Below are 242,151 nucleotides of genomic sequence, written 5' to 3'. Positions count from 1 at the left end.
GCGGGCTACTGGGGAAGTACTAGTAGTGCTGCACTGCTCAGCTTGTCTCTCTCTCCCCATTACCACTGCACAGATGTGTGCCCTGCCATGCGTGGCAGTGAATTATCTGATTAATTAATTACATCTTTTTTGATTAGGGTGAAATCTAGAATTAGATCCGTGCTCGCTAAATTGGCCAGATATCTCTGGGTTGGTTTGTATTTGTGTGGATTCATTAGCTCACACTATGAATTTTTATGCTACATTATATGTTGTGTTTTTCATTAGAGCTCAACAGTTGTTGTTCCCTTGCTGGAATAAATGAAAGTTAAATATTTATGCAGGAAAAAAAAAATTATCTGGTGGTAGCTTCTAAAGGCAACAAGTTTTCCAGTGAAACAGAAATGATGCACCTGTTTGATTCATGATCAACTGGAAACTGTTGTGTCGCGTAACTTGCTTGATTAATTAATGTATTACAGCCTTAAAGGAACAAAATGAACAACTACTGCTTCTGTTTCTGCTGGATCACACATAAAATAAGTGGAGCAAATGTAGACATCAGAAAATAGTACAGATCTATGTGTCTGTTTTTTTCTGCTCCATTTAGTGACTGTTCTATCTTGCAGGAGGAAAATGAAATAACTGAGATCTATCCTTTTCTGATGATTTTCCTCAAATAATCCTCTTTATAATCTATGTGGTGATGCTTACTGTTAGTGTGTCAATTATTATTTTATTTCTGTCTATAAAATGTTAGTAGATAGTGAAGAATGGCCATTACAAATTTTCTGTCAAATAAAACCAACAAAAATGTAAAATCCTCACATTTTAGAGGCCGGACCCAAAAAGAATATTTGATAATTTGATAATTATTTGATAGTTTGATAATTGTCTGAAACAGGTGGTTGATTATCAAATTTCTAGGATATTTATTTTCTGTATCAGTTTTATATTATTGTTTGCTCATTTTAACACTCATATCTTTCTGTTCTATAAAATGTGGTACATACAAGAAGCAGTTCTGTCAGATATTTGAATTAAATACATCTTGGATAATTACAATTACATTTTTTAGTGAGTTACATTATGAAAAGACATTTCCAACATTAAAACAACATGTTTACAATGAGAAATATTGAAAATTTGTAAGAACACTTGTAGAATCCCCTGGAAAACTGAAAACGATCCTTTGGTCTTGAGATGAAAGGCACAGTGTTTGACTGATTTCATATATTTTGCACTTTCCATGTTGATCAGGCTCCTAAAATTGCTCTTGAATGTGGTTAAAGGTGCTATAGATTTATCCAGACATTTAGGGGTGCCCCCCTCACCGGGGTCACTCTAAATCATCCCTGCCAACAGTGGCCCTGCAGCTCGGACGCGACAGGTTTCATGAGGGGACGGTGTTAAATCAGTGCGGTCAGGATTTATCTCACGTATGTGATTGTACATTACAGGACAAGTTCACGTTGCTGTCACCAAGCCAAGCTTATGGTGTAGAGGCAAGGACGAGAGAGGTCGGGAAGAATCACTGTCTAAAATAATGAGCTGTAGTGAAGGTTTTTGTTCTTGTTTTTTTGGTGCAATATCTCTTTTAACAAGCATTTTTTTAATGTATGAATCATCTTGTTAAGCAAGATTTCACAGAGAATCATAAATTCAATTTCTTTAATTATCTAATTGCACCTGTTTTCAACAAGATACAATCAGCTGCAGCTTCTCGTGTTGATATGTTTGGGTTTTTGCAAAGATTATGATTTGTTCATGAGAGGAAAAAAACCCTCTGTAAATTATTCTGCAGATATTTATTCCATGGAACAGGGAGGTTAAATGAACAATGAACCTTCCTTGACTGATATTGAACTCTTTCAGAATCTTTTCCAACCTGCAGTCTGTATCTTCCTGGACGACAGTTCACCTTTGACAGAAGCTCTCATTATTCTGCTCTTTGTACTGTGCAGTGGAGCTCAGCCAGTTTACTTTTTTACTCTGACTTGCTCAGCAAGTCAGAGTAGATATTCAGGTGGAGATTGTGGGTCAATTAGGGTTGCAGCTAGCACTTATTTTTATTATCAATTATCTTCTAATTATTTTATCAATCAATTGTTTATTCTGAAAAAAAAGTAAAAATCACATCACAACTTCCCAGAGCTCAAGATGATGTCTTCAAATGTCTTGTTTTATTCAACCACACGTCCAAAACCCAAAGATGTTCATCTTTAAATAATATATGACACAAAAAAGCAGCAAGTCCTCTCAAATATTCTGCAACGATAAATGAATTATCAGACCGGTTGCTGATTATTTTTCTGTTGGTCAGTTAACTGATTGATGACAACTGCTTCATTTCTAAATCATCATAAATTATTAATCATCTTTCAAGTAAATCATATTGTGACGATACGATCATGTTGCGTTATTGTTTTTGTTCCCCAAAACTTCTTCTGTCCAACCAAATTGTACTAACAAAACAAGACATTAAGGATTGAGTTTTTCTGAATCACAGTGAGTTTATATTAGTTCCTCATATATCTGTCATGTCGTCATATACGTTGATATAATAAAAACACTGTCATATTGATGTCAGCTCCACCAGCTGTTCCTTAGCTGATAGAAGCTTGGCATAATGGAGGAAGCCACCTGTAACTGGAGGGGACATTAACAAGCGTGTTTACAGTAACTTCACACAAAATATTCTGTGCTCAGGCTAAATATTCTGCTTCGTGTTAACATCATTTACAGATTAACTATCGCACCAGTCCATCACCTATGAGCTTTGACAAAAAACTTAAAGAGCGAGTGCAACAAGTTAGCTACAGGTTAGAGGTGAATTGTGACAAACTAAAGGAAACGGGCTGTGATTAAAACATGTTTCAGGTTACCAGTATCCAGCAGCAGGAAACTCATCGCCAATTGTTTCCACCTCCTCCTCCTCCTCCTCCTCCTCATGCCGGAGCTCCGGTCCACTTATGGCCCCCAGACTCCCTCTGACATGTGGTCACTGCCTCAGGACGTTACCATAGCGACTGGCCCCCCCTCAGGCTGGAGGAATGGGTTTTTTTTTTTTTTTTTTACTCTTGCTTTGCTGGAGCGGGGGCTTCGCTCTGGTCAGATGGGAGGGGGGTGAGGCTGTGATACAATCAGCCTCATTAACATCCTGTATGGCCCTCCAGGGCTATGGAGACGACCTGGCCGGCCGAATGAATGAAGTCAATCTAGCTGATTTGTTCCTTCGGCAGTGTTCCTCAAGAGACTCCACCGACAGTTACACCGTCTACAGAAGTTTATTATCTCTATTTACAGACATATGAAGTCTGTTTAATCACGAAGCCTCCAGACAATTCAGACACCTGACAAATTCTGACCAAAAAAAAAAAAAAAGATTTACTAAACATGATTTAACATCTCATAATAGGCACTGCTTATATAAAGACACTCTGAGCTTGTTGGGTTAGGTGAAGAGAAGCTAAGAGTCCATTAGGCATAGCCATCTATAATTCACCTCACTCTTGCTTACTGGGTCACTTCAGTGAGGCTTTTTTGAGCTGCTACAGTAGAAGAGTGTTGTGCTCTTTAGAAAGAGAGCTGATGATGATTGAAAAGCTTAAAATCAATATGAATCCGTTTAAGGTGCAACAAGTATTTATTTCACTACAAATGTCTTATTTATTTGGTCATTTTTTGAGACGCTTTCTGGCAGCCTTCATGCATGAACTTGGCACAAAATCCATTTTTAAATATCTTTTTACACAGACACTGATCAGACATGGCTCAGTGAATAAGGTCATCAAGGCAATATTTAACATTTTACTGTGGATTCCCAGTCCAACATGAAGTCTGAATGGACCTTAACAGCCTCCCCAGACGTACTGTATCTAATGCTGTTTGGCAGATAGTTCAGTGTATCACTCATGCCCTATTTGGCTTGTGTCTGCCTGTTGTCCTGTATGCATCTCGGAGCGTGTGTGCATTTGTTGTCCATGGGCAACTGTTCAGTAAATAGGGCAATTAAGTGTGAAAAGCAGAAAGGAGCTAGCATGTTCCTATCTCTTTGGTGGGGGAGATAATTTATGCTAATAACATCTCTACCGCTCAAGCTGCCCAAAAATGATAGCAGACCCTTTTGGCTTCAGAAGAATCTTTTCATCCTCTTGGAGGAAAAAAAAAAAAAAACTGGTTCCTCAACACCTTGCAAATAAGACAGCTGTGTGGCAGAGAATGAATCTCTCTCCCTCTCTCTCTGCCTTTCATCTCCAGATGATAATCTTTTCTCCTTCACTATCTTGTATGGTGCGTGTTTGTTCTTCATTTAGCCTGTGGAATACTTGAAACCTAGTTTCCCCTCCGCCTCCCCCCCTGCTCTCTCTTACAGCCTCACACCCTGCACACAATCTATCATCATTCTTCCTTCAAGAGCCGTCATAGGAAGTCGCAGCATGTGTGAATGCATTACAGTAAATAGTATCCTATGCATGAATGATGCTTCTTAATAATACTTAAACTCGAGCTCAGTATGCTGTTCATGTGGCATAAATTCCTCCATCGTACCGAGGGGCACGGAGGCATTGGGTGGCTGTACAGAGCAGGGGCCATGATGGCAGTTCAATAAATAACCTCAGTGAAAGTGGGAGCAATAAACCATATGAAATCTCTACCAGCTACCCACTATCATGCTCAGTGAGGAGCTCTCATGTCAGCCACTAAGAACAAATGTGTCAGGTTCCAAGGCTAAGATAATTTCTTTTGTGCACCGGTAACAAGAAAGCCTGATCCGTATGTGGGTTTTTGAACATTTGGTCTTAAAGGACCAGTGTCCAGTGGGGTATTTCTTGGCAGAAATCTTCATAATTATGTTTTCATTAGTGTATAATCACCTGAAACCAAGAATTGTTGTGTTTTTGTTAGCTTAGAATGAGCCCTTAACGTGTTGTATGTTTTTTTCTTCCCTGTTTTACGGTATGTTAAGTGCCAAACTATTTCTTGGCCAGAACCAGTTGGAAACTCCAGGAAGTTACTGCCAAGAAATACATGGTAGATAACCCTTTCTAAGCCTCCTGGTAAGTGGAGTTTGTTACCTTTGGACAGGCTAGCTGTTTCCCTGTTTCCAGGGTTCATGCTAAGCTAATTTCGCCAGCTGCTGGCGGTAGATTCGTAACTCTCAGCAAGAAAGCATACAAGCGTATTTCCCAAAATGTCAAATTTTTTCTTCAACTCAGAATGACTTTCCCATAAAAGAGCATTTCTTCTTCATGGTTTTCTTGTCTCCCAAATATTATTTTCTGTTTCAAACCAAAGCTATAATAATTTCATTCACAGCCAGAGACATTCTGCCTCTACATTCCAGAGTGTGCCTAGCAAAGTACTTTCATTTTCTAATGCTGTAATTAAACCTTAACTGTAATAGTCATCATCACACCTTGCTCTGATTTATCGAGAAATAATTGTTCAGATAATCTTAGTCTAAATTAATTGGATTAATTAATCACCACTGTGTCCTCGCCCTCCCTCCCTCAGATGAAGCCATTGTAGGTCTTTTCACATTATGTTCCATCACGAAGGTCAGAGCAGTGGGTAATAGACTGTCGTTTCCAATTTGTACTTCCACGCAAAGGAAGAGCAAATGCATTAGTGAGATGGTATCAGCCTGTTTAAAATTAGACAACAAATGGACAGATCTGCATGTATGTGGCATGAACGGAGTGGCCCAGCAGAGAGATTACTAAGTGTTGTGTGCAGCAACAGCAACAGCAGCAGCAGCAGCAGCAGCAGCAGCAAGTCTCAAAAACAATTACACACCAGTTACTAATTTTGTTTTTGAGGATTCACTACACCTGTTTGCAGCCAAGGGGAAAAACAAAGAGACAAGTTCCTGACAACACGGGACGCCGTGTGGTTTTGTCAGAAAAATAAAAGAAATCTACGACCAAACAAATTTTCCACCAGGTAACACTGAGACAGGCATTTTCCTCTTATGTGTTTTTCCTGCCCGTGCATGTCAGGGAGAGAGGTGAGATCAATTTCCACAGGATTAGGCTGCCTGGGGAAAATGATTGCTTTTTCTAATACTTAGTAACAATTTTTCAATTTCCTGTGGTCTTTGTTACTCTCAACATTTTTGCAAATGAGCAAAACAGAGGCAAGCGGCGTTGCTGCTCTGCGAACTTCACCTTGGGACCAAGCATCATTTGCATATATATTGAGAGCATACGTTTTTGGTTTATAATAGTCACCATTCTGGGGTGGGGGCGGGGAACTGGGGGCGGCTGGCAGGCATTCTGTCACCTGTTATGAGGCCCTTGTCCATGAACATCCCTGGGAGACGAAAGCAGGCGATAATTACGGTGCTGGAACTAAACTGGTGTTGTTCTCTCCCTTCACACATTGTTTTAAAATCTGCAGAGAAAAAGTAAAACAAAGGCGGCTGCAGGGCACGTCTTTGTTTCCAAGCTCCCAGAGATTTTCAGGAGGCTACGAAATTCACAGAAAATGAAATTAATCTATCGGCACAGCACTGATCCTGTGGTGATTACAGTTGTAGCCTGGCACTAATAAATCCACATGTTCCACTCTTTGCACTTTCACAGTGTGCAGGGACTAACCACATTCAGGCAGAATCAGAGGAGATGCACTGCAGATGGTCACATGACAAATGGCTTTATTGCCCCGTTATGGAGATTTGAATCATAATTGAGTGTCTCTACAGTGATGTGTGCACTTGGTATGACTCATAGTGAGTCTTTTGCTAGAGGACAGATGAGCTCTGTTGCTTCTACTTCAATCTGCCACCGCATATTTAGATTTCACCTCAAATCTTTTTAAACCAGCCTCGGTATTTTTCTCCTTTTTGAATATCTGTGCAAGATTTATGTACAAATAAAAAGAAGATTTACCAGGAAAAAAAAAAAATTAAACACAGAGTAGCAAATCCCTATCCCTAATTTAATTTCCGAATTGTGAACTTGATCCATTTCATCATTGCAACAGTCAGTTTTACTGGGTATCAAAAGTTGAATAAAGAGTAATGTGAGCATGCACGTTTGCACACTGATGCATGTGCACCACGCATCACTGCTTTTGTGTGTGCTGAGCGCTTTTCAAAGGGCATGCTTTTGTGCAGGCACAGATGATGCAGCTGGCAGAAGCATGGCTATTGCTGGAAGCACGTCCATGTTGGCACACTTACAGAAAGCCCTGGCTCCTGGGTCACACTTTATATAGGCTACATAAAGGCTGCCTGCCCGTCTGCTGTCTGGCCCATCGATAACGGCCATGATGCGCAGACTCAAGAGTGCAAAGACAATTTGAATCAGTCAGGTTTCTTAGGTTTAGAGCTGAAATGATTAGTTAGTTAGTTAATTAAGTGATCAACAGTAGTCAGTCAACTGAATATTAATCTGCAATTCCCCTGTTCCAGCACCTTATTTGCAGATTAATCAATAATGAAAATAATCACCAGTTGCAGCCCTACTTAAGTCATTATCAATTCTTTCTCATATACTGTAGTATCATTTCCTCTGTGCTGCTAATCTCCTGTGTGAAAGTGTTTTCTTTTTTTATCTCCAGTTCACACTTAATGTTACAAGGTGTATTTAAGCCAAGAAGAAATGAACAAAACATATTCCTCAAGATAAAATTACCAGGCACTTATTGTTTACATACTAAAAAACTACAGTTTGGTTGCCTTTTTTGTCAGACTGAGCTTCATTTTAATACTTAAAGTCAAACACTAAGGGGAAATTGTGTGGTTGTGTAATTTTTAACAGGATCAATCATGTTTCCCATGTAAAGATAGCTCAATTTATTCTGTAATTGCCTGATAAATTAACCAGCACAGACACCTGTCAAAACAGCAGACAATCTCTGTGAATCCACCTCCCAACAGGCTCATCTTGATGGGCTAAGTTGGTAATGACAACTCCCCAAGTCTGTCCCCTCAGGCTGAAGGATGAGAGCACCATAGAGTTCTCTTTTCCTATCCGTCCCTATTAGGATAATGCATCAAATAGACATTTTAATTTGAAGTTCATTCTCTCCTTAAGGCTCTGTAAATGTCTGCACGCACGCATGCTGGACGAGATAACCTTTCATGGCAGTATGTGATCTTTTTATTTTTGTGTCCTAATGAAATGTTCACTTCTCATTTCCTGTATTTTGGCTTTGTGAAAGACTGTAAATTCAGGATACTCCTGTGGCTCTTTTGAAATTGAGAGGCTTCAAAAAACAAAAAATAAATCCTGATGTTTCATAATAGAGCTCCTCCTCCAGCTTGACTAAAAACAAAACAGCAGATGACTCATTGATTTCCACAAACAAACCAGATTGCCAGGAGTGGTACGCACCAGTGTGACTCTGAGGAAACCTCATCACTCAGCAGTTATATTGTTGTGCACCCAGCGACCTCCTTTTTCAACCTAGCTAGTGTGACGATAACGTGCGTGAAATGAGCGCCGAGGCCTGCCAGCGGTGCCTGAGCCCTCGCAGGGCCCGACACCTGCCTGCGCTCAGCTGTTCCTGCCACGCTTGACCGCATGTGGCTAATAAACAGACCTGTCCTTATCACTGGAACTCCATTAACGGGGGTCGCAGTCACCTGAATCCCTCGCTGGGGCGACAGCAAATTACAAGGCAAATGTAATGGGTTTTGCTATATTGCCACACACTGAGATAGTGAATTACACCAAAGGCCTGATGTTATTACATGTCCCCAGGACGCTGGCTCTGTGTTTTATGATGACTACAGTGAAAACCAGGTCAGTGCTCAAATTGTCATGGTCTTCGCCTCCATTGCTCCAGTTCTATCTATCATGTCCATTCAAAGAGGGGACAAAGGCATGCAGCAGGTCGTGCACTTCGCATGTCGACTAGTGTTGAGCACTTCAGACAAGTGTCTCAGTCTGCAGCCTTGCACAGACATGAAACTGTTCTCTTCATTCTTATCTGTATAAGCTGACGACAATTTCTTGAAAGAGACACACAAAAGCAAAGTGATTAATCGGGTCACCATGCAGTTTAGATCCAGGGGACCTTAAAACGGCTATAACCGATATTTACACAAACAATATATCAAATGACAATGTGAAAACAACGTGACAGTGTGAAAGAGACCACTCGCAGTGATGAAACTAAAGAGAATTATCAGCTGAATCTGCAGCTCTGCTCGGCTTTATGGGGCTTTATAGCGAGTTTCAGCTCATTAGTTTAACTGTCCGGTCTGTAAATTTACCGTTTTGTTTCACTCTTGCTGCTCTCATAGCACCATGGCTGCAGCAGGCAGCTGTTTTCATTTTAAAAAAAAATCTAAAAACCTACTATACACAATCTTTCCAAGCACCAAACAGCACACAAGCACTTAGCATTTAGCAAACTAAAGAACAAGATTGGTTGGTAGAGACCAAAAACAGTGAATACTGGACTTACATTCATCAGGTGGCCAGAAACTTGACTCAGAATGAAAGATAATGTGGCTCTGTCACTACTGAGTGTATAAATATATAAATACATACATACATACCCCACAAGAGGTTAAATACCTGATTCTCACCACCGGTCAGTTACACCTGGAGAGACCTTACAGAAAATTGTTCTACAAATTTGTTCTACAAATTTGTTTGAAGAAATATTGGGCACTACATAGTAAACAGAGAATGATTTTGGAGTTTATTGTTCTGTTGGCGATAAAATACAGATATCAGAAAAAAATCTCTCCGAGCTAACGAACTTGCTAACAGTTAGCAAGCTGGCTCAGAGAGCTTTTTCCCCTTCTATAATAAAAGTCTTTATTAAAAATTAATTAGTGTACAATCCTGTGAACAAAATGCCAGGGAGGATTAAATGGCACAGTACAGAGAGAAAAGAAAGGCACTCTCAGATGCACTCTGACTGACTAGCATTAATAATGTGTCTGTCTGTGTCTTTAGATCAATAAAATTCTTCTTTTGAATTACATGAGGACAGAATTTGTATGTTTAATGTGCCTATTTCTACGCGTATGGTTTTTAACAATTCGTTTTCCCTTTACAGTGGAAATATCTGTGGGCTCTGAAATACTTCTGAGGATATTTATTGGGGTTTTTGTAAAGTTTTGGGTTATTTTCTGCGTTTCATGAAGGAGCTGCCTGCCCTTGGTGGCCTGAGCTGTTATAAATCTCATTCCTTGTCTTTGTTATAAATCTCATTCCTCCCTAATTCCTTGTTTGCAGGATATCTAAACACTAGGTTACGAATATATTTCATCTGTCTATCAAAATCATTTTCCAATCACAAATAAAGTAGACCTGGCCATATGGTACATTGAAATATTATTTGAAGTAAAATATTTTTTTTAAAACAGAAACTGAGTGAAACTTCTATATTTGATGCATTATTATTTTCCTCCAGCCAGTAGTTATTAAATGCAGCCTCTCTGTGGTCTACAGGAGAAAATGGGGCCATGTAACCGAAACAGTCAAAGACAAGGGGTTTGTTTTTGATTATTGAACCCTGTATCTTTTCTCTGGCCATACATCTTCCTCTGCCAGGCCTCCCAGGGGCTTCAGGCCATCCAACACCACAGGCCAGCTCTTAAGAAGGAGGCAGGGACAATGATACCTGCAGGTCCCTATCCAGGCTCAGGAGATACCACTGGGGCCTCGTTGACAAATTGTCCTTGTCTGGCCGCATGAGAGAGTGGGGATTGCAGTAATTGCATATTTCCCTCTAATTGCATTTGTCACATGTGGGGTCTGCTGCTGTGGAGCCAGGTCTGAAGCCCTTCTCAGTGATGTGTTAAACCAAACAGCTGAACTCTCACCTGCACCACGAGAAGGGGATGTGCAAGGAGAGGCCTGCAAAGAGGGCAATAAATTATGCAGTGGCACAAAACATCAGCAGAGCAGCAGTGGAGCCGGGCACAGAGGCTACTGGCAGACAGAGACATGCTGCAGGTCCATTAAAGCCTTGGACGTGGTCATGAAGGACTCAATGATGCTGTTTAAGGACAATCAAGGGCTTCTATCTGCATGATCACATGAAGAAGAAAAGTCAGAGAATTTTGCATGATAGCATTTTCTTACTTTTATTGTAATACAACCACAACTATTGTTAGCTTCTACTTAGGGTGATGTCTACCATTGTCACAATGACAAGGATTTTATAATGTGAGGTGTCAAAATCTAAAAGAATGTGACTGAGGGTCTTAGATTTTTCCAAATTTTGGAAAGGAAATGGTTTTCTCATCAGAAAATAATTACCTGGATCTGTTCGATATATTCTTATGAAGAGCGGCAACAAACAGTTATTGTTGTCATCAGTTAATCTGATGATTCTTTTTCTCAATTGATTATTTAATTGTTTTGTTTTTTTTGTCAGATAAAAGTGAATGTGCCCATAAAGGGAAATATAATCTCTCAGAATTCAAAGCAACATCTTCAGATGTCCTGTTCTGTCTCCCTCAACAGTCTGAAATATAACTATATACTGTTTATTTAATGTATATATATTTTTAAAAAAGAGTCTGGAACCTGTGAATGTTTGGACGTTTGGCATGAAAAATGACCAAAACAATTTACTGATTGTTGGAATACTTTCAGGTTAATAATAATCTACTTATCAGCACTTTCTTCAGCCCTGTTTCACATGATTCAGCCCTGTTGTCACGTGTTTCAGCCCTGTTTTCCTGCTTCAGCAAAGTTTCATGTGGTGGGTTAGGGTGGGGGCAATAATAACAAGCAGCTCTCATCTTGGCTTCTGCTGCCTCGTGATATGCGGCCAGACTGCTGCATTATACAGAGGGGTTGTACAACTACATTTTAATCCACTCGTGTTTCTGGCCTGATAAAAGGATTCTCTCCATCTCTTTCTGTTTAATTCACACCATCATCAATCAAATGTGTCCCTGTTTTCCCCCCCTCCCCTCCTCCAGGGTTTTGGGGGTCTGCAGCAGATAGGTTGGGGGTCCCCCGAGGGGGTTAGGGACATGACGGACTGGTCACAGATGCCACAGAAATTAAAATGCAAGAGTCTGTGCAAGGTGTTACATTTCTCAGACATGCTCATTTGCAGTAATATCTGAGCAACATAAGGAGGCTTATCTATGATTCCACATACGACTCTCACAAGATTATGTGAATATGATTAAAAAAAAAAAACCACACGCTATTTGGGAGTGCTATCTCCATAGTGTGACTACAAGTGTGGAAGATTCCCTGTGTGGTAGATACACTGTTTTTGTCTTCCACCATTGTCTGCAAATGACAGTCGCCACAGGCTACTTAGTAATGAATATGTGCCTGTAGCATGTGTGCTGTGTGGAGCCTATGAATAGAGTAAATATGCACATCTCTGCACAACAGGTCAGCCTCTGAACACAGATAGAAGAGAATATGATCAACCACGGAATGAGCTCCTGAAACTACAAAGGAATTATGTATAAACAACTGCTCAGCCTGTGACTAAAGTGTCACGCGATGACGTCTGATATCCCAGCAAACCCTTTTTGTCTAAATAAGGCTACACTTCTGTGTTCTTCATAGCCTTTCATAGATATCCATAAGCCTCTGATGGTAGTTCTCTTTCTGTGACACATGAATATAGACTCGCCTGACAGGTAATACTGCCTGTAACAAAAATAGCACATTTGTAAAAAGCCTATGTCGAACTATTTCACGACATGTTTATAAAAGAAAAGCAGATTAGTTGATGTAGCATTGTTACCACTTGGGTGTAGTATTATCTTGTCTCACATTTATCAGAATCAGAGGTTAGAAAGTGCTTTACATGAAAAAAAGATTTACATGCAAAATGTATACATAAAAAAAATCATAAAAATTTTGATCAATTCACACCTACATATTACATAAGATACATTAGGTGAGCTTATTTTAATTAACTTTAATCTTACACCTTGATGTGAAAACAGCCAATGATTTCAGGCTGTCGGCAGGTTGAAAAGGACACAAAGATATATTCAGAGATATAGTCTGGGCCCATGAAGTGCTTTAAAGATAATGAGTAAAATCTGAAAACTGACTGTGTGATAAACTGGTAACCAGTGTAAAGAGACTGGAGAGGAAGTAAGATGATCTGCTTTCATGGTTTAGTAATCTGCACAGTTTGGAGTCCATAAATTGTTGCCTGTTAGCAGACTGATCAGTAATCTAAATGTGAGGAAATGAGAGGATGCACGATGAATTGTGTCTCAGATTTTGGCACTACTGCTTAGATGACAAAAACAAGATTGGACGACCTTGCTAATATGCAATTCAAAATTAAGGTTGGAACTGAAACAAACAAAAATCACACCTTTATTTACGCCTAGTGAAAAAATAGCAAGTGTTTACACAGATTGTCAGGGCCAATTACAAGGATTTCAGTTTTATCAGAAATGCAGCTGAGGAGCAAACAAACAGTTTGCTAGTTTTCAGGCTTTGCTGGCACAAACAGATGTGTATCATCAACATAAAGGTGGAAATGCCATGTCTGTGAATGATGTGACCAAGCAGATTAATATATAATGGAAACAAAAGGGGGACTCAAGGACTCAACTTGAACATAACCCTATAACGGAGAGAAAACACCAGCAGCACATGAGCAAGAGAGCACCAATATAATAATATTATCCAACAAACAACTGTAAAGTTACAGAAACCAATTCCAAAAATTACTTATTTAAGTGTTTCAAAGACTTTTTGAAGTCATCTTTTCACCTAATGCACCAAAACACTCTGTAGACAGCCGGGCAATAAACGGAGGAGAGTAATTGTATGACCATTTTAACATTTGTGAATCAAATTCCAAAAAAATATTGTCCTTTAAGATCATAAACATTTTATTTTATCTTTCCACTTGGGTCTCACACAGGCCTGAGACCTGTGGCAGTTAAACAAGACCCTCTCCAACCTGCTTAGACTGAACGTAATTTGATTCAGGCCCATGGTCAGGTTTTGTTTCCTCAGAATCAGGTGGACCCTTGAAGACGCCCAGAATTTGAATTGACACACTTTCTTGTTCCATCCACACATTTCCTGACAATCGATCTTGTTTCTTGTCTTCTTATGTAGCACTGAGGGCTGTGCACAGAGGCAACAGGAGCTTACTTTCCCTCTCATATCACGTAAAGGTCCCTGACAGATTTGTATGCTGTCAACATTTTATCTGTATGAAAACGATACACCCGTGCTATGTTTGCCGTTTTTTGAAAGGACAAAGGAAACAAACATGCATGATGTGGTTGTTTAGTTTAACAGGCTGTTTTTCAGAGCAGCATCCCTGTGATACGACAGCAGGTGGCAGGTGTTGGAAGAGGAGAAAGTAAATGTCTTGTTGTCCCCGCTACAATCTTTCTTGAATGGTTCAATTTGAACAAAGGATTAAGTGTCCATCATTAATCATAGGCTAATCTTGTAGATTTAGGCAAGTGCTTCCCAAAAGTCAATACAGCTATAATTTAATCAGGGAATGTCATCATATTTTGTGGGGTAAAATGGAGAGCTTACAGACAAGGTTGTTGTACAATTCACTCTTAGCTGATCACCTCTGTGCTTAATAGGCTGAGTGTGAAGACGCACTGTGGGTTCACGAGTTTTATGCTTTATGTTTAGAGTGAAATAAATGAGTTTTGTATAAAAGAGAAGATGGAAATGTTACAGTCTAAGTGCTGAGGCTCAAACACAGACTTCAGACAGTAACAGGACATTAAAGTAAGAAACTGCCTGAGCTCTGTAGTGCACTATAAACAGAATAAAGACAATGGGTTTAGAATAACAAGTAGCAGCACGTTATTTCTGATTCTTTTACATTTGGCTGAGATGGGACCAGGAGACATTTATTATAAAATCTCAATTGAAGTCACGTTACATAAATGTTGTATTATTAATAAATGCCTGTGAAGCATACAGTCAACGAAACACAAATTAAAGACATGTGCCATTTGCATTATAAGCTTTGGAAAATCCAGGTTTGATGTTCTCAAGCAGTGACTTCATCTTGTGATAGGAAAACACGTATAACATAGTTTGTATGATTCACTAACGTGGCTTCTGCTCTCAGTATAACTGCAGCCCTACTTCATAGTTGTAGTTAGTAGTTTGTGGGACAAAAGTATAAATATTTTATGGAGAGTAAATAATTCAACACCTGTGTATTCCTCTGTGGTTCACTACCAGCTCTGATCCAGTCACTTCAAGACATCTTTTGTGGATGGAGAGCCCTTCAGCCTAAATGACACTTGGCCAAATAGCACTTAAGTACTTGCTCAATATTTTAACAGGGCCATGCAAGGAAGCTGTGGAGTGGTTGAGCTGTTCCTGCAAAGTAGAACAGGTGGATTGTTTTTGGTGTAGAGCCACAGGCATAAAGCTCTTATTAATGTCTGCAGAGCTTCTCTGTTCAGGTCTAATAATTGACTCAGAAATTCTCCACTTCAAGTGCTATGATTTAGCAACACAAGGGGGCTGATTATTATTATTACAGAATGAGAATCTGTGAGTCTTAATTCTGCAAGCCATGGCATTTTAAGGAATCAGGCTGTCAGTGTTTTACATTTTTCTTGTTGCCTGAAAACAACTGTAAACTATCATTAGTTTTCTTCTGTGTATTTGTGTAATTATTTATCTAGTTAATATATTTTGTTGGTTTTGCTTATCTTTAATGCAATTTATTGTAATTTTACTTATGTGTACACACCCAGCTGCCAGTTTATTTGGTACACCTAATGCAGTCTAACACACCAGTCCTGCAATAAATCCCATCCTCATGATGGTTCTATTGCTCAGTTTTTGTTTTAGAGAGGTGTTGATTCAACTTTATAGTCACATTGGAGGATGTGCAATAGCTCATGGCATATACAGAGAGGTGATTCTGTTATTTAGCCGACCTTCATTGATATAAACTGGGCGGACAAAATAATAGTATCATTTGTCAGTGTAAAACAAAAGCACCACGAACTGCAGCCTCCGCAGTGATCATGAAGTTCAATCAACAGATCTGAAACACAAATCAGACTTTGGCCACACAGACACTTGTTTGTTGATTAATTCATTGTTGGTTTTGTTTTCTAAGAAAAAAACTGGTAAATAAGTTAAAAGATGTTTATTAGAGGCACAGTTTACGTCAGCAGATCTTTTTCTGCTTCATTAGCAAGTTCTGGTAATCAAATTTACCGGACAGTTTTCTGAAGTATCCCGGCACAAGTGTTGAAATGGCCATTGAAGAAGCTCTGATTAACGCTCTGTTGATGAGAAAATTAACTTATATACACTTCATTATAAACCCAGCAGACCTCAAGGACCCAGACTTTTATGAGGCTAGGACCAGATGTCATCCAGCCACAGCCCCAATTAATCTCCGGGCCTTGTAACACGCCCCTAGAAACAAAAAAAAAACCTGATTGGGTGTGGAGGGCAGAGACAGTGAGTAGAAAGCGAGGGTGAGAGATGCTATCCGGGGAGCAGCCGGCCCTGGCGAGTCTGCAGAGGGTGAGATAAGAGGGGGGTGGCTGCGACGGAGCCTGGGTCTCAGAGAGAAGGCTGAGGTTATTCATTGCTCTGTCGTGAAAGCTTGAGAAGATTACCCAGAGCCTGGTTGGCAGTGATACAAGGGGGACAGGCAGAGGGGGCCCCCCTCTCACCCCTTTGTTCCCCATCCATCTGCTTGAATCTCACAATGGCTCATCGGGACCAAGTAGGGTGGAGGGGTGGAGCAGCGGAGGCTTGCAGAATGGGAGGAAGTGAGCGGGTGGGGCTGAAGGGGGGGAGGGCAACCTGCAAGACACTGGGAGGTAATGCGAGGGAGAGCGAAGCTAAAAGGAGGGAGAGATAGCGCAGGACGAGGGATGAATCCTGGAGCACGGTGCTTGTTGAGATTGAATGAATGGTGCTGCAGCTGACAAGCTCTGACAGACTACATTGGGAAAGGCCAGGGAGGCGGGTGTTCACATTGTTATTTTCTGGGAGGTAATGGGCTGGCAGCTCTTCTTCAGTCTGAATAATCAGTACTTTGGTTAGACTCAGACACCACTTCAAACCATGATAAATACACCACTCCAAACCCTCGCCACCAAGAGGATAGCATTTGTCTCTAAATGCCTTGACCACCATATTTATCTTGTTGAGGAATGATCAGATGATGAAGGGTGCTCTCTTCCATTACGCAGGTAATTATAGGTGTTTTTACACAGGAAAAACATCAGCGACAGCTTACCTTTACAGCAAGGGGCATTACAGTGGTCCCATTGCACTGATGGTGGTGAGGAATGACATTAAAGGTGAAATAGATCCACTCTATTGTTGTGTTGTGGTCTGTAGCCACCAAGGAAATGTTTATGCACAAATGCGATGTTATTGTCCACGTTATTGTCACTGCACTCACAAAGGTTTGGTACTTTAACATGATTATTTATTCAACATGATAATAATTCACCATATTGTGCCACTGTAATTGATGATTCACCGCATACATTTCAGCGTGCAGGACTGCTGTAGGCCTTTCTCAAGGAAAGGAGGGCAGTTTTTTTTTTTTTTTTTTTGAAGTGCAGCAGGTTCTATTAATGGCAGTTCATCATAATGCAAGATTCACTGACTTGCTGAGATTCACTGCTCTGCTTCACCTTCACACTCTAGCTAGACTAAACTAGCATAATCTAACTGTGGTTCTGAGTCTCCTGCTAAATGCTGCAGAATGCAAGCCTGTGGATAATGTTTGACAGATTCAATCAGGAAAGGATTTATTTTCTTATAAACCAGGTTAGATTTTCTCACCATGTTGTCTCAGTAACCCCTCCTGAAAAACCGACACTTGGGTCAACCCATCTTTTGATTGTTCTCAGTGTAACTAGTTCATGTGTGACTGTATGAATAGCTGGAAGCCATTACATTGCTGAATATGAATAGCAGACCAATTACTTTGGCCCAGATGGAGCTGTGTGCTCCTCGGAGGACGCTCTATCCTTGCCTAACACCCATACGCTCACACACACATACACACAGGAGTCTCTAGACCCTGTGCTCTCTTGGTAGTGAACATGGAAAGTACATGAAGAGGTTTAATGAGGTTCACAAATGTGAATTTCAAAATTACATCATGCTTTAGCAACATCTTAGATCAGTCCATGCTTTCTCACTGCATGTGACACTTGTGTCCCAGCATCCAAACCTCAGAGAAGATAAATGCACTGTCAAAGCATCTCAGCTGATCAGGACTGAGAGAATGGATGTCGCTGAATCCCACTCCATCCCAGAGGAGCTTTTACTGGGACATTCCCAAAAGAATCCAGTCTCAAACCAAGCCAGTGTTGCTGGCGCTCGCACACACAGTGGACATATGGCCAATCTCCCATCGTCTGCTGTGCTATTTACGGCTCAGTAGCCTGTCATTTGTTTTGCCTCTCAGAAACCAGTATGACACCTGTTTGAATTCTCAATAAAAGGCTGTTTTTATGTCTGGGGGAAAGCTGTTGTCACTTAATCTTTCTCTCCACATCACTAATGACCGCTACTGTGCTTTTTTCATGAGATTGATAGAAACGTTTCTGTTTTTATCGATGGGCTCACAGTGATTGTCAAGTCAGCTATCAAAAGTAAAAGGCTCCATTTCCCCTTTATACACTGACACCACAGCTAAAATCTTTGTGGAACTATAGAGATCAATTGACTAGGTATGTGTGGTCCATTATTTCATCTTCTTGATACACTACCCTCTTAATGCTTGAAACCTGTCCCAGCATACACTGGGCAAAAGGCAGGGGAACAGGTCAAAAAGCTGTGGTAGGTAATGTTTTTCCTTCTGCTGAAATTTGATATACACAGTATGTAATTATTAAAATTTACACTCTTTTAATCACAGCACTTATCATCACATTATAACCACTGTTCGTTTACTGTGTCATAATAATCCTGGCTGTGATAGACTGGGCTTTGTGCAGGGTGAACTCCGCCTCTCGCCCAGTGTGAGCTGGGATACGCTCCAGCCCCCTGCGATTCTGCATATGATAAGCTGGTATACATAATGGATGGAGGGATGGATAGATGGAAATTTATCGTCGCCTGATTAACATGGGCTACGGTGGTTTTCTCATGGAATATGATTATAATTCTATAAATTCTGTGGAATCACATTTGAGTTTATTTATGCACCCTCAAGTGCAGGATGAGTCATTTTAATGTATAAATACTTTTTTTTCTTTTAAACACATATAAAGAGTTACCACAACAGTTGACACGGGGACAGTGGATTAGAATTTGTTTTATTTATAGGGATGTCCCAATCACGTTTTTTTTTTTGGTCCCAATCCAAGTTCTCAGTTTTGGATATCTGCCAATACAGAGACCAAACCGATATTTATATTTACCTAAACATTATTTACTTTTTCATATGAGACACTGAAATAACAGCTGTAGTTACACACATTATTTTTCACAACTTACTTGAGCCATATATTGAAGGACCTGTTTAAAGTTTATGAATTTCATTTAACAAGATACATTTAATTTGAAAAATCTAAATATTAAAAAAATAAAATAAATAGAGGCTTTCTCTTTGATGTCGTGACCTCAGTTAAACACTACAATCCTGCAGTCTGTATACATGTGAACAGGTCCTCACTGTTACACTATGCACAGGTTTAATGGACTCAGGGTGGGTCGTACTATGTAATATTTTCTCCATGACACTCGCTGAGTGTGGGTCTCCACCAGCCTGAAATGCATCGATCCAGCCTGATAAGCTCATAGGCAGAGGTTGAAGAAATGAATCATCCTTAAGCTCACGCATGCATGCCTGATCAATAACAGGAAAACAGACCTCACACTTTCACTTTCTGTGTTTGTAATGATCCCTTTCTTCATTAATATGACAGCAAGTCTTCGCTCTGAGATCAAAGGTTGTTTCCAGAGCAAAACAGATGTTTGCTCAGAGCTCTGTGGACCATAGGAGGCAAATGCACAGGGCCCAGGGGGCTTGTGTGCCCTGGAATTGGAATCATCTTTTGTAACTGTGCTGAAATGCCTTCCTCCTCCACTGGCTATGAATGCAGGAGGCAGCCACAGGCATGATTCACCCAACAGCGAGAAAGAAAGGACGAAATATACTCAGGAATAAAGACTGGTGTTAGAATTGAGGGTAAATAGATAGAAGGAAAGCTCAGTTTGACTTGCACACACAGAGGTGAACATAAAACAGTATATCTCAACCAATATTTACTATTTCCCGTGTGGATCATTGACATTAGAAGACAAAACTTGAGGTGTGTTCAGACACTAAATGAGATATATTTTAGCGGTGGTGCAATTACAACTAACACCAACACCAACACCAACACCAGCATATTAGCATGCACACATGTTAATATGTGTGCAGGATACGCCCTCTGGGGACCACGAATGTCTTTCCAAAATTTCTTAATAATTCATTCATTCATTGATATTTCTGTCTGAAGCAAAGTCGTGGACTGACACACCGACATCACCATCTCTAGAGCCACACACTTCTAACGTGACTTCAACAACCAACAAACTATCTTGATCTGCAACGTTTATGGGAGCGTGACGATCAGTAGATCCATACCGAGCAAAGCCTCCTTTCCTTCCTCCCTACTTCCTCTGCACATGGACGATCATATGGCCACCAACACAGGAGACATGCTGTAGCACCAGAACCTGTTATGGAGGGAACAGGATGCAATGCTCAGGTTTTGAGTGTCACCCTCAGGCCACAGAGTGCTGAGTCAGTCGCCAGTGACAAGGTCTCCTCGCCCTGCTTTCACCCTGACAGCTGAATTATTCATTAAAGGAGAGGAAAGCACAGGGGACCCTGCTAATTTCTCAATGGGATTGTTGGCTGTCCTCGCAGTGGGCCGTCCAATGAAAAGACGAGCTCAACGTGTTGGTTTGAAATGATCTGTGAGTATTGTACTCAATATATTTATGAAATGGACATCACCCGCTATCCACACAATTAAAAGTGCTCTCAGTGACTCATTGACTTGTGGCAGAGCGGAGAGATCTTGTGTTTCCTGAACTGATATGGCATTAGCTGCTTTCAAGGACACTGGATGGCGATGTGTGGGAGTCTGAATCAGACCCTCGCAGATTTATTGAGAGCACTCACACCATCGGACACATCCAGCCGAGGATCGAGTTGTTTTAAAGGTTGGGGACTTTGCCAGTTGTCGTCATCAAAGAGAGTGCGTCCATGTTCATGTCCTTTCATAACTGGCACCAAGCCAGTGAGGCGTGCAGAGGTTAACTTAGCATATGACATTCTCTCCAGCACCAAATCCCCATAATGAACTAAATCATGTTAAAGTGAGAGCGTACAGGGAGAGAGGGCGCTGGTATGAACATTGCACGTTTCTGTTTCTCATCACTAACTGTTCTACTTACAGAGCCGTTAAGCAGACATGAGAGAGATCAATAATCTGTGTGAGATAATGAAATAAATCATTGAAGCTGAAAAAACCCACACTGCTTACTGCCAAAAAAAAACAAGTCCTTTGATGCCAATTAAAAGGAATTACAAAAACCAAATGTCACGCTGATTTAATAAAAGTACACCACAAATTAAATATTATTTTGATCATGGAGGAGAGAATACGGGAAACAATACAGAACAAGGCAACAAAACAACAGTGCAACACATGCTTCTTTTCAATTGTCCATTAATTATTTATCAGTTTCTTATATATTATGTACATCAGATATGACCAGACTCAACTCAGAACAAACCTGAATAAGGTTACGTATCACACATCTATCAGATAGGTTCAATATTCACAAGGTCAGTGGTTTCCCAGAAATCTTTGGGTGCAGATATTCTTCACTGTAATGCAAAGCCCAGGCTTTAGGCTTGCCTTGATGCCTTTGGTTTGTTTGTTATTTTTAAATTTATTTTATGTCTGTGAAGGACCCTCTTTATCATTATTGATATTCTTCATCATTATCGATATTTTCTTTGGACCCTGCCTGTGACTTTGAACTCCAACACCCTCCCCCAAATATTTCAAGATAATATAACAGTACCAGTATTGGTGCAATTTGTTATGACACTAATACAGCCCCTGGTTTACCCTGTGAGTCAGGCACCAATAAAAGAGAGCCTACTGGTAATGTACTTACATTGGAAGAAAACAAAATACTGGATAACAATGGAATAAAATACTAGGAAACAAAATTGAAGTGTGGGGAAAATGATGGTTAGAATCAGACTCTGTTACGCAATAAAGTACTTCAGAGTTAGGATTTTACCAGAATTTTTAGTAAAAATATATATGTGATGATGAACTATCCTGACTAGACTGTGTGCCTTCATCTCCGCTAAAATTTTAGAGGATTTGCCAAACGTAACTTGCCATAGTGATATAGGGATAGGCTAAATGGGAAAAAAGGGACATAGTGAGAGAGTCTCCATGCTATCTATACATCCCCAGGTGTATGATGAACGACCATCCAACAAGTAGCTCTGAGGAAACATATCGGTGCCCTCGGCCTAACTATGTTTGTTGCAACCAGATTCAAAATAATGAAAATAAACGTTTTCCTTTTCTTTTTTTTTTAACTTTTCATCATCCTAGACTTATGTTTTATTTCAATCATTCATCTTTCATTCTTCCCCCTTCTGTAACCCACCTCCCTCTGTAATCATTTTCATAAAATCCCTTCTTACACGGTACACGTCTGGTATTTTAATAACTGCTGCAAAACAAGTTTCCCCTGCAGAGACATTAAAGTAAAGCAAAGTGACAGTGAAACAGTAGCATCAGTGTCCGGTGAGGTGTGTAAATTATAGGCTTTTTCACCTTTCTCGCCTCCTCTCATTGTAACCACGTTTCATGCTGAGCGACTGACAGGCAAAGTGTTGTGGACGAGACAGAATACCATTTAAAATCCTGTGTATTCAAGGACATTACATCTTTCAGTCATAATCATTTATCCGTTGTTCCTCTGAACTGTTTTTCTCTTTGAATTTCACTGAAATAAGCCACTACGGGTAAAATGTCTAGGCATTTTCACTCAGAATTACACACACACAGGAGTATTTAATGCTGAAGGCATTCAACACCACCATCAAAAGGCTCGTCTAATGTTCTCAGAGAAGATAAGGTGCTCATGAAACAGCGGTATAATGCTGTCTCAGCAGGAAATAAAAATCTGTTGTTACAGTTTGTTAGAAAGAATTCATCTTTTTGTCCTTTTTACCTCACATTTCTTCACTTTGCGTATACCTTTACATCTGGTTACAGGATAAGATAAAGGGCGTAATATGCTTGTTTCATCAGAATGTATAGATCCAAGCGTTTCCTCCCAGCTCTCTAATGCTGCCTTTGTTTGTACTAATTACACACCAAGCATCTTGCCACATTTGTTTGTCACCTCTTTCCGCTTTAAATATCAGTTTCATGACTACAGAGAGTGAGAGAGAAACACCTCTGGGAGCGGGGATGTCAACAGGCACAAAACCACAAATCACATATTTTCTGCAACCTCCCACTCCCAACATACACAGATAGATGCCGACCTGTACAGTGGCCACACATCCTCGCAGCAACAGATGGATGGCCTTGAGGCAGAGCCTGAGAGACTTGTGTGAGGGTAGAGCTGCCAATTGATTGCTAAGATCAGGTGTGTGTCCACACAAAGGCACCTCCTGCTCTTTTCAAGTATCAGGGTTATACTAGCCCCGGGATAAATGGAGACACAAAACAACAGTGGCATCTGTGGCAGGTAATGATCCCTTCACCAAAAATCTGGATAATGACATACCTCGACCATTTGTTGCAGTTAAAATCACTGTTGCTCATTCGGAGCTCCACGTGTGTCCTCCAGCAACATGTGCCGGAGCTGGGAGAGCGGCTTGGTCGAGTTACAGCCATAGATCAGCACTCAGCCAGTGTTGGAGTCTTGCCAGAGAGAGCAGGGCCGGATGAAACGAACGGTTTCAGCTTTTTATCTGCTGCTGGTTCATCCTGCATCCATAAACTGGCTGCACACACTGCAAAAGGGCAAAGGTGGATTAGGGCACATTGCATCAGCTAATGAGCATGTTACTGTTTTTCTCAACTGCTTAGGAACACTTTCTAAATAACTGTTGCTGTTTTTAAAATACTAACAACACAATCACCACATCGTTTTAGAGCACTCTTCAGTTGTTCTGCAAAAGGCTGTCACTCATGTCCTTTTATCACTACTTCTTCTACTTTATCACTAAAGTGGTAATCACCAATACATACTAACAATCTGTGTAATGTAAAAAACAATGTGAAAGTGTGAAAAGGGGTCCATCATAGTGATGAACCTAGAGAGAATGAATCTGCGGCTCCCCTTAGCTTTAGAGAACTTTATAACAAGTTTTTTTTTTTTCATTGTTTAGCTGTTCGGCTAACAGCTAACAGCTGTTCGGCTGTTTTTTTTTTTTAAAAAAAAAAAAAAAAAAAAAAAAAACAACACCCTCACTGGCTATCCAGTATCCAAACACTCCTGTCTATCTGGTCACACCATCTTACCAGATATTCACTTTTACAATATACACAACAAATGTTTAGCATCAAAAAGCCTTTTGGCTCATTGGAGGACGTGACTGCTGTAACAAGAAATGCATAAATGGTTGTAAGAGAAAGAATCTTGTGGTATTTTGAGTATCGTGGTTTTCAAAGCAGCTGAGGAAAAACTGTAAGAGCAGATTTATTTTAGCTGCAATATCTGACCGACACAGGCGAATGTTTGCATAGCAATCGCACTGTGGCCAGATAAGAGAGCGTGAGCCAAACAACAAAACATCACCACACCGCACGCTGAATGACTCGTTCACTGAAAGCTCGACTGACGTGTTGAAATACAATCTCCACCTGCCTGTGAGTGATCCCATGTCATGTTTCCCCACAGTGCCACTGTGGCGTGGCACAGGCGAGCACCCTGCCACCCCTGGATTCAAACATCAACCAACAGGGTCTCCCCTTGATCCCCTCTCCTCTCCTCTTGCTTTAGTAAACACGATAATAACAGTGATGTGTACGTGTGGGCTCCATGTTAACACTGTGGCTGTCAAAGGCCATCATGCCCCTTCAAAGGATGATGGCTCTCTAAAGTGGGCTCTCTCAGTAGCAGCCATTTTCCACTTGACTGGCCCCACACACGAGGGGGACTGGTAGCCCCTAGCAGCTGGGCTGGTCACTGGGGGTGGGGAGAAGGAGATGAATGGGCTGGATGTAAGAGAAGGGGGCTAACAGCAAGAAGGCATGGGCGTCTACATGCATCAAGAGGTGTGTTTGGTATTTTGTCCTAAAATACACCCTTTACTTTACCCACCAAACACATAATGCAGTTACTGCTCAGGCGTGTTGGCCCATGTACGCTGACTTGCTCAGAGAAGATAAGGTTACTTTTCATCGAACGCTGGACTTAAATCTCCGCTCACTGGCACTGACATAAAGCATGCTTTTGCATGTCAGCTGAAACATTTAGTTGCTCGGCAAAAACCTGGCAAATCCCTTGCACTCCTTGATGAGAAACAGACTGCCAATATCTCATCAGGAACTGGAAACAAAAGCCCATTGAGATATGATAGGACTGATAATTCAGCGAGTGTCTATTTGCTCAGCCATATGGGCTTTGTGTCAACACTCCGGGTCCAGCCAGGTCTCACTCGGGACAGGGAGAGCAGGATGCATTTTCATAAATCATTTCTTGACACCACATCAAGGTTATGTGGTTGGCAGTCTGTAGCCTGTAAATTGCCTTTGCATTGACAATGCAAAGGAGCTCTGCTGGGATTTAAGTAGTTCACTTCTTATTTATGGCTGGAAAATTAGGATGACCTTTTCCTAAACCATGATAATGCTACCTTCAATATAAACTAATTCACACAAGAGGAATCTCTTATCTTATATACTAGAAATGTAAAGCATTCATTTGGAAGCGATAAGCATCTAGGCAAGCTAGCTTTTGTTACCCATCCATGATGCACTGGCTCAATACAGCCCACAGTGTGGAGGTAATAATTAGCTCACTACAGCAGGGTAACAAGTTTGCACCCCCGTCCTGCTGTGCAGCTCTGTAATTGGTCCCCTCATGTGGCACAGTCGGGCCCCAGAACAAAGGGTTCCCAGAGGGGGAATCTATGCTGACCCATGCTGAACCCTCCACAACAATGACAGGCAGGAAGCATTTACATATGCTGACAGACTTGTCTCTTCCTAGGGTGGAGTGCTAGGCACTTCATTAAAGCAACATCAATACCTGCTGATAGAAAACGAGGAGTGGGCCCGTGTGCATCACTGTCTGCTCCAAGACACTATAGCGAAATGACATAGGGCTGTCACATTCAATTTCAAATAAATAGACAGCATTTATTAAATGAGGTGTGTGTGGAAATTGATGGGAGAGAGGCTGTGAGATGCTGTCTGAGCTGTGAATTGTCTGCATGCATCAGCAATTGGTTTACCCACAAGCTGTTCACCTGAACATCAGCTGCCAAAATCTGTCGGCCTGCTGGTTCACCCAAGCGAATTTCCACACTTTCCGAGTTTTGTTTTGTTATTTCTGACCTAAAAAAAAAAAAAAATAAAAATAAAAAATGAACACACTTTTACTGTGTTCTGTCAAATGTTAACATGCTACTCAGTGAACCCTGCATTCGTGCCTCAGAACGGGAAGATCGTGCAAAGTCAGACACAGGTGACATATCTGTCGATTCAGCAGCCGAGCTGCAGGAGTGCAGGTGGGTTCATTCATTGCATCATGGTGCTGTGAATTCATTCTCTTATCCAGTTAAAGGAAGGGTAAATCCTCCTTCCATTTGACACGCTGCTCATTTAGCTGAGAGCCATGGTGAATGACTAGAGGGAGGGGAGCTGAGGTGGTGTGGGGTGGGTGGATGTTGGGGGGGGGGGGCTCTTAGGGTGGTGTCGTCCTGAGCAGATGGACCTCGCAGTGGCGTAGTAAGTGGAGTCTTCACATGGCAGAGGAGACTGCAGGATCTCACAGGACCGGGACGCAGCATCCAGGTGGCCACAGCCCCTCCTGTCCAGCTGGAGCAGCGATGGGACCATCTGACACTCGCAGGAAAATGATACACTTTTCTTCGCTGCTTTGTTTTGTCTCGACACAAAAGCCCCAAGCCAATCAAGGAATTCAGCTAATGAAGCTTAGAGAAAATCCTTTTGATTACATATAAATGCTCAAGGTCATGCTAACAACAGGAGAAAGGCATTTACATGCGATCTTCAGGTGGAGACGCTCATGCTCAGATTTTTGATTTCGAGACAGAAATAGTAGAAGCGACACACTGTTTGAGGTGATTAAGATTTCATACAAACCCATCTTTCAAATCTGCATCAGCAACCGACCACACTGATTTCTGTGCAGCTTACACACACTGCAATGTAGATTCAACAAATCCAAGTGAGAAAGTCCCATCTGTGCTTCTCCTCCACTGATCCCGGGCCCTGGAGGCTACATAGGGCTAATTGTGGCCCCATTTTTCCTTCCTTATCTTTTTGTTTTTACTCAGTGTCGGGGTCAGGGAAGCTCCCAAGTGACCAGCGGCAGGAGCAACAGCCATCGGCCCCCGCTGAGCATCAGTAATTAGAGCCCTCCTCCACCACCTCCTCCTCCTCCCTGTGCTTCCCTACAGACCCCGGCCAGGGAACCTCTCATTCTCCTTCTGAAGGGCACGGGGGCAGAGAGGAGTAACAGCTGCTGATAGGAAACCACTCTCCAGTTCCCATGGATGACCAGCGTCCCTCCGTCCTCCTAAGAGGATGTGCAGCAGCATTTTTGATAGCGAAGATGGACACCTGGACCAGACATACTATAGCGTCATTGTCTGGTTTCTCCTGGCTCTTCCCTTTCTCTTTGTTTGTTATCACGATTCCATGACCAGTTGGTGATTCATTAATCTGTTGGTGGTTTATTACTACAAACATTTCAGCCTGTGTTTAAAAGGTGCTGGATGACGACGCACACACATGCATCCCTCGAACAATAAATCACAATGTGTGGACAATGACATTAGTGTGACCTGTAATAAATACCACCTTTGTGAAGATTATAATAGCCACTTTAATTAAAAGACTTAGTACTCAGAAGTACTCAGATCTTCTGCTTGCATAGAAGCAGAAATACGCTTTAAGTTAAAGTCCTGCATTAAAAACTTTACTTAGGTAGAAGTACAAGAGTATTAGCATCAAAATGTATTTAAAGTACCAACATTAAACTCATTATGCAGAATGGCCCATTTCAGAAATGATACGCATTATATTATTGGATTTTAATTATTGATGCATTAATGTGTAAGCATCACTATGGTCGCAGCTGGTAAAGGTGGGGGTTAATTTTAACTACTTTATGTACTTCTGGGTAGCTTAACCTATAATAATACATTCTTATTTATTAATTGATAATATTGTGAATCTGTAAAATTACTATTAACTAATAAATGTCAAATAAATGTGGAGTAAAAACCAGTATAATGTACTGAAGCGTAAAGTAACATGACATTAAAATACTCCGGTGCGGGTTTCTCAAACGTACTGCATCATATTTTGTTATTTTCCACCACATTGTATAAATAACATGAGCTAAACTACGTAAGCTTAACAAAGTTCATATTTACTACAGGACACATGAACACGGGACACATTGTGTATATCAAATGCAACAGTATTTTACAAGCACTAGACATCTTCACTACATCCCACTGATGTCTCCAGAGCTGGAGTTGGTAGTGTACTACCATATGCAGCTGTCCATATCCTGTCTCTCTGTTACTTTCACAGTGATAAAATGCATCAACAACCTCTTTTTATAACCATTTTTCATTTTCTACTTGCATGAATTTGATTTGATTTTAAGGTAAATACGCCGTGTAATAGGTGTATAAAAGTCAGTGATAAATTCTTCATTTTATTTTCTCATGTACACAGAATGCATGCATTTCTTATGCAGGGATCTGTGGTCACTTGGTGCCAGAACGCGGAGTAACAGATGGCGTGCTTGCGCCATCTAGTGGGCAAACACACTAACAGTTTCATGACTGGTGAAATGCACTTTATAGCAAGAGAATAAATAAAAGATTTCATTTCAGTGTCAAACCTCTTATATTTAATTTTTTTTTTTACAAGTTTATAGCTTTTTTCCACCAAAGGGCATTAATGACTTTGACACAAACATTGATAAAGTGCAAACATTAAAATCACAAAGAAAAAAATAATGTAAAAACATAACTTTTTAAACAGCTAAAGGATGCAGAAGAAAGTCAAAATAATAGATCCACATTTTGGAAAAAAAAAAAGAAAGAAAAACACTCAGGCGCTTTCCTGAGGACAGATACATAAAAAGATTAATACAACTCTTATGCCTGTACCTCATGAAGCTACAGCCAACTGTGGGTTAGCTTAGCTTAGCTTAGCTTAACACACGGACTGGAAACGGGGAACCTGGCTCTGTCCAAATAAAATGTGCTTACCAGCACCTCTATAGGTCCTAGCAGGTGGGTTTTGGTACTGTGGGGAGAGACAGCTAAGCAGCTACTTCCATTTTTGATGCTATACTACGCAAATTCAGTCCCACATCTCGAACCATACTTAACCCACAGATTTAAGAGTTGCACCGATCTTTTCCTCCAGCTCTCGGGTAGAAATTGAGTAAGTATATTTCCCAATATGTCAAACTATAGCCGTATTTCCATATAATTGTAATCTGAATTTGAACTTTTTTGAAATGTCGGAAAACAGTTTTTGTTTAATGACGGTTGTGAACTGCCAATAAAACATTGAAGAAGGTTGTTTTGTTTTTTCATGGTTGAGACCGAGCAATAATTCGGTCTGCTCATCAGCTCACATACCTGTTGCTTCCGTCCGCCATGCTTTCGCGCTTTACGGGCATGTCAGGAAAAGACGCCGGAAGCTTCTTCTTCTTTCTTCTTCTTCTTCTTCAGAAGCTAAAACAGCTGAGCGGTCACGTGAGTTAAACGCTGGCTACGCCAGAACTTATTTGGGAGTGTTTCTATCGCCCATTCAGCGCATTAACTGCTTTTCGAGAAAAAGACAAAAAAAAAAAAAAAAATCAAGTGTAATTTTGCCATTTCCATCAAACTTTTTTAATGCGATACTTAAAAACACGCTGACGGACACACGGCCTATGTGGCTTGTATGTGTCTACAGCGTCCTTTGTGCTGTGGTTCTGAGATTAACTATGATAAAGGACATTCGGTGTTGCAGAAGTCTCCAGATTTAAACAGCCGGTAGACGTTCACCAGCGGGAACATGGTGACCGAGCCGACCAGAGAGCCCGCCTGTGCCGCAGCTCCACACCACACCAGGGCGCTGTGGCTCCGGTCTCTCAGGATGACGCCCACCATTACTTTGACGTAAGACAGAGTTCCGGTGAAGAAGAGCCATGAGAGCACCTGGTCACAAGAAAAAAGGGTGGACTCAGCAGTTCATGGGAATGTTCATCAGGGGAATGTTTAACATCATTTGTGTCTGAAAATCAAATCAGGTTTTCATGTGTCATCATTTTCAAATGCTGATTCCTCAGCTACACACTAATACCCCAAACAGGTTACCTCATTATGAGTTATGAGAGTGAGCAGAGTTGCTCAATACTCAGGTCATTCCTCAAGGAGGAGTTGAACTTTGTATTTCAAAGTTTTTTTTTTCCTGATAGAGCTACTGAGAAATGTTTTCTGTGTCTGTTTTTTTCTGCACCATATGTCTCTTACACAACTTGTGTTTCACTTACAATGATCATCTCTCCCACCACAGACCCTTGAAGCAAAGGACACGGACTCATAGCTGCCATAGCCATGTTGTAGCTGCCAAATCCTGTCCCCAACGCCGTCAGCACACCGAGAAACACCAGTGACCTGAAAACAAAAAGAGGTTTGTTATCAGCAACAGTTTCCTTCTTTTCAAGGAATACAGATAGAGATAAAAGAAAACTTTTCAAAAGGTTTGTTTGATTAATCTCTATTATCCCACATAAAATATGTGCCCAGGTCACTTTTTCCCCTGTAAAAATAAGCAAGCAGGTCAACAATCAGGCGCCCATGCAAACACTGAAACAGGTTGTGTTGGCTGTAATCATTCCTCCTGCTCATACTGTCCATTAAATAATTGCCTTTCTATGTACAGTAAGTGACGGGGGAACAAAATCCACAATCTATGTTCTGCGCAAAAATATAATCTAAAGTTTATCTGAAGTTAATATGAGGCTGCTGCTTCTGCTGCGTAGAGGTGCAATGAGGAATGATTACAGCAAATAAACCCTGTTTCATTGTGCATCTGGATAGAAAGAAAACTCTAAATCATAAATGAAAACATTCATTTCTACCTGTTTTGGAAGAACATTGCGATGGTGCAGGCCACTGGGTTGGCCACTGACGCCAGAGCAGCAGAGAGGTGATAGGCCAGGTTCCCGTAAGGCATACAGGAGTATGTCTGCACAGAGGGCAGCAGGCCGTTGGTGGCAGCATTAACCCACACCACCAGAAAGTAGATGAAGGTCAGCTGGTACACAGAGTGTTTTGGACCAGCCAGCAGAGGCCTGCTCTGGGCTGCACCCTCAGCCTGGCACTTCACGCCCTCTCCATTAGTCTCTGCTCCGGAGTTGTCCAGGCCGGAGCTGACAGATGCCACAGTGTCTGGCACGAGGTTTTCGGTGGACAGCTCGAATATCCGCGGAAGCCTGTTCAGTGCAACAAAAGCAGCCAGGCTTATGCACATCATGGCTGCTAGGAAGAAGAAAAACACCTCGGTGGAGAAGTTTGGAGGAAGATACTCTGTATGTAAGGACCACACATTCCCGCCTGTGTGGTTTCCTACAGTCTGAGAGGAGTTGACGCATTTGGCAATGCCCACACCTTGTGCCAGAGCAACTACACCAGGGATGAAACCACTCAGACCTTCTCCAATAAAATATGTGGTGATGTATTTTGCTGGAAGCTGCATCATGAAAGGCAGGAAGGTAACTGAGGAGGTGCAGTCCACCAGAGAGAGGAAGAAGGTGATGATGAAGAAGGCGGTGCTACGAGACGCCCCTGCCACAATCGTGGTCTCGTCCCAGAAGAAGGCGAGCAGGATGCAGGACAGGACACCGATGGAGAGGATGCAGTAAATGACAACATGCTCTTTGAGACGACCCGGGCACAGTTTGTGCATGAGGGTAACCAGCAGAGGTCCCAGGTTGGCCAGCTGGATGATGACGGTGAGGTATGAGGGGAGCTCCCAGCCCTCAGGGAGAGTGTTGACGATGAGCGGCAGTTCCACCCACAGGCCGTTCACTGCCACCCAGGAGCCCAGGCCAAAGGCACAGGCCAGCATGTGGACGAGCAGAGTCATACTGCAGCTGGATCAGTCTGATGAAGCGCTGAAGAAGAAGAAGGAACAGTCTGCCCGAATGGTTCCACCTCTGCTGAGTGTCATACCTGCAGGAACACAAAGCATTAAATTGTAAGCTGGGTGATTTTAATGTCATTAATATATCATTAATCTTATAATGATGAGATGATCACCCCACAGGTTTCACCCACAAGCACTAAAAGTTGCCATTTAACACTCAAAGTGAAAATTACATGAGAAGCATTTTCAACAGCTAATCGCCTGCACAATGTAATCAGTGCCTGTCTAATGGTTTTGCAATACACCTGAGCAGCACTGCAAGATGCTGTGGATACGACTGCCTGAATTGTGGTCTGTTGACTCGGTAATGCCTCTATCTTAGATCACATGAATCAGATACTGTGACTTATTAAAACTTGTGCTCAGAAGTGTGAAGTCATGAAGTGTGAATGAAGTACTTACTAAAATTAGCAAGAGTAAAAATAAAGTAAAAGTATAGAAGTGTTATCAGCAAAGTAAACTTAAAGTATCAAAATGAAATGCAGTTATTATGTATATCTGCTGTGGATGTTATATTATTAACATTCATATTATTAAATTACCAGTACGGTCATTTTAGTGCTGTAGGTGATAGGAGTGAAGCTAATTTTAATGACTTTATAGTAATTTAATCTGTAGAACTGCATCATATTTTTTAGGAGCATAAAGCAGCATTAACTATAAAGTGGCTCAAGACTGCACTTAAAACAGCTTTAGAGTGAATGTACTTTCAACCACTGATCCCTAATAATAATTCATGATCTCTGTTTTCAAAGTCTTACTTTTAGTAGAGCAAATGTCAGTTGAGTTAGTTTTATCAGTTACAGCTTCATGTGCATTAATGTAACCAAGCAAGTCAGATAACAGATAAAGCCCCGGTGGGAAATCACGTCTCTCCTAGACAGAAACTCACACCAACCAAAACCAGCCTCGTTTTTGTTCACACCACTCGTGTTTCAAGCAGCTGATACAATTTTCACATCCCTTTCACACGTTGATGAGGAATCCAACAAACCATGTGGGCCTTCATGCTCTGTCTCTTGGCACGCCTGTGGCTTCCGCACAGATCTCATGATGGATGCACAAAACATGTCAGCAAACGTCTTGTGTAAATGATCACTATTTACCCATGACAACTGTCACAGAGGCTGCTGAGAAAAACAGTATAGTGCCTTTTTAAAGGAAGTGATCACTTGAGCTAATGGAAAGAAAACGTGGTCCACACGCAGATTCTCATGTTTACAGAGTTCACTGTACACTTACTCACTGCTGATCTCACAAGCCAATAAGCTGTATTTTATTCATGTAAATGTACTCACAAGTCTCTTCAGTCCCTGGAGGTGTTGTATACGACTTGCTGTCATCTTACATAGTGGTCAGTGACAGATCTCCTTTGTCTTTTCTTACATTCATACACTGATGGAAATCACATGGCTTCTGGGTAGGTCAGAGTCCATTGCAGCCACTGATCAACTCCACTGGATAACAGAGGGCAGTGAGCTTTCTTTGCTGCACACACCTCTTAATTAGGCCAAGTCGCTGAGGCACCTCCAGGAGCCCTTTACATTCTGTCTCGCACAGCAAAAAAATACAGATGTGCTGCAGTATTTATTTATTTATTTATTTTTGTTGTTTGTTTTTCTTTTTGGGGGGGGTGGGGTTGGGGGTGTTTGTTTTGACTGTCTACACCCAACTAGACAAACCGGGGGATGCGGAGAATGAAGTAGTCAGCCTTATGGAACTTAGCGGCATTTACCTTGGGAATACTACAATATATGACTTTTAACAGGCATGGACAATGTGCGGGACAAAGCTAAACGCCTCCCCAGGGAAGCGCGGAGGGAGTGTCAAAAATCGTACCCCTCCTCCTCGGCGTTCAAACTCAGTAAAATCTGCACATACATACAGGAAACACATTTTTTTAGATACAGCGTGACTTACACTTCCCAGGGAGACCATTACCTCCGATGCCTATTGCGAAAAAACGTCTATAAATCCGCTTAGAAATCATGGAAAAAAGACGTTTCAGAACTTGCTTGAGAATTATAAAAATTTTAGATTTTCTTTACCATTAAAGTAATCCAGAGACGGTTGTCTGCATATCCATGGGTGCATTGCAAACAAGAATTGCTAATAGCTAATTCGGCATACTTTTAATGGTGCCAATCTGCCAATACGTAAACAAACAGGCTAGAACTCGTTGCTGACACCGCAACAGCAAATTTGCTGAGCTTATCACGGAGTCTTCCTCTCCAGGTGGCGTCGTGTTGGTTCCCAAACAGGCCTGTATGTGGGTGTCAGTATGTTTCCAGATTAAGAGAAGCATTTTTTGACTTCCTCCATTTTCACACAAAAGTCAACTTCCACGTATCAAGAAGACGGAGAAGCAGCTGTTCACGAACAGTCCGAATTGAATCTTAAGCCTGCACCGCCCACTACTGGCCTCAGGTGCAAGATACAGTCTCCGTGTGTGTGTGTGCGTGCGTGCGTGCGTGCGTGTGTGTGTGTGCGTGCGTGCGTGCGTGCGTGCGTGCGTGTGTGTGTGTGTGTGCGTGTCACTGCGGTACAGACCTAAAGACGTTCACTTGAACACACTGGACAGTGAGTGGGAAGGCTGGAGGTGGAGTCTTGTGCAACAGACTATTGCAAAATGATTTCAGAGAAGTAGACACTTATTCATTTCTCTTCAGTAATAAGACTCTGCTGTCGTCATGCAAAGCGACAACACAACACCTGCATCTTGTTAAGTACTAAAAACTATTTTTCACGTGTGTTTTTAATAAGCACTTTTCCACTGAAAACAATAAAATCCATGATGCTGAATTCCATCAAACTGCTTCGCTTTCAGGGTCCCGGTATTTGTGCGTATGCTGGCTCACTGTCACATGAATCACAGATCCATAATGCATACCAAACCTGAGCAGGCTTTGAGTGTTGTGTCCACACTGGAAAAGTGACTGTGTGACAGAGTCCACATGCTCCAGCTATTTATGACACAACGTAGGAGCGGCTGTGCTTTAAACTAAATGTCAGCGTGCCCACAAGTGACAGTGCTAACATGTTGTATTGCAGGTAATGTTTTACCATTTGATAATTAGCACTGAACAAAAAGCACAGCTGAGTCTGATGATAATGCCATAAGCTTTGCAGATGTTTGGTCATAGACCAAAGTGCTGGACGAATAAACAGTTTGGCCTGATGATGGTGCTAAATGAGGGATCACCAAAGGTCTAACAGTTCAACTTGAGAGTAACGTAAATGTCTGAACCAAATTTCATGGCAATACATTCAAAAGTTGTCAAGACGTCACACTCAAAACCTCAAATGTCAGCCTCATGGTGGCGTCAGAGGATAAATCAGAAATCAGGGAATTATCAAAGTATCGTTGAGATATTTGTTCTCCCACAGTGCAGTGCACAAAGGAAACTGCACACACTGCACATAGTTTACTGGGACACTCAAACAGAATGGAGTCAGGTAATGTTACTGGTGACACCTGTGCTTTTCCTGCATTGACAAGTCAAAATGTCTGCTGTGACAAAGGCATATTTAGGCCTAGTCCACACATACACATACAAGTCATAGCTTTTTCTATGCATGGCCTCTTGTGCACACAAATTGAGCTATAAGTCACTGAAAACTGACCTTTTGCAAAACTCCTTTGTGTGAAGATGTTCAGAAACTCACCTGAGCGCTGAGAGTTTTCAGCATTTTCAGCAGAACTAGATACCTGTGAGCATGGTCCATGGTCTGTGGAGACATTTTTACCACATAACAGCAGGAGCACAGCTGTAATTGATAACACCGGCTCTGCTTCCCAGCATGAACAGGGGCTCATCTAAATCGAACGCAGTGGTTACTGATGTTATCGGTTGCTCCTGCGATGTGTGAAAATGGCATGAAATCAAACATGATTTCACTCTCTCAGTGTGCATGATGAGAGCAGGTGTTCATGTAGCCATGCTCTTACTTTTTGTCTCAGAGCTAATACATGTTCTCAGTTCTGTTTTTTACTTTTGCTTGAGCTGTTTTAGATAAACATTTGCTATTTTTACCCTGTCTGTATTTTCCCGTACGCCGCCCAACTAGTTTTATTTCCTGTGGACTTTAGGTAAACCAAAAAATAAGACCATAGTTAGGCTTATCTACAGCAAAGTGCTCACACATCACTGACATTCGCCACTGCAATGATACAATAAAGCTTACTTACAGTATATAGCACTAAATCAGTGATTATAAAGTGCTTTACAAATGGCAGGCACAAAAATGACAAAAAAGGACAAATAAAATACAGAATAAGCATGCAAGTGTCAGTTAATGTTATGACAGTAAGCAGAAGTAAACAATGGAAACGAACACAAGTTCAGCTTCCTTTTCAGTGACATTTTGCAAGCAAACCACACCTCAGTGGAGCTGCTGCTTATTCTATTTGTTGAGGTTAACAAGTCTTAATCCTCTCTTGACCTTCTTGTCACAACAGATTCACCCTGACATCCTGTTTACCAATATCATAGAAAGAGTGTAAGACAGCTTATAAAAAATGTTATCAGAAACATTACATTTTCTTAATGCACATTCTGTAAACTATAACCACATCGCTTTATTTATTTTGATGCAGGTCTAAAGTGTGCACTGTTGTGTAATGAATGGGAAAACCAAAACACTCCTGTACAGATGATGACTAACCTGATAATCTTAGAATCGGAAATAATAAAACAATGTAATGTTCTTATCTGAATTAATATTCTGAAAGTAACTAAAACCAGGATAAGACATAACAGGGACTAGAGTGCATGAAAAGGTGCTTATTGACACATGATCACGGAAAATGACGTAACAATGTGTGCTATTTTGTGCAGTGGTGGAGGAAGTATTCAGACCCTTTAGTAAAAGAAGCAACACCACGATGCAAAAATATTTCATTACAAGTCAAAGTCCTGCACTGAAAAAGTAAAAGAATTAACAGCAAAATATACTTTAAGTTTCACAATTAAAAGTACTAAATGCAGAAAAGTGCACTATTTGTGAGTTGCACAATTACATGACACTTTTGTTACTGATGCATTAATGTGTGAGCAGCATTTTACTGTGTTAGTTGGTCAAGGTGGAGTTAGTTCGAACTATTTTACATACGTTTGAGTCAGTTAAATTATGACACTGAATCATTAGTAAGTGTTTTGGAAGAATCCCTTCCCATCCCATCCTTGCTTTACTTTAAAGACTCTTTATAGCAAACCAGCTCACCTGGATGGCCTCATGTGGATGCCTCAACGTTCCATAGTTAGGTCTGACTAAATGATGTGTAAGTTTGCTTTGTTTGGTAGTTTCAGGATGCACCCTGCCCTTAACATTTATAAATAACTTTTCAGTGGTGGTTAAGAGACGGTTTCATTAGTAGGTTTGGACAATGCTGTGTGGTAAAAGCTATCTTTGTTGAATTATTAATTTACTGGACTCATTATCCGTATTTCCACACTGTGGCACTGCTACTTCTTCTGCAGTAAATGATCTGAGTACTTCTTCCACCACTGCTTATAAGTTGTCTCCACACAAACTTTCCCACTAAAATAAAAACAGGAAGCAGAAACCGTGCTGTTGAACCAGTAGGAAGTAAAATCCTTAAGGAATAGTTCGACATTTTAGGAAATGCACTTATTTGCTTCCTTGCTCAGACTTGCATGAGAAACTGACTCCAAGAACTACTACAGCTGCGTCTTGGCCAGATCAGTGACTGTCTACAGATTAAACTAGATTAAATGGGCTAATTATTGAGCTCTAGAGGAGCTGTTAGGTGGACTTTTTCAGACAGGCTTTATGTTAAGCTAAGCACATGATCTAGCTTCATATTCTGTTTGTAGACATGAGAGTGATATCAATCTTCTCAACTAATTCTCAGCAAGAGTGGGAAAACAAAAAAAAAACGTATTCCCCAAAATGTTGGACTGTGCCTTTAAGTGGTCTGTGCTTGCATCACACTTCCGCCAGATCTCTCAGGGTCATTCAAGCGCAGAGGTTATGGAAATAAGCACTGTACATACCAGCCACTATTTAGAAATGCTCCATACAAACCTCCACGCAACCCAAAAGCACTAAACACACGTAGTGATCTACAACGACACAAATGCATGAAAAGCATGAAGTAAGATTTATGAAAGAAGTGGAGAGAGTAAAACAAATTGTCACATGAAGTAGCAAAGACAGTTTCACAAGTCAGAAAACTCCTCTGACGTTACACAGGACCAAAAGAGGTAGCTGATTTCACTTCTATTTTCAAGCATGGTTTAACTGGGACTTCTGCAGACCTACAGCAGATGTGCATACTACGCTAATATGCATATTAAGATCAGATATAGTGGTATAGATACAACGTTCACTTTGGACAGCTCTTACATAGAACAAAATAAAAAGCCATGTGTAATTAGGGTGGCCACTTCCAGGCACCTTGCTGGGCTGCAGTCATGCATTTACTAAGGAACTTCTTGTGGGGAAAAAAAAAAAAAAAGAAAATGTGCAAGCCCATGTGAACACATACTGAAGAAAATATTTCATCAGATATCTGGCCACGACAAGACATTCTTAACATTATTTACCAAGATATATGCGTTTTGGGTTTGGGATTTTATATGTAAACCTTGAGAGAAGATTATCTCACAACTAACAGCAACCAACCGTCTAGTGAACTATGTGCAACTACGTTAAGTGGCCGTTCTCAATGTTACAAAAAGGCAACAGACAAAGAGATACACTCAATAAGATTATTTATGTTATTGTACAATCTGCATTTTTTAACAAATAATAATAAAAAAAGATTAGTAAGATGTACAGTATTCGAATGATCATATCTGGTGTGGACTGAGGACTCCGCCTGCCTCGTCACATCGAGTCCACCCAGAGCTCCAGTGATGGGAGAGGGAGGGGGCGGGGGCCTGGAATGACTGTCATGAATGCTCAATAAGAGTGTAATAAGTGTGTATACAGATATGTGTATGTGTGTGTGTATGTATGTGTGTGTTTATGTCTGCATGTACCTATTATTGTATACCTGTTACTGTATATTTGAGTGAGTGAGTGTATGTGTGCGTGTGCTCAGCCAAGGTGTTGGCAGGAGGTGGAATGTCACATGGCGGATGATGGGGGATAAAGGGATGAAAGCAAAACAGAGGGGTTGGAGTGGGGAAAGGAGAAAAAGATGGAGGCAAAAGAAGCAGGGGCTCAGTTGGTGTAGATCTGGCCCTCAGGTGGTTGAGGAAGCTTCATGTTCTCCTTGCACGTCATGAGCCGCCGCAGCTCCAGCAGCACCATCCGGATGCTGTAGGAGTTCTGCCACTTGGCCAGTGCAGTCACCGCATGCATGTCAACCTGGTGGACAGAGAACAAGAGTAAGGATGCATATGATGCTACTCTGTAAAAACCCTCCCATAAAGTTTTTTTTTAAAAAATAATTCTATGTTGAACATCACCGACACAACAGAAATCGTCTGTCTTAGCTTTTACCTTTTGAAGTGACCAAAATGTCAGAAATTGGAGTTTAAGATATTCTGTGATGCAGATTTTGTAATTTCAGTTTTTACATTACTTTTTGTTTGTTTGAATACAAACCTGAGTTTGTGCTCAGCCGCCACGGACTGATTAACTGCTTTTAAATGTATTTATTATGGAAGTAAAACTTTCCTGATTCAATTTCAGGTGTTTTCCACAGTTGTCAGGACATGATTTTGGTGCCTATTTTAATATCCACTAAGAAAATTGCAAAACATGAATATGTGGGCATTGCTATATTTGAAGAAATGAAAGGAGAACAACCACTCAACCACAAGTATATGTTCTCCACTGCCCTACCACAGAAAACTGTGTGTCATGTTGACCTTAGCCATCATATTTTCTGTGCTCCTAAATCAAGAATAATAAACATTGAACAGTTTGAGTGGAACCAATCTAAGACCACTTCCTTCTGGTGGATCCAGTACGGTTTCTTGGTCTGCATTCAAGTAAGGAAAAAATGGTAATTTTACCACATTATTATGTAAACAACAATACGACTGAGACTAAACTGTCAGTGTGAATGTGCCTTGAAATATCAAAGTAAAAATGAAGATGTACATGTCTTACACCACATACTGTACGTTGTTCTACATCTTGTGCCAGAATTAAAGAAGAATTAACGGTCAGAGGATTCAGGCATACACTCAGAACAGGAACTTTCTAATCTGGAATGACCAGTCCACAGAGTCCATGACTAAGGAATGCAAAGAAATCTTCCTTTAACTATGTGCACCTTTAATTTTTTTTTAAATAAATCCCTCTGGGATGTGTAAACATTCCAACAAATGTTATTCTTCAAATGTATTTATCAGTGTAGCAAGAGCAGGATTAAGAACACATTAGCATCTGTTTCAAAGAGATGGCTGAATGCTGAGGCATGAAAATTTAGTTAATCAAGACAGAAAATCAACTGGTTCAAAAGATTTACATACCACACCGTTGGAGGTGTGCACACCATTCAAGTTTATCTTTGTCACAAATCTGACAAACGGTGGTGACTCTGGGTATCCTGGCCCACATTCAACCTTCAGATTGTACATCCTGTTTTCATAGCTTGTCTGTGGACAGAGACAAGCGGGGACAGATGAGAGGACAGCACACTAAACAACCAAAAAACAGCACACAATGTTCAATGACTTTAACAATATCATCCATGTGAAATCCATCAAAGAAAACGCTCCAAAACCAGGTTAGGACCATTAAAAATTTAACTATATTTTTACCCAGTTCCTTTAGTGTAGCATCATAACTTAGCTGATGTACTCCTTCACAGCAAAGTGTGCAGAAAGCTTACTACTACAACTTGGTACACTGAGAGGATGCTGCACATATCAAAGCTGAGACCTTCTGGTCACATGACAGTCTGTTACCCTCTCAGCCACTGTAATGAGGACTGTGCAGTAAGCATTTAAAGGAAAATGGCACCACTCACCCTCGGAGGGCCGAGGATCACCCCTCTCCATCGTGTTAAGGTCATGTCCTCGTCATCCTCCAGACCCCAGCTCACTGTCCCATCTCCTACACCTTTCTGGCCTTCCTCCAGCTCTTCCAGGAGCCGGAAATTGCGAGGAACTTTAACGCCTGTTTGTGGACAAACACACCAAAGCAAGACTGTTACGCTCACGCATGCAAGTTTCCAGGAGGGCAGGTGGATTTAGGTGCTACCAAGCTTGCCATAGAAATGACTTGCAGTTAATAAAATACGAGCTGGTCGTGGCATGACTCATTCAGATAGAACAATGAGGAACGCCTCAGTTGACGAGCTTTCAGCGGTCTTTTGATGGTGATAGATGATTTTCATTTCTTCTATTTAGCATCTGGCTTCGACGGTGCTGCATCATTTGGCCTCTGCAGTGAGATATGAGGGTGCTGCACTGTTAACTGAGGCATGCAAACACACAATCACTCTGCCAGCTGGTGCGGCAATCAAGCTCAGACTTCCCTCACTGAAACTCAGAACAACGTTGGATCATGTTTTCTTGATTAGCTGGAAGTCGGTATCTCGGAAAACGTGCCGTCATTGTTGACATTAAACAGCCTAAGGTTAAACACGCACAAAAGGCTGAATGTCGATTCGCCGACACTGATTGATGATATTTGACGCTAATGACCCGGTTTGTGACACAGCAGTTGTCGGAGTCGGTAAACAAATTTATGCCGCACATGAGCTAACATCACCCGGACGTTAGGGTGGCGGTGCTGAGGCGTCAGCGCTGGACACTGTAATCACTGTAATCATGCTAAATCACGTCATGCAAGGTTATATATGCAGATGACTGGTGTTAAATGATCACACGGCTATTACACTATATGAAATTCCTCTATCGGCAGTCATAATGCATCTCCCTTTATCCAACTTAACTTGCGGTGGCTTAGCTAATAGCATCGCTTCCTATTCATTCTCTTCGGCAGCTCCGGCTTTGTGCTAGCATGTACATTTCCACGGAGCACGTGCGTCAATAGATAACTAACCTTGTTGTGAAACCTGATAGCTACATCGTGAAAATTAATTGTGCCGACTATTCAACGCCCGCTTCTCGAGATGATTTATTTCTATCGAACATTTACCTGATCCGGCGGCGACCGCCATCTTGTCGCTACACAGCGGGAACGCGCACGTAACTTTGCCATTGTGGCCAACGGTGCGTGCGCGTGGAAGAAACGCAAAGCACCGCTTCCTTTGTTGCTCTGTGGTGTTATAGTCTGTGAAACAGAGAATGGCCAGTTAAAGGATAACTTTGCTGATCTTGTGTATTTTTCCTCATTGTAAACAAATTCAATATCCAAATAATGAACTTATGCTATCAACAAGTATTGTCTGTGTGGCTGAACTCCTGAAACCTGACATGTTGGTTTCCTCTGAGCTTTAGAGCTACATTAAACTATTAAAAACACCTCGCTGATGCATTAGGTGGCATGTTCCTTCATTATTGTAAACATGGACACTGTGGTTTATTTTGACTCTGTTTCACATACAACCATCCTGCTGCTGAAAATACTCACTGCAACAACAAATGTGAGTTAATCTGTGGCTGAAAATAGTTCCCAGTATTACAGTATTTACTCCTGTTTGAGTGAAGTTGAGAAACAATGACAGAGCCTGGCTGTTTTAAGGAATTACTGAGCCATTTAAAAAACAATGAAACTACTTGAAATGAATGAAACCGGCTTCATAACAGGTCCCATCACATTTACTTTTTACTAATAGGCCTTTTTTACAGAAGACATTTTGACTTGTCATTGTAGAGCAAGAGTTGCTAATGAGATTAACAATGGTTCTGTTATTCAGTTTTGTAATTTACATCTGTGCTTCTCTTACTTTGACATGTCAAAATATCTTCTTGCAAAACATCTCTGTTTGCTCTGTCTGTAGACTCCAAACATAGTGAGATTATGCAGGTAGAGAAAGGGGAAAGATTGTGAATTATATAGCTACAACATCTTTAAACTGAAGCCAAGAAAGAAAAAATGTATCAGAGAAGACAAGTAGCAGTAATTAACAACTGTTTATTTAGTTTATTTATAAATACAGTTTAATATATACATTTTAAGTCTCCCACATGGAAGACAACAAAAAGGCATCAAGGCATTATTCTGATATCTAAAACTCCATCACCATCAGCATATATAACCAATTACAACATCCATATGGGTCTTGTCTCAGAAAAAGTGAGAGGCAAGTGAAGGACAATTTAAAGTCAATGAATCGTTTTCCCATATCGCTGGCAAGATTTACAGTAAATCAATCAGGGAGAGGATAAGGCAATTCAATAAAAAAATCCAAGGATCATTACAAAAGCGATTTCAACACAGCATGTCAAACATACCAACAACAACTGCCCACCCCACTTACTAACAAGCTAATTTGCTTCCACAAAATTGTTTCCAGTGGGAAAATATTTAGTTAACCACACGTTGTCACAAAATACCCTTCAAATCCACTAATGAAAGCCCATTGTCTCTAAGCAGAAAAACCAAACACAGCTTAATCACAAATTCTACCTCAATAACGGAGGTCAAGTTAACTGCACTGCTATATGGCTACAACAGAACCTATATTGCATTTCAAATCATTCGGCTACTTTGGCCAACAAAACCGGATAGAAATAAGTGATTTAAATATCTTTTACCTATTAAATAATGGTCTTAACTTCACTAACGGAGTGTTTTGGTTTGTGTTTTTTACAACGTCATATTACACTACTTTAATCACCTTAAGCACAATCCTGAGATCATCTGGAGAATAAGAATGAAGAATTAGTCAATGCATGTTAGATCGATACTCACAACCAGACTTCCAACTATAAGAGCCATAAATAGCAATTATAGCTGTCTCCAAGCAAAGATTATTATGGTATGTTACTTCTCAGTTCACCATATACTTTTTATGTAAGGTGGTCAGTTTTGTCAATCTCCAAACAAACTAATTATGGCATGTCATGTCTGACATTTCTAACCATCATCCTTAGCTTGTCCTATGTTGCAGTACTACAAAAACACAAAACATCCTTAAAAATCATCATTACCTTTATATTACCACAAAAAGCAATTTACTGAAGCGCCGTAGCAGGGCCAGTGCCAAAATTCCTATCTAGAAAATAAGTTGTGTGTCAAAGTTCAAATGTGTCTACTAACTGCAGCTGGCCGTATCCCAACAACATTTTGCCTAATACTGATCAAAAAGAACTACAGGAGTAGAAGGCCCTAAACTTTGATGCAGTGACACAAAACGCCATCAATTTACCAGCATACATGACACTATCTAGCGCACATAGAACTGCTTCTCACAATACTCTATAAGCACTATGCAATCTGTAGTGTAAATCTGCAGTTGACCTAAGGTGAATAATTGTATATAGTCAAGTATGAAGGATTCAAAAACTGGAATATTACATAATATAAAACATAATTTTGGTTTCAAAGTGTATTATAGCTATGATTAAATTATCTACTTGGAGTATAACACCAGAGGCTTAATCGTAAAGCCTTTAACCTGGTCTACTCAACGGAACAACAAGGTCAGCTTCTCCCATTTAAAACTGAAAACCTTTGCCAGGATTTCAATCAATTTCCTTGGAATGAAGATAACATTTTGGTAGTTCAAACCTGGGACCATTTGGTCAAAGTCTGGGGTCATCTTTTGAAAGAGGTACAATTAATTTCATCTGGAGCGAGCACAATCCTCCCCGGTCAGTGTCTGCTTCACACAAACTCAAAGGAAAGCTGGTGACCCAGTATATTGCTTGCGCAAGACCTCATGCTGTATGCATGCACGCATTCTTACGTCTGTGTAAGTGACATCTTAATTAGTAAAAGTAATTTTGTCATGCAGTTCATTAAGTAGCTAAATTTTAGAGCTCCAGTTTTCCATCTAAGCAAAATATATGTAAACTATTAAAAAAAGAAAGGCATTTTAACCTAATCATATGAGTTAAGACGTATAGTTAAGGGCCTCTTATTACACTGCATAGTTAGTCGCTGTACAAGACATTTACAAATTACTCACTAAAGCATTAAAAAAAAACTTTCAACCAGTGAATTCATTACATAATCTCATCTATAGAAGTGAAGAAATTCCTGAATCATCAGCTTTCACTGAAGCCCTTGTAACATCACCAAGTCAACATGTCACAGTTACCAAGACGGTACGCTGTGGCAACATTACTCACGGGGAATGTTACGCTCTGAAACCGACAGTTCCTTCCCATATTACAAAGAGGATAGCGAGATGTGAGGAGTGAAAAAGATGTTACATACATTTGGCACATAACTTTGAGAGTGTCGGAGTAACGGTGACACAAATCCCAGCAAGAATTTCCACTGGAACAACGCAAAGAAGTGCTGCAAAAAAAAAAAAAAACAGAGCAACAAAAGCAAGACACAAGAACTGCATTTACGGTGTGTAAGGCAGCTTGACAAAACAGCATGTGCCTCTGCAGGACTGTCTGTTTACCAGGAGTCAAACCCTAAAACTGCCTTTCACAGTGGCACACTGTTCTTCTGTAAAGACCACTTAATCGGCCCAGAATGACTCAGCAGAACAACAGCAGGATACATGTATTTTTGCTCAGATTTTCCAATGGTCTAGCATCAACACTGACTACAGTTACACCTGTTTCCATGTGACTTTTTTCAAATGGCTTTAAATTCTCATCTTCAGTGTCAGTTTCAGTGGCCAAATAACATCCAGAACATGACAAATTCGAATAAAAATGCCAGTTTAAGGTCTGACAGCAATATGAGCAATTCGTTTTTTTTTATTCTTTTTGGTTTGTGTGTTTTAAAACGTGACTTTTGAGATGCCATTTACCGTCCTGGTTTGGATGAGTTTGGCTGTAAAGTAGCACTGGCTCTTCCACTGTAACTGTAGTCACTGTCTCAGATTTACAAATCCATGACTAAACTATTAAATATAGCTGCAAGTGCATTTGTAGTAAGTTACTAGAATCAACAATGAGGACTAGTTGGTACTGAAAAAAATCTATATATTTTCATGACTTCTCTTAAAAAAAACAGTCAACAAAGGTAACAGCAATTAACCAATTTGTTCTTTAGCTATCAACATTGGTAAACCATCCTAACATCCTACCACCTGCTACTTACCATGGCCCAAATCCTATTTTATCACTTTCACATCAAATAAACCCTTGATAAGGAGGAGATGCAAAGACTGATCCAGAAAAAATAAGTGCCAAATATAATGTGATTTATCGACTCTCCAAATGATCAGTTGTTGCTCTGGAGGAGAAATTGGAGTGTTCACGCTTTCAAGTATTCTCTCTTGGGACTGTTTGAATTTTCAGACGTGAGGGAAATCTTTTAATCTCCTTGGACAGCGAATTCAAATTATGCATCTGACCAAACCTTCTTAGCAACAGTCACCTCAAAAAAAGTGATGAGCTGTGTTAGATGTATGGAGAGTTAAGGATATATTGCAATTTGAAATTATGATCTCCATGTGTAAGTAATGAAAAATTCCATCAACAAAGCCCTCCTCTTGAAAAACAGACAAAATGTGCAAGACTTAAAGCTATGGCATCAGAAACTGTTAGTTTTCCTTCCTATGAATTACAGTTTAAGTGAGGCAAAAAAGGGGATGAGAAGCCTGGACGGAGCCAGTGTCTTCTGAGGTAGGGTGCAGTTAGCCTGCAGCGTTACTTGACTTTCTGAGCCCATTTCAGGTCGTCCGCCCTGGGCTTCTCTCCTGTCACGCCCTGGATAAGATCCTCCAGGTACCTCCAGAAACCGAGCTTCTCCAGTGGGTAGTTCAGCCAACCTGCAGAGACAAAGCTCAGTGACAAATCTGCCAGACTCTCATCCCCTTTCATCTTCTAAACAACTAGGCTGACTCTTTATTTCTGCCATAAGGAAGTAAAAAGACAAACCTGTAGTGATGCAGAAGTACGTCTCATGGGGGGAGACGTGATGGATGCGGTGGTGCTTGCGGGGAAGGATGATGTGGCAGTCCTGTAGGAGCACGACCCAACGAGGTAGGCCGAAATACGTGTGCGACCATTTGTGAATCTGGTTGGTAAGGGTCACAAAGATGGCTAGTGCATACAAGTAGCAGTACCAGGGGTAGATGTGGTAAATCTCCGCTGCAATTACAAGAAGACAGAAACAAGGTGAGACGGAAATTCATTTGCCCTCTGCCGTTTTTTTTTTTTTAAGTAACAGTTTGGGTTAGATTATAGCATTTTCACATACAAGAACATGTCAGACTTGGTTTGTCGATATAAAACTCACCAGGGGAGAGGGTGAGGAAGTTGAAGGCCATGTTTGCTAAAGGGACTATGGTCAGCATGCAGTTGTCACCATTGGTCTCAATGAAGTCGTGACGGGTGATGGCTGTGGGGTCGATGTGGTGTTCTCTAAATGGTCGTATAAAGGCCTATAAAGGCAGGACAGATCAGAATCAGAATCAGACAGTACAAAAAAAAATAAATACATACTGTGAATGCAGGGAAAAGCACATTCCTTTCAAAAACAGATTGTTTGGAGTACAAACAATGGATTCTATTTCTAGAGACCGGTTTGTGGATACCCTTACCTTTCCAAAAATGGGTAGATCCACTGATCCCCACGTATCAGCCCCCCAGTGAACAAGTCCTGACGCAAAGTCTGCGGTGAGTATTCCTGCCACTGAAAATGAGTTTGAGAATGAGAGCAGAACAGCAAAGTGGATGAGAAAATTGTTTTTAAAAAAGGAGAACAGCCAACACTTCTTTGGACTGTAGCTCTGAAAAAAACAACAGATCTAATCAACTACTGACAATACAAGATCTGGATGTTATATAATTTTTCAGTCAGCACTTACCAATGCCCAACAGAATGTACCACAAATGCCCCAGATGGAAATTGGCAAGGAGGTGAATGAAATTGAAGGCCATGAGAGAGAAGCAGAAGACAACACTTATCCATTCTTGACATCTTTTGCCTTAAAGAGAAACAGGAGCATATATGTTAGTACAACCAGAGCACACGAGCCCACTGCTCTGTTAGGGCTGGATTTAGAAACACGATCCTGATTATCAGTTCGGTCTCCAGTCCACAGCACCTGAACTTCATGTGACATCATCTAATTCAAACTGATCTGTCCAAAGGTTAGTAAACTAGTCAGCACGATTAACTGACTAATGCTTCTCTACAGCAGTGACTCTGGGTGAGGAGACATTCCTCTGCACTTTGCTAGTTACATGACACTGTGGAGCAGCTGGGCCTGAAATACCTGTCCACATCTTATAGCTCAAAGATGGCTACAATCTTTAAAAGACCCCCTCTAGCAGGCAAAAGTCTGATCACCACACTGACAACACTGTCATATTCAAATCCTTGTAAGCAGAGGTGGATTACTGAATGGGCATGCCGGACCCCCTGACCTCTCGGGCCCCTGTGGCTGTGCCTCTGCATGAAGTGACTGTTAACTTGTCTGAAAGTCACAGAACTCTGTTACAAGACACAAAACGACCACAGTGACAAACGACAACCACGAAGAGATAAAACGACAGCAGACTAAACACGACCATACAGAGACCAAAAAAAAAAAGCGAGCACAAAGACACATAAAAAGAGACACAAAAAGGAGACACAGAGCAACTACAAAAGGACATAAAATAACTACAAGGAGACACAGAGCAACTACAAGGAGATGCAAAACGGCCACACACACACATAAAACAATCACAAGTAAGGGAGTCCTGTGGGGGAGTGGTGAAGGATGTCATTCACCTGTCTGTACCTAAACAGCTATTTTCTCATAATCCGTCCATGCTAGTAAGGTCCTCAACTGAATATGAGCAGCTCAGAAATATACAAGTATTTGTGCAATGGGTGGGAAGGCCGTGCACTTTTTGTGAGGTCAAGTGGCTGGCGTGAAGGTGGGAGGACTGGCTCAGTGGCACGGCCGAGATCCCAAAACTATTTGGACCCTTAGTTTTCGCTCATGCACGGCTCTCCGACTCACAGTCTACGGGCTGACTTAGCAACAGCGCCGTTATGAAAGGTCACAGCGGCTCCACGGACGAATGAAGCTCCTGAGCCTAAAGCAGCAGCAGCAGCAGCAGCAGCAGTGGATTCTTCTACAACCTCTGCCTGATGCTGGAAATGTCAAAGGACAACTGCGACTCAAACCCAGTTCAGCCAATTTCACATGATTCCTATTGTGTAACAACAACAACAACACTGTGGCTGTAACAAGCACATAACTGCCGCTGATTGCTCGGTGTCATTTAACTGTAGCGGTTAAAGATCAACCTTTGTTTTTGTTTTCTTGTTTGTGATATTAGTTTTTTTTCCCCCGTTTCATACTTGGTAACTATATAAAGCCCGTCGTTATGTCACACCACTCATGGACACTTGAACCGGGGGAACAAGCCGATGACACGGAGCTGCTGAAGAGATCGACTCACCTGGCGAGTACAAAGTGGCCAGTTCTCGGGCACCGGCGTGTTGTGGACCCCATCTGGCCGCTCCCCGACCCGGTCCCTGCGGCTCTGGGCTCTGTGTTTCCACTCCACACCCGTTCTCGTTCACCATTCTCGCCATTTCTCCGCTGTTGGGCCCAGCCCCGGCCCCTTCGGTCTCTCTACTCGCAGCCAGGAACCAACTTTCTCAGCCCACGGACGACGTAACGATTTCAGCCAATCGGGAGCAAGTCGGTGAGCGCTGCAGCCAATCACCGGGCGAGAAACTGTTCCACAGACAGCCGTGTGACCAATAGGGGTTGCGAGAGGAAAGACCGCATTTGCCGACCCCACCCGTCCTGTGTGCTCTCAGCCCTGTGCTGGACGCACGGTAGGTGGAGCTGTCGGAGCGTACCTGACACTCAACACGTAAAACACCGGAACAGGTGTTACAGCGACGCCTGTCACCGGTTAGATTGTGAGGCTACAAATACAACTATGGGAAAGAAACCAAAGGTCGATAACATGTGCATGTGAGGTATGCATAAGCATGTGATGTGAACACGGTGAGACGTCAAGTACTGTTATGACAAAAAGGTCCCCTGGGTAAAGACAGGTAAAAGACCGCCCTCCCACCCTTCCTTCATAAGACCCCCAGACAGAGAGACACACAAGACAACATTGTTTGTTTCTATGTGGACGTTGTGTGAATCGTTGCAGTACTTTTTTAGGTCTCGTTTTGGTCATGTTGAGTCTCTGTGGCCGTTTTGTATGTTTTTGTGGATGTTTTGTGTCTCTCGGTAAACATGAGTTTCTTTGTAGTCACTTAGATTGTTTTGCAGTCCTCTAACTTTGCTCCATGACTTTCAAACAGGAAACAATAATAGTCACGTCACACCTCCACACTGAAAGAGACGCACAAAAACGTCTGCTGTCGTCGTTTTGTGGTCTGTTTTTGGATGTTTTGCGTCTCTTTGTGGTCATTTTGCATCTCGGTGGTTGTTATGTGACTTTTTTTGGTTGTTTTGCCTCTGCGTAAACTCCTCATTTGTGTTTTTTAACTGAGCTCTATGACTTTATGACATGATATATTAACATTTCATGTCATTTCACTTGTACTTTTTCTGAAATAATATTTTGAATGCATATATTTTACTTGTACTTCAGCACTGTGGCACGGCTACTTTTACTTAAGTAGAGGATCTAAGTACTTCTTCCACCACTTATGAACATAGAAGGGGTGAAAATACACGTATCACTGGTTACTACAGCTGATGCTTCACTCTGTGAGCAGTATTTTAATGTTGTCACTGGTCAATAGGAAGGTAGTTGTTAAATAAACAAAGAGAAGTAAAAGTATAAAGTTGCATGAAATGCTTTACAATGTGATATTTTTTTTACTTTTACCTAAGAAAAGCATCCGAGTGCTTCAAAATATGTGTCCAGGGCTGGATTACCAACCAGGCAAAGAAAGCAATTAACCACCAGGCTCCTCAAAAGTCCCAGCTTCACTCTGTGCTAACTGATTATCTGGTGGTTTTCTAGAGGGACTTTGTATAAGAATGTTTTCTCAATTAAAACCTTCATTATTTAGAAAACCTGGTGCTGTCTATGCCCCAGGGCCTCCTAACATTTTATCCCAGCCTTGTGTGTATCCTAACCACAGAGTCACTATTACATGGTAACAGCATAACAGCAGTTAGCAATTAATCTAGACCAAGAGGGGAAAAGGAAAAGGGGGGAAAAAAAGTAATACAGCTAAAATTCCCAGTAAAGCAACAAATTGTGATGAGTCACAAAATGAAGTGTAAATACTAGTGCAGTCATTTTCTGGGGATCCTTGTGGGAAGAGGGGAGAGTGTAGGTTTCCGGTAAAGGAAAGAAACCTTTTTTGAAGGCAAGTCCAAACGGAAAAGACATTTACATTGACTCTGCTGCCGTAAAATCACTTGTGTACATTCTGGCAGCTCAACACAAGATGGCAATAACACCTCACATTAAGTCCAAATCACTCTGATCACAAATTGCACCGCATATGACAAGAGCTGAGAGTCAAGTTAAGAAGGGACTGTGTGCACTGAGACTCATTAGAGCACCTGGACACCTGTACATGATCCCAAGGCCTGTTTTGTGGCACCTGAGCGAAGCCGCCGTGTCCGGTTATTGTCGCTTCTTTGTGTCCTGTTCATTTTTTAATGTGTTGCTCTGAGAGAAAAAATCACCACATATGCAGGAAATCAGCAAATCTTCTTGGATCTTACTGAAAACACAGTGAATCGTTGTAGTAATAAACCATTTTAACTAAATTCGACCCAACACCCACATTGACCCTTATACAGTATTGGAGTGGATGCTTCATCTCGCACGACTCAACCACACAATAAAAACAACGCAGAGACTGGTTCAAACTAGTCTGTGAACGCTGTGGGGAAACAGCTGTCTGCAGATGTGTCCAGGGGTGCTTTCACGAACATCGCCGTTATGAGGTTATTACGCATGAAGTTAGAAAAAAAAAATGGTAAACAGGTTGCTACTGGGTGGAATTTTTCCATTATTGTCGAGGTGATGAGATGTGACTGTAGAGGGCGTGAATGGACGTGTTGTCAGCAAATGCTGGTTAAAAGTATTCACACGTCGTGTGGTACTGTGGGCTGAGTGACTGGTTTGTATTTTCAGTTTTTATTTTGAACTTAGTTGTCTTTCTTTTTATGATAAATTAGTGAAAATAACCCCGCCCCCCTCGCTGTTGAAATCCAAAGTCCTTGGCGCAACTTAACTGTCACGCAAAAAGCAGAGCAAGTGAGTTTTTTCTTTTTCTTTTTCTTTTTTTTTTTTAAGATTGTGTCCAAATACACGTAGTTGTGTGTGGAATAGCTCCTCTAAAAGCACCACAGGTTGTCCGGTTGGTTCTTTGCTGCGCGTCACCTGCCCAGAAACCCCGCCCCTTCTTGTAATAAAACCCCCCCGAGACCAGAAGACCTGTCAATTCTTCCCAATCCATGAGCGTATAGGCTCTTCAAAGTAGCTCCACTGCATGTTGTCACAGGCGGTGACACAACTGGATTTAAACTCACTACATTCCGACACTTGAGCCATTTCACAACTGAGGCGGACGAACCAAAACCACTCTGGGCGCCTCATCTCAGCCCTCCATGCTCCTGCAATCCGGCGGGTGTTAAGATCCATGGAAGTGGCCGGCTTCTACGACGAGGGCAGCTTTGCTATCCACAGTAGAGACAGTATTATCAGTCCCATCAGCGGCGGCTCTTACTGGAGGCTCGGCGACTCGATGTCGGAGCTGGGCATTGAAGAGCGGGAGAGAGCGATAGACTTCAGTGTTTACCTGGATTCGGCTTTGCACTGTCCGCAGCTGGCGGCGCATACGCAGCAGCAGCAGCACCAAGGAGACGTTTTCTCAGATTTCCTGGCGGAGAACAAGATCAAGAGAGTTACAGCTTTACAGAACTACAAGAACTACTCGCTGTTGAACGAGCTGGAGACGAATCAGTGCGACAACTTGCGGGACCCCAGGGAGCCCTACTCGCTGGGTTACACCGAGCTGCAGGAGACCCGTGTGGATAGTGTCCTCAGCCCTGAGCTCGCCGGGAGCCGCTACAGACCCGCTGCTGCTGAGAGAGACGACAGTCAAGAAGACGCAAAGATGGAGAACGGGTCGTCTGGTTTTGACATGAGGTCCTACCTTCATTACCAGTCCACCAGCGGCAGTCTTGGAAACATCTCCACTGCGTCCTCGACTTGCTCCAGCCCGCCCGGCACACCTGCCCCGTCAGGTAAAAGCAGGTCACCGTCGCACAGTGGCAAAATGTCCAGCGGGAAAGCGAAGAAACGCCTGGACAAGGACAGTGAAGAGTACAGGCTGAGGCGGGAGAGGAACAACCTCGCCGTGAGGAAGAGCAGGGACAAAGCCAAAATGCGCAACTTGGAGACTCAACATAAAGTGCTGGAACTGGCTGCAGAGAACGATCGTTTACAAAAGCGTGTGGAGCAGCTGTCCAGAGAGCTGGCCACCCTGCGCAACCTGCTCTCTGCCACCGGACAATGTTAGAAACCTCCAACCGGAGGCTCCAGGTGGATCTCTGGGCTGCTTGTCTAATCATTGATGGACTTTAGAGCCGGAGGTGATCCACTGATCGAGTGCTGAAAACGGTACGCTTCACAGGTGAAGACAGCGACCGCCAGTTTACAAGGACACTTTGAATGGGACTTAAAGAAGTGGGTGCATGGATTGCGCAATCATTCACGATTCTTCACTTGTCACCTTAGCTTTATTCTCAGATGTAATTTTGGTGTATGCAGTATTTCTGTGCAGGTTTTACATACATGCGAGTGAATTTCTACGTTTTGTGTATTCAGAGCAAGGGTTGTCAAGGGAAGAGTTGTGCTGCAGTGAAATGATGCAACTCTTTGTAATAGTATTGCCAATGAATGAAATAAGTCTAATTATTTAATATTAAAAGGGGAAGTGCTTTAATTGTACTTGATATTTTATTGAATTAAACAGATTTATACTTTGTCTTAACAATTTTTTGTAATTTCCTCTTTTCTGTCCTTTTGCAGCAGGTGTAGGCTGAGACAGACAGTGGTGTAATGCTTGCCTTACACATTCATACTCAAGATATAGTCAGACGGTGTATTACCAAGTGTGTAAGTTACAACACACTGCAGATGAAAACTGGCTCGACAATAAGGCAAATTTGCAGCTTTTTAATTTGGACCAATATGGCAAAATCGAAAGAGACACCAACACACCGTAGGAATTTGATGTTTCCTTTTGCAGAGAGAGAGAGGATTTTATGAATCCAGTCATCAACAATAAGGCCACAGACATTTTTAATAATGCTATGGGTCATTATCACTGCAATTAATTAAAATTTATTGTATCCACAAAGCAGAAAATGGCATCCAGTGGTTTGATCAGTGCAGCTGCACGGTGACAGAAGCCTCCTCAGTTACTGAACAGAGAATGTTAAATGAGGATTTATTTGTGAATTTGTGTGTTTCTCTTGCCATTAAATACAACATAAAAGTGAGGTGATTCCTCAAATTCAAGAAGCAGACTCTCCAGAGTATTACTGAGCAACTCTTAATGCCACCGCCATTTTGGTTCCTCTGGTTAGTGATTCGACACAAAAGGCCTCAGGTCCTGAAATAAATCCAGCCAATTTCTGCTGAAATGATACTGCTGACCGCTGCAAAAAAAAAAAAAAAAAAAAAAAAGGGAAAAAAAGACTTGGTCACACACTGCACGCAGCACAGAAATGTTGGTTTTATCTTTAGCACATGGCTCTGTCAATAGTCTGCTGGGTCCACTGGCCCGGAGAGGGGTTCAAGGTTGCATGGAAATTAATCAGCAACTAACCTCCTCACACCACGTCAGGTCACACTTCAACAGACAAGAGTTACCTGGGAGTCAGTGCAGCCGAGATATGAACAATCCTTAGCAAACCTCCTTTAACCCTCAAATGAAAAAAACACTCAGCAGAAAATGCAGAAGTTAAAAAAAGAGTGACAAAATAGGCCACACCAGGCATGATAGATAAGTTGACAATTGGTTTGCTGTGGAATTTACCAAGCCCTCAGACTGCATTTCACTGTGTGCACAATATGAAACATATTTGTCATGAGCAAGCAACCTCCAGACAGAGAAGATAAAGGAAGGGAGCACGGTGGGATTTGTAGGTGATCCGTGACGATTCAAAGTGGGGAATGTTTTCTATCTCTCGCTTTAAGCAGCACAGAGAGGTAAAAAAAAAAAACCCTCTCTGTTATTTTGGCACAGAAACATCAGTTTATACTCTCTAAGTATAAAAAACTGTGTGATATTGTTTGGTGCAGTGAGAGATGACATTTTGAATACAGTGGATATTTCAACACACTCAATGATGAACAGTTTAGTCTTTAGCTGTTGTGCAATATCCTCCCTTTCCAGCACATCACCACTTGAAGAATGTTACACCCACTTTTGAATAAGACATTGTTATCCTCCACAAACATGACAATAGCTGTAAGTGGTTGTGGCCTGGCTTGAGGCCTTACTGGGTACAAAACGGTACAAGTTAAAAATTCACAAGTCTGAACAGATTTCTAGAAAAGTTGTTAGGTTTTTGTGACACAATCACACAAACAAAGTCACGTCCTAAATAGTGTGTTGATAATCTAACATCCAACTCTCCCCTGCTGCGACTATTTCAGGGCAAATCCTTGCTCGTGCTGCTCTCGTTGTAGCTCTTAGTGTTGGCACAGATTCGTTGAAACATTCTAGGCATTCTTTCTTCGATGACCCCTTGTTTCCTATTTGAGCCCCATGCAGTCTTTCCCTGCTCCCAGCTCACACGCTGACAGGAGAGAGGGAAATTCCCACACAGGATGACCTCTATTCTTGAAAGTTTAGCCCAGCCCCCTTTCAGTGTTTTACCGTCAATGGGCAGTGTCTGTCCGTAAACTCCTCATTGCATCACAGCCCTTCCAGAGGCCAACTGGCCTCCTAAAAACTCCTCTGATAAACCAATACAAACACACTCGCACACACACGCCCACACATACACACACACAGAGACGCACACACACACACAATCAGACCTGTCACTCGTCGTTCTGATGTCCACTATGTACCAGTTGTTGTGAAATGGAAGAATTTTACATCTGAGTCATGTTAATGTGTTTTTTTGACGCGTATAAGCAGTTGTTTGTTCCTCAAAACACTTTTCAGTAACGTAATATCAGATTATGTTTCCCAAGTGAAATTAAAAAGTCGGATGCTGAGGACACTGCCTGGTTCTATTTAACACTTTTAATAATTTGATTTGGCTTTGGTCCAGTTTTTCTGACTTGTTTGGTCCCGGCTGACAAAACACATTTGTCGCTATTTTACATCTGAAGTACCACAACCTACATATGTGCATTGAAATGAAATTACACTGAACATGGGTTGAATGGGATTTGGAGCATCTCCACAGACGGGGTCATTTATTCAAATTAATGTATGTTATAGACCTGCAACGATTAGTCGATTAATCAGTGAGTTGATTGACAGAAAATTAATCCTTTTTGTGAGCTAAGATGTCATATATTTGCTGTTTCTATCTTGTCAGATCTGAAGACTTGGTGCTTTTCTTCATCACACATGATAGTAAAGTGAACATCTTAGAATTTTGGACGTTGCCTTCCTCTCTATTTTCTGGCATTTCTGGCACTGATACGGTACTTTGTCATAACAAAAATTCTGAACCAAAATTTAGCCATTGTTCATATAGAGAACACAACATATCTATGATGATTGCTTCATGTCATTATAATGATAAACCTTGTCATCAAACCAGTTACAAAACAGAACACATCACATCACATCAATGACAAAGCAGCTATCTTCTGTTAATATAGTCAAAGACTGTGACTGAAGATTTCTTGTAACATAGTCTGTCAATGTGTCTAGACTGATGAGGCTGTTGATGTTCAAATATTTTTGTTATAGTGAACAAATCTTGTAAAAAGACCGAAATGAACAATGTGATAGTCCATCTCTCAGTAGATTTCTACTTCTTTGTCTGTGGCTCCTAAACAATACATAAATCTGTAAAATAAAAAATAAATGGTGGGATGGTGCATTTGGAACTGAGTCACAATAAACCACAAGGTCCATGTATAATCTCATCAGAAAGAACATGTCGCCCAGAGCAACGGTGTGACTAAAAGGTGTGTTTTGAATAGTTTTTGGGAAACAATGGAGCTCTGTGGCTCAGACAAACAAGATATATCATGTTATGGTTACACAGACAATACACGTTTGTAAAATCACGTCATTATTCTGTTTTGGCTTTATATGGGATTTGTTGACAGTAAGTAAAATATAGAATATCAGCAAAGTTATAATTTAGCTGATAATCTGTTAGGATCAGACAAAACTCTCAATTAGTCCCTTGCTCTTTGTTATTCTGTAACCACCAGACCACAGTTAAGCAGTGAAGTACCTCAGGGTTCTAATCTGGGCCCTGTTCTGTTTTCTATTTATATGTCTTTTTAGCACATTATGTCTTAAAATTGTTTTGCTGACTGATAGGAAGTCGCACATGGCCTTGAGCTGAATGCAGATAAACTTGGAGGTATTTTGAACCTAGCGATACTCTGCTAACCTGTTAATGACTCTAAACTTTGATTCTGGTAAATTTTGGAAAACAGGTTTAGCCAGGTGCTTAGGTGTGTTGTGTCTTTCATTTTAACATCCCTCCTTGTTGAATTGTTAAAAGTTGGTCATACATTTTCTGATCGTGCTTCATCCCACAGACTCCAACCCCTTACAGAACCTGCTGTTGATTTTAGAGGCATTAAAGCACTCTCAGATACTGCAACGGTTTGTCTCGAAATTATTTGCTCAGTGAGTGTTGAGGAAAAAGACGACTGACCATCTTAAACTTTCTCAAGTTTGGCCAAAACACAAAGCACATTCAAGATGTTTGGGCCCACAAATCCAAAATATTTGACATCGCAAACTGCCAAACCTGAGTCATCATTTAAGCTGCAATTAAAACAGATATTTATAAATGTGATTTCTAAGTTACACTCTGATTTTGCTCGTTTAATTACACTTCCTCCTCTAGGTGAAAGGGAACATCGGATATCCGGACCATACGTTGTAACGGGAAGCCAGACCGCCTGAGCTACGGTAAACGGACCAGAACATGATCTGTCTTGAAGTGAACCAAGATTTCAACATCCTTGTTCACTTCTGCTATTTTGCTGTAGATGACTGTGAAAACACAAAACTGACGAGCAGAAGTGACTTGCGGTCACTACACAGCAAGTATCACTGCCCAGATCTTGTGTAACATCAGGCCATCCTTGCAAAATGAGCGTTGGCTTAATTATTAGAGCAACATTTGTGTGAGAAGAGTTTATTTCAATACACTCACCGCATGTGAAGGTTCAGCTGAGGCTTTATGCAGAGTGACAGGTGTTTTCATTAAAGTGCACTTAACACTGTAATGATGTCTCGTTAATAAATCAATTTATACATTAACGCGTAACATGAGCCTGATAAAATTTTACTTTCCTCTAGATTTGTACAAATATTGTGGAATCTGACTGGAAAAATAAATTCTTATCTGTAGACATAAAAATGTTTTGTGTCAACTGGGACTAAACTAGAATATTGGTGGTTTAGCTGCCCGTCAGGTAAAAATAATCAAAAAATAAGGATTTCATTACTATAACAGAAAGAACTGCTGTACAAGTGCAAAAAAGACCTCTAAGGATGATCCATCAGAATACTCTTCATTACATTTGATCTCAGTGGTCTCAGTCTTTGTCTCATGCCATAGTAAACCAAATTGTTTTAGTTTGCACAATAATGAGGACATAAAAAAATATAAAAGACAGTAATCGCAGTCCAGGAAAGGAAAAAAGCCCAAATGGCTTATTCAGAGCCTTCTCTTTCCTTAAGCAATAAAAAACCCTCAAAACTGTACTAAAGTGCAGCAGTGACATTACTTACTAATTTCCCACCACTGAACAAAAGATGGCATTTTATATTTAAGACATTAGATAAAGAACTGGTAAAATGTTCCCCAGATCATTCTGCAGTAGAATTGCAGATTTGAGTTCTTAAAGGCCACACAAAGTCATTCACAGTCAATAAATCACTTCTCAAGAGATACAAAGACAACATCGATCTAACACCGATACACTTTTATCATACACGCTCCTCTACACAAAAAAATAGACCTCAGTAATAGATTCAATGTATTTGAAAGTGGCAGGACTTCTAAAAAAAAAAAGGAAGATGTCCAAATGATCTTTTGGGGTGCCTAAGTTTTGGTCAATATAGAAAGTTGAGCCTAATGCACTGTTCCTCAAAGCTCACCTCTAAAACTTTCCTAGATTACCAGACCACTCTGACACACCGGTCAATTAAGCTAACATCCTGTTTTATTTTGACAACCATGCCTCAAAATCATGAATATTACAGAAGTGAAAATTCCTCCTCTGCTGTACTAAACGTGTTTAAGAAATGATCCCACTAACAGTGCCAACGTCAGGGCATGAGTGGGCCACTTACTGTAAACTGCACATTTTTATTCAATCAAGTAAGAAAAGATGAATTTGCAGGACAATTCAGGTGCACCTGAAAAAAAAAAGGTTATATTCAGGTCTGTAATTCCAGTTTAAAAGAAAGTTAGTTCCACCTGAGAGGGCAGAAACATGGTACGAGAGGACAGATGTGAGTTTAGATCCATGATAAGAAGACAAATCTGTGGGAAAGAATGTCTTCCTCTGATCTTGTGACTGCATGTAAGACAGCCTGAAGGAGAATATTTTAAAAATGAAACAACAGTGTTTTGTTGATGAGCTGCTGTAACAGCAAAACGTACAGTAAATTCTTAACTACACACTCATGAAATCAGAGGTACCAGCCACATTTAATTCTATTAACTAACAGTGTGTGGGCTTTGACATGTAAAGATTACGCAACAGGAAGTAGGGTGTGTTGACGATGGTGGCAGGCTTGACAATATTCACCACCCACACTAGCTTAACTATGTGACCATCCTCACGTTCACCTCATTCCCAAAAGGTACAAACACAGAACCACAGTTGAGCTCACTATCACACGCTGGATGAAAACAGTTTGTTGTGTTTTTCTGCTGTTGTCGTGATGAAAACATCGACAAGCAACCCAAAAGAACACTATGGTGACATCTGTGGTGAGGCAGGCAGGTCAGCCAACTTTGTTTACACATATTACCATTTGTTCAGTGAGCGGAAGGATGCGGGAGTTTTGAAGTGTGCTGAGGGGGAAGCACCAGCTCCAACCTCTAAGTATTTACGCTTATAACCTACTTGCATACTACTTGAAGGTTATGACAGTCTACATGCCATATGTCACACTGATGCGTGTGTATGACAGTTGGTCCTCAACAGCAGCAGCCAGGGGGACAGGAACAGGAACCGGAACTGCTCAAGGGTGAACGTCTCAACAGACGTAACCAAAGACATCGAGCCTCTGACTGAGACACTGCAGTATAATGAGGGCAACAACACAGTGCTTTTCCATTTGAGATAAAAACAATCAAGCAGCTCAGTTGAGGAAAAACAGATTGAACACAAAGCCACATTAAAGTAAGGGGTAAAGATGATGGAAAAAACTACCCTGCAGAAAAATGCCCCTTGCAACTAATATATTATCACTTTATCCGACTGATACTAATGTTGGACCCCTCAAAAGAGTTACAAGATAAATCTGAGGGGTCATGACATATACAAATTTTTATTCTTGAACAGTTATTTAAGTAAAACCATCTGAGAAGTTTAGAAGGAAAATGAGTTTTCGGTGGAACTGCTAACAACAGATGACCAGTGAGAGGTCACATGTCATAAATCACTGGTGTAAGCTTTAAGGGATAGTTGAGCATTATTGGGAAAAATGCTTATTTGCTTTGTTGCAGAGAGTTAGATGAGAAGATCGAAACCACTCCGTATGCAATATCCGTATGTTAAATATCAAGATACCACCTGACTTAGCTTAGCACAAAGACTGGAAACAGGGGGAAACAGCTAGCCTTGTTCTGTCCAAAGTTAAGAAAATCCACCTCCAGCACCTTTAAATCTTACTCATTAGCGTATTAAGACTAGTGCAGAAATCGAAGTGTCCAGACATGAGCGTAACTCTCACCGCAATGTTTGGTTTTGACATGTCAGCTTTTGCACAGATATAACTGAATATATTTATTAATCACTGCAGCCTTAGAGTAAGACACAGGCAGGCTAGCGGTTTCTGTCTGTTTCCAGTCTTCATACCTGAGCTAACGTTTCTACCTGCAGGCTGTTGCATGATATTCACCGTACGCACATTAGAGTGGTATCAGTCTTCTCAATTAACTCTCAGCAAGAGAGCTAATGAGCATATTTCCCAAAATGTCAAATTGTTCTTTTAACAGTGAAGTTTTGTGCTACACCCGTGTGAATGTTTTTGATGCAGAGTATGAATCTGAAAAGTAGCTATTATACTACAGCATTCAGGTAAATGTGATGGAGCTATGAATTGTAGAGGAGTGAAAGTATAAAGAAGGATAAAATGTAAATACTCAAGTCAAGTTTTCGGCACTGAAAGCTGACTTAGACTTACTCACGTCCCTGGATTTTTTAAAGTTTTGGATTGATAAGGGCATGAAGAGACATTGTACACCTGACAGTGTACTCACACTTCCTTGGTATCAAACATCCATTGTACAGCACTGGTGTGCACGGTGACTCAGACTTTGCCGAGTCACACTTGGAAAGACCTGACTCCCCTCGTATTCAGGAATTTCCTGATCTCTCTGCTCAGCTCCCACTGAAAATGATCTGCAGGCTACAAAAGAGACTTACAGTCAAAGCTCGTCCCACCCACCCTCACAGCTGGCCAACTATTGGGAAGTTCCAGGTTAATAACTAAACTGAGGACACATGTTGGAAGAGTCAGCAGGGCAGGGCAGATATCCTCTCTGGTCGATTGTGAATGCTGAGTAAGGAGGCAGCCTAACAGAACACATAGTGCACTTCTGAAATTTGTTCAAGCCACTTTTTCTTTTTTTTTAACTGAACTTTAATTTCTCACCACAATCACAACCACTAAAGTGCGTAGGTCTGATAGATGACATACATAGATTTCATATACATTGCAAATATGATTTCACTCCTCCAAAACAACAAAATGAATAATAACAAAAGTCTTCAGTGCAAACAGCATGAGTCATGACAGCACTGTCAGCCCAGACAGAGTGTAGTTTCACTAGAAACAACAGTGACTTTAAGACAACTTCCGGTCCCTGGTCACACCTTGATTGTAGTTTTCCTACTGCAGCTTGTTCTAACTGGCTTGCTTGACGTCAGCAGTGGTTGGGAGTGCTATTACTCACTCTGTTTAAGTTGCATTCCTGTGCAAGCACTTAACAGAGTGTGCCTATTTCCCAAACAGGAAGTTCAAGCCAAGACTCTTGCCAAATCATCTGTGCTACACCCGTGTGGTGGAGTTTGCTCAAGTGATGCATTAATGTCTCCAGACGTGTTCCTCCTTCCTTTAGTGTTCGATCAACATCACTGTGGTGGTCTTTACCCTAAAATAAATCCAAACTGATTCCTGGACTTTGTGTTGTGGAACATTTTGTACATCAACCTTAAAAGTTTGTGTGTGTGTGCGTATTAAAAAGGAAGTGGGTGTGTTTTCAAACTATTGAGAAATCATTTTATATAAGTAATGATTGAGGTGAGAACGGCCAGAGTAGATATTAGAATTTAAGGAAGGTAAAGAACACTTTTTAAATGAAAAATGACCCTTGAATAGAAGCAATTAGAGTTTGAATAAAATGAGAGCAACGTTTGCCTCATACAGAATCACTGTGCCCTCAAAAACGACAGGCATTTGTGGTCTGCCAGCTGAGGAATGCTCCAGTTCTCTGTCAGTAAAACATAACTGATGAGCAAACCCAGGTACAACTGAAAAAAAAGGGGTTGCAGCAAAAAGCCACGGCTCCATGTTCACTAAGAACAAGCAGCCAAGAGCCAGTCCTACAGAGCCACCTTGTGGTGTTTTTAAAGAACGTCACTCAGATTTATCAGCGCTTTAAAAATGTTCAATACATTTACTGCAAATTGATATAGGAAACGTGAAGAGCACAATAAAACATGTTCACACTGGAACATCCCCATTTCCTGAGATCACTAGAGATGTTTCAGCATCTTCTATAAAGGATCTATAAGCAGTAAATAATAGCTTCATCTTAATAAATCTTACTGGTTAGCTCTAAATTTGATTTTAATCTCATTTTAAAATTCATGTTCTCCTGAGTCTTTGATTGTTTACTTTCTCTGCTGCTCTTTTATGTCCTTTATTTGATGCAGGGCAACTATATTTTATTTTATATCTTATTATATTTTAATTAAGGTTCTTTTATTTTTATGTTTTAAACATTGGTATAATCAATTTCTCCACTTTATATAAAGCACTTAAGGTCTTATACAAACACACCTGCCTTGCCCACTTTAACTGTAGCTGCAACACATCTGATCTAAAATAATACAAAATATTATTCATGCTTTTGATGTCATTGTGACTATGAGGCAGTTTTATTAACTTAGATAATCTGATGTAACATGTTCTTTGAATATATCTGATAAGTAACTTGTGATGACAAACGAAAAAGTGGACAAATTCTCAACATCTGTCAACATCTGCTCATTCAGGTCACAGAAAAATAAATCCAGACAACTGGCAACACCGCAGTGGCCACAGAGATGGAAGCTGCTCTACCTACACAAGGTGATGGACTTAACAAGCAGCTTGTTCACTGTATGAATAAAAGTTTTAGGAAAAGTGTTTGTAGTGCCGTCTGATTTAGAAGAAACAGCAGATTTTCAGTAAGACACATGAGCCTTTTCTGTTCATACTACTGACCTACCAATAAGATAAAAGCAGTGTTGTGTGGCCATTTATTACCATCATCATTGTTCAGAAGTAAGACTGAGCGTGAGGTCAGAGACGCAAATCTGTTCTAAAAACCACAACAAATACAACAGTAGACCTTTTTTTATTTAAAAAGGAAAACAACAAATGTAAATAAAAAAATACATGTTTTCGAGCTCAGCATAAGTATAGAAAAACAGGAAAACCTGGTGCAATGTCTGCACAGGTGCTGAGATTTAATCCCTCACTGAAGCAGAAAAAAAAACTCAGCACACTGAAACCTGATTTGAAAAAAAAAAAGAATATATATCTAATATGGGTGAGTCCTTGTACAGGACATTAATACATTCTACAGGAAGGTACAGCTGTCGGACTCAAGTACTGAACTTTGTCGAGTCACAAAGGTAAACTGAACGCTAGCAGCTTAACTAATCTCTTTTTAGGATAAACCTGTTGATTCACAAATGCAGCATGCTAAAAAAAAAAAAAAAAAAAAAAAACAATCATACAAAAAAAAACATTGCCAGCTCAGGGCCACGCCATGATACAACGGATCACTACTACAGTGTATTGTTTTCGTCCCTGTGCTGGTGTTTGGTTTTTGGTTTGTTCAAAATCCTTGGTTACCTGTAAAACTCAAAGAGTTTGTTAAAGGGTGACACATTATTAAGAATTTGTATTGCTGGAGAAAAAGAGTTGATGCTATCTACGTTGTGTCTCCGTTCCTTAAGCTGGCGCAGCTCCACTGACTGAACACACATTCAGTTACTTTACAACATGTATCAGCTGCTTTCAGGTAATATTACACATCCTGTTGGCATGAAAAGCCTCCACACGTTTTTATCCACTGTGACTAAAAAGTTGTTCTCCCAAACAAACAAAAGCCAGGTGTTACAACCTGATCCCAATCCCAATATTACCTCATTGTCAATTTGAGAATGCTAGACAAATGGAAAGAGTCACATATCACCCTGTTCCTGCGCCATTTTGTTTTTAAAAAAGACTTTTCTGTATCACTGTTGAGCTCCCAGGGAGAGGAAACACAGGGGGGAATCAGTCACCCGGAGGCAACCTAGTCCACACATCTCACATTTAACGTACTGTAAATGTTATATTAATATTCCTCACTGAGTAGATTTAACTCAAGCATCAGTAGAAAGCTCCAATAACTACCACTCGCACAAATATACGTACACAAACACGCACAAACACACATACTGTATGGACTCAACCAGCATGCCTTCTGCAGTCCTACACAGGCCACCAGTGAGGACAGATAACAATTCAGTGCCCACCCCCAGCATGCAGCTCTTATCTAGAGGGCACAGGATTCCTGCCCTCTTACTTTCACATACGTCACCTTGCTGTTGGGTTTAATATTGACCCAAAATAAAAGCACAAATTAAAAAAACAAAAAAAAAAACAAAACAAAACTGTCTCCCTTACTGGCATATTTTCAGACAGGCTGGTCAAAGATCTGGATGTTTGTGTGAGCAAAAGAAAGAAAATGTGAAATTACAACGGACACATTAGCAAGAGATGAAATGGAAGAACTCATACAAGTGTCATTTGGTAAATAAGAGAGGAGACGTGTAAAATGGGCTGACAGGCCATTCATCCTGGTTCATGGAACAGGGGAGCTAAAACAAACCCTTCTCCCCTACTGACCACGATATGTATTATTATACTGTTGAGTCTGTGTTTAAGTCGGCACACGTATTTGGGATGTGACACCTGAAAAACTGAGGCCCTGAGCATCCAAGATGACATGATGAAAGAATGTTTGGGTGGGTGATAAGGACAGGCAGGAGTTATTCCCAACCAGCCAACCCCTCACACTGCATTTGTAAAATGAAACGAGTGAACCTGAATCTGCTGAAGTCCAAACAATCCACTCACTCGCAGAGTAAACCCAGAGTCAAAGCAGGCTGACTGGCCAGCGTAGTCCACTTTGCAACATCAGTGGAGAGACAGGGAGGAAACGAAAAGGAGGAGGAAAGACAGACATCAGTGGAAATAGGCTCGATAACAGACATAAGCACTGAGAGCCAGCGCCGTGCACAGGCACACGTTGGCTAGAAGAGGGGACCAAGTCCCCGGCACGGGGGAGCCTTCCTTCAGCGGCTCTGCTGCCTCGGCTGGCTCCTGCTCCTTGGCCTCGTGCTGCTGCTGGGATTTGGTTGGAGCTTTGGAGGTAAGATCTTGGGTTCCCACGTGGCCGTCGAGCAGATCACCACCATCAGGAGGAGGCTGGGAGGCGGCGATGTTCCTCTTTCGCAGCTCCGAATCTTGTGAGGACCTGAATAAGACAGAATGTAAGAGAGCAGAGTACAGTTGAGGAGAGTCGAGCTTTAGTTTCGCCAAGGGGCAGTTTGGTTTGGTCTTATTAGATGAAGTGGAAGCTTAAAACGATTTTTCCTTGACAAATAGTCCTGGAATCAGATGCAGGAGCTCTCTGAAGTTCAAACTTAGCCTGTAACGCATTTACTGAATTAAAACATGGACCAAGTGACAAAACTAAGGTGAGCTTTCTAATGTTTATAAAATCAAATATGGAATATGGTAGAAACAACTGAACCAACACAAAACATTAGCCTAAATAACATAGTGTTTGGATAATCAGATATGAATCCAAACAGAAAAGGTTCTGTCGTGTCTCTGCCGACACTTAAAAGCTGTGAAAAAATTAAATTAGAGTTTACCACAGCATTTCTACCACCTGCTGCTGTTTGATTCTCAGCTGACAGAAATTCAGCATCTCACCTGCTGCCTGCACGCAATTTAACAGAGTTTTCCCACCTTCAACACACAATACGGGGCACATAAACTTAGTGATAGGTTTTCAAATTCAGCAAGTACAGGAACTAAAAATAGTTTCAACCCATGATGACAGATGAGACTGAAACAAAAATACTGCAAAAGCAAGACTCAGACTAATACCCCAGACTCCAGGACTCCATGCGTCGGATGGTCTCATCATTTTCAGGGAAGAACGATGGCTCAACTTTGCCGTTGAGAGGGTCTCTGGGAGGAGGAAGAGGAGGAGGAGGCGTGAACTCCGGAGGATCATCCTCCTCGTTCGAGAGCTCCTTCCATGACTCCTTCAGAAAAAGCAAAATCCCTTTGAGTATTTCTAAAAACACTTGATATTAACTGGGGACAAACTGGTAGTTTTGCAACATATTTTTTTTTCATTTCTTGTGGCAAATAAAGCCAGTTGTGCATGTGCAGTTTCTGAATCTGAAAAGAAGATACAGGAAGTGAAATCTGTAACTTCAGAACAAAGAGCAGAATAGAGAGGAAGGACTTACCTGCAGAGATGTATCTCCCTTGATGTACCTGGCACCTTCATTTACAGCAAGGTAGGAGAAGCGAAGCTGATCTGCTGTCTGAATCAAGCCCATTCGATAGCGTCGCATCTCCAGCAGCACATCACGAATACGCACTGAAGACGGGTCCTTACGGATGGACATCTAAATTTAACAGCAAAAATGTTCAACGCATAAGAGTCTTAAGTTTTTTGTGTCATTCTAACGTTGTGTCAGTGGATAAGGTAAAAAATAAAAGTCTGTTATTAATAAAGTTTGTTATTGCTAGTGAGAAATAGCAGAACTCTGTACAAACCAATAAGAGACAGGTGTCCACAAGACAAAAGGTGCCAGAGCGGCCGATGCCAGCGCTGCAGTGCACCACCACCGGCCCCTGGTCCGAATTCAGGCACCCTGACTCTCGCACCTTGAACAGGAAGTTAAGGAAGGAGGCAGGAGACTCTGGCACCCCAAAGTCAGGCCAGGTGGTGTAGTGAAAATGTAAAATCTCACGAGTCTCTTGAGTCTGCAGAGGAAGATTGGAGGGAAAACCAATACTTTTGAACTATACAGACTGCGATTTGGAACGGCTGATCAGAGCAAGTAAAACCTTGTTCAAGGTTTATACGAGCACCTGGCTTGAAGACAGACAATCATGCCCACTTACACACAAACAGGAAAAAAACAACAACAACATACAAACAACGCAGAGAGAAAACTTACAGACAGATTCTCCAGCTCCAGCTGACGGACTGTGTAGTAAGATTTGATGTCTTCTGACACAAGAGTGAGCTTGAAATTGGTATCTTCAAAGACAGCATCTCTCTCTTCTCTGTGTGGCCAATACTGGGCACATTTAATCTGAAACCAAACCAAATGAAGGTGCATGTTACACATAATATAACAGACAGAGGACAGCAGAGTGAGGCGAAGAGGAAAAAGGAACCACTGCTTACAGATCCTTTCTCTATGACTCGGTTCAGCATCACCACACCACGGGTCTTCTGCTCCCACACCATCTCCCAGAAGTGGCCACATGTATTTGGAAGGGGTCCCTAACAGAGAACGACAGTGAACAGTGGATTTTTTTATTCTCAGTAGAACTTAAATAAGAACAGAGCCTCTTGTGGCAAGCCATCTGATAATGTTGATCGCACCATTGCTACTATTAAAAGAGACAAGTACAGTGAATCATCAGTCTGCTACCCAACACATCGCAATTTCTAAACTTCAGCTGTACACTAATGACCAAGTGTAATTTCCACTGGGGATTTCTGTTTCATTTACTCACTGAAACCTCTCAGCACCATCCTTTTTTTTTTCTCCCAGCCACCAGAATCTATACGAGACAGCTCGTTTCCTTTGATTATTACCACACACTCACAACAATGAGTTTTGTGAGCAAGTGATTTGTGGACTCAGCTGATCTGAGAGGAAGACTGCAGGCAACAGTCAAGGCTTTAAAAAGCACTTTCACCTTTTGTGGATGTTTTGGTGGTTAAACAAATTAATCTCATGTTTTATTGTTGGATGGAGATTATCTGTCACATTTTACTTTAAGTCCCTTTTTTGTTTTTAGTATTTTTAAGCAAGATACAAAACATTTAATAAATTGCTTATTAACACACTATAATGAAGTTGTATGTACCTATCAGAATGTTTTAAGTGCTTATTAAAGTATTTGTCAGCTATTAAAACTTCTCCTATGAAGACATGTTTTAAATGATTACACCTGAGTTTTACTACACTGTCCTTCATTATCTGTTTAAACCTCAGCCTCAGAGTTATAGTAGTTGGCAAACAAATTAATAAAGCATTTATAGCTGCTCACATCTACATTATAGTCTGTTATAAACCATTTTTAAATGTTTAAACACTCACTACATTTATATACAGTCGCCAGTTTATTAGGTACACCTAGCTCAAACTACTTTCAATACAACTGTCTTACACTAAATCTAAATCGGTTTTTGTTGAAACTGTTTTACAGTGGTGTTTATCCAACTGTGTGGTTCGTGTGGAGGCTGCTGTTTATGGTGCTGATGAATTGTATTACATTATAACTGAAGGATGTTTCTGTTTCTTGTCCACCCCACATATATCAATGAGGGTAAAAACAGGCTGAGGCCAAATAACAGAAACAGCTTTCTGTTTAACGTAATACAGTGCAACAGCGCCACATTATAAATGTCATGAAGGGAGGATTTACTGCAGGACTGTTGTATTAGACTGCTTTAGTTTTAGCTAAGTGTACCTAATAAACTGCCAGCTCAGTGTATACTGCCTATAAATGTTAAACAGGGGGAGTCAAACTTAAGAGCTGCCACGTTATCCAACATAAAGCATCTCTATCAATGAAAATAAATATTCTTTCAATTAAGATTAGTGCACTCATGGTGCAGCAACTTACATGTCTATTTTTTGTTATTAGACTATTATTATGAAAAAAAAAACAACCATAATAAGTTATTTGCAATATTGATACATACATACATACATACATACATACATACATACATATATATATATATATATGTAAAAACGTGCTGGCACAGATAGTACAGAAGTACCCGCCACACCCCTTCAAATGACACAATACTTCCATTGTACGTAGTTGTTCAATTACAGATATTATCCAACATCATGCAAATAACTTGTATGAATTCTGTGTAAAGGAAGATTATCACTGTTCAACTCCCACTGCATTTCCACATGTGTGTGTACTGAATCTTCATCTCCATACTCACCTGAGTGAGGATATAGTTCCTCTGTGCCTCCTCTACTGTTATTAGGCTGGCATTAATGTAGTCATTCGTATCCAGCTGCAGACGTATTCTGCTGTGGTCAACTGAGGAGAAGAAAAAAAGAATCATGTAAATAATGCGTGCATGTGTGTTTTCACGTGTCACAACCCCAAGGGAGAATAAGTGAAATTCTCAGAACACAACATTCTCTCAACACAGCTGCTGAGAACAATTGGCGTGTCTTTGAACAAAACACAGGTGTTAGCTTTTTGGCTTCTGGCTTCAGATCCGAGATGTCACTTTTTCTTGATATCTAGTCAGAGTCTTTGTTGAAAAGTAAGCAGTTTCAGGTTATTGATTTGCACATCTTGTTATAAGTGGGGAAAAAAAAACAAAACACATGCTTGGTGGCATCTACAGTAACTATTTGCAACCCAGAATGGACAATTTGCATAGCTCATTCAGTGTGAAAAAGAGGAAACCACAAAGTTCAGCTGCTGGATTGTGACATTACAAAAAAACATTTTATTCATGTTTATTCATTTCAAACACTGAACTACAATAGCTCTTCTTACATGGAAATGGACACATCAGTCGTTGAAGGCGGGATGACCGAACAGTGATCACATAAAAGATATAAAACAACAGTTAAATGTATTTATGTGTTGTCTTTCTTTGACAGTGTTTGCAATGTCCTTTAAAGAATATAACACAGGATGAAGAACTGAAAAAAACTGGAAATGAGATAAAACTACTTATAAATTAACAGTTAAGATGAGAGAAAACAGAAGGAACTTCAACATGCACTTAGCAGAGTGAGCAAACCCCAGCACATTTACATCGAGGCCGTCAAATGTAAATGTTGATGAATGCACACTGTCGACTGTAAATATGCCTCTCACTACAACAACCTAAGATCATGAGAGAATGTGATCAATAATTTTAGAGGATGATGATTATTTTGCCAGCCTTACGTAGCTACCTATATGGACTATCACCACACTGATAACCTTAATAAATACACAGCAATAACAAAAGTCATCAGTCGGAGGCCACATCTTTTACGTCAGTCTGTCCACAGTGACGTAAAATTTCTGCCTGTTGTGTAGTAACAATAACACAGTGACATTTGAGATGACCATTGTAACACCTGTGCCTGAGATCAGACATTTTTTGTGAAACATTTATTTGTGGAAGACTCAGTAACTTTAAAGAATAAGTCACCACTGGTTGATGAGACCCAACACTTGTTAACAACTGTCATAAAGGACTACTTTACACATTTCAGACTGTTCTGACTGTGTAAAGTGCACAGAGGCAGGGAAAGGTCGACTTACATGGGCTAACATCTCTGTAACGATTCCGAGTCTTGTTTTCGGGTAATTTGGCAACCTTGCAGGGGAGTTCTCGTGACTGCTGACGAATCTCCTGTGACAGAAAAACAAATGTATATAGAGCATTACATTAACATTACATTTATGTCACATTAAAGGTCTCATGCAACATGAACAGTGCAGACTGAGTCTCCAAACGTTAAAACAGGACCCAAGCATGTATAGCAAAAACGAAAATCTTGAAGGGAGGTGGGGGGGGGGGGGGGGGGGGGCTGGTAGTTCCTCTCCATATTCAATTCTGCAGAAAAACTCTAAAAAAAACCTCATCATCAGTCAAGTTCTCGTACTGTAGATGTTACATGACACCTCCCACAAAGTGCCATACTTGTGTGTGAGTGTTTGTAGGTCTGTGTGTGTGTACGGTGTTAACACACACAGGTCTGTTTAAAAACATAAAATAATATCAGATGATTCCCTCCAAGTTCTAATTAATGGTGGTGGAGGTGGACGTGACTGAATTTATGGACTGTTAGTTGAACAAAACTGTTAATGACATCCCCTAATCATAACAATAATAATATAATTATATGATATATAATATCAGTCACAGCGGACAATTCTCTGCGTTGAGTGCTTTACATGCAGTACATTCTCCTGACTAACTGAACTGCAGTAAATTAAGAATTTTGGCTTTTTTTTTGAGTAAGAAAGACAAAATTATCTGGCCCCAGATTCTAAAATGTCAATATTTTCTGGAATATTTAGTCATCTCTGGTTGTAGGTCTGCATCTAATTAATTACTTATTTCCTTAATTAATCATTTAGTCTATAAAATATCATAAAGGTTAAAAATAAATCCATCACAGTTTCTCTGAATCAGTTTACAGGGCTATAAAACACAGAATACCGGAAGATTTTAATGAGGGGCTGGAACCAATTTTTTTTTGCCATTTTGTGCTTGAAAAATGACTAAAACTTCCAAAAAAGGTAGCCAGTTATTTTATTGATGATTAACTAACTGAGTAATCGACTCACTACAGCTCTGTATGATAGTGAACTCAGTATCGTTGGGTTTGGGGCTTTTGGTCAAAAATTTGAAAATGTCGCCTTGGCCTTTGGGAATTTTCTGACATTTTATGGCCAAGCGACTAATCGACTAATGAAAAAAAAAAAAAAAACCAGAAATGAAAACAATCATCAGTTGAAGCCCTACTAGTCCTACTTACACGGTTTTATTACCTCAGTAGGAACAATAAGCAGCTCTTTTACTTGTAACGGAGTATGAAGTACGAGTAAGAAGAAAGTGAGTACTTCCACCGCCGGAGCTGAAATATTTATGAGAAAACACGTGCGACAAAACACGGACACTGAACCTACGACTCGTATCCGGCACATAAACGAAACACACGAGTGATGGGATGTGGTGTTTGGTTGAGACCCAGACAGACTCATCAATCATCGGACTGGTCCGGGCAGGCGGAACCCGAACTAAAGAAAGTAAAAGCAGGCTGATACTCAGCACAGAAATGCCGCAGACTCATTGTGCAGCAGAAACCGTTTGGCCTAAAAGTGACAGCTCCGCCGTCGGGTCCGTTTCCACCTTCGTTTACCGAGAGGATCCTACCTGGTAAACGTCGTTCCAGCTCCCGCTTTCATCGATTTCCCGAAACTCGGCTTCCATTGCTGACAGTCCAGCTGCCACTCCTTCTCCTTCCTCTTCGTCTTCGTCCCCCGACGTGGACAACCGAAGCTCCCCGGCGATCAAACGAACCGTAGCCCGACAGTGTCCCTCGGTGTCGCACAACTGTTCCGCCACTCTTCGGTAATTTCTACGCACGGCTGTTACCTCTGTCGGCCTGCTCTGAGCGGAAACACGCCGCTGGCTCCTCCTACACCGAGGACCTACCGTCCTTGGGTGAAAAAAAAAAATTACGACAAATTTTCTTTTTCTTTTTTTTTTCTTTCTTTTTCTTTTTGTTTTAAACAGAGATAACATTTAGCTGCAGCTCTCTGGGTGTAAAACAGGATTTTAAAGTGCTTTTCAGACCCGGGTTTGTGTGAAAAAGTCACTTCGCCATTTCTACGGCGGCCGTAAGCACAAACCAGAAAGGAAACGCGGAAGGCATTTTTTTTTATTATTCTTTATTAAATAAACTAAAATGTACAACGCCTAACCAGGGGACACAGAGATGAACACAAGTGAAGCAAAACGCATTATATAATCAAGGCAAGCGGTGCAGCAGTAAACAATAATGACATAATACAATAAACAGATTTACCTTAACATAAATCTCTCAAATGTGGAAACCCCTTTCTGCTGATAAACAAATATACCTGAAGAGAAGAAGTTAGGCTTAGTCATAATTACAAACTAACATGGATGATAACAAAAAGTTGGCTTTTATCTCAAAGTTTTCTGGCAGTAGAATAGTAATTCAATTTCAATCATTTCAGCTCTAAAATACTAGTTGGTTTCTGTCTGCTTTCTGGAAATAATAAAACTACCATGTGCGAATGTGGGGGCTGACAGGGGCCCAACAACAATATTTTGACCTCCCAGGAGGTTAATCCAGCTATGGACAAGGCAGAAGAAGCCTGATCGTAATAGGACTAATGGTAAAAATCTAACAATCAGGGCACTGTAGGAGTGAAGTAACCCCACAGGATGGCAGTAACACAACACTAAATCAAAGTAACCTATCAATATTATAATTTCTCACGAACATAAAATTTGGTATAAAGTTCCAAAGCACTTAAGCCAATTATTTTAAATATAATAAAAAGTGTAGAAAAATCCAAAAAGTTACGGCCCCTGTTTTCATATGAGTTTATGAATACAGATTTGGATTTTTTTTTTTTTTTTTTCAACGCGTGCGGCCCCGGGAGCGCGCACGTCCAGTCACGTAACGTGGTATGTTTATGTCCAATCCGTGGAGTCAGTGCTGCTGTTGTGACCTGCTGCAGTTTAGTTCACGAAATATTTATAGCTGGTTAAGAAAAAATAAAATAAAAATCGGGGATAATATGACATTATTTTGAAACTGCAGGCAAATGTGTCCTTGAGGAGGCCGCGCACAGAGTGACCTAGCGGAGGTCATCATGGATTAGCCGTAGCCGAGTGGGTTTCTGACTGACAGCAAGAACTGGGACAAGGGACTTTGGTGCTACAAACGTTAGCTAGCAGCTAAATCAACTTAGCCTAGACGTTTTGAATCAGCTTTTGCGGCAGAGACAGGTATTATGCAAATTCATGACAAGCCCTTCTGTGTGTGTCGCTTGATGTGTTGTCTTCCTCTGGCCACCCGCTCACTTTATATGGCTGTGTTTTCTTAGTTGTTGTTGTGTAGCGTTGGCGTTAGCCCTCAGCTGTCGTTGGCTGCTGCTAGCTAATGTGTAGCTATAGTTATTGCCTCCCAGTGGTGGAAAAAGTATTCAAATCTTTTAACGGTAAGTTGCATTAGCAATACTAACGTTACAGTGCAAAACTGCTGCATTAAAACTAATAGTCCTACACTTAAAATATTACAGAGGAAATACTTTGGTATCAGCACTGGAGAAAGGACCATTTCAGTCTGTTAAATTATTGGTTTACCCCCAAAAGGTGTTCAATATTATGGGAGATGTATGATGTATGATATTTTTAAACTAATACAGAACATTTTATCAGTTTATCATATGCTTTGAGTGAGACATCTTAATCAGCTGAATACCATAGCTACCACGCAGAATAAATGGAGCTAAGTAACAATAGGTAGGTATTGAAGTATAGTACTTGAACGTTATGCAGAGCAGGAACAACTAGTTGATTAACCTATTAGTTGATAAAAGACAAACTTGAGCTACTCAGATAATCAGTTCATTATTTATGCCCAGTTTTAAGCAAAAATGCCAAACTTTTGATGGTTCTAACTTCTCCAGTGTTTGAATATATTTGAGTTTTGGACTATTGGTCAAATGCATAAAGCTATTTGAAGACATCACCTTGGGTTAGGTTGAAATTATTATTATTAATTTTTCACTATTTTCTTATGACAAAATGTTTGATTCCTCAATTAGCAGATTAATTGATCATGTTAAATTACATTATTGCACAGGTAGCATACAATAATATGTGCATTATTTGTGTCACCATGTAACACAAGTCTTCTGTTCCTTACACACGTTACACACACACACACAGTACATACACAATCACTCACTCACCAAATTCTTTTACCTACAGTAGGTGTGTAGAAATGCTGATAATGGGAAGGATTGTTTTACTCACTGTATAAACATTTCTCCCCCCTGAAGATTGTTCTCAACAGAGGCTGTCTGTTTGTTTTAGATTCCTTGGGTAGTTTGAGGTCTTTGAGAGATTCCCAGGGCAGCATGGCTCCCAAAGACATCATGACCAACTCCCATGCCAAATCCATCCTCAATGCAATGAACTCACTTCGCAAGAGCAACACACTCTGCGATATCACTCTGAGGGTGGAAAACACTGATTTTCCAGCTCACCGGATTGTCTTGGCTGCTTGCAGTGACTACTTTTGTGCCATGTTCACCAGCGAGGTAACTATAAAAATCTGTGTTTGTTGGTTAGCCAATACTAGTAATTAAATCGATCAAATTCGTTGTCTCTGCTGTATGAAACATGTCACAGATGCCTTGATAAGAGTATAATTTTTCTATTCTCAGGGAAAAATATACCCCAGTTAAATATCAGAATGTAATATCTGTTTTTTTCTGTTGTTTCTAAGGCAGTGTTATACTTCACTAAGTACTTGATGCTCATAAATAAATACTTAATGTAAACATTTAAACCCATAAACCCTTAATGTATGTTTCCTGTCATTACACCTGATAGTCTCTGTTGTTGTGGCTCTGTAGCTTGCAGAGAAGGGGAAATCTTTCGTCGACATTCAGGGGCTCACAGCATCGACCATGGAGATCCTGTTGGACTTTGTCTACACAGAGACAGTTCTAGTCACAGTGGAAAATGTACAAGAACTGCTCCCAGCTGCATGTCTACTTCAGCTTAAGGGTAGGTTAAGGAGTGCCTGTTGTACCTTGATTTGAAAAGTGAGTGCTTTAGCCAGCTGATATCGCTGTGAACACAGCTACAGGGCATGTGCAGCATTTAATTCAGTTCCTCAAAAATGGCCTTAGAAGATATTAAAGAGCTTACATTTACAAGGCAGTTGTTTTTGTCATTTAATTAATGATATCATCACCAGTTATTGTTCTTGACTGCTGGACAGTACTGACAGAAATGTGAAAATATAAAAAATTATTCCATCATACTTCAGCATTTGACCATTGTCATTATGAACCAGGTATTAAATGTCTATGACATTTTAAAAAGATCTTTAGAAGCCATAAACGTAGCTTAAATTTAACTGCAGAAACCCTGAGGCATGGCATGGCACAATTTTTCAAATGAAGTAGCTTCCGCATTTCCAAATTCACAGATGATGAGTGACACTAAAGTAAACTTTATCAGAATTTGGCTGGATTTGACTGATATGTGTGTGAGTATACAAATGTATATTTGTTTTCCTCAGGGGTGAAAAGAGCATGCTGTGATTTTTTGGAGAGTCAGCTTGATCCCTCCAACTGTCTGGGTATTCGCGACTTTGCCGAAACTCACAATTGCCTTGACCTGATGCAGGCCGCCGAGCTTTTTTCACAAAAGCATTTCTCCGAGGTGGTGCAGCATGAGGAGTTTATGCTGCTCAGCCAGACAGAAGTGGAAAAGCTAATAAAGTGTGATGAAATCCAGGTAGGAAAACTTAACGTCATGGGCCTTTCTACTTTTTGGTGTCATCTGTATTGTATATACCTGCCATAACTGTAATGGTTAAAACTGGTGTAAAGATGCCTGAAAAATGTCTGGACTCAAACAGTGTGAACTGAGCTCGACTTTCACAGCTTTCATATTGTCTTTCAAACACCTGAGTGCGAAGAGGAAAGCAAGTGCCAACTTGCTGTATTCTCAGTCAGTGTGTCCCCCTCCAATTCCACTCACGTTCGCGGATTGGCCTGACAATGAAATTGCAGAGAAGAAAACCTGATTTAAGTTTACCTTTGTGCTCAGGAAATTCCTGCTCCCAACCACATGCCTTGCTTTGTGAAAACACAGTTATTATCACACAATGATTTATAGATCATCAATGCTCTTAAATGGTTCTTCCTGTCATTTTTGTTTTTTTTAACATAAAACTAGACCATACATGTAAATCACCGTCATGCATAATTTGCCCTCAGTAAAACTATTCTCTTTGAGTCATCTTTCTCATGTGAAGACTTTAGGGTGAGAACCTATGGCTTGTTTTACCTTCAGCAGACTGCACTGTCTTACTGTTACACACTGTGTCTCTGAACTATTAAAAATAACAGTTGTAGATCAATAGCTTAGCTACAGTGGTTGCATCATTAATAAATACTGTGTAACATCTTTAACTAGAGCTAATTGTTTAATTATGGTGTGGGTTTATGTCTTTGATGCAGCTGTAATTCTTCTTACTGTATATGCTGTCTGTATGTAGGTGGACTCAGAGGAACCGGTATTTGAAGCCGTGTTAAACTGGGTCAAACACAACCGCAAAGAGCGAGAGCCCTATCTGCCAGACATGCTCGAGTTTGTTCGAATGCCGCTGCTGACCCCGCGCTACATAACAGATGTCATTGATGCTGAGGTGAGCCAGGCGACACACAGCAGGTTGTTCTGTAATCATACACCAAGCTTCCAGTGAAGGATTATCTGTTGACATATTTATCACTTACTGTCATAATTAAGCAAGTTTCAACACATTTTAGCCCCTCATTCGGTGTAGCCTGCCATGTCGAGACCTCGTTGATGAAGCCAAGAAATTCCACTTAAGACCGGAGCTGAGGAGTGAAATGCAGGGCCCACGCACACAAGCCAGATTAGGTAGAAATCCTGTTTTTAACTGCAGTTTAGCTATATGCACGTCTTTTATATATACTGTCTTTGTAATCCACTGTACCTTACATCCACCATTGTAAGAAAAGTGTTTTATGGGTCTTTTCAGGTGCCAAAGAAGTCCTGTTGGTTATAGGTGGGTTTGGCAGCCAACAATCACCAATAGACATAGTTGAGAAATACGATCCAAAAACTCAAGAATGGAGCTTTCTTCCTGTAAGTACTGAATGCGTGTGAGAGAGCCTTGTGTTTGTTTTAACATCTCAGTGGATTTGGCTAATACAGACAGATGTGTCTTTCACAGAACATTGCACGGAAAAGACGTTACGTCGCCACAGTGTCTCTCCACGATCGAGTTTATGTGATCGGAGGATACGACGGTCGGTCGCGGCTCAGCTCCGTGGAGTGCCTGGACTACACAGCGGACGAGGATGGTGTTTGGTACACCGTCGCCACCATGAATGTGCGCCGCGGCCTCGCAGGGGCCACGACACTCGGAGGTGAGGGAGTTTCCGTGTGAAGTGATTCACGCATTTTCCTCTTTCCTTTGAGAATGTTTTCTTCTCTCTCAGTAAAGTATACAATAACTAAACAGGTGTGTTTTTCTTGGCTCTGACAGACATGATCTATGTTGCCGGAGGGTTCGATGGTAGTCGTCGTCACACCAGCATGGAGCGATATGACCCAAACATTGACCAGTGGAGCATGCTGGGAGATATGCAAACGGCTAGAGAAGGAGCTGGTCTGGTGGTGGCCAGTGGACTCATATACTGTCTCGGTATGGTGAATCAGGGCTGCAACAGACAATTACTTTTTTAAATCAGTTTTTTAAATAAATAATTTAGTAATTTAATTTCCTTCCCTGTGTGAAAAGATGCCGAATATTATATATACGCAAAATAGTTTTCTCACAACACAGCAGGAACATGAGCGTGCAGAGTCTGCTCACCGCAGGTACTTCCCCTCAGAATGCCACACCTTTTTTTTTATTGCCACACCAGGCAGCAGCACATATAGCCAAACTCCATTTACTCTCACTTGCTGCATGTCCGATGCACTACACACTGCACGCTAACTTTACAAAGCCCAGAATGAAGCACATGGCATGCCCATAGGTGCTCCTTATTGACCGGTCCTGCCCGACCACTCGCCTAGCTACAATACTGTTAATCCAAGGAAGAGAGAGTCCTCATGCTTGAGGCTATTTCTGTTGTAAAAAGTGAAACAGGGCATAACACTGTTATCTAATGTCTAATGTTCATCAGATTCCTAACATTCATATTCCATATTCTTCCTCACAGGTGGATACGATGGGCTAAATATCCTGAATTCAGTGGAGCGGTATGATCCACACACAGGCCACTGGACGAGCGTGACGCCCATGGCCACCAAGCGGTCAGGTAGGTGAGATAACAGACACAGAAAAGTCGAACACTGCGTGTGCTGCTGTTTATCTGTGACTTAATTAAAATGCTGTCTTCAGGGGCTGGTGTGGCTTTACTCAATGACCACATCTATGTAGTGGGAGGCTTTGATGGTGTTTCACACCTCGACTCTGTGGAGGTCTACAACATCAGAACAGACTATTGGACCACTGTAGCCAGTATGACAACTCCTCGATGTTACGTAGGAGCAACCGTTCTCCGCGGACGTCTCTACGCCATCGCTGGGTAAGACACGGTGTCCTATGTCCTCCTTTCTGTGGCGGTGGGTTTAAGGGACAGGTTTGATTTTTTTATTTTTTTTTTCAGGTTCATCTGAACATAACACTCACATGCCACATGTATGTTGAGAGATTTATAGGCCACTGTAATTATTACGATTACCCTGTTAGAAATGGGGGACTCAGAACCAGGACCCTGGACAGTCCAGGTTCTGTGCAGACATGCATCCTGAAATTCAGCCAAAGCTGATATGAAGCTTCAGCAGTATCAGTTAGCCAAATCAAGTAGGTTTATTGCCAGAGTTTGGTCCTGGCTGTTCAACTAACAGGACGTATCCCTCCACCGTGGCTCGGAACCCCTGACCCCTGAACAGTCAGAGGCAGTTTTGTACTAAAAAGACACACACTTGAGCTGGTTAACTCAGACTGAAGCTTCATATCAGCTTTTACTTTACTTTTATTCATTATACGAGTCTGGACATGGATGCAAACTGCCACTTGACTGGTTGGAGCAGGCATACAACCACGAGGTGGTAATTCGAGTCTCTTTTTATGCCAGGGTGTTTTTTGGTCTGTACAAATAATCATTAGCATGTAGCATCAAGTCGATCCACAAGTAAACTTGCTAGAGGCCCTAGAGGAAAATATAAAGCAGGTTTTTCTGTGGCGATATGTAATCAGGTCATAATTAAAGAGAAACCAAAATTTGATTTTAAATATTTCACAGTAAGGTGCATAAAACACATGAAGTGTTTCCACCTTACAAGTGATTGATAGAATTATTTTAGGTTTTGCATGTACATGTATCGCAAATCAGTTAACTGTATAGTTTACATTTCCTCTTAAGCTTTTCCAAAGCACATTTTAGATCTTTGAAAACATCCCTACCCCTCAGTCAGCACTTAGTTTGTGTTCACTTTAGTATAAAATACTTAAAACTTGAAGTAGGATTCGGAATGTTAAGTACCACACATCGCATATAGATTTTGTGTGTTTAAGTGGTTAAAGAGCTAAAAGAGCAGCGGAGACGATTCACAAGTGTGTTCTAATGCTCAGTCTTAGCTAATGTGTCTGTTTGATGATGTTACATCAAAAGTTTATCTTCTTTCCCAAGTTTATCTGGATAATTTATTTGTGGCACGTTACTGGAAACTGTAGAGGAGTCACTGCAGTAACTTTGCTCAACGCTACAGTGTGGATGAGTGTAGCATGTTGTGGTTCAAACTCTCATTTCCTCTCTGCTTGTCTTAAATCTCTCTTTAGATATGATGGGAACTCACTTCTCAGCAGTATCGAATGTTACGATCCGGTTATCGACTCTTGGGAGGTTGTTACCTCGATGGCGACGCAGCGGTGTGATGCAGGCGTCTGTGTTCTACGTGAAAAGTGATCTTTGCCAAGAACAAGAGCCACAAGAGAAAAAGCAGGAGTCAGGAGGACAGGCAGCTAGGCTTTGCTAAAATGCCACTACAACAGAGCCACAAAAAAAAAAAAAAAAAAGTGCAGCAGTTTGGGTTTCCATCTCCACCGGATGGTTAACCATTCGCCACTTGGACCGTGCAACAGAGATTCAGCTTCGCCGTGGTCGACTTCACCTCAAAAGAGGCCTCCAAGGAGCCCATCACCACTTGCATGACTCTCGTCGGTGATACTTGTTGCTGTCGTTACCTGTGAGATTTATTTTTTCAGTTTGTCTTCAAAGTGCAATATATTTCTACTCATCATAAGAAAACAGAAAAAAAAGTTGGAGCACGGTTAGACTCCAGTTGCTGCTATATGCCTTATGACTTTGGCCTACATCAAACAGTGAACATTCATGTTGCCTCCCATTTGACTTTGATGATAGTTACACTACACGCTTATTATCAAGTGTACTCATTTGTCATTTGCAAGGTCATTGATGGGTCAATAATTTAACCCGTTTTTTGTAATACTTCCTGTTAACAGTGCTTTTAGATTCCAATCACTTTATTACTGAAGGTTTAATACTTGCTGTTGCTCTCAGAATATATATTTAGAGACGAATATTGTTTTAGAAAATGACTGAATTGTACCAGTTGCCATTACTACTTTGTCCCTCTATTTGGCAAAATTGAAAAATCACAGTAAGTATGAGGTGCATGTGATGTGGTTTTTTTTTTCCTCAGCTTATAAATTTGGACGTGTCCATGTAGGACACAAAGTCCTAACATCACTGTTGCCTGGGAAGTGAATAAACACACTGAGAACTGACACGTTTAATCTGTGGTACATCCAAACACCCGTTTAGTGATGCAGCGAGACAAAATGCTGTATGCCCGCTTTACACGTCGTCTGCTGAGTCAGTGGCGTTCCTGGTAAGAAAACACATATTTCACTTCCGCAGAGCAAATGTGAGCATCCATCCAGCCATTCGAAGCAGTTTGATTTCTCAAATTTACAAAAATGCAGGTTAGATGCATCCGTTTAATCACCGTACAACTTCATGTGTCCATTTTGACATAAGGAAAAAGTAAAAGCTGAATGTCCGCATGCCACTAAATAACTGGTTTCATTATCCAACCTCACAATATGTCTATTTTAATAAAGGTAAGCATTTTGTGATACCTGTACTGGCTCTTTGATTACTACTCCTCTTTCAAATCCTTTTTTTTTTTTTTTTTTAAGCTATACCAGCCACTGACATTGGCCGGTCAGTTCGCCACTTTGGTCCAGAAAGAAATATCTCAACAACTACTGGACGGATTGCCGTGAGCTTTTGTTCACACATTCATGACCTTCAGAGGATGAATCCAAGCAACTTCGGTGATCCCCTGACTTTTCCTTGAGTGCTGTAATCAATATTCATCAATAAGAATGTCTTAAAATGACAAATGTGAAAGCAATCTCTTATAGTGATGAACCTACGAGAATTATTAACTGAATCTGCAGCTGTTTGGCTTATCAGTCACAACTTTACTGTTTTGGTTCACTCTGTCGGTGCCATTTTCAGCCACAGCAGGCAGCTTTTTTCAGAGGAAAAGCTCTAAAAAAAATCGCAGTACACGACCTACTCAGCACCAAACTGCAGACAGACACAGTTGAGAGACTAACAGGTGAACATGGTGGAGCATTTAGCCGCTAAAGAGCCAGATATTTCCTGCCAGGTGGTCACAAACGGTTATATCATGTCGACATAAAAAAGTGATATGTCAGTGTTGTGTTCACCACTTTTTTCCAAAAGTACCAGTACCACACTAAAGTGCAAAATGTCCCATTACAAGTAGAAGTCCTACAGGCAGAGTCTTACTTAATGTAAAGAAATATTATCAGCAAAAAAAACTGAACTCGCCTGAATGGAAGTCTGGTGGAAAAATTGTGTGAAAAATGAATCTGCATGCCACTAACAACAGAAGTGCCACTAACAAAAGTGTCTAAAACAACATTTAGAGGCAGAGATGACTGTGTGTGTGAGAAAAGTCACCATCCCTCCTTTGCTCCCTGCATCTATCTACACCCTCCTCAGTCATCTAAAGCCTGAATAAGCACTGTCCCAGTCAGACAGACGCACCAGCGAACTTGTCTGCAGGTATAAAGGGCGGCTGGCAGCGGGCGGGACAAAGCAGGGCTGTGTTGGCTGAGACTCTTCACTCGTCCCGGGACACTGCACAGGAATTACATGGTCTGTCTGGAGCCTTGCTGACTCACGATAAACTCACAACATCCTTCATCAAAAACCAGCTACTTCTGTCATCTGGAGCAACATGGTAAGAGAATTGCAATTTATTAGAAATGGGGAAACTTCATCATGGGGAGAGCTTAATATGTTCACTATAAATTACACATCTTACCTTTTGTTAAATCTCCAGTTTTCCACTGTATGCAAGGTATAATTTTACCCAATCTACAAATCCGAACAACCAGAACTCTGCACTGAATATATGTGAGATTAAAGATGCTGCTGATTATGTTAACATGCATATCTTTTGATCTGACTAAATAATGTTTTCATAGGCATTTACTTTGTGTTCTGCTCAAGTTTTATGAGTTTATAATCACTGACTGGCTGTTTATTGCAGACAGCCAGCAAGTGGAGCTCAAAGCTTTGTCTTCAGCCTCAGAATAAATCTGACTCTGAACAGCTTGTAACCTATTTTATGTGAATATTTAAGTTTTTGTATGTCTTCATATTCCAAACTTTAACCTACCCATGTCTTACATATGTCACTCAACAGCAAAAAATCATCTCGGGGGATGTTCTCCCTCCAGGGAAGACAAAACCTGAAATTCTCAACATGTTGAAACATGAATGCTGGAAAATGCAACAGTGAAGTGTTGAATTAAGCCTGTCGTGTTTTTGACATTGTTTAACAATTAGAAAAGCAGTGCATGAATGCAATGAACAATGCAGTGTATTATCAGACATGTTTGCATTGCACATTGAACTGATGTGTATGGAAGCAAAAGAAAGGCCATAATAATTTTAAATTTAGGCTTATGAGCAATGGATAATGGACACAAATTTTCTATCTGTATCTGTGAACCCTAGAACAAAAACTTAAAATCTCTGAATTTGTGCAGCATAAAAATTCTGAAAAAGATGGGATTTCAAACCACATAAATTCACTGATGTTTTCAAAGTCAAATATTTTAATGCATTTAATGATTTCATTAGTACTGAGCAGTGATTCAGGTGTTCAGTTTAAGTTAAAGGCTTTCAGTTGCTTTTTGGATTTTAAATTTAAATGCTTATGGCTTTCATCATTAGCACAGTATAGTATTCAGTGTTCCCATTTCACAAGTATTCAGTTGCTGCTCAGATTTAAATTAAATAAAATTTGTACATCCTAAGTCAGTGGATATCATTTACAGATTGCAGAAACAACATTGTGAGGTAGTTCTTTGTTCATCTTTCCCAGGTTTATATTTCAAACAGGTAGTCGTCATTGCAAATCAATTCTGGTTCTGTGTTTTGTTTTGTTTTGTCCAAAATGTTGAGAAAAACTACCACAGAAGTTGTTTTTACTAACATCCTTTGTGCCTTTGGTTGTGAGAACATAGTGACAGGCATCTGAACTTCCATCTATATATTTTTTTTTTCTGCACAGAGAGAGTGCATCTCTATCCATGTGGGCCAGGCAGGTGCCCAGGTAGGAAATGCCTGCTGGGAGCTCTTTTGCCTCGAGCATGGCGTCGGTCCTGATGGCATCTTCCTGGACGGTCCTGTAGAACCGAACACCCGTGAAGATCCATTCAACACTTTCTTCAATACTGGGAGCTCTGGGCGTCATGTTCCACGGGCGATATATGTAGACCTGGAGCCCACAGTGGTTGGTGAGTCGTCCTGTATCCCCTTTACCCCCTCGCCCCCCAAAAAAACCCCCCACATACGTCCAGATTTTGGAGCTGATCTGTTCTGTAAAGTTAAACCAAGCTGGAGTTGATCTTGTTGACCTTTCTGAAAAAAATATTTTGTTTTAGATGAAGTGAGGGTTGGAAAGTACAGAGAGCTCTTCCATCCTGAGCAGCTGATCTCTGGGAAGGAGGACGCAGCCAACAACTACGCTCGTGGCCATTACACTGTCGGGAAAGAAATCATAGATGGAGTCATGGAGCGAGTTCGTAAAATGGTCTGTAATAATAACATTATTACTGTTAATGTTTTTCAAATGCATAGCAGAGAATTTCAGTGAGTTCCATAATGTTTACTCATGCAATAAATCCAAGTTTTATTGCATAAGCCTGAAGCTCATTCACTCAGCTAATACATTCACTTTCTATGCTATATTTGTATTAAAGAAGTAGAGTAACATTTTGGGAAATTCACTTGTTCCTCTCACACCTGTTTAATCCAAACAGGAAATTACCGCAACCAGCCAAGGGAATAGTCCCACACATAAAGCCACAAATTGTTGTTTTTATGTTTGAGTTCTTGTATGACTTAAACAAAGAGGTGTGGATGGGCAAGCTGGCTGTTTTCCCCCTTGTTTCCAGACTCCATGCTAAACTAAAATAACAATTTCCTAGCTGTAACTTTATATTTAACAGACAGACGAGCAAGTTTTTAACAATCAGAGTTTTTAATTCAGTCTAACACCTAAAACAGTTTCTACCAGTTAAATTTTCTACCTTAAAACAGCCCAACAAGAACAGCATCAACATCTGTTCACATCTGCTTTTGTGTTTGTTGAAGTTTTTATTCCACATTAGGTTCCCAAAGCTTCGATTTACTGTGGATGTTTAAGCTGCTTAAACTTTGTGGTTCATAAATATGCACAGTGTGAAAAAATATCTTGACAAAATCAAGGTCCTCTCACTTTCTTTTTTTGCTGCTTTCAACTGCATCTCACAGTCTTCATCCAAATAACTTATTATAGTTGCTTTATGTCACTGGAAACTGTCCTATCCTTCTGTCCTTCTCATCAGACGGACCAGTGCACAGGCCTGCAGGGGTTCCTTGTCTTTCACAGCTTTGGAGGTGGCACTGGTTCTGGCTTCACCTCTCTGCTGATGGAGCGTCTGTCTGTCGACTATGGCAAGAAATCCAAGTTGGAGTTTGCCGTCTACCCAGCTCCACAGGTCTCCACAGCTGTGGTGGAGCCCTACAATGCCATCCTGACCACCCACACCACCTTAGAGCACTCTGACTGTGCCTTCATGGTGGACAACGAGGCCATCTACGACATCTGTCGTCGCAACATGGACATTGAGAGTCCCGGCTACATCAACCTCAACAGACTGATCGGTCAGATTGTTTCCTCCATCACCGCCTCCCTCCGGTTCGATGGCGCCCTCAACGTCGATCTGATGGAGTTCCAGACCAACCTGGTGCCATTTCCACGAATCCACTTCCCTCTGGTTACTTACTCACCCATCATGTCTGCTGAGAAGGCTTACCACGAGCAGCTGACTGTGTCCGAGATCACAAGTGCCTGCTTCGAGCCGACGAATCAGATGGTGAAGTGCGATCCTCGTCATGGCAAGTACATGGCGTGCTGCATGCTATACAGAGGCGATGTCGTCCCCAAGGATGTAAACGCTGCCATTGCAAATATAAAAACCAGACGTTCCATTCAGTTTGTTGACTGGTGCCCCACTGGTTTCAAGGTGAGTAACATGACAAAAGTAAGAAGCAAAACATGAGATACTTTATCTTTCTGATCATTCTCTTTGTCTCAACAGGTAGGCATCAATTACCAGCCTCCAACCGCAGTTCCTGGTGGAGACCTGGCCAAAGTCCAGAGGGCCGTGTGCATGCTGAGCAACACCACGGCCATTGCAGAGGCCTGGTCTCGTCTTGACCACAAGTTCGACCTCATGTACGCTAAGCGTGCATTTGTCCACTGGTATGTTGGTGAGGGCATGGAGGAGGGAGAGTTTGCCGAGGCCAGAGAGGACCTGGCTTGTCTGGAAAAGGATTACGAGGAGCTGGGTCAAATGAGCCCCGATTCTGAAAATGACGACGAGGGCCAAGAATACTGAGCCTCGTGAGGCTTTGAGCAGTGATGGCTGCACAGCAGTGGTTGTCTTTTAAGCTAGGGTTAACCAAATTGATGGTCTTTCTCACTGCCTTGTTTTTATGATGTTTTTATATTGTCAGCTTCAGAAGAAGACAAGCTACTCTAAGTTGTATTGTGAATTGTTGATTTGAATTGTGCTGTGTAATAATGAACTGTCTTTGCATATTCTGTGTGAAAGTTGTTAGAGACACACCGGTGGTCTTGTGGTCTAAGACGATACCACATCACCACCGCGTCTACATTACAAATCCAGCTGGGGATTTTCATTGCATGTCACCCACCTCCCTCTCTCTCTCCTCATATTTCCTGTCTGCCTTGCCATTGTTACTATTGAATAAAGGCAAACATGTCAAATTACCTTAAAACAAATGTACAATCAAGCGAACAATAATACTCTTTTAATAAAATAATGAGGTAAAAAAAAAAAATTACAAAAGACAAACTTAACCCTTGTGTTTTGTTCATACTTATCCTCTCATTGTTTAGGGTCATCTGCAAAGTGGCATTATTTATCAGTTAGACCCAAATCGATTTGGGAGGGGTTGTGCTGTGTATAAAGTATGTATATATATATATATATATATAGAGAGAGAGAGAGAGAGAGAGAGAGAAACAGCGAGAGAGAGATGAGAGATGTAGATATAGATATATATTTGACACCTCTCCGAAACCTGAAACAGTAATAAAAGCTGAGCATTATAATCTTCATGAAGGGGGGTGTTATTGCAGGAATGTTGCATCAGACTTTCTTAGTTTCAGCTTGTATCTAATAAACTGTCAGCAACTCCCCACCCCAGATTTGGCAGATTTCACAGCTTGCAGACTCTTTTTGTAGCCAGCTAAGAGTCTTTCTATTCTTGATTAAAGAATTTTCACCCACCCACAGCTTCAGCTCGGTGTGCTGAAGTAGTTCATGGTACTTATTTTACAAATTTGCTTTGGATCATTGCCCTGATGTAGGAGCCCGACTGTTTTCAGTTTCACTTTACTTTTATTGCACATGTACATAATGCCACGGATAGTTTTTGCTGGGATCACCCAGTGATCCCAGTTCTCTTCAGTACACGGTACTTGGCAGGTAGGTCGTTGCAAGCATCTTGGGGAACTCTCTGCGGATTTAGGCTGTCTCAGTGTCTTCTGTCTCTTCGTGTGATCCCAGTCTGACTCCATGATGCTGAGATCAGAGCTCTGTGGAGGCCAGACCATCTGTTGCACGACTCTTTGTCTCTGGAGTTAATTCTTTATGACTCTGACTGTATGTTTGGCCTCGTTGTCCTGCTGGATGAATTAGGGGCCTGCCCGGTGGTATTGTGTGATGGATAAGAATCTAGTAGTAGCAGATGTAGCGAAACGTTTACGAGAAACATCCAATCAAACCGCACACACTGGCTATTTAAACAATGAGTCCCGGTAGCCATGAAGGTGTCACCTGAACATATTCATCCGCGCAAGTGTAAACATAAGACTGCCTACAAAGAAGAGAGTAGTTTAACAATTTACCATCTCTTAATAGCGCGATGCGAGCACTTATCTTTAATGTTATTTGCTTTTAGGTGCAATTTACTTTCGGCCAGTGATGAAGAGGAAAGGGTCAAGAATCGTTACACTGAACGGTGTCTCTAAGATTTTAGGCTGCAGCCTGTGGAGCAGACATCACAATGAACGCCTATAGCTTCTTTCCTGCTTTGAATACTCAGGGTTGGAGGAAGTACTCACGTCTATTACTAAAGTAAAATGAGCAATATCACAAAGTGGAAAATTTTCAAGTATAAAGCACTGCATTCAAAATTGTGCTTTTGCAAAGTTTCTAGTATCAAATAAATTATGATCATATGATCACATAGATGCAGTGGAGGAAAAGTCTAATATTTGGCTCTAAACTTTAATGGAGTAAATCTATTAACACTCAAATATAGTAATTGTACTTAGTTTAAATATGTGTGTATTTATTAACCATGTGACATTTTGAATGTAGTGGTTTAGGGTCTGAAAATCCATCATCATTGTGAACAAGCCCAATTCAGACTTTGTGACAACAGACTCTAGCTCTGGGTCTGATTATTTTTTATTCATTTATCAATTCCAGATTTCGATCCTTGCTGTAGTCACCGGGAAAGTCCCATCTCACAACAGTTCTGCAGTGAATGAGGCTAAATCCACTGTCAGGAGAGCAGGGCTGTATTAACCTCCTGGGGGGCCCTGGGGGTAAAAATTTGTTGATGAGCCCTTAATGGTACAAATTTATGATAAAATTATGTAGGCATAAATTAGTAAACCTGGGGCCTATGTGGCCCCTGGGTGCCCACATTGGTTGTCCAGCCTTGCTGGAGAGGTATAGATTTGCATTTTCAAGCTGTGAGAAGATGAAAAATTAAAATGTGATGGTATGGTGTCTTCATATAACTTGCATGGCTGGGTTAACCTCCTATAGGCAGGTCTAAGGGCAAACATTTGTTGTTGGGCCCCTTCTGACCTCCATTATACCTGACAGGTTTATTATTTCAGCAGGCATTTAGAAATCAACCAGCACTCCACGATAAGTTGATCAATTGATTAGTCGATTATTTCTCCTATCATGGATTAACACTACATTACTCCAGGTTTTCTGAATTGATTTGGTAAAACAATTTATTACAAATCAATATAAACTCATATAAAACTGGATTTTGACACAGAATCCTTCTACAAGACCCGAGCCACGAGATCAAGGATGGAGGAGCAGTCAGGAATGATAATGTGGTTCAGTGGTGCAAATTTCAAACACATTTATGATTAATCCAGTTATGTACAACCAAATTATATATTTTACTTTGTTTTGGTTTATTTGTTTTCAGATTTTTTAAAAATCCCAATTATTATATGAATACATATACAAAATGTTCACAAAGACATTCACATATATACAAGGACACTTTTACCTACAGTACATATATGCACATGAAACCAAATTATACAAGAGCTTGTGCAGGAGAGATATAGGAAGCCGAAAGCATAAATGGAGACCTCTCCTAAAAGCTCAAGGCAAATAACCAAAATGACATCAGATTAAAAAAAGGTATAGATTTGTAATAAACCTTGGGATTCAGAGGCTCCTGCACAGTTGCCCGGTTGGTAATCCAGCCTTGCAGGAAAGGTATAGAACAGTTTAGAGCTATGAGAATAGCAAAAATTAAAACGTGACAATATGATGTCTTTATGTCATATGGGGTGTAATTCAAAATACATGTGCATATATTAACAAGTTATTAATTATACGACAACAGTGACAAAGATGGAAACCATATTTAGCTCTACTTGCTTATTATGAAGTCGATTTAACACCAAACATGGTGGAAACTGAAAAAATCACACAGGCATTAATAAGAACTGCGCGGTGTCTAGTTTTTTGAGCGGACGTGCTCACTGCCTTGGAACATTCTCCTCACTGTGCGTGGATGTGTGTGCGAGTGTGTACGTGAGTGTGTGAGTGTGTGTGTAGCCTCCTCTGGTGTTGATGTCGACCGACTGCCACCGAGTCTGACGGTGAACAAACGGGCTTTAGAAAAAAATAAAAAAGGAAAACACTCCAGGTGAACCGCAGCACCTCGACTTTTTTTATTTTTTGGGTGGAAGCAGTGACCCGTCCTGTCCGAGCCTCCGCCGGGTCTGTCCGAAACGATGAGCCAGCCTCGGCCGGACGAGTTCAAGCCTCCTCCGGAGTGCCCGGTCTTCGAGCCCAGCTGGGAAGAATTTGGAGATCCTTTTGCCTTCATCAATAAGATCCGTCCCATCGCCGAAAAAACTGGCATTTGCAAAGTCCGCCCGCCTCCGGTGAGTGCGATAAAAGCTGCTAAAAAACCGACGCGGGTGCTGAATTAGTTGACCGTTAAGACGGTTGTAGATGGACCTGGGGATTTAAAGGGACTGTTCAACATGGCGGATACACGGCTATGTTCATTCTTTGTGCTGCCACAGCTAGCTAGCTCTCATTTGTGATTATTTACGTCGTGCTCTTTTTGGTCGACTTCGAGCTCGCTGGCAGCAATGTAGATGTGTCGGCGTGTTGAACGTGGATTAGAGTCGTGGTTCGCCGTGTGTCAACAAAGCCCCTGCGGTCCGGTCATTGAGCCTCCTAGCTGGTGTGCTAACTAACAGCTAGCAGCTCAACCTGTCATAAATTAGCCCACGGCTTTGACATAGGTGGCTATGCGGAAGCCATTCGGCTGCGTTGAAGATTTCTGTTGATATGATAAAAAGATAAACATGGATTTTAACACTTCCTCCTCTTTGTCCTTCAATGTCCCGACAACGCTGCAGTTAATTATGGATTATTTGTTGAAGAGCATCATGATGCAGTTGGGTCACTCAGTGTACTTCACTGTGTGTGTATGTGTGTGTGTGTGTGATCCATCACTTCTCGGTCGAACTGGCGTTTTGTAATGAATAACTGAAGCAGTGTGTGTTTTATTTCATGTGCCAGGCTAAATAACCGTGATATTCCCTTTGAAGCTGAAGTGTTAAATAAAATGTCCCATTCTTGGGACAAGAATTCACTGGGTTTTTTTAATTACAAAGATCACTATTCTCGCTAAATAACAAGTTGAGACTTTTGAAGTTGTGGCTTAACCCGCCATATTACACAAGATCACAGTTGTGTTGCATGTCCTTATCATCTAAGTTTCTTAAAGATGAGCCACTGTTCATGTATGAGCCTGTGTTGTAGGGTGTTGTCCTCCATGTTGGCTTTGTGGTAAGCTGGGCTGGTGAGTGAGTCTTCCATCTGGCCATTTTGTGTGCCAGTGGGGTAGGTTGGCTACTGACTTGAAACAAGAATTTGGTTTTCTGCTGTTTGTAAGACAGGGTTTTGTCCTTGTGCATGCTAGGCCGTGTGAGATACTGACAAAAATATTGATTTATGTTGAGAGCTATAACCTGAAATGGATCACTCTTTGCTCACTTTCAGTATCAGCAGGCCTTGCTTTTCTGCCAAACTTGATTCTAACAGCAGTCTAAAAACCTGCAACCATGTGCTCGTATGCTTTGTTTATCGACCTAATTTCAGTTTAGTTGTGTCACTATGGATAAATAATATGAACATTTATGAAATTTGGATCCTTTCTTTGAAAAACAATTGTCACAAGCGGACAGCCTTGAAAAGAAAACAAATAGACTTTACAACCTCTCTCAATGCAAGAATGAAAATCGTAATCAAAATATTGAGTCTACATGTTATGATGACCTTCAAGTGCCATCATGTGTATTTTTGTTACTGTTTAGGGTTGGCAGCCTCCATTTGCCTGCGATGTGGACAAACTTCACTTTGTTCCTCGAATCCAGAGGCTCAATGAACTGGAGGTGAGTTTTGTCAGTCAGGTTATACCAGTAATCCTTTCTATCTGCTGTTTGTGTGTATGTACTCTAAATTTGTACATTTGATTTCTACATTTTTGCAGTTTTAGTGTTATTTCCAGGCCTATTCAGGCCCCACTGATGATAATTATAAAACAAAGAACAGTAATGTTATTGATGCGATGTAACAGTGTTATGTAACAAAGGACGGATTGCAGATTTAGACTCATAATTATGAGGCTTAATTGCTCCTTAATCCAGACTATTAAATAATAAATAAATAAAGTCCATTTTATTTATTTATTTATTTTTAACAATAGGACGCCCCACCCTATGACCTGGGGTAAATATCAGCCAGTTCATAATATATTTCTCTAGTGATTGTCTCGGTTTGCCTTGAATGCCTTGAATTCTATGTCTTCAATTTAACTCTTTTGTAGCTGACAGTTGTCCTTGCTCATATATTTTTCCAGGCACAGACCAGAGTTAAGCTCAACTTCTTGGACCAGATTGCCAAATTTTGGGATTTGCAGGGATGTGCCCTGAAGATTCCTCATGTGGAGAGGAAGATTTTGGATCTATATAAGCTAAATAAGGTTAATAATTGACGTCACTTCACATTATTTTAATATATATTTCAAAATGCAGTGAGCCAATTCACAACATTAATGTAACGCGCTGTCATTTCAGCTGGTAGCAGATGAGGGTGGATTTGACATTGTCTGTCGGGATAGGCGATGGACCAAGATTGCACTACAAATGGGCTTTGCCCCTGGCAAAGCTGTCGGCTCACACCTGCGAGGGCATTATGAGAAAATCCTCTATCCCTACAATCTCTTTCAGAGTGGAGCAAACCTGCTGGTGAGTAGGATACTTGCATCAATGTGACAGCATACCTTGTTCACACAAAGAGATGCCGTCATGCATACAGCAATGGGTGGCTCATCCGTAAACAAACGCCTAATAATGCTTAGCCATAGCTTTTGTTATTAGCAACTATTTAAAAAATACAAAGGTAAATTAAAAAATGATTATGCTAAAACATATGTGTTTCACTTTGAATTAGACATCCTATTAAAGATTTGGAGGCAAAGATGAATGTAAACAAATGCATTATTAGGAGAAGCATGTTTTGTGCTGTACTACAGCTTCTATCTGTGTTTTAGGCCCTGTTTTACTTAGAGATAAAAGTTTGGATTTCACCATATTTTCATGTGAACCCTTTTGTCGACCTAATATATAGTGAGTGTGAATTTATATCTGGTGTCTAGCCATGTGATTTAATAATTTTCGCACCCTAATATTCCATAATATCTTGCAAGAGAGCTGATCTAAGGTCATTGAATTGGTACTGTGTGACCTCTTGGACAGGTCACTCTAAATTGTTTAATTACCCAAGCTCTCTCTTGCCTCAGGCACCAGAGCCAGCTTCCAAACTGATGCGTTTGGAGGCTGATCCTGAACTTGAAAAGGTATGTTTGTGTTGTGGTTAAGAAGCCACTTGGCTATCAAAATGCATGTTTATCTGTGGCTGGATTTTTTTCCAGCTTATTTTGCGGACATTATATTGTCAATTTAACCTACCTTAGAACTGTTTTTTTTATGTTCACATACAATATTTAACATATATCATGAGACATACATAAAAATACATTGCTTTTGTTTCTGTCACAGTCAGGAAATACATGATAATTATATATCAGTTAAAATATTGTCATAGTTTTCCTCTGCCACTATAATTAATTAAATTGCAAACTCAGAGATAACTCCTAACTCCATAACTGATCATCTGATATTCATTACCTGTCCTCCACCTCCCCAGCTTGAATCTGCCTTTCTTCTTCTTCTTCTTCTTTTCCTTCTCATATGACATGTTCCTCTTCAGTTTACGTGCTACTATTTGGGGTGACAAAACTGTAACTAACCACATCCTTCTTATGGCCTCGTTTGTCTTCTGGCTGTTAAAGTTGAAACTTCCTAGTAATTGTCACAGAGGATTGTTGCGTTTATTTTATTATCACTGATAATCTGAAGTAATAATCATATCATATACTAGTTGATCCCTTTAAAAAAAAGGACTGTTGTATGCTCTCACTGCTCTTTTTAGACAGTCAAATCTATCCTGATTGTGTTTGCCTAATCATGTTAAAGCTCTAAATAAGATCCCTTTGATATTTTACTGATCACTGCGTTTGAGGGCACAGGTATTTTTGGTTTGGTTAGGCACACAAAAGCTTTTTTTTTTCTATCAGGAAGCTGTGGTTTTAACTGGCATACTATTTCCCTTAGTGTGTTCAGAAGGCAGTCCAGCCAAAGGAGAGTACAGGAAGCATAGAGAACGTGGACACCAAGGATCACAAGCTGCAGGACCAGGTTCAGAGGCCACCCGCCCAGATGCCTGACATTTGCCCCAGTGCTCGCAGAGCCAAGCGCATGAAGTGTGAGGTGGGTGTTGTTGAAGGGATGAACACTAACTTAATAAAAACTGTCCTGAAACCAGCAGTAAAATAATTTTAGTAGTTTTAAGTTTCCCGCAATTTCACTTCTCACGTATTCTTACTTAGGCCTTCTGTGTGAAGACTGAACCATGTGAGCCCGGCGAGAACAGGCCCAACCTGAGGCGGAGGATGGGTTCTTTTGTTGCCAAGCCAGAACCAGGTCAGACAAAATAATTAAGGACAATTACAGTATTCGTGATAACACTTTACTTTAACCACCACTTCTAGCATTTATAACTGGTATATAAACATTTAATACATGTTTACAACTGGAGATTAGTGTTTATTAATGCATCTTTCAGCAATAACTTTTGTGAAGCATCTTTAAGTGGAGGGTTGTGTATAAATGCATAATGAATAACAATATGGACAATATGAACAACATTACAGTGTGTTAAAAAACATTTGTAAGTAAAGGATTGCTGTATTTGACAATGGTGACACATTGTGAAAACTTTTTAGGGGTATCAGTAATGCTTCCTGTTGTCTTGCAGAAAAAGAGTTTCCCATTCCAGTGAAACAGGAACCAATTGAAAGTAAAGATCCAATAACTGAAGACGATAAATTCAAGTCACGGTACAAGAAAGTCATCCTTCCTGTTCCTCCAAGTCCAGTAAGTAGAAAAGTATGTGATAAAAAATTCCTGATCAAAAATTAATAGGCTAGCCATTTTTATGCTTCATCTGTCTTCATAGTCTTCCTGAGAAAATAACATATAACAAAACTGAACACAAAATTTGACATTTTTTGTTAAAATGGGTAAAAATAGGTTTAAAATATGTTTGAACTATTGTATAAGCCAAGCTCAGTCTCTGCATTAGTTTTAGCCTAATAAACTGGCAGCTGAGTGTATGTGTCACTTGCAGTTTCTCTTTATCTATGTTATGAATTTGCTGTGAGTAGATAACAAGCTGCAGTTTGAAAAAGCTCTGAGTTTTACAGATAATTTTTTCGACTCTAGTCCGTAGTCATGGCTCTGAAACAGATTCATTACAATCTCCTTTGATTCTCCAGGTGGATCTGGTTGTGTGTCTGGTGTGTGGCAGCGGGGGAGATGAAGACCGTCTGTTGCTGTGTGACGGTTGCGACGACAGCTATCACACTTTCTGCCTGATCCCTCCTCTACATGACGTCCCCAAAGGAGACTGGAGGTGCCCAAAGTGTCTGGCTCAGGTGAGGATGAACTGCAAAATCCTATTAATGTGATGCAAACTGACTCTTCATGGTTAATGCAAGGTAGCAAAACTTCAAGCCTGTCTATCTCTAAAAGACAAGCCATGAAAAAAATGTTAACATCACAACACAAATTATAGAAAGGTCTATAAAAGCTGTTAAATGGCTCCAAAACACATTTAGCATATTTGCTCAGTGCTTTTTTTTTTTAAAATCTCACATGCAGGAATGCAACAAACCTCATGAGGCATTCGGCTTTGAACAAGCATACAGAGACTATTCCCTGCGTGCATTTGGGCAAATGGCCGATGCGTTCAAATCGGATTACTTCAACATGCCAGTTCATGTAAGTAGAAAAGTTTTCAAAATGAATCTGTCAGTCTCTCTTGGTGGGAGTATTTTGAATATGAACATCTTTTTCATATGCTTTACAGATGGTACCCACAGAGCTGGTGGAGAAGGAGTTCTGGCGTTTGGTTGGAGCCATCGAGGAGGATGTTACTGTAGAATATGGAGCAGATATTGCCTCAAAGGAGTTTGGGAGTGGATTCCCCATTCCGAATGGAAAATTAAAGCTTTCCCCTGCTGATGAGGTAAACGGATCCCCACACGCTGTAAATAAACCGCTGACAGAAATGTGTCAGAGTCGGTTGAAATTGTTAAAAAAAAAAACAGCCACAACTAAATCAATGTAAGGGAAAACAGTGAGAAATGTGAAAATATTTTCAGTTCATTATGAAACTATGGTGGGGCAGATTAGCCTGTGGTGGGCTGCCATTGCTTTATGTATGTGCACAATGACACCTGTGTTATTGATCTGAGTGTGTTGCCCCTCTTGCAGAAATATCTCCAGTGTGGCTGGAACCTCAACAACCTGGCTATGATGAACCCTTCTGTACTGACTCATGTGACAGCTGACATCTGTGGGATGACGCTGCCATGGCTTTATGTTGGCATGTGCTTCTCCTCCTTCTGCTGGCACATTGAGGATCACTGGAGCTACTCCATCAACTACCTGCACTGGTACTTAAGAAAAACATCTGCTGTTTTCATTTTATTTGTGTTGCCCAGATCTGGTCTAGGCTTTGTTTGCTCCTCATTTTTTTAGGTCAGTAGAACTAAATTCTTGTGTTTATTTTATTTACTTCAAGGGGGGAACCGAAAACCTGGTACGGAGCTCCTGGTTTTGCAGCAGAACAGCTGGAGGAGGTGATGAAGAAACTGGCCCCGGAGCTGTTCGAGTCTCAGCCAGACCTGCTGCACCAGCTGGTCACCATCATGAACCCCAACACCTTGATGGCCCACGGAGTCCCAGTATGTGCTTATATGACTTTCACATGCACTGAAGCCTGTCCATTTCTTATCCACGGAAGTACACAGCTGATACTCTAATAAATGAACATGAATCATATTTGTTCGTCTCCCCTCTGCCTCAGATTTACAGAACAAACCAGTGTGCTGGTGAGTTTGTCATCACGTTTCCTAGAGCCTACCACAGTGGCTTCAATCAGGGCTTCAACTTTGCTGAGGCAGTCAACTTCTGCACTGTGGACTGGGTATGCATCTCTTTATTTATGTGATTCCTAACAACATGCCTTGGTTGTTTGTAAAAGTGATCAAAATACTTTCTCAAGCATAACTGCATAAAAAGGCGGTCATTTTCAAGTGTACACGTTTACTAATTATGTTTCACCTACCTACTACAAAGTTTCCACATTTTTTCTTAAAAACCTGAATATAACGAGCAGCTAACACTTTCTCTATTATCCTTATAATTAGTAGTAAACTACATAGGCCTTACATGGAATTGTCCAGACAATTATGTTTCCAAGAAATATCCCCAAACTGTAAACTTATGCATTCCCTGTATTATTTGTGGATTCGTCCTGACATGCTCTGTTCTTACAAACCATTTTTTCCTATCTGTGGTACCAGATGCCTCTTGGCAGGCGGTGTATTGACCACTATCGTACACTGCACCGGTACAATGTGTTTTCCCATGATGAGATGGTGTGCAACATGGCCTCGAAAGCAGACACACTGGATGTGGTCCTGGCCTCAGCTGTCCACAAGGACATGGTCGCCATGATCCAGGAGGAACAGGAACTAAGAGACAAAGTGAAGAAAATGGTAAGATAGTCTTCATTTCTATGTTAATACACTGTTATACCTAAATACAGACAGGTTGTGTCCCTCCTTAAAATGTTATCAGTGGAAAGACCAACAGAGTTGCCTTTATGTAAGCTTTGTTAATACCTAGCAATCCAAGTTTCCAGGCTTCCTGTATTATAATTACATGTTTAACACAGTGTAAAGAGATAACATGTTCACTCAAGTAAATATACTCTCTGTGTTGTGCTTCGATTTGCTTTTGACACCTTTGTTGTTGTCTCACACCTTCAGGGGGTGTTACATAGCCATGAGGCAAAATATGATCACCTCCAAGATGATGAGCGGCAGTGTGCCAAGTGCAGGACCACCTGCTACCTGTCTGCCGTCACCTGTTCCTGTAGCCCAGGAGTACTCGTCTGTCTGTACCACATCAACGACCTCTGCTCCTGCCCCATCAGCAACTACACACTGAAGTAGGTCCCTGTGGAGCTGATTGAGAGGCAGTTGACAGGCTTTGTGTGCAGAGATCAGGATACGAGATGTTTGAACGTAGTGAATATGTTCAGGAAATATTTTATTCCTGAAAACTTTTTCTCCTAGAATAGGTTTGTGTGTCTTGTTGCCCCTTTGTGCCCCGCGACTTCAGTGTTCTGTTTGCTCCTGCAGTTACAGATACACACTGGACCAGCTGTTCCCCATGATGACTGCTGTGAGGCAGCGAGCTGAGCTGTATGATGAATGGGCCTCCCATGTGACAGAGACTCTAGAGGCTAAACTAGAGAAGAAGAAAGGTAAGCAGCAAGAACAAAAAGGAAAACAAAGCATTAAAGATGCCAGTGATTTTATATTTTTAAGCCAAATATCTACTATCTGCTTACGCCTTCTGTTCTGCTGATCGTTTCCAAAAACATTGTTTTCTTTTTTAAATAATTTGCAGAATTGCACAGTGGTGCATTTATGTGCTGTTGTGTAGCAAAACCTGTCCTCAGTTCTGAAGTCAGCACAGTAATTTCTGGGGACCGTTAAGTAGAACTAACTGTCACTATTATGATAAGTTTTTTTTTTTTTTTTTAAACTTTCATCTCTGATAGTTATGTGTATTCATTAAAGTGAGGTGAAAACACTGGGCTCCTGGAATGCAGAAAAAACTCATTTAAGAATTACAGCACCACTTGCATGAATTTGGAAATGGTTTTCAGCTGTTTTTTTTAAATAGCTGTGCAAAACCACGGGTCTGGTGCTTTTAGCAAATGACACAAAACAACCACTTTGACCAAAAACAATGAAAAACAAGACTCACCACGTCACTGGTTGCTCAGCAGTATCTTGGGTTATTTAAGCTGTGAATGTGTCTGAGTAACCAGGTGCTCTCTCCTCAGGCTTGCCAGTCTTTCGCTCCCTTCTTGCTGAATCAGAGTCCAAGCTGTTCCCCGACAACGACCTGCTGCGTCGGCTACGTCTCGTCACACAAGACGCAGAGAAGTGTGCCTCAGTGGCACAGCAGCTGTTGAACGGAAAGAGACAGACCAGGTAGGGCTAATGCACTCTACTACCTCAAATCGGTGTCTTCACATTTCCTTACTTTACTATTTCCTGACTATTGTTTACTATTTCCTAACTATTGTAAGGAAATAGTTTTGTTGCCTTGTTTTAAGTTTTTCATTCACCGGACACCCTCCTGTAGGTATCGGTGTGGTAGTGGGAAATCCCGGAGCCAGTTAACCGTGGAGGAGCTGAGTTCGTTTGTGAGGCAGCTGTATAACCTCTCCTGCAGTCTCCCTCAGGCCCCCCTGTTGAAGGTAGGCTGAGGATAATCATGATGTGAGCGTGAAAACTCAATAACGTCACATAGAAACTTACCCCATATGGAGTAAATGCTCTCATTAGATTTGATCTGCCTCTCTGCATGGCCAGAACCTGCAGCTCTTATGTTCACACTGTGCAGTTCACAATGTGAGTGTTCAGAGAGAACACCAGTCAGTTCTGCCTTTTAACACTAAAGTTTATGGTTTAACAAGGGCTGCTTCCTCAAAGGTGTTGACAAAAAAGTAAGAATGAAAAAAAAAGTGGAGCTGCTGATGTTGAAAGACTCTGTATCATGTGTCTGTTCTGCTGCAAAGTGCAGTGTTATATGTCACATCAGTTTCAGTCAAGGCTTTTAGCCACAACGTGCAAAATACTTCACAAGCTCAAGCTACAGTTGATAACAGATCTTTTGACAGCAGCTGTGTGGTAAATCAAACTGTGGAGCTGTTCAAGCTGCAAGACAGCCAGACAAAATTTCAGAGACAAACCCATCTGATCACCCAAAAGCCAGATCATTGATCTTTCAGACAGTTAATCAGGCATTGTGACCTCTACCCCCAAACTGGGCTTCAAACTACAACCAGCAATTCAGCTCAATTCTAAAAGTACTCAGGGGCAACCAATTCAGGGTTTAAATCAGGCTTAACAGTTCCATAGTTTGCTGTGCAATATAACAAATGTGATTTTGATCAACATAGAAATCGGGTTTGCAAAAGCATTCATTTTAACTACTTGTATGTTTGGATTGACTTCTTCTTTTAGGAACTCTTGAATCGCATCGAAGACTTCCAGCAGCACAGCGAGAAGGTCCTGGCAGAAGAAGTTCCCAGCGTCACTGAGATCCAGAGCCTGTTAGACGTCAGCTTTGACTTTGACGTGGATCTGCCTGAGCTGCCTCGCCTGAGAGTGAGACTGGAGCAGGCACGCTGGCTGGAGGCGGTGCAGCAGGCCAGCGCCCAGCCTGCCACGCTGACTCTGGAGACCATGAGGAGGCTCATCGACCAGGGAGTCGGCCTGTCACCTCATCCATCCGTGGAGAAAGCCATGGCTCGCCTTCAGGAGCTGCTCACTGTGTCCGAGCACTGGGAGGACAAGGCGAGCAGTCTCCTTAAAGCCAGGTGAGAGTCCATGATCAGTGGTGATGCTAGCATTTAAACCACAGGCTTAACATCCAAAACATCAACAAGAAGACGTTGTGATAGGTTGTCATGCTTTGTTAATAGTAGCTTTAATCCGAAGAAAAAAATCTTTTCTTAAATGTAATTTTACTTTACCAGTCAAAGCTTTAACTTTGTGTTCAGGTATTTGCACTGACTGATTGTAACTGAATACTGTAATATTACGTCAGTGCTCCTGATTTTGCTTCATTTTAATTACAGCTAGTGCAAAATGCTGCTGCTAGAATATTCAACAAGATCAACAAAAAGTGAGCATCATGTTTAGTTCTGCCCTCATTCCATTGGTACTCAGTGCTGTTCAGTATTAACTGTCACAAGTGCTTTTCAAAGGCTTTTAATGGCATGGCTGTCAGGAATGTGCATCTCTTCTCTCCATTATCATAAAAAACTAATTTCAAGTCAGGGCTTAGATTTCTACATTTTCTAAAAGTGTTGTGTTCCTTCACCATGCTTAGTTTACTGCAGCTTTGAATTTTGGGTTTTCACAATATTAAAAATAGCATTTATGATTGTATTTTTGGTGTTTTGCCCAAGATGTTTGACACTTCTGACAACATATATGTTATATGTTCCATGTAAAAAGTCTTGTCTTTTAAAGTAACAGTAAGCTTTAGTTTCTCCTATAAAAACTCTGTGTACAGGATATGTTAAGCATTTTGAAAGTGCTGGTTAGAAAGCTTCCAGTGAAGATGTCTGAGGAAAATGCCATGACAGCTTTTGTTTTAGATAGTTCTTAACTTGGATGATGTGCAGGTATTGTGTCCATGCCTATTACATACAGTATGTAATATGTGTTTTACTGCCCACCAGACCACCACACTCCATAGAGACGCTTAGTGCTGCTGCTGAGAAGGCATCTGGCATCCCCGCTTACCTCCCAAACTGTCTGCTCCTGAAAGACACCATCAGAAAGGCCCGAGAGTGGCTTCAAGAAGCTGAGGAGCTTCAGGTTCGGGCACTCTTTATACTTCATGACTATGGGAGGGAGGGTATCAGTGGACATAATTACCTGTGGGGTCGAATTTAGTGCGATTGTATTACTAAAGTAATCTGCTCATTTTAGGCCACTGGTTGTGTGCTGATGGTGGACAGCCTCTCTGACATGGTGCTACGAGGACAAGCCATTCAAGTCCACCTGGAGCCTTTAGACAGGCTGGAGTCTTTAATGGTAGAAGTGCAGAAATGGAAGGAATCGGCAGCTACAACTTTCCTTCAGAAAGACTCAACTATTACCTTACTGGAGGTAAAGTCTTACAGATTTAAAAAGAATATGAAGACCATAAAGTCATCACATTGTTCAGCTTACTCACTTCTTCTGTCCATCATATCCACCAGCTTCATGTCCTAGTTATGTCCCTGCTCCTTCTGGCTTTCAAAGTCCACAGGAAATGTTTAACCTGATCTTGAGTTAAAAACACAGAAAACAAAACAAGTCAGTTACATGGCGTTTCAGGAGCTGTTGGACATTGACCTTTATTCCTCTGGGCTGTAAGAAGCCTTACAGTTATTTTGTTTATCACAGGTTCTGTGTCCAAGGTGTGAAGTTGGAAATGTACGTTCTCCAAAGAGGAAGCTCAAGAAAGGGAAAGAATCGCCTAAAAGCAACAAAAAGAAAATCCCAAGGCTCAACACTCTCACTGATGTGGAAAAGGCACTTTCAGAGACCAAGGATTCTACCTCTGCAGTAAGTGTGATGATTCTGAGAGTCGCCTTCAAAGATAAAGGGACTGTGTTAGGAGGAATAATGGCCAGATGTTCACTGACTTGTTCTGTCTTTATTTTATTCACCAGATGGAAACTCTGGAGGAGCTGCAGGTGAGGGAGGTGGAGGCTTTCTCTAATCTCAGGGCAGCAAATGAGTCAAAGCTCCTTCCCACAGCAGACTGCATGGACCTAAAAGTGTGTGTCTGTCAGAAGGCGCCCATGGGTGCGATGCTGCAGTGTGAACTCTGCAGGGATGCCTTCCACAGCGTGTGTGTCAGAGACACATCAGACTCCTGCGAAACACAGCCGTGGCTCTGTCCGCAGTGCCAGCGATCAGAAAAACCCCCTTTGAACAAAGTCCTCTCCCTGCTGTCATCTCTGCGGCACCTAGGGGTGCGTCTGCCGGAGGGCGACGCTCTGCACCATCTGGTTGACAGGACACTTAACTGGCAGCACCGAGCACAGCAGATTTCACAGACGTGTAACCTACCAGAGCTGGAAGAGAGACCAGGAACTCCTCCCACTCTAACCCGATGGGTATCAGGCAGCCATGACTCTCACGACAACACTCAGGTCACTCATCATCAACTCGTGTCACTTTTTATTGCAGTTCAATGAAAATGTATTATTTGCAACTGCTAAGTTTGGGGTTTAATGTGTTTGATACAGGCTCCGTGCTTGACTCCAGAGTGGAACAGGACAAGCCATGCTCAGACCGTCTTCTACACAGAGCAGAGATGCATACCACTGCAGGGTCGGTGTCAACTGTAGTAGAGACTAAACGAAGGAGCCTCTTTCTGTACATTGTCTGAAAGCACGAGTCATGGTTAATTGTTCATTTTAGATTAGATGTCACTTTTTATGCCCTGGGTATTTTTCTGCCTGGCAGGCTTGAGTCGAGAGCTGGAGGAGCTGATGGTGGAGGGGCTCCTGCTGGAGGTGTCTCTGCAAGAGGTCCAGAGCCTCTACCGCATTTTACTGGATCGAGCCACCAGCCAGCACACAAACAGATGCGCGTTGCCATCACAGGACGAGTCCACAGACTGTGACAAAAACATGCAGTTTAACTCTCAGGGAAATAATCTGCCACTGAACCAGGTACAAACAAAAAGAATCAGTGAAAACTCACATCATAAATGCCTCAGTATCAGTTTTAGTTCATGTTGTTTTTATTCTCAGGACGATGTCAACACCATGAGGGAAACTATGACTGGCTCAGAAAAGAAAGTGAAGCGGCATCTGGAGAGGGAAGGTTTAGATGCAGAGTGCAGGGTGAAGGACAAAAAATACTCTCACAAAAGACAGAAGATAAATAAGAAGAACCTGCAGCGCAGACCGGCCTCGACCTCGTCCTCCCCGCGTTCTGATTTCTCCCAGTCCGATGACTCTGATGAAGAAATGGCTGTGTGTCCAGCAGAGAGGTGTCAGCTGCCAGAGGGGGATGAGGTGAGAAACATGTCCGCAAGGCCGCAATAAAACCTCTGAAGCACAGTTTATCTGTTGTCTGCAGAGGACAGTTTACCTTCCATATTAAGGAGACCTTATCTAAACATAGAGTGTATAAAATAAATATCACGTAACAAAATTAATTGAGTTTAGCAGTTGAAAAGACGTTTGCGATATTTATTAAATATAGGCCAGGGATAACAGGTGAAGGAGTACTTCAGTTCAATACATGAGGTGATGTAAGAATTTATGGAAATTTTATTCTGAAATTTATCCGTAGCTTACATGAGATCTGAGCAATCTGGGTTAATCCAATCAAGTGGATAACTTCAAAGTTAAAGTTTTTAGTTTACAGAGACTCTGCAGGTTTTGAAAATGTTAAAAAAAATTTCCTTAGAAGAATTTAAAAGCCTTAAATTTCATTTTCAAAGGTCTTGGATACAGCAGGAAAAATCTGTTATTGCAGATTCAATGTTAAATCACAGTCCGTCATTGTGCGTTTGCCTGCAGGTGAACTGGGTCCAGTGTGACGGTAGCTGTAACCAGTGGTTTCACCAAGTCTGCGTTGGTGTTACGGCTGAGATGGCGGAGAAGGAGGACTACATTTGTGTCAGGTGTACACTGAACGACGGACACACGAGAAAATGAAGAGAAGGCAGAGATTTTTCTGAAGGATGGCTGAAGAGGTCTGCCTGTCTTCAGCCCGTTATTGGAGCCACCATTCTGGATGTGTCACTGATCCTGTACCCCCCCACCCGACCCCGTCCCGTCTGTCCAACCCTTTTGTAACAACGGTGCTATCTCCTCTTTGACTTGTTGTCCAGAACTATAATGTTTAGTTATTTTTTTGTATTTTTACATATATATATATTATATATATATTTCTTTCTTCTTATGAATTGTTTGTGGTTGTCTAAATGAAAAAAAACAAAACAAAAACAAAACACAGGATGTGAAGTGTGCTGCATGGGATTCCATTACATTGGCACAAAGGAGTCTTACAACATCAGTAAAGAGGGTTAATCAAGGGTTAATATTATCTTCTCTGGAACCTCCTTGCATGTTAAACCAGAGCTAAGGGGACAGGAGTCATGGTTTTCATCCCCTGTTCCCAAAAAAATTACTATAACATTTTTTTTGTTGAGATCCAGTGTTTAGTACATGCATCTTAATATAATTATTCCCATTTTTTGTAGAATAGGTTTATTTATCTGAGCAATAATTTTTTTTTTGTCTGAATTCACTTAAATGGCTTGATCTCCGCTGAGTTGTGTCGGTGCTTTAGCGACAGTGTGATTGATGTACAGAAAGCTACACAGGTGGACGGTTCACTGCTGTGGGGTCAAAATGCAGCAGACCGAAGGAAGAAGTCTCTGCTGACATTTACATCCACAGCAGGTAACCTGGTAAACGATACAGTGGGAAGGACTCGGGGGTAGCTGAAGATGTTACAAGTTTATATTGTGGAATAAAGCCCTTTTGTTCTATGGAGAAGTCTCGTCCTTTGACTTGAACATGGTTGAAAGAAACCACTAGATGTCCTCGTGAGCATGATTTAAAAGGGAAAACCATCCAGAGTTTTTTACACTCAATTTTCTCTTCTTTATACCTAGAGCACAGGGAGCTGCATCATTTGAATTCTATGCCTTATGCAAGTCTAGTTTGGCCTCCATAAAAAACGGAGGGACAATTTCTTTCTGTCAGTGTAATGGCTCATTTTTCCAAATAGATTTCACAGCCTGCTTTATTTAAACATTGCTGTAAATTATTATTTAAAAATGATTTGTCAAAGAATATCTAAGAAGAGAATGGAAGATGGACATAACAAATAGCTTTGTGTGTGTGGTTCCTCATCATAATCATGATGACATTTGACAAAACAATTCTCTGATCATTTGGTTATAGAAAGAATTATAAATTAGACGACGGACAGAAGAAATTATGTTTTATTTATGGGTTGTTTCTGTCCCAATGATTTACATGGTTTGCTCTAAAATGAGTAACATATTTATAACAAATGGCTTAAATTATATACTTAGGTCTTCATTGTCACTTAAACAGAGATAATAGACATTAAAAATACAGTTTTGTATTTTACTCACCTTTTTATTGATATATGCATTCAATTTTGTCATGTTCTAAGTGAATAATAATAATAACCTTCCACAAGAAATATATACCATGAAATGGCCCCCCCATGCCCAGGAAAAAAACCCCTTTTGACACCTTTCACATAAAAGGAGGACAAAGCGAGGTCCTCCTCCTCCTCCTCCTCCTCCCACTCCTCCTTCTGTGCCAGACCTGTCCTTGTTTCATTTTTCATTTTGCAAAGTGGTGTAGATTGGCAGGCGTCGCGAGAGAGTGAAATGGAGAAACTACAGGGATCAGATGTTGGACTCTGTTCAAACAGCATTATGAAGTCTTAGATCAGATGAAACTGATACTATCTCATTATGTTACATACAATGAGGAGTAGTGATTAAATGCATTGGATGGATTTTCCTTTCCATTTTTTCACATCCAAAATTAAAACTGCAATTTCTTCACATGTGACTGATGTGGTGTAACTGGTCGACTCATAAAGTGATTACAGCTGTAAGACAAGGCAACTATCTGTGTAGTACATTTCATACAGCACAGCAATTCAATGTGCTTTACAAGGTAATAAAAAAATACAGCAAAGGTAAAAGATTTACAATTAAAAAGAGCAAAAGTACATGTAAACAATACAATACAAATTTTAAAAGTAAACTAGAGTGGTTTAAATCAAGAGGAAACAGAAAGATGACAAAGAAAATACTCCCCTAGGCCTGTCATTTAAAACTCATCAACAATCATTTGTTTGTTTGTTTGAACAAAGGCAGCAACATATTGTTTGAGCAACATGGCAACACTGTTGTCACTACTTTCGTAGGGAGGACCAAGACAGGGCTTGAAGACAGGATGATTCACTGATGGTGTTCTTAATAGTGAAAAACAGATTTGCAGGAAGATGAGATGACAAACACTAGGAAACATAAACATAACATAGATAACACAACAAAGAACTGGTGACAAAGGCTGGTGTACATACAGACTGGGGTGATGAGGAAACTGGGATTAGCAGAGTGAGTGGGGAAAGAAGCTCAGGTGATTGCAGATGTGGGAACAGGAATAGGAAAAGAAGAAGATGAAGAATGGCAAGTTTGGAGGAGAGAACATGGAAATGGAGGGATGTGAGCAAAGGCCGGAGATGGGAGGCCAAGGGGAACTAGGAGGCAGATCATGACAACTGTCCTCAGTCTACAGTACATCAAATGACATTTGCAGTCATAAGTCATCTGATGATGAGCAGCCTCTGGTCTGATATGAACTCAACGTCCATATTTAGCCGGTGTAATGAGGAAGATATGCAGTAAGAGTAACTCATCTAATCCACTCAGTCACTGGGCCGTGACCAGCTGAGCGTCTTGCTTTCATGTGGGCGTTTGTCACGTCAGCTGTCACAGAGAATAGGCAGACACACAATGACAGAGGTAATATGGAAACATAAAGTGGATGAAAAAGTAACGTTGACTAATCATGTGAAGAGCAAACTCCGCTCAGCTCATAGTAAAACAGCCTGGTGCTGACTTTTGGAAAATAATAAATCTGACCTGAGGATGGTGCTAGATAAAGTTGGTAACAATTCATCCTGTGGGGAACACGAATGGCTGAGCTTAATTTCAATCCATCCAATAACCATCGAGACATTTCACTCACTACCGTGGATATGACCCTAATGGTGGAAAAGCAGTGGACGGTCGGATCAGCATGATCATCACATCACACTGCGCTGCTGATGTGGCTAAAAAAAAAAAAAATGTCATAAATTACAGTGAACGTTGGTGTTTAGTTACGTCAATACAACCATATGACTGCTTGTAACTTCAGATTAGTGTGTTTAAAGTTTCTGAATGCTCAGTGTTGAAAAGGAGACTGACTTTTCTGTGGCGTCTGCTCTGCATCTCCAAACAGGAGGGCCCTGAAAAATCTTTTAACCGTGTTGTGTACACATGAACCTCTCAGGTGAGTAAACTGAAAGAGAAAGGCAGGTAAGTCACCACTCCCTCAGATCAACAAAACACTGGCAGGACACATGTTTAGTGACTCAGGTTTGCTGCCTCCACCTCATACAACACACCACAGCGACCACAGCTGCAGAGCTGGAGGTCTGGCTAAGTGCAGCTGAGTTATCGAGGCACCAAACATGCTCTGCGTTATCAGATTACTGTTTCAGATGGATACAGTTCATATGGCGAGTGCATGTATTTCAGCTTAGCAGTGAGTCTGCACCAAAAGGTCACGTCACACGTTACACAAGTGCTTTATATAGCCTAATCCATCCAGCAGCGAGGGAAGAGCATCATATGATTTTCATCCCAAAATACAAAGAAACAGGAACAGAGGCAGCTCAGACTGATGCTCTGAACAACGTACAGTTCTGTGCAAATGTTTTAGGCACTGAAAGTAAAGTGAAGATTCTTTAAAAAAAATAATCAAACTAAATATTTTTATTTAGATAAAGCCAGCACTTGGAGTGACCATCCTTTCCCATTAAAACAGCACCAGTTCTCTAAAAATTTTCAACTCACTTTGCTGGTAGGTTGTTCCAGCATCCTGGAGAACTTGCCAGAGTTTTTCTGAAGATTTAGTCTGAGCCAGACTGCCGGACTCCTTGTTCTTCTTGTCGCTGAAGATAGTTCTCTATGACTCTATGACTGGATGTGTTTGGTGTTGTTGTCCTGCTGCCGAATGAATTTGGAACTGATCAAACGCCTCCCTGATGGTGTAGAGTGATGGATAACTGACTGTATAAGTATCAGAAAAACAACCTAGCTGTTTTGTTGAGGTATAGGCTGAAAATAAATCCCACCTCAGTGAAATTTTAAATGTCAGAGTGAACAAACCCAAGATCTTGAATTGCTTTTTAAGTTACATAGGCCATACATAAAAGCACTTGTTACTGGATTCAACTTCAAACATTGCCACTAAAATCACCTGCCAAACCCCAATTCTCAGTACAGCTGTGCTTCTTTTCATAATTTCTCTTTCTCTTTCGCTCAGTCTGCTGTGTATTGAGACATCATGAAGTGCTCCAACTACATGGATAAGAATATAAACAAGGGGCAAAAGCATCATCATCAGAACCTGGAGACGTTTGAGTCAGTGAGGCGCAGGAGGTCAATGAACTGCTCTCCATCAGGGACAAGACACACTGCATCTATCTATCTATCTATCTATCTATCTATCTATCTATCTATCTATCTATCTATCTATCTATCTATCTATCTATCTCACTGTGTACTGTGCCTCAATTAAATGGTCTTAGTATATAATGATTATATAATTTCACCTGTGAACAACATAAGAAACTAGTCCAGAGTTGTAGTAAAAACAGCCTGAGGTGGGGAGTAAGAGAATAATTTTAATTCAGAATCTCACCTGTTTGGCTGTGATAGGCTGATGCTGATCCAATCACCGGCTGCTGTCTCGACCCTTCCGTACATTCACAGTGTGATTTAGCGCACACACAGCGGAACACGGTGAGTGTCTTCTTAATCCTTACCCCTCTGTGAAATTACCAAATGTGATTGCTAATTACCCAGTCTGCGACTCCCTTAGTTTAGCGAATACCTTGAACATTTGTGTGCCTCCGACGAGACACTAAAACGACTTCTGGCTCCAGTGTTTGTTGAATAATTACTGTGGGTGAAATAGCTTAGCTTCCAGGCTAGATGAGTAGCTAACGTCAGCTAATGACTAACTAACGAAAACTCGGGTTTGTGGTTCAACTAATTTAATATCCTGTTGTGTCTGTTTTGCTTTCAGCTGTGTATCACGTTATCCATATGCTTAAAATGTTTAAAATTTAAAAGTTTGAAGAAATACAAATCTGAGCTGTTTGGGAGATTTGAGAGTTCAACCTGATGCTAACTAGCTAGCCTACTTATTAGCTCCCGGTGTTAACTAAACAGTTACGGCAACTTAAAATGGAGTTTAATGTTTGTCAGATTAGAAAGCCGTTAAACTGCGAGTTCAAGTTTTTTTCCCCTCTGTCGAGTCAGCGTTAGTTAACTTAACCGCCCGTGTGTGCACAGCTCGCAGTTTCTTTTCCAGGCTAACACCCAACAACGTTAGCTAGCACTGACCAAACGTTGCTGCTAGCTGAATGCTAACGGTAGAGTTGTCAAGATTAGTCTTCGTCAAGCTACTTCTTTGCCACCACCTCCCGAACTTAAAATAAATTCACGTTAATTTTATGTCGACGCGTTAATACTGCCGGCTTTGCCTGATTATTTTAAACGGTGTAAAAGTCACAGTCTACGGCATTGGGAAACTAATAGCCACACCCTTCCTTTCGAAACCAACTACGCTTTAAGTTCTCACGAAAATAAGTTCATTTCGATTTCATGTATTAAACGTTGCATTACTCCTTTAACATTTAAACCCACATTTGTACAAGACTGACTTTTTGAAAGTTTTATTAAAGGGCGTAAACCGGGAGTTTGTTTGTGCCCCTCTGTTAAAATCCGTTTGCTTCTTTCCCTTCGATCCAAGAGTTTGTTGACTTGTACTGAAGAGAAGTTTGAGTGGCCCTGTTAGCCATAACGTGCCATAAACCATTAACCGTGTGATTAGTAATTTAGACCAACATATATTTTTTTTTCACTGTTTGTGTGTTGATCAGCAACAGGTCTTTCATGGAATAAGTTAACAGTTTTGTTTGTTATGTAACATGTGACAGCTCACCTCCTGACTCCATAAAATAGACCCACACAGCACTTAAACAGGCAACAAAAAATAGTCATTAACTCACCCTGCTATCGTGAATACAGCACATGTAAAACTTAAGCAGATGATGTTAAGAGTCCTTCTCAGTGCCTGTCTTACTAATTGCCTGCCATGTTTCTGTATTTCTAGACTTGTAGTCTTATAGTAAATTGAACCAGCTTCATGCATACAGCTGAATGTTTTATTGGTTTATTTAGGTCCATTTTCCTGTCTGAACAGTTTGGTGTAGCCCAGCTTCCTGGCTCCCAACCGGCCCTCAGCACCTGCCCGCTGACATCAGTGTACCTGAGGATCTGCTGGCCCCCCACCCTCCCCAGATGTAGAGGGAGTTGCCATCTGCAGCAGCCGTGTACACAGTAGGTTAAGCTTTACTTGTTTCACTGTATAGATTTTATGCAAAGTACACTTTTGTAAAAGGCGGTGTGCATTTGTAAAGTGGAGTCAGTATTTATTTATATTTTGTTACAAGGAGGCACTCTCATTAGCAAAGCCAGCAAAAATTAATGAGAAGGACTGGTGAAGGTTTCAGGTTGAGTGCTTGATTCTTAAAATGTTTGAGTCCAGGCTCATATCTAATCAGCAGAAGGCTTAGGTTCCTTATCAGATATTGCAAGTTTTGTGACACCCACGTAAATTTACATTTTAAACACGGTACGATTTGCCTTTACCTACATTTTCAGGCTAAAATATGCCTCAGGTACACATTGGCCTCACCCCCCCCCCACACACACACAGACACACACACGCGCAATGGTAATGATTTCAGTGCAGTGATCATGCATGCACCCTCTGATCTCTATTTTCTGTTTGTATGGTGTACTTGAGTAGAGGAGGGTCATTACAATGGCTCTTTGTAGAGTGCCTCGTGTGCCTGTCTCACACTGTGGGTTTCTGGTGGTGCTTCATACGTCATAGTTAGAATTGCAAATGCCGTTTGAGTGTGACAGAGTGGTTTTTGTATTGTTTATCGCAACATTTAACAAAGGTCCCCACTGATGTAGTGTGATTAGTAGATTCAAAGAGGTTCTTAAATGAGATTTTACTGTGCATCACCCCCTCTTTGACATTTGTACATCAAATGAAGACATTTGCATTTCAGAATAGCATTTAAAGCAAAGCTCCTCGAAAGCACTACTTTAAAACTTTTCACTCTGTGTGCCATTGTACATATTTGTGAACAGTGCTGTTACATGACTACGCAGCAAATTAGGAAGATTTTCTCAAGTTTTCTCTGAAAATAAACTAAAATGTCAGGGTTTTATTATGAATTTGTGAGGGCGAATTTCATAGCATTTGTTGTTGCCCACATTCACAAGTCAACAAAACACAAAAATGAAATAAAATTGTTTGTGGAAAGTTATACCACAGAAGAAGAGTATTTGTCAAGGGCTTAATTTTGTATTTCTAATAATAATAATGATGATGATGATCAGAATTAGAAGTTGTCAAAGATATATGTCGCTTCATATTCACTGGGTAATCCCCGGATCTTTGGATAATCACACGCGTGTTCGAGAAGGAACATTTTCATGCCTGGGACAGATCTTTTTACTGCGAACATTTTCTAGGCCAGGTACGCTGTCTAAACTGTGTCAGGCTGATGGAGTTGATGATAGGTCATTCTCCATGCCCTTTCTTCTCCATTTTGTAATGAGACTGAGTTATTTGTGGCACTGAAACTCTTACTCACCAAGTGCACTGCCTTTTTCAGGATCTCTTGCACTTTTATGGGTCCGCAGCTGCACAGTGTGTCTAGTTTTTATTATGGATGCACTTTATTATCTTAATTGCACTTAGTTACTACCAGGGTGAAACACGAATCTGAATTCTTGGAGTTAAGGAGCCAGGCTATAGTTTTCTTCAGGACTTCTTAATTTTTCTATTTAAAATTTTTTAAAGAGGCAACGCCCCTATCATCATGACAGCTGAAGTCCCATGGTAGTGGGTGGGGGCACAGAGCGCATTTTTTGGCTGAGAAATGACGTTTTAATCTCCTGATGTCAGCAGCGATTTTTCATTGTTGTAGATACTGTACTACAGGGCGTTCACACTGCCACCGGCTTAGTTTATTGGTTCACCACTTCCAGTTGGAGTTTCTGATTTTGGCGTCCTGCAGGAAAAAAGTCTTGGGTTACAAACAGAAGGACCTTCCAGTGAGGTAGTGATCGTGTTTGTTACAGTAACAAAAGCGACATTACTGAGATTTTACACCAAGTATTTCTCGTAACATCTTGATTCAAATGAAGTAATGTCAGAATGAATTATGGACGAGGGATGGGGTCATTTCAGTCAGGTTATTAAAATAATTCTTAGATATTTTTCTTGGTTTAGGGTAATTTGAAAAAAGTTAAGGTTTGTTTTTTTTTTGCGATTCAGCTGGCTTTATTTTTTTCCCTCTGTATCTGAAAATGACACAGCCACTCTCTGTCTCACTTCATCTTCCCTCCTCTGTACTTTCACAGACTCTTGTGCTGTCCAGTGAAGTTGCCCACCATGCGTGAGTACAAGCTAGTGGTGCTGGGATCAGGAGGTGTGGGAAAATCAGCACTGGTAAGTGACGGCTGCTGCCATCTGCAGCAGCGCCTAAGTCACATATTGATTGGAGTTTTATGGTTTTTATTATTTACTGTTCATATTTTTGATGTGATTAGCAGTACAATACATGTGTGCTTTAAATGAAGAGGCCATTTTAACACAGAAATATATTCAATAAAACATTAGATATATTGTGCTACAAAAACCGTATTGAGTGTTAAACACATCGTTGTGTTGTCTCTGAGATCCCCTGCAGGTTCAGGTTGTTTTTAATGATTATTAATGATATTATTTGGAAGTATTGTAATATACAACTAGGAAGGAGTGACAGAAATGTGATATATGTCAGTAAATTCATGCACTTGGTAAAGATTTCTAAATCATGTCATCTGGTTTTCAGCCATATTTTTTACACTTCACTATGACAGTTAAACAGGTTTTAAATCTCATTCTCTTTTGAATTAAAAAGGCCTTAAAAAGTCTTACATTTAACTTGGTGATTCCTGTTGAAACCCTGTTACAGGATAACAAAGGCCATAAACACGCACCCTCAGGGTGGTGGAGCTCTTCATAAATGTCTTCTTTGCAGTTGTCTTCAATCAGAGAAATGTGGTTTTATCTTGTAAAATGTTTGGTTGGGAGTTAATATTTCAACAGATAATTAAAAACGAATAAATCTGAGTCCGGAGCTCAGCAGCTTCAAGAACACGAATGATCCTTATGAAAGAATAAGTTAAACTGGCCTCAGGCCAAAGATGAATATTGATGATGACTCAGTGTTTATTTTGAGGAGAAGGTTTGGATGAAATGGCTCAGTCCATACTGTAGTATTGTCCTTGCAATAATCTACATAGTAATTTATAAACCTGCCAGGTTTTGGTCAGTGGTGATGAACCGTCCTCATGATTCCTTTGTTTCTTTTGTCCATTGCAGACAGTCCAGTTTGTGCAGGGCATTTTTGTCGAGAAGTATGACCCCACAATAGAAGACTCCTACAGAAAGGTAAGCTCAGAAACCCACCTTAAACGTGACTTTGTGAAATTTTTCAGTGACTAAGCATTAAAATCTTTAAAAATGAACCTTTTTTTTTTTTTTCCTCCAACAGCAAGTCGAGGTTGACGGGCAGCAGTGTATGCTTGAAATCCTGGACACAGCTGGAACAGTAAGTCAAGTCAGACACAGGTTTCACTCGAAGGGGTCTCATTGGATAAATGCAAACAGGCTGCTGATGGTCTGGCCTGTCTGTTATCGTTCTGCAGGAACAGTTCACGGCTATGAGGGACCTGTACATGAAGAATGGCCAAGGCTTTGCGTTGGTGTACTCCATCACAGCGCAGTCAACATTTAACGACCTACAGGACCTCCGGGAACAGATCCTGAGAGTAAAGGACACTGAGGATGTGAGTGTTAAACTCTATTAAAACATTATGTTAAATTTCTTTTCTCCTTCATACCAGTATTGTTATTACTAAGGGAGTAAAAAGTAAGTAGTACATGTAACACTGTATTACACACATCTGACACTATTATATTACAGTATAACAATACTATAGTACTACTACATTGCAGTTGTGCTTTTATATTGTTATAGTTCTTATATCTAAGCCTGCCTCTGTGCTGCTGTAATGTGACTTTCCCCTCAGGGATCAGTTAAGTCTTATCTCTCGCCTGTCCAATTCAAAATCAACTAATATGGAGATACGTGGTTTTCATTGCACAGCAATAGTATTTTAGTAGATTACGCTGAATGGATCGGTATTAAAATAGCTTCATCTTTCTGTGTCACTCAGCCCTGCAGTGCTATATGAGACACTGCCTCAGGGTGTGGAGAGTTTCCCTTCAGTGAAAACCTTTGGTTTTTCTCTGTATAATGTGTCTGTGCCACCTCTCACACTTGTCACTCCCTCATTAGTCAGCTCTGTGGGGGACAAGCAGAGCGAAGGGGGGGGGCAGGAACTTTGTGACACGGTGGAAATGTCAGAGCTGTTGTTAGATGCTATCTGCCACTTTCGGTATTGGTCTCTTCTTCTCTTGATTTTAGAGCAGGTATACAACAGCATGCAGTCTGTGTTGCTGAAACACAACCAGCACTGGGTGGATGAAAACGTCATATTGCAGACACCATTAATTTATGGTTTTCTGTGTAACTGTTGTATAAATCAAGATATTGCTCTCAGCAAGCCCGAACCTTTCACACTTCTATTAATCAGGTTCCCATGATCCTGGTGGGAAACAAGTGTGACCTGGAGGACGAGCGCGTGGTCGGCAAGGAGCAGGGTCAGAACCTGGCCCGTCAGTGGAACAACTGTGCCTTTTTAGAGACTTCAGCTAAATCAAAGATCAATGTTAATGAGGTAAGTTCCAGTACTACGTAAAGCAGGTGCGACGTATTGCACCGTGGCTCCAGGTCCAGGTCTCTGGCTTTTGCATGGTGAAATTGACGGTAGCATCTGCGAGCGAGACAGACTGAACAGTGATCTGTGCTTCCGATTTGTGTTTGGTAACACTGTGCAGAAACCACTGCAATAAACTGAACAGTGTGGGGATTCCACGTTTGTCCCTCCTTCACTCCCGCGTGCAGTAGCGAACTCCAGCTGTCTGCAGATATTGGATCAAGTCCAGTTCCAGAAACACAACACATGAATTCGTGTTCCAGTGACAGCTTTGATAATGGCTCAGGACTTTCGTTATTCTTGCTCAAAAAGACACAAAACTCTATTGAAATCCATACAGAACAGCATAGAACACAGTTTACAAACAGTGACACAACAAAATGACTATAAAACTCAGTGACAAGCACCAAATCATTTATGGCTCAGCTTGAGTGTAAAATGATCCCAGTCTTGATCCGCTTTAAGTTCTTTGGTTAAAGAGTTCCACATGTTGACCCCCTGAAATCAAAAAGCCGTCTGTCTGAATAAGGATTTTCAAAATGGCTCCTCACAGTTCCCCACAGATTCAAGCCTCCGTCCATGAAGGGATCAACACTCAATATATTTAATTCCTTAAGAATATAGTGTGTGTATGTGTATATATACATACATATTGAATATGTGGTGTGATTTTTTTCAGCTTCTTGTCCAACATTTTGTTGCTTGAATAGAGACCAGAGAGTTGGATAATATGAAAAATAACCCATGTAAAATGTTGGATGTCTCAAACTGCTTCAAGCATGCGAACAAAAATGGATTTGTATCGATAACAGCTCTCCTAAGTGATTTTGTTTTATACTCAGAGCTGAAACTCTTTCTATATTTCCCTTGATGGACTCTACTTCCATTTATGAGGAAGTGGACAAAATGGCATCAGAGACTTTTCACTGGAAGATATTAGTTCTGTGACGGCTGAAGCCAAACGTTGAGGCCACTGAACTTTCTCTTTCTGTTGTAGATTTTCTATGATCTGGTGCGACAGATCAACAGAAAAACGCCGATGGAAAAGAAGAAGACAAAAAAGAAGTCAGGTTGCACTCTGCTCTAAAACGCCCTCCCACAGTCGCTCCAGGCCAGGTGAGTGGGTGTCAGAACAAAATTTATTCCAGACATGTGCCGGGCTCCTGCTGCTCACTGAGCTCTGGATTGTCGCTGAACATTTTGAGGTCCTTTGCCATAATTATTATGGTGATTTCATTCATCTTGACGGATACCTAGCCAGTACTGTGTAGCAGTAACAGGTAATTGAAAGCATCACTGATGTCTTTGAAACAATGATGACTCATAAAGCGTCTCTGTAAGTTTAAAGGCTTTTCTTTTGTTAGGTAATTGAATAAATTAAAGCCTTTTTTTTTTTAGTGTTGTGGCGTCAATCAGTTCCACCATCCTTATTTTAAGGTGCACTAATAAAGATTAGAGATTATTTTTCAGGGAAACCTGGAGCAAATGTCCAGTTTCATCCAACTTAGTGAAATCTGCATGTTTGAAAATCTGTTTTACTTCTTCACCTTTAAATTTCTGTCAAAGTGTAAATTTGTGAGGCTCTTTCATGAATGTTGTGGCTCCACCTGCTGTCGGAACATTGTAACTGTGGTTGTACTTTGATCCACCAGTGTCACTGCATGTTCTGGCCCATTTATTTCAAATAATGTACGGTACGGATGTACTAGACTTTTAACATTAGCAGCCATTGTTTTATGAATCATACCATAGTGGTTTTTAAGTGTGTTTTCACACATTGGTTTACAGTCTTTTCACTTTGATATGAAAATCAGCCTCGGGAGACTTGAAGCTTAGCTGAGTGTGAAATCCATCACAGTGAACATCATGCTTTTCTTTTAAACTGTGCTGCATTGCAACCCTCTGACTATAACACTGTAACTGCAACATAAATGAAAGCAAATATAATCAACTTTATTTTTATTTACATAGCCAAGTGTCACAAATTTGGCTCTGTGGTCTTTACAATCTGTACAACATACAACACCCTCTATCCCCAGACCCGTTATTTAAAAAAAATTAAAATAAAAGAGAGAGGGTGAAGGAAAGGTAAAAGGGATTGGTTCACATTTCAAGTCTGTCTTAAAACAGTAGTCAGGTGTTTATATGAACACTGAAACAGGTCTTGCTTGCTGTAATCATTCCTTTAGTCAATACTAGCCGTTTAAAGATCTCTTCCTAATTCACTTCCAGTGTAAGAGATGGGTCACGGGGGTGGGAGGGTCTTTTCAGTATAAAAATCCTCACTTATTACGACTCTTCCGCTGCAGCTCAGCAGGGAAACGTCTTGGTAAACACAAGGAGGGATTTTTATACTAAAAAGACTCGATTAGTCTGCTGCAGCCTCATATTAGCTTCAGATAAACTTTGCACTATATTTGAGCACAGAGCAAAGGCTGGGATTTTGTCCCCTCATCACATTGGAAGCGCATTAGAAAGGGATGTTCTAATGTCCAGTATGAACACTAGGAATTATACCAAGAAAAACCGGTTTTAATGGTTGTCCACACACCTGGTTGTTTTTTTATACAGAATAAATGTGAACCTGCTTTTTAAGTGCATAATTTGTCTAGTTTACATGTAGCGTTGTTTTCAATGGAAAAAAAAACTCCACTACACACTACGTGCTCAGCACCAAACAGCAGGCAGACACAGTTATCGACCAGCTGGTGAACATAGTGGAGCATTTAGCAGGAAAATAAGGAGATATTTCCCTCAGGAGCTGGTAAAGACCAAAAAAAGCTTAAATTAATCAGGTGATAAGAAAAATGACTCCAAACTAATGCCGCTGTTGCTGCGTGACTGCTGTCTGTCGTTTGGAACTCGTTTGCCTAAGAGTGCACTGATTTACTATAGAACACCTGATACCAAAATGTTGACCACGAGCACAGAGCGCAATTCAAGAGCGGTGGGAGATTGATTACTTTGTCATTGAGATTTAATGCAACTACTTCCTGTTTCATCTGCAAGGAGAAATTTGCCATTCTCAAAGGATATAGTGACAGCTGCATTACTTTACTAAACGTGCAGAGCAGTACAACAGGAGCAAGCGGTAAGAAGAAAGTGTGCTCATAGTTAAAATTCATTGATGAATAAAAATGCACTGTTTTTTACTCAGGTGTACGAGAGGCAGACGTAGGAGAGAACAACCTTGAGATCTCTGCTCTAATCTGGGGCTCTGCAAACAGGCACATTTTTTGATGATATGCACTGACATTTTTTTTTTTTTTTCTTACTTGCAGAAACTTGTAATGATTAACTGTTTCCCAGTGGATCGTGCCAGCATTCCAAGTCCTCTCCAGAGCATTTTGAAAAAGGCCGACAGAGAAACCTCACCACTCGCAAAATGGCAGGAGACGGCACATACTCTCAAGATACTCTTCTCTGCTTTTTTAATGGCAAAGAAATCTGCCTCTCTTTTTTTTTTTTGTACTGTCAGCCTGATGACAAATCTTTTTGTCTTTTTTTTTTTTTCTTCTCCGAGGTGTCTTTCTTTTGGAAATATCAGTGTAAAAGAAGAGACCGTGGGTTTAAATCCATATATGGGAACTAAAATGTTTTATTAAACGTAACATCAGTCTTTGGCATATTGTGACAATATGTTTGCAAAAAGAAACCATGTGAAATGTTGGCCTTCTCATACATTTCTGCACTAACAGCATCAACGACGATACATCATTGTCCAAGTTACTCGCTCCTACTTACAAAGATGTGTATTGAGATAACATCTTTCCTAAGTGACTTTGTTTTATATTGAGAGCTGCAAGCCTTCCATATTTCCCATAATATATTCTACTTCCATTTTTGCATAATAAAGCTACGGAAATTAGTATTTTATAGACTGATGGGGGAAAATGGTGCGTTCTGATTTGTGTCTTGAGGCTGAAAATATATTGTACTAAACCAACTCTAATATTGCTTCTTGTGTTACCCTGTCACAGATGATTTTCCAGCTTTTATGAATGATTAAATTTTAGTACATTTTCATTATTCTCTGTCTTGTTTTTTTTTCTTATTGAAAGTGTTGCTAAATGTCAAAAATGTTGGGTTTTTTTGTTAATATGAAATGATAATTTTGAAATATAAGTGTAGCTGCAAGGTATGAACAAAACTTTTTTTTTTTTTTTTTTTTTAAATCAGTTGTGTTTTCTGCACATCAGACAAAAGCAGAAGCTGGTAATGTTCTGGTAAAGCTCATGTATTGCAGTTGTAGGAGACACAGGTGTGAGAGGATCAATATCTCAAAAAGAGCCTCAACAGTCAAAAAATGTAACTGATTGTTTTCTGTTGGCAGAAATGACAGCCTGAGCCCGGCTCACCGGAGTTTCAGCGGAGGAGTTGGCTCAGCTGATCTGCAGCTGGGAAAGAGGAACTGCGACTACAGATTCTCAGCAGCAGACACACAGGAAGTGAGGTGAAGGCAGTAAAAAGCAGAATAGAAAGTGATCCGATGGTGGACTTGGCCAATGTCTCAGGGTCCCTCTACAGGACTGGGGCCACAAGATGGAGGACTCGTCATAGTTGCTTTTGAAGTTACAAGTGCAAGTTTTTAACAAATTTGTGATTAGTCAAATTATGTTGACAGAAGTGATATGGAAGTATAAACCCTAAACCTCAGCTGCTTCAGTGCAGCTGAAGCTAATCAGAATGTGGTGGTTAGGGTCCAGTATGCCTGTGAGCCACAGCTGCCAGTTTCATTTTACATTTCACAAGAAAGCTATTAGAGCAAAGAACGAAAGGTCAATACTAATTTGTGTATCAGAACTTTTTTTTCTTCCCATTAATAATCCCATGACCCCCTCATCTTTAGCTAATGACCCTTTTGTGGAGTCCGGCCCCTGGGCTGGGAACCACTTTACTAAACCAAGTAGTTAAAACATCAAAATGATGCCTACACCTTGACACTGATGCATGAACATGATAATGTTATTTGCAGCATCACTCCCAGGGACCGTTTTACTGCAGGAGTACTTTTACTTTTGATACTTAAAGTATTTGAGTAAAGGAGCTGAGCATTTCTTCCACCGCTCGGTACGAACAAAAATTTCTGATTCGTGTCAGAGGTCACGTTCCCGCCGTTCAGGTGGTGGGTGTGCTACCTGTGCAGGAGCATGAACCACACTAACCTCGGGTACCAACTGTAACCAAACAATCAACGCGCGCCCCCCCCCCCCCCCCCCCCCCCCCCCCAACTGATCTATTTAAATCTTATTCCTCCATATAGCCACCGCTGGTTGATGAGCGGCGGTTACTCCCCATCTCTCTCACCTACCCTGGCCTTCCTCCCCGCCTCCTTTCCCCTCCCTCTCTCCCACACGTATGCATCGGCTACAGACGGACAGGCTACGCGACCCCCCCTCCCCCCTTCCATCATTTTCCCATCTCTTACTCACTCTCTTCCCTACAACAAACATGGCCGCGAAATCTGACGGTGCACCCGTCTCTCTACGAAACGAAATCCCACCCGAGTGTCCTTCCAGGTCGGACCCGCGGCCTGCCCAGCGCCGTCCCGCCGAGCAGCGCTACTCTCTCCCGGACTGCTGCTGGACGCTGTGCGCCCTTTTGGTCTTCTTCTCGGACGGGGCCTCAGACCTGTGGCTGGCCGCGGACTACTACCTAAGGAGGGACTACTGGTGCTTTGCACTGACTCTGGTCTTTGTGATAGTCCCGTCCGTGGTCGTGCAAGTGCTGAGCTTCCGATGGTTCGCCTACGATTTCTCGGAAACCGTCGAGAGCGGCACGGCTGCGGCCGCCGTGGTGGCGGCGTCGGGCGCGGAGCAGAGCGACTTCAGCACCAAGGACAGCGGCGAGCGGGGCGCTGGCTGTACTGCCGGGGCCGGGGTGCTGCCAGGGCCGGGCACCGCGGGAGGAGCCCGGGGCTGCTACAGAGCCTTCGTGTGGGTTTTCCAGGGCATCATTCACATCTTACAGCTGGCACAGGTCTGGAGGTAAGTCTGAACACTCATAACGTGATCTTAGAGGAGGGAGGAAATTACACATTCTGCCTCTGTCTTTGTGTTCGTGTGTGTGTGTGTGTGTGTGTTCGCATCTGGGTGCACATGCCTCCTCCAAAGCACCAGCATCTCCCTCTGTAGCTAAACGCTTATGAAACGTAATCGTTCAGGGAGGACTGTGCCCAAAATGCCACAGTGTCTTTTTGTATTGTTTGACGTTTCTCCCCGGCTTGGAAAAGGAGAATCAGACTCCACCCACCCACTCCCCCAACCCCCTGACGCGCTTTTAGGTCAATCATCTCCCAGGAAAATCATCAACTCATCCACACCAATCCGCCTTACACAGAAAAAGGAAGAGAGAGAGAGAGAAAAAAAGCTCTCTTTGCCTTTTGGGGGTTTGGGTGAGAACCAGCCTGCTGAGACTGCTGAAGAAGACAGATGAATAGTCATAGATGTCATAAATGAGAGTTGCTTCTTGTTTGCAGTTCCTGTTCCTGTGCTTAGCTTGAGGCTCCGGCTCTTATGTTTGTAAAATCCATATTCTCAAGTCTCCCTGCAGTTTAAAGTCTGTTTGTCTGAGCTGAGCCTGAAAATATGTTTAATTTCTGGGCATGCTCTGAGACTATAAACAAACCAGCGTACACTTTGGCATTATTCTCACATGGATGGCAGTAGGTCTGTAGGTCAGCCACTCAGTCAGTGATGGCGAGGCAGTGCTCAAGCTTCGAGTGCTCTGATAGGTTTTGACAGGCTTGAACTGCTGCCAGCCCGAAGGAGGCATTCGGCTGAACTGTGGTGGGAGGAGGGTTAGACGAAACGTGATCATATTCAAAGACGAGTTGTGTTTTATAGACATGTTGGGATGTTACAGGAAGACAAATTATGTGTAATGATGAAATCAGATACAAATCAATTGTTTGATTTATCTGTAGGCTGTAGGCCTACATAATCCCCCTGTCTGTGTCTATCTTTGTGGTCTCTTTCTTCCTGCCTCTTTAGACAGCCCTATGGGTAATACATATTGATTCCTTATTTCCGCCTGGAGACTAAGACTTCTGTGGGTGTGTGTGTGAGTGTGAGTGTGAGTGTGTGTATGTGTATGTGTGTGTCCAGGAGCACATTAAAAAATTGTGGCGGCACAGAATTACCGGTAATGCCATTAAAGCTGTTGTGTGCGCTCCGTTTATTGCTGCTGCTCTCAGACCAGCGTGTCTGCACATTAAGAGGATTACCACTGTGTGTTTTACCCTCAGCTGTTAACTCGGGAATGATCTGTCACTGATACACAGTTAGTCAGGTGAACCGGGATCAATTTGGGCCGGCTACCAGAATTAAGTGTCAGTGCATACGAGATGGGGTATGATGTTACATGTTACAGACGGAGTGTGTGCGATCAAACTCTTAAGTGTGTGAGTGTGTGTGTGTGTGTGTGTCTTCCTGTGTGGCTGAGCCTTTGACCCTCATTACTGCACGTATGCTCTATTTTCTCAGTGTGTTACATCCCAAGGCACACTTTGTGTAGCACAAACCTGCATAAAAAAGGGTTACACAAACTCCCTTGTGGTTCAGTGGGCTTGTTGACAGGGCTCTTCTGACCTTTCTCCTTGAGGCAATTACTGAGACATTTATAGCTTCAGTCCTCTGTGGCATCCGCCGGCCTTTTCAAACAGCTAGGTGTAATGACAAAGATAACTATTTACACATTGTACATTTGCCTAGTACACATAGATGTGACATATCAACACACTTGTGCAGGGGCATGTTTGAACTGTGCACATGTGTCTGCAAAATGATGTGTGCGAGTTATACAAGGTCAGTGTAGATCAATTTGAGACGGGGGTGGGGGCAGGGGGGGGGGGGGGGCACTACATGTCAGTAAAGCTTGGTAGTTCAACAAGGGATTTACAGCAAGCTTTTGTCCCCCTAACCTTCAATCTGAAGACTGGATTGAGAGCATTCATTTGGATTTCTTTTCTCCACAGCACCATCTTATTTAGTCTTTTCTGCAGCCCTTATGACTTATTTTATTTGAAGATTTGAAGAGATATTGCAGACAAGCTCCACGCACCCCCCAAACCCCCAATGCCTGTACTAAAATTAAAACCACAGAGCTGCTTAGTTCAGTTTCAGTCTAATCAAAATCCTAGAGGAGCAAGCTACCAGCTTTTTGGCAGGAACTACTGACAGTGCCCAGAGTTTGGAATAATGAGTTATGACTTCTGAGAGTCTGTGTATGACGTCCAAAAGTTTTTAAAGTACAACATTAAAACCTGAAATACACCAATGAATGCGTCTGAACTGTGTTTGCCTCTGATGCGCAGGTATGTCCACGCCTTGTATTTGGGCGTGCAGAGCCGCTGGCACGGGGACCCCGAGCGCCGTCACTACTACTGGCGCATGATGTTTGAGAGCGCTGATATCAGCATGCTGCGTCTGCTCGAGTCCTTCCTGAAGAGCGCCCCTCAGCTGGTGCTGCAGCTCAGCATCATGATCCAGGCCAGTCAGGTGCTGCCCCTTCAGGGTGAGTGCCCCGAAATGACCAATCACCACAACCGTCGTCACCTTGTCAGAAATAAATCATGACATCAGTCAATCATTCCTCTGCAGCCCACGCTGAGCACGATGACTCACTTGTGCTCGCCTCAATCAGGCCCCCACAGAGCAGGGAAATGTATTTTCTTGCTGTGCTAAATGATAAGAGAAGTTACCCCAGAGCCATTTCCATCCTGTCTAACTTCTCTGTCTCCATCTCTCTCTTCCTGCCTCCTCTTCACTGTCTCCTCAGGGCTTTCAGCTTCTGCCTCACTCATATCCCTCGCCTGGATGATCTCCTCCTATCAGAAAGTCCTGAGGGACTCCCGAGACGATAAGCTACCCATGACCTACAAGGCCGTCATCGTTCAGATTCTGTGGCACCTGTTCACCATCGGGGCCCGCGCTCTGGCCTTCGCCCTGTTTGCCTCCGTGTTCCAGCTTTACTTCGGCATCTTCATCGTGGCGCACTGGTGCATCATGACGTTTTGGATCATTCAAGGCGAAACAGACTTCTGCATGTCCAAATGGGAGGAGATCATCTATAACATGATGGTGGGCATTGTGTATGTCTTCTGCTGGTTCAGTGTGAGAGAGGGGCGCACCCGCTGCCGGATGCTCATCTACAGTCTGACTGTGTTTGCTGAGAACGTGGCTCTCACCACTGCCTGGTACCTGTACCGCGGCTCTCGTACCTCAGACTTCTACGCCGTCATCATGGTGTGTGTGGTGGCCAGCAGCTACGCTCTGGGCACCTTCTTCATGTTTGTGTATTACTGTCTGCTGCACCCTGACGGCCCAGTCTCAGGGTGGGGCTATATCGTGGAGAAGGAGGTGCCCGTGGAGTCGCTGGTCTCGCCAGCTTCCAGCCTCCCCCCTGACCTGGTGAGCAGCCCCCCCAGGACCCTTCAGAGAACTAAAGGGTCAGACAGAGAGCAGGGGCCTGGGGTGGATGGAGATGTGTTTCAGGTACGACCACCTCGGGGAGCTCAGGCCCCGGTGCCACACCTCACACCCAGGACAGAGGGGCCCGTCATCCGAATAGACCTGCCCAGGAAGAAGTACCCTGCCTGGGACGCTCACTTCATCGACCGCCGGCTGCGTAAAACCATCCTGGTGCTCGAAAGCGCTGCACCGGTCACGCCAAGGATTCAGTACCGCTGTCTGGGCACACCCAAAGAAGTGATGGAGTACGAGACCACCGTGTGATGTGCTGAAGGCGCTGTGACTCAGCCCGCTGCCATGTGGACATCCTGCCTTAAATAAAACGGCAGGTGGATGACTCTCTCAGAGCAGTCTATTTCAGCTCCACGCCTACTTGATTGCTCTCTGTACTGACAGGAAGTGGAGACAAACGGGGCAAAGAAAGGGACGGAGTGTGGTGTCTTCAGTTTTTACAAAGGCAAAATCCTGTGATGTTGTCTACTGATGGTGCATATTTTAGTTTCTGTATCATTTCTCAGGTCAGGATGTGGTACAGGAAAAAGGTCGAGGCTAGCGGCAAAGCTCGCTGTCCGGTGAAGTTAGAGAGGAGCACAGGCAGGCGGAGAAGTGGAGCCGTGTGATTATCAATCAGAGGCAGAAAGTCCTCCTCAGTGAAGGTGCTTCAGCACATCCTCTCAAGGCGGTCGACAACAGAGGCGAGCCTTCAACATGCATGATTACTTATGGCAGCTAGAACTGAAACATCACTGAACAAGATCTAGAGAGGAGGCGTTTAAAGCTGGTTAACTCGCACTGTCATTTTAAACACAGTCTACAATAAATACAACACAGGTCCTGATCATCATAATCATAATTTTCCATAGCTATTCACTCATGTTGAAGGAGTCTCTGAAAATGCTGCTTCACGTCTGAAAGGCAGTTCAAAAGCAACATTTGAGTTGAATGTATAAACAGTTGAAAATGTGATTTTTTTTTTGTGACAAAGCTTCAAGCATTTTCATGCTGTTAGTGGGATTTACAGCATTCCTGTGGTACAATATTTGTTTTTTGAGGTAAGCTAGAACAAAAAAAAAAAAAAGAGATTTGTGTGTGTTTACAAGCAATCTGTTGTTTTTGGGACATACCACCACAATTATTCCAACCAGATGCACCTTCCTCCAGAATGTGTATGTGCTGAACAATAACTACATTATGATTTCCATTACACTTGCAGGCTGCATTCTACAGACAGGACTCTCAACAGTTGTATTTTCATACTGCACCCGTCTTATAAAGCAAAGGGAACAGGACAGACATTCATTTCCATGTAAATTAAAGTGTACAATGACGTGGAAGTTGCAGAGGGACAGCACTGTCTGTAACTGGGCTGTAACCATACTTTGTTGTCTGAAAAATGTAAAAATAGAATTAGCTGCAGACTCCAGACTCCTAACAGAATAGCTTTGATATTATTGATGGTACAGGCATGTGGTACTTTTGGTAACACTTTATTTTACAGGTCCGCTATTTCCTTATATTTTCCTCAAAACTGTCCTAGAAAGAAATATGTAATTTGGCTTGGGACTTTTGGAGATGTCACCTTCAGCTCAGTGATTTTTTATTTTATTTTATTTTTTTTACAATTCTGATTATTTGATAGTTTGCCATTTGAAGAGACTCTGTATTTACAGCACCTATAGTACTATATCTTTCCAGGAACCTTTCTAGAAATTTATTAGGAATTCATGGACCTATAAAGTTAAGTATTACTGTACGTTATTTTATCAGGGTTGTTTTTGTAGAGAATAGACACAAGAGGAAAATTTCTGAACCTTGTGTGTGTCTGTGAGTGTTTGAGTGTCTGTGTGTATGTGTGTGTGAGCTCACATACCAGCATGTGTATGGGTGTATGTGGGGGGGAGGGAGTCCTGCCATGCGCATTTAAGTTAATTTGAAATTGTGTCACTGAGAAATTGACAGTTTTGTTGTAAACACTGTCCATTCAGCTTGTTTTTCCCAGGCGGCACTAAAATACAGAAATAGCCCACAGAGCACCTTTACCACCCCTGCTGCAGAAACAAAAGCTGAAGACGCTTTGATTATGGTGCTAACTGTTTGAGTCCATCACGTAGCCACCACACAGTGAACCATAAGATGAGCTTGTTGTGGCAGGAGTTGGGCAGGGCTGTACCTCAAACACAAACACAAAGCTAGAATCAAAAAGCCTTAAACTGGTCATGCCAGACTGTTGCTGTTCAGAGCAAGAAAAAAAAGTTAACAAGAAGGTGAAGACAATTTCATTATGTTGTTGTTGCTACAATAAAGAGCAATGTGTTTACCTGACTTTTGCTGTTAGTGCCTATTTACACAGAGAAACAAGCCACTTTAGAAGACAGAGCCACTGAGATACAACTACATAGATAGATCTAATTAGACAGAGACTTAAAGTGGGTCAGTGGATTAGCGGCACTGAACTTGTCAGTACTAACTGCTGTATCCTCATAGGTCAGTGACCTTTCAATAGACTTTTACCCTAATACAAAATGCAGTCTTTGACGAGCTCTTCTCATTGTAATTCCTTTAATATGTGTGGGAAGAAAGAACCAGAGTTCCCATCAGTCTATTCCATTGATCTCTCTTACTCGGGAGATGGAAAAGCTTTAACACTTCAGGTTCTGTCTCGGAGAAACAGACTCAGGCTTCATGTTTGCAAGTCGCTGGGGTGTGAAACCAAAATGAAAATCCTGTGCAAACTGTCCCATTAACTCCCACTGCAGTAGTGAAAAGAGAGAACAAGCAGCCGAGCTGTTTTGTCGAAGCTCGTCTTTGATCACGCAATCACAGTTTCACACTGATTTGCTCACAAATGCTAAATAGATCAATGGTGCTATTTTCTCAAAGGGAAAACACTGATGTGAAAATACTTTCGGCTCTCACAGACTTGGAGGTTGGTTGGTGATTCAGTTAAGCTGTTTTATTCTAAAAAATGACAATCATAGTCAATGGAAGAGAACATTTTTAATAACTGATGTAAATGACTTATTATTATAAGCAGTGTTATTCAGGGATTTGTTTGTTTTAGGGTGACCTTATCTGTAGTCAGTTGTATAGCTTTGTAACAGTGATTTTCCTAGTAATGGTTATTTATTAATAAAGCCTTCAATTAATTAGAGTTTGATATCATTCATCAGCTTTTAGACGTTGATTTGAATTTGGAAAGAAAAAAATAATCACACATTTGTATAATTAGGTTCAGAGTAATGAGAAAAAAAACTATGCCAAGTGGCTTAATCAAGTCATAAGTTATAACAATACATTAATCAGTCATTGAAAAGCCACTGCCGGTATCTCGAAGTTAGCGATTTGAAATTTCCTTTGTTTTCAGCGCACCGCCCACTATTTCCATCTGCCCAATCAAATACGAGCACTAAACATATTTTTGCATAATAGGTCATTTATCCAATCGTCTAAGAGTATTTACATGACAAGCGTACCAAAATTTGCATTATTACAATCACAGCCAATCAGCACACAAAGGGGGCGGGGCCAAGACCCTGGTACCGGTCAGGCATTGCCTTCGCTTTCAACAGCCACATTTCAAACTAGAATGGCGACCGCTGTATGCGGTCTGCAGTCCACCGCCAGTAACAGTAAACCAGCGAAGACACAGCGAGAGCACCGGAGGAGGGCGAAGGACTCCAAAAGGAGGCAGGCGGCTCTGTTGTTCCTTAACAATATCTCACTCGATGGGCGGCCCCAGTGTCAGTTTAGCGATGGAAATACCGACCAAAAAGCCGCCGAGGAGCTCCGACTCAGGGACATAGACGGCGGCGCAACGGTCGTGCCCCCGCCGGCGGATGGCCAAGGACCGGTCGCGCAGGTGACAGAACCCGCCGCGGGTGGTAGTGGCTCGTCCTCCAGTTTTCCAGGGGTGGTTAGTCCTACCCAACCTTCTTTGGTAATGTCTCCGGGACCTGCCGGAGTAACCGCTGTGGGAACAAACGAGGTATTTTTGGAAGGTGGCAGTGCGGCCGAGACGCTAACCCCGGACACCCCTCTGTCTCCTGTGCCCACCGGCCACCAGCCCTGCTCCCGTGTCAGGTCAACGCCCGCCGCACTGAGCCCGGTCCCGGCCGGTAATTCTCAGGATTCACGGCAGAGGTGAGCATTTTAGTGGTCGGTGCATCACCACGGGCCTTTTAAACAGGCTACTGACTTTCGCATAAAACGAAACCGCTAGTTATCATCAGAGGAATTCATTTTCATTTTCATTCTCTTGTAGTAATATCTGTTTATACATTTTAAGTATACGATCATATTATAGTACATGTTTTAACATTTAACTGTAGAATTACAGCAGAGCTGTTTCTGGTGAACACTGCTCCTTTGTGTCCTGTTTTATTATTGTCTTGGATATAACAGTCGCTTTCCTGATTTAAAATAAGACAGCTCTTTTTTTGTATCAGTTGTCAGATTTATGATGTGAGGTGTTATTTGCACGAAACATAACAAATGTTGTCCCTCTTGTGTACGGAGGGTTGGATTTGACCCTCCACTTCGGCCTTGACTCCACACCTGTGATGTAAAGAGATTTACATTATTGAAAGTCCAGATTACAGAGTGATCCATATCATGTGAAGGTCCTTTGCATTCATGAAGTGGCCTCTGTGTCTTACTCTGCTCAGGTTGAGAAATGTCTCTGGTTCTCCTGGACCCAAGGTGCCAAAGAAAGTCCACTTCATCAAGAGTATGAGGCAGTATGATACCAGGGGATGCAGGTGAGTCTCTAACATGTATTTACATATACAAATACATTTACCACAGAGGAACACACGAGTAACTCTGACTTACTGCACCAATATTTCTGTCAGAGAAATTCAAAAAGCAAATGCTGTTTCATTCTGGACTCTGAAATAGGCCTTCACAAGCGGTGTTACACTCCTCCCGCTAGTATTGTAATAAGCAGCTTAACTCTGGCAGAGACTTAGTTTGGCCTGCAGACGAATAACAGCGGTACAGCTGCTGAGTGGTGATTGCTACAGTGAATTTAATCACCCTTGGAAGCTTAGCAAAACCCAAAAGAGGTGCAGTGTGGTAACGTATCATCCTATTGCACCAACAGTGAGGTAACCCCAGTGCAAGAGTGGACTGAAATATCACACTGCTGGCTATTTGTTAAGCTGGTTGACCAGTGTTCGAAAACAGAGGAGTGTGGTAATATATTTGTTGGGATTTTGTTTTCTGGAAAATGATTACTGTGTCCAAGTCACTGACAAAAACATTTCATATAGATTTTTATTTCTTCCACTGGCCACACCACGGTTGTTTTGACTCTCCATCTGTCATTTCTCCCTCACATTTCACCGCCATTTCAAGACAGCGTCATACGTATACCCACCAACATGTTAATGCGTCACGTGTTTTCTGCTGGAGTGTGCAAAACAATGGTGTAGAAAGCCTAAACTGCCCCGCAGGTGTGGCTCTCTGTTGCCATTTGAGGCAGCCAGTCACACATTGCATGTTTGAAGCGAAGCTATCAAGGTTACGTAACTAAGCTAATTAACACCAGTAGATTCTGTGTTGCGATATTGTCCCCTGTAAGAGATCTGATATGTCTCCCTCAAGGTCTGACCTGGGTGTTTACTGCTGAGTGTCCACAGCAGGGACTGCTGACTGTAGGTTATTGATTGGTGTTTTGTGCGGAGCTGAAACCCCCGGTGTTTGTGCAGTTTCCTTTGTCCCAAAAAGTGCTGTTGTGTTCACTGGTTGTGGTACCGTTAAGTAGACTGTGATCAATCAGTTTGTCCACATTTCTGTCAGTTCTAGTGAAAGTGCGCTGCGTGTGGTAGTTGCCATTCTCTGGTTTTATGTAGTCCAGCCCCTAGCCTCCAGTTTGTGCCTCTGATAATCGCCAAATGTTTGATGGTTCCAGTGTTTCCAGTGTGAATATTTGCCACTTTTTCAGGCTTCCATCGTAGTGAAGTGACTATCTTTGGTTCTCAGAGTATTGGTCAAATTTTAAGAAAGCTATTTCATTTTACTCAACAAACAACAAATCAGTGAGTCAAGAAAATAATCTGCGGTTTGACATGTACATGATAACATGTACATTGGTACAGATTTCCTTCCAATAGGTATATAGCTAGATATTTTCAAAGAAGGTCAGGGATGTTATTTCCAGCTGCTTGGATTAGGAGATTCAGACACAACTTTAGAAAAATTATTATGCATCAGACATTTATAATCTTTTATAATCTAGATATAAATATTTTCTGATTTGAAGACCAAACAATCCATCCTCTTAATCAAGAAAATAAACAGCAGATTAACAGATAATGGAAATAAGTGTTGACCTTATTATAAAGTCCAGAACTTAAAGATGTTCATTCAAGTATCATAAAAGACTAAGAAAACCAGAAAATATTCACACTTGGAATCATTTCAAAAGCTTTAACTAGCTGCCAGTTAATTTTCTGTCGATTGACTAATTGTTCAGCTCTACTTGTGCTTGTGACTCGAATGTGATGGTAATGCATGAGATGCACTGGCTGGGGCTCATCCAGGTCTCCTCCTCCTGCTTCTAGCTTTAGGTTGTTGTTGTTAGCCGTTTAGCTTCGGTAGTGGTCAAAATAGAAATACTGTCACTGCAGCTCCGGTACTGATGAATGTCCCGTGTACAGTAGCTGTTGAGTTGCAGTGACTGTCGTTGTTGCTTGTAGACTGACACACCATCTGTTTTGTCTGCCTGTACTTGCTGTGCCCTGCAGGATCATGCTGATTTGTGCCAAGCGATCGCTATACGCTGCTTTCTCAGTGCTGCCCTATGGAGAGAGTGCTCACCTCAGGTACAAAGAAAGCACCATCCCAAGCAGAGAGCACCCACCCCTCACTTTTATGTTCTCATCACCCTCCTGTGTGATCCATATCATTCTCAGAAAAGGTCAGTGTGTGTGTGAAGCATGTGGGGGAAAATGACAAAAATGTGGCTCTTTCTGAACAGTGATCCTAAGCTGGAGGCTCAGAGACAAAGGCTGTCCTCTGTGGTGGCTGCAGACCTGCTTCCCTCCTTGGAAGGTGTGGAACTGGGCTCCTATGGCAAGGTAAACATATACCCTCACTGAGCACTTTATTAGGAACACCATACTAATATCGGGCAGGATTGAATTTGGACCTGATGGTGACTGGGGAGGCCACCGAGATAAACTGAATTCATTGTCATGTTCATGAAACATGGCAGTGTGGCATGTTGCGTTATCCTGCTGGAATCATGCTGCCGCAGACAGCCTACATGGACCTGACCTACAAGGCAGGTTGGTTGCATGGATTCATGCTGTTGAGTCCAAATTCTGACCCTACCATCTGCAGCCTCAGCAGAAATCCAGGTTCAGCCTCAGATTTTCAGTTCTTGGCTGACAGCCCAGGGGTTCCTAATAAAGTGCTTGGCGAGTGTGTAGAGCTGTAATGAGAACCAGAGACACTCGGATGAATCTGTTTGATTCTAAGGTCCTTGACCGTCTCTTTTCGCCTCCTCAGACGGTGTCATACGCTCAGTTCCTTTATCCGACCAATGCCTTGGTGAGGCAGAAGAGCGGCGGCGTGCCGGAGAGCTGCACTGCTCAGACCCCTCAGTCACGTTTCCGTGGCAACGGGCAGAGGAACGTCACCCTAGCTCGCCTGAACAACAGCGTGGCACAGGACCCATGTATGTCTCAAATTAAATCTTGCAGAAACACACCAGCTCCTTCACTCTTTACCTGACGCCATATGTTGTTTCACACACGGTTTATGTTTTTTTTGTTCCAGACGTAGAAGAGGTCACAGAGTATGACCCTAACCTGCTCAGTGACCCTCAGTGGCCCTGTGGCAGACATAAGAGGGTTCTTATATTTGCATCATATGTGGTGAGAATTTATTTTCATTCACTGTGGGTACATGCACCCAGGTAACCAGGTTACATTCAGCTTTCTCCACTAAACTAATTTCCGCTCTGTACGGGTTTCGGTCTTGTCTGCTTAAGTCTCCTGATTCTATCTGAGAAAACCATTTTAGGATCCTCATATGACTGCAACAGCTGTTTGCATAGAATTGGTTTAGACAATTGCATGTAGCAATGTGTCTCTGTATTTATAACAGTTACAGGAAGCTCATTGTCTCATAATGGACAAGTGAGGATTTTAGCAAAAATCTGCTTCGAATACAGCTCCAGAAATCAGAGATCAGAAATATTCACCCTTTTAAAGTGACTGACCTAATTCATCAGAGGTCTGGCCAATTGGTGCTTTTTGTCTCACAATTAGTGAAATGGAGATCACCTGAGTACAGTGAATGTGTCCAAAGTCCAAGAATGTGTCCAGTCACTGGTCACTCAGTATTCCTGGCTATAATTACACCGTGACGACAAAAGAACACACCAAGCAACTCTGAGGAAAGGGTTATAGAAGAGTATGAGTCAGGGGGTGGATACAAAAATCTGTGTTACCACATTTCACTAGGTTAACTTGATTGTATGTATAATTGTGTCACATGGACTGTTCTTTGTTTCAGAAATCAGGAACAAGGTCATTTAATCTGACCTGTAAATTGTTCTGATGTGAACCTGTAAAATGAAGCAGTTCCCTGTTTCTGAACCAACCTGCTGCTCTACTAGAGAGTAAAATACACCCATTATTTCCCATTCACATGATTTTATCGCTGCTCAGTTGAACACGTCACAAGACTGCAACCCCTAGTATGAGTGTGTCTGTGAAACAAGCTTTATGTAGACCATTTACAAGCAAAACTGTAAAGCTTTATTGTGCTATAATTCATGCTGACATGAGGCGCTTGTGTGCTTACGTGCCATCTCCGCAGACGACTGTTATTGAGTATGTGAAACCATCTGACCTGAAGAAGGACATGAACGAGACTTTCAAGGAGAAGTTTCCTCACATTAAGCTGACACTGAGCAAGATAAGGAGGTACAGATATATTAAATTCTGCTTTGGTTTTCAGACTTTCCTCTGTGAGCCTTTTGAAGGTTGAGCCCTGTTGTGTCTCCTCATATTTCCCTGTGGTTTTTAATTTGGTTCAAACAAGTCACACATTGGTTTAATCTTTCTTAGAAAACTGACCACTAACTGCCCCCTCACCCTCCTTTCCACTAGCCTGAAGAGGGAAATGCGGGCCGTGAGCGAGGAGTGCGGTTTACAGCCGGTCACCATAGCAATGGCCTTTGTTTACTTTGAGAAGCTGGTGTTGCAGGGTCGCCTAAACAAGCAGAACAGGAAGCTGGTGGCGGCGGCGTGCGTGCTGCTGGCTGCAAAGATCAGCAGTGATCTGCGGAAGCCAGAAGTCAAACAGCTCATTGATGTGAGTAAAGTTTCCGCACACCCACAGATCTCACTGTTAGAAGAGAAACCTAAAACAAGGCTGACGTGCTGACTTGTAAACCTGTCAGAGAAGTGTAGACAGAGCGGAATAACCTGTAACACATGTAGGATTTAGCTCAGTGTTATTTACCAAACATCGATCCTTTGAACGCCCCACATTATTTGGGACTGGAAACAGATTCTTCGCAATGTTATGTGAGTGAATAGTGTGTGGATGTAAGGTGAATTATTTAAGGTGGTTAATGTTGAAGGAAGACGTTTTTATAATACTCCACACTGAGAACGGCAGCTCCTCGAACTCAGCTGCTGCAGAGTGACCTGAAAATTTAACCATTTATATTTTCATCCTGCCACCTGCAGCCACTCTCAGCGACAGAAACTCTGAATTTTCTGTTACTACTTCACAATAAAAGCCACCCTACGTTTACTAGTTCTTAGGAAATCTAATACCGATCAGCTAATACAAGCGTGACTCTGCTTGGACCAATGCTATGCTTCATGTCCATGCAGCTGCAGTGGACTCCTCTATTATAAGAGTTAAATGAATTTAAAGTCTTTTTAAATCCTACTGTTGATAAAATAAACATTTCTATTGGAACGGACTCAGCGGGAAACACCAGGAAACATAACCCACTTCAACACTTTTAATATTTCACTGTGTATCCGCATGTTTTTAACATCTTCAGACTCTAAGCGCATCATATCATATCATTCCCTTAAACCCGTCATTTGTTTTTCTCCCTGTGGACGAGCAGAAGCTGGAGGAGCGTTTCCGCATAAACAGACGGGAGTTGATTCCTCTGGAGTTTCCTGTGCTGGTTGCCTTGGAGATGGGACTTTACCTTCCCGAGAGCAAGGTCATGCCGCATTACCGCAGACTGGTGCAGCAGGGTTAGACTGGATGTGGCGATGTCCGACACTCCGCTGGTTCCCTTTAATAACACCAGCAAGTGTGCGTGGCACAGTAGTTTGAATCAGCACTGACTGAGAGTGAGCTTGTGTGCGAGAGTGTGTGTGTGCGTGAGCGTGTGTGTGTGTGTGTACGTGATGGATTGACCAGTTTATAAGCTGTCGTGTTTGAAACAAATACTTATGGTACTATTTATTTCCTGTCAGTCGTGGCTCGAGTCACTCACTGTATGTGAAGAATAACTAGTTTACACTTGTGGGCAAACGTTTTAGACTTGATGGCGTGTGTGTGTGTGTGTCTATCTGAATGTCTTTTTAAGCGTTTGTACGTGTGACGTTCTGACGTTGATCCGGTCCTGAGCTCTATGTTAGAGATGTTCAATGAGCACGTTAATTGTGCTTTTATTTTTGGTTTCTCGTGACCCATATTTTCTGGTACGTCCTGGTTTTCTTCTCCTCCCATTCAGATGAATTGTACGCTGTGATTTTTGTGTTTGTGGAAAACTCTTCACCTGCACCTTTCTCGTTACTATACAGGCTGTATAGTATTTATGACAAATGACAGAGAATCACAATGTTGATTTTGTAAATGCCTTTTAAACCCACTGTGACGCAGAAACATTTTTTTAGCCATTAGACTGAAACATGAAACTGTAGATTGTGGGCACAGTTAAAACACAGTTTTAGTCTGTTTTTAGAGAAGGAAGTGGCCTTTAATTTTCATTTTTGTTCTGTGTCCCGCAATAATCTTGATCTTGGATTGAAAGAAAATAATAATGTGGCAGCTCTGCGTTCAGACTTTGCTGTTGGTTGAAAAACTGTGCTAATATACAGTGTGTGTGTGTGGTGTCCCATGCCAGGAAACAGGATAATGGAGGCATATCGTTTATAGTAAAGGTGTATTTTTTATGTTTCATGTCATTACCCAGGGATATGTTTTTTTTTTTTTTTTTTGTTAAATGCACTGGATTTAATTCCTCAGTAGTCTGGCTAGCTGTCATATTTTTCAGTTCTCAGGAATTTTGCTTTCTCATACCTTTTGAATAGCTCATAAAATCTAACCCAAAGAGAAGTTTTAAAAGTTTTTACTGTAGCTTATCATCGCTGTCATCACCTGTGCTCCATTGTAAGCCGGTGGAAGGTTACTGATGTTTAGTGCTTTGACAGAACAGGAAATCCAGCCGTATATGAATGGATGTACGAGTCACTTGTGCAAATACCAAACAGTATTGGCCTGACTGTAGTTGGTGTTGCAAAGTAAGTCTTCAGATCTTTTGTGCCGTCGTGTGCACAAATATGGGGAAAAAGTGCCTGAAACCACAGCGCCAGTGAAATGGTTAATCATCTTATCATAAGTGATGTTTAGTGTTGAAGTTTCTTCGTCTTGCTGCTGTGGAGATCCTTAAATGTAGAGGTTGTTCTTGTCTGGTAAAAAGATAATCCCAAACACTTTCTGGACTGGTCTTTAAAGTCACATGATGGTCGTTCGGTTTTCTGTGCGTCTGCCGTGGTAAAAAAATGTGTCACAAACAAACAAATAGATCTGTGCAACTGCAGAAGATGTATCTGTATGGTCGGTGTCAAACTGGTGAATATTCATTGTTTTCATACTGTAAAATGAATGTTTTTGAAATATATTTTCAGACACTGAAAAGACACTGGAGTTTGAGTTTGTTTTTACCAAGTCAGTCAATAATTTATCGTGTTTTTGCAGCAGCTTTCTTCTCTTCAGGGCTGTTAAAGGTACTAAATAAATTCTACTGTAGACCTGACTAGAAAATAAAACACAACAGATGAGCGTGTTTCTCATCACTTTACTGTTCCCTTGTGTCAGGACAGGATGGGCGACTAGCTGACATGCAGGAAGAAAACATGTTCATTCAGTTAAATCAGTATATATTAAATCACCACACTGTTGCAGGATGAACACAGCACTATCAGCTCAGAGGAAGTCTTAGTCACAGTTTCTACTATGTTAACCACAATCCTTATCCTTAATGTGTAACAGTAACAAAAAAAAGGAGAAGCAGCTAAATAAATATATTAAATAATAATGTCAAGAGGTCTTAGTCCAAACTCATGTCTTCATCGTCGTCTTTCTTGTCTTTGGAGTCTCCGTCCTGTTCCGGCTTTGTCTCTGTCTCCATGGCTTTGGCAAAAGCCTCCACATCTGCATAGACAAAAACGTCTAGATATTAAGGCTGGCCTTCCATGTCATATATTCTCCCAATGAATTATTAATCATTAAAGGATAAGGCTGATACATATCAGATGATATAACATTTGAATTTTATATAATCAAATGTTTTGTAAGAGATAAATGGCTTAATCTGGAAATACTCCAATAAAATACAAAATTGTACATTTAAACTAAATCTACTAAAAAAAAGTACTGTCACTGTTAACATTTCACTTTTCTCAGTGCATTCCAGTCTCCTGTGTAAGTATATGTAAAAAATAAAAAAAGAATGAATTTTCTAACAGTGACACATCCACAGTGTCTCTGCTTGATGTGGGTAAAACACTGACCTCCTTTGTTAGCAGCATCGACCGCCTCTGCAGGCAGGCCAAACTGGTTCATTAGAGGCCCTAACTGCCCGGACGCCAGAGCGCTGCTGAACATGCTCATAGCCTGCAGAGAGACAATGAATACCGAGGGTGAGGACAAATAACGCAACAAGATGCTAAATACCAACAAAAGGTGGCCTCTGAATGACCGGAATTCTGCTCAAAGGAGAGTACAGTATCTCATACTTCACACGTTAAAGCTCCAGGACAGTGAAATGTTTAATGTCAAACTCTGGAAAAAAGAGCCGAGAGTGTTTTGTGTGTTTAGCAGATGTACACACTTAAGCAGTAAATACAAAGCTATTTTTCTAGAACTGCTAAATAACTGTTTGACCTTGAATCTCATTTTTGAGTAATAGTAAATATAACAGTATTATAGGAAATCGCCAGCTTTTCCCCTGTTTCCAAATATTGATATTGAGTTACAAACTGCCTGGAAGCCACAGAAGAGGGCGAACACTTCACCTGCTGGAACTGAGGCGAGCTGAGCGTGTTGTGCAGCTCCTCCGTGCTCTGAGGCAGGGACTCTCCGGAGGGCAGATAGGGCATCAACCTCTGCTGCACCTCAGGGTTGGCCAGGATGGGAGCCATGACCTCAGGCGTCAGGACACTGGCGAGGTCCACTACAGGTAACAAACACCGCCAGAAAGTGGTTAGTCTGGATAAAAGCATATTCTCCACACTGTCTTACCTACAAATATGAAATCTAATACTTTCTATGTCTATTTCAGGCTCGGCAGCTTAGATTTTCATGAACATCAATGTAATCGGCTTTAAACCTTTTAAGTTTTTATGACAAACAAACTGATATTACTAATCATTTTGCTCAAGCTGCTATAAAGATCCACAGAGCTGAAGGGAGCTGCAGAGTCAGGTGATAGTTCGTCCCCTTTCACATGCAAGTCGCCATGTGATCCAACTGTGATTGCAACACCTCAACTAATTTTGTGAGGGTGACGGTGATAAATAACATCAATGAAGCAGGAAGGATGCAGAGTTGTGCGTCATGTTGTGCGGCTCAGTAAAATTAAAACAGCGACAGACTGCAGTGTTTGCAGGGGGTTCCTGCTCCTGCAGCAAACTTATGAATTTATGATGTTAAAATTACTTTCTGCATAATTAGTTGAAATTGCACAAATTAGGCCTAATTATGCATCATCCCTTAGGTGGTTATTGAAGTTTTTTTGTCTTAGCTCTGAGGAGGATTGTTTTCACTCTGCCTGAAGCTACATTTTCCGTGGTCAGCGTCTCACCTCCTTGGCCGCTGGCGGGAACGTTCATGGTGGCCAGGATGCTCTGCAGGTCTCTCAGCTGGATGGGCTGCGTGGGGTTGGCTGCCCCGGCCGCCAGAGAGGACACAGCAGGGGTGGAGGGGGTGGTAGCGGTGGGGGAGGTTGCTGAGGTGGCAGAGGGGGTGATGGGAGTGGTGGGCACCTGGGAGGAGCTGAGCCGACTGGTGGCAGAGGTAGAGGTGGGGGTGACGGCTGTGGACGGACTGAGAGTTGAGAGAGAGAACATGAGGTGGTGATATAAATCATCAGCCTGTGATTTTTTATTATTATGCTGTGATGAACCATCTCTACTTCTGCTTCAGTCATTTGCAGGAATTCATTTCAACAACCCCAGAGAAGGAAGCGTGAAGTTGTTATGTTCAGTAGATGAGTTTGCAGAGAACAACAGTGATAAGACACAAACCAGAGAACGGATTCTGCCAATTAACAAGCAATCTAACAAGCAATAAACCTTTAAAAGCAATCACCTTGGGCTTTAATTAATCATATTGGATTTAATTATCAATCACTAATGTAAATAATCGGTAGAGTGCAGCACTGGGTGTAAATGCGTGTGAAGAAACTGGTATTTGCTGTTTCACAAAACATTCACCCGTTTTAACTGATAAATCTTTAGCACCAGGTCGACTTTCTGAACATTTTGCAGCTCTGAGAGAAAACTCTCAGCTGAAAGCTGCAGAAAATCTCCAGGAAGTGGAGTCTGAGCTCAGTATTTGTTTTGTCCATCTGCTGCTTTCAAGGTTGATACTGAACCTTGAAGCTCAAGACTGACACTAAAACTTAACGTTTACTGTTCGTGTTTCAGACAGCTGATGCTGCTTATGCTCGCCCACCTTCTGTCTGTCATAGCTGCCCCTCAAAATATTTCTTGGCAACATCTCCGTCCTCCATGTTTGACTCTTTACCAGCAGTGATGAGAAAAATAAGCCAAAAAAGCAAATGGTCTCAGAAATATGGGGTGCATAACCAGTACATAATCAGCCGCTGTGTTTGAACAGAAAGTGCTGAAGGGAATATTTGAAGGGTTTCTATTTGAAATTTAACTGGAATATACATAAGATACCTTGTTGAGGAGCTGCTGGCTGCGGGAACGCTGCTGCTGCTGCCCAGGAGGTTGGCCAGGCCTGGGCCGGCCAGCGCCCCGAGACCACCTGATAATCAGAGAACAAGAAACAGGATCTAACGATATTTTTCACGTAAGAGCAAACAAATCAGATCATGTTTTCACACTGTCAGCTCTGCAGCTTGAGGACTCATTTCAGAAGGTCCCTACCGATCCCGCCCAGTCCAGTCGGTCCAATGAGCTGCATGAGCTGGTTGTGGCTCATGTTTCCCAGAAGGCTCTGCAGACCGCCCTCCCCTTTACATGAGAACAGAAGACAACATGTGGCACACAGCATGAGAGTGAGATTCTGTTTTCTGATGTTTTTCTTCGCCTTATTTCTGGTTCTTGCTCATGACTTGGTTAAAGTACGATTAGGGAAATATGAGCATGTGTTACCTCCCAGAGCAGAGAGATCGTGTCCTCCACTGCTGCCACTACCAAGAGCACCGGGCATGGGCGGGTTGTTCAGGTACTCGTTCACTTTGCGGCAATACTCCTCGTCCTTCTCAGTCTTTGGCTCCTGAGATCAGAAAAACAGAAAACTGACTGAGGTGCTGACTCTTTATTAGTGACTCTGAGAATAAACACATACATTGAGCATTGATATATTACAGTGCACATAATAAGTGGTCTTTTCTTCTGTCTGCAGTGATCCCTCCCATGTTCATTTCAAGCTCAGTTAGAAAGATGCAACAGGAGTTGGTCAGATGTTTACAAGGTAAGGCTGGTGTCATTCTACACTCTTCTTACTGTCATCATATTCTTTTCTCACAAGGACTCCAACATCATAAATCCTCCAAATTTCTATTTTATTACATTAGAAAAAACATCACATTCACAAATGTGCTTGAATAGTAAAGGTTTATCGCTTATAAATGCGCCTTTATAACTGCGTCTTTCATCAAGAGAAAGCAAAAGCTTCCTGAACACCAAAGTGTGTGGAGCGGACTGTCCAGCTGCATACCTGCATCCAGAAGAAAAGCCTCTTGGAACCAGCTTTGAACTTCAACACGTAAACTCGTCCAGTGGTGCACTGGTTCACCCGTTTGAACTCGCAGTCATCAGGGAAGATGATCAGGTCCTAAAGTAAGAAGATGAAAGTGGTTTATGTTGTAAAAGTCAAACAAAGATCGACCAGTGTTACATGCAGACAGAGTCACCTACATCATCCACGTTCCCGGTGGTCCGATCCTTCCAGCAGAAGTGGATGAGGGAGTCGTCGGTCTGCTGGATGTAGACCTGACCTTTGCGCTTGTCAGGGGTCACCGTGCTGCCCTTCATGGTCATCTTACCGGCCCGAAACTCCACCAGGTACTTGCTGGAGGAGCCGCGGGACCCAGACACCATGCTGGGGAACAAAGCTCCAGAGGCCATGATGAAGAGGAAACAGTACTGCAAGGTAAGAGGAGTGGGAGAATCCCTCTCTGTTATGTTACTGACCTAAATATGAAAAATTCAAACCCATAATACTACTAAACTTTACAAGATCAAATAAAAACATTAGGGTCAAAGAATATTTAACATACAAGCTCAAATAAAGTTATAAACATAGTCACGTACAAACAATTACACAACATCACTAAGACTCCGTGTCTGTGTCTATGCTCAGTGGATTAAGATGTTGATTTATGCTCAAATTTCGGCCAGTTTTTCCTCTCACTAAAAGCCGTACTGATGGAAGCCCCGTTTCTAATCAACAGATCAGGTTGTTGGATGTCCTCACTCCAACATTTCCCCCCCGGCCACGGCGACGCACTCAACAGATTTTATCAACACTTTGAGTCGAGCCTCGTATCCATATCCATAGCAAAACAGAAGGCAGCTTCAAACACAAGAGCCAACTTTCATCAGAGCCAAGAATTACCATGAACTGTATTTAACCCTCATTTACAGCCAGGCCAGATTTACTGTGATAGGCTTCAGTGTATCCAAGAGTTTTAATTCATTTTTCTTTTGATGTTTTTAAAATGACATTGTCACCTATTAACATTAACATATGAAGCCATTTTAGGAAACAATCGTCTCTATATCCTTGCTTAAGCATCTTTATTGAGACGTCTACAATAAGTATAAAGAGGAAACACTACACAGGCCAGTGATTCACAAAGTTTTCTGCCTTAATATATTTCCAGGTTGGAAACATCGCGACAGGACACCCAGGGATGCACTATGGCCCCCGCCCCTCCTACACAGGAGAAAGACACCCGCACTGAAAGAAGTGAGAGGTCATTGAACCAAAAGTCTCATACACACTAAAACCACCTAGCAAAGTTCATTTGCTGTGGTTTTGTGTTTCTTTGTAATAACTTTGCATTTTTTTTTGTGTCTCTCTCCGGTTGCCTTGCATCCCTGTTTTCGTTTGGCATATTTTTAGCCATTTGATTGACTTAATAACGAGAAATATTAACGGTCACTTACAGATTCTCTAGTCCAGGAGCCTCCTGACCCTCTGGGCCACTGGGCCTGTACCAGATAAGCCCATTCAGTAATCAATCCATGAGGACATCCTTGTGACACACCTAACTACATGTGGTGGATCCCAGAATACTTGAACACTGACCTAACAGCCAGAAACATAATGGTCCTGCTGCCCATGATTTTTAAACTAATGCTTAAGAGAGAAGGAGAGCAGTATGAATGAAACAGCTTGTTTTCAGGACCATGAAGGAAAAATAAGAGCAGCTCTGGTCCCAGATTTTAGGCTATTTTTGCTTCTCTGTCAGTCCACTCTATTTATCTATTTATGAACTTATTCGTCCAGTAGACTGATTTATGTAAATCACAAACGGCAACTCTAGACATCTAATGTATGGCTACTATTTTAATAAGTCCTTAAAGGGATCTGAAATATGTCCCAGAAAAATATCTGATCCAGAAGCCGACTGTAATATGGAAAATGTAACTGGAACAGGGCTCATCCCAGTGCTCCCATAATAAAACGGCTACTGGAGCAGACCACAGACACAGGCGCACCACAGATGACTCTGCATCCTGCAGCCAGCAGCCTGTTTTCAGCTCACTGTGGTCACGACTGAGCCAAAAATTTACGTTTCGTACACACGGACTTAACATGCAGCCGGTTCACATGTTACGAACTCAAGACATTTAAAAAAACATAAGGTGTTTGTACTTACATATCTCTCTGAATTAGCTTTCAGCCGCAGGACGGTCAGACAACCTGAAGATGATCGTGATTGGCTGACTGGCGCCGGCACTTCACTGTGATTGGTCGAAACGCGTGTCAATAATGTGGGCTTTAAATCTTTGCGCATGTTCGGTAGAGATGACACAACACTGCCTGTTTATTATTAAAACCTGCATGTTCAGTGCTTTTTATATAAAAAATCGTTCAGAAACATGTCAAAGCAAAGAGATTTGGAAATAATGCGATTAAATTTAGTTTAGCCTCTTATTGCACTTGTTTTGTGTGTCTGTGGTAGTTGTGGGTCTCTGTAGGCAGTTTGCGTCGCTTTTATTTATGTATTTTTTCCTCTTTGAAGTTTTGTGTCTCGGTGGTAGTTTTGTGCATCTCTGAAAAGGTTTTGTGTGTCTTTGAAACAGTTTTGAGTCTTGGTGGTAGTTTTGTTCCTCGTTGTGGTCGTTTTGTATCTCTTTTGACTGTTCTTTGCCTCTTTTGTGGTTTTGTGTGTCTGTATTTGCAGTAGTTTTGCATCTCTTTCTAGCTGCTGTGTGCCTTTAGGGTCTTTTTGTGTGCTGGTGGTCGTTTCGCGTCTTTGTCAGGGTTGTGTGTGTCCTTTAATCAAAATGATACAATGGTCTCACAACTAGACTCAAACACAGGGACTTCCCCTGTAGGAGCTATTTGGTTTTTTTTTTGTTGATTTTTCAATTATAATTTTATATGTTATGACCCAGCCTGTCCAACTGTGTGGCACCTTGTAACATGCTGCATCATGTCAGTGAGTGGAGAGCAGTTTGTTCTTCTCAGTTTCTTTTGAATTGTTTTAGAGGCCTGAAAATAGTCAGAAACATATCTTGTTTTCTTTCATATCCTATAAATCATCTTGTTGAGACTTAGTTGGGAAACACTGGTATAAAAATAAATAATTAAAAGACTGGTGTTATAAGATGCTGTTAAAGTGTGAAACTGATATTAATTAATACTGAATGCAAAATCTGATTATTCAGACAACAGTTCAGACATGGCTGGTAATTTGAATAGTCCATAATTTATTTCTTAAATATGCCTTGTATGCATATGGTTATGTGTGGATAACAGTATGAGGAGGAGAAAAACAGATCAACAAACATACAATGTAAACATTTTCAAATGGATGCTAGACATAAAGACAAGGGCAAAGAGTATGAGCTCAGACAAACCATGAGACTGAACCTGCACCGCTGAGCGTCTGCAGGCGTCACAAAGTGCTTTGAATTCAGAGTAAAGTTGGGAGCAGCTGAGGGAAGACATGATGTTGGACATTTCAGAATACAATATGTGCATAGGACTGTGAGCAGTCAAATGTGCAGTTTAATGCAAGGTTAGTGCTCGGAAACGAAAAGGAACATCTCTACGCTGTCTAAGAGACACACTGCTGTACAGTGTGTATGTAAGCGTCATTTCATCAGCACACATTCATTAACTGCTGCCTCTGTAGTGTCTGAAACACACGTTGGCTACTAGCTTAACAGGAATTAAGTGTTTTATTTTTCACATTTCAGGAGGGCCGACTGGATGGATCAGTTTGCATAGGTTGATGATGCCTACAGTGTCCTGTCTTATTTGTTCCAACTGTGTCCAGCTTAGATTTACTGAAAAATGACTCGGGACCTCTGGAAACAGTCAGCTGCTTGTCCGTGTCTGCAGACAATGGCTATAGTTAGGAGTCAATATGACACAGCTTTCTCTTTAAACAAGAGGTTTTCAAAGTGTGAGGCGCAGCTCCCCAAAGTGTGAGGGGGTAGGAGTCACAACACAGTCAAACCTGAATACATAGACATTTTTGTTTTAGATCCAGTGTGACTTCATATCTCGTTTATTCCATTGTGAATAAACATCCAAAAATCTGCTTAGAGCAAAGACCCTCCTTATAAACCCAGAACTTGCCTGAGAATTGTCACATTTTTAAGTTTTCTTCAGTATCAAAGCAATCCAGTAAGTAAGTAGCTGTACTTCCACTGGTAAATTGCAAAAAGGAACTCTAAATATCTAATTCGGCATAGATTTAATGGTGCCAATTTGCCAAATGTAAACATATACAGGCTACAAAAAAAAATAAACAGTGCTCATGTTGTAGCTCACAGGTAACTAACTGTATCCTTGGGAACATTATACTTCCAAATTACATACTTAAAGCATGATTATGCCCCCAAATCAAAGTATCGTAAGACACAGAATAATAAGAGTCACAAAACTTTTTTCATGTTGCATCATTCATATTTTTTGACAGTACTGAGGCTCAGAAAGTCTTATCAGCATGGTGCTTATATTCTTGGAACTCTGATACCTTCATCTATCCATTCGTTTACAGGTATTGACTGTGTGTTGATCCCCTGTGATCATCCAGACAAAAAGATGGACAATTTAAAATTGTCTGGGAGTGGAGCCCACCGCGTCGGACTCTGAAAACCCCTGCTCTAAACCAATACGCTCTGTATCCCTTTGATTTAAAGTTTTATGTTAATGCAATTACAGTATTATACTCAGTGCAGAAAAAGGTTTTATGGCTTTAACGTGTGTAAATAATCATCTTGGTGACCATGCATGCACCAGTTATTATACACATTATCTATGTTACAGCGGACAACAATATCATGTACCAATAACATCTGTTTACTGTGGCAGTAAACATGGTTATAAGCAGCTTTCATTTCTACTGTATATTTCTATTCACAGAAAGTTATCACACTTGTGATGTTTTAGTGATGTTTAGTGCTAACTAAAATAGACATCTAATATTCAAATAGGTTATATATAAAAGTAGCAGATGTATTTAAATAACCCCTGATATCTGAATGCAACTTGACAGAAGTGTGTGGTATGTCTACAGGTAAGATTGTGGCTGAATACCTGAACTAAACCTGAAATATCCTTTAGAAGTCAGAGCTTTGTGTCCTGCAGCAGCACCGCAGAGATCACACAGGTGACTGGTTTAAAACCCTCAATAAGTGAGTAGCATACATGTGGACTATTACTGTCAGAATCACGATCAGGGAATATTAAAGATGAAGATGTTTGATGTCGACATTTACAGTAAGTAAACTCTAAAATTCTCCTTAATATTACATTTTTTTTCCTGTGGACAACGTTCACAGTCAGTTGCAGATAATCCATAAACTATCTGATAACATTTTGATATCAGCTTTTCATTGATTCAAACAAAAGACACAGTACCAGCGAGCGTCTGAACGTCACAAAGACACCAATCGTAGATGCTGAGAGAAACAAAGTAAATCCTATCAGAGAGGAACTATTCACACAGAGCACCTCCTGTGTCAATAAATGTTGGGACAGTCAGTGTAATTCCTGTCAAAGTATCCACCTGTGTACAGCCAATCCTCGGCTCCTGTATAGGGGTTTGTTCCCAGCTGGAACCACCTGAAGAGACAAGCAAGACCTGTTTTTAATGACGGGGTTAAAGGAAATGTTGCATAACAGCAGCAATGTACAGTCCTGGGAACATGATGTGTGAAGCATTTTCTCCATTTAAACGGCAAAGTGTGAGTTTTTCTATTTATTTTATTTTTAATAATCTTATTTTTAGATTTTTTTCTAATTATTTCTGATGTGTAACCAACACACACCTGGTTGACCACTCCTCCTCATCCTTGGAGCGCTCCCGGCGTGCAGCCCTTTGTTTCTCCTCTAGCCGTTCTTTCTCTGTACTTGCTGCGTCTATAAAACGCAAAAATATAAATGAAGAACCCATTATAGGATCATGTGAGGCTCCTTGCAGAGCAGTCAAGTGTGTGACAGGAACCATTCTAGCTTCTCTCAGCAGTTAGAAAAGTCAAAACCCTCACGTTCATGTGAGGGTGGTGTTACCTATGTCTCCATTCTCCATGGCTCTGATGTCGGGCCTCAGCCGGCAGTCTGTCGGCGCCATTAGTCTCTCCATGCCGGGCTCCAGCTCGTTTAGTGTCATGGCAAAGCTGGTGAAGTTATACATCTACAGGAGAGGAAACACCGCAGAGGTTACGGTGGGAAGAAACAACTTTGAATTCATATAATTTTTCTACTTTTGTGACATAATTTGGTAAAAAAAAAAAAAACACTAAATTCTCAATTCTCTCATCATTTATCTCTCTGTGTCTCAAAACAGGTGAAAAATTTATGATGTCAACAATCGTCCACACCCTCCAAAGACTGAAGCACAGGTGTATGTGCGATACCGACCTGTGCTGAGTGAGCAGGCCGCGGCGTTATCCTCCACAGTAAGGCACTTCCTGGTATCACAGTCACTGTCTCTTGAACTTCGGGCATCTCATCTGCCTCCTCACATTCACAACTATGTTCCTACATACATGCACACACACACACAGACAGATAAATAACATATATCAGACATGGATCAACAAGCTAAAGCTAACAGTACGTTAAGTACATGAGCAAACAGGTGATTCACAGAAAAACAGTTGCCACAAATTCAACACGTCTCTCAAGCAACAATGCATGTCATTGCAAGACATTATGGATTAGTGCTGGCAATGATCTAATCATACACTGCACTTTGAACATAACTTGAACTAGACAACAGCAGTAGCACACTACAGATATCAAATACGCTTTTACCTTACCTTCCACTAATGCCACTGCATGTTATTGTGAAAGGAAAAGATACCGTTTGAGAAGAAAACATTTTAGAGCGATGAGTAAAATTCACAGATTACTTGACGTTGTAAGACAGATACATAAAACATGTCAGAGACAAACGTGAGAACAGGCTCTAAGCAGCATTTCATCTCAGTGGAAGGTCAGATGTCAGTCGGTTCATCAGTTTGCAGTCAAATCTGAGCATCACTCACCTGCTTCAGCTTTCTCGAGTCTCCTCCTGTCTTCTTGTCCGACTTCTTGTACGCTTCATAAACCTTGGGGTCCACGCTGTACATGCACTCTGTCCACTTCCCGTAGATCACTCGCCGCTTCTTCTTACTGGTTCCACAGCAGAGACATAACATAATTCAGCCCAGAGAAAATGAATCAGAGCCACTGGCTATTCACAGTGGTGCTGTGGTCACGCTCTTACCTTTTGTCTTGGATGTGACCTTCTACTTTGTGCAGCTCTTTGCCAAACATCCCACATGGTTTGAAGTTCAACACACACTTATCTCCCGTGCTGAGGAAACACATGGAAGAAATAGGTGTGTAAATCAATACGCACTTGTCTAGACAGTTTAAATCTCGCAATACAGGGTTTGTCATGGTACCTGTGGTTGACTATCTCCACGGTTCCGTATTGCTCAATCCAGAGTTTCCCCAGGATGATGTTGTGCACGCAGCACATTGGATTTGTCCACGTGTACGCCTCTTTATGCCTGCAGAAAATTCACAGCTACTTCAACGAATAGTTCAACATTTCAAGAAATTCACTTATTTGCTTTCTTTCAGGTGACAAGACCAATGCCTCTGTTACATCTGTCCCTTAAACATGTAGCTGGAACCACGTTTGGTTGCCGTGGCGTTTTACATGTCTTCAACTGTAAATTAAATAAAAGAGCATCTTTTCTGCAGCAAAGCCCAGGTTCAGCTGCCAGGATTTTCTGCAGAATGGCAGGGTGAGTACAACAGACTGTCCAGTGTGAAATAACATCTACACCGATAAATGACACCAACACTCACTTCAGTAACTCCAGTGTCATGGTGCCTTTGGGTTCAGCCTCTACACTTTTGCCCCAGAACTTGAGTTTCGGGTAGATGGAGCCATGAAACTCGAACTCTTGCTTCAGAGACTGAGCGTGGAAGGCACTGACAGGCGGGTGGTGGCTCACCTGCTCTGAGATCAATCTGTATCCCTCATTCTCTCTTAAAAAAAAAAACATTTGGAAATTCTCATCAGTGAAAGTTAAAAAAAATATTCTGTCATCAAGGCAAAACTGTGCTATGCAATGTCAGTTACCACAGGCTGCTGTCAGCAGTCTTTTCTAATACCTTATGAGTTCATATGTCTCCCCCAGTAAAGGATTAAATGGCTTTCCAGTCCTTTCCCATTGAGATGCTACAGCTGAAACAGCAAATGCAGCAACAACCTGTGACAGAGACATGAACTGAATCAGAGCAGAGCTGCGAAGACAAGTCAATGCACCGATGGACAGAAAATTAATCGTTATTACAGTAATTGAATTGATAAAGAAAATAGCAGTTAGTTCCCACACTATATTAGAATAAGATAAATCTGTTAGATAGGATTAGATAAGATCTGTTACACTTATGTGTCCAGGTGCGTTTAGAACAATGGTTAAACGGAGGGAATTCATTTCCAAGAGAAACAAACTGTTATGTTAATGTTATAATCTGATATTAGACAAACACATAACATCACAGTCATCTGTTATCTCTACCTGCATGCGGTCTATGGAGTCAGGTAAACTGCAGGCTTTGTGGATGAGGTGAGTGTGTTCCATGTACTCCGAGATTCTCTGGAGAAAACTCAGCGGTTCGTTAAACACGACTGGCATCGCTATTTTGGACAGCTCCTGTGACACCCCCCCACCCCAAAAAAAAGAAAATCGTATGAGTTAAGTTTTAAAAAACAAACCAGAAAAATAAGCAGTAACAAGCAGAGATGAGTTTCATACTAGATTCAAAGGGTGAAACAGCACTGCTATACAAAATATTTTACTCAAACAGCTCATGCATCATATTATTTAACTTCTAAGCAACAAAAATAAACTCCCCTTTCACTCCCTGGGAATGACAAAAAAAAAAGACTTTAGCAGTCGCTGTATTCAGATGTTCATTTAAGTTATTTTTGTTCTTTCAGATGGCTACAGAGAAAGCACTTCCCAAAACCAATTATAGCATCTGAGCAGAGAAAAAGAGCGGAGAGTTGAGCCTGGGCTGATCCTGAAGCTGCAAGCTGAAAGCTGAAACATGTAAGTTATTCAATTATTTAAAAGATGCATGTTACCTCACGCCAGAACCTGACTACAGCTTGTTCGTAGCAAAGTTGATGTCAGAAAATCAGATTACGCTGTCTGAACATCTGAACAGGTTACTATTCTCATACTTGTGTGAGGGACTCACCATGCCGATGCATTTCTTCAGTATACTCCACACACTGAAATTGTTTCTGGAGATCATTTCAGCAGGCAGGGATTTCCTGGTGCACATTTGGACCAAATCAGATTCAAAAGATCTTTGTGAAATCAGACAAAACTTTTGACAGTGTATCTATTAACACCTGGCGACTGGCGACACGCTCGGCAGAGGAGGTGCTCTCTAGCTAACATCTTAAAAATGTGGTATACTGGCCTCGTCCACCTCCACGTGTGAGCGCATGCATAATGAAAACCTCAAAACCTGAACTCAAAGACTCGTGTACATGTATGAACATGCATGCATACATACATACATACATACAGACAGACATGCAGTTGTAGGCAAGAGTATGGTCACCCCTGCAGCAAACGCGCACACACACAAAATTGCCTTCAAATGTTAATGATTCTAAAATAAATCTAATATAAATCCAGATTTTTGGTCAGTTGCTTAGAGGGTTGTACAGTCGGAGAATTTATCATCAGCTGACAACTCCTAATGACAGTTGTTGACCTGTCTCACAAGTCCCAACAAGTCAGTTAAGGCCCGATGAGTTAATGATGCTCTGACTGTTGCACAAGCAGCAACAGTTCACCAACATATGATTTTCAATGTCTGTTTGCTGCAGTGGTCGCACTTAACTTCTTGTCACTTCAAAAATCAACTAATTATGGAATTTATCCAAATGCAGCTGTGAATACATGCATGCCAGACTTCTGCATGATCCCTCACCTGCGCTCCCACACTCCATTCTCCTGTGTTTTGCTGCCGTCGGTCACCGGCTTGCTGTCAAACACCAGGGCATCTTTAAAACTGACCTCACAGGAATCATCTGACTCCAGCCCTGATGGGGACAAGAGCAGGAGGAGGAGGTAAGTGAAGACACGCTTCATTCATTTTGACCGCAGGAATGTTTAACTACATGAGACCTGTGTGAGACCGTCTCACCTGTCTCGGCGTCGTAAAACTCCTCTTCGCTGTTCATACTGAGCAGAGAAAGTAACTAAGCGTTACTCAGAAGCCATGTTTCCACCATCGGCCTGTCCCTGCAGCCCAGCCTCTCTCCAAGCATCACAGACAGCCAATCACACTACCTGCAACACGGACAGCTCGTTACACCGCGCAGGGCAGCTGGCTGGGGTCGTCAAAGCCAAACATTTTCTAGTGCATGCTGTGAATAAAACAGTAAGAGTCGTGAGTAGCTCTGCTCCACGGAGCTGTTAGTTAGCTGTCGGACGGGCTAACTGGCCGTTAGCATCGCTGCTGCTGCACTGAGTTAAAACGGCGGCTGGAGAGTGAGCAGCTGAGATTAGCTAACGTTACCGGCACAGACACTGACGAACGAAAACCAGCACAAACACGGACATTTAAACACAATTCAGCGACATGTACCTGTGAATTAAGGTCAAATTAAAGCGCTAGTGACATAAACAATCGAGCACTGGACTGCCTCTGAATCCGGGCGGAAGTGGGTGGCAAGGACACCGTGATTGACAGGCACCTCAGCCAATCAGATCGCAGCCAGCGGCCGTCTAGAAATAGAAGGTAAAGAGCAGATGTTGAGTCCAGCAGCTATTTTCAACACGGACTAAATAATGTGACATTAAACGAGGCCACACAGGACTTTTAAAAAAGGCTGGGAGGACCTGACTCCTCTAATCAGGGTATGACTGATAAATGTGATTTAACAGGTTTAAGTTTAAGGAGTTTTTTTGGGGGGGGCAGGACCCCCTAACATTCAAAGAAATAACATTACAACTTAAGTTGTAATTGTTATATATATATATATATATATATATTTTTTTTTTTTTTTTTTTTTTTTACGGGCACAATTTCATTGTCACCCACAGACTGTATATAAAACAGAGAAAATATTGATAGAAATATAGACAGATATTACGAGTATTGTTAATACGGGTATTTATAATGGTTATTTATAATGGTACGGGTTTTTGAAGGGTAAAACAAAAAAAGAAAAGATGAGAAAATACCAATGTAAAGAACAAATACCTCAAATTTGTACTTAATTGCAGAACCTGAGTAAATTAGTTATTTTCCAGCACTGTAAATAACCCAGCAGATAAAGAGGGAAAGAGGCAAACTGCTCTCTGTAACTTCTCGCCACAATTTAATAACTTAGTGCTGAATTAGAAAGCTACAAGTTAATGCAGCTCGAGCAGGCTACTCCACAAGGTGGCAGCTTTACACCAGTGATCGGTCAACTCAAAATCTGGACATTTTATTTCAAAATTAAATTTGAAATACATTGAATAAATCTAAAACCCAACAAGAATCTAAACTTAAGTGTGTGATTACTGAACATGTTGTCCAGGATCTGTTGATGTGCAGACAGCAAAACGTGTTTGACTGTTTTAATGTAGTCAAGTAAATATATCATCAAACTGGTGATGGTGGAAATAAATAGTTGAATACTCAGAGGGATGAAGGGCAAGTTGTTTAACTGTGGATCAGAATTTAAAAGCAGTGAGTGGAAGTTGTGGGAGGCAACAGCATTGACTCAGATGCGTCAAGTCAACAAAAGGCTCACAGTAAGACCACAAAAAATGTGAGTGTTAAAATAAAAGCTTCCCAACTGTCTGTGCCATCTTTTTCCTCCATGGGCAGATAGAAGAAAACAACTAATCTGAGAAAAAGAAGACAGTGCTAGAAATGTCGGTGGTAAATCTCAGTTTGAGATAATTCGCCTTTCTTTTTTAATGACCTGTTTTTTTTAAATCATAAATTATTATCAAGTGTCATGTTCTGGGGCTACAAGCATTTGATACAAACTCATAAAATGTGTCATCGTTAATATAAATTGTGTTTGTGTGTGTGTTTTTTTTTTGTGGGGGGGGGGGGGGGGGGGGGTGAAAAACGTAAAAAATTAACATTTTACTTTGGTCTAAAGAAACAAGAAACGGCAGAGCATTTTCAGCATTTTCATCAAGGGTGTATGGTAGGCTTTTATTTTGGAAACGATGACCGGAAGTCATTGTTAAACTGCGTTAGTCATACGCTGGTCACTGTTCGGCCTCTCTCTGTGCGTGCTTTATGGCAAAGTTTCAGTATCACGATGGGGAGCAGCCAGTCGGATCTCTTAAGTCACCGAGCTGTGGAGGACTAAAGGATAATTTTAAAATATCTCTGAAAACACCATGATCATCTTGAATTAAAAAGTTGCACGCCTATTTTTTTCCCCCACCAAACAGAAGAGAAAGAGTCGCTGGAAAAAGTCGGAATGAACAGAGACGGAGACAAGAGCGCAAAGACTGCGCTCCGGAGTCAGAAACAACCCAGGACGCACCAACAGGTTTCTGTGCAGAGGAGGAAGAAGGATCCGTCTTCTAAAGATGCTCGAAGTGGCTCCTGCTCCAAGGACACCCAGTCAGGTCAGTGCGACACCGAGAAGGAGGTGAAAACAGCGGGGCTGCAGGGAAAGCGTCCGGGGAAAGTGTCAAACAGTGCCACCGTAGAGTGCCAGAGGAGCCCCGGGGCGCAGAGGAAACTGTCCGATGCCAGCAACGCTTCAGAGGACCTGAGCAAAGACTCCGGCTGCCTCTCTGGGAAACTCTCCTCCTCCGACAGCAGCTCAGAAATATCCGACTGCCCCTCGGAGGGCAACAAGCACGACTCTCCAAGTAGCGACAACGAATTAAGCTGGATAGACGGGAGAGCTTATGTGAACCCGGAGACAGGCGACGGCAAACCGAGCGCAAAGGCAGCAGGAGATACCTGCGCTCCCCAGCCCGATGCTGCTGGAGGGGGTCTCAGTTTGTTTCACTCCTCTGGGACATTTTTGGAGCTTATGATGGGGGAGACAAACGAGGATCTTGTCAGGGAGGTGGAAGACCTGAGATCAGAGAACGAGTATCTGAAAGTAAGTTTAATTTGGTTATACTTGATTGAATTTGTCTAATTTGGTTTGCAATTTTAATTCTGTTTGCATGATATCAAGTTATTTTTTCATCCAAATTTACACATATATCTATGTTGTTTTTTTTGCCTCTTTATGAGCTCTGTAAGAGCCTGTGAGTCCCAGTGGGAGGCCCTCCAGACTCTGAACAGCAGAGCCGATTTTCTGTAAATGCTCATGTCAGTCTTCATTAGTGACTGCAGGACAAGTAAGGGGAAGCTCTCGTGCAAGAATCAAAAGTCAAGAGTCTCTGCTGACTTAAATAATCTGTGGCATCATCAGTAGCATTTTCCACCACACAACAGCTTATTGGACGAGAAATCACAAGATACAGAAAGTGGAAACTTATTAAGTTTTTGTTCTAAACGAGAAGCTTTTGACTGAGTTTTAAATATTTTCAGAGGAGTCATTATTGACTTTTAATAGGTACAATTCAAAAGTAGAAATTACCAAAAAGCAGTGACTTTCAACAGTGACATTCATCTCTTTGCCATTTATTTAGTTCATGTAATTTGTAATTTAGTTCATGTGCTGTGAGTAATGGAGACTGCTGTGCCTTTCATTTAATGTATGACATGCTTTATAAATAGGGAGTAGTGGATCAAGTATTCAGGTCCTTTACTCAAGTAGAAATACCAATATCACACTGTAAAAATACTCACTTACAAGTAACAAGTAACTTTACTTAAGTAAAAATTTGCAAGCATCAATATTTAGGCAATGGAGATATTTTTGAACAGTTTTATATGAGGCTGCAACTAATGATTATTTTCAGAAATAGATCAACAATCTGCTGATTAAAGCAACTGTCAAGTAAATGTAGTGGAGAAAAAAGGAACAATATTTCCCTCTGAAATGTCATGTATGAATATAAAGTCTCCCGAAGAGTAAATACTTAAGTACAATTACATTAAATTTGTACTTATATAGATGTACTTAGTTACTTGTTAATGTTAATTATCAATTATGGTAATATATTACTCTTGTTTTTTTTTTCCAGTACAGAGAGTGAATTAGATTCAAGTGCAGTTTCTTTTTTATTTTTGGCATTTAAAGGAGAAGTTATCCAGTGAAGATGTGTTGCACTTTCATAAAATCTAAATTTCATAACTACAACTTGTATTTCTGGAAACTTACAATTTAGATTTGTTATTAGAGTCACTCCTGATATGATATGAACTCAGCACTAGTCTCCTCTTGTCTCCTAAATATCCATTTCATTCACGCTCCACACCTTCAGTTTGTAACTCAGCCTTTTTGCTAAAGCTGTTGTATTTCTGTGTTGTCCGTCCCAGGATGAGGTGGAGGAGCTTCGCTGTGAGATGCTGGAAATGCGTGACATGTTCCAGGAGGAGGAGGTGTACCAGCTGCAGGAGCTGCGGCTGCAGCTGGAGCAGGCCAACAAGACGTGTCGCATCCTGCAGTACCGCCTCCGCAAGGCCGAGCGCCGCAGCATCCGAGTGGCTCAGACTGGACAGGTGGACGGGGAGCTGGTCAGGAGCCTGGAGCACGATATCAAGGTCAGCTAACTCCTCCCGTCTCTCTGCATGTGACTGTGTGGTTTTTTCCCCCTTAAAACTCACTCACCGCCAACAAACAGTAAAAGCTCTTTCTCCGAAAACACATCTTTTGACTGAATCACTGCCGTTCCAGTTGCCGGCATCAAAGTGAATGTTTTCTGTTAGTCCCGCAAAGCTTTTTCTCTTTTCAGCACATTAAACAGTGATCGGCTTGTTCATACACACTGAAGGACTGTAATCAGTTGACAGCACCCTGAGTCACCACTGTTTGCTGTGCTGTAAAGTGCTCCCTGCTGTTTGCCCACACCACAGGAATTTCATTAGGTTGAAATGTCTTCCTCATGCATCCTGTTGATATTTTGAACGTACCATGGTGCAATTATGTGGTGAGTTGTTCTCCATGAGTAGGAAACGTAAAAGCACAGTAATCTTTATCAGAATTGTGGCAGGTCGGCTACTCTGCTGTTAATATGAGACTCTGAGGTCTCTATTTCCCTGAACCAGTGTATGTGTGGTGGTGTAGGATTCCCAACAGCCTCAGCTTCACCCTCTCATCCACTCATATGGTGAATTCCTGTCACAAGCATTTCCTTGTAAAGTTTCTCAGCTTTAGCCAAACCAACTGCTGCAGAGACTGTAGATTGCAGTCACAAAATAATGCTCATGAGGACAACCAGGACAAAAAGACTTTTCTGACAGCGCTTTGCTGGAAAGTCAATCAAATGACCAGAAAGAGAGGAAAAATGGGATGCAAAACAAAATGCAAAATTACTGTGAACATATAAAAAGCAACTACAATGAGACACAAAATGATCAGAGATGCAAAATGACCACAAACAGAAGCAAAATAGCAACAAAGAGATGAAAAATATCCAAAAAAGAGGTAAAATAACTGAAATGAGAGACAAAATGAACACAGAGAGAAGCAAAACTACCATAAACAGATGCAGTGAGACCATAAGGAGAAGCAAAATGGCAACGAAGAGACAAAAAACAACCAAATTATGACAAAACAGTCGCTAAGAGATGTGACCAGTGTGTAATTTTTTGTTGTTTTGTGTCTCTTTCAATCTTTGGGTCTTTGTAGAGGGGGTGGGGGCCCTTTTACGTGTTTGTGCCCTGGGAACCATTCGCTCAAAATCAGTCCATGATTGGAGGTAACAATAACCTGCTCTTTGTTTTGTCTACAGGTTGCAAAGAGCGTGTCCCTCCGGTTGTACAATGAGCTGGAGGCGGTGCAGAAGAAGAATTCCCAGTTGGAGTGGGAAAATGAGGCGCTTCGTGAGAAGACACAGGAGCTGGAAGTGGCCAAGCAGGTCTTAACGGCTGAGGTGGAGAAAACCAGAGAGGTGTGACATTAAAGCAGGATATTTTACGGTGAAACAAGTCAAAAATGTGTTTGGCTTATTGGGAAAGTTTCTCTGTGCTCAACTTTAACCTGAGTTTAAGACATGAGCAGCTTGGAGGCCAGCATGCAGCATAGACCAGTGAGACGTCTTCTAAAGAGACCTTTTTAAAACCACATAGGAAGCAGTTTAAAACATTTCTTGAAGGGATAGTCAATAAATCAGCGTATTGGGTGTCGATATGCAGCCTAAACCTTGACAGAAACATTAGCTTCCACCACTGACACCCCTCATGAATCTCCATCCCTCTGGTCAGGAATCCTCCTCTCCATTACCCCACGCAGCTGCACCCATCCCGGGCAGCTGTCCCCCTGATGTCAGGTGACACATGACCCTGACGCAGATCAATGATATGAGTGGAGGGCTCGGCCTGCAGCTGCCCCTGCGCCTGGGCGGGGAGATGCAGCCTGGTATGCTGAAGCCTGAACTCCAGGCACAGCTGATGTCCTCAGCTGAGAGGACAGAGAAAAGGGAGAGAGGGTGCGAGAGTTTACAGAAATAGACTCTCTCTCGCTTTCTCTCTCTTTCTGCTTCTATTAAGCTCAGCTAAATCTGGATCAGTGTGTATTATGGCATTCATAAAGGCGGGTGTTGGTGCGCCGACATACTGACCTACAACCATCACCGCATATACTTTCATCACACTGTAGCCGCCACACCCTGTCAGAGATTGAATTTCCAGTCCACTTTTTATTCTTCTGCTGCGCTCTCCCACCTCGGTGCCTCCTGTGATAACGATCGTGCACTCTGGTGACACGTGATTGGTTTAATCCAGGATTCGGTGCTTTGGCGTGAGCTCAGTCTGGTCCACTCATCTGAGACAGCTGCTAGTCCCTTTGAATCCCAGCAGGGAAATCCACTTAGATTACCTAATCTAGGAGCACAAAACACAGTGGAGATAGATGTGAAGGAGGATGAGTGTTTCAGAGATTCACACCGCTCTGCTGGTCTGTCCGTGACCCTGTGTGTGGGACTGGAATGGTAACGCAATACTGTCAGGTCATAATGAAGCTGTACAAAAAAAGACAAAAGCTGCAACACAAAATTTATCTCCTCTCCTGTAATATCACATTTCGGGTCACAGTAGACCTACACAGCCTCCAGGCCCACTGACCTTGAACTGAAAATACTGCCAACCTCATGTTTGCCACTTCTAGGCTGACTACAAGATGACTATTATTAACACACTGACATCCTGTCTAGTGTTTAAGAGTGAGACAATGCCGCCAGACAGAAGCTTACATTCCTCTCATGCTTAGACTTACAAATAAAATCAGTCATGTGGAGAAGGGAAGGACTCAGAGGTGAGAAACAGTTTGGATCCAAACACACCATGGACACTTACTGCATTTCAGACAAAAGAGCTAGATGAAAATACTGAGACTACTCTCATGTTTGTCCATCATATATGATGCTTCACACAGCAGTTGTTAGCCTATCTTAGCTTAGCTTAGCATAAAGACTGGAAACAGCTGGCCTGGCTCTGTCCAAAGATAACAAAAATCCACCTGCCAGCACCACCAAAGCTCACTGCTTCAGATGTTGTATCTCATTTGTTTAATACTCCAGTTTGTGGTTTTACAAGGTTACATGCCAGAGTATTTCCTGGCTGTGCGCAGTGACTGCATGGAGCCTTTTTGACCACAAATTATAGTTTTTGTTTTTTGAACAGTTTGAACAAACAAGATATAACACCTTATTAGTGAGCTTTAGAAACTGGTAAGTGGATGAGAGTGTTATCGATCTTCTCATTTCACACTCAGCTGTAAATGTCAAACTATTCCTTTAACTGTGTCTTTATGTGAAAGGTATCCCGCTGAGCTTTGTATGAGATTTCAGTGAAGTCTCTAGGCACCCAAATTTTTTTTTTGTTTTATGTCATCATGTACATCACAGTTTTAATGACCGTTGAACAAATGTCCTGAAAGATGCAAATTTAACAAACTGAAACATCTAAAACCATTTTCGTGGCTTTTTAAGTTGTTCACTTTGATGTGTTTTTGGCCAAAGTAATGCGTGTACTGAACCCCTGATAAAACTCTCTGCCATGTTTTTATCCCTCAGAACTCTCTGAAGAAGAAAAGCATCAGATCAACAGCCAGTAAGGCTGAGAAGAGGCTCTGTCAGCAGACTGAGGTTTGATATATTCATAATTCATGTTTGATTTAAATGGTGGCTGCACCCATGAGAAATTGCATGTCGCCTTAGTCCTTGATTATGATTGTCGTCACTGTTGTTTGTTTGCCAAAAGGATGACAGTGCCGATCTCAAGTGCCAACTCCACTTTGCCAAAGAGGAATTAGCTCTCATGTGCAAGAAGCTCACCAAATTGGTATCAGAGAGTGAGGGCATGCGCGAGGAGCTGGCCAAATACCACTCAGCCTACGGCGACATAGACGCCACCCAATCACCTGAAGGCAAACACAACTCCGCCCACGCCCGGGAGGCGGAGGTCAAAGTTCATTTGAAACTGGTGGAAGAGGAGGCCACACTCCTGAGCCGGCGCATCGTCGAACTGGAGGTGGAGAACCGTGGACTCAGAGCAGAAATGAGCGACCTGAGAGAAAAAATAGGAGGAGGAGGGGAAGTGGAGGAAGAAGAAGAGAACCAGGATGTTTTGGAGGAACATGGGGCAGCTTCTACGCCGGCGGGTGACAGAGAGGGAAGGGAGCAAAGTTTGAAAATGGGATGTGCTGTTTACGAGCAGGGACAGGACGAGGGAGCCGAAAGAGATAAAAGTGATGCAGAGACATCTCTGCTTTGCAGCCAATCGCAGACTGAAGGGATGATTACTGCTTGTCATATCACGCGAGAAGGTCCTGTAGGTGGTGAGTGGGACCCCTCAGACAGTCAGGAGGCTGACAACGACAAAAAACCTGACAGAGGTCTCAAAGGAATGACTGTGAAAGACTATGAAACCATTGTAGCTCTCAGAGATCATTCCTGCATTTTGAATGCAGCCATTCAGCTCCTGACGACACCACCGAAAAACGGGCACTGTTCATCTCCCTCATGTGCTTTCACCTCTCCGACAGACGTGGACTCTAATGGTAATACACAGAAGGTATTCCAGCCAGGATCTTTAAATGAGGCTTTGGAGCTTCTGCAGGCCATGCTGTTGGCTTTTATTGGGAGAGTGGAGACGCTTTTAACAGGAGAAGATTTAGGCAAAAAGGACGGACACGCTTGGGATTCCTACACTTTCTCCTTTCTCTCGGGAAACTCTACGTATCATGACATGGATAGCCATAATATCAAAGAGTCACCATGTAAGCAGGAGTGTGTTGAAGACCTCCGCACCACAGAGGTCAAGGAAAGGGCAACAAGACAAGCGTCTTCATTCCGGTGGGACGTCCTCCACAGCTGCAGGGACCCAAAAATGCAACTATCCTTGCAGATTCTGTGGATCCTCCATCAGTGGTGCCAAGTTAAAGGACCCGACCTGGAGGGAAAAGAGGTAAGATTAAAGATGGCGATCATTTACTGTTTCAAATAAACACGTGTTTGAGGAGGAAAAATACAGAGCTCCTTATAATAGATGATGTACTCGCTGATCATTGAATCAGCCGACTGAGTTTGTTTTTTTTAAAGCTAAAGTTCATCTTTGGAATATCTAAATATATCTGGATGTTGTTTCTGTTTTTTTTTTTTGGTTCAGGGTAAAGACAGAACCATGTCTGTGCTGCGAGGGTTGTTGCAGGACCTCGGTGCGGAGCTTCGGAATGATCGGATTGAATTCGACAGTGAAGCCAAGGCCACGCAGGGCAAGGCAACTGAGGTAAGGATGGTGTTTACCCTTCAGGCATACGTCCCCCCACCCCCGCGTCTGTGAGGCTGTGTGATACAGTGGGAAGACATGCTGATGATCTGTCTCCCTGGCCACACGTCCTCCTGACACTCGGTTCAACAGGCATCATGAAAAGACTCATGCCAGAGTATTTAGGCTAATCTCTTGTAGGGGCTACAGCCAAACAGGGCAGGCGTGTTCAAATCTGCTGCATGAAAACCCTCAACTGACTCTCTGCAGTGTCCAAACATAGAGCAGTGCGTGTATTCTTCAAACTAAATTATCTTCCTCTCTCAACCTGTTTGGTCAAATGCAAATAAAAAGATTGTTTTAATGTGCATTAGACAAGAAATGTAATCTAACATCTGAGTTATTGCTGCTTGTGTCCTTTGCACAGCGTGACTCACGAACTGATTTGCCAAGGCTGGATTTGTTTCTTTAATGGTTGTTTTTCCTTCTGACTCCACTGAGGAGGCTGTAATCCCTCTTTTCCTCAGAGGAACATTTAGTTTGCCTTTAAAAAAAGTCTGCTCTGTGAGGCTGCAGTAACACACAGCCATGCTTTGAGCTAAATGCTACACAAAAGCACACAAACATCAGCTTCTTCTTCAAAGATCATTGTATTCTCTAGCAAGTTGTTTGCTAAAAAACAGTTAAGGGTTCCTATACTATAGAGTGTAATGATGCTGAGTGATGGATGTTTTACTGCAGAGTTGGATGTGTGAGGGTTAAACGTTTGTTCAATTTAGCCACAAATCTATGAAATTTCAGTGTTTAATTCCCTTTAACAACAGGTTTTGGCTGCACAAAGTACAGCTGAGGCTGGTGGGGCTTTTTTTGCGAGTATTTGGTCATAAACCAAAACACTGGACAAATTGAAATTTAACCTGATGATGTCTGTAGATGAAAAATCTGAAGATCATGAAAGTTATTGCAATTCTCAGAAGAACATTTAGTTCCTCTGAGAGGTTCATTGTGAGGGGGGACGTGAATGTCTGGACCAAATTTCATGGCGATCCATCCAATGGTTATTGAGCTATTTCAGTGTGGACCAAAGTGGTGAACCCATCAACAGAGCCACGCTGCTATTGTGTTGAATGACCATTATCTGCTTGCTGTGTCTTTCCTCTTTCTGCTCAGCGTGCCCGCAGTGGTATCTTTCATGATGAACGACCCTGTGAAGACAGGTCAGTGACTTCTCCACATAGTCCATCTTGTTCATTGAGTCACCGACGTCGTAAACTCATGTGTCTCCTGCTGTTTTCACAGAATCTGCAGCTCAAAAGGGAAAAAACCGAAGCGGCAGTTTTCTCCACACGACTCCAAGAGGAAGAACTGGTGCTATCTGAGCCAGGAGGCCGCCCAGCTGGACCGAGAGGACCCCGTTAAGACGTGGGACCATCTAATCATGCCGCTTAGCTTCCCTGATCTCGATTTTGAGCAGATGTTCATGGAGAGAAGCCACACTGCCCCGGAGAAGTCGGGCTTCCGCGTCTACTACAGCCCCCCGTCAGCCCGCAGAGTCCAGTTGGCTCAGTTGAAGCAAAGCCCTGTCGCAGACAGAGAGTCTGTCGACACTCCCTCTCCGTGGTGCACGCCGCCGACCTCCTTCTCTCCGCTCTGTCTGAGCTCATCTGCCAACCTGAGCGACGATGTGAAGGAAATGACGGCCAGCTGGAGGCAGAGAGTCCACGAGAGTTCACAGGAGAAGAGCGGGAGATTAGCAGAGCGGTGGGTGGACGTGGCCTGCTCAGGTACTCAGACCCACATGAAGCCACAGATGGTGAGTGTTGGTCTGCAGACAGATGGGACTCAGGGGCCAGTCGCCGTGAGAGGCAGCCCTTCTCGCGTCCTGAGCTCATCCTTGGTCTCTGCCCGCTCTCACCACATCTCCACCTCACTGGACGGAGTAGCAGGTCGACTCGAGAGGCCCAGACCCTCAACCTCCTCACCTAAACTGTACCGGAGACACTCTGCATCCAGTGCAACCTGTCTCCCCTCCTCAACTGCCAGTTTGAGTTCCTCGTCCTCTGGATCCACCTCTAGAGACCGAGCACTGTGGAACCTGAATCACCAAAGCCCCTCTGGGCTCACGTGGACCCGACAAACCAGTCACAAAGCAGGTGCAGGACAGAACAACAGGTCTCTGAGCAGCCCCAAGCCTCCCTCCAAATCTGCAGGCGCCAACCGTTACGGTTTGGTCACAGAGTTTCTGCGCAGGGTGAGCGGCCGGGCCGAGAAACCAGTGCCGGGGTCAGGACAGAAGACGAAGAGCGGTCCGAAGAACCTGGAACGTGTTCCGACGAGGCCTCCTGCCGCCCCGCTGCACAGGACCGACAGCGTGACGAGGATCGTCAACCAGAGGTTCATGAAGCAGAGAGAGGAAGCCAGCCGAGCCCAGAGAGAGGAGAGGGGCGGCAGCCTGAACCACAGTGTCAGACACAACGTTAACGTTTCAGCAGAGGTGAGAGCAGCTATGCAGCTATGTTTAGGGTGTAAACACAATAAATCCTCACATTTGTGAAGCTGGAGCAAGAAATATTTGGTATTTTTGCTTATAAATTGATTATCAAACTAGTTGCCAGTTAATTTTCTGTCAATTAAACAATCATCAGTTCATTGCCAGCCTAGTTATAGACCTAATTAATTTCTATTATTTCATCCACCTCTTCTCTCTGATTAGGATGGAAACTACGACTGCAGCTCCAGCAGCACCTTGACCTTCTGCTTCGCCCGCTCGTCTCGCTCCGCCCAGAGACAAACGTCAAACCAGAGCAAACTCCACCGGCACAGATACTCGCCTCCAGCGAGCGCGGCTGTGGACTCCAACTGTGAGTGAACGGCCGGGGGAATAACAACAGCAGCTCCACTGATGCTTCTGGACAGCTGAGAGCAGTCAGAGCCACAGGGCTGGAATTTAACACGTATTCTGTACATGTACTGTAAACCTTGCAATTCTGCAGGATGGTTGAACTGGGAGAACTGGTAGACTGTATATGGGATGTGTAGCAGAGCTGTGAGTAAACTGATAGGTTCATTTCTTCTGGTGCAATTAAAATCACTCATCTCCTTTGACAGATTAATTTTTATTTCGCTTACTCAAATAAAATGTTGAAATGTTGAATATTCATTTATACTGACAGTTATTTAAACCTTCAAACTAAAACTGACTTTTGCACTTACATTGTGGATTGATTTTCTATTATCTTTGTCGTATTTTGTAGAGAATAACCTCGTTTTACTGAATAAACATCTAAGTTCTGACCAAGAGGCTTTAACTCTGTTGTGTCTTTACATTCATACCTCACTCTGAAATCTGTAGATTTTTATTTAAGCTGTGGAAACTTGTTTACTCTGCAGTAATCAGCTGCTGCAGGAGGGGGAATCACGTCACGCACCCAAAAAAAGAAAAAGTAACTGCTAAGTAGTTAATAAGATAAGATTTCCTGTCAGGAGCCTGATCCCTCTCCGTCCTCCCCTCCCTCTCCTATTGTGTGACTCCTGACTTTCATTGCCACTGAAGTGTGCCGCTTCGTTTTGTGTCCGTGTTACACACCTGGATATTAGATGTAAATTCACTGTGGGCGATGGAAGCTCAGATTTTCTTGAAACAGATCAGCAGAATCAGTTGCGACAAGCAGGCGTCCCGTGGCTGTGGTCAAGGACAGAGAGAGTGGAGGAGCCACACAATCACACGGCATCACGTTTCTGCTCACAACATGTGTTCATCCTCTACTGTTACACATAACACACACACACACAACAATGTGGGTTATGGCCCAACGGAGCGTCTCCAATTCACCGTAACCTGGTTTCACACAATCACTGAAAAGGCAGCAAATCACAGACAAAACAGACCAGTGCAGTAAACAAGAAGGTAATATTCATGAATAATCAATAATAGTTCTCATAATTCACAAAGTGTTTACAGTTGTTAACAAATACGAAAAACAGTCACAATCATAATTGCAAAAAAATGCTTTTTACTCCAAAATGTTCATTTAACAGCTGTACTCACTGTTTACTGTGCAGGTTAAGATGCTAAATACAAAAAAATATGATGTACTTAAATAAAATACTAAATATTAGCTTCTCCATGACCGGCTCCTTTAACATGTTAATGCCTCTGTAACAACAATCCAGAAATAATTTAAAACTCTCAAACAGGTAATTCCGCTCGACGACTGATGCTTTAAGTACATTTATCTAATAATACTTTTGTATTTTCCCTGAACGCAGGACTTTGACTTGTAACAGAAAACTTCCACTTCCACCGTGAGCTGAGTGTTGAGTTGCAGGACTGACTGTCACCTGAGGGGGCGCTGCCGCCGCAGCTGCGCCCTCTCACTCCGCTGTGCGCCCTCTTTAACCGCGTTTTGTTGATGCCAAATAAAATGCGCGCCGGAAGCGCTGCTCTGTTTATTGCTGTTTGACTAAAATCTGTCCGGCCGCATGAGAATCCGTGAAGTTAAAGGGAAGTCAGGGCCGAGATGGAGTCAGTTTTCTCGAGGTTTGACTCCTATGACTTCGAGGCTGATCAGAGGTTTCAGGACGGACTGAAGGTTTTACACAAGTCCAGCAACAACAGCGACGAAACCACGCTGCAGGACATGAAACTCTTCTTCTATAACAGGTATGTGACACCTGTGCAGCTTCATTTGCTTATATTATTTTAATTATTCACCTATGTGATGTGAGAAACATCCTTTATGACCTGTACGTGGCTGCAAAATAACTTTTTACCTTCAAGTGTTTGAAATATCCCGCACATCTCACAGGTTTGTTGTGTTTTAAATTATTTATTTCTTGTTTAGTTATTTTGGTGCATGTATTGTGTAATTTCTCTGCGCTGTTACATTTCATGAGCCAGTACTTTAAAACAGTAAAACATAAAACGTGATCCTCAGGAGCAAAATCCACAGCAGCACAGAAGACAGGAAACTGAACTGTTTAAAATTAAAGAAATAAAATAAGGAAACATTCATAACAATTGAGTATAATGTGAACTACTGTAGGTTTTTTGTCTTATGACTCCTTAAAATTAATAAGTATTTATTTGTCTTTCTGACTGTGGACTGATGAATATCTGAACTTTGACATGTCTGTTTCCAGCTTCGTGCAAATTAACCAGATGTCTTCTTACTTTTTCCCGTTTTTTAATTTGGACTTCTCTATATTTATTTCATTACTATTTACTTTGAGATTTTACATACAAAACATATCATATATCTATCACCCAACAGTACATAAAGTAGTTAAAACGGACTCCACCTTGACCTGCTACAACATTAAAAGCTGCATAAGTACTTTTACTTTTGATACTTGAAGGATATTTTGCTGTTAATACTTTTACAGACATATTAATGCAGGACTTTTATTTGTAATGTAGTACTTTTTAAAAAAAAGTGTATTTTAGTATTACTTTAAGTAAAGGATCTGAGTAATTATTATAAAAACTAATTTCAGGGGCATGACTAATACGTGAATAAATAAGCAGTGGGTTTGTATGATTATTTATTATTTATGATTTGAATCGTGTGCTATCACAGAAAATGAAATAATTATTCCTCTCTGCCATCACCAGGTTTGTTGAGCCTATAGACCGAACAAGCTACAAACAGTGGAGCTCTGCTTCCTCTCGGGTGACACCGGCAGACTGTGGTGCAGACCAGCTGGACCAGGGGACACCTTCACATTCGGACTCTGATGTCAGTAAAAACCAGGCCGCTGGAACATCTGCAGACACAGAGGTAACGCAGCTTTCCTTAGCAGAGGTGATGCGACTGGTTCAGGAGGGGAAGGAAGTGCCAGGAGTAATAAAACTGGACATAAAACCGAGCAACCAGAGTCCCACTCCTTCTCAGATGGAGAGGATACGGAAACCCTGGGAAATGGCATCATCCTCTGAGTGACCTTTCCCTTTTTAAATGTGCACATAAAAACAAGTCATTTTTAATAAAAGAAGAATTCAAACTAGGTGACGGGTTGACATGTTGTTTGGTCGTGAATATTGAATGTGGCCGTATACAGCAACATTAAGTGAATATACTTGATCAACAGACTCTACCAGCTGTTTGATGTTTTTGTTTTTTTTATTCTTGTTTTTATGTACCGAGAACTCCCTGGAAATATCACCTAACATTGGGTGGATTATCCTGATGAGATAATACAGTCACTGTTGCCTCCATATTAACACATTCATACTAAAAGAGTTGTAGTTGTGACCGAACGCAGGCTGATGAGCTCAACATAAAACTGCTGATCCTCTCTCTGCATCTCCTGAGTGATTTACTGCTGCAGAGCTGTGAACAATGTTGACCTCTGGTGGTGGAAGGATTAGGAATGAACGAGTTGACAAATGAGCAGCGTAGATTTTATTCTGTCAGCTGATGCTGCAGCACCACTGAGCTCCAGCTGTTATTTCCAAAATTAGGCTGGAGGTTGGAGTCAACTACACGTACATGATGATTTTAGAAAAGGGGAACCCAAGCATGCTTAATTAGTCACAGTTGAGTAATAAAACAAATCAAAATTAGATTAATTTTTTTGACAAAATTAGTCAGAACCAAATAGAAATTAAAGTAAACAGAACATAAAAAAAACAGCCACAAGTGAACATTTCTTCAATTATGCCTGAATAAAAAAAAACCCCCCACAAATATCGATTCACTGTCCTCACTTGCCACTTTCCCCAAAGAAATTGACTATATATCACACTAATATTTCCCTACGTCATTTTCTCATTTCATAAAAAGAAACACAATTAAACAACCAACACACTGTAAAAACGAACAAAAAAAAAACCTACAGGAAAAGTTCAGTTTTAGCTGGTGCCAAAAATGTACATGCAAAGTTAGCACCGTTAGCGTAGCACCATCTGGAAACAGAAGGTCAAACAGTCAATGAGGTAAAGATATCAGAACAGTCTGATTTCACTGCACGGACAGACACAGTGAAGAGTAACGAATGGTGAACCACAGGAAAACTAACGGTGATTCAGACCTAAGGCACCAACACTATCTGAACTTTCAGTAAAGATAAAAATCACCCACTTGAACAACAGACACACAGGTGTGCCTAAATCTTAATGTAGGGACACCTGAACAGTACTGACGATGTTGTATGAGGATTACATAAACTGTCGATTACACAAAATCACACCAAACGTTAAGGAAAACAAAAACAAAAATGTGACACTCATGCAAACTAATGTTGGGTCAAGTCTCGCTGAGATTTGCGCGTGCACCGACAGCAGTAAACATTACAGCCGACCATGTCGTTAACAAACCACTAGATCTTACATTGATGTTATAGCAGGGCTGCAAATAAATTGTTTTTTTTTTCAATACTGATCAATTTGCCAATTATTTTCTCAATGAACCGATGCCCTTTAAAATATCAGAAAGTATGAAAAATGCTTGTCACAATGTCCTGGAGCACAAAGTGACGTCTTTAAAGTCTAAAACCCAAAAATATTCAGTTTACCGTGATATTTGACTAAGCACATCCTGCCATCACAGATAAAAAAATATGAAAATAGTTTTTGGATTAAAATGACATTTTGCTCTAAAAACAGCTGGAATTAAATACAAATTTATGAGTAGAAGAAGCAGGATGAAATAACGTTAGGAGCTTTAAAAGTATCTGAGATTATTTCAGTTTCATGGTTGTATCCTGTATTTTGTCCGTGGTTTTTCACGTGATTAGCTTTTTCATACCGTCTTATTTAGCTTTGCCTTGATAATTTCTTGCATTTAAAAGAGTTGCAGCTAAAACAGTCATCAAGTCTCAAGCAGTTAAATACAGTTTACATGACAACATTACTGATGTATAACTTTGCTTAAATATCACAGACTCAGTGTTCAGTGTATGAGACAGAAACAATGAAGGAAGCACCAGCTGCATCAGATTAAGGCTCACCGCTTTGTTATACTGTGTTACAAGTACTAATGTTAAAGCTTTTATTGTTGTGGCAACATGATCATCAAGGTCATCGATTGATCATAATCTCTTATTTTGCCTTATTTTTTCATAGTTTTTTAAATTTTAGTTTTCTTAATTTCTATTTATTGTAAGTAATATTTACAATAAGATTTACTGCTTCGGGAAACTTTTACAGACTTTTTCCACAGTTTTCTGTATTGGCAAAACAGTAAATCGAGAAAACTGCCGTCGATAATGGAGATAATCGTCAGCTGCAGCCCGAGTGTTCACCTGTTTGTTTGTGTTATTGTTGGACCCTGAGGAAGATAAAGTGTCTGTCTTCTCTTTGAAAATGAAACCACGATAATAAAAGCTTGTTTTACTGGCAAAACAATAAATTGAGAAAACAGCAGACAGATCAGATGATAATGGAGATAATCGCCAGCTGCAGCCCGAGTATTTACAGAACTTGGGAGGAAAAATAAATACATCCTTTGTCCAGCACATGTATACGTTTTAATTATCTTGTTTGTCTTCTTTTTGAAAATGAAACCACAATAATAAAAGCTTTTTAACTTTTGTACTTTAACAAAGAACCGTGCCTTTACTTTTTCAGTCTAGAACCTACAGTGCGCTGTAAAATACAGCTGGCTTTTTTTTTTTGTTTTAGAGAACACACACACTGTTATTAAAGGGATCAAATGTGCAAAACCATGGTTATGATCCTTAAAGGTACGTGTCTCCTACAGTACAGGACAGTTTACATTATGTGTAAGTCAGCCCTCTGCAGTATTGTCCTAACTACAGTGATATCAAAGACACTCCAGTTGAAATATTGTTAAGAGTCACAGTTTGTTTCAGCAAGTAGCCGCAAAAACATTTTTGGTTGTTAGTTTTTGGTCATAAATAACAGTCCTTAAGATAAAATGTGAGCACCAATGCAAAACCAGTGAGGCCATTTTGGACAAAGTCACTGTTGCACCACAGAGAGATTGATGTAATTTGGATAAAAAATGTATTAAAAAGCAGATTTAAAAAACTGACCTCCTGATTCACTCAAGACGTAAAAACAATAAAATCAGTTGCGGCTAATGATGAAAGTGATTAGATCAGATTTAAAACACCTGGTAAGATCACACAATAAAACCGTATAAAATACATGTAGAAAGAAAACAAAGTTAACATTTTTCATAAATTAATAGAGATAAAAAATGTGTAACTGCAGATTTTTAACCGATAAATCAGTGTTGAGGTAGAGACCTGGGGCCTTTATCACGACGCGAGCTCAGCTCTGATCCTCTCAGGTTAACCTGTTCTGGTGTAGGTTAGCCCTGCGGTAGGTGGACATGATGATCTATCCTGACTAAAAGTGAGCCAGCCTCATGATACTGGAAAATCCGAGTTAAGCCCAAAGATAGCTGGCTAACTGTCTAATCTCGCTTCATGATACAGACCCGCGTTCAGAGTAACGTCACTGTTTGATCACAGCGCCATCCTTTATCAAAGGAAACATGGGAAAAAAACTGAAAAGTGTCGGTGCCTGCTGGTGATATTGGATGTTGGATGAGTGACAGCTCACAGAATTAAAGGAGCAGTTTGTAAAGTCAAAAAAGTAAATACTAAGTTAAGTCTTTCAGAAAAAAAGATTGGAGAGTTTGAACTACCAAGGGCAGGATAAGGCAGTCGGTTTACCGGTGCTGCTCTGACATGAGGATTCACTTCAGAGTTGTTATTCACATTCAAAATAATCCTTCAGCGGGGCGAAGAGGTGGCGAATAACGGGGACACTCCAGGAGCGACCCAGGACTTTCTGCCTTTGCATCCGGCCCATGTTATTCACGTCCGTGTAGTGTTTGGGGAAACCAAAGATCCTAAAAGAGGCAACCACATGGAAAATGCTAAAGTTACAAAACATCAGATGATCTATATCGTGCTGTGTCTGAAATGTAACTCAAAAACTTGGCCAAAATGCTTATAAGTACGTTGCTTAAGAGAAGGCCCCCAAGTTCCTTTTGTTTTCCACATGTACAGAGAATGTTAGCATCCAGCCCAACTTGTTTTTTTTCGCTCTGTTTCATTTTGCCTTTAACAGATAGCAACACACAGCGTGTAGATACAGACAGATAGATATGCTATGCATATTAGCCACCAGCCCACCAGGACGTCCCTAAGACTGTTTCACGCTGAACTTATCTTTGAAGCTGCTTGAAATTAATGATACGACTACTACTTATCAGCCTGGCGCATACTCTTTACTGTTTTTTTTAATACTGTTTAAAGTTTATAATGTCTATTTATAATGCTTGTGTTACAAAATAGTATTTTTAGAGCATCAGAAACGCCACCATATGAGAGAGCCACTACCTGGACAGGTACTGCTGGCAGAGGGAGATACAGTTACATAGTCAGCTTTCATTTTAGCTTGTTCATAGTAATTTCCACAGGAAAGAGTGAGTGAGAGTGTAGCTATAATGCAAACAATGTTGTTGCAAGAAAGTGTTAAATCTCAGAAATACTTACTGTTCCATTTCAGTGCACCACAGATAGTCCTCCTTTCCATTCATGGAGACAGGTAGCGGTCCCATCTTCCCCTGTCTTATGGAGTTAGACTTTGTTGTGATGGTGCGGACTTTGTCAAACTGCAGAAAGAGACAACAAAAAAGAATTTCACAATTTTATGAACCATTTTTTTCAGAGAAGGTATAATAATTTCTAATGTAATGGTAATAATTTCTAATGTACAGCTCTGATGGTTCTGACACAAGTTATAATCTATCTTACACACACAGCAAACTAAAAGCTTCTACCTTTGCCATGCGTCCGACTTCCAGACAATCCTGGAGAGTCACTTTGTCGTCTAAAGATGTAGCGAGAGGCCTAAAGAGAAATAAACACAGACATGTGACTGAACAGATTTTTTTTACGAAATTAATTTTGTCTTTCAGCGTGAGAATCTGAGTGAAGAAAGGATTATGATAGCGTATTAGTATGTACCTGTTCATGCCAGGGAGGTTTCCCCAAAAGTAGCGTGCTCTGTGAGCAGGACTGACTTTGACTGCATCGATGAGAATCGGATTACACTGGAAAAACAAAAGAGAGGACTCAAATAATGATGCAGCCTGATCCCTGCCGTTGGGCCGACGGGATACTTTCAGCTATAATCAAATACTGTATAATCACCTCAAGGAATCTGCATATGTCTGATTTGTCGTTGGCACTCATAAAGACCACGTTCTCAAACAACCAGAAGAACGGACGGTCATCGCCCTCCTTCGGCTTCAGCAAGGTCAGAATGCGGTAGAACTCAAAAAAGAGCCTTCCCGTACCCTCTGCAGGACAAACAGAGAGAGGAACAGAGAGAGTTATTAAAGTTTATGTGGTAGAGGATGCTGTAACCTACAGTGGCTTTATTTTCTCCAGTATTGCATCAGCCTTTAACAGAAGTTTGAAAGCTGCATACCAAATAATCCTTTTCGAAGAGGGTTGACCATGGACAGGTCGTTACACGGACTGCCTCCAATCAGGAGATCAAAAGGACCCCATTCAGCCAGCTGCAACACACAACTACAGAGAGTCAGTTCAGTTCACATGCTATACAGCTTTTAGCTTCTTTGGTGCAAACGTTAATACACAAACTGAATGACTGCACAGTTAAAGGTGAGTATAGATGAGTTTTCAGTGGTTAGTGTGGCATGCACAGATAAACAGCATGATTAATCTCACTGCAGTTTGTACTCACGTGTTTCCTTGTGATGGTGCGAACATCATTGACGTATTCGATCTTTCCCTCGTGCTTGATCATCCCCACAGCGATTGAATCGTCACAGATCTCTGAAGCAATGTAGCGCTCGATCTTCAAGCCCAGGTCTTTGAGCACCAGGTATCCTGTCATGATGCCACAGCAGTTAAAGCAAGCTTACTTGCAAGTTGAACTCCATCATTGTTTTCCCATTAAATGTGTGCTTTTGGTTCAGGTGGCTCTGACTGAAGCTCGAGAAAGGCTCCTCCTCAGTAGACAAAGTGCCAGAAAGGCTGCATGAGCTTGTCTGAAAACAAAACTACATTTTACATGACTAAAGCGTGAAGAACCAACCTGTTGCAATGCCGTCAAAAAGTGAGAGCACCTTGAGTGGTCTGCGCTGATCAGCGGGGATGGAGGGGTAAACTCTGTGAGGCTCCTGTGATTAAAAAGGTAAACAGACAACTTTCAGCACCACAGCACCAGTTAGTTATTTAAAGGCAAGTGGAGCAAAAACACTTATTGTGTACCCACTAGTTAAGAGTGTGAAACATTCAGATAATTACGTGTAAGTCCACACTGGAACTATTACAGTTAGCGCTGGCATTCAGATTTTAGAAATGTGCAAACTGTCCAACATGTAAACTAGAAATGTGTTTTGTTAGGGCAATGTGGTACGTACAAACTCCATGGCGCTGTTGTTGGCAAAGAAGTCTTGGACCTTAACACTCCAGTCTGGTCTGAGTTTGAGGATTCCTTCACACTGTGACGGCTTGCACATGTAGCAGCTCCAGGGGTCGACATCTTTCAGCTTGTCAAAGGTTCCGGGGCCCACGAGGACGTCCAGGCAGTCCTTACAGAAACACCTGGGAGAGACGGAGAAACCCCAAGAACATAAGCGAGAACTAGAAAACGATGCAGACACAAAAAAGAAATTAGTGGTATGCATGAGCCATCCAACTGAAGGTAAAGAGACTGACCAGTTGTCATTGACCATTCTTGCTATTGGTTATTTGTAAGTAATTTACAATGTTGAAATTCAGGCTGGAGATGTGAAGCAAAGATATGGCATGAGCTGAAAGGGACTGAGTTAGGGGACTAGTTTCTGCACTGTGCCTAGTTGATTTTGCAGCAGTTAAAGCTGCAGCCGTGACTATGACACAGCTTATAATTTCTGTCAAAGACCGTACCCACTTTGAAGTCATAACCCAGTTAAATCTGACCACACTGACATGATACATACGCATAATTTTAGATACCGTGTGACTTCCAATTCCCATGGCTATCATTATTCTAAATGTCCATTGTGATTAAACGTCCATAAGAAAGAAATCATATAAAAATAATCCTTATACTCTGGAACTTACCTGACTTTGCAAATCAGAACTGCTAATAGCTAATTCAGCATACTTTTAACGGTGCTAAACATTTTTAAAAATTTGAAATTCAGTTGCAGTGATAAACAATAATTGTCAATATCCTGGCCCAATAACCTGAGCAGTGTTTACCTGCAGCAGCTAGCGTTGCCACACAGAATGACCTCTAAGCCGGCACAGCACACGGTGCAATACGACTGGTAGCCATCTTCATCGTAGCGGTAGAGTGTTTCTGTGAAGTTCTCCTGCAGACAGTGACAATGTTGTTTTGCAGCGTTTCGGATGTTAATGGCAGCTGTGTTTTGGATGCAGGTTAGACATTTACAAACTGGGCTGGGATGGAGTAAAGCAAACCACATTGAAGCAGACAAAGATAGATCATTGGGTTGTTAGATTACCTTGCATTTTAGACAAAGACCACCTTCAAACAATGGGTGCTGCACTTCAATCTCAGATGATCCACAAGACAAACAAAAATCTGAAATAACAAACCATCCCCTTAGAATTAAGAACTTTACGTTTATAATTAAGATTTTGAATCCCAAACTTCTTCCGTGTTCACATGCAAAACTTACCTTCAATTTTTTTACCGTTCTCTTTGACCTTTCCAATCATTGATTCTGTAAAGTGAAATATGAAAAGAAATCACACATAGGAAACAATAATGGTAATAATGAAATCCAACCCGCTCTGAATCTACTATGTTCTCCAAATGTTTACACTCATGAGAGTTTGTTATGTTTGTGTACTAAATGTGGACAAAAATAATACATACCTCTGCTATAAGTGATGGCAGGTGCAGTTGCCTTATTTTTAAAAACGTATTTCCTTTTTGGTGGGGGCTGGTAGTCGGATGAGGCAGAGTCTGAGGACTCAAAATGTGCAGCAGAATCTTGAAGATCAGAAAAAGACAGAATCAGGAGTAAGTTCATGAAAAAAATAAAACACAAAAAATTTTTTTAATAGCATCTATTGACCTATAACTGCCTTATGATACATGCAGTTCTATATTGTCCATCTAGGAATATTATTATTCACTGTGTGATAAATTATGTTGTGCCACTGACATTGTGTAACAAGCAATTATTTCCATGCTATACCGAAAACAAATTCCACTGAGTCTGGTTGCATGGCCATTAAAAGTGAACAAAAAGAAGTTAGAGAAATAAGGACATAATGTATGCAAAAATGCCACAGAGCTGGTCATGAGGAAAAACTCTCTCTGATGTGTTTAAGGCAGCTAGAAAATATTTTGGAAATAAAGCACTGTGTATTTCAGTCCTTTTTTTATGTGCGCATACCAGGAGGTACAAATCCTTCAGGTCCTGTGGGCAGAAATCCTTCAAAAGCCCAGTCCAGCATCAGCTTCAGCTCTTTTTCTTTATTTCCTCCCGCCTCAGCAAAAGACTTCCCACATCTCTCACCTGCCAACTGCACATTACAGGTGTAATCAGACTCTGGAGGATTAGTGAAACATTTCCCTGAAGTGATTCTGAGCAATGTGCCTGACACCATGATGCATGAGACATCTTTGAAATAATCCCTTATGATGTGCACAGTAATTAGAACTGACTTCATTCTGTATCTTCTGAGTTGACCAAACCTTTGTTAGAAGGTGGACAAGAAAAAAAAAGTTGCCGTTGTTGTTAAGAAGATGTGTAGGAAGAGAAATTGTGCAGAGGAGATAGCAGATGTCAGTCCTGTGGAACAGGATGAGGTGCTAAATGTTTTGCTTTAGTGACAGCTGTGTTCTCTTACCTCGATAATTTGGTAGATGGCTTCTTTGTAGATGGGCAAGCTGGCAAAGGAATTTTTGCAGAAGCACCTGGAGAAGGCGCTAAATGCCAGTAGACCCTCCGTATAGATCTGCAACAGAAAGCAATAATAATGTCAAAATCCAACTCAACACATGTGCAGTGTTTCTGCAGCTGGAGCACATGCACTGTAACTTCTAACCTCAGAGAACATCCCGTCTCCGAACCACTCCACCCTCCGCATGCCCGGGGGAGCCGACTTGGTTTTCAAAGGCATCACCATCCCAGGCCACCAGGAAAACCCCTTCACTTTCCCCCACACCAGCTCACCTGTCAGAAACCCTTTCCCATCCTGAAGATGTCAAAAAAACAACATGAAAAGCAGATATTATTCAAAACTGCATTTTCATCTAAAAGCAGAAAGAACAAATCTAACGGATATTTTTTATAACATGTTTGATGAGCAGACTTTGTGTTCTGTGGGCTTTTTCCTGTAACTGTAACATATTTACCTGGTAGGCGTTTTTCCGTCGTCCTCTTGGTGTAGATTTACTGGACGGTGACGACTCTTCTTGCTGAAAGTCAGCCACATTTAGACATTTACTGTTAGTCGAAGGTAAAGAGGAATTTGGGAGAGGACCTGTGTATTTCGTCCAGAATAAACATTACTGTAATTGTAGTTGATGGCAGGTAAAGGCAGTTAATCACTTACATCGTAATTATTTTTGATATTGAATTTCAGATGAAATGGAGGAGTGAATTTGTTAAAAGCAAGTGAGCTTCGTTGTTAAGAAATTAACATTCGTTTTGTTCAGAGCAGCTAAATGGAAACATCCAATAACAAACAATTGTGGTTTCGAACTAATCATTTAAATTGAATTTAAACATGGATCCAGCATAGTAGTTGGGAAGATGAGTTATCCAACTTTTGCTTTATCTAATCTGACTTGGCAACAGGTGAATGATTCATATGAAATTAATTGGTCTACAAATTGAAAAATGTCTGTTTTAATTTCACACAGATAGTGTCCTCAGCAGTGTTTTGTTTTGTCCAACCAAAGGTCCAAATCCCAAAGATATTCAGTTTGCTATCCTGTATGGAAAATACATAAAGTTAAAAAAATAAAATAAAAACTTCACTAAGTTCCAGTAAATTTTTGCTACCTAAAACTAGCACTTGCCCATTGTGAGTCGATGAGCTTCCTGGCTACAGCGGCTAACTGCAGCAACGGTGTTTGCTACTGGTCTGATAGCAAATATGCCTCTGCCAATATGTAATCTTTAAATCTTATTCCTCGGATTTTAGTTGTAATTTAATGTTATTTACAGCATTTGTTATCTAAAATTGCTGAAGATATTCAATTTGATATTGAAATTCAAAAAACTTCAACTTTGATAAAAATACAAGCTTCAAACCTGGTTGTAATCAAAATGTCAGATACTTGACTGTCATTGTGTCAACAGTCACCTGCTGTAGGGTAAATCCAGGTATATTTATTTTGTTCTAGTTCTAGCATTTCAGAGGTCAGAGAGGCCTGTCATGGGTACTCTGGTAGTATACTTGAGTATACCTACCACCTCATCTTGGGACTCCAGACCCTTTTTGCTGTCCTTATCAAGACCTATGGGTTTGGACCAGGTGTTAGCACCAGCCTGAAACACTTTACGGGCCTGTGGCTTCTGGCGCAAGCTGCTCTCCCGGCCAAAACCTCCCCTACTGGTCCCCTAAAGGACAACACACTCTCATTAAGTTCGCCATAAAGATGAAAAGAATAAAGAAGCAAGGACAAAAGACTGCAAGTGGATGAGAGGGACTGAAGAGTGGAGGGGTTTTTTTTTTGTTTGTTTTTTTTTTTACAGAAGCTACATTTAAGAATTTTAAATGAAGCCAAATATGATGCTTTTTCTGTACTGTTCTGGCTTCAGCTATCATTGATAGCATTTAGGGTCTGATTTTGTCACCGGCAATCTTAATTCTTTTTAAACCAAGTTGCTTCTTTTCCATGTGGATGTAATAGACTGAGAAACAAAAGAATGGCAGAGAGGGATATTTGTTACCTCTTTCCAAAAGGCACCATTCTCTTCAGGGAGACTGTCGTATTCATTCATGGGATCTTTGAAAAGAAACAAAAAGTGTTGTAGCACAGTAAGTTTTAGTGTTAAGATCAGAGAGGTGATAACTGTGTTCTGACCTCTTAAAAACTGATAGTCTGGGGGATGATGTCAATTTCTCAGCTAAAATTCTACAGTAAGACTTTCACCAATTTACAAAACAAATGTATATGAGTAAAATTAAACTTTAATAATTTATATTATTCCAAAAAATATATATAAAAATTGTTTTTCTTACAATCCATCTTTATAAGGCGGACTTCACACGGCTTCACGCTCACATTAAGGCCATTGAGTTCTAGAAAACAAAAGTGTAAATAACATCAAATTATCAAATGCAGTGATTTCTTATACACTTCTTCACCTCATTTACATGAACATTATACGGATCATTGTCATCATTTCATGAAAGGTGGCTTATTTTTCATATTATTAAATTAAGTTAGATGCAAATTTAACTTGTTTAATTTACTTGATTATCTTTCTTACCTTTAGTGTGTACTGGGAAGTCTTTGTTGCTGGTGCTGTCAGAGGCAGTGCCGTCAGACGTGGCGTCACACTCACTTTCTATTACAGCTTCACTGTCAGAGAACAGTCCATCATCTCCATTCTCTAAGGCCTGAGACAAGAAATACAGCAAGTGCACAAAATTAATCAAACACTAAACACAAACACTGACAAAATTTGTTAATACAGCTCTGAGTTTACATACCTGAGTAAAAACTTGATGCGCATCAAGTGGTGGACAGGGGAGAGACAACAGAGTCAAAACAAGCTTTCTGAAGACTGTCTGCTTGGTGTCCCTCAGTAAGCCGGCCCAGTGCTTCTCCAGTGAAACCTCTGCTGAGTGATTCTTCTCTCCCTCTTCACCCTCTCCCTCCTCAGCCAGCTGATACTCAAGGAATTCACTTGTGAGCTGGTTGACCTCCTCAGGGGAGCTGCAGATTCCCAGCTTGGTCCCAAGCTCCCCTACTGCTTTCCCTGTCACTTTCAGCCTGCTCTGGGGGTTCAGCAGCTGAGCTATGCTCCTTAGCAACCCATCACTTAGGGGCAGCTCCTCTGCAATGCAACCTGTGAGTGCAATGTAGAAAGACAACACCTCCTCTTTCAGCAGTGGCAATGCCTCTGCAGCCTGAGACTCCTTCAGGAAGTCTTCCACAGCTTTCCCACCCAGATTGAGTTCGGGGCTTGACAGGTGGAACTTCTCATTCTTAAGGATTTGGGCATCACGTTCCTTGACGAAGCGAACAGCAGCTTGAGGATGAAGGAAGTAGGAAGTGTAGGTACACAGCAGGTTACTGGCTTCTTCTAGGATGAGCTGCAAATCAGCTTGGAGAACTCCCTCCTGTGTTTGTAGATGCCTTTGGAAACTGTGCAAAGGCTTTAAGGCCTGCTCCAGGAACATAAATGTTGCCCTGATTTTGGGATCCTGCAGCTGGGAGCAGATTAACTTGGCTTTGTCATCATCCTTGTCACAAGAGCTGAAGTACAATATCAGATCTGTCCATATTTCCAAGATGCTTGTTACTAATCTGCAAAAGTTAAGGCAGCCGGTGTTGATATTGAATGATGGACTGTCCACAGTGTTGTCTGAGCCAAAAAGAGCCTTGAGGTTGTCATTCTTCGTAGAGCAGGAGAGGTAGTGGGCATGGATGTCTGCCATCAGCTCTTGAGCCTGATTGGAGAGCTGCTTAACCCCAGCATGGCAAGCAACATCAGCGATGGTGTACAGCCCTCCTAACACTATTATGTTCGGGTTGAGTTTCCTGAGCTGTGAGCAAATCTGCTCCAAGGCCACACCATTACCACTGAAATAAGCAGCGACAAGGTTATCTGTGGGTAACCCAAATTTCTCCAAGGTCTCCCCCACTGCTGCCGCTGTTTGATCTCCTGATTCATCCACTGACTCAAGAGCATCTAGAAACCGGATGCAGTGCCTGCCAGCCTCGACATCAAAAAAACCAACAAGGACCACAGAGACAGTGTCATCCTTTTCCGCTGTTACCCCTCCATAAATGTATATACAGTAAGGAGTGTGCTGGCAAACAGATGCAATATCGTTGGGGTACCGCAGCCCCAGCTTGCAGCGTGCAAAATGTCTAGACACCTGTTCACCTTTAGCAGAGCTGTTGTAACAGTGTTTGTTAATAAATCGGATGGCTGCATCACTACAGGGCAGCGGTTCAGAGTGTTGGCTTTGCAGGCCATCACTCTGGGAAATTTCAGCCCCTTTCTTGTGTTTCTTTGTTTCCACGTGTCGCCTAAGCTCAAACAGGCCTTTATGAAATGTGCTCAGGTTTCTGGCACAAGTACGGCAGTAGGTATATTGCTCTCCGAGAGTACTACGTTCAGCCCAATCAAAAATATCCTTCCACTTTTCAGTGTAAGGGAATTTATTTGGCGTTTTAGTGCCATTCTCTTCCACGTCTGATTCCAATGTAGAGCTCCCTGACAAGGAAAGAGAACAAATAATTACTGCACAAGCACTGTAAATGTGATGATCAAAACAGAATATGCTGCCTTATTTTATTATCATAGTGAAAGAAATTACGTGATTGTGGAGATGCCACAATAGGGCTGATATCATGGCTGTCCCGAGCTTTCACAGGGTCGTATTCTTTACTTTTCACATTCAATGTGTAGAAAGCTTTGAACCACTTCAGCATCTCAAAGTTGCTTTTACAATCCCCTTTTATGAGCTCCTCAACTGGAATGGTCTAAATTAAGACAAAAAAAGACAAAAAAGACATTGCAAAGTTTAGAAATTAACATAACTGCCATCCTGAACAACCAAAAACCTACACTTGAATACACATCATTGCCCTGAAGAAGTCAGTAATTCAAATTAAACTCCCCTGTGATAACCTTGGATTTTTCAGCATCAATTCTTCTAGTTGACAAGTATTAAAGGACTTCTTGCAAAAGTCTTCTTGCAAAGAGTTAGATAGGAAGATTCATACCACTCTCATATCTGTAGCACTAAGTATTTGGTATAGTAAGTATTATGGTTTTATGTGGGAGTTACATGCTGAAACTATTTCTTGGCCCAGAGCAGTAACTTTCTAGAGTCTTTTTCATCACTATTTAGTTGTCAAACAACCAGCTGAGACTCCAGGAAGTCATTGCTCTTGGCTCTCTTTCATTGTATCATATAATAACTAATAACTACTACATATATTATGTAATTGAGATTTTTTTCCTCATAATGGATAGATTTTGGAAACTGTCTCCCTCTCCTTCTACAAACAGAACAGAAAAGTGAAAGTAGAAGTAAAAGAAAAAGTACATACCTTTGTGATACCGCTCTTGTTGAAGGCCTCATGGAGGAGACTGAAGTTGTGCTTACAGTCATCCTCACCTTGTGCATCAAACTTCACCTTGGTCATGTCAACAGAGCCCGGTATAACCCAGTCCATGATCTGGCAGTGGCATGCACCTGGAGGATCATACATATATTAAGACAGTTCAAAATGTGTGCAAACAGAGGGACAATTACTTTCTTGCTGTTTTTCAATAGCATTAGGGCTGCTGCGCTTATAGTGATTAATCACCTGAACCCATCTCCCGCACATCTTTGAAGTCTGTCTTCAGCAGGCGGTTGATCCAGCTGACCAAATAAAAGCGGCTGCTTTTATCATGGGAGGAGTCTGGAGTCACAACCACTGTACTTTCCATCTTGCAGCTCCCTAGCGAAAAAAACAAAAAAAACAACCACAATCGCATTTTTATAAATTCAGAGTGTTGAGAATGAATAAGTAGATAATCTAAAACCTTATTTTCATGGTTAACCCTCACAGCTATATTTTCTTTCAATCCTGTCTTTTCCATCTACAACAAACATAAAATCAAAATATTTTGTTGATTTTGACTGTGGCTACAACTCAGATTCTAGAGGGGGTCATACATTAATCACAGCGTTTTTTTGTTTTTGTTTTTTTTTTTTTATCCCTGGCCCGTCCCCTCCACCTAAGTGTCCTTGGGCACAACGTTGAAATCCAACTTTGCACCAGATAGTTAGGCCAGCACCTTGCAATGTAGCTTGCTGCCTTTGGTGTGTGTGTGTGTGTTTTAAAGAGAGGTAAGTCTCTATACTTGATTTTACCTTAAACGTCCACAACCAACTCCTTCAATCCAGCCACTCTTGAATCGACACTCCCAGGAAGTTATAAAAACTACTTCCTTTGGGTCTACCAGTCCACTTTACCATGCAAACTGTACCACAGAGTACAGAACAAAGTGACATGGACCTTTCTTCCTCTGAAAAACTTATTCTGTGGATTTGTTTGAGTGTTTCTTGTCACATTATTGTTTAATAAGGCCTAATGATTACCTAAATACCAACTGTGGGGGCATCTAGTGATGTAAGGACATTATTAATAATAATAATTTATTAGCTAGTGCTCTTATTTTTAAGATTATATTTATTTGTAATATTTTTTTATCTGTTTAAATGTGCACCCCACGCCTGATGTTCTACGAGCCAATGCCACCACCATCACTGTAGTTTTTTCAACTATATTACTCATATATTACTCATTTTCTGTCATGTATGCACTTCCAAAACTAATTTTTTCAAAAGAACCTTTTCATATTGTTAGAAAAACGTACTGTAGCTGTCAGTGGTGCCAAAGCTAGAGTATATCCCTACCCCATGACTGACTTCTAGGGGTGGGGGTGGTGGGTGATACTGGGCCAATGGGTGGGTTGCCTAATCCCCTATTGTCTGACTGACTGTGGAGGATAAAGGCTGAGGGTTTCCTGTCAAAATCATTTTTATATTTGCATCTTTTGTCCGTTTTTCATCCTCATCTGTGAATTGAGGGCACCGAGCTGTGCTGTGGCTGAGTGCTACGGGACACTTGAGCCACGCTGTAGCTGCTGCTTCTCTTCCCCTTTCTCCTCAATGTACAGAAAGCGTCAATGAAATCTCGCGTTGTCTATATTTTGCCGCGAACGTCCCCCTGCACAACTTTCGCTGGCACCGAAACTTGAGCTTTAACATAAGATCCTGTTACTTTACTTACAGGAGAACAAATACAGTGCAACACCAGTAAAGTGATACCGCACTTCTAACACGCTGACCGGCATACTCATTTCTATAGCCAGGGTTTGCCTTTTACATTTCTCATTGCATGCACGGTGCTGCAGCTATAGCCTGGTTTCACATGGGGGAAGCTTTCTTTATGTTTTGTCTTTACATTGACACAAGTATCTAACAGAGATACACTCAAACGGCCGTTCATTAAAATGTAATTACAGCCAACTATCCGCGCATATGCACGTTATTACAGCTACCGGCAACAAGAAAGTAATTGAAGTCAAGTGGAACCCAAAGCCTCCCCGGCTCACGATCACATCTGCTGATCGCCGTGGGGTTTGTATGAGCCGCTCTTTGTGTTTGTGAGGCTGCAGAGGGCTGGATTTACAACAGACCGGGACAAAAAAAAACTATAACAACACTACCCTGTGCGGTATTATCCGGAGAGCGCCTCTGTAAGAGCAAGTCATAGCGAAATCTGTACGCGGCTGGTTTTGAATAAATATATGTTGTGGGTGGCTTACCTCGGCTGTTCCCCTATAGGCACAGATGAACCTCCTGACTCGATGCTTCATCAGAAAGCACATTTTCCGACAGGCAGACGGGCTCTTGTGACGTCCGCATTACCCGCAAAGATCCATTGGACGATAGACAATACGGTAGGCTGTCCTGTAGAAGGACTGCTAGCTATTAAACCACTGAACTCCCGCACGCTTTCTAAGCTCTAAACTTCTACTACATCAAAAGAAGCACACGAGTCAGATAATATTAGTGTTGTGCCGCATTAAAAAAAAAACACAAAACAGATTTTCAGCTAGCCGACAAATATGGCTGCTAGCCAATTCAATTCTACCTTCCCCAGTAAAGATTTCTGTTTCTTTCAGAAAACGAACCACTGTGCAGGCTAGCACTCCTCTCGAAATTAGCCCGAGCTGATCAGTTATAAAACAAATAAAATGTTAACTCCATATCGCAGGCAAAAAAAAAAAAAAAAACCCTCACCTGGCTGATTTTCAGGTGGTCGCCGATAAGTCTGCAAGTTATACAGTTGACGGTTACATCAATTGTCTAATACGGAATCACTACTCATTTTAAGTTAGCCGACAAATAATACTAGTTTACAAACCTAGTATATACACAGGTGGTTTCGGTTTCTGAAAACTGTGTAGGCTAACATTGCTATAACGACCATCTCTATCAAAACTAGCCCAGGTCGGTCAACTGTTAGGCCAATACAAAGCCAGCGCCGCGTCGCTGGTGAAATCTCCGTACGTTATCGTTTTTCAGTTAGCCGACAAATATTGCCGCTAACGTAACGGTATTTATCGTTAGCTTAGCCCACTGAACAGTTCGCAGATTTATTTCTAAAAACGAAGCACGGTGTAGGCTAACATTGCTACATATCACAATCAAATGTTGAATTAAATTATTATGCTATAAACTGGGTGATTGAAAATGGAGGTAAAAAATAATACTAAAGTCCTACTTTGAGAATGTCTTGATAAAAGCTAACAAACGCGGACATTCGACAAGTCTTGGTAACGTACTATGGTCGATACTGAAAAGCAGGCATTCATAAAGAAGCAGTTATGGCGGCTGTGTCGCAACGGCGTTAGTTTAGCTGGTTTCAGGCCTGTTTTCCTTCGGCCTGTCTGTGCTGTGTTGTAACAGTGTAATGGCGGCCCAGTCAGCAAGCCAGAAGATGGAAGGAGTGTTATTACAACACTGAAAGACCCACTAGAAAGACGACTTCCTCACGGTGAAACTTTAATATCGCTTCACTGTGGTAGAAACTGACAGAAGCGTGTAACTGACTGAAGAAAAGTCTGAGAACTGCTCAGCACAGCTAACAGACTATTTTGGCCATTTTGTGAAATCCCCAGATGAGTGAGTGAGCGAGTATTAGGTTTGGTAGGTTTGTGCAAATCACGGTAAACACAACCTTGTTCCAACAAATATAATAATGATTTGCATCCCAGATACAAATAGGTGAGAATCTGATTTTAATTTTCTGAGACAATAATAACAATATTATTTTAATTCAACCATAAATGGAGCAGGTCACCGTTTATGGTGAGAGTATAACCTGGCAACTTTTGTTTGTCCATTACTGTTTTTATAGTTTCACAAGTGCTTCCAGTTAAAACGAGGAGTGATTGATAAGTTTTTACCTAATGTAGAAGGAGATGAGTAATACAACTCTTGTAACATGTATGTACAGGTCAACTCTTTGAGTGATTATGGAGGAAGTTTGAAGTTAATAACTTCTGTGGCAAACTGTTAATTGAAAATTGCATCTGAGAAGTGGTGTCATGTGGAGTGAGGTGTTCGTATTTAAGTAATTGGCAAAACTGTCATAAAACAGACTTGAGTAAAATGCTGTTGCATGGCTTGAATGAATCAGAGCATTTCTATTTTATACATGGGCTGTAGAAATAGAGTAACTGAGAGAAAGTCATTGAGGAGGTTGATGGGTTAATGTGTGCGTCTGAATTTATGTCGGACTCAGTCTTGGAGTAATTGTGGGTGGATGGTTGGAGGCAGGACCACAAAGGCCGACCACTGATGGCTCTGCGTCCTCAGGGGCGCTGACGTGGACAATATTTATGGAGTGATCCTGAGGTGTGCAACCCTTGATGTGAAAATGCTCTTACAAAGTGAAATATTGCTTTAATACTGAAACTAACATTTTTTTCCTTGATTGTCTTTTTGTGATGTCATTATGAAGATAACTTCAGGCATTTGTGACATCATGTGCTTTGAGTGTAGATCCACTGGTAGTCTATAGGGGGTCACAGGGGTCAGGCTAGGCTTTGTTTGTCTGGCCACCTCTCCACCAGCCCATCCTCCCAAAAGACAGCGTCATGCAAGTGGAGAAAAAGAAAGCAAGGCATTTAATGTTCACTTTTCTTCACATGGCTGACGTCTGAGTGATAGTTCAGTGGTTGAGAACGTGTGACGATGTATGCGTTTGCTCTTATAAAAAGTCAAAACATCTGAAAAGAGAATGATAATTTCGAGTTCTCCTTATAGTTTGTTAGGTGAAGAGGTCAGACAAAGGAATTCAGGAGTCGTAATTGTAACCATGCTTTCAAAAGGACAAAAAAAGCCACCATAAATTCCACTGGTCAAAAGCTTGAATGACTGGTCTAACAAAGTCAAATGTATGTCAAGAAAGCGCTTGTTCAAGTGGGAAAAAAATGGCAAGAGTGCACATATTTGCTAGCCTGTTGTAACACATGTATTTCCTGTGTAGCAAATATTCAATTAATCTCATCATTGATAGCATTTCTTCTCTGAATAATATACTGCCATTAGTCTTGGACTGCAAGTTCTTGAAGTTTAATGAAGACAGACATCGTTTAGCCCTTTCTGTAAATGATTAACTCTGGGTAGAGAGCATATAACCTCCAACTCAAAACACTACCTCGCTCTCATTTGCATATGCCATTTGGTCTTGTGCGAATGTCTGAAGATATGATTCACTCCCTGATTTTATTTTGGCCTTGCAAGATTTTACTGCTGCATCTGCCTCGTGATGAAAATTGGATGGAAAACTAAAATAGCAACACATTAATCATATAATATCAAAGTGTAGAATTTGTGAAGAAATTTTTTCACCATTTTCACGTGTGGCATGTAGTGTGGGGAGAGAGAGAAGAATAAAGGGTGGTCTGAGAACAAGAAAAGTCTGAAAAGGGGAAGGAAACAGACATTTTTGTGCTGTGTAAAAACAGTCAATGTTCATAGACTGTGAGAGACCACATGTTATGGAGAGTCACAAGGCTGGTGATATTCTATATTATTCTTATAGTCAACTAATCCAGTGAAAAGACCAAAATCAGCAGTCACTAACAAATATTGTCTGTATGCTATTTCTCTGCATCACAGAGCTTCAGTGTACAAAAACTATTAAAAACACTGTTGCACATGTAACCTTTATTAACTAAACCACGTTTGAGAGCGTTGTGGTGTGGGCAGGGAAGTAGGGTGCAACAAGTGATTTGAGAACAGGGAGGAAAAGGCTGAAAAGGGGAAGAAAACAGAGACAAAGGTCGGTGGGAGTATTTAGAGGATAAGCCTTAGAGGACAGAGCCTGACAGGTGCAATCAGATGTATCACACAGCCATGGCAAAGTGCATGTCAGTGCAGCTGTGGGGGGCCGCTATAGCATGTCACAGCCAATCAGGAAGGTGGAATAAGAGCTTTGGAGTGTTCAGGGAGTGTAGGGAGTGTTTGTGTCTCTCCACGGTGAGCCCATTACAGCTGTTAAGGCCGAGCAGTATTGACATGATCAAGGCCCAGGTGGGCAGGTGGCACTGACAGATCCCAGGATTGTGAGAGGGACTGGTTGATTAAGTACATTAGTTACCAGCAAATCAGATATTTGTGTTTTCTGATGACAGCAGTTGGCTTTCTGACAACTTGTACTTGTTTATCACTTGACTAGCAGAATTCAAAGCCACTTAACTTGTTCATGCCTGTCAATTCAATAAACAGATGCTGTGTCAAAGATAAAGCCTGGGTTATGTGGAGTGGTCAGGTCACCGGGGTCACCCACACAATCTGCCTTTGTGTAGAGGTAACAGGCTTCCTCTGGGCCCCTCGCAGCCTTACAGACCACAGAGGGGTGTTCAAGAGGGCTGGGGCTGACAGACATGCAAGTTCTTCTAAGACAGTTGTGTAATAGGAGCATGATCATTAAAAAACAAAACATGAAGGCATTAAGTTTTGCTTGGACTTATTTTTATGCAAAATGGCCAAGCTTTTCAAGGTTTTCAAAAGTTACTTACACATGAATACATGAGCAGTCACAAAATCACATGGGGCATTTTTCTTTATTGAGTGCTTTTATTTTTGATACTTAAACACTTTAATAATTTAACATTTGTAACTTGTAATAGAGTACTTTTTTTACAGTGTAGTAATACTACATCTGGATCTGGATCTAGATCTGGATTTGTGCTCCACTACTGATTAATGCTGCTTTAATAACTATCAGCTCACCTACTAACACACGCACATACACACACACACACATGCAAAAGCTCTGTTTAATGGCTGCGCTCCAGCTCGTTTCCCCTCTTCTTGCAGTGTGTGCTCATTTACGCCCCCTCATGGATTTACGAAGAATATGATGGTGAAAGGAGAAGGGTGGAGGCTGCCTCTCCAGCTCACACTGACACTAATCCACTGTCAATCCAGTGCACGTGGGGAGGGAGGGAGGGAGGGAGTGAGCTCACACTTTGGAGGAGAGGGGTCTTCAGTGAGCCAGAACTGTGTGGCCCTTATCTCCCCATCATTGTCCCCCCCTTGCTCTCTATCTCCCTCTCTCTGTCTCCCTCTCTCTGTCTCTCTCTCTCTCTGTGCTACCCCCTCTCTTCATGATTAACCAGACTCAACGCCCTCTATGGTCCGTCGTTTCCTGTTACTTAGTTACCAGTTGCCATGATTTGCCTGGGCCGCTTGTGTTTCCATGGCGACTGTGCCCATTCTGTCGTCTCCTGGCTGCCTCTTGGCTGTGCTGTCCCGATGGCCTGTAGCCACCCCGGGCCCTGACCCTCAGCTCTCTGCCTCCCTGCCTCATGGTCCCATAAGGCTGTCAGTGTGTGTTCACGTCGCACTGCAGCCCCTCACCATGCCAGACTGGTAATGCAACTTCTGGCTGGTCCGGCGTTGTGGCTCACTGAGCAGACAAAGAGAGAGCTGATATGACAGACACTGAAAATGCATGCTCCCCCTCTCCTTTACACAGCTATAGCTCATCACACATCAAACGCAGCATCGGTGCATGAAGATAACAAACCAGTGTGATGCTTGGTTATGCTTTAGATTACAGTACTTATTTTGTACATATGGGCTATCAAGAAAATACTTACCGTGTACGTGCCGTACAAATGAAGACTGCTCGACCACGCATTGCAAGTTTTCAGTCACTTGATAACTTGATCACATTGAACACACCAAGTTAGAGGGATATGTTTTTATCTGATTTGGGTGAAATGACTCTTTAATCTACAAAAGCACATATTATAACACTCATATACTGTATGTCAGAATATTTCAATCTAAAATACAACTGTCACAGCACAGACAATCAAATCATGCTCCTCTCTGAGACATAATGTCTATATTCACTGATTACGTCCTTGTTTAGGACAGGTCCGTCTCAGGACGGGTGACACCAGAGGAGGTGCAGTTTGCAGCTCCACCATCAGGAGGCAGTAGTTATCAAATTGTCACTCAGACTTCATCACACACCGGCCCGAGCAGGGTGAACTTGTCACCCTGATTGAGGCTGATTCACCATCACTCCCCCTCAGTTCGCCTGCCTCTCATACTTTTATTCAGTCTAACACTCACTGCTCTGTGTCACTGTCTGTCTCTCTGCCTCTGTTTACCGTGAGGCCTCCCTCTGTACGTCCTCCCTTAACCTCTGTTTAGACTGTTACTCCCTCCTCCTCAGGTAGATTTTGCTTGTTTACATTACAACCACACCAGAATTATCTTCAGGACAAGAGCTACAAACATCCTCCTTGTTAGCAGTATAAATAACCCTGAGGAGAAAACTTTGGGTGATAACATTAGTGGTGGAAATTTTTAAGTTTTTGTTTAAAAAAAAAAACTCCACTGAAGTACAGTTTTGATGTATTTGCACTTTACCTGAGTATTTATGCTGCTTTATCCTTCCACTCATTTTAGGAGCAAACATTGTGTTTGGTACTCTGTCTCATATACTGTATTTGACTGTAGTCATGGTGACTTTACAGATTAAGATGTTACTTAACATAACTTCTCCCCTGATATTTCTGCATAAGCTTGTACCTTTGATAAAGGTGAACTTTGTAAAGTTGTCTATGGGAAATATTAATGGGACTGTTACTTCCAGAACCAGTGGTGCCCAAAATAAGCCTTCCCACTTAACAGCAGAATTTACTCAGACTCTGGAAAGTTCCCTCCAGAGACAGAAAAGAGATCATACGACTGTTTTCTCTGGCTGAGTAGTATGAACCATGACTTGTATAACTGACCTTCATGTGTAAAATCAGCGGAGTGGCCCTTTAATTAAAGGGTTTGAATCTACACATCCACTGATACGAAGCATATAAGCCCAGGTTCAGGGCATTTGTAAAGAGACAGATTTATTCTATGGGATGGAGATGACAGTGTATTTGGACAGGGAGGCTGCTCTGCTCTCCAGTTAATCCAAAGGTTAGTGGTGTGCAGGTCAGAGAGTAAGCAGATGGGTGTGAAAATGCTGTCATCAGGGCTGTGTTTTTAAGTGAAGGGTTTTATTTTTGAATGTGGGGTATTTCAGTGTGAGACAGCCCTCTAGGACAGGAGTGGTCAACCTCATGGTGAAAGGAAAGCACACAGTGGGGGATTGTGAGCGTAATTACAGCAGTTTTGCCTCATTAGGACTGAGGAGGCGTGACCCTGCCTACAGGTCCGACAGCTGAACCGCACGGATGGTGGCGCTGAGAAATGATCTCTGCTCAGAGGAAGCCTGGGACTGGTGTGGTACAGGGGAGTCTGTGGTCCTGTTAAATCTGTGTTTACGTGTGTGTGTTTTGTACAGTGTGGTGGAAGAGATATTTAAATACTTCACTTGAGCAAAGTAAAAGTCCTGCAGTTGTTCCAACACAGAAGTATTATCATAAAAATATGCTTAAAGCATGAAAATTAGGCAGGAAACAGCCCCTGTGAGTGTTATATATGCACTCTATAATGTGGGATTGTTATTACTGATTCACTAATGTCTAAGCAGAATTTTGATGTGGTCACTCAGTGATGTCCAAACTCGGGAGGTCCTGAGATACCTCTGAGAGGTCACCAGGTTATTAAATGGATAAATAGAAAATAATAAATAAATAGAAATAAATCAAATAAAGAATTTTTATTTTTTTAAAAATCTCAAATTTTTGCATATTTACATGTAAAATACCAGATACTTAAACCTTTTCAGCCTCTAGTGCAGCTGTTTTGATAATTCGATTATCATTTTTAGTAATTTTCCAAGCAAAAATGGCAAATTTCCTGTAGTTCCATCTCCTCAAATTGTCTTAAAAGATAGAAAACTGAATATCTTTGGGTTTTGGGCTGCTTGTTGGACAACACAAGATCTACACTTGTACACTTTCCCTTCACCCTTTACACTGACTCAGTATAGACTGCAGTTTATCTAAAAGTTTGGCCCTCAGAACCTTCAAACGTTCTTCTTGTTTGTTTGTTTACAGCAGCTCACTGAACTGTATCTTAAGTATAAGAACCTTAAAAATCCTCACAAATTCTTCAAAAAGTATAAAACTTTACTAAGTAAATGTACTTTTACCGCTGCTTTTCCCCCCCAGTAGTCCGTGCAGAGGAATCTCATTTGCATCTTGCATGCACCTGAAAGCAGCAGTGTGTAATCACAACAAACTAAAAGCAGACCTTTCAAAATAAGAGAAGTCTTGAGATGTTTCCTCCCCTGACGGATGGATGCGGAGGCCAGGAGCTCATCCTGCATGCAGGCCAGTCCTGAGACACAACATGAGACCAAATGATGAAATGAAATGAAATAACTTGCAAAGACCTCTTCCACTCACCACACACACAAACACAAACACACGTGTGCGCTCACTTTTCCTTTATCTGACAATCTGTTTACAGTGGTGGGCTGTTCGTCATTCAGTTGGAGGGGGTGGGGGTGGGCTTTTGTGTCCAGCATACCGTTGTCTGAGTCAGGATGGAGAGATGAGGACGGGGCATCCCACTCACCCTCTGCACGGCCGGAGACACTGCTGCGCTGCTGTCATGGCAACAGCAGCCACCGCCAGCATGGGCCTATAATGCACAGGCCAGGAGGAGTCACACACAGGCTGCACACACACACGCACACAATGAGAGCAAGACACCACACAGGCACAAAACTACACACTGGAGGCAAATACAGATCATAAATGTGTGCAGTTTAAAATAAAGACGCTTGTTTGGGTTGTTCAAGCCTAATTTTATGGCTCGGTAGATTTCCCTTCCCTTGTCCCTTCATTTGAAAGTGATGGAACAGGAATAGTCGCATTGTTCTTTGCTAAAAAATTCAGTTCACATCTTTTTTTTTTTTTTTTACTTAGACATATCTTGCAATGTTGACAATTTAAATGACCTTTATCATTTGGCTTCCTAAAAGAAACTTGTTTCATCAAACTAAACACATGTGGACTATTTGTCAAACTATCTTTTATACACCTTTACATTTGCGCAATAGAATTAATAGAAACTATTTTACTCACATTTTTATTTTCTGTACAAAAAAAATTCCTAATTTGTTGAACATTTTTTCTAGCAGTATCTAATAATTTCTGCCTCCACCCTCTCTCACCTTCCACGTCTCCACTTGTAAACCCCAGGCTTTGCTGCAAAGCAAATCAAGCCAGTTACCAGTGAAATGCAGATATGAGTGTGTGTGTTTTACGGGATAGAAAGAGCACAGTGCAAGCGCAAATCCTATTCAAACAGGTGTGAGGAGCAGAAAGAATCCCAGGTGGCGCATGTTGATCGGATATGCGGCCATATAGGAGCACATTGTGAGCATCTTTGCGCTTTTTGTAAGGGTTGAGCAACCCGCATCCGAAAATAGTGTTGGCTGTTAGAAAGTAGGTCGATAGGAACTGAGAGCGACGTTTGTTTCCTCGCTTTTGTCTGTGTTCTTTGTTGTTTAGCGAGGACTGTGGGGCTTTTTTTTTTTTCAGCCTACCCTTTAGTGAAGAGGGTTTTACGCACAGGTGGGAGATACCCGCTCAGCATAGGACAGCCCCCCTCTCTGCTCCTCAGCGGATGATGTGAGGAAGTGACATTTTTCACCGCTGCGGTTCGGGACAGCACTGCTCCTCTGCAAACAGGTGTGCTGCTGTCCGGGTCACTTTTACGGGGAAACCACAGGGAGGTAGCGTCCCGAAACCTGAACCAAGCTCTACCGGAGGCGGGACAGCGGGGACCAGAGGAGGAAAAAAAAATCAACCCGTTCAAGTGTGTTCTTTATTAGCCTGGGCTGTTTGAACGGGTTCAGACACAGAGAGAGGGAGAGGGGGAGCGATGGCAACGAAAAAGGCGTGCGTGGATGCGCCCAAAAGGAGCCGGAGTCCGGTCGTGCTGGAGGCGGAGATGTTCAGTGAATTTCAGGACTGGTGTCTCCGGACTTATGGAGACTCCGGTAAAACAAAGACCGTCACCCGGCGAAAATATAACAAAATCATGCAGACACTGTTGCAGAACGACGAGTCGGACGGCGTTTATGTCGACAACAGCCACATCAACGCCAAATTCAAATTCTGGGTGAAGTCAAAGGGATTTCAGGTCGGGACCAACGTTTTGGGAGAGCACAACAAGAAAGGAGCTCCAGGGAAACCCGTCCTATACGTCCCGGTCAAGTCAACGGTAAAGTGTGTGTATGTGTGTGTGTGCGTGTGTGTGTGTGCGCGCGTGTGGGTGACACAGAGAGAGAGAGATAACGTGCGTGGACACGCGCACGAGATGTCCCGTTGCCGCCTCTAAGTTGTCATAATTGCACACAGGCTGCACACATGCACCTGTCACATGAATAAAATGACAACTTATAGTGTTTTATCGTCCCGGCTCGCCCTCGTCTTTCCTGATAAAGCTTCACTTTGTCCACATCCCAACCAGAACAGCCCTACTCTCATCCCTTGCTGCCATAGCAACGCCGGTGCCTCCTGGCAATCGCAATTGTAAAAGGTAGGCTATCATGCATAGCCATCTCGCCAGTGAGGTTGAAGTCCTGTCAGCGGCACGCTGCCGGGTGCAAAGCACGAGATAATTGACTATTGACAACATTTTGTTTGAACCGTGCCGTTCAGGTCTCGTGTAGTCCGGTGTAAGTGATGCTGTGTGTGTGTGTGTGCGCGCGCGCGTATGTGGATGCAACGGCATGTTCGTGGGTCGGGTATGTCAGGGTAGTCCGGTGTGCTCCCGGAGGCACCACAGGCTATTAGAGCCAACTTAGAAGATGCCAGGTCCACCTTTCTGCTGAGAGGCTCAGCAGGTTTGATTGTCAGCGATTCATCAAAGGACACGCGCCCTCACTGTCCCACATCTAAACCGAGCAGAACGGACCGTGTCCGTGCGTCGGTAACGTTTATATTGTCTCCCATTGAGAGAGCAAAGACCGGGCACCGACACGACTCGAATAAATGTCTTTCTTTCTTTTTTTTTTTTTAATAAAAAAACATCATTGTGTGGCAGTCAGTCTGAGTGTTTGTACCCCACTTTTCATTGTCCTGGGCAGGATGCGGATCGCAGGCACTCGTTGCTCTGGCAACACCTGTGTAGTCCAGGATAGTCTGTCTCTGCTGCGTTTTAGCCTATTGTGTGCGTTCAGACATTAAGCTCTGTGAACCCACTTAAGACTGTCTTTGCAAGAGAAACAAATTTTTAAAAAATTTAATGAATTAAACCATAATTTCTGCATTTGATAGCGGGTGGCAGCTGTGCGTAATTGGAGACCACGTGAGGGGCTGTGGCGGAAACAAAAGGGTCTGCCCGGGACTGATATCGACATACGCCCAGAGTTAGCGCTCAGACTTCACTTGTGCGTGTCTCTGGATGATCGGCTGATGTTCAGCAGTCGTGTCACCAAACGTCCCGCAGTACGTGGCCGAGGCAGCAGGTGCATTAAGGGTTAAACCACACATTCTTCTTTTGTAACGGAAGATAAACATGTACATGATGAACTGTCAGCCAGAGCCCCAGCGCGGCTCTCTGTGCGCGTGCGTGCGCTCGTGCACGCGCGCCCATGTCTCTGTACGGTGTTTGGGCCATGCTGTGCCAGCAAGGAGACAACCACCATTTTAAATAAGCGCCTTCAGGGAATAATACCCCCCCCACCCCACCCCACTCGCCCTGCCGGGACAGAGTCTCCCTGGACCTGAAAGAGCAGAAACACATTTTCTGTTAACAAACTAGAGGAGATATTGGCACCGATTGGAGACTGAATCCTTTGATTTCAGCTGAATAGCACTGAGCCCTCCACAGGTGTTATACCTGTGTGAAAGCACAATTTAGATTTAAGCCAAATGCCTTTACAAAAGTGCTCTAATCTCTACTCAATATTATGTTTCCCTCTGGGCAAGAGGGCAGGTGTGATCTGTCTCTGCAGGTGCAGATGGTGCCTGGAATGTGTGTGTTGATCAGCTTTTGTTTGTGGTTCTTGTCATTTCTCGTTGATATAAATTCTTAGATGTCCTCTTGTTCAAAATACACTCAGCTGGCATTTTATTAAGTACACCCAGCTAAAACTTATGCAGTCTAATGGAGGAAGGTTATGATTTTCAGTTTTTATTGAATTTGATGTAGAAAGGTGCTGATTCATGATCATTTTTGCAGGATGATGTTTGTGGTGCTGTTGAGCTGCATTGCTCTATGCAGAGCCTAATCTCACTGATAGAAATTGGGGTGGGCAAAATAACAGAACCAAACTACAACCTCCAAAATGACCATAAAGCTGAATCAACACCTTCCCAAAACAGTTTCAACACAAACTGAACATTATAGCCTTCATGAAGGTAGGGTTTATTGCAGGACTGTTGTATTAGACTACATTAGTTTGAGGTAAGTGTACCCAGTAAACTGCTATTTGAGTATATTTATCAATACAACATTGTTCGGGTCAGCCTGATTTCTCTGTGAGGCCTGGATAACAACTGCTGAGCTGAAACAATTCTCAGAGGCCAAGTTAAACCACGCTGGAGAGGCTGGGGAAGGCAGAGTGTTGCTGAAAAAATGTAGCTTACGGTTTATTGGAGAGGAGTGCACACGCTTTGTAGCTAATATCACAAGGCAGGGGGAAACCTCCCTTTGACTCAGCTCCACTTGGGAAATTTAAACAACAAACAAAACATCAGCCAACACAAGCTGCTCCTAATGATGAGTCAGACGCCACAAATCAACCACTTTATATGCATGTGACTGTGTTAGAAAGCATGATTTTTGATTCAGCTTGCGTTCGTGGGCTTTATAAATAGGCCGTCCTGGGCCGGTGGAAAAATGACACACACACACAAACAGGCGTACAAACACACGCACACACATGCACAATGGTCACTGCCTCCTCGTACGGCTGCAGGGCCGGGGGCGTGTCTCTGGAGCTTGAGCATTGGAAGCCCCTGCTGCAGCTGCTCCCAGGGTGTGCCAAGTTTCTGTATGGGGGCAGGCTGGGTGGGGGCAGGGATGGATAGTGTCTGATGTGCAGACAGAGAAGGTCTCTTCTATGTGTCAGTGAATCACACAAGGAAGCTTCAGTGTGTGGCGGGACAGATAGACAGGGCACAGTAGCACAGACTCAGCGTGGATGCCTCTTTTCAAGCCGGGCACAGAATCATTTTCTTTCTGTGTTTTCTGTCCGTCTCTGTCCTCCTGCCCGTGTTGTCTCGCTGCCTTTCTGCACAACTCAGAGCCCTCCCAGTGCTCAGAGGATCCAGCAGCCCTCAGTGTGGAGATGCAACCTCGTTTAGCTCTCATTATGTCCTGATTAGAAGACGCTACAGAGGAGGAGGGGAATAGGACCAGAAACAGACACAGAGATGCACCGCAGAATTGCACACTACATGAGCACAAGGCTTTCCTGAGACGAAGGGCGTCAGAGTGCAGCCAGTTTCAAAAGAGATGCTTAAACGCCCTGTGCATTTCCTTTCAGCTGACATGAAAATTTTGAAATACTGCGAGATGTTGCTTTTAGTTTCCATGCCAACTGAAATCTGTAAATATCTCTGTTCGTCTCTCACTACTAGGTTTTGGTGGACATGCTTTCACACACAGACACGCACACACAGTACGTATGTACATGAAAGAGTTCAGAAACACTTCATGTGATTTTTTACGTGCGCTCATATCGTGCTTGCAAGGTGTGTTGTTGCAAATTATGAATCCAGCCAACACCTGCTTCTGTAAACCCTTTTTGTCTTAACTTATACAGTTATTCTAAAGCCACAGTCAGAGGAGTGTCCTAAAACTGACACAATTAGTTGATCAACAAAAAAAGACTCAAAACAGTCTCAGATTATTTTCTGATCAACTAAGCGATTAATTTTAAAAAAAATAGTTTCAGACATTTTCTGAAGCAGCAATCTAAACATTTTCTGTTCCATCTTCTCAGATGTGAGGATTTTGCTGTTGTTATATGTGATAATCGGATTTCGGATGGTAGATCAGATAAAATAAGAAACCTAAAGATGCCACTTTGGGCCATGGGAAGTGACGTTGGGCATTTTCCAGTATTTTGTGACATTTTTATCAACAAAAGTGTCAATCGATTGACTGGGAAAATAACTGGCCGGTTAATCAATAATGAAAGTATTTGGTAGTTGAAACCTTAAAGTGACAAGAGAGATTAAAATTACACACCACTGCCACAGAAAGAGGTTTTCAGGAGAGTAAATATGCTATTAATTTACAAAACAAAGGCCTTTCTCGGGACGTCCTCTCCTTGTGTGGAAATCAGAAATCACTATTTCTAATATGTGTCTTGGAAAATAGGCCCTAAATGTTGTTTTTTTTTTTTGCCTCACCGTCAACTGGGAAGAGGAACATCATCATTATTATCTGATTAATTAGTCCACATTTCCCCTGAGAGCTCCTCTTTTGTGGAAGGGCCACAGAGTCAAAAGAATACTGGCCCTATTATTCAACAGCATTTGCATTAATGCTATTTCTGCACAGCGAATCTCCAGTGCTTTTGTCCGACGTTTTTTGTTTCCTCTCTCTCTGGCACTGCTTATTAGGGGCAACACATGGGCTCACGCTCATGGGTTCAAACGGCACAATGATCGCCACCCCAAACAAGAATCACCTGGCTGTTCTTGGCGCATTCGTCATCAGGGAAACTGAGAAATTACCTGATCGCCTACGATGGTCAATGGCTTGGTTTCCTCATTTTTGGAGGTTTTTAAAGGTGGAGACTGGTCGGTTTGAGGGTGCAGAACACTTCTTTGTTTAACAAGAGTCACAACTGAGATTCATAAAGAAATTAGTTCATATCAATATGTATTAATTCCAGACGTTAATATTGTTACTATGACTTACTGTGAACGGGCGACAAAATCCATATTGCACATATGTGGTAGTTTGTGCGTGTATGTGTGCTCGTACAAAGAGGGGGTCGCTGATCGCATGCTCTGTGTTTCCTCCCTTCAGCACCCTCTCTGTTGCCATGGAGAGACCGTTCTTTGCTTTCCCATAGGAGGAGAAATTAACACCATTTTTAACTGGCCCGGGGGCCTCCCCCCTGTGTGGGAGATAGTCTGAGTTCTGCTCCACGCACACACACACACACACACACAACGAGTCTTTAAGACGGCAATAATCTCCCTACCACACCGCTACTGTCATTCTTAATACCTTTGCAAGGCCAACATTTAACGAACTGGGACAGTATGATAATAGCCTGAAAATGACGAAATGGACTCTGGGACGTGATGATGTATGTGCGAGTCATTTACATACCATTTTGAGTCAGTGACTGGAACGTCAACAGTGCCAGTCGGCCGGGGCCAGTGGGACTGTCTGTGTCTCCGGCTCGGTGGGATATTGGGGATGTCACACACTCTATCAAATAATGTTCATCACGGGAGCAGCTGAAAGAGAAGCACACACACACACACGCGCGCGCACAGAGACATGGGCGTCGGACAGAGGGGTAGAGCTCAGTTCACCTAATGTGGATTTAATGATGGAGGCTTTATGAATTGAGGCAGAGAGGAGGAAATGATGGTGAAAAGTAAAGAAATAAAAAGGGACGAGTTTCTCATTAAAAAAAAGAAAAAACGGAGGACATTTTGGAGATAATAGTCTTTTCTAACCCAGTTTTTTGGTAGTATGAACCTTTATCTAGCACTGTCTTCCCCTTGGTACACACACACACACACACACACACACACACGCACATACACATACAGAAGAAACATGGATTGTCCCATTTATGTGTCCATTAGCCAGTTGATAGATTTACAGAGGGAAGATGGGGCTTTAAAAGATGACCTGTTGTCACACCTGCAGTGAGATAATCTGAGTCATGACTACTGTTGACACAGCCATCTTGGTGCACCCACACCCACACCCACACACACACACACACACACGCACTCAGAGAAAGTACCTGAGCACACATCAATCCTGCCACAACTTAAGCTACTTATTGTGCAGCCACCTTTCAAAATAAAACACTGTCTCCATGTTTATGTTGCACCCTCGCTTCACTGTGAAAGTAAAGTGCGATGCTACGTTTGCCTTTTAGATTTTTGCATGTCACCCTCACGTTTACCCGTTCACCCACAGAGCTAATTTCTTCTATCTTTGCCGGCCTGTCTTTGTGACCCAGCTGCTTCCCGTGAACCCCCACCCCACCCTTCCACCTCCTCCTCCTCCTCCTGACCTGACTGTGTGCAGGACTGCTCCTCTCTCCCCTCAGCGACTCTGCTACAGTGTGTGTGTGTGTGTGTGTGTGACTGCCAGCGGGGGTGGGGGCAGTCGACTCAACCCCTCCAGTCTCCTAGCAACAGAGCGGTTTGGTGCGGGACAGGGAGAGCGCGCAGAGGGGATGGGGGCTGGTTGTACAGTGGCTAGGGAGAGCAAAGTCCTACAGGATTAGAAAGATAGAGAGAAGGAGGGAAGGAGAAGAAGGAGGGTGAGAGTTTTGCAGTGTTGTTGGCGATTAGGGATGCTGACAGGTCTCCTTTGCTCTTTAAAACGGCATGCTGCTGATGAGAAATATCTACAGAGCTATTCAACAGCTGTTCTCCTCTGAGACACTTCAGCTACAAGCTCTGCCCTACGTACTGTACTTAAACACACATGCACGTACAGATACACAGAATTCTGTGTTTAGAGGTGAATTTTTAACTCCCTGTTGGCTTGTGTCTGGAAACTAAACAGCTTATTGGTGCAGAGGAGCCCAAGAAGGCCTTCAGGTAGCAGGACCAATGTGGTGGCTCCTGGAAGAAGTGCAGTCTTGGCTGCAGGCTCTTAACTTGAGGAGTGGCCGTATCAGGGCTGCAACTAACAATTATTTTCACCATTGATGAATCACTTGTCTATAAAATGGTAAAAGATGCTCACTATGACCCCAAAATTATGTATTCATATTGTTTGTTTTACTTCACCAACAGTCTAAAATCCAAAGATATTCAGTTTCCAAACAGATGTGACAATGAAAAGCATCAAATCCTCAAAATTGAGAATCGTTAACCAACAAATTTTTGGAATTTTTTTTTCTTGAAAAATGATTAAAACAATTAATCAGTTAGTTGCCAATTAATTTTTGACTGGCTGATTAATTGACTAATTGTTGCAGCTCTAGTAAGTAGTATAGAAAAATAAAGCTTCCATAATTAGTTGATCTGTAATATAATCTGCATCTGTTTTGATAATTGATTAATCATTTGAGTGGTTTTTAAAGCAAATGTGAAAAATGTTCCATACTTCTCCATGTGGAGATTTTTTCTCTGTTTCATTTCACTATAAACTGAATATCTTTGGGTTTTTGACTGTTGATTGAACAAGACAAGACATCTGAAGACATCACCCCAGGCTTTGGGAAACTGTGATGAACATTTTTATCTTTATCTATCCATCTATAATGCCGTCCATTATAGATGGTTGCCCATGTAAATCATATGTAATCTACTAATGGACTTCTACTATATAATCTTATATATATTTATATGTATTTATATGTACTAATTTGTACTGACAGTGAACTGTATAAATAAAATTGACATTTTTCTGACATTTTATAGACCAAACGATTAATCAATGAATCAAGAAAATAATGCAAAACCAACATTTGCAAAAAACGTTGCAAGTGTTGGTTTTAACACATACACACACGTGCATACATACAGGTACTTATGTTTTTAATTTTTTTGGTTGGATTCCAGGTCAGAGAAAACATTCCCAGCAGAATTTCCGGTGTGCACGATGGATGTTTTGTTGGGGTAGAATTCAGTGGAGGATGCAGCGGCGGTGTGGGTGCACTGCACACCCCACAGTTGTATGAGATTATCTAAATCCAGCATGAATGGACCTGACACCATTGTCCCAAGCAGCAGCAGCGGCGGCGGCGGTGGCGACAGTGACGGTGATGTCACCAGGGGAATGGTGATGATACCTCCAAGTGCGATAGATTACAGCTGTGATGATGAGGTGGAGGATCGCTATTATTTCATTTATTACCATTACATTTAGCCCATGCTGACAGGGGAGAGTGGCTGGAGAGAGAAAGAGGGAAGGAGAGAGGGAGAGGGCCGGATTAAAACAAACCCGCTCTGTGAGCTGGTTTTAGTTGCCATGGCAACGATCATTACCTCGCACTTGGGAGAGCAGGAGCAAGGAGAAAGAAGGGGGGGGGCAGAGAAGGAAAGAAAGAGAGATGGGACGGAGGTAGGGAATGAAGACATGGAGGCAGGAGAGAGGACGCAGTTGGGGGAAAACAAGAAAATGAAATGTCAGATCCCAGGAACTGTGCAGAAATGTCAAGGAGAGGAGGGGGGAAAAAGTGTGATTCCTCAATGCCAGGGGGACAACTTTTTGAACTCGGGACCCTCCTCTCACTCAAACAAGAAAAGATCACTCCCCACCTAGAACCCAATCTCCAGAAAATGTCAGAGCATGTCTCCTATCTGCGTGGAGGAGGTGGACTCTGAGAGTGCGGGAAAAAAAAAAACTAATTAAAAGCCCAAATCCATTTGTTCCATTTTATGCTTGCTGGGGCACTTTATGTTTAAAATATCAGCAGGTGCAGGAATATAATGATAAGATCTGGTGGTAAATGCAAACTGTTGACTGTTTTGTACGGAGGGAATGAAAGAGTTACTTAGAGAAAAAAAATGGAGGTAGAAAGGAGAGGAAAGCCCCATGTGGTGCTGTGGATGGAGGCTGTTGTCCTGGCGATCCCACTTCTATGGTGTGTCACATGACCCTTTGCCCAGCACACCTGCCCGAGAGAAATCAGTGGTAGTTTCTATGGCGACAGGGTCAGCAGTACGGGAGGCAGGATGGCTGCCAGAGGTGGTGGTAGGAGGGACTGTTGGTCTTGTACAGTGTCGGTGGTGTTATTTTTAAACATGGCAGAGATGAGGTGATGGTTGCCGACCCAGCCGGGGCCTAGACTTCTCCACCTGAAGGAGAAATTTTAAAGACTGAATGGCTGCAGGAGGAGGGCTGGACCGAACGAGGCAGGTTGTTTCAGGTGTTTTTTTTTTTCATAGTGCTGGTGAGGACACCTTGTGCAGTGTGTTCGACCGTCTGTAACCACATGACCCATGACTCATTTGCCTTAAAGATCCATCCATGCTCACATCGCATGGATGCAGGAATCTGGATTTGCAGATGTAATATCAGACTCTGGAGACCACACACACACGTCACCTCTGTTAACCTGAAATGGGACATTAAACTAAACTCCAGTCTCTGTGTTTCAGTGTTCGGATGGCAATTCGGCCCAAGACAACTCCTCCCTGAAGCGTGTAGCTGTTGTTGAAGACTTCTTTGACATCATCTATGCCATGCATGTGGAGATGGGTGCTGACCCTGGCAGAGCACCCAAACATGCAGGCCAAAAGAAGACCTACAAAGCGGTGAGTAAATACAACCAGGTAACTGCAGACTGCAGCTTATTTTGCAAATGGTGGAAAAGCAAAGAAGGTGGAGAGTGTGCAACCCCTCCAACCTCCAACCCCACGGGGTGTAGGACGAAAACAGCAAGCAAAAGAAAATGAGAGAGCTGCAAACAAAAATGTTCCAGTCCCCAAAAGCATTTTTTTTTCTTACAAGGTTTTCATCAGATAAACATAAAAAAAAACATCAGTGTGAACAAAAAGCAGACTATACTGTATAACCAGACGAACCAGACATGCTAGCTGCTCGGTGAGGCTGCCCTCAGGCACCGTACTGCTTCAAGCAGAATGCTAACATCAGCATGCTAACATGCTCACAGCGTCATTGCTAACATGCTCACGTGTGATGTGTATTGTGTTCACTATCTGATGTCAGTGCGTTTGCATGCTAACTTTAGCTAATTAGCAGGAAAAGAGTACAGCTGAGGCTGAGAGGAATGTGATCAGTTTTGAAGGGATTTAGTCAAAAATCAAAGTAGTGGACAAGTTAAATTTTTGACCTGATGTTTCAGCATCACCAAATTCAATATGATTTATCCTCTTGGGACCATAAATGTCTGCATAAAATTTCATGGGATTCTATCCAACTGTTGTTCATATATTTTAGTCTGGACCTAAAGGGTGGACTGATCTGCTAATGTGGCTCAGGAGATCACATTATCACAAATAAAAAAACACATCACGTCCTAAGGAAGCCCATACAGGACATTTTTAGCAGCATGGCTCTAGGGATGGCACTGTGACTTGGTCTGTTGGTTGATCCATCACTGAAATGTCAACAACAACAACAACTCCTTAATTGTTTGCCATGCAGTGTTATACAGGCATTCATGTCTGTCCCCAGAGGATACAGTCTAGTAACTAGAGTTACTGAATGTTATGGGATCTCCTAATTGTAGGTGGAGCTGTCATTTTTTCATCTGTCTGCATAGTGCAGTCTGCTTTTTGTTCACATGGGTGTTTACCTGACAAAGACCTTTGCATCAGTCACAACAGTGTGCTGACAACCTCTGCTCTTCAGAGGGTGTAAAACATCCCACCAGGATTATTTTATTTGAAAACAGGGGCCCCAAAGTGATGTCAGGACTCTGGTAAGGGTCCCAAACTTGGAAGTGCCCTCGACTAAAGGCATATTAACACCCAGAGAGACTGTGAAAGACAAAAGGCTAAACATACTGGCGATATAATATATAATTTTTAGCTTCAGGACATACCAAGGGAACAACCAACCAGCTTTACCAGGAAAACAAAGGGGCTCACAATGGTGCTCAAACCACAGATGTGTTTTTTTCTGTGCCACATTATTGATGTTTCTGGAGCACACACAGTGTTAGTTTATGTTGCAAACCGAGGTTTGGTCTTGGGTCGGGTGTGGTGTCCTGTCAAACTGAGGGGCTTTGTTTGCAGCATTGAGGGTGCATCTATGTTGGGAGGCAGTGTTGGGGGGGGGGGGGGGGGGGGGTTAGCAGGACTTTGGTACCCCTCCTCTCCTCCCTCCTCCCCCAGAATTGAAAAAAAAAAAATCATAGAGCCAATTCCTCCTGCCCTGTAGAGAGGTCCTGTCACGTCTCATAGAGTGTACCCTTTTGAGGAGGCAGCATCACTGGGGCAGGGCATAATATGGAACTGTCACTGTGGCCTTCTGGGAGGTGCACGCTCCTCTGGGTGGCCTTTCCCTCTCAGCTGCCTCAAGGGGCCACGAGGGGTGGGGGTGGGGTGGGGTGTAGGGAGGGGGGCAAAGGGGATGGGGAGCTGTGGCAGTGGCAGTGGTGGCGGTGGTGGGCCGGTGGGGGTGGGCACCCCTGCTGCCTCTCCATGGTCACGTGAAGGTCGCATTTTACAGGGAAACGCCAAAGGGGGTGAGGAGGGGAGGGTGGCATAGCAGTGGAGACAAACAGAGAAGGAAGGCTGAGCATGAGAGAGGGAGAGAGGGAGGTGAAGATACGAGTCAGCTGCACCTGAGAGAGCAGGAAGAGAAATGAAAATGGAAAAGATGAATGCCACTTGTGTTTTAAGGTATCAAAACAGAAATATGCTGAAGTGCTGGATCTGGAATTAGGCCACCCAAAAGCAAGAGCGATTGCCCGCAGGGAAGCTTCCTCATGTCATGTCGAGATAACACATAATCACTGACCCCAAACTTTCACACGTGCATGGTACAATAAAAAAAACACCTGCACGCAGTTTGAGTTCAACCACAGCCTGAGTCTTTTTATTTTTATTAAATTTTTTTGTGTGTGGTGTAACCCAGTCTCCTCTGCTCACTCCCCTGGCACAGATAGCAGAGACCTACGCCTTCCTGCCCAGAGAGGCGGTGACTCGGTTCTTAATGAGCTGTGGAGAGTGTCAGAAGAGGATGCACATCAACCCCAGCACTGCAGAGTTCAAAGGTAATGGAACACATCTGACCTGTGGATGGCTCGCTCATTCTGGAGACATCATTAACTGATCGGCTGTTTTTGAGATCAACCTTTGAGAGCGGATAATGCTCAGATCCTTTGACATACTGACATGGAAAAGGGTTAATTACTATGTTGAAATGCATGCTGAGATGTTACAAACCAATCAGTCTCCTGCTACAACAGCCAGACATTATTGTTGTAGGAAATGATTTCATCATAATTCGTTCATAGAAATGTTTATTTGCTTTTCGTTTTTCACCTGAGATAGAGGTGTTCAGTTTTGTGGTTGGCACCTGAATGACAGACATGGTAAGTTCTCCATGGTCCTGTCAGACATTAAACGTGAGCTGATATGATCTTAGGTGTTTGTACTTTGAAGAGTTATTGAACCACATCATCATTAATAAAATATGTATTTCCATCACCGACATGATGTAACAAAGACTCAAGAGGACCACATCTCTGGGATTGTAAGGGTGCCACTAAAATGATCACAGAGTCCCTCTAGTGGGCAGTGTGGAGACTGTACTCGGCTCTCAACCACATCGTCTGAATCCATGTGTTACAGTAGAAGCTATTGCTTGGATTTCAAGTGTTTGCAAGGACATTGCGGCAAATCTGCACAGCTTAAAGAATTTGTTTACGTGTTTAGCTAAGGTCATACAGGACTTCTTTACAGTGGGATACAGTGAAGAAGGAAAGCCACTAGAATGAGTTATGTTGGTGCTGTATTTATTGGCGCACTGTCCAGCTTTAATTCTAATCTTTATACTTGTGGTTAGTATAGACCAGAGTTTCTCAAACTGTGAGTGAGAGCTGATAGACAGGTTCTCTGAAAAAAACAACGGGCAGGTTTTTTGTGCTACTGATTTTTTGCCGCAATTTGTGTCTGAAATACCATTCACTTATCAGTGTTCAGTTTTTCTTGATAGTAGTTGTTTCTGTGTTGACACAGATGGTAGTTTTGGAGACTATTATGCATGATGGCCCTTGTCAGTGTTACATTATTATATTAATGAATCATTATTACTGATAAATTATTATGTAAGAGCTGATAAATTGGGAAGTTGGCCAAGGTGGAGCTAGTCTACACTTTGGAACTAAAGCCACCATAAAGCATGTTTTTTATTTAAATTCTTAATTTGAAAATTAACCAGTAACTATAGCTGTCAGATAAATGTAGTAGAGTGAGAAGTAATGTGGTGCAGTAGAAGTATGGAAATACTCAAGTACAAGTACAAGTACCTCAAAGTTTTTTATTCCAGGGCCTCCTCAGTTTTCGATGATATTGACATGATTCAGTGGAGACTGGTTCTAACTTGATTCATCTTCTTGCGTCTCTGTTTATTGGACATTAAACCATCTTTATTCATTCGTAAGAGTTTGTGTTTCAGACAATGATTAGTGTGTGCGTGCTTTTTTATGCTTTTCTTTTTGTCAGAAAATGACAGACCAACCTCACTGGTCCCGGACCTCATTGATTACAACATGCCTCTTACTGCCACCTACCTGAAACAAATGAAACTGCAGTGCATGACGGCCACTGAAAGGGTAAGTGCCTCTTTTCTGTAAGTGGACATTGAATGTTTGTGAAACATGGGCACAGATAAAAGGTGTCCTGACAGATTCATTAGAAGAATCTGTCCCTGTGAATCTCTGCTTATTCACCATAATTGTGTTTGTATTGACTGCACAAGTCCTCTGGTTATTTTCTTTTTGAGCCTCATCATTATTATGGCTGTAGGGAGGCCGTGCAAGGCAGAAGAGAACATCTTTTCCCCTAACTTTTAATTCTGAGCAGCCCCCCCCCCTGCTGGGAGGAGGAGATCAGTGTGAAATGAGGCTTGGTAAAGCTTCCGTACAGAGTGACGTCATGTTTGAGACCACTCCCATGTTGTAGCTGTGACAGAAACACTCAGAAACCACTGTCACTAAAGTGCAGGGAGCGGTACTTGATGATGATTATGTAGACCCCACTCACGCAAAATCAGGATTATCCGGAACAATGACCCAGGTTGTGATTCGCGGGTGAGTACAAATTAACAAATGCTCAGACTGTTGGTCGCAGCTGTGTGCAGGCTGAGACTGAACAGGCCAATAATTTAATAATTAACCGTCAGCGAGGGTGATTTCACTGACGCAGGAGACTTGTAGTAATTTGTTCCATGTCTGTGCTGCACTGTTTCACAGTTCAAAGCAGGAGTTGGTTCAAAAATGCAGCAGGTTTGTTCTGTTGACAAAAGCAGATCAGAGGGAAATTGGTGAATGTTTATCTAGTCTGTTGCAGCAGTTACAACTCATCTGTTTCAGTGCTGTTTTGCAGAACTTTGGTGTTTGTTGGAAATAGACAAACAACTTTGACTTTCTCTTTGGCAAAGAAACAAACTTTACCAAAATCGTGTCTTACATTTGCTTTCTGTCCTTTTCTGGCCACACATTCTTTCTGCTACTGCACTTTATTATGGTCACTCAGTGTGGACACAGGCCTAGTTGTGCAAACACCACCTCTACAGGTCTAAAACTAATGATCCTCAGTCCTCACAATAACAGAAAATTTCTTATTTCCTAAGGCCCAAGGTGACATCTGTGGTTTCTTTTTCTGTCCAGATTACACACTCAAAAACCCTTTGCTTGAAAAATGACTGAAACAGTTTGAGTCATCTGATGATTTATTGATATTTGCAATGCATATTTATTGTTGTTTCTTGGTTTTTACTGTGTTATGGTTATTGTCTTTATTGGTGAGACAGTGAAGTTTATTTTACTGTTATGTTTTTAAATGTGACTTTTATTAATGACTAATATCCGAGTGCTTTGCCTTAATTCTTTGCAAACTCTGTTGTGTAATGACCTAGGTCTCAATTTTAAAAGTAGATCCTCCTACTTTATCAATTATCTATTTTCCTAAAGCACAGACATTAATGATGCTACATTTCCAACTACTTAGAAACTGTAATTAGAGACTCTCTCTCTCTGTCGGCGTGTGTCTCTCTCTCTCTCTCGAATGCTGCATGGCTCACTTGGTACCTAATAGAGCTGTCACTGAGCATTTTGGTCCTCCTCAAACCCCTTACAGAGGGACGGACGCATATTCCCAGGAGTTTAGGCCTATTTGTGTGTTCGTGTGGGGAGGAATGAGATGTAATTCTGCTCTGTTCCCATCACACAGTCGTAGTCTTGCCTCCTCTGACTGAGATGCCAGCTGACATATGACGGCGTGCTGCACGGAAGCCAATGAGAAGTCACTGTCCATGTTAGCTTAAAGAAAACTGGCCTCTGTGAAGCTTAGCAGTGGTCTGAAATGTGGTCCTGGCTTTTAGCAGAAGGAGAATTCACTGAGTTTGAAGCCAAAGCTCAGCACAGCCTTTGCATAGTTTGTGAGATTATTCCATTCTCCTTTGCTAATCCTTACCCCCGTGGTTTACTCATATTTGTGTTATGCTACAACAAGCATCTTTGGGGTCTCTACGTAACAGAGTTAAAAATAGCAGTGCTCCAAGAAACATATTACTTAACAGGGAGGCTCCTGCATTTCCTCATTTGTCTTTGCTGCCAGACTTCATGTTTCATTGGCTAAATTTAAAAAAATAATGTCCACTGTCACATTTTTACAAGTCTTCAATGTACATTGAAAGGACTATTGGCTGCTGTATTTAATCCCTCTGTCCATACTGTCCTCAGAATCCCAAAAATGTCCAGTGTGGGTGATGGGGGACAAAATCCAGAGCCTTCGCTGTAGAAATAAAATCTAAATTTCAGCTAAATCGAATATGTGACTTTGTGTTACTGTTCCTCAGCCACAGCTCAACGAGGTCATTCTGTCCGTGAAAGCACAAAGTGGAAATTTCATCCTAAAAACACTTTATCTTTGGAAGATGCACACTTGATTTGTCAAACACAAGCTGCTGAAGCCTCATATTAGCTTCAACTTGAACTTTAAAATGCATTTTCACCCTGAGCGAGCGCTGTGGGTTTCTTTGCAGCCATTAAGGACAGCAGGAAGAATTCCAGTGACCAATGCACTTTCAATATACGTAGGGGCATGTCAGGATTGTTTTAAGATAAACTTTAAAATGGGAATTTCTCCTTTAACAGTAAAAAGAGACATGAGATTCACAGAGACATGATGAGAGTCTAATTTTTCTCCCTCTCTGTATCTCTGAGGGACGAACAGGAAATAGTTGGCCGTCCACCCCTCTGTCCATTCAGTTTTCATTTCTTGTCTAACAGTTTCCCTCACTCCCGCTGCCTCTCTTTAGGATGACAGCTCGGTGAGCAGCGAGGACATGAACAGCACTGAGCCCACATGGGTTGCAGCTGAGCAGCCCCCAGTGCCTGAGCCCAGTCTGCCTAACGGAGAGCGAGTCAGCAACCCCACAGCCACCATTAAAGAAGAGGACGGTAAAGACATCATTAAGTGCAGCCGCATTGTTGTCTCCTCTGGATGCTATTTGTTTTGTTTTTGGTCATTTTTAGTTTACATGTGGAGTTTGAAGGTATACTCATTAAGTAGGACTGGGTACAGATTGGTGTTGCGCAGGAGACAGCTTGCCTTGTTCTTAGTGGACTAATCCAAACAAATCCACTCTTACAGGGGGTGGGACACCACAACAGCCCCAATCCATTGTGCACCCCTCTCTCTCAGGGTACAGGGCTTAGAGAAGTAGGACAAAGGCCGATATTAACCTTCGCAGATTAGGCACAACTATAGAAAAGGCTGAAAATGGGGCAAATCATTGAAAGGGAACAGAGGTGAGCACATGCAGAAATCATCATGTGAAATCAGTACATGGCCATAAACTGGGTTGAAAAGCTATAATTTGCACACACCAGGGAGCGAAGGCTCCCTTCCCCCATCGGTGCCTCCTCATCCTCATGTCTTTCCCTCTTCGCAGTTAAAACTCCTAAGATTCCCCCCTTTTACTCTAACTTTTATTTATCTTGACAGTTGACCCCAATACCCACTTTCCTCAACAGTTTCAGAAGCACAACATGAGGCAGGAAGTTCCCACCCCCTGTGGTAACACACCCACTCTGTTGTTATCCGAGACAGAAATAGTGCCTATTGTAGTAAACAAACCCACATTAATGCTAAACGGTGCTGAAGACAAACATCCGCACAGCTCATCTGTGTATCATCGTCTTCACCCTGTCCTCCTGTTCCCTCCCCTCTGCCAGATGACGACTCCTCGGAGAGTGGCAGTGCCAACGGGCTGCCGGCCCTGACCTCCCCGGACGTGCTGGCTGTGGGTGGGAACCCCCCAGATGGTGGGGCCCCTTATGGGGAGGTGACGGAGAACGGTTTGAGCGCTCCCCTGGACTTTAGCACCACCTCGTCCTCGTCCTCCTCAGAGGATCAGCAGCCGGTCAATCTGAGCGACAGACTGCTGCCAGTGGGGAGCTCGCCGCCAAACGCCTACCCCGTAGATCCCAACAGGAAGTATCCCATCAAAGCAGAGTACGCCAACAAGGTGAGCACAGAAACTTGAGTTGATTATTGATGATCTCCAATACATGGATTTTATTTCTCCTGTAGCCTTAAATTAGTCTTTTATCAAAACAGCTTGTGTGTCTGTATAATGTATGATAATGGTGTTTTTGTGTGTCTGCGTGCCTGTGTAGTCTCCTCCTTACAGCTCAGGAAGCTATGACTCTGTGAAAACCGAACTGAGCATGAGCGCAGAGGACTTGACCTCTGGTCGGGCACAGATAATTGACGACGACGACGATGATCATGACGACCACGATGACAGTGACAAGATCAATGATGCTGAGGGTATGGACCCTGAGAGACTCAAAGCCTTCAATGTAAGTAACCTGTCTAACTGTTGGAAGTAGTTTAATTCATGCACAGCAAATACAACACATTCTTATTTTTGGCTCTTGAGTACTGCTGAATGTCTGCCAGTCCCGTATGCATTCTTATTGTGTGTAGGTATTATACTTACAAATATTGAAGATGGTCAAGTGTTTGACATTCACTATTAATTCTGTGAAAACCACTTTGCATTTCTGAGTCTATTGGAAACCAGTAGAATGGTAGAGTTGCAAAAATGCAAACATGAGTGAATAAGCAAGGACTAGAAATACAAAAATATTGTCCTGCATGCAGTGACTCCATTTCCATTGCTCCTGTTTTCATCTCCTCCCCCTCCCTCTTTATCCTCTCTTCTTCTCCTCTCTACCTCTAATTCTCCCCCATCCCCTGCCTTCCCTTTCCTCTCTTTTGTTTTCAACTCTCACACCCCTCTCTCTCTCTTTCTCTCTACTCTGCACCCCCACTCCATTTTTCTGCTCTACATCCTCTCCCTCTCTCTCTCTCTCTCTCTCCCCTCCCCCTCTCTCTGTCTCTGTCAGATGTTTGTGCGTCTGTTCGTGGATGAGAATCTGGACCGCATGGTGCCCATTTCCAAACAGCCCAAGGAGAAGATCCAGGCCATCATCGAGTCCTGTAGCCGCCAGTTCCCAGAGTTCCAGGAGCGCTCCCGCAAGCGCATCCGCACCTACCTCAAATCCTGTCGCCGCATGAAAAAAGGCGGTTTTGAGGTACAAAGTGCCCCAGCTAAAATACTGAGTAAAACTGAGTAAAAAAGATGAGTGAACATACACTTGTAAATATCAGAAAATTTAGTGTTTTACATTCATAATGTGCAAAACTCTCACTGACCCCTGCTGCCAGATACGACCAACACCTCCTCACCTCACCTCTGCCATGGCTGAAAACATCCTCGCCGCTGCCTGCGAGAGCGAAACCCGAAATGCTGCCAAAAGGATGCGGCTCGATGTCTACCAAGCGACGGTAACAGTCTTGGCATTGGGTGTTTGTGAATTTGCCCTGCAGGGATTTGGGAATGTGCTAGAACGGCTATGGATCATTTATGCCAAAGTGCACAGCATAAACTACAACATTCTGCCCAAACTGAAAACGTTTAATTTCTCTCAGGATGAGCCAGCCTCTGTCGACAAGCCCAACTCGAGGGACCTGGCCCCTGTTGCCCCATCAGCGTTTGCGATTTCCAGCGCAGCTTTTGCCCAGGACCAGCTCTACACCAATGGAGGCCTCAACTACAACCTGCGAGGATATGGGACAGTCGGCAGCAACCAGCAGAAGTCCGGCGCTGCTCAAACCAACGGTGAGGAGCTTTTATCAGTCCAGCTCGACCAGATGGCTTAGAAAGACATAGGAAAGCTGAGTTTGAACAAATGACAAAAACACATGAATATGCCCTGAGACCAGTTTTTATTTGTGTTTATCTTGAGATATCCATCTTTAAGATTTCTGTCTGCACTTTATGCGTATGGAGGAGATTTTTTTTGTTTTGCTCACAGCATTTAAAAAAGTTTAACAGCAACATAGCTTTGAAGAACTAACACCTCTGTTACCCTGGATGATCCACAGAACACACTGTCAACAGTTTTTAAAGAGACTGTCTTCTATAGACAGTATGTCCAGGGAAAGCTGCTCATAGTGACATTGATGGGTTATCCAAGATAACAGAGATTTTGTTTCTGGGAAAAGCTGTTGCTGAGTAATTTTTAGCAACTTTAGTGGTTTGGCTCCCGAGACGGAAATGTCAGTATGTTGGTTTGTGCACCACTTTGGTCCAGACTGAAAAATCTCAAGAAGTACGAAGTGGATTGGCACAAAATTGTATTCATGGTTCCCAGAAGATGAGACCTGCAGACTTTTATAATTGCAAAATCAATATGCAGGAATCTCAGTCTCTCTTTAAGATACCAATATCTACATCTCTGAAACAGAAGATGAGCAAATGTCTTTGCATTTTTCAGGGTATTTAGTCCTTACAGTTTGAAAGAAAATTAAAAAGGGTAAGAATTCCTCCTAGCCCTATCCCATGTTCCCTGCTGTATCTCCTATAATGTATGTTTTCCTGAATCCATCACGGTTCTGTCCCAGGTCCCACAGATCTGAGTATGAAGTCTGTCGGCCCAAACTCCTCCTCCTCCAGCTCCAACAGTCATGGTCAGGGCGGTGGTGGCGGTGGAGCTTCGGCCCAGCTCAGTCCTCCGGAGGTCACAGCGGTGAGGCAGCTCATCGCAGGCTACCGGGAGTCCGCGGCCTTCCTGCTCCGCTCAGCAGACGAGCTGGAAAACCTGATCCTGCAGCAGAACTGAGTCCGAGCCAAACCGTGCCAAGACCCTCTCCTAGCCTGTCCGTCTCTGCCGCTCTCAGTCACACATACATTGGCAGACTCTCATATACAAAGACACAAATGTACACGAGTGATACTGCAGCTCACAGTGGGTCCTGTAGGTATGGCACCTTTACTTATTCCCACATGTTTATGTATTTGGACGGGCCAGAACATATCACAGGCTGAAAAATGTTTATTTATGCATTTGGTTCACTTTGACCTTAGTGCCCTGTTATCCCTTATCTGTAGCCATTCATCCCATTCAGTTCCTTTTACCACCTCAACCTCCATTCGTCTCAGGAAGCGATGAACTATGTGGAAAAAAAAAAAAAAAGATCTGCATCGGTACACAGGGGAGTACCAGAGGTGTTAACAGAGGTGTTAAATTAGCTGTGACCATAGCGCCAACATTGGCTCGTTTCTGCAGATTTTTGGACAAATTAATAGTTGAATAGCAGTGCTTTAGTGTCAGTACCTTGTTTCTATTTTTGCACAAATGTAAAATATGCTGTGCAGTGGCATGATTTGATTGGGTCGAGTCAGTTCTGAGTGTAAACCGCCCCGCCCCCCGTCCCTCCAAATTCACTTCTGTTTCATGGAAAATCTGGAACATTTCTTTGTTGAAGTCCACAGATGAATCGCTGCTAAATCCACTGACCTGTTAACCTCAACAGCTTCTGTACGATGTGCTGAGTTACACAAAAAAAAAAAACAAAAAACAAAACAATAGAGAAAGGGGATAAAAAGTCTGATGAAAGTTTTCACCTGTAAATTTTGACCAGCAGATCAAGTCAAAGTTGTGTGGTCAGATCTTTACCTCTGTCCTGGTTTCCAGAGTTTTAGGCATGTGGTTACTGAGAGTCAAAGACTCATTACCCAGCGTGACTTTATTTTCAGTTATTTTATCGTGAACATTTCTATCACGGACAATTTCTCATTACTTAAAAGGAAGTAGGCTTTCAGGAAGCCTTGGTATGCAAATTGAGGTCACAGACACCTGTCAGGGACGACAAAAAAAGGAGAAGAATATATTTGTTTTGACTCTTGGTTCATAACCAGTGCTTCTGGAAAAGTGGAAAAAGGTGCAATATTGGAGATAATCAGTAATGGTGTGCTTACTGAAATGACTTTGTTAGACTTGCTGAAGCGTTTTCAAGGCATTTTATGAGGGGAGTACTTTACCACAACCCCCGCCTGCTGTAACTGTCAAGTTGTAAAAAAGAAATGATATCCCATGCAGCATTGTAGCCAATTTCAATGTTGTTGTTTGTTGTGAATACTGATCTTTATCGCTAACCTCATGACTGAGGCGTTTTCATGTATTGGGATCAGTCATCCATAGTGATAAAAAGGAAATGGGACCTGGCAGAAAAATGAGACTTAATGTTGCACGTCCTTTTTTTACTTTAAAGTGATTTGGAGTCATTTTGTGAAGGAACTGTTCTGTGAGTGTTCTTAAGTTAAAAGTGCACATAGAGCTCACGTGCGTCCGTCACTGACGGTCAGATGAACGCAGTGGTGTCAACCTCACGTCCATGTGGCTTCACTGGACGCAGGGTGAGTGTGTGTGTGTGTGTGGGCTGCTCAGACAAACAGAAACTCCTCCTCCTCCGTCCGTCAGTCCGTCTGTATCATCCCCTCTGACCTCAGCCGTTCCAAACCCTCTCACCCATCTCCACTTTCCTCATCGATATCGCGTCTGAAAACACACTGTTTGAAAAGAAGCAAGAGACAATCTTTGAAAAAGATGTAATCGCATCACAGTTTACTCTCCCAGCTTTCTGCTATGGTGTGTGTGTATGTGTGAGTGTGTGCGTGTGTGAATGTGTGGTCTGAGGGCACACAAAGAGTACTCAAAGCAGATCTAGAGCACAGTCTCACAACAGACACTTTTAATGGTGAGTCACTCGGCACAAAAACACTTGTGTAAGTGTGTGTGTGTGTATGTGGTGTTTTTTTTTTTTTGGTTTGTTTATTAATCTTTTTTTTTTTTTTTGGTTGATGTAAGTGTTGGTATTAGCAGTATGTTGATTTTCTGTTTGTGTATAAGTGGAGTGACCCAGTTTGTACAACATCAATCTGTGAAGATTTAATTCAGTCGGCTGAAACATTCCAAACAAGGACAATGACTCTTCAAGCAGCCAAAAAGTGGCTCGCACCTTATTGATTTGTCAAAGTTTAGAGAGATATATTTCTGTATTTATCACAAATCTATCATATTTATCATGAATCAGTCTATTTCAGCGTCATTCATAATTTTCTCACCACCATCAGGCTGGTCTTACATCAGAGCTTGGTTTACATACATGTCCTAAATATCCATTTTACATTTTATTCCCATATCATGATTGGGCTGCATCACATTTACATTTAAATTCTATTATCTATTGCAAGTTTGGAAGCACTTTATAGCTCAGGATTAAGGTAACATAAACACAGTGATTTGAGTGTGTCTTTACCTCATTTGGAATATCAGCTTCAGTTCAAACATATTAAGAACTGATAATAACAAAGGACAATATTTGACACGACTCACAATCAGAAGCGGTTTTCATTCTGCTTTATCAATGGCTATAACACATAGCAAACAGCTCCTTGGTGGAAATCTTATCGGAGCTTAACCAATCGGTTTGCATGGTCCGTGTGAGGGATGTTTCATAAAGGAGCTCCAGAAAAGCAGGGTTTATTGTGAAAAGCCTGTCTTGAAGTAGCCTGAAAAACTGAACTGAGATTCATGTGCGTCATAAAGCTGGTTTGGAGTCAGTGAAGTCGGGTTTGTTTTATGAGTTTGAAACATTGACCTGAGACGACCTGAGTCACAGTGAAGAAAACAGATGTTAAGATAAAGCTGCGATGTTCGTGACGTAGATGAGAAGTGTAAGGGCAACACACTGTTAAACAACTTTAATGTTTCAAATAGATCTTCAACCAAGTGATATACAATTGGCTACAATTAATATTTTTATAATGACAGTATTAATTAACGACGTAAAAACAATGTGACAGAGTGAAAGAGTTTCAGCTAATTTTTTTAACTATCCAAACCACAACTTTGCTGTTGTTTGATTCACTCTCACTGCTCTCATAGAATCGTTTCACCTGCAGCTGTTTGAGGAGAAGAAAACTCTAAAAACCCACCGTACACTGTCTGCTCAGCACCAGACAGCAGACAGACAGACTGGGTGGTAAACACAGTGGAGTATTTAGAAGCTAGAGAGACAAGTGTTTCTGTCCGAAGCTGGTGGAGACCAAAAATAGAGCTAACCTGACCAGGACCAGCTCATTCTGGAGGGACTGATCTGGTCCCGGTCTGTTTTCAGACTGACTTAAACCTCCTTTATGAAGCAGAATTACTTTGCTGAAGTGAAGTCTGGTTTAACTGTTAAGTCTGGCTTTATGAAACACCCCTCTGGACTCAAACAGACGTAATCATAGATGTACGTGGGACCTGAGTCCTCACACATGTCTTCCTCGTCTCCTCCAATCTGTTCGTGTGTTACTGTAGCCATAGCAGATCCTCTACGATCCTTCACGTCAAACTCAGCGACGCCATGTTGAATCTTGTCCCATTTTCCAAAACAGACATTTGCTTGCAGATTTGTATTCTGTCTTAAGTCTACGCTGAGCAACATTTTAGCTGTTTGGTGGAGTTACTGTGATCAACAACAACCACTTGTTGTCATGTTGTTGTTGTTGTTTTATTTTTGTTTTGGTTTGGTTTTTTTCTTCTAATAAATGCCCAATGGATTTTCTCTTTGTATTGACTGGACAATGTAATCTATTGGTGTTGATTAAAAATGCCCTGGTAGCTTGTGGATTGCTAAAGTGGTCAGATAAATGTACTGTATAGCTGTACAAAGAGTGATAAAAGATGTTTTAAACCTTTCTTTTTTTCTGTGGGTACAGCACTGTTTAAAAAAAAATATCAAAGTGGTTTTAGCCCTTGCCTGTTTTAACTTATTATTTGGTGGTGGTCTGTATTACTTCTATTGTTATTTATATTATTTCAATTGTTGCCTCTCCTGCACTGATAAGACTGTAGCTCTGTGCAGGGGGTTGTACTGTAAACCTGTGTGAAGCTTTGTATTTTTCCCCTCTGGTTTTGGACTCAGTGAAAGTGTGATGTTTACATGTACAGTTTTTCAGAATACTTTTTCTTTCTTTTTCCTTTTTTTTTTTTTTTTTTGCGTCTTATTCAGGCTAATTTTTTCTCCCCCTCACCTATACCCCTAATCTGTGTACATTTGCCCAGATATTTTCCTTTTTGTTGTTTCATTGCATCAAGTTGCAGACGTGACCTCTTTGACTACTTGGTCACATGGTCAGAGTGTGCCGTGTGTTGTGGTGGCTTCCAGCATTTTAATCTTAAGTAAAAGGGAGCTTCGCAACTTCTCAAAGTGGACCAGAAAAGATTTATTAAGGATCAAGACGACTTTAATCAGCTGTTTTAAAATACTATTGTGGCCTAAATGGAGAATGGTGGGCGTAGGTACATTTATTATACTACATTAATTACATTTATTATACCACATTAAGTGCTCATAATCTTTTAATATCCCGGCCGTGTTGTCAGGGAAAACTCCTTGTCCTTAACCTGACTGGTACCCTGAAAGGTACACTTTGACCTGTTGTAATATCTCCTCGGTAACATAAAAGCCATTCCCCTCTCCTGGCCTTTAAAGGGGAACCCATAAACCTCAGGAAATACTGAATCTCCAAGTTTAGTTTTTATCCTCTGATTTCTTCTGAGATGAGATTTAAGTCTCTAACGAAAACCATTAACATTTATATGAGATGTCTATTGTTTTGTACATTTATCATTGTGATTTAAAAGTGGAGCTTTTTCCAGTACCTGTGACTTAATATTTGGATTTTTTTGGAGTGTTTATAGGTATGGATATTTATTATTATATGTGAAACTACAAAAAGACAAAAGAAAAGGTTGAACCTGTTTCATTTGTATGTTTCATGCAAAACTGTCCAGGTGAGATTCTCTCTGCCTCTTACATATCACTAATGAGGGACTTGTGTTTGTTTGGAAATAGCGCTTTTTCAGTGTTGCATCAACGCTATGACAAAAAAATAAAAATAAAAAAAAGGAAAAAAAAAAAACCAGTGGTTTACCAACAGCAGAGTTGCAAGGCTCTCCTCTTCTCCTGAGATGTCAGTAATTGAATAAAATAGTGCGATGAGCTATCAAACTGAGACCTCCCCTGTGGTTTCATTTTTATTTTTTATTTATACTTTTTTTTCCTTCAAATATTAGAAAGAATCAAAAAGTAAAAACAGGTTGGTCAGCACATGTTTACTACTATCATTAGCGTCCACAAGAGGGCGGCAAAGTTGCAGAAAGCAGTGAGAGAAGTCAGTAGAGTGCAAAGGTCACAAGCTGTAGACATGAGCTGGACGCACACTTATTTTGACACACAGCCATAAAATATTAAGATGTTAAAATGTTATGATCTTATAAAATATGATGCTTTGTTATCGACTAAGTGGCCAAACTGTACATAAAATACTTAAAATTAGCAGGGCAGCAATGATTATTTGAGAAAATGTTGATAGTTAATTGATCAAAGTAATTTTTCAAGAAACTTTGTCAGAACGTTTGACAGATGCCACGCCTTAAATGTGAGACTCTGCCATCTGCTTGTATTTGTCCTAACATCATGATAAGTTGAATCTTTTTGGGTTTGGGACTGTTGGTTGGACAAAACAAGACATTTAAAGACGTTAAATTGGGCTAAGAAATTGTGAGGGTCATTTTTAGCTGTTTTGAGATGTTTTATTTGATAAACAATAAATTAAGAAAATAAGTGGCAGATAAATCTGTAAATGGTGGCAGCCCTAAAATTCACTTATTTTGCTTTTGTTTGGGTCATAATCCAAACCATTTTGACCTCGTGGTGAATCTAGATTAAACGTTAAGGGACCAATGAAGTTAATCTAAGTCAAACCCTGATACTCATAAACCTGCAGTTCTGATGCATGACATCTAGTATTGTGCTCATTTTCCATCTCAGCTGGTCTAATCTGGTCTTGTCTAGTGTGGCCTAATTATACACGGTTTATAATTTCAGCCTGGAAATGGAGTAGTGATGTTGTCAAATTGTTTGGCTCGGCTTATGTAGGTCTGGTAGGATTCCCAGCTGGTTTCCCGGACAAGAGTCTCATGTGAAAATGGACGCCACGTTCCCCCAGACCAAAGTCAATATTCCCACACGGTGAAAACATAACAGCAATGACCTCATTATTTTCCTAAATGTACAATATCAGACACAGTTAACAATGATTGCAATTACAATAATCTCTGATCACCTTAGATCCTTTACTTAAAACATATTTCATTATACAGTTATGTCAGTTGAAGAAGAAGCCCTACATTGAAAATGTTACCTGAGTAAAATGTATGTAGATATTATTACCTAAATGTACCAAAGTACATTGAGGTACATGGAGGAAACAGGGCTTCTATGAGTGTTACAGTTTTTATATACACTACCTGCCTAAAGTTTGAGAACACCTCAATTTTTCCAGATGTTATTTAAATTTATATAATGTCAATGTCAAATAAGTCAAATGTCCAGTCAGATTCATTTGAAATCTGTTTCCCTGTCTATTTATACAAATTCCAAACTTGATCCACTCAAGTAAAACAAATAAACAACTGTGGCCTGTTTACAATTGATCATGGTGGGATTTTGGCAGTGTGCTGACACTGAAAGTCCCTCAGTGGCACGTGGACCCATACAAGCTGAGTGGTTCACGTTCTCTGCTCATGCTGCTGATCAAACATGGACCTAAAACAGGATGATACCTGAGCCCCTGCAAACTGTCTGAACCCGTCTACCTGAGAAGACAAATACAGGACATTATACAATGATGTGCTGTGTCTGCTAATACTCGGAATTAGAAGTGTTCCCTCTCCTCTTATCTGTGCAGTTTGAACTTGTGTGTTTTGTTGGAGTCGAGGGTTGTACTATTTGGCAGCACTGAGTCATGGGCCAGATACCTTTGCCCCAGATTTATCTTTGAGCCAAATTATTTGGGGGAGCGCTCTGTGTGGCCATGCCCACATTTTCCACTGACCGTGGGCAATTACAGCTGATCAGGGTTTAAAAAAAGACTCTGGCCCAAGAATAGAGTTCCATTAAGCATCACAAAGACATTTAATCTGACGTAAATTTTCTTTAAAATAAAGTTATAACTCCACAGCTGCAACTAGTGATTATTTTCTTAATTATTTAATCTGCTGATTATTTTCTAAATCTATTTTACAACATACCAACACCATGGTTAAGGTTAGGTCAGGTTTAGGTACAAAAAGGACTTTAAGAAATATCATGGTTTGGATTAAAATATGTACTTTTTTGGGGCAGCTTCATTGTCATAGAGGCATTGTGGTCGTGCTCATGAAAAGTGTCTGATGTTTTATTGACCCATCCATCCACCTGACCTTCTCTTATCGCAGACTTTATCACTCTCTGATAACATTGCCTGATTTCCTCCTTTGCTCCTGTCGTAACAGGGCACCATCACTGGACCATGAACATGTCATTTTGGGACAGTTGCTGAAAAGACTGATGCTGTTCTTTTTCTTGGGAGCACAGTCTCATTTTGCTATACATACATACTGTGGAATCATCAGCCCTCATACAACATTTTTTCTAAGATTAATGGTAAATCATTTATAAAAGTAGCAAACAAGAGTGGTCCCAGACAGCTTCCTTGAGGTATATCACAAGTAGTAGATCTTGAATGATCCCTTAAAAAACAAGGTCTTTTTTTCCATTGACCAAATAACTATTGAGACCCAAAACTTTTAACATTTCAGTTTTGTCTCGTAACAACATGTAATCGGTTAAATTAAAAGCAGCACTAAACTCAAGTAATACAGCCCCTTTCACATTTTTCTCATCAGTCTCTCTAAGCCAATCATTTCAGCTGCCTGAGTCACAGCAGTTACTGTTGAAAAGCTGTACTGAGTCTTATTAGCCTGTAAAAGCACTGAAGTACTGTAGTTAAACCTTGAATCACAAGCCCTATCTTCATTCAAGTTTTTGTTGTCATCCATCCAGTCCTTTTACGGTCACTGCGTCTGTGTTGTTTTGAAATGACTGTTCTGGGTGATTTGTCCTTCATCGTGTTCTCTAATATTTGCACAGAGAAATCCAGAGTGCCCTTGTGAGTCATAAAAAAACCTGCATGAGTCCTGCATGATGGGAGACTCCCATGTCAGTGAACTGACACAGGAGTCATTTGTACTTGGCAGGGATCACAGGACATTTTTAGAACCAAGTGCCTCTCTCAGAATAGGGCATAGGGCAACTCTGGAGGGCGAGTGGGACAAATCATGCACTTTTTTAAATGTGCAGAGCGGATGAAGGAAAACATGAATCATGTCTTCGGTCCTTTAAATGCCAAAACATTTGTCCCAGTATGTGGCTCTAAATGCTCCACATACTGTACTGGGAATGTTTGACTTTCCTGTTTGAACAGAAGGATTATCTTAGGACTGGACTGTAACCAGACTTTGTTCAGTCTATTCTTAGTTCTCAGTGTGCACGTTGCAAAATGTTCCTTACATATTATTTCAGGGAAAAGTCAGTTCAGAGAACCAGTATGTTTATTGATCTTTTGAACAGTTAGCAGTCATGCACAGTAATCTGTATACTGTATGGTAAATTTTGATAAAGAATTACTATATGAAAATTTCACAGAACACAGGTTTTACAATGAATCTGTCTTTTTTTGCCACAGTGATATTTGGTGAATTACAATGATTTTTCCTTATGTGAAATCATCTAGTGTAGTGCACAGAACGATAAATGAGTGAATGAAAAGTTGCCCCTAAACATGTAGTTTGGTTGTGAATGGCCAGTGATCATCTGTATTGGAGCAGATTGACGTTACTCAGCTCACGAAACATTTTTTGTTTGTTTGTTTGTTTATTTTACTGGGACAGCGAGGAATTCATGCATGTAATTTAATTATATGTATCCATTGTTCTCCTGACATGCTCTGTATGTTGATTCAAAATAACCATTGTGTTGAGCCCAAAAACTGTGAACACAACATGTTGCATTCAAAGAAAAGCACAAAGATTGCAAAGGAGCATTAACAGCTCTTCCTCTGAAGCATTTGTTTTATGCGCAGACTAAAACTGTGACAACAATCTGCTGTGGTATTAAAAATGTCTTGGCCTGCTTGATTTTAATGCTGTGCTTTAGTGCAGCTATCATGGCAGCAGGTCTGTACTAGACTAAACTGGCAACTTAATGTTTGCAGACAGTAAGACACTAAAGCCAGCTCACTTTGGCTGCTATTTAAAATTTGGATGCAACACGTGCTTCAAAATAATTGCTTTTAGAAAAACACGGTTGTCTTCATCTTTACTCTCTGTGAGTACCTTTTCCAGAAGCTGTTGACCTACATTCAAGCTAAGGTGAGGTGTTATGTAGCTGTATTAACAACTGAATTAATCGTTGCTAATCATGTCAAAGCTAAACAGATTAGGTCTGTTTGGTAAGTAGGCTGCATGTGTTCCCTTACAGCATTACAAAACAGCTGCTCTGCTGCATGAAGATAGGGGACAATGTAGTTCTGAGGATGTGAGGTTTACTAACACAAAACAGATAATATTGCATTGTTTTCCTAAGTAATGAAAAGACTGCGCTCATTTTGGCTACCTGTCTGTAAAGGTTAATACACTCAACAAAACCAAGTAGGGCGTTTGTTTCATTAGCAAACTAGAAATGTGTTTGTATTAAATGAATTTAGGAATAAGTGGTTGGTTTGTGTTTGTTGTAAATGATTCCAAGAAAATTCCTGCTAATTATTATAATTCATTTATATTATAATTTATTAATGTCAATCCAAAAACAATGAGGTCCCTCAAACCAGTGACTCTGATAGCTATTGCGCATGCTCAACGCCCACGAAATGCGGAAAAAGTTTGAAGAAGCGGCTGCGTTATGTTTTGTCATGCTAATAGTTTCGCATTGCTTTATGTTAAGGGTAAGTAGTTAATTTATACTTACATTAATTTATTTAGGTCCGCGTGTGTGTGATAAGTAGCAGTTATTATACATTTGTGAGACATTTCTGAGTTTGATTTTTTTTTCTAAACATGACTTTTGTCCCTCATGTTTCTGATAGTTCAAGCTTTGCGGTAGCTATATTTGCTTAATTATTCTCCGCGTATATCTCTCAGGGAAGCTTTTTTTTTGCGGACGTAAAAACTCCCGCCACTGAAATATGGTGTAAAAAAATGTAATTCAATGTCTGCACCTAGCAGTGTCAGTTAGTTTAAAACTGATTTTACTGAAGTTAATAGCCCTTTAAAAGGCTGGCTTCGTGTGGAAAGTGTAGGTCTGTAGCCATGGCTAGCGGTTCTGCTATGAGAGAGACAGGGCGGTGAAGGCTAAGTGCCAGGATGTAGTCGTAGCCACGGTAAATCATTTTGTTTAGAGACGTTAAGTTACTGTTCGTCATTCTTCAGTTTCCAGAAAAGCTGAAGTTATAGTGCAACACTTCGGTGGTCTCGTGTGTTGCGATAATACCAAAGAAATCAATCCCTTGTTCCTGTCTGATTGGATCTCTCTGCCGGCGTTTGTGATGAGCTTTTAGCTAGCAGTCGTGCAAATGAAGCGACGACCGCGGTTCGGCACTACACTTTTGGGAAGGTATCAAAAGGCTGTGTAACTCTTGTCTAAACCTTTCCGCTACACAGAAGGGTTCTGTCTACAAATATTCAAAATACCATAGATCGTTATAGAAAATATTAAAGAATACATCATGCTATGAAAGCTGACAGTCTTATCTCGATGCAGACTGTCTTGTCAAGCAAACTGAGTTTGCTTTATTAATTAATTGTTGGCTAATATGCGCTGTGTTTTGCAGGGGGAATAATAACAAAGAAGCTAGATAAAATCATTGTGTAAAGTAATAACAAGTGCTTTTTCCCTGTTCACAACTAAAATGTCAGCTAATTTGTCTTGCCATACTTTAACTAGACTCAGAAAATGTATTTTTTATATTTTACTCCACAGGACATACAGGCCAACGTTTCCATGGAGCAAACTGTGGTGGGAGTGTATGTCATAAAGGAGGAGGATGTAGAGCTCGGAGATGACCCAGAGGACATTGGTGTCCTGATTGAAGGTGTGCAGATACTCAGTCATTTGGGGAACATTGCGGTTGCTTGTCCTCAGTTATTTCAAATGATATACTGTCTGAACCTAAGCTATCCACCAGATTCTAGATCTGAATGGGCAGAAGTTGTCCTCAAAGGCACAGTTCCTAAAAACAAGCTTTTGGAGTGAGTTAATTTGAAGATTGATAGAAGTCTGAAAAATTTGTCCATATTCCTGCAGGCTTTTTGTGTTAACTTTGGAAGTTAAACATTAGAAGTAATAAACAATGTTTAGGACTGTTTAACTTTGTTGCAGACAAAATACATAAAACTGAACCCACAAATGTATATGGTGTTTAAATAACACAGGATAGACTGATTTGATTTGTATTTGATTTGTTGAGATGGAATGTAATGAAATTATGTTCATCCAGTGATTTATTTTTTTGAGCGTGTGGAAACAATAAAACACAATGTCAGTGCTGACTGCAAGCATTTTATTTATCATTATTAACAAGTTATAAGAAGAATAAAATGAAAAAAACTTTTTACATACTTGAGCTTTTTTTGACTTTTGGTCATAATAAAACATACTATACACAGGCAAAAAGGAAACGCAAACTCTGTTTTACTAAAGGTAAAAAAAAAAAAAAACCAAACACTTTCATCATCACCGCCATCATCTCCATCTCCAGTGCTGGACTGTGTGATGGCAAGTTGAGGGTGAGTGAGGTGTTGGGGGTGAGGGGTGGGGTGGGTATGGGAGGTTAAACGGGTGGGGTGATGGCAGGGAATGGAGTCTAGGAGGAAGTTGGTGGAGGGGTTGATGGTTCAAACTTCCCATTTTCACTGCTTTCGCTGACTTGTCTCTGCAAAACCATTTCCCTGGCGATACAGGTCACCTGGCCATTGGCCACTGTGTAGGTTCTGTTCCTGCAAAACAGAAAGACGTTATAATTTTAACCTCCAGACCCAAAAAGAATATATATATATATATATATATATATATATATATATATACAAAAATCATTCTGACTCTCACTTTTGATTTTCAGATCCGTTCTGCATGCCAGGCTGGTTCTGCTTTGAAAAGAAAAATGAAGTCCACCAGTGGCCCGAGTCTTGCCTTGGAAGTCCTGAGGAGAACAAAATTACTTTTAAAAGGGTTTGTTTTGATACTGGCAGGCTTCACATTTTCACAGTTCAACTCCAAATTAAACCTCATCCCTCTTTTATACCTGGGTGGTGTGGAATAACCTCTCCTGTGTACTCGGCACTGCCACAAGAGCTGTTGCTGGAGGTGGACCCGAGGCGCCCTGCAACAAAGATACAGTAGGTTTCCTTTCAGTGTCAAATTGAAGGAAATCTTATCAAAGACAAAAAAACGCTTTCAAAAAAATGAATGGATAAAAAACAAAGATGCCACCTGGTTCACTGAATTCACTGAAATGAATATAACATGAATGCATATAGGTGACGTCTGACTCACTTCTGTAGTAATCATGGGTGGCGATGAGGGAGCCACTTGATGGAATTGCTGCCATTTTCTCCGACCTTAGGTGGAAAACCGCTCAAAGATGGAAAATGGTAACCTGAAGGAGAGACAGAGGAAAATAGATTGCACAGATTTTAATAGGCTGGATTTAAAATGGAAAAGTGCATGCTGTTTTCACCATTATTTCATTTCTTTGCATTTTGCTTTATGTGGTGTGTCTTGTTGCACTGTCATCACCACATTGGCCTTGCACTGCATGCAAGGCCCAGCACTTCAGTACAAAGATCCTGTCTGGGTTTATGGAGACATGAGGTGAGAAAGCACATCGGCACTGACAGCATTCACAGAACAGCATTTCGCTTAGGACCCCTTTCAGGGAAGCTGTGCTGCATTCATTCATGTCCTTTGTGCTCCATTCCTGTCCACAGGCCTTCACTGCAGAGTGATAAAACAGAAGCAGCTGCTTCTGAGAATCTCGTTTTCCATGACTCAGATAACTAGAGTGTGTGTGTGTGTGTGTGTGTGTGTGTGTGTGTGTGTGTGTGTGTGTGTGTGTGTGTGTGTGTGTGCGTGCGTGAGAGCATGCCCACTTGCTCCGCTAAAGTCAGATAAGGTAGTGCACGAGCTGGCTGCGTGACTGCAGAAGCCACTGGCTAGCGACTGTGCCAGTGTTCTCTCAATAGAGGACATGTTTGTGTTGCTGATGGATGTCTAAGCTACTGCTGCTGTTGTGCCAGGACATTACAGATGGCTCAATCCACATTTTTTAATCCCCAGAGCAAAAATGCATTTATAACCAGACTTAACCTTTTATCAGGATTTATTGACAGTGCAGCAAAATGCTGAATATTAGAAAATGTGCAAAAGTAAACCTATCATGTGTATGTATTTAATATTTCACATGTAAATCTTATCTTGAGTCTTTATATTTTTGATTTATTTTTTGGTATCTTTTCTCTTATTTCAGACCCTTAAAAGTAGAATATGTTTACAGCCTGAAGTCTGGGAACCAGCTGGAGGCTGTAAAGCTTAACTCCAGGTGAGCAGCAGATGGCTTTGGGGATTTCAAGGAGTAGACAGGACACGTCTGCCCTTCAAAGCTTAGATAAAAACAGCAGCTGATGCATAAACACGCTACTTAAAAAGTGGCCATGGTGCCGTTTTACCTGCTAGTTAGCATTTATCTTGTGTGTGTTTATAAAAATGCATGTGAGTTTTTGTGTATGTGTCCTTGTAGAGGATTCAAACATTCAGAAACTGAACATAACAGTTGTGTCACAGTACTAAAGCATGCCAGCACATGATGCAAAAACTACCTTTGAATGTTGAGATGAAGACAGGTGTTAGGTGTGAGACAAATGTGAGGGAAAACTGAAAAGAAAGACTTCACACTGCGCCTAAAAACCGATGGACTGGACCGTTTGTAGTATTTAAGAAAGTTGTCATGTTCAGTTCATGGTGAAACATACAAGTGAAGCGCTTTTGAGTGACGGTGTTTTCGGACCTACCTTTAAGATGATGCTGCTGTTGGCACCAGACGCGGTTGCAAGGTGCGGATGGCTTTAAGTAGAAGAGGTGCTAGTTGTTACTATGGCCCATTTGTAGATAGACTCTCCGTGTGGACCCCTCTCGGTCACTACACTGCTGCTGTCACTGGCTCAGGGGCGAGTGCCGACCGGCTTTTATAGGATGTGGATCAGGCGCGCGCTGCTGTGTGGCGCGGGGCGGGGACTGTGACAACTCGAGGACACGGAACGTGCTGTTGTCCTGCTCGGTTAGGGGCCAGGAACCTGGTGACACCAGACAAAAGGAGGCTTTGGACAGGCTTTAATTAACCCGCTGAAGGACGTAGTCACGCCTCCGTGTTGTTTTGCTGGCTAACATTTAAACTGCTAACACGGTGTCTAAAGGATCGGGTCACAGTTCTTTTTTTGAACACTGAAACTTAATTTTACTTCCGCCAAGTAGGTTGTCTTTTTTTGGTTATTTGTCAGCAGGAATACTCAAATAAAAATAAAATTATAAATACGGAACCGATTTGCACCGAACTTGGTGGAGGGAAGGGTCAAAGCACATTCGATTTAGGGGCAGATCCGGATCAAATTTTTTTTTCTCTGACGTCTGGTGTATGTTGTTTGACATTGGTCTTGGTGGAGTCCTGTGCTCTCTGAGTGTCCTTCAAGTTCTTGCTGCAATCATTCTTCCCGTTAGTGCTGAGTATTAAAACATCCCCTCCTACTGTGATTTCAGTGCAGACTGGTTTACGCAAAAGCGGGACTTTCTTTAAGTGTATTTCCACAAAGTCAAAACAAGCTTAATAACCTTGTCAGAGTATCGATTAAGAGTAATTCTTTTAAGAACAGTTCTCAAACATTAACAATTATTTTGCGTATATCTACTGTCTTAGCCGGGGTGTTCAGAAGCGAAACAGGTTTTTTTTTTTTGTTTTTTTAAGTTTTACATTTAAAAGTAGTAGTAGTCTAGCATAATTTACACCTCCCTGGTGGTCTAGTGGTTAGGATTCGGCGCTCTCACCGCCGCGGCCCGGGTTCGATTCCCGGTCAGGGAACAAGTGTTTTCTTCCTCTTCCCCCCCCCCCATACCAATTTCTGCCAACCAGTCTGGTTATGGTTTGGACGAAAAGTTAGTCCCTGAAGTTACCTTTCTCACGGCGACCATTTTTCTGACATGTATAAACAATAACACTAAGGGCTGCCGTTTTCATCTCCTAAACAAAACACTGCAAGTTCAGGGTTATGCCTCTAGCACCACCCAAAGGCTGCATGTAAAATAATAGCCAAATTTTATACGCATATTGACAGAAAGACTGCCGGGATTCACGAATCACAATTAAAGTGAAGTGTGGTCCTTAATGACAAAAAGCCACACACCATCCATCTGACTGACCTAAGGCACAAAAATACTTTATGTAAGTGATAGTCTCTCTTGTACATATAACAGTTAATTCCAATGAATGCACATTGCAAGTAATTCATTTACTTTCAGAAGAAAGGTTTACTGCTCTCATATCTCAAAATAAATACATTACATTTATGAAACACTGTGAAATATTACATATTAAAAGATTATTTTCAAGGTCAAAATAACTTTACAAATTTAATACATTCTATTAGTCATTCTGTGTTAACAGTCAGAAATAACAATGGGCATATTCACACAGACAAGGGAAGAAAATAACATTTTTTTTTAAATAACTTTACAAGGTATGAAAAATAATTAAGTGTAGTGTGTTATCTTGTGCTGTGGCGTGCGGATCTTCTTTCAAATCCAGATGTATCTCCGTTATTTGTCAGACTGCCCGTCACCTTATCCTGTGTGAATCAGACGTAAAACCAGTGATCAGTAGCAAGAGAACTGTGTGCACTATGTGTCTGCTGTTTTGGTGAACTCACCTTCACGTTGCCGACCATTTCCTCAAGAGACTTGAAGGTAGAAGAGTGTCTGCAGAGAAATATGAAATTACCCAGTACACAATTTCTTCTATCATATTATAGTGACCTTGAACACCAATGTAACCACACAAATACAGCAGTAACCATAGGAACTGCAGAGACAGACAAACATGGTGGTTTACCTCATAGTCGGCACACTTATGGTGTGGTTCAGGGGGCTGGGTAAAGGAAAGAATGAAGGAAAGAATGAAGCCATACATAACCAACAAATACATAACAAACAACCCTTTTTTTCTAGCTGTATGTTGCGATGAATCGCAATGGTTATTTTATTTTTTATTTTATGGACATCTCTCATCCGATTGCCGTAGCCAGTGTGGCATCAAGGGCATGGAGGTGATTACTCTAAACAGTTGGGAGGTTTTCTGAACCAGTTTGGTTTTAAACAGGTTCACGGAGCTGAGAAGAAGTCAAGGCTCTGCTGTCTTTGTTTGTTTTCTAGATGCCCCCAAAGCATTTGTTTCGTAAGTTGATAGACAGGGATGCATCCTTTGTCATCGTTCGTATAATGATTTTGTCACTGCAACTAATAGCATAGGGCAAGGTAGAGAGCCTGTCACCTTTGCTGTTCACTACAGTTATTTCAGTACTTTTGTACAGTTTTAGAGTTTACTATATTTGTGTCAACTGTAAAGCTGTACAAAGACGAAACTCACTTTAAAATCAGTTTATTCTACTTTAAATTTTACTCCTGTTCTGGTCTGGGCACATGCACAGTTCAGCTTCAAAACACTGAGCTCAGTTTAGTCTTACCACTCACAGATCTTACCGTGGTGGGCTTGGAAGAGGCAGAGCTCTGTCGAGTTTGCAGCATGAAGATAAAGACAGACACACACAGATAACATCACACCAGCTTCTGTTTCCACATTGATGAGAACAACAACAGACTTATCCGCTACTGCTGCTGATGTCCACATGTACCAGTGAGATTGGATTATGGTTGATTACTGGCTAAACAAACAAAACAAGCCAGGAGGCCTTCAAATTTAAAGTTATACTCCACCCAAAATCTTCTTTGAGTTCAAAATACTCAGCCAATTTTCAAGCCTCACAGGGGCAGATTTTCAATAATCAAAAGCCAGACTTTGGGTGGGGTATCGCTTAAAAAAATAATGATGTGCTAAGATGTAAGGGGACATCCATCACTTACAGCTTTAAAGGATAAGCCAAGCATTATTCTTTAGTTAGTTTAGTCAACAAGCCTGCAAGGATGGAATAGGTGGAACTGATTTAGGGCTGCAACTAACATTTGTTTTAATTATTGATTAAAATAAAAAAATAAAATTACAGCCATTGTTACTGTTATTAGTAACGCCTGTGCTTTTCCTACTACCACAAGTTAAAATGTCAGCTGTGAAAAAAGTAGGCAAATTAAAACCTTGTTTTAGCTGTGAGGTCGAGGTCGAGATACGAAGATAATGAAGAACATTCAAGGAGATCAGAACATAACTGCAGACACAAACTTTTATTCTGCCATCCAAAACATTAATATATTCTTATTTGAATATTTATTGCATTCGCTCTGACATGTTGTCCACCTGTCATGACCCTCTCCTGGTCTCCTGCTTGTCCATCTGCCTGGCTGAACTAACCTTTTCCTACCAGGCACCTCGATGTACCGTTGCACTATTGACCCCTCATTCACACAAGCAATGTGTGGTGTTTTCATTAATACGCTAAAGATGTACCATGGAGAACAAAAAATACTATCTCAAGCTTACTACTTCTTCTTATTTTGGTTTGTTATGACTCATTACTGAGCAATTTTTGTGTTGTTATGCTGCCATCTGTAACTCTGCAGGCGCATTATTCTGAACACAATAACTCAAAAACAACACACACAAACTTCATGCTTACGCCACAGGTACCCTATATGGAGCATATCATTTTAGACTTTAGTGCACCTTTCTCCATAAATTTGCATATTAATGAGGGAAACTGATTTTGTTTTTGGCGCATTCTTGTTGAACAAATAAAACAGGAAATGTATTTGACTTTGTTTTTCTTTTGAAAATTAGGAGGGAGACGCTAAGCCAATTCTGAGATTACCTCATCTCTGCCAGTCTCCTGGTGATGGCCACACCCACAGTGGACAGCGTGGAAGACGTCACCTGGCCTGCATGGGACAGACTCTCCCGTGTCCTCACGTATCTACAGGTTGAAAGAAGTTGAAGTCAAGAGTCACCACACATGTGAGATGCTTTGCAAACAGTAAAGTGCACATAAAGCACAGAAAGGTATGATTTCATGCAGAGGAAGTAAATGGTTAACAACAGGCTCATATACGTCAATGGCTACGGTCCATTTGGCTACAAAAGATCCCTTGTCCACTCGGATTCAAACGCTTCAGGTTAGTCCTGTCGTTGCCTGCTATTACTACTGCTCCTTGTGCTAAGTCAGGCTATAAGGCTATTAACGGGGCACCGATCCTATTTGACCTGGAAAATCCCATCACTTGTTTCTTAGAACACATGCGTCTTTAGCATGTGAGCACACGACAAAACGTTGGGAAACCCCTACACCGTGAATTGGAGTACAAATGTTTTCTTTTTTCAGGATATCATGAACTCATGAATCAAAATACTCACACATTGGAGTGCCTCATGTCCTCCAAAGTGGCAGAGGCTGTGAGATATCTGAAACGAGAAAAGTGCATGCAGACATTAGTAGATTATTATCCTGACTTAAGAGGGAGACCACAACAGTCATTAGCCATTAGTGTGCTTTTCGTGGTTACATAACCATGTTATACTAAGACAATGCGTGGCAAATGTTCAGCCAGTGCAGGGGTTGGGTGTCTTATTGTAAATCAGGTGAGACTAGGGAGGTGCACAGTGGAGTGTTTAAACATCCAACCGATCTTACTACTGTATTTGTGTCCCCATACAGTGCCAGTCTGAACATAGAGTGTTTATGAGCTTGCAAGTTCACTTACGGGGCTGAGGTTTGGACTTCTTGCCAGCCTTTAGACAGGTTCTGTTTGATGTTACTGAGAGGACTCATACCCAGCTGCCTCCTGATGTCTGTTGCATATTGTTCTTTGGCCAAAAGCACCTGCCGCAAAGTCTGAATTTCATCCTCTGTCTGTGTGAGGGAAAAACACAAGAAGAGAGACAACAGTGACCAAATGCTGTTATACATATTTACTTTTTTTCTGCCTGTTTTTGTCACACATTATAATGAATAGCCCAAAATAGCTGCATCACCTTTGCAAGTTCAATCCGTAGATTGTCTAAGTCCTCATCTGTTAGATCTGAGTGGGAACATCCATTGATTGATGTTTCTGTTATCCCCGTAGAGAAGTTCATGGATGAGGGAATCCCACCAAAACCTTAAGAAAGAATATTTAATTGATAGACAGACAGATGGAGCTGCTGTACACTTTTAAAAAAAAAAAATGTTGTAGATTAGGGAGTCGAGTGAGTTAAACACTACAGTAGCTGAAGCAGTAACAGGTGTTAGTAGCGTCAGCTTTATATTCCATGATAAACGCAGACAGCCGGAGCTGTCCGCGGTGATGAACTCCACTCTGTCTGCCTGGCTAGCTAAAGCTAGCTGAGCCTAGCCGGCTAACAGCTAACGCTACCTGTTGCGCACGGAGCTAACGTTAACTACCATCGAGCCGCTGCAGCTTTAACACACTGTGAACACGTCGGTTTCCCACTAAACCCAAACTGACCGATATATTTGTGCTACACAGACAACGTGAGGTGGTGTTACCTTGTCGGTTCATTGCTGCCACTCTGAGTGTTTTGACTACAGCCGGGGGCTGCCTGTCTCCATCCAGTCAGCTCAACTCAGAAACTGACAGGAGGCAGGTACAGTCAGGATCACCGAGGCTATTATTGGGACTGAAGTTGTTCTCTCTCTCTCTCTCTCTCTCTCTCTCTCTCTCTCTCTCTCTCTCTCTCTCTCTCTCTCTCTCTCTCTCTCTCACACACACACACACACTGGTGGAGTGGAAGTACTACCGTTTTGAGGCAATGGCTAGGTTAAGTATGAGAGTGATGTACACACATAATTTTGTGAATTTGAATTATTATATAATTGCACAGAGTATAATAAATTACACAACATATTTTGACACAATAGAAAAACAAATATGTATATAATAGAACTGTGAAAATTGTTGTAGAACCAAACATATTTCCTGTAAAGAGTATAGATTGTATTAAAGGGTTTGGAGAAATTTATAGGAATCCCAAAGAATTCTGTTGGAAAAGATGAAAATCATGAAGGTATTTGGAGGATGGGGTTGTACTTTACTTGAGTATTTCCATTTAGAGATTCTTTTTACTTCTATAGAGGACACATTTACCCTTGGCCAAGAGAGGAGCAATGTTTTTTCTCTGTCATTTACATTTTATATTTTCAGGAGTGATTGCAATGTAATATAAATACAGAAAAGAAAAAAAAAAACTACCAAAGATCCTTAAGGAACAATGTAAGAATATTTGAAATAAGACAAAGCTCAGAAACCATCAAATAAAACCATGGATTTAATGTACTGATAGCAGAGGTTCCTTAATTATGTAAAAATACATAACTATTAGTTAAATTATTCTACCATACGTACACTGTAAGTAAAAACCCTTACTGCCTAAGCTGACAACAAAATCCTCATAATATGTTTAAGATATTTGGTAGAATTGAGTAAAAAAGTAATATTTTATTTAGAGCGTTAATATACCGTCTTGTGTTTCCAAAGACTGAAAAAGAGGCCCTTTTGACAAATAACTAATAACTCTTATAAGGTGACGAAGGAAATCTACTCAGTTGGTTAAAATGTATGATGATGATTATACAGTTACTCCTTTTAACTTTAACTGTTGTAGCCATTGAACAATAAGTTGGCAAAATAAACCACTTGTCTCCATCTGCAGGCAAAACATGACACCACACCTCAGCGTGTTAGGGTTTGTAAATTTAGTATGATTATTTAAAAGCAGGAATGTGTTCACTTTTTTTATACAATTGCTGTATATCTAAACCTAAATTTTAGTTTTTCTGACATTATACGTTATAAATTATACAGTATAATAAATATGCTCAATATTATAACTGCTAATAATGTGTTTCAGAGGGAAATATTGAACTTTTTACTCTGTTAAATTTATATGACAGCTTTAGTTGCTAATTAATTTGCAGATTCCAATTATTGATACAAAACATAATTAACAGCTAAATTATTTAGTATTGTAATTAATTAAGATCCCCAGCAGCATGTAAAGTAATTAAAATTACCACTTGGAACATTAAAATGATATACACCATGGTACATCAATGATTATATTGATAATTATTATATAATAATAATATTATACATGTTATTCTAAAATGGGTCATTCTGTATGCTAAGTATTTCTGGTACTTTTAAGTATATTTGAAGCTAATACTTACGTGGATGTAGAACTGGTACTTCTACTTCTACTTAACATCTGAGTAGTTCTTCCACCACTGCAGACCTGGTATGGGTTGGATGTTTATGTGTAAATGCGCCCTGCTCATCACCATCATTGTGGATTTGCATTAGCATATATTGTAAGTGTTTTTGTGTTAGACATAAGTAACTGTTGCCTTCATAAATCCAGTCAGCGAGATTTGAACAGTCTCTCAACTATAACCACAGGTTGTCATCATCCATACAATGTGATAAGGACTCAAGTCAAAATGTTCATGAACATTTATTCAACAACAGCAAATCAGATCAATGATCCACTTGTTTTCTTCCAGACACACAATTACCATGCTACAACATAAACGTTAAGGTTTATACTTTATATGGGCCAAGTGTATGTACAAGCAACCTTAACCATTATACCATTCCTTGCAAAATTTAATGGTTACATTACAACACCATACCAGTTAAATTTAAAGCCAATCATCATCTGAAACATGACAAAGTATGAAATAAATAAAATTCCAAAAATGCATCATATAACCATTTCACTATAGTTACACTATATACTATGTTGTCTTTTTATGGAGTCATTTCCTGATCATTGATCCTTTATAGTTTTTTTTTTTTAAACACACAGTGCATTCAACTTAGAACATTTACAGTAGCATTTTTCAGTATCTCAATGAAAAAGCCATGACAGGAACATCTATGTTTCATCAAGGGTTACAGGAAACATCATACAAGGGCCACAGAGGTCAACATCCATACCGTTAATAGCAGAGGGTGGGCAACAGGAGCTCACCAAGTGTAAACCATTTAAACACATTATTAGCAGTTATGAAACTGACAAAGTGGCAAAGATGTTCATGGCAATTTATGGCAATTTGCATATGTGTCGCAATATATGCAAATTCAGCAGTATGAAAAATCTAGAGTCATTTTACTCAGAGCTGCCTGTAGCACTGGCTCACAGATGATATGCCTTTACAAGCCTCTTACTCTACATGGATTCCAAAAAGTCAAAAATGATAAAACGATCACAGCATTGGACAAAATGTCAGAGTCATCAGACTTCAGTTCAAAACACAAGGACTAAAAACATGATGAAATGAAGATTCCTTGCTACCTAAAATATCCCCATGTGGATATTATGTAGTCAGCTTTATTTCCCAAAATAACTCTGCAACATGTTTTTTTTTTCACATCACATCAACTACTTAATATATTCAAGATAGCTCAGAGTTAAAACATGTCAGTCTCTGAACCAGGGCTGCTGCTGATAGAGATCTGTTATTTCTGCCTTTTAACAGCTCTGATCACAGTCAGCTGGATCACCTGGAGCTCCTTGGCTTCATAGAGCACAGATTCAATAAGTAAACAAAAATAACTGGCATAATTAGATGAAGTGTATGTTGATCAGTCTCAATGAGTTGTAATGTCTCTAGAAAATAGTTTTGCCATAAGTGTAAACAAAACAAAAAGAAAAGACCGCAGCAACTCTGCATATGATTCCAGTAACCTGGACCAAACTAGGAAACTAGGAAAAATGAAAAAATAAAATTTCATCCACTAATGAAACGTTACATTATTAAAATGTTAATTATCAATATATCATATGAGATTTATTCATAAGGTAATCCTTCTGATTTAAGAATCCAATGTCAAAATTTTTAATAAATCACATGTAACCACTAACGTCAAAAAAATCAAGGATTTTAATTTTCAGGTCCAGCTCAAAACGGTATGAAATAAATTATGAATCAGAATAAAAGTTAACTTGATAGTAATTGTCAAAACAACCTGTTCAGTGCTGCTGGAAAGAGGGGAAAGAACCTCTGCAAGGAAATAAAGGGCTGAATTAAAGCTGCGGCAGAAGAAAGGAAAGGCAATACTAATTAATAACTGAAGTAGAAGTGTTACGTCAGCAACACTAATGAAAAATTGTCTGCAAATAAAGCTCTGTGCCTTAACAACCTCATGATTCACATTAAAAACACTCAGGGGAGCAGACAACAGGCAAACACACACACAGTACCAAAGACATCCTGGAGGTCTGACGATGGCAGGTGGCATTTTCAACTAAAATATTCTTGACTGCAAATCAGAAGTGAAAATTGTACTGTAATATATGACAGCTCTGTTCTTGAAGGTTTAATGATGGCACCACCTCACCCAGCAAACACATCTCTCTCCCTGAGCCATGGCTCTCCTTTCCTTTAGCATAAAATATCACGTAAACTTTACCCCCCCCCCCCCCCCCCCCCAGCCTCCTCCTCCTCCTCCTCCTCGTGAACTGCACTCATATGAACATATTGCACGTACGTATGCACCTACATTATGAGTCTTGCAAAGTAAAAATGTTGCAAAAGATAAAAGAAAATTTGGAGACCATGTTTTATAAACAGTGCATGCTACACCATGATGCAAAATATGGGAGAGGGAAAGTGGGGTAGGCGACCTGTGTGGTTGAAGGCCAAGAAATACAAAAGAAGAAATAAAAACAGTTTAGTTGTTTCTCTTCTTGTACTGGGGGAAATAAGTAGGTGGATCAATCGGGGAGGGGTGTAAGGGATGTGACTTCACTAGTTCCTTTCATGGGCCATGCTTACTAGTCCCCCTCCTCCACATGGCTCCCGTTCTGAAGTGGAAAAATGGATTGCCCCTTTCTTTTGTCTCACTGAGGTGGAGCAGGGAAGCAGGCAGGACTGCAGGCCAGGATTGATGGGAACAAACGGTTAGTTGAAGCCGGTGTCAGTGTGGTAGGAGTGGTGCCCATCCGATGTTAACTGGGTTGTCTCTGTTGCTGATGGTTGCAGCACTATAGGGTCACCACCAGCCTCTGTTTGACAAATGAGAAACAAGCTTTTTAGTGTTTGCATGAAGCCTCGTCCTCTGAATAACTCCCTCACAAATTCAAAACGGGAGTGGTGACACAGGTTGGTCAGTTTTCACCTCTCTCATCAGATTGGAGCTGAGCCTCCAGGTCCTCAGGGGACACGTAGAAGTCCTGGTCCTGGCCCTCCCTAGGCCGTGGTTTACACTTTCCACAGCAGCAGTTACAGCAGCAGCACAGGCAGCAACAGAAGTAGCAGCCGGTGGCCAGGCCGCACAATACAAACAGAGCCTGCAGGAAGCAGATTCATGGGAAAAAATAAAATTAAGGAGGCACAGATTGTAGTGTGTGAGCAAAGGATAAGAAAAAGAGGTGTAACTCGAAAATGCAAACAGTAAATTGTCCAGATCTTTCCTCAGTCTTACCTTTGCCCACCAGCTTGAAAGGACAAAGTAAGTGTTAACATTCTCCTCTCCAAACTGCTCAGCCACATACAGTCCCAGAGAACCATATTTGTCGTAAATATTACGCTTCGTGGGGTCGTTCAGAATCGCGTGGGCATTGTTTATCTCCTTGAACTTATCTGATGCCTCTGGATTGTCAGGATTCTTGTCAGGGTGGAACTTCAATGCCAGCTTCCTGTGAAGAGGAAGGCGGAGAAATTGACTAATCAGATAGAAACACTCACATTCACAGCAGATGTGACTAAAAACTTTTCTGTGGCAATTGAGTGAGGTAGTCTAAGTTACAGAAGGACGCCTCACCTGTAAGATCTCTTGATGTCATCCGTTGTGGCCATCTTGTCAACTCCCAAAACATGGTAGAGAGACTCACCAGCGGTGGACAGAGAGCGTTGCCTCTGCTGCTCAGCCATGATGCCTTACGTCCACAGGCTGGGCACAGAAACAGAAACCTAAGTGCACTGACAGGGCTGCATGTCATGATCCACAAGCAAACCTAAAGATCCAGACCTACTTTGTGGAGATCACCAGTTTATCATGGCACACATCTGTTAAGATAATATCAACCCTTTAACTAAAGTGAGGCCTGTGTGACTGAATCCTCCTGACTGCAGACAACAGCTGGTCCAGTGCTGTCTTGATTAGATACAGCTGTCCTGTATGCTGCATATGGAAGGGCCCAGCTCTGTGTGAAATTCAGGGGAGAATAGTCGGAAAAGGCAAAAGGGGTGTAAAATTCTGTATTTATTACATTTTCCTGCAGTAATCTAATTTTCCCAGCTATTCAGTGTAATTGCACAGACGCTATAAATGGTCCTAGATGATTGTACTGTGACTGTGACATCTTGGCAGGACCACTGACTGCCTCTGCTGCTGTAAGTAAATCAGCAGCTGACATCCACACAGTCGAGGATGCTCAAAGAAAACAAGGCTTTATCAAACTGAGGCTGCAAGTAAGAAAGATGCCTCCAAATGGGTGTCATCTTGGCAGAAATGAACAGCCACTGGTCGATTTGATGCCCTGTATAGCGTAATTTTAACATTTTCAGCACAAGCTGCCTCTTCTGACAAGTGGGTGTCAAATTTCCCTTTGATACGAATCAAATCCCGTAGTGAATTGTCTATAGGAAGGATTAGACTCTGAGAACACGATGCTAGGAGCATAATCTCTGTGCAAGCATCATCAGCAGCACGGCTATAGCGCACAGCATCCATGTTGGTTTGCTTCCTGGCCTGTTCTTGATGCAAGACAGGGATGGAATCGTCAGCAGTAATTTTCAAGGGCAAGGGGCAGTGTCTCGAGGAGACACAAACACTCGACATGCACGAGAAGGCTCACCTTTCGCTCGGCTCCGATGTGCTGCAAAACTAACGATCCCGGCAGGTTATAATTTTAGAGAGTGTAGCGTGACTATGGCTGCATCTCGCACGTACCCAGACCCTCTCTGGCTCCCACTACGCAAACCATGGACAGATGCAGCAGTACGCTGACTCCGCCCCCTCGCCTCCCACCCCCCATCGGCGTGCGCGTGCACGAACGGACTTCGATGATGATGATGATGCTGGTGATAGGAGAGGATGCTGGATGCAAAGGCCGTAGCTTCAGCGCCCTTAAGCACAACACGGATTTTGCTTGCGGGCTCATAGAAAGTGTAATATTAATAAACAGGTCCTATTTAAGACCAAATTTAATAGACTTAACGCAAAGGTTCTGGTCCATATCCGTAAAACAGACCCAGGCTGGTGTACTTTGGCACAATGTGGCCAATACTGGTGCAGATCCAGTGCACAGTATGTGCTAATTAGGCACATTAGGGTGTTAGATGTTTTAGGAGAAGAGCTGCTCTTGGAAGAGATGAGTGTTCAAGCCCCCGCTCTTATAACATTCGGTGGCTTGTTCCACCATCGGGGAACCTCGAACGAAAACAGTCTGGACTGTGATTGCCTTGTGTGCACGAGTGGCAATGCCAGAATATGCTTAATTCTGCATTAGGCCTAAAGGATGAGGTGATGAGGGGTTGGTGATAAGAGGAGTGGGAAGGTTTTTTTGGGGGGATCCCTTGATAGGCAAGATGAGAATGTGGTATCTAGTTGTGCCCTGTCTTCTCAGGGTTCTTTAGGTTGTAACACTGTCAGAAAACTGAGAGCTTACCACAGGTATTAGTCCCAATTCTCATTTGCTCTCACACTCTTTCTACTATGACAAGTCAAAATGTTCTTTGTGAAAAGGGTCAGCTGGTTGAGTTCAATAGACTCTATTATCTGTGTCACTGTAGATTCATAATATAGGCCTACTGCACAAGACCAAGACCAACATTTGTAGGAGCGACATTACTTCTTTAGTTAAACTTTAAATATGTTATTTCACACTAAGAATATACTGGAATCTTATGTATGTATGTGCCCTGTATGTTTTATTTCCCTAAACTCACATTGAGTTTAAACCGATCATTACAAAAAAGTAATGGACCCATGATCTACATTTCTTTTTTCTTTTTTTACTTGTAGTGAGATGATTGTAGTTAGATGATTTAACCCTAAAACCATGACCATTGTCTGTGTCTAGTCTTTCAGCTGCTGTCAAACATCTGACTTTCCCTTTGTGAGTGGGACAATCTACCAGCTGGGGTGTCATGCCTGGATAATCCACAGGGAAAGTAGGGCAGATGCCTCAGGGCCCATGAACCATCCACGGCCCCTGAAAGACAATATCTTGTCTTTTGCAACAGCTTTCTGATTTTAACCAGATTTCCCAGACCCAAACAAGTGCCCCACTTCTAGATACATACAGAAAATTATTGATATTACACTGCAAAGGCCACCACAGCCAATACAGATGTTAGTAGTTCCACCTGTGGTTTTCTGCCGTGTCAGTATAAGTATCAATCAGATCTGATTTAGATCTATACATACCATGCAAAAGTTTTAGGCACTTTGTGGGTACACTAATCTACAGTCCTGTGACAGAGGATCTGGCACCCAAAGAGC

At 41.6% G+C, this 242,151-nt stretch overlaps 19 protein-coding genes and 1 non-coding gene across 32 annotated transcripts; 10 read left to right on the top strand and 10 right to left on the bottom strand.

Moving 5' to 3' along the window:
• Window positions 1–28,817: 28,817 nt before the first annotated feature.
• slc52a3 (solute carrier family 52 member 3) lies at window positions 28,818–34,773 on the bottom strand. Of its 4 annotated transcripts, none has more exons than XM_041066840.1 (4): window positions 34,268–34,773; window positions 31,281–32,373; window positions 30,690–30,813; window positions 28,818–30,354 (listed from the first exon to the last, which is right to left on the bottom strand). In XM_041066840.1, the coding sequence occupies exons 2-4, from the start codon at window positions 32,285–32,287 to the stop codon at window positions 30,139–30,141; spliced, it is 1,347 nt and encodes a 448-aa protein (XP_040922774.1). In that variant the 5' UTR covers window positions 32,288–32,373; window positions 34,268–34,773; the 3' UTR covers window positions 28,818–30,138. The 4 variants fall into 4 exon arrangements, with proteins under 4 accessions (XP_040922774.1, XP_040922767.1, XP_040922782.1 ...); XM_041066833.1 differs by having other exon boundaries at window positions 34,396–34,773; XM_041066848.1 differs by lacking the exon at window positions 34,268–34,773 and adding an exon at window positions 33,646–34,251.
• Window positions 34,774–38,452: 3,679 nt separating this feature from the next.
• Window positions 38,453–42,487, bottom strand: LOC121188573 (ubiquitin-conjugating enzyme E2 variant 1-like). The gene is made up of 4 exons (XM_041048390.1): window positions 42,437–42,487; window positions 41,301–41,449; window positions 40,801–40,926; window positions 38,453–39,685 (listed from the first exon to the last, which is right to left on the bottom strand). Exons 1-4 carry the CDS (start codon window positions 42,456–42,458, stop codon window positions 39,539–39,541), a joined length of 444 nt encoding a protein of 147 aa, XP_040904324.1. The 5' UTR covers window positions 42,459–42,487; the 3' UTR covers window positions 38,453–39,538.
• An 872-nt stretch (window positions 42,488–43,359) lies between these two features.
• peds1 (plasmanylethanolamine desaturase 1) lies at window positions 43,360–49,978 on the bottom strand. The gene is made up of 6 exons (XM_041048378.1): window positions 49,777–49,978; window positions 48,186–48,305; window positions 47,919–48,010; window positions 47,615–47,759; window positions 47,254–47,466; window positions 43,360–47,144 (listed from the first exon to the last, which is right to left on the bottom strand). Exons 1-6 carry the CDS (start codon window positions 49,910–49,912, stop codon window positions 47,023–47,025), a joined length of 828 nt encoding a protein of 275 aa, XP_040904312.1. The 5' UTR covers window positions 49,913–49,978; the 3' UTR covers window positions 43,360–47,022.
• A 2,765-nt stretch (window positions 49,979–52,743) lies between these two features.
• Window positions 52,744–54,313, top strand: cebpb (CCAAT enhancer binding protein beta). Its single transcript, XM_041059830.1, has one exon. The coding sequence runs from the start codon at window positions 52,955–52,957 to the stop codon at window positions 53,834–53,836; it is 882 nt and encodes a 293-aa protein (XP_040915764.1). The 5' UTR covers window positions 52,744–52,954; the 3' UTR covers window positions 53,837–54,313.
• A 10,020-nt stretch (window positions 54,314–64,333) lies between these two features.
• ptpn1 (protein tyrosine phosphatase non-receptor type 1) lies at window positions 64,334–73,675 on the bottom strand. Its single transcript, XM_041058231.1, has 9 exons — window positions 73,236–73,675; window positions 71,615–71,705; window positions 70,281–70,381; window positions 68,490–68,588; window positions 68,257–68,394; window positions 67,850–68,059; window positions 67,537–67,698; window positions 67,166–67,326; window positions 64,334–66,524 (listed from the first exon to the last, which is right to left on the bottom strand). Exons 1-9 carry the CDS (start codon window positions 73,605–73,607, stop codon window positions 66,233–66,235), a joined length of 1,626 nt encoding a protein of 541 aa, XP_040914165.1. The 5' UTR covers window positions 73,608–73,675; the 3' UTR covers window positions 64,334–66,232.
• An 875-nt stretch (window positions 73,676–74,550) lies between these two features.
• Window positions 74,551–81,726, top strand: LOC121200407 (kelch-like protein 12). Of its 3 annotated transcripts, XM_041065712.1 has the most exons (13): window positions 74,551–74,846; window positions 74,945–75,058; window positions 75,939–76,165; window positions 76,484–76,637; window positions 77,158–77,375; window positions 78,142–78,291; window positions 78,413–78,527; window positions 78,649–78,755; window positions 78,844–79,039; window positions 79,159–79,317; window positions 79,841–79,939; window positions 80,023–80,209; window positions 81,466–81,726. In XM_041065712.1, the coding sequence occupies exons 2-13, from the start codon at window positions 75,001–75,003 to the stop codon at window positions 81,590–81,592; spliced, it is 1,797 nt and encodes a 598-aa protein (XP_040921646.1). In that variant the 5' UTR covers window positions 74,551–74,846; window positions 74,945–75,000; the 3' UTR covers window positions 81,593–81,726. The 3 variants fall into 3 exon arrangements, with proteins under 3 accessions (XP_040921646.1, XP_040921656.1, XP_040921637.1); XM_041065722.1 differs by lacking the exon at window positions 74,945–75,058; XM_041065703.1 differs by having other exon boundaries at window positions 74,551–75,058.
• Window positions 81,727–83,714: 1,988 nt separating this feature from the next.
• Window positions 83,715–88,183, top strand: tuba5 (tubulin alpha 5). Its single transcript, XM_041058819.1, has 5 exons — window positions 83,715–83,927; window positions 85,269–85,494; window positions 85,642–85,790; window positions 86,587–87,267; window positions 87,343–88,183. Exons 1-5 carry the CDS (start codon window positions 83,925–83,927, stop codon window positions 87,640–87,642), a joined length of 1,359 nt encoding a protein of 452 aa, XP_040914753.1. The 5' UTR covers window positions 83,715–83,924; the 3' UTR covers window positions 87,643–88,183.
• Window positions 88,184–91,121: 2,938 nt separating this feature from the next.
• On the top strand, window positions 91,122–106,412 carry kdm5bb (lysine (K)-specific demethylase 5Bb). The gene is made up of 28 exons (XM_041051457.1): window positions 91,122–91,490; window positions 92,937–93,014; window positions 93,482–93,604; window positions 93,699–93,869; window positions 94,424–94,480; window positions 95,298–95,453; window positions 95,573–95,666; window positions 96,001–96,119; window positions 96,521–96,679; window positions 96,906–97,025; window positions 97,114–97,272; window positions 97,521–97,702; window positions 97,831–97,993; window positions 98,116–98,235; window positions 98,615–98,809; window positions 99,083–99,264; window positions 99,458–99,582; window positions 100,171–100,321; window positions 100,476–100,590; window positions 101,360–101,715; window positions 102,586–102,724; window positions 102,839–103,018; window positions 103,298–103,459; window positions 103,567–104,052; window positions 104,149–104,233; window positions 104,369–104,577; window positions 104,659–104,925; window positions 105,436–106,412. Exons 1-28 carry the CDS (start codon window positions 91,338–91,340, stop codon window positions 105,571–105,573), a joined length of 4,644 nt encoding a protein of 1,547 aa, XP_040907391.1. The 5' UTR covers window positions 91,122–91,337; the 3' UTR covers window positions 105,574–106,412.
• A 3,974-nt stretch (window positions 106,413–110,386) lies between these two features.
• rap1aa (RAP1A, member of RAS oncogene family a) lies at window positions 110,387–120,689 on the top strand. Of its 2 annotated transcripts, none has more exons than XM_041051075.1 (9): window positions 110,387–110,489; window positions 111,958–112,094; window positions 114,201–114,288; window positions 115,207–115,275; window positions 115,379–115,435; window positions 115,533–115,673; window positions 116,484–116,627; window positions 117,664–117,782; window positions 119,948–120,689. In XM_041051075.1, exons 3-8 carry the CDS (start codon window positions 114,232–114,234, stop codon window positions 117,751–117,753), a joined length of 558 nt encoding a protein of 185 aa, XP_040907009.1. In that variant the 5' UTR covers window positions 110,387–110,489; window positions 111,958–112,094; window positions 114,201–114,231; the 3' UTR covers window positions 117,754–117,782; window positions 119,948–120,689. The 2 variants fall into 2 exon arrangements, with proteins under 2 accessions (XP_040907009.1, XP_040907000.1); XM_041051066.1 differs by having other exon boundaries at window positions 110,454–110,489; window positions 111,936–112,094.
• A 1,428-nt stretch (window positions 120,690–122,117) lies between these two features.
• On the top strand, window positions 122,118–126,400 carry xkr5l (XK related 5-like). The gene is made up of 3 exons (XM_041051053.1): window positions 122,118–122,653; window positions 124,981–125,180; window positions 125,445–126,400. Exons 1-3 carry the CDS (start codon window positions 122,118–122,120, stop codon window positions 126,398–126,400), a joined length of 1,692 nt encoding a protein of 563 aa, XP_040906987.1.
• A 3,315-nt stretch (window positions 126,401–129,715) lies between these two features.
• Window positions 129,716–138,173, top strand: cables2a (Cdk5 and Abl enzyme substrate 2a). Of its 2 annotated transcripts, XM_041059832.1 has the most exons (9): window positions 129,716–130,276; window positions 130,801–130,893; window positions 132,883–132,960; window positions 133,116–133,215; window positions 133,649–133,817; window positions 133,919–134,016; window positions 134,966–135,072; window positions 135,259–135,463; window positions 136,239–138,172. In XM_041059832.1, exons 1-9 carry the CDS (start codon window positions 129,723–129,725, stop codon window positions 136,377–136,379), a joined length of 1,545 nt encoding a protein of 514 aa, XP_040915766.1. In that variant the 5' UTR covers window positions 129,716–129,722; the 3' UTR covers window positions 136,380–138,172. The 2 variants fall into 2 exon arrangements, with proteins under 2 accessions (XP_040915766.1, XP_040915767.1); XM_041059833.1 differs by lacking the exon at window positions 132,883–132,960 and having other exon boundaries at window positions 136,239–138,173.
• Window positions 138,174–138,192: 19 nt separating this feature from the next.
• On the bottom strand, window positions 138,193–144,566 carry LOC121196128 (proteasomal ubiquitin receptor ADRM1-like). The gene is made up of 10 exons (XM_041059834.1): window positions 144,492–144,566; window positions 142,522–142,749; window positions 142,322–142,438; window positions 141,754–141,877; window positions 141,526–141,612; window positions 141,316–141,403; window positions 140,214–140,455; window positions 139,426–139,583; window positions 138,922–139,024; window positions 138,193–138,562 (listed from the first exon to the last, which is right to left on the bottom strand). The coding sequence occupies exons 2-10, from the start codon at window positions 142,729–142,731 to the stop codon at window positions 138,459–138,461; spliced, it is 1,233 nt and encodes a 410-aa protein (XP_040915768.1). The 5' UTR covers window positions 142,732–142,749; window positions 144,492–144,566; the 3' UTR covers window positions 138,193–138,458.
• A 1,960-nt stretch (window positions 144,567–146,526) lies between these two features.
• LOC121196557 (oxysterol-binding protein-related protein 2-like) lies at window positions 146,527–153,047 on the bottom strand. 4 transcript variants are annotated; one of them, XM_041059868.1, is made up of 15 exons: window positions 152,969–153,047; window positions 152,525–152,670; window positions 152,309–152,420; window positions 151,562–151,637; window positions 150,877–151,011; window positions 150,467–150,564; window positions 150,158–150,340; window positions 149,746–149,853; window positions 149,565–149,654; window positions 149,344–149,470; window positions 148,715–148,834; window positions 148,364–148,487; window positions 148,123–148,213; window positions 147,861–147,916; window positions 146,527–147,753 (listed from the first exon to the last, which is right to left on the bottom strand). In XM_041059868.1, exons 2-15 carry the CDS (start codon window positions 152,559–152,561, stop codon window positions 147,677–147,679), a joined length of 1,434 nt encoding a protein of 477 aa, XP_040915802.1. In that variant the 5' UTR covers window positions 152,562–152,670; window positions 152,969–153,047; the 3' UTR covers window positions 146,527–147,676. The 4 variants fall into 4 exon arrangements, with proteins under 4 accessions (XP_040915802.1, XP_040915804.1, XP_040915801.1 ...); XM_041059870.1 differs by having other exon boundaries at window positions 152,525–152,562; window positions 152,969–153,039; XM_041059867.1 differs by having other exon boundaries at window positions 152,525–152,747; window positions 152,969–153,035.
• Window positions 153,048–154,814: 1,767 nt separating this feature from the next.
• Window positions 154,815–165,461, top strand: si:ch211-197l9.2. Its single transcript, XM_041052550.1, has 9 exons — window positions 154,815–155,453; window positions 156,785–157,009; window positions 158,200–158,358; window positions 160,480–160,551; window positions 160,667–161,872; window positions 162,074–162,193; window positions 163,343–163,389; window positions 163,472–164,666; window positions 164,886–165,461. Exons 1-9 carry the CDS (start codon window positions 154,815–154,817, stop codon window positions 165,039–165,041), a joined length of 3,819 nt encoding a protein of 1,272 aa, XP_040908484.1. The 3' UTR covers window positions 165,042–165,461.
• Window positions 165,462–170,252: 4,791 nt separating this feature from the next.
• dnmt3ba (DNA (cytosine-5-)-methyltransferase 3 beta, duplicate a) lies at window positions 170,253–184,711 on the bottom strand. The gene is made up of 26 exons (XM_041052049.1): window positions 184,669–184,711; window positions 182,658–182,792; window positions 182,397–182,542; window positions 181,658–181,823; window positions 179,819–181,554; window positions 179,596–179,725; window positions 179,345–179,404; window positions 179,053–179,108; window positions 178,570–178,719; window positions 177,507–177,569; window positions 177,197–177,346; window positions 176,999–177,106; window positions 176,542–176,671; window positions 176,016–176,132; window positions 175,816–175,860; window positions 175,639–175,718; window positions 175,373–175,485; window positions 174,547–174,730; window positions 174,219–174,303; window positions 173,865–174,010; window positions 173,586–173,676; window positions 173,306–173,454; window positions 173,120–173,205; window positions 172,933–173,002; window positions 172,646–172,764; window positions 170,253–171,996 (listed from the first exon to the last, which is right to left on the bottom strand). Exons 2-26 carry the CDS (start codon window positions 182,779–182,781, stop codon window positions 171,855–171,857), a joined length of 4,446 nt encoding a protein of 1,481 aa, XP_040907983.1. The 5' UTR covers window positions 182,782–182,792; window positions 184,669–184,711; the 3' UTR covers window positions 170,253–171,854.
• Window positions 184,712–194,203: 9,492 nt separating this feature from the next.
• Window positions 194,204–214,947, top strand: nol4la (nucleolar protein 4-like a). Its single transcript, XM_041065381.1, has 11 exons — window positions 194,204–194,560; window positions 203,614–203,769; window positions 206,087–206,198; window positions 207,652–207,761; window positions 210,470–210,611; window positions 211,389–211,681; window positions 211,833–212,018; window positions 212,568–212,756; window positions 212,890–213,009; window positions 213,154–213,343; window positions 214,129–214,947. Exons 1-11 carry the CDS (start codon window positions 194,219–194,221, stop codon window positions 214,344–214,346), a joined length of 2,058 nt encoding a protein of 685 aa, XP_040921315.1. The 5' UTR covers window positions 194,204–194,218; the 3' UTR covers window positions 214,347–214,947.
• An 11,036-nt stretch (window positions 214,948–225,983) lies between these two features.
• On the bottom strand, window positions 225,984–228,664 carry ppdpfa (pancreatic progenitor cell differentiation and proliferation factor a). Of its 2 annotated transcripts, XM_041048870.1 has the most exons (6): window positions 228,504–228,664; window positions 228,312–228,366; window positions 226,990–227,092; window positions 226,739–226,816; window positions 226,543–226,636; window positions 225,984–226,433 (listed from the first exon to the last, which is right to left on the bottom strand). In XM_041048870.1, the coding sequence occupies exons 3-6, from the start codon at window positions 227,042–227,044 to the stop codon at window positions 226,301–226,303; spliced, it is 360 nt and encodes a 119-aa protein (XP_040904804.1). In that variant the 5' UTR covers window positions 227,045–227,092; window positions 228,312–228,366; window positions 228,504–228,664; the 3' UTR covers window positions 225,984–226,300. The 2 variants fall into 2 exon arrangements, with proteins under 2 accessions (XP_040904804.1, XP_040904798.1); XM_041048864.1 differs by lacking the exon at window positions 228,312–228,366 and having other exon boundaries at window positions 228,504–228,663.
• An 828-nt stretch (window positions 228,665–229,492) lies between these two features.
• On the top strand, window positions 229,493–229,564 carry trnae-cuc. The gene has a single exon. It is a non-coding gene; the product is annotated as a tRNA-Glu (tRNA).
• Window positions 229,565–230,066: 502 nt separating this feature from the next.
• LOC121188893 (tumor protein D54-like) lies at window positions 230,067–234,297 on the bottom strand. Of its 2 annotated transcripts, XM_041048843.1 has the most exons (9): window positions 234,189–234,297; window positions 233,675–233,799; window positions 233,404–233,552; window positions 233,057–233,104; window positions 232,518–232,619; window positions 231,238–231,264; window positions 230,591–230,626; window positions 230,409–230,457; window positions 230,067–230,327 (listed from the first exon to the last, which is right to left on the bottom strand). In XM_041048843.1, the coding sequence occupies exons 1-9, from the start codon at window positions 234,199–234,201 to the stop codon at window positions 230,247–230,249; spliced, it is 630 nt and encodes a 209-aa protein (XP_040904777.1). In that variant the 5' UTR covers window positions 234,202–234,297; the 3' UTR covers window positions 230,067–230,246. The 2 variants fall into 2 exon arrangements, with proteins under 2 accessions (XP_040904777.1, XP_040904782.1); XM_041048848.1 differs by lacking the exon at window positions 231,238–231,264.
• Window positions 234,298–238,559: 4,262 nt separating this feature from the next.
• Window positions 238,560–240,609, bottom strand: dnajc5aa (DnaJ (Hsp40) homolog, subfamily C, member 5aa). Its single transcript, XM_041048854.1, has 5 exons — window positions 240,503–240,609; window positions 239,467–239,595; window positions 239,128–239,341; window positions 238,822–238,993; window positions 238,560–238,708 (listed from the first exon to the last, which is right to left on the bottom strand). The coding sequence occupies exons 2-5, from the start codon at window positions 239,574–239,576 to the stop codon at window positions 238,605–238,607; spliced, it is 600 nt and encodes a 199-aa protein (XP_040904788.1). The 5' UTR covers window positions 239,577–239,595; window positions 240,503–240,609; the 3' UTR covers window positions 238,560–238,604.
• Between the last annotated feature and the right edge of the window lie 1,542 nt (window positions 240,610–242,151).

Source organism: Toxotes jaculatrix, chromosome 2 (genome assembly GCF_017976425.1).
Source record: "Toxotes jaculatrix isolate fToxJac2 chromosome 2, fToxJac2.pri, whole genome shotgun sequence".
Lineage (NCBI taxonomy): Eukaryota > Metazoa > Chordata > Actinopteri > Toxotidae > Toxotes > Toxotes jaculatrix.
Note: the sequence above shows the minus strand (reverse complement) of the source record. Positions and strands in the feature narration are given on the sequence as shown.

Excerpts from the sequence above, each read along its gene's own strand:
- slc52a3 (XM_041066840.1), bottom strand. The coding sequence starts at position 32,287 with ATGACTCTGCTCGTCCACATGCTGGCCTGTGCCTTTGGCCTGGGCTCC. Across the intron at positions 30,814-31,280 it reads GCAATGTTCTTCCAAAACAG|GTCACTGGTGTTTCTCGGTG; the intron begins GTAGAAATGAAT and ends TTTTGTTTTCAG. Across the intron at positions 30,355-30,689 it reads TGGTGGGAGAGATGATCATT|GTGCTCTCATGGCTCTTCTT; the intron begins GTAAGTGAAACA and ends TCTTGTGACCAG.
- LOC121188573 (XM_041048390.1), bottom strand. The coding sequence starts at position 42,458 with ATGGCGGTCGCCGCCGGATCAG. Across the intron at positions 41,450-42,436 it reads GGCGGTCGCCGCCGGATCAG|GCGTTAAAGTTCCTCGCAAT; the intron begins GTAAATGTTCGA and ends GTCCACAAACAG. Across the intron at positions 40,927-41,300 it reads TGATCCTCGGCCCTCCGAGG|ACAAGCTATGAAAACAGGAT; the intron begins GTGAGTGGTGCC and ends CTCTGTCCACAG.
- peds1 (XM_041048378.1), bottom strand. The coding sequence starts at position 49,912 with ATGGCGAGAATGGTGAACGAGAACGGGTGTGGAGTGGAAACACAGAGC. Across the intron at positions 48,011-48,185 it reads GTACATTCTGTTGGGCATTG|TGGCAGGAATACTCACCGCA; the intron begins GTAAGTGCTGAC and ends ACTCATTTTCAG. Across the intron at positions 47,467-47,614 it reads CTTCCTCACCCTCTCCCCTG|CGGAGATTTACCACATCTAC; the intron begins GTGAGTTTTATA and ends TTGTAATTGCAG.
- cebpb (XM_041059830.1), top strand. The coding sequence starts at position 52,955 with ATGGAAGTGGCCGGCTTCTACGACGAGGGCAGCTTTGCTATCCACAGT.
- ptpn1 (XM_041058231.1), bottom strand. The coding sequence starts at position 73,607 with ATGTTATCTCTGTTTAAAACAAAAAGAAAAAGAAAGAAAAAAAAAAGA. Across the intron at positions 67,699-67,849 it reads TGGACACCTGTCTCTTATTG|ATGTCCATCCGTAAGGACCC; the intron begins GTTTGTACAGAG and ends TGTTAAATTTAG. Across the intron at positions 67,327-67,536 it reads AGGGAGATACATCTCTGCAG|GAGTCATGGAAGGAGCTCTC; the intron begins GTAAGTCCTTCC and ends CTTTTTCTGAAG.
- LOC121200407 (XM_041065712.1), top strand. The coding sequence starts at position 75,001 with ATGTGTAGCTATAGTTATTGCCTCCCAGTGGTGGAAAAAGTATTCAAA. Across the intron at positions 75,059-75,938 it reads AGTATTCAAATCTTTTAACG|ATTCCTTGGGTAGTTTGAGG; the intron begins GTAAGTTGCATT and ends TGTTTGTTTTAG. Across the intron at positions 80,210-81,465 it reads CGTCTCTACGCCATCGCTGG|ATATGATGGGAACTCACTTC; the intron begins GTAAGACACGGT and ends ATCTCTCTTTAG.
- tuba5 (XM_041058819.1), top strand. Across the intron at positions 85,495-85,641 it reads CCTGGAGCCCACAGTGGTTG|ATGAAGTGAGGGTTGGAAAG; the intron begins GTGAGTCGTCCT and ends ATTTTGTTTTAG. Across the intron at positions 87,268-87,342 it reads GGTGCCCCACTGGTTTCAAG|GTAGGCATCAATTACCAGCC; the intron begins GTGAGTAACATG and ends TTGTCTCAACAG.
- kdm5bb (XM_041051457.1), top strand. The coding sequence starts at position 91,338 with ATGAGCCAGCCTCGGCCGGACGAGTTCAAGCCTCCTCCGGAGTGCCCG. Across the intron at positions 93,015-93,481 it reads AGAGGCTCAATGAACTGGAG|GCACAGACCAGAGTTAAGCT; the intron begins GTGAGTTTTGTC and ends ATATTTTTCCAG. Across the intron at positions 95,454-95,572 it reads CCAAGCGCATGAAGTGTGAG|GCCTTCTGTGTGAAGACTGA; the intron begins GTGGGTGTTGTT and ends ATTCTTACTTAG.
- rap1aa (XM_041051075.1), top strand. The coding sequence starts at position 114,232 with ATGCGTGAGTACAAGCTAGTGGTGCTGGGATCAGGAGGTGTGGGAAAA. Across the intron at positions 115,436-115,532 it reads TCCTGGACACAGCTGGAACA|GAACAGTTCACGGCTATGAG; the intron begins GTAAGTCAAGTC and ends ATCGTTCTGCAG. Across the intron at positions 115,674-116,483 it reads GAGTAAAGGACACTGAGGAT|GTTCCCATGATCCTGGTGGG; the intron begins GTGAGTGTTAAA and ends TCTATTAATCAG.
- xkr5l (XM_041051053.1), top strand. The coding sequence starts at position 122,118 with ATGGCCGCGAAATCTGACGGTGCACCCGTCTCTCTACGAAACGAAATC. Across the intron at positions 122,654-124,980 it reads CAGCTGGCACAGGTCTGGAG|GTATGTCCACGCCTTGTATT; the intron begins GTAAGTCTGAAC and ends TCTGATGCGCAG. Across the intron at positions 125,181-125,444 it reads TCAGGTGCTGCCCCTTCAGG|GGCTTTCAGCTTCTGCCTCA; the intron begins GTGAGTGCCCCG and ends CTGTCTCCTCAG.
- cables2a (XM_041059832.1), top strand. The coding sequence starts at position 129,723 with ATGGCGACCGCTGTATGCGGTCTGCAGTCCACCGCCAGTAACAGTAAA. Across the intron at positions 133,216-133,648 it reads AACTGGGCTCCTATGGCAAG|ACGGTGTCATACGCTCAGTT; the intron begins GTAAACATATAC and ends TCGCCTCCTCAG. Across the intron at positions 135,464-136,238 it reads AAGTCAAACAGCTCATTGAT|AAGCTGGAGGAGCGTTTCCG; the intron begins GTGAGTAAAGTT and ends GTGGACGAGCAG.
- LOC121196128 (XM_041059834.1), bottom strand. The coding sequence starts at position 142,731 with ATGGCCTCTGGAGCTTTGTTCCCCAGCATGGTGTCTGGGTCCCGCGGC. Across the intron at positions 141,404-141,525 it reads GACTGGACTGGGCGGGATCG|GTGGTCTCGGGGCGCTGGCC; the intron begins GTAGGGACCTTC and ends TCTGATTATCAG. Across the intron at positions 138,563-138,921 it reads CGATGCTGCTAACAAAGGAG|ATGTGGAGGCTTTTGCCAAA; the intron begins GTCAGTGTTTTA and ends TTGTCTATGCAG.
- LOC121196557 (XM_041059868.1), bottom strand. The coding sequence starts at position 152,561 with ATGAACAGCGAAGAGGAGTTTTACGACGCCGAGACAG. Across the intron at positions 152,421-152,524 it reads GTTTTACGACGCCGAGACAG|GGCTGGAGTCAGATGATTCC; the intron begins GTGAGACGGTCT and ends TGTCCCCATCAG. Across the intron at positions 150,565-150,876 it reads ACTCCATAGACCGCATGCAG|GTTGTTGCTGCATTTGCTGT; the intron begins GTAGAGATAACA and ends TCTCTGTCACAG.
- si:ch211-197l9.2 (XM_041052550.1), top strand. The coding sequence starts at position 154,815 with ATGAACAGAGACGGAGACAAGAGCGCAAAGACTGCGCTCCGGAGTCAG. Across the intron at positions 155,454-156,784 it reads CAGAGAACGAGTATCTGAAA|GATGAGGTGGAGGAGCTTCG; the intron begins GTAAGTTTAATT and ends TGTCCGTCCCAG. Across the intron at positions 163,390-163,471 it reads GAACGACCCTGTGAAGACAG|AATCTGCAGCTCAAAAGGGA; the intron begins GTCAGTGACTTC and ends CTGTTTTCACAG.
- dnmt3ba (XM_041052049.1), bottom strand. The coding sequence starts at position 182,781 with ATGGAAAGTACAGTGGTTGTGACTCCAGACTCCTCCCATGATAAAAGC. Across the intron at positions 177,347-177,506 it reads GACGGAAAAACGCCTACCAG|GATGGGAAAGGGTTTCTGAC; the intron begins GTAAATATGTTA and ends TGACATCTTCAG. Across the intron at positions 173,455-173,585 it reads TCTTCGAAAAGGATTATTTG|AGGGTACGGGAAGGCTCTTT; the intron begins GTATGCAGCTTT and ends TTTGTCCTGCAG.
- nol4la (XM_041065381.1), top strand. The coding sequence starts at position 194,219 with ATGGCAACGAAAAAGGCGTGCGTGGATGCGCCCAAAAGGAGCCGGAGT. Across the intron at positions 210,612-211,388 it reads CACCATTAAAGAAGAGGACG|ATGACGACTCCTCGGAGAGT; the intron begins GTAAAGACATCA and ends CCCCTCTGCCAG. Across the intron at positions 212,019-212,567 it reads AGAGACTCAAAGCCTTCAAT|ATGTTTGTGCGTCTGTTCGT; the intron begins GTAAGTAACCTG and ends TGTCTCTGTCAG.
- ppdpfa (XM_041048870.1), bottom strand. The coding sequence starts at position 227,044 with ATGGCAGCAATTCCATCAAGTGGCTCCCTCATCGCCACCCATGATTAC. Across the intron at positions 226,817-226,989 it reads CACCCATGATTACTACAGAA|GGCGCCTCGGGTCCACCTCC; the intron begins GTGAGTCAGACG and ends TCTTTGTTGCAG. Across the intron at positions 226,637-226,738 it reads GGTTATTCCACACCACCCAG|GACTTCCAAGGCAAGACTCG; the intron begins GTATAAAAGAGG and ends TGTTCTCCTCAG.
- LOC121188893 (XM_041048843.1), bottom strand. Across the intron at positions 232,620-233,056 it reads GACATGAGGCACTCCAATGT|ATACGTGAGGACACGGGAGA; the intron begins GTGAGTATTTTG and ends TTCAACCTGTAG. Across the intron at positions 230,328-230,408 it reads AAATGGTCGGCAACGTGAAG|GATAAGGTGACGGGCAGTCT; the intron begins GTGAGTTCACCA and ends TGATTCACACAG.
- dnajc5aa (XM_041048854.1), bottom strand. The coding sequence starts at position 239,576 with ATGGCTGAGCAGCAGAGGCAACGCTCTCTGTCCACCGCTGGTGAGTCT. Across the intron at positions 239,342-239,466 it reads GACATCAAGAGATCTTACAG|GAAGCTGGCATTGAAGTTCC; the intron begins GTGAGGCGTCCT and ends TCCTCTTCACAG. Across the intron at positions 238,994-239,127 it reads TTTCAAGCTGGTGGGCAAAG|GCTCTGTTTGTATTGTGCGG; the intron begins GTAAGACTGAGG and ends TGCTTCCTGCAG.